This window comes from Ceratotherium simum, chromosome 15 (assembly GCF_057802395.1).
Source record: "Ceratotherium simum simum isolate JZ-2026a chromosome 15, ASM5780239v1, whole genome shotgun sequence".
NCBI lineage: Eukaryota > Metazoa > Chordata > Mammalia > Perissodactyla > Rhinocerotidae > Ceratotherium > Ceratotherium simum.
In genome coordinates this window covers 43159929-43448286 of record NC_141914.1, presented here as the reverse complement: position 1 = coordinate 43448286, position 288358 = coordinate 43159929, and the positions used below count along the sequence as shown (strand labels likewise).

Here is a 288358-nt window from a genome sequence, read left to right as displayed (position 1 = left end):
TTTCCCCTCACCTCCATACTTACATATTCAACTACTCATATAACATTTCCACCTAAATGTCTTATAGGCATCTCACACTTAACATCTTCAAAATCAAATTTCTGGTTTTTCACATAAAATGTCCTCCTCCCATATTTCCCCCCATGTATGTAAATGGAAACTCCATTCTTCCACTTGCTCAGAAGAAAAATCTTGGAGTCCTTTTTGAATTCTCTCTCCCCTTGGTATGTCACAAAAAATCCCATTGCCTCTACCTTCAAACTGTACCTAGAATTCAATGACTTATTATTCCCACTGCTACCACTCAGGGCAAGTTACCACCAACTCTCAGATTATTGCAATAGTTACACAATTGATTTCTTGCTTCTGTCTCACCCTGCTCCCATACACCCATTCTATTCTATACCCAACACCAGTGGTCATTTCAAAATTGAAGTTAAATCATAATATCTTCTGCTCAAAAGCCTCCAATGTCTTCCCATCTGACTGCAAATAAAAGCCAAATCCTTAGAGTGGCCACAGGCCATGTATGATCAGCCCCGGGGTTCCTCCCTGGCCCCTTCTGCTACTACTCTCCTGTAGAACTCCGCTTCAGCCTCCTGGCATTCCTCCAACCTGCCACACACTCTCAAACCTCAGGGCCTTTGACTTAGCTGTGCCTGCTTCCCCAACATAGCTACATGACTCAGTTTCTCACTCTCTTCAGGTCTCTGCCAAATGACACTTTATCAGAGAAGACTTCCCTGAAAGCCATTTTTCAAATCACACCCCCTTGCACACTTCCTATTCCCAGTCCCTGCTTTCTTTTTCTCCACTGCACCAAATTATTCCTCAGTGTTTTATATTTTGAGTTTTTATTTTCTGTCTCTCTCCTTCTAGAACATAAACCCCTTGAAAGCAGGGGCTTTATTTTGTTCCCTGATGTATCCATAGCACCAACTGTCAAGTGAACAAATAAACTGATGGATGTAGGAATTGAATGCTTTTCCTCATCAAATTCCATTGGTAGCATTAGGCTCCAAGCGTAAGTTTTTTAACCTCAGGGTCAAAAGCCCTGTGTCATAACACCTTGTTGCTTTTTCCAAAGAGAAAGATACTGAACACCTTGAAGAAAGTCAAGGAGATTTATCAAGATGATTTTCTTTCTCCTTTCTACACAGGAGGGAAAAAAATCACATCACCGATTCCAATCTATGTCAAAGCAAATAAAAATTCAATTTGCCTGAATTTTATCTTATCCAAAAGATGACTTCATTTTCAAAAAGACATCTTCACAGATCTATACAAAATGACTCCAGACATAGACATGTCCTATATTTTCTCTGCTCTCCCCTGGCGATGAGAGAAGGGATGGCAAAGCCAGATTGGAAGGTACAGTTGGCGACAATATGCCTTTCTGAGTATACAAGCCCCAGTAGCCTGCGTGGCAATAGAAATCAGCCAGTAATAATAATAAATAACTATACTATTCATTTACATTCATTTATTACTCTCAAAATGAGCACGGTCAGTCTCGTGGTCTGGTTAACAGTGACGTCTCTACCATTCATAAGGTACATGTTTTCAAATAATTAAAGTATAACAAAATAATCTTATTGTCCAAATTTGGTACAAATAACCATGCCCAATATTTCTAGGATGCTCTATAGTCTAGACAGGTGGTGTGAAGGGAAAAGGACACAGTGTCTGAGATGATCACAGGCTTTAGGAATAGATAGATTTGGTCTGCATCTCACCTTCTCTGCTTCCGAGCTTTGTGACAATGGGCAAGTTTTTAAAATCTTATTGAGCTTCAGTTTCCTCCCTGGTAATTGGTGACAGTAATACCTATGTCTTTGGATTGAAGATTAAACGTGATAATGTATGCCAGTGCCCCATTAGAGTACTTGGCACCTGGGAGATGGTTAAAAAGTAAGTTTTCTCATTGTCATTTAATCTTCACAGCATGTCTGTGTAGATAGATGCTATACTTGCCATTGAATAGATAAGAAAACTAAAGTGCAGAGAATTTAATCATTAAAATTGCTCAAGGTCAAAGAACTAGTAAGCTATCGAAATTTACTCTTCCTTCAGCCATAGAGACTCCTGATAAATAGGATGTCAGATTAACCATCTTCAGTGTATTTAGTGACTAAAGGCTGCCAGTGATTAGGGGAACTTTTTTAGCGGGAAGATCTAAAGAAAAGATTTTTCTTTTCTCTACGAACAATGCAGGTGCATTATGTATTCCTTCCCTCCACAAAAAGTAGACGTAAACGCCTGTGAAACAGCTTAAATGAGTGCTCATTTACTCATTAAGAAAACCTCAGTCTCTAGGCGTGCAGTATAATGGAGCCCAGGAACACCAGCTTCACAGCCTTGAAGACCTTGGTTTGAATCCCAGTTCCGCTCATTGTTTAAAACTTGCTGAGCCTCCTTTTCCTCAGCAGCAATGTAGATAGTAATAGTTCCTCATGGGTTGTGAGGATTAAATGATAATCTATGCTTAGCTGTTAGCACCAAGCTTGGCACAAATTAAGTGTATAATACATATTACCTATCATCACGTTAACTAATATTAGCTAAGACGAAACTTTAAACATTATATATATTACAACACTGAGAGTCTTGGTTTTAAGTATCTCTGTTAGCTCTTATTTCTTGGTATTGCATGTCTCTAAGTTCATTCCGTAGATATCATTTAAGAGGCTTTTAAGCATCAAGGTATCATGCTATCAAATGAGAGTTCAAGGTGTTTGAACATCTGGCCAGCACCAGAAACAGAATTTCCCGGAATGTCTGATATTTGCTCATTTCTTACTAAACCCAAAATGAAAGAGGCAATTCTGGATAAAAACCAAGAAAATGTCTGCTTTCTGAGATACTGAACCCAATTTTATAGATTCAGGTTAAAAGAACTTTAATCGAATGCCTTCCCTTGGCCTTGTCAGGCTCCAGACTCAATGTTTCCTGTCTTCACTCTATCTCTGGCTGCACGGGCTGAATTACTAGGAAACTGACCAGATAAATGCATCATCTTACAATATCAGGGCAGGACGTGCATGAAATTGGCAAATAGCGTCATCAGTTATTCTAGATTTAACATTACTAATTTATCAATGCAAAGGAATTCAATTTCATTTAATTGCTCAATAAATTTATCACCTCCAATTAAACTATTGGGAAATTCTCAAATATGAATTGGCTACCTAGGCTAAACTTTTCTTTTCTTTAATCATTTCTGAACTTCATCCTGCACCAAAAAACTTCTCAAATTTCTAATTCTTGGAGGTGGTTTGTGTGACTCATGATTGTATTTGTGTGGGTGTTTCCTGTAATATTTTGTCATTTCTCAAATCCACCTCTTTAAGTGCAACTGGTCCCAACAGTAGTATCTCTCTCCAAAAGTGCGGTTATGCCATTGTCATAAAAATGCCACAGATTTTCAAGGTTCGATTTTTTTTTCATCTTCACAAGATATTGCTGCTTTTTGCTCCAAGAATACACTCTGCATAGTTCTACCATGGCTCTTAGCACACTGTGCTGTGACTTTTGGTTCACTCATTTGCTGCCCTCCTCCACAATTAAATTGTAAGTCCCTGGAGGTTAAAGACTTGGTCAGAGTCAGCACTGTATTTCCAGTGCCTAGCAGAGTTCTTGGAAGTAGTTAATGCTCGATAAGTATTTCTTGAAAGAATGAATCAGTGATGTCTACACCAGATTTGTTAGTGTCCAGTTTGACCTAAAGAGGGCAAATGATCAAGTAGACAAATAAATCCTGCATCTCAGAAATAGAGTGGTGCATGGAATTATTTTATAATAATGAAGTCCTAGACCTGCCGTATGCTTATTAACTTCTCATTCACCTGTACTCTCACCTCTTCTCTTTATATTCTCAGGCCCAGATCACATGCTTTTTGACTATTTCCCCATCCCTTCCTCTCTACTGTCTGTCCACAGCTACTACCCTATTTTTCTAAAGTATGGTGGAGACTTTCATTTGAAGCCAACTTCGAGTCAGACAGCCAACACCTAAACCCCCTCTTCATCAAAGCCAGGGTGACAAATGAGCCTGGGTGAGAATTTCAGCTCAGGAAGAGGGGAGGGAGTAAATCAGCTGTCAAAATGTCAAGCCTGCCAACTTCTTAGGAAGGAAAGAGAATATGCTTATATTACTAGACGGGAGGGCTGTGGTTCACATTTGCCCGCATTTGTACCAAATAGGGAAAATGTCAGATGAATCCCATGTGCAAGTTCCTTGTCACCTTGGTGTTTTCCTGAGTTTGAAATTAAAACTCCAGAATATTCTGGACATAGGAGCTCATTTTCAGTTTTCAACAAATCCATTCAATGAGTGAAAAAAAATAGGCAAGTGGTAAAATATGTAACAAAATTTTAAAGTGTAATTTTTATCCCAGATAATTAGGTTGCAAACTCTTTGAAAGCAGACACTATGTTTTTATAATTCTTAGGTGAATAGAACTGTATTAAATATATATGATTTTTTTAAAATAACTTTTTGATTGATATACCCTCTCTTCTTCATCCCATTCCCTGAGGTAAAGCCATATTAAAGAAGTCAGGTCAATGTCTTATCATTATTTACCAGGCTGCTTGACTGGAGATTTAGGGTTCTAGAAACCACAAAAATCTTAATTCCACTGAATCCCCTTTGTGCACTATTGTGTAGATAGGGCTCTTATGGAAAAGGAAGGAAAGAAGGGCTTGTGAGCTCTGATGTTGCCTGTTTATTCATAGAATCATATTACTCACAGACGTCTCTGTGATTGAAAATAATTTACAAAACCAATCCACATAGGCTTCTACCAAAGGAGGATTCAATGTGGAACTTTTCTCAAAATAAAGCCCTAACTACACTGCTTGTGTCTGGGGAATTCCATTGTACTTTGTGACATAGTTCAGGACTTTATAAATAATGAGTTTGGTTTTATCAGATTTTTTAAGTCTTTCTCTTATTATTAAATTTTTCACTGGAAAGCTGGAAAAGGTCAAGAACCTGACTCTGTAACTCCTATCCACAAAGGTAAAATGTCTTGTAAAGTGAAACTCTTAGAAAGTTAAAACATAGGCAGCAATTCAAATGCAAATCTAGAATCTTTCTTGCTTTGCTTAGATACAGGGGATCATTCTGGCCATGCTGCATAAGGCACTTTATGAGAAGGAGAAAGAAGCATTTGGTAAATCTTGCCCATGTGATAATTCTTGAATATCTTGAGTTGGGTTTTGTATAAGCATCTGAAAATTTCTGACCATACGATGAATCTGTAGCAACATCAAAATGAACTATAACTTCCTCAGAAGGACTGTATTTCTGTAGTAAATCTGGAACCATTGATTGTCTTTGGATTTTTTTTTCATTTCCTTGTATATTCCAAATGAAGAAATTAAGAGGAGAAAAACAACAACCTGAGATCCAGAAGAAATACCTAATTTTAGAGGCAAAATTGTAACAGCATTGATCCAGTTTCTTCCTGTCTGTGGGGATGATCAATGACTGGTTTAACTTCGCTTCCTAGCGGTTTCATTTGATCCTGTGTGGTGCTTGGGAACAGCCATGTGGCGCTCTCTGTGTAGACAACTCAAGGTAACTATTTGCTTTAAAAACATAAAAATAGAACAGCATAGGAGTCAATTCTCTGTTGGAATGAATCAAAAGAAATTTGAGAGAGAGAAATAAAGTTCATAACTAAAGGAAAAGGAAAGCTTAGATAATTTGTTACCAAATTTGAGAAAATCTTTTTGGATGTATCAAAGATAACAATAGCCCTGGTACAGAGAAAACTGGCTAGAAAATGTCTATTACAACCCACTTTTCAATCTTCTAGGCCTATTTCCCCATTGACAAGTAGATTTAGTGTCTGCTGAACTGAAACTGAAAAAAAAATAGTATAAAGAAAATAGGAGATGTGCCCTGATTTATATGCGTACATGAAAAGTTGCCTGTGTGTAACTTTGATTTGAGATGGTGTTTAGTTTGTTTACTGGAAGAAGATTCCTCCCCTAGACCTATGAATGTCCTCAAGTGACCACTATTTAAAGAAAAATCTATTCTCCATCCTGCTACCCTTTAATTGATCAGTCTTCATTTCATGTCTGCATTCATTCAATTATTCATTCATTTATTCAACAAATATTTATTGAACATCTACAGTGGACTAGGCACTATGATGGGTATCAAGGTTACAATGTTGAGCCAAATCAGAAATGACCCCATTCTCCCCAACCGTGGAGGTTATAGTCCTGGATGAGAAAGACAGTATTCAACAGTCACACAAATAACTGTAAAATTATAAATGCAATAAGTGCTGAGATCATTTAATTGAAGACATTAATTTAGTCAAGGACATCAGGGAAAGCTTCTCTGAAGAAGAAATGGTTGAGAAGCTCAATAAAGAAGTGTAAAAGTGGAAAAAAAAGAAACAAGTGTACAAGCAACAGGGATTAGAGGAGAAGCTCTAGGCAGAGAAAAAGCATGTGCAAGAGCTAAAGCATAACACCCTCACTCATTCAACATTTATCAAGTGCCAAGCGTGTGTGTGTGTGAGTGTGTGTGTGTGTGAGTGTGTGTGTGTGTGAGTGTGTGTGTGAGAATTTCATGCCCTTATGTAGCTTACATTCTAGTGAGAAGCAATCAATAAAAAATTTAAAAATGACATAATGAGGAAGCCTGTTACAGAGAGTAGATGGGGACTGTGCCTCTGACAGAGGGCCAGTGTGGCTGCAGGGCAGGGATCAAGCAGCACGTGGTTAGAGATAAGGCTGGAGAGGCAGAAAAGAGCCCGCCTAGGTAGGACCTTGCAGGTCATGTTAAGGAGTTTGCTCATTATTCTAAGAGCAATGGAAAGTCATCCAAGGTATTAAGCATGGGGCTGACAAGATATCTGTGCTTTGCAAAAGTATCTAGGCTACAAGGTGGGGATCAAAATGGAGAAGAGCAAGAGTGGATGCAGAGAAGCCAGTCGAAAGGCTATTATAGTAATCCAGATGATGGTAGCTTGGGCCAGGCAGCATTGGGATGGCAGAAAAGTGGCCAGAAGAAGCCCCATTTAGGAAGTCGTGTCAGAGAGTTGATGATGGGCTAAATTTGAGAGGATGTGGGTAAAGAAGAAGATGTCAAGGATAATTTTGGATTTCTGGCTTGAATAACTGGATAGATGGTAAGGTTACGGAACACTGGAACATGACTAGAGTTTCCCTTCATCAAAAAACATTTTGAAATGGTAGTCTATACTTACTGCCTCCACTTCCTTGCTCCACATTCATTTTTTAAGGCACTGGTATATGAACCCTGGCACATTGCTTTCCTGTGACTGTCCTCTTCACCCTTTCCAAGAATCTCTTGATCACCCATTTGGCTTTTTCATAGCCTTCATGATTCTTGATCATTCTACAGTATTTAAAACTATAGACTTTCTCTCTCTCTTTCTCGTATATATAAATATATATATATACATAAATATATTATATATATAATATATAATTACATTGAAATCCTCTCTTCCCCTGACTTGAATTATGTTTCACTTCCCAGGTCCCCTCATACCTTACAGCTCTTTCTTATCTTTCCTCTTTGCTGGTTCCTCTTTTTCCTTTTCCTATTTTTTTGCACTTTTTCAGTAATTGAAAATATTATCTGTCCACTCTTACCTCCCAAGCCATGTCTCCAGCTGTGACCTTGCTCCCTAACCCAACTCTACGTTGCCTGCTACCCAGTAGACATCTCCCTTTGGCTTCCATTTTTACACTTCAAAATTCACTCTGCAAAACTAAGCTCATGTTAAGAACTAATAAATCCACCTCATGTTTCTATTCATTGTGCCACTGATTGCCGAGGTTTTAAAGCCAACGATTGTCTTTGAATCTTCCCTCAACTATAGACCTAATGGGTCTGAGTCCTGTTGATCCTTCCTTCAACATATCTTTCACACCTATGCCTATTCCTCCCTATACAAATAAAGACCCCTTATTCTTACACCTTGGTTGTTATGATAGCTTGCTAACCAAGCTCCTTGCCTCTAGTCTGATTTTTTTAAAGTGTTGTTCCTTAAATCACCTGCACAAGAATTACCTGGGGTGCTTTTTAAAATGTCAATTCATGTGGCCCATATTTAATTGGACTCTTTTGGGGTAAGACATAGAAATTTAACAAACACCCTGGGTGAGCTACCTCCATAAATTTCAAAAACTCGAATCACTTCCCTGCCTGTTTTCTTCTACATAACTCTTCCTAATGAATGCTTCCAAAGTATGACCTTGATCATGGCACTTCCCTAATTACAGCCTGTATTGCCTTAACCAAGCAAAGTTTCCCAGGACTAGACATCACGATCCTCCAATTTTGGGTGTCCAGATAAATTTCCAGCCTCGTCTTTACTTTACCTCCCTTCTCTCACCCTGTGTTACAACTGAACTAGACTCCTTGCCACCTCTCAAACAGACCCATCATATCCTCATGCCTCTGTCCCTTGGCCTAATGCAGTTCTCTCTCCTCTTTTGTTTTTACCTATCAAACAAACTCCTACCAACTCTCCAATGGCTCCTCCTGGGTAAAACTTTCTCTCATCTTTTTTTCATTTTTCCTTTGCCCTTTCCATTCCTCACCCTCCAGGCTAGCCAAGACCTCTCCAGTCTTTGAACTCTCACAGCAGGTTTTACCTTTTGCTACTTACATATCACATAGTAATATACATAAATCAGTCTTCTTTTTTTCCTTCTACTTACGAATTTCATGAAGACAGGAACTATATTTTATAAAAAGACAGATTTATGGAATAGAAAGGAAGTTGGCCTGGGTTCAAAATCCATCTAGCGCATGTCCTTGGCAAAATCATTTAAGTTCTCTGAGCTTCATCTCTATTTGCTAAGAGGGATAGTGTCACTTACATTATAGGATTTGGGTCAGTATAAGTTGAGGTGTCTCGTAAAAAGTTGAACCATGGGAAATTGCCTATATTCAATTATTTTTGCCTACAAAAATGGAAATTTCACTATACCTAGTAGTCTTCTATATTTTAGTACACTTTCCTTTAAAATATTGTTGTGTCCCATACTATGTTTTGCATCCACTTCATACATCAGCCCCTTGCCCACTGAATATGTGCATAAGAATATAATAATGTTATTACTATTGGCCTGAAGAAATAATTAGAAAAGAGAGCGCTGCACCAACACCAAGTAGGCAAACTATTAATCTACCCAAGTGCTTACCCTTGACCGTTCCTTTTTCAAAGCAGGTGAACAAAAGCAATTTTAACAATAAGCTAAAGCAAGCTCTTTTCTAATGAGAGAATTCTGTTAAATAAAGGTCAGCAAGAAAAGTAACAACACTCATTGTCTCTTATTTATGTTCCATCTGGGCATCACGCAAACCTGCTCAAATTTCTCTCCTGAGCATTACCTTACCTAGACTTTATCCAAAGCACATTACACTGCACCCTGGCTGGGGTTCTTTGTCATTCATCAGAACAACAATGATTTTTTCAAATGCAACTTCCAAAAAAAGGATGCACATTTTTGTCTCTTAAAAATAACCTCTTGAACAATTAACCCAAAGGAAACTCTTAGCTCAAGAAGGTCAATGTTATGTTGCTTAGAAGGTAAATGAGCTAGGAAGGAGTTGATGTTGTTGTTATGTTCTTACTTAGTGTTAACTCTTCAGACTATTAGCCTAAGGAAAAATTCTTTGTCTAATTCTCCCTGTGTTAAAAAGTCATTTGTCCCAACAAGGCATTATGCTAAAGGAAGTCCTCAAGGAGGTTACAAATTATTCAGGAACATTATATCAAGTTCCAGGAGGTAAAAGTGAAGCAAATGCCCTAAGAAAGGTACACAGTGCTTTGGGTATTTTAATAGACAAAGAAAAATTACAAATAGAAGCCAAAAAAAGGACAAAACTCCAAGAAGAAGAATCAGTACTAACAGGGTTCCAATCTCTCATTCACTCGCGCTCTCTCTTTCTTTTTTTCAATTATGTGGCAGTTATGTTATATTGAGCAAGTCAATTAACATCTCTGTGCCTCAGTTTTGTCTTCCATAAAATAGGGCCATAACACCTGTCACTTGGAGGTTTAGCGTCCGTTCAATGAAATCACATGCAAGATGGCTGGCACAGTGCCGTGCATAGTAGCCCCTCCAGAAATGGCACCTGTTATTGTTATTAATGTGGAAGTGAGCAATCACGTCAAATGTTACAGAGACTTCAAAGAGAAAGGGCTGCGGATTTTGTGATTTGGGATTTTCCTAATTCAGTGGTGAAATGCGAGATCATTTTCTAAAACAAGGTAAAGCACCAAAATCAGTTCCAATGGCATTCAAGGACTGAGCAGATGGTGAGGAAGCAGACCATTCTTTAAAAGAATGTTTTCCCCAAAAAGAAAAGTAAGAGTGAGGACAATTGAAAAAGAGCTAGTGAGGAAGTGGGAGTGGTGTAAATACTCTTTCCTTCAAGAGACTGGCCCTGAGGGCCTCTTGGTAGTTGATGAACTAGTCTCTTACCCTATTTTGCAGGTTGCACATTGAATTCACACTGAATTCATCTCCTACAAGTCCTACAACTCTGTGTGGTGGGCATCATCTCCCCCATTCTAAGAGAGAGAAACCGAAGTTGAGAGACATTGAAAGTCCTGCCCCAAGTCCCATAGCAAGTAATGGCAGAGCCAGCCTTTCCAGACAGTTCCTCTGACTCTAAACCCCAGGTCACACTGCCTGACCTAACTATGAACCCATCATCGCTGCCCCTGGAGCCTACCTCACCAAGACACAGACATTTCCAGAGAGGATTTGGGGACAACAACCATGGAGAAATAGCTATTCATTTCTGATGTGGTCACTGCTAACAAGACCTTAAAAATGTCCACGTGATACACACCATTTATTGAGCACTTCGTGGATGGCAGGCACTTGCACAACCATATCAGCCATAGCTTAGGAGTCCTTAGTTCAAGGAATTGTGCTAAGAATTTGACATGCGTTCTCTCACTCACAGCTCAGAACAGCCCCAAGAAATATGTGTTCCTATTATTCCCATTTTACACTCAAGAAAACTGAGGCTCAGAAAGAGTGATGAGCTTGCCCAAGGTAACACAACTTGTAGGTGGCAAAGCTGGGTTTCAAGCTGAAGCCAGACTGACTCCCAAATTTTCAAGCACTGCATTTGACACACGCTGGCCATTTGATGCTTTTTCTGCCCAGGTGCCCATGTGCACAGGCCCCAGGTGTGCAGGCCTGGACTGTGAAGTCCCAAGAGGATCATGCCTAGAGCTCCAGGTCACGGAGAAGAAGCACGCAACTCGTGCACAAAGGTCTTGCGGGCAGCCAACCCAGGCAATCTGCTTTCCTGCGGATTAGCATCTATCTCTGCTCTCTCTAAACCCCTAATGCATGGTGCTGGCCCTCATCCAGATGCTGAGCAAGGTTTACAGACATGATTCTCAACGGTAACTATGGAAGAATGATTAACAGCACTCCCACACAAGCTTCCACGCTGAGAAGGAGGGAAAAAGAGAGTTAAGCAAATGAGCAAAATGTGTTGCAACAGAGTTCACATTTTTTCCTTAACATGCCATCAAATTGTTTTTCTATTTTTCTGCAATCTAATGTTTTGAATAATAAAACCAAAAAATGATTCTATTCTTCTGCCACCAATCTCTAAGATAATTCAGGTTGACAACCCATTTCAGATAAAATATAAATTATGTCCCAATTCTCTTTGCTTAATACTTTCCATAACCCTGTATATAGCAGTGGCATTATAAGTTTTATTTTCTCCCCATACCATTTTCCTGAAATCAGCCTTGACTTGATCAATGTAGTGCATGGGTTGCTTTCCTAGAAAATCACCTTTCATCAGTTTAGGTAGAATTTGGATTACACGTCCTTCCATTTCTGTAAGAATTTTTTGTTTTGGTAACTGTTTTAACTCAAGCAAATATAATAATTATCTTTGCTTTTGCTTTTCCTTAAATTATAGAAATTCAAACACTATATTACACTGAAATTATTATAATTTCTATTCAAAAGCAATGACCTAATAAGTTACACATTTTAAGCCTCAGTAGTCTCCTAGACTTATGAATAAATACCACAGTCAATTCTGACAGCATCCTTAATGGTGTTTAGATATCTTTCTTCTCTGTGAGGTAGTACAGAGTTTGATGTTCTCCATATTTCAAAGGCATAGTAAGAGCTAAGGGTTTCTTACTGGTCGTTCTTCAATAAAGATAAGCAAAAGATAAGCATAAAAAAAACTGCCCTGTGCCAAAGTATTATCTTGGCTGGATTTTTATCACTGCTTGTCAACAAGCTTCCTCTAAAACGATAATGAATTAATTCATATTCGTAAAAGCAAATCAATTTTAATAAAATATTAACATGAAATTCAAACTGAACCTTCACCTGAAACTTGAACTTCTAAATTGCTGTTTATCTAAAGTCAGTTAAGATTTATGACGGATACATAAAATGTGAGGAAGGAAACAGATTTTCCTTATCATTCTACCTAAGTGCCATCTGGCACAGTGCTAGGAAAAAAAAAATCTGGTTTGGGGCTATTCTTGGTCTGGATGTGTTTATAGGATTTGATGAAAATTTTAAAAGATGAGTTAGATATTAGTCAACATAGACTTTTAGGAATGCCTGTTGAAAACAAAATAAAAAAGCTGATACATGGGCAAAGCCACTTGAATGCAAGAAATGATGAGGAATGTGCTCCAGAGACAGAAAGGGACAGAAGTTTTGGCTGAGTATAGGAATGTCACCCAGCAATGAACATTTTCTGGTCAGCTTCAGAGATTCTTATGGTATCAGGCGAGCATTCAAATTGGTTTTCCCGAAAATAAAACCTTGAGAGAGAATAAGGGCACGCAGAGAAGAAAGAGTAGATAATTGAAAGAAATCATTGAAAATGAAGATACCAGAGCCAAACTGTTTTAGCAAAAATTATTAAAATTAATAAGAGCTAACATTTCTTGATTACTTGTTTATGAGTCAGGCACTATGCTATGTCATCTCATCCTGTTGACAAACCTGAGTAGGTTTTTTCATATAAGAAAACTGAGGCACAGAGAAGTCCAAAAACTTGTCCAAAGTTAACCAGTTAACTTGACCTTGATTCGATCTCAGGTGGAGCCAATCCTGATTCTAGAGTCTATACTCTTAATCACCATTACCAAGCACTATGCATTTAACATAATAACTCTCAAAGCGTATGGTTATAGGTAAATTTGGATGTGCTTCTAATAAGAATTCAAATCTGAAATATTTATCAGAGTCAAATTTGAAACTACGATTGGTACCAAAGCACCATGCCTGTTTCTCATCTATTGTTATAGAAGGGAACTTGAAGTCATAGTGAGATTTAGAGAGTATATAAACATTTATGTTTAAAAAAAATGTTTTTTCTCTTATCAGGATCACCTAGAACCTTAATAGAAAAGATGACTCTTTCTTTTTTCTCTGATGTAGGACAAGTGACTCAACTGCAAATCAATTTAATTCCATCCTTTTGTGTGTGTGTGTGTGTGTGTGTGTGTGTGTGTGTGTGTGTGTGTGAGGAAGATCAGCCCTGAGCTAACATCCATGCCAATCCTCCTCCTTTTGCTGAGGAAGACCGGCCCCAAGCTAACATCTATTGCCAATCCTCCTCCTTTTTTACCCCCTTTTTCTCCCCAAAGTCCCAGTAGATAGTTGTATGTCATAGTTGCACATCCTTCTAGTTGCTGTTTGTGGGACACCGCCTCAGCATGGCCGGAGAAGCGGTGCGTCGGTGCGCGCCCAGAATCCGAACCCGGGCCGCCAGTAGCGGAGTGCACACACTTAACCACTAAGCCACCAGGCGGGCCCCTAATTCAGTCCTTTTTAACACTCAATTATTGTGCCCCTTTCAACAGAAAACACTTATGTTCTTGCTTCTTCTTAAAAACAAAGAACTCAAATTCATACTATTTCCATGAAATAAGTATAATTTACATTCAGAGTCAGTAGCCTAGTAAGATACTAAGATTGATAAAAAGATTAGAAGACATGCTCCTTTGCCCTCAAGTTGCTTGCAAACCAGTATTGATTACTACTCAAAAGAAAGTACTGCTGGCTTCCCAAAAGCATACAGGTGTTGTGTAAAGGACATAGGTCCCTGCCCTCCGCAAGTGACTTTATCGTGGATAGGAGTTGTCTAGAAAGGACCTCACAAGGCTGGTGAACAAATTCTTTCTCAGCAGTTAGCTGATAAGAACATATGACCAGGGCCAAGGTTCTTGTCATTTTAACCGGGATTTCTTCAAGACAATGCCTTCGGGATGAAAAGAGAGATGATGTAAATGGTAGACTGACACATCAGAGGAGCTGGCATATTAGAAGAGTGTTCTCACACACTACAACCGAAAGCCCCCATGCTACCTGCTGCTCAGGTTGACTCTACAATGGGAAATTATAAGAACAATGAAAATCAAAAGAGAGTAAACAGAACACTTGACTATTTTTCAGCAATAAAATAGCTCTTCACTATCCACAAACTTTCCCCTAGCAAAGGGTCTTCTTTGCTGGTCCATCAACTCCCAATGTGTGAAGACAGGATATGATTTAACCTAACAGAATCCCATGGTGTTAAGAGCATGAGCTTTTATATCTGGATTTGACCCCTTCTCTTCCATTACTAGCTGTGTCATCTTGGGCAAGTTACTTAATGTTTTCAGTATCAGTTTCTGCATCTATAAAATGGATTCTCATAATACTGACCTTGCAGGTGTGTTGAGAGGTTTGAATGAAATGACACACATAAAATATGTGCCAGTATGATGGGTGATAAATCCAAACTAGTCATAGTTATAAAAGCATCATCTATGTTCACAAAGCCCAGTACCACCATTACATTTTATGGTACATAACAATTTCCATTGTATTGTAGCTGTGTGTGTGTGTGTGTGTATTTTTGTTTACTCAGATAGATTATGTCTCTTGTTCTTAATACTAACTCCATCCAAAAAATAAATAAATAAGATCTCTGATATAGAGGGGTTTACAATTAAGTAATGAAAACTGTACATGCAGTGACATATTAAAAAGTACAATGTGCTAAATCTCATACTAGACTCACAAAGTACTTTGGGACCACCAAAAAGGGTGAGGCTAATTTTGACTGGGAATTTGAAATGGCATTCATAGAAGACTGGATATTTGATCTGTAGCTTAAAACAAGAGCTTGGATAAGAATTAGAAGTGAGAAGGAAGAAATTGACGTCTTAAAAATTACAAAGGTTAAAGAGACACAATTTGAGTATTCTTGGGATATGGGGAGTGAATAAGAGAGAGAGAAGAGTGACAGATAACCAGAATTTTTAAGCCCAGAAAACTAGAAAGACAGTGTTGGTTGAAATTCAGTGGGGGATCGCAGGGAAGGAGTGAAATTGGTGGAGGAGGAGGAGCTTGGTTTGGAACATGTTGCGTTTGAGGTGTAGGAAGGACATCCAGATGAGGGTGTCTCCCCGTGAGGTGTAACTTGCAGCTCAGGAGAGGGATGCAGATTTCAGAGCCATTTTCATGGATGTGATCATTTAAACTTAGGCAATCACTTTGGGGGAGAGAATAAAACAAGTATTTAAGAGCAACTAGGATAAAACTGTGAGAAGCAGCTACACTTTGGGGACTCATAGAGATATAATTTTAAAGAAACCTTTGGGGACTTGGGAAAGAAACCAAGAGAATGCAGAATCACAGAAGCCAAGGGAAGAGAGAATTTCACAGAGGCAATGGTGATCAGGAATGTCAGGCCCTGCAGAGAGCCTGGGGACAATGAAGATGGAGGGACTTTGTTGGCCATGTGGTGACCTCAAAGAAAGCCATTTCAGGACTGACCGGAAGCAGAACGTTTGAGAAGGTAAAGTGGGAGGGAAGATGATGCATGCAATCATAGCTTGAGGAACAAGGGAAAGTGTTTCATTAAGATAACGGAAGGCTGAACGTGGTTGCAGACTGATGGGAAGAAGCCAGTAAAGTGGATTAAAGCTAAGAATAAACAAAGGTTAATTAATGTTTCAAGACCCCAGAGCACTGGTTATCAACACTTTCTGAGCATTAGACTCACCTAGGACCCCCACAATAATACCAGTGCCTAGTCCTGATCTGCAGAGTTTCTGATTAAACTGATTGGGTCAGGCAGGCACCTGTATTATTTATTCTCCTAGGTAATTCTAATGTATAATATTCAGGTATGAGAACCACTGGCTTAGAAAAATTGGGCATTGAATTAAGGACACAATAGAGGGTTGCTGTTGGATGATAAGGTCTCTCTTCTTCCTCTAAGATGGGGGTAGGGTAGTATTAGGGTGGGGGAGTAAGGAAGTAACAAATTAAGAGCAGAAACATTTTGAAGGAAAAACATTGAAAGAACTCATGATGGGTGGTTTCAGTCTGAGAAAGTATAAGGTGACATGTTTAGAATAAGAGGGCAGGAGTGAAGTTGAGTCATGAAAGAAACTTAAAACGTCCTGAAGAACTCCTAGGATTCCACGGGATAAATAAGGCAATTGTCCATTCACTGCTTCATTCTCTCCATCCTTATTGGTTGACCACTCCTTGGCACAGAATAGGCATTACAGTCTCTCTTGTTCCTCTTAGGAAAAGAAGAAAAAGAAAATTTATAAACAAGGGAGATCTAGAAGAACAGCGAAGTTATAGAGCCTTAGGGAAGACTTTAAGCAGAGGTATTAAGAATAAGAACATCTGGACTGTGGACTCAGATCTCTGTGAGATCACTTAGAACCTGCCCAAGAAGGCATCTTGGAGATCACCTCACCCAACTCCTCCCATTTAAATGATGAGTAAACTGAGGTTCCAAGAGATTCTGTGATTCGACCAGATCAAACAGCAAGTTAGCACCACCAAGACACCTTGAAATAAAGTCCTCAGATTCCCACACCAGCTCCTGTCATTTCGGTACACACTGTGCCTCACCACCTCCGTGGTTGAGGTTCCCCATGAGCAAAGTGGCTGTAGTTCCTCTGTGAGGATTAATAAGAAAATCCGTAAATTGTTTTTACCTCATTGCAAGAGAGAAAAAAATGTTCAATTTCTTCTTTATTGCTATTATTATGTGAACCAGATTGAATTTGCTGTGTCTCTTAAGAGTTTCTTATGACTAGTGTGAAGTTTCCCATTTTAACCTAAGCCAATTTTAAATTGCCCACAGATAACTGTAATAATTCAGGTGCCACACACAGTACATTGTTTTAAATACAACCAAAGGGAAAGAGGAAAACTTGCAAGCCTTGAGAAGCAGCAAGATAAAGCCTGCAAACTGTAAAAAGACATAGTCCAGGTAATTAAGAAAGGGCAGTGCATGGTGACAAGCTCGGTGGGTCTCCTGCACTGTACGGCCACAGGCTGTGGACAATGGCTTTCACCCTCCGTAAAGGGTAAAAGGTTTTTCTATCTGTAAAGTGAGATGAATGAACCAGATTACCTCTCAGGTTTCCTTCCATATCTGACTGTCTGTATTTTAATTGTTGCTATCATCTTCCACAAAAATGTTCTAAAATAGAACTACAGAGAATATCACATGGATCCTTAGTTCCAGTTTTTTAAAATTATAAATAAATTTGTCTCAACTTCAGATTTCTTATCTGTAAAATAGAGGAGCACTGGAGTAAATATTCTCCCCTCTCAGCTCTGTGCTTCACTGGACTTTTCACTAGTTGCACAAGGCGTTAGACTAGTCGCTGTTGACCTTGTGTGGTTGAATGCTCTGCTCCCACGTCCCGCACAGCCAGGAAGGGCAGTGACCAAGGAGCACTGTATCTTGGTACAAATGCCCCTGGGCACCTTTATCTTTTCCTTCTTTTCTTTTGTCCTATCTGAGTGTGCAATACACGCTTGAGTCATCTCTGGAGACTTGTGGGAATGTTGAAAAGAACTGAGAGAGAGCAACAAAACAGAGAGTGATGTGACAGGGTGACATGCACGATCAGTGAGGGAGGATCTCCCAGAGAATTGTGTTCTTTTGCATTCAGTCTCTGGAACTGGTAAAGGAATTGGTGATGATTGCTATGCAGAAAGAAGCTACAATTAGAGAATGGTATTGGTTTGGATGCTTCAGAAAATGGTTAGAGGATGGAAAACTAGAGAATGCAATGTCTCCCGGCTTTGGAACTGTCTGTATGACTGCAGACTCGGGAGCAGAGGGAGATGACAACTTGTGGGACTGCTTTCCTTCATAGGGAAGTGATTTTTTCTTCTCTCAGTTGGATTTAGGGTTGTTTCTTGATTCTTATGTATATTTTGTCATTTTTAAAAAATGGCATGGTGTTAATTCACAAGTCGCAGGTTTCAACTCTAATATGTTGGAGTTGTGTGATTTTTCTCAGCCTTTCAAATTCTCAATTATTTTACTGTCAGAATTTCTTCTAGTTGATCAATTTTCTGAAAGAAGCTCTGTCTCGACATGCAAACAAATTGGATAATGGATACAAACATCTAGATAACTCTAGGAAAAGTGTCTTAATCGGTTGTTTTAGGCAACAAATCTTTGATCTTTAGTAGTATTAATTATCCAAGTATGTGTTTAGATCTCGAATTAATTTTGCATACATATAAATTGCCGCACACAAACATATTTACCAATCGTATTACTTTACAGGAGATTTTCTTCCTCTACAAACTAGATCACAGTGTTTTTAGTGATGAGAAAATATATACAAATTCAAACAGACAGCAATTCACGGATCCCTAATATTCCAATATGCTCTGGTATATGTCATCCGCTTTGCTAAATGATTATTAATAGCCTGACTGCAAAGTTGTTTAAGAAACATTTCATTTCAAATTAGGCATAATTTTTGTCTTTCAGATTATACAGATGCATTGTTAAGGCCATTTTCGTTCCCCGTATTCAGTTTATTTTCCCTGTTTAAAAAAAGAATAAAATATGTATATATAATGAGGACCAAAAAAACTTGAAAGAAAGAAGGAAGAAAGGAGAGAGTGAGGAAGGAAGGAAGGAAGGAAGGAAGGAAGGAAGGAAGGAAGGAAGGAAGGAAGGAAGGAAGGAAAGACAGATTTGGCAAGTAATTAGTCAGGTCATTTGATTATCTTAGATCACCAAACAGAATTACTTTAAGTCTTTCCAAAATACTTTGTACCATTTGATTCAAATGTTTTTCTCTGAGGGGCTAATTTGTTAGCAACAACAGAGGGTGTTCGAGATAAGGCAGGTGAGAACCCAAGTAATTGACAACCAATCAGGAGGCCTTTGTCTGAGAACCAGGTGAGTAGGAAGCACTGACAGTCAAAAGGAAGGAGACTTCTATCTGGAGAACACTTTTCACAGGAACAAATAATTCAAAATTAAATTGAAGATAACGCCCCAGTGAAGCGATTGCTATTCCCAACTTTACCCTTAGGATTCTTCCTCAAAGCTTGAGATTGTTGTTGTGGGCAAATGGGCCACATTGAGCCACACAAACAGAACTCAATCAATCAACCAGTAGTCAATCAATCAATCAGATCTAGATATTTTAGATCCAAAGCCCAAGTTTTCTTCCCCTAAATGTATTGAAATCATTGGTTTTGCTCTCTAACATGCTTTGAAGAAGCAGATTAGACTTCACTGACATAAAATGATAAAGATTTTAAACATTAGCTAACATTTTTGAGCACTACATGTCAGGCATGTGCTAAGTGATTTCTGTTTTGTCTTTTAAGGGAATCTTTGAAGTAACCCTATGAAGTAAGTGCTATTTTTATCGCCAGATGAGGACACTGAGATCTAACTAAAGTTACTTGCCCAAGATACCACAGCCAGTGAATAACAGAACCAGGATCAAACCCAACACTACCTGACCTCAAAGTCCATGCCCTTACCCACTGCACTATTCCACCTCCTTAGAGACAATATTGCGTTGTTCTCCAGATGTTTCTGGACACTCAGAAGCCCTTAACAGAATATTACTTCTTTGAGGCTAAAAGCCATGCCACATATTGCCTCTGAAGCCCCAAAAGTGCCAAGAATAATGCCAGGCACACAGTAGGTACTTGAAAAACACCTATTGAATTGAATTCACAAATGAAAATTCTTTGTTCTAATGCTCTATCCTCTCACCGTGCTATGAAATTGAGTATGAATCCATAAAATTTTAGTTGTAAGAATAATGTTGTTGGAATAGCAACAAGATGGCATTATGAATAATAGATTTCAATCTATTAAGCACAGAGCTACAGCCACAGTTTAACAGGATAATGCAAGGATTATTAGACAATCTTAAGAGATTACTGTAAGTGGCACATGATCCACTTTGCTATCAGTAAACACAAAACAATGAAGAGAAATAGGTTTTCTTGTTTATTTATTTTTACAGGAAAGCTCTGTGGAGTTGTGTGACTACACTAAAGTTAGAATAGCTGGATTCTATTCTTGGTTCAAAAACTAAACAGCTCTATGACTCTCAGCTAAAGGTTGACCCTTTGGGCCTAAATCTCCTCAGGGAGATTTAAAAGTAGGGGAGGATCAGATTAGATGATTTATGAGGTCCTTCTAACTCTAAAATCCCATCATTCTGTAATATCATTGCATTAGATTTCAGCATTAGCGTCGCTGGAAATGCTCACTTCGTAATTTTTTACCTTTTGCAAAATGCTCTGTCAGGAGATCCGAAAGGCACTTTATGGAACTCAGTAGAGAAAGAAATACAGCAGCCTTTTAGCCACAAACTGGGATGCAGCAACTATAGTGTGTGTATAAGAAGAGAAGAGATTCAGTTATCTGCTTTGCTGTAGACAAGGTCAAATCTAAAATAATATCACCAAGACTCACTGTACTTAGAATTTGTGACAGCTCATGTATAAACACAGTTTCTAGTAACTTCATACATGGCACAATTTTATGTATACAGACCTGGGAAGTACCAGTGTTGGCTTCCATGCCTACCTCTCTCTTAATTAGCTGTGTTATCTTAGTTGACTAACATGATCTTTCTGGATCTGGGTTTCTCCATCCTTAAGAAGAGAAAGCTGACTTGAGTATGTTGCCTAGCTCTAAAACAAGTAATATTATTGTGGTAGGAAAAAATATGTTTTGGTTATTGCAGTCACTCGCCACCCTCTGTGGAAAGTAGTTCCTAATAAATGGAGGCTCTGTTGTTGGCTGAGGGGATGATTGGCGTGACCACAGAGTTTGGCACAGCTAGCCCAGGATGAAATTGCTCTGCATAACTAAGGGAAAGAGATTGGGAAGCCCCAGAGAGAGGATTCCAGGAAAGGAAGCAGGAACCAGTAAAGCTAAGTGCTGGTGCTGAAATAGGGGGAAAGGGGAAGACGCAAGAAAGGTAAGGCTAAGAAAAGACACCTGGAGGGATGCTGGGCTTTATAAACCCTCTCTTTTGCCTCCAGTTCTAAGCTGTCAATAAAGTGTACACTCTTCAATAATGCTTTGGTGCCGGTGAATTCTTTATTCTGAAGGTAAAAATTATTAAGTCCAGCTTCAGAGTCTGTGTGGAGGAATGGCTGCTGTATGGGTTAAAAAATGCATTGCAAGGAAATGTGCTATCATAGATAAATCTGATTTTGCAATATCCATAGCATAGTAGAATGAAGGACCCCCTCAACTGGGCCATGGCCCGACTTCATCTAGGTTCAGTTCTGGATATGACACTTTAGCAGGGGTTCTCACACTCAGACACCTTTAGGGGCCATGTTGAGTGAAACCTGCCCAAGACAATAGGCACTGATGGAAACTCGGAGCTGGAGAATGCATGCCCTGTGGAAAGGCATTCAATTTTTTTTTTTTTTTGCTTTTTCTGTTTTATTTAAAAACAAAACAAATAAAAAAGACATTGTGCCAAGCAAAACACATCTGTGGGCCAGAACCAGACAGCTTGCAGTCTCTGAAAGAGTCATTAACAAATCAAAGGACATTCAGAGGAGAGTGGTCAGGAGATGAAATAATTCACAGTCGTGCAGTGTGTGAAACAATTGAGTGAACTGAGATTCTTTAATTTGAAAAAGAATAGCCCCTGAGGAACTGGTGATTGTCTTCAACGTATTTGAAGGCGGTTATACAGAGAAAGCATTAGAGATGTTTTATCTTCCCTTAAGGTGTGGAACTAGAAAAATGAAGAGGGCAGTCGTTAAGGATTAAATGAATTAATATTTGTAAAGAACCCAGAACAGTGTCTGCACAGAGTAAGCATTGCAGAAGTGTCTATTAAATTAAATAGAATAGACTTGATATTCAGAGTTATTCGAAGCTTAAATGAGTTCTGTGGTGGGTGATGGGAGAGTGAGCACCTCACAGGGGTGGTTGAGGGATGGTATTCTGGTGGATAGAAAGCCCACTCACTCTTGGAGACTACCAGTGTCCAGGCCTGGATAATTCTTTAATGTAACTTGTAAACTTGCATTCAATTGCATGTGCATAAGATACACCAAGTGAAAGACATGTCTCCTCTACTGAATGGTCTTGCATCACATCTCACTTCTCAGACAACACTCATCCCAGCTTTGAGATAGGAATCAACCGAAGTTGTGAATTAATTCCTCATGAAAAATAAAGTATGGGGAAGGTGTGTACAATCCTAGAAAGAAAAGGTGGTCTCAATGAAGGTGTGGAGACATTGGAAAGGAACTACCAGGGTGCCCCCAGAGTTCTCCAGCAAAGAAATGGATGGCATGGGCATAGTGATGAAGAGCATTCAGAATTTATCACCTGCAAATCTCTGAGCCTCCATTATGACTTTTTGTCAGACCAAGTAGATGTGGACACTTCAATGCTGGATCATTCAAAGTAGAAATCCAAGTCTCAAAACTCCAAAATACATGGAAATGAAGACTCACAACAAGAAGACTGAGAAGACATCCACAAAGCACTTGTAAAACATTGAAATTCTGATTACAATGGGCACCATGTGTCATAGAAGGATAATGACTAATACAAAGACAATAGTGACCAGAACTAACTCCAACTAAGTTAAAAACTCGGTACTGATGTAGGTATGAATCCTAGAGTGCTGAGAACACTACATAAAATCCAAGAGGAAAAATCAGATCACACTATGATTGCTGCATTGTTGCTTTGTGTAAAGTGGAGCAGTTGGAAACGTAAAGAAATGGGAATGAAGATTTATCAAGTACCCACTTTTGGTCAGGTACAGTGCTACATGCTTCACGTGCATTACTTCATCTAATCCTCACATTAACCTTGAGAAAAAGGTCATTTATCCCCATTTTATGCTCAAGAAAATTAGAGCTGAATTTAATAAACTTTCCCAACTCTCATACACTTTTGATGAGTTATAAATCGATAAAAACTCTTTGGAGAGTAATTCAGCAGAATCTATCAAAAATTTTAAGGAGGAAAATTATTGCCTCAGCAATTCCATCTGTAGCCATTTATTCCTCAGAAAGACTTTCACAAGTGTGTAAGGATATTATGTGCAATTGTCTTCATTGGAGCATTATTTGTAATATTGAAAATTTGGAGACAACCTTCAGTACAATAACTTATCATACATCTATATTCTAGAATACTTTGAATGCAATAAAAAGGTTGAAATAGATGAAGCTAAATTCATTCAGAAGGACGTCTTAGAAATATTTTTGAGTATAGAGATAAAAACACAAACTATTATATGTAGCAAATCAACTTTTTACTATAAAATATACTTATGTCTGTATGTAGGCAGTAAAAGGTCTGGAATAATACATGCCAAGTGATTGATAGTGTTTACATCTAAAGAATGATTGTGAGGAGCTGGGATGGAAGGGACTGTTTTCTTCTTTCTGCTCTTCTGTATTATTAAAACTATTTAAAACCGATTTGTGCTGTTCCATTAAAAAAAGATGGAAAGTCAAAATGAAGCCAAAGTCACACAAGCAGTCACTGGCAGTCAGGATTCATCACAGTTCTTCCTCCAGAATCTACTTTTAAGTTTACAGTTTAGGATTTCTCTCCTCCTGAAATGAGTTTACTCTATGTAGGGTGGAAAATGATGCAAAGTAGAATTACCTGAGAGAAAAAGTGAAAACTTTCCAAGGATAATCAATTAAAGCATGGACAGAGGCCATGGCAGCAACCATAAACGCATTTTCCTGCCAAAGAATGAATATACACCTCTAGACATGAAGATTTATACAAAACAGTGCTGTGTCACATCAGTTTGTTTTCCCAAGAGAGCAGTTCTTTACAGCAGTTCCAACTATGCTGTTAAATTACCCTGCAGACACGGTCAGGCACACAGAGCTATCGCTGATCACACCGCTTCCACATATTCTATGTATCAATGCGTTTATATCTCCAAATTTAAACCTTCAGCATCTCCTCTAGCTTTTCTCAGATAGTATCATGCTGAAAATCAGGATTCTAGTAAATTACATCCTCACAGTATAAATTCCATGGCAGGCAGAAGAGTTAGATTGTTAGAAGTACGACAATATTTAACAACACTGTTGATTATAATTATTAATGAGATACAGAACCCTGAAACAAGGCAACCAGCACAGAGTAGGACATGAATATAAGACACTCAAAAATATTTACAAAGTTCCATGGATATTGGAAGTGAACAAATTAAATAAAGTGATAATTAACTGACTCTTTAGAGCAGGGTGAACTCTTACTGGCAGGGAAATATCATGAGAATAAATTGAAGCATCCAAAGATGGTTGAACTAGAGGCCCTTTAAGGTCTTTCCTTCCCTTATATGCATTTCCCCTAAAATACCCAAATACTAATACATGGAGTCTCTCCAAAGAAAATGCTTAAGGTTAATTTGTTAAGCCCTATAGTGGCCTATAACCCTCCCAAGGTATAGTCTTGGTCCAAATTTTTTGGTTGAGTAAAAAAAATGCAGTTCACTTAAAATACGCAGTTCACTAAAGATGTTAATTCTCTATTAGCTACTTGGAGATGTAGGTTCAAATATAAACTTAAGTCACACCTGGAAATTTCAATGGTCCCAGCATTCAAGTAGGCAGTATCTACCTACATCACGCAAATACGTGTGCACGCTTGTACACACACACACAAATGTGCACACACCTACTTGGCAATTTTAGCTCAGAGAAAACTCATATAGACTATAACATACAAGTCACTTAAAAATTTTCTCTAAAACCAAATAAAAACAAACAAGTCAGTCCGTCTAACTAATACATCCTATCTTTGAACCCAATGTCAGAGAGGAGAAAAGTATTGAGCAAATTTTTTAAAAAATCAGGCAAACATCAAAATCCATCCATTTGCCTTACATTTGGATAAGTGTGTAAAAATCCATAAAACTCCATATCTGTGTTGCTCAGGTGGGGAGAGATTTCAGCAAAAATCATTTTACTAAAGATATATTTACAACACAAATTTTGCAAAAGTTACCAAACAGTCTTGTGTTTTGAAATGTGTACTCATATTCTACAGATTACCCACCTAATGGCTCCAAAGGAACAATTACAGCAAAACACATTGGTGTTAGTATAATTGAGACGCGTTCATTTAAAGATAAACTTCCCACCTCTGTAGCTCTCGATACTGAGGATGCATAATAATGAGTAATGACATGCATTAATAAGATGCTTTCAAACCTTTCAGCACTTAACAGAAGGAGTTAAATCATTTCCCAACCAGCACATCATGACTCTGTCACAGGTGTCCCCGGCCATATCACCATTCTAGGTTTTCTCATTCATTCCCACCTTTACCCTTGCCAATATATAACCAGAGGCAGAAAGGTCAACGTAAGTAATCAGAGCTTTTGAGTGTGTATATATGTGAATGTATGTATGTACATGTATATATATGTATATGTATGAATATATGTATATGTAGCTTACTTAAGCAGGGTATCATTTACTAGTCAATATCATCTGTTTGAAATTTACCTGAGACATAGAAAATAAGGGGAAAAAGTCCAGAGCAACCGACAGAAATGTCTAAAGTGAAAATTAGGTAGATCACATATCGTAACACATCTAGTGGCTTATAGAAGATATTCAATAAATGATCACTATATTATTATCTTTATCATCATTATTGCCTCTGCATGGCTACACAAAGAACCTGAGATCACTTATCCAAGAAAACTTACTTAGATTTAAAGCAGCTAAGAAGCAATCAACTGAAATGGAGGACACATTTTGCTACAGCCAGGCCTACTTACAACAGCAAAGAGATGTAGTTAGCATTCTGACAATAAGGGAGAAAATATAGAGAAAATTGTAAAAAGCAGACATAATTCAAAAGAAAGAGCAGTGTGAGGCCATTTGCAACAGGACGAATAGTTTAGAGTATTTGAAGCCAGAGAGAGCGTCATTTAATCTTTGCAAAGCACACATTTTATGTTCTTAATGATGACACTGTGCTAAGAATAGCAGCTGTGGAGTCAGACAGATCTGAATTCAAATCTCAGCTCTACCTTCTTGTGGTTTCATGATCTTGGCTGAGCTATTTAACCATTCTGATCCTCAATTTACTCCTCTCTTAAATGAGAATTGTATCTCTTCCATCACAGGAGTAGATCTAAATGAAATGTTGAATGTAAATGGCTCACATAGGGACCACCACACGGAATCCATTTGTTAAATGGTAGCTATATTTTTATTACTATACTTTGCTTAAGAAAACATGGAAATATATAACGCATTTTTATAATCCCTTTCAAATAGTTTAATGTTATAGAACAATTTTGTCACTTAAGCGGGTAATTTTCAGTTATCTAGAAAATTAACATATGGAAAGCCAAATTCGCACATGATCCTGCCATGAATATGAAGACTTGCTTTATAATGTAATATATAATCAGACACAGATGGATGAGAAGATATGAAATCAAAAGGAAGAAAGAAAGAATAGTGTCTTTTTCTCCCCTTTATCTGGGTCAAAGCAAGTTCACAAATGTCTCTGACTTTAAAGGCTGTTCAATAATTGTTGGAACTGGACCAGTCACTACACTCCTATAAGTGTAACTACACTAGCTTGGAAGTGTATTTCTGCTGTTTCTTTTATGACAGTTCTCTGTTTACCCATTTGAAATCACAGACAAAATATTAATCCTTCCAAATATACTTTTATAAATGCCAGTGATATCTTGAGTACCCACAATGTAAGACAAAAGAATTCCTTTCTGAAAGAGCACAAAACCTTCTGATGACATTCATACTATGATCATGGGGATATTCAATCAATTTAATAGTCCCAGTATTTCATAGCTCTTAAGATGAATAGTAAAAGGAAAGGGAGAAAAGTACAGAACCACCAGTGCCTCTTCAGAGCTCGAAAGACACTCAAGGAATACCTACTGAACTAATAAACACATTTATTCCAACTGGAATGTACAGAGAAGTCCTTAAGATGATAGATAGATAGATAGATAGATAGATAGATAGATAGATAGATAGATAAAATTAGGACTTGTTTCAAAAGAATCAAGTCTCTGTTTTATTTGGAGTTCTGGGTATAAATGACAGAAACACAACTCAAACACATCCAAGCAAATATGAAATATATTGGCTTATTAAGTAAAAATGTCAGCAGTTGACTTGCTTTGGCATTGCTAGATCCAGCTGCTCAAAATGTTCTCTCTTCACTTCTTGGCTCCTTTTCTTTTGGATTGGCTATGTATTCCAGAAGTTTCTCTCTGCGTGTTAAGAATAGATAGCCACCAGCAGCTTCAGACTTACATAGACTTTGCCCTCAGAAAGACAGAGAAGATTTCTCTCCAAACATCTGAATAATTACCTCAACAGGGACTCTAAGTGACCCTACTTGGATTTGATTGGCCCTTCACTGATCATGGTGACCAATCATAATGGTTAGAAGGATAGGGCATTCTGATTTGCCACCTTCATTCATGTGATCACATCTGTAGGGCGAGGGGAAGCAGAGCCCTTTGAATGACAGTCTTACCAGAATCATATGGTGAGAGAAAGGGGCAATTTCCAAAAGAAAAGGATATAGGAGAGACAAAATAATAGACGCCAACTATAGTCCCTACTGTAATTATTTTCATATCCTCTGTTGATGCTGTCTTTGAGCCTCCAAAATATTGTAGTCAGTTGTTTCCATGCCCCAGACCTCCTCAGGATTTAAGCTTTCTCAGGGTGGGGGATGTGTTTTGCTCACAATGTGGGGCATTGAACATGGTAGGCACTCACTAATTTAAGGGCATACAAAAACATTTTGTGAACTATAAAGAATTATACAAATATAAATATTTAGGGGTATAGATTTAATTGTATTTGACCCACTGAGAGAGTTAAAAACATCAGAATTTCTGTCTCAAAATTCAGTGATCCTAGGAGATGATGCAGGATGGCTTCCAGCAATGGCTTCTGCGTCTATGCTTCCTTCAACTCGTATCTTTTTATTGCATGCCTTTCTTCCTGATTCACATCATAAAGGGGCTAGAGATAAAATAAAAAATCATGTTATTACCTGAAAGTATAACTCCTATAGTACCCACTGTAATATTGTTTCCCTGTTCCTGGCATGGAGCAAGATACCTGAACTGTAGCCACATCTGCTTTCCTTTTTGTTGGTTATCACATCTAACCTGGTCTGCATTGGCTCTTGCTCCTAGAAATGATGCTTCTCTTAACACTCAAAATGAACTGGTTTGTGGCCAATCCTCCCAATATATTTTCAGCCCATTACAAGTTATCACTATCTTAAAGCTTCAGTCTCTCACCTATCTTTCTAAAATTTCATTTCTAAGCTTCTCTCTTAAGGTTGTCTGTTTTTCATATATCTGCAATTATGTTAGGGAGACAAATTATAACCTTCTAAAGTAGGACTGCTTTACACATCATTTTTTAATCACTCACTGTGCCCTGCCACCAAAAAAATGCCCATAGAAGTGAATCTTTATTTAGTCTGGGAAAGGAAAAAGTGAGTGGAGAAAATGCGAAAATATTTCAGTAAAGATAAGACTAGAAAGTCAAGTCTCATTAAAGTGAACACTAGAGCAATAGAAGTTCACTATAATTAAAATATTTCCAAGCTTTCTCTGGACAGTGATCAATAGTAGTGGTGCCTTTTGCTCTTGCTAAAATAAAAGTTTCCTTTGTTAATAAATCAGCATAACAAAGGCTTTATCCCTCAGTTCTTGTCCACTTAATTGTTAATAGCTATTGTGGAAGAAAAAAGCCTGCACAGTAGATTCTGGAGCAAAGAGTAAGTGGAAAGGGGAGTGGAGGGCACCAAGTACAACAGTAAAAACCTCCTCACGAAGAAATGACTGTCAAGAGAAATAGGAAATGCAGCACTTGTCTTTTATGCAAAGAGAGGAGGAAACAAGTGATAGAATCCATGGACTCTGCCAAGAAGAAAAGGGGCTTTGACCAAAAAAGTGTCTATCTTATATTACAATTTACACAAAAGTTTTACCTATATCATCTCAAGTACTATATATTTACCTATATCTCTGCAAGTACACACGTACTTGAAGTAGATATTACAGTTTTATCACTTTGAAGATTGGGAAGCTGAAATTCAGACTTCAAGTGTTTTTCCCAAGAGATACAGCTAGCCATCTTCTGACTGAAACATTTTGTGCTGTTTCTGTAACACCATGTCTGCCTCTATTGTCCTCCACAAATTAACCATATATTTTTAAAACACTTGAGGCCCTATATGTCCTTTGAATACAATCTCTAGTTTATTACAATTTCATTCTTTCTAGTTTTTAGTTACCCCACATGTACATGTCTAGGTCATAGTTTACTCCTCAATCAATTTTTCTATAGCTCCTCTTTTAACATTAGTAGATGACATCTAATAATTTAGATCACGTGAATTGGAATAAGATATAAATTATGGTTATGAAATAAAATAATCCCAATTTTTTCTTATGATATGTGCTTAATAGTATATTATATAAAAGCAATTGGAAAAGTGTGTTACACAGTGAAATGTGTCATCATTGCCTACAATCAGACAACTTTGAACACAAGCTTTATCATCAATTTGCAGCATGGATGAGAAATAAGAGCAGAAGGTCAAGTCTGTGTAAGTGTGTAAACATAAAAGGCCTCGAGGAGCTTGCACCCTAATTATGAAGACAAGGAAGATCCACTTAAAACATTCAGTAGGGGGGGCGGAGTCAAGATGGCGGCGTAGGCAGACTCTGAACTCACCTCCTCCCGTGGACACAGCCAATTTACAACTACTCGTGGAAAAATTACCCCTGAGACAGAACTGAAAACTGGATAAGAGGACCTCCTGCAACAACGGACAATCCTAACTGGGGTAGAAGAGGCAGAGACTCCCGTCTGGAGAGGAAAAACGCCGCCTTCACAAGCCGCCAGCTTCACGGCCGCCGGGAGCAGCTCACAGGTACGCACCCTCCCTGGAGGCGCGGGGCCCTGAGCCGGGGAGCGCCCCCGCTGTGGGCATTTTGTGGACCCAGCACAATTGAGACCAGCAGCATAATATCTGACTTTGCCTGCTACTAAAGCATTGGGTAGCACCCCCAGAAAACCCGGTTCACAAAGAAACTAAAACTGGCTCTTAAAGGGCCCGCGCACAAACTCACCCGTTCCAGAAAGCATCCTAAAATCACCAGAAAGAAAGGTGCACAGTGCTTCGGTGACAAGAGACTCACCTAATAGGCCCTGAGTGCATCTCGGTGAGGGGTGAGACCTCTCCAGGGACTGGGACATTGGCGGCGGCCATTGTTGTGGCCTGGTGAGCGTGCTGACACAGACGCCATTGGAGTTCTCCCTGAGACCTGCTAGCCCAGGGTCTGCTCCACCCGCTAGAGCACCGATTTAATCCAGCTCAGCCAGGGCAGGCAGCCCACCCTAGAGACTAGCCCCACCCAACAACAAGCCCTCAGGCAACGTGTGGGCCTGCATAGATTGGTGACTGGATTCTCTGCAGTCTGGCAACTGAGCTGACTTGAGCGGGGCAGGGTGTGCACAAGGAGCGGGTGGAGAGGGTGGGGTGGTGGCAGAGTGTGTGGGGCTCCCGCCGTGGAGAGACTGGGTCCACTTGGGAGGTCGGGCGCTCACACGGGCAGGACTGTGTTGACTGTGTGTGTGGACCTGTGGGCGGCAGGGCTTCTCAGCCACAGAAGACTTGTACTTCTCAAAGACCCACATAGGAGGTTTGCTCCACCTTCCAAAACCTGAAACAATTGGGTGCTCCTGTGCCTGAGGCCAGCCCCACCCAGCTGCAATCCTCAGAGAGCTGACAAGAGACCTAATAGGCTAGAGGCTTACAGCAATTGTAAGGCCCTGAGCCTAACAACCTGCCACGGTGGGGGCCTACTCACTTAAAAGAAATACTGCAACACAAATGTGGTATTAGAACTTGCAGCCAACTGTGCTGGGGCTCCCCACAGCTGATAAAGAGACTGAAGGGCCCACAACAACTACAAGCAGCTGAGCATTACAACAGCTGGCCAGGAGCATAACTCAGCCGCACTGGGCGCCTACAGGGAGAGCAAACAGGCCACAGCAGAAGGATACACGTAGCCCACATAGGGGTCACCCCTGGAACATTGAGAACTGAGGGAAGCACACTGGAAGCCTCCTAAGCCATCACTTACATAAGGTCACCTATCCAAGAGCAGGAGGCGTGGCTGACCTACCTAATACGTGAGACACAAGCACAGGGAAAGAGGCAAAATGAAGAGGCAAAAGAATACATTCCAAGTAAGGGAACAGGACAAAACCCCAGAAAAGGAACTTAGTGAAACAGAAATGAGCAACCTACCCGACAGAGAGTTCAAACTAAGAGTGTTAAGGATGCTCACTGATCTGGGGAGAAGAATAGATGGACTCAGAATGTCAACAAAGAAATGGAAGATATAAAAAAGAACCAATCAGAAATGAAGAATACAATACTGGAAATGAAAAACTCATTAGAGGGACTCAAAAGCAGAGTAGAGGATACAGAAGAACAGATCTGTGAGCTGGAAGAAAGACTAGAAGAAATTACCCAAGGTGAACAGGTAAAAGAGAAAAGAATTAAAAAGAGTGAGGACAGTCTAAGGGACCTCTGGGACAACATCAAGCGCACTAACATCCGTGTAATAGGTGTCCCGGAAGGAGAAGAGCGAGACAAGGGGGCAGAGAATCTATTTCAAGAAATAATAGATGAAAACTTCCCTAACCTAAGGAAGGAAACAGACATCCAGGTACAGGAGGCACAGAGAGCCCCAAACAAGATAAACCCAAAGAGGCCCACACCAAGACACATCATAATCAAAATGTCCAGAATTAAAGATAAAGAGAGAATCCTAAAAGCCGCAAGAGAATGTCAAGTTACATACAAAGGAAACCCCATAAGGCTATCAGCTGACTTCTCAGCAGAAACCTTACAGGCTAGAAGAGAATGGCATGATATATTTAAAGTGCTAAAAGGAAAAAACTTACAGCCAAGAATACTCTACCCAGCAAGGTTATCGTTCAAAATGGAAGGAGAGATCAAAATTTTCCCAGATAAGCAAAAATTAAAGGAGTTTGTCACCAAGAAACCAGTGTTACAAGAAATGTTAAAGGGACTGATTTAAGGGGAAAAGAGAAGACCACAAATAGGAAAAATTATCTATTTCCACGATTAGAACGTAATGGATACAAATGCACAAAAAAGAGGTTGGATATGATATCAAAATCATAAAAGGAGGGAGGAGGGTAGATAAAGAGTACAGCTTCCAGACAGAGGTCGAACTAAAGTGACCATCAATTCTGTATAGAAGAAGTAAGGAACAGAGAAGGACTACTAAAACACTGAGGAAAAAAAAAAAAAAAGTTAAAAAATGGCAGTAAGTACATACTTATCAATAGCTACTTTAAACGTCAATGGACTAAATGCTCCAATTAAAAGGCATAGGGTGGCTGACTGGATAAAAAAACAAGACCCATATATATGCTGCATACAAGAGACACACTTCAGACCTGAAGACACTCACAAACTGAAAGTGAAGGGATGGAAAAAGATACTCCACGCAAATGGCAATGAAAAGAAAGCTGGGGTAGCAGTACTCATATCAGACAAAATAGACTTTAAAACAAAAACTGTAAAAAGGGGCAAAGAAAGGGCATTACATAATGATCAAGGGAACAATCCAACAAGAGGATATAACACTTGTAAATATCTACGCACCCAATGTAGGTGCACCTAAATATATAAAGCAATTATTAACAGACATAAAAACAGAAATAGACAGTAACACAATAATAGTAGGGGACTTTAACACTCCACTTACACCAACGGATAGATCATCCAAACAGAAGATCAATAAGGAAACATTGGCCTTAAACGACACACTAGAACAGATGGACCTAGTAGATATATACAGAGCATTCCATCCAAAAACCGAAGAATACACGTTCTTTTCAAATGCACATGGAACGTTCTCCAGGATTGATCACATATTAGGCCACAAAACAAGTCTCCATAAATTTAAGAAGATTGAAATAATACCAAGCATCTTTTCGGACCACAAAGGTATGAAACTAGAAATCAACTATAGGAAGAAAATCAGAAAAGCCACAAATACATGGAGATTAAACAAAATGCTACTGAACAACGACTGGGTTAATGAAGAAATCAAAGAAGAAATCAAAACTACCTGGAGACAAATGAAAATGAAAATACGACATGCCAGAATTTATGGGATACAGCAAAAGCGGTTCTAAGAGGGAAGTTTATAGCAATACAGGCCTATCTCAACAAACAAGAAAAATCTCAAATAAACAATCTAACAATGCACCTAAAGGAACTGGAAAAAGAAGAACAAACAAAGCCCAAAATCAGTAGAAGAAGGGAAATCATAAAAATCAGAGCAGAAATAAATGAAATAGAGNCCAAAAAACAATAGAAAAAATTAATAAAACCAAGAGCTGGTTCTTTGAAAAGATCAACAAAATAGACAAACCTTTAGCTAGACTCACCAAGAAAAAAAGAGAAGGCACAAATAAGTAAAATCAGAAATGAAAGAGGAGTGGTTACAACAGACACCTCAGAAATACAAAAGATTATAAGAGAATACTATGAAAAACTATATGCCAACCAATTCGACAATCTGGAAGAAATGGATAAATTCTTAGAATCATACAACCTTCCAAAACTGGATCAAGAAGAAGTAGAGAATTTGAATAGACCAATCACCAGTAAGGAGATCGAAACAGTAATCAAAAACCTCCCCAAAAATAAAAGTCCAGGACCAGACGGCTTCCCTGGTGAATTCTACCAAACATTCAAAGAAGAGTTAATACCTATCCTTCTCAAACTCTTCCAAAAAATTGAGGAGGGGGGGAAGCTCCCTAACTCATTCTACGAAGCTGACATTACCCTGATACCAAAACCAGACAAGGACAACACAAAAAGAAAATTACAGGCCAATATCACTGATGAACATCGATGCGAAAATCCTCAACAAAATACTAGCAAATCGCATACAACAATACGTTAAAAGATTATACACCATGATCAAGTGGGATTTATTCCAGGTATGCAGGGATGGTTTAACATTCGCAAATCAATCAACGTAATACACCACATTAATAAAATGAAGAACAAAAATCACATGATCATCTCAATAGACGCAGAGAAAGCATTTGACAAGATACAGCATCCATTTATGATAAAAACTCTGAATAAAATGGGTATAGAAGGAAAGTACCTCAACATAATAAAGACCATATATGAGAAACCCACAGCTAATATCATCCTCAATGGTGAAAAACTGAAAGCTATCCCTCTAAGAACAGGAACCAGACAAGGATGCCCACTGTCACCACTCCTATTTAACATAGTATTGGAAGTCCTAGCCAGAGCAATCAGGCAAGAGAAAGAAATAAAAGGGATCCAAATTGGAAAGGAAGAAGTGAAACTGTCACTATTTGCAGATGACATGATTTTATATATAGAAAACCCTAAAGAATCCACCAGAAAACTTTTAGAAGTAATAAACGAATATGGGAAAGTTGCAGGATACAAAATCAACATACAAAAATCAGTTGCATTTCTGTACACTAACAACGAAGTAGCAGAAAGAGAAATTCAGAATACCATCCCATTTACAATTGCAACAAAAGAATAAAATACCTAGGAATAAACTTAACCAAAGAGGTGAAAGATCTGTACACGAAAACTATAAAACATTTCTGAAAGAAATTGAAGAAGACACAAAGAAATGGAAAGATATTCCGTGCTCTTGGATTGGAAGAATTAACATAGTTAAGATGTCCATACTTCCTAAAGCCATCTATAGATTCAATGCAATCCCTATCAAAGTTCCAACAACATTTTTCACAGAAATAGAACAAAGAATCCTAAAATTTATATGGAACAACAAAAGACCCCGAATAGCTAAAGGAATCCTGAGAAAAAAGAACAAAGCTGGAGGTATCACACTCCCTGATTTCAAAATATACTACAAAGCTATAGTAGCCAAAACAGCATGGTACTGGCACAAAAACAGACACACAGATCAATGGAATAGAATCGAAAGCCCAGAAATAAACCCACACATCTATGGACAGCTAATCTTTGACAAAGGAGCCAAGAACATACAATGGGGAAAAGAAAGTCTCTTCAACAAATGGTGTTGGGAAAACTGGATAGCCATATGCAAAAAAATGAAAGTAGACTCTTACCTTACACCATACACAAAAATTAACTCCAAATGGATTAAAGACTTGAATGTAACACCTGAAACTGTGAAAGTTCTAGAAGAAAACATAGGCAGTACGCTCTTCGACATCAGTCTTAGCAACATCTTTTCAAACACCACATCTGACCAGGCAAGAGAAACAATAGAAAAAATAAACAAATGGGACTACATCAAACTAAAAAGCTTCTGCACAGCAAAGGAAACTATCAACAAAACGAAAAGACAACCTAACAATTGGGAGAAGATATTTGCAAACCATACATCTGATAAGGGCTTAATCTCCAAAATATATAAAGAACTCATGCATCTCAACAACAAAAAAACTACCAACCCAATTAAAAAATGGGCAAAAGACCTGAACAGACATTTCTCCAAAGAAGATATACAGATGGCCAACAGACACATGAAAAGATGTTCAAAATCACTAACTATCAGGGAAATGCAAATCAAAACTACAATGAGATATCACCTCACGCCCGTCAGAATGGCTATAATTAACAAGACAGGAAACAACATGTGTTGGAGAGGTTGTGGAGAGAAGGGAACTCTCATACACTGCTGGTGGGAGTGCAAACTGGTGCAGCCACTATGGAAAACAGTATGGAGATTCCTCAAAAAATCAACGATAGAACTACCGTATGATCCAGCTATTCCACTGTTGGGTATTTATCCAAAGAACTTGAAAACACCAATTTGCAAAGGTACATGCACCCCTGTGTTCATTGCAGCCTTATTCACGATAGCCAAGACTTGGAAGCAACCTAAGTGCCCATCAAGGGACGAATGGATAAAAAAGCTGTGGTATATATACACAATGGAATACTACTCAGCCATAAGAAACGATGAAATCCAGCCATTTGTGACAACATGGATGGACATTGAGGGCATGATGCAAAGTGAAATAAGTCAGACGGAGAAGGTCAAATACCGTATGATTTCCTTCATTAAGTAGTAGATAATAACAACAATAAACAAACACATAGGGACAGAGATTGGATTGGTGGTTACCAGAGGGGAAGGGGGGAGGGAGGAGGGTGAAGGGGATAATTGGGTACATGTGTGTGGTGATGGGTTGTAATTGGTATTTTGGTGGTGAACATGATGTAATCTATGCAGAAATAGAAGTACAATGATGTACACCTGAAATTTTTACAATGTTATAAACCAATGTTACTGCAATAAACAAAAAATTTAAAAAAAAAAAAAAACATTCAGTATGTCTCTCCTTTCAAGTTCACCCGACTAGGGAGGAAATAGCCTCAAAGACACAAGTTCCATTACTTCAATTGCTTTTATGATATAGGCTACTCTGAACCTCTCAGTTCAGTACATTGGACAGCATCTTAACTTCAAAAAACAGAGAGCCATCTACTGGCCAGGAACCTGAGCAATCTTGGTACAGTAGTAGTTGGAGTTTCAAATCTTCAGATTCTAAGAAGAAGGAGAAAAAGAAAATTCTTTGTGGTGCTCCTTTTCCTGTGACCATTTTTTTTTCATTATGGTGAAGTCTATGGATACACATTTCAGTTCCCTCAAACAGGACAACCCAGTCCGTGCAACCCAGAACAAAGTAACTGACTACTCAACAGTGCTCTTCACTTGGGCTCTCATCAGTTCTATATGATCCTGCCATAGTAATTACTCTGCAGATAAAGAGAGCATACAACATGGCTAAGCTTTTCAGTTTGCCACAGTTGCAAATGCTTTGAAGTTTCACTGGAAATGCTTTGAAGTTCCAGTTCTAATGTTGATAATGTATCTTCCCAAGTAAATTCTAATAACATGTTAAGTAAATATTTGGTGACTGGATGTTGAAGGAATAGTTGTAAGTGAACTATGTGGATATGTGAATCTACATTTTCTCTGTGGATGTAATTTTATAGCCTAATTGAGCCAGTTAAATGAACAAGTCATATGATTCCATCTGAAATTCTCTTTCCTCTGTACAAAACTACTTTCACTTAAAAAAATTACAAACAAACCATATGCACTGACCCAACCACCCTTTCTTAGTATATATGCCATGTAGCTAGTCCTAGAAAATGTCCTATTTGCTTGGAGAAATAATTGTAGTGTAACATTTGTAACGGTAAAATTTTCAACCCAGACACCATCGTTCATAAAAATAAATTCTTAAATTTGTACATCAATTTACAGAGTGGAAACAGATCAGAGAGGGGTAAGCCTGGAGGCAGTAAGATAGTTTCTGGAGTAGATATTTGTACTTAAGCATTTTTAAGAAAGTTTCTCTAATAATGCTATATGATCTCTTGCTATTGGTATTCCTCAAGAATACCCTGTTTTGAAAGCATGCATAAATTAAGCACTTTTGTACTTCAGACATTATCTCAATGGATTCTCACAGTGACGTTATAAAATAGTTATGGCAGGAATCAGTTACCCCATTTTAAGGAGGAACAAACTGAAGCTCAGAGAAATCTATTAACTTTTCAAAGTCACATGACTAATGTGTACTAGTATTGGGTCTCAAGTCCAATTCCACAGACTCAAGCCCTATTCTACACTATTCCTCAGGTACCTATGGATACACATATCAGACACCCTTCTTCCATGAAGGTGAATAATCATCCACTTGCCTCTCTTTTCACACATGTTCAGGTATTCTGCAGTGCATCTTCATTTTATTTTCCCCCTGCTAATGAAGAGAAGACAAGGATGGGCAGGTAGATAAGTAGGCATAGCATGCTTTCTGGAATAACATTTAACAGTGTGCTTTCACTTGTTTTAGCCAATAATCCTTAATTTCTGAATTTGAAAATTGCTATATATGTGAAGAATAATAATAGCAATTGATAGTAAAATATTATTTCACTTGCAATCTTTGCTCTAAAGTGCTCTGACAACACCTATCAACTTCGGAAATCATCTCCCTATCCCAGCCTTGGCCCCCTTGAATCATCTTTCATGTTATGAAACTCTGGCCTTGCTATTCCATTCTTAAAACCACCCAGTGACTCCCTATTGACCTCAGGATAAATAATAAACTCCTTAGGATGACCTTCTAAGCCATCCATGACCCAATTCCTCTTTCCTCTCCAAACTCCTCCTCCAACACTCTCCTTTCTCTTTCCAGCTAAACTGAACAACTTTGCAGTTACCCAGTATAGCCTATATCATTTTACATCATGATGCCTTTGTCCACAATTTCCCTTCTTTCTCAAAGGTCCTTTCATACTTTTTCTATCTGAAAACTCTGCTCTTTCTTCAAACCCAGTTCAAGCATCCGTCTATAAAACTCCTTGAGCATCTTCCTACTCCTCCACAAAACAGGCATGAGGACTCTCTCCTTTCTGCATATCTAGATTAGAGTTAACTATTAGGTTCTACTTTGACACCTACCATGGGATTTTGTAATCTGTTGTTTGTTTGTCTCCTTCCATATTTTACCTTATTCCACCTGTTCCTAGCATAGTACATAGCAAGATATAGCAGGTGCTCAATAAATGTTTACTGAATGATCAGTGAATGTATGAATACCCATTGAACAGAGCAGCTAAGGAAACAGAAATTCATTGATTTTTTTCAGGGAAAGAACCATCCAAAGACCAAATGTTATCTTATCTGGTCCTTCCTATACCCTATTCTAACTAATATTAATGTGACATTACCAAGGATCTCAAACATGTGACCTCAGTATATAATAATATGGTTGCTTAGAACCTTATACCTAATGAAAATAAAAAGGGAGAATTTATTCATCTTATGCAAAATTCTAGTGTTATCTCTTCTGCCCTTGAACAAGACTTGTCATCTTGTGCATTTTAGTTGTTGATATGCTTTTCGTCCCCCTTCTTCACTTCTGCATCTTTAAAAATAAAATAGCAAGATGAAACAAATGGGAATTCTGGCACTTTTGAGGCAAATGTGGATCCCCTGGATAATGACCTCATTCACCCCAGACTCAGCCCTCAGAACACCACTCACGTAGTGAGAAAAGCAATTGCCAAATCTGAAGAAGCTCGTTGAGACATAGTATGAGAGATTATGATTTTGAAGAATAAAAATCTAAACAAAGGCTGGGGATAACTAAAAGAAATGGATCTGGAACTAAGTTTACTAATTTTATAATTGGATGTCTATTTTAAGTGTTCTTTTTGATGATTTATTTACAAATTCATACTACAATATGGGAGTTCTCGAGAAACTGTTGTGGGCATTGTGTGGGTTATAAAGCAAATATAACCACAAATATAAACATTTGAGAAAATATTTATATATAAACATATTTGAGGAAAGAAATATTTTAAATAACAAGTCCAAAGCTTATAATTTAAGGTCTAATTTATGAGTATAGATAAGTGCAATCAAAGATCCTGGAATTGCTTCACATTAGCTTAAAATCAGTTCAATATTTGAACAAAGATTTTATTTAGCAACAGTGTTGTATGGGGCATGATACTAAACACTGTGAGGGATGAAATAAACAGGATTTAGTCTCTGCCTTCTAGATGCTTTGTGTCTAGTAGCGAAGGTAAAGCATTTACACAAATAAAGCCTGTGATGCATACAAAAGGCGAGATCAAAGTGATAACCAAGTACATAGAGAAATTCCCTACCTAGAGGAAGTCAAGAACCATTTCATACAAAGGAGTTGCTGCCAGGAGCAAATGGCATAATATACATTAAAGCACTCTGCAAACTGTAAAATCCTGTTCTAACGTCAGATAATTTTTTCCAAGAGCAGAACAGAACATGTTGCACTCTAAATTAGGCATCAAGAAGGATGGTTGGATTAGGCGCTTTTAAATGTAAAAACAGAGGTCCACTAAGGGCACAGAAACCAAGGAAACACACATCATACCACAGACAAGGAGAGGCCAGGCAGAGCAGGTCCTCGTTGAGGCAGAGCCGGAAGCGGAAGCTTGTGTGGAGATCAAGGTTGCACTGAGAACCTAGGGCTTGTGTCTCTTCACTCTTTGTCTCCACCACTTTAACTTGGCTCTTCACAGGGCTCCTCACCCTCTCACTACAGAACCATGTGAGCTTTCTTTCTCCCTTGCATATCTTTTCTCTCTCTGCTTTGTGAGCATTTCTCCTTCATATTCTACTCATCTTTACCCCAGTGGCCTCAGACTCTACCTTAGGACTGCCCTCTATACATATATCCCTTCCATACCATGCCATGTCAGACATCCCTGTGGAGCTTAAGGATTGGCTGCCCTTGAGTCAGGTGTCCAACCATCATCCAATCAGCTTTGATCAGGGGGAAAGGGTCACGTGGTTCAAAGTGTGATTGTTTAGTTTTTCTCTTTTATTCACACATTCGTTTATTCATTTACTCACCTGTTCTACGTGCTGGATGATACATTGTAAGCAAGATTTTTTGTTAAGGTCCCTGTCCTCATGATGCTTTCATTCCAGTTGGGAGACATAATAATAAAAGTAAGAAAATAAATAAGCAAGGCAAATTCAGCTGGTAATAAATACTATGGAAATATTAAAATATATAATAAGAATGACTGGGAGTGGGGAGAGGGAAGAGATGCTAATTTTGGTCGGGTGGTTACAGAAGGAAGTGGTACCCTGTGAGTAGAGGTGTAGAATGAGCAGTGTGGTGCAGTGGGTTATGTCATGATACCATAAGTAAATTATATCAAGATTACAAAGTTATCATTCCCAGTCCTCCTCCCAACCAAGGTTAAAGTTAATATATATCAAGTTTAAAATATATATACTAGCTATTATGAGCTATGAAGAATCAAATTACAAACATGAACAAGCACAAATCCAAGATAATAAAGAGACCAGCTAGTGAAAGTAAGAAATGATGACAAAATAGCTAAGATCCCAACTCCACAGGATTATTGGTATGGTAAAAGCCAATATGAAATAAAGGATGTAAAATCAATTTTAGATACAAGGGATCATGATTATTACTAGTATAAAGTAGAACGAAGGGAAGGACATTGAATCCCAAGCCAGGCAGGCATCAACCAATCCCACTTTTTGAAAATTGTGAATAAACCAAAAACACGTGCAATATGTACTCATAGTGTTCAATGGAGAGAATATTACCAAGACTGAATTTCACTGGGAAAAAAACTTTACATGCATATGTTTTTGTCATTCTTGTTAGGAAGATTATTTAAAATCAAAATCTCTTCACTTCACCATTTATTTAGCCTAAGCGCATTATGATTTCCACAGCTGCATCCCATAAAAATATAATTTTTTGTCAGAAGTTTTTCCCCAATTTAGAGTTGCATTCTGAAGTCCTGCCACCTTTGCTACATCACCCTAAGCTCACATAAAATCAGATAAGTAGCATGACTAAAATATTTTAATTGCTTTCTTATTCTAAGAGTGATTATGTAATTACCAAATCATGGATTATCTAGTTTTACAAATACAGGTGGAAATTATTCAATAGGTCTCTTTTTCAATTGACCTCTTCCCACATCCATCACTAATGCCTCTTCACAAGTTACCTTACACTGATCTTTCCTCTGCAGAAGGATCTTTTTTTCCTATATCCATTTTCCGTGTCTCCTTTAGACCTTCCAGAAGTAGAAGGACTTTGTATATGATTTTGTTTACATGTACATTTATAACATTTAAACAATAATTTCTCCTGGGAAACAGCATGGTGCAGAGAAAAGACTGGATTAAATATTGCTTTTACCACTAAATAGTTGAGTGACCATAAGCAAGTTATTTAAGTGACAATAAGCAAGTTATTTAACTTTTCTGAAACTCAGCTCCTCAATGGTAAAATTTGATTGAAAGAGATGGTATATGTAAAATATAGGGCACAAAATAAGAATTCAATGATCTTAGTTCTCTTTCAAGATGGAATAATTTTCTATATGTCTGATTGATTATAGGAGGAAACAGAAATAATGTGCTTTGAGTTCAGTATAATGTATGGCTTAGAACTTTAAATGAACAGTCTTAAAAGTGCACATTATTTACTTGTTAGATGAAATGGCTACCTTAGAGTTATTAATACACATTAAAATGCATGTTTCAGAAATAAAAAGTTATTATAAAAATTGCCATTATACTTACAAGATAATTGGCTTTTAAAATATGATCCATTTGCTATTGCATTTCACAAAGTAACATAAGCAATTATATTAGTTTGTACTAATCATTGGCTAAATCTTATTTTCTCATCTAAACCAGAATTAAATTACTCAAATACGAAATGGAAACTCAATAATGGTAAGTTTCAGTCTCTTTTTGGCTGAGAATTTATCAAAAACATTATTTAATTCAGTAGTGGGAGATGATATCCTGTGATCATAAATACTCAGTTCAGAAATTTGAACTATTATTGTCAAATATGACTGAGTCACAAAATGTTAAAACAATAATGATTTGCCTTTGATTGGCTCTTTCACCATGATGACCTCAAGAGGATAGAATTTGAAAGCAGAAGATACATTTCCTTCCGAAGGCTAAAATTTACTGGCTGTGTAATCCTGGAAAGTTAATTAACCTTTCTGAGGCTCAGAACTCTCATTCATAAGAGTGGGAATAACATCTACCCAACTGTCTTCACGAAGCTATTTTGAAGAACAAATGGAATAATGCACATAAGAGCACTCAAAAAAATCTGGAACTCTAAAACAGGAAGGAAGGAAGGAACTGGGCAGACTTAATGGCTCCTTGCTTTGAGTGCCCATGGCAGGCTGTTCGCTGCACTCCATAGTATTATAATTATCTGCTCTCATGGCCTGAAAGTGGTAAAATAGCAGGAGAAGAGTAGAAACCTGGGGTCTGTGAAGCTCCAGACTAAACCATCTGCCCCCAGCCATCAAGAAAACCTAGGTTGAAATCATTTGTTAAACCAGAAACAGTGTTATTTTTGTGATGTTTTATGATGTTCAACTCCTGCAAGGGAACAAACAAAGGAGATCTACAGAAGACAAAAGGCAGCTAGCCAAGAGGCTCTCTAGCTGATGGGGTTAGCACCTCTGTTTCAAGAAGATGATAGAAAGGGTGGCTCATGGTTTTTACATTCCAGCCAACAGACAACATTAGTGGCTCCAGAGTAGCCCACTGTCCACCATAAAAATCCCTGAACAAGAATGAGAAATTGGTTCAAGTTTGGAGTATTAGAGGATTCTTACATGTATAGGCTAAGATAAATGGGTGAGGCTAGTGGGAGACATTGCAGGGTGCTTTGCCGCAGGCAGTATTTGTTCTGATGCTACAGGAGAGATTCTGCTCAATCTCATACAGGTTCCCTCTTCCTCCTTCTCTCTCCAAGAACCAAAGTTTGTATAAAAAATCATCCCTATTTCTTGATTTTGGACCAAATAGTCAGATTTCTACTATATTAATATCAAGTAAACAAGACCGACTCAAATGTGCTTTCCTGTAAAGGGTAAGTTGATTATGACACCTGCTGTTTTCCACTGGCAAAAGATTGTAATATCTCCCTCCATCCTCCTCAAAAAACAAACAAACAGAAACTATCTGGGGCAGAGCCATTGTTTATATATTGTATGTGTGTGCACCTATCTACAATGTTCTTACTTCTAACAAGGCGTGTGTGTCTGCCAACATTTCCAGATTTAGCAGCCAGGCTGTTCTTGACAGACTGAGAGGGGTCCGCAGAGGAAAATTCATCATCTGATTAGGGCTTTCAGGCAAATTAAAACTCTCTGGACAGGATCTCTTTCCTTCACTTAGATTTCAGTGAACAGAAAGTAGATTATCTCTCTAGGCAATTATCAACTCTAAAAGTGCTTGTGGTTTTAAGACTTTGGCAGAACTTGTTGAAAACAGCATCATCATAATACACTTGTACGAACTCTAATTTCAATGGCTCTTTTGTCCCACATGATGCATGATGAAATTTATGAAGGTCTGTTTTCCCCCCTCAGGGTCATTTCTTTTTTTTTTTTTTTTCCACAGAGCCAATCTGCATCACTTAAGTCCAAACTATTATATTAACCATCCTTTTCACTAGACTAGAGAACTTCTTTTTAATTGTCCATATCATGGCCACCATGCATCAAAGGTAGGATCATTATTTTCCACTTATTTTCTCTTCTAGAGGCCCAGATTCTTGCAGGAGGAGTTTTTAGGGTTGGGAAGGGAAGAGAGTCAGAGACTGGCAGCAGATCCCATCGTCAGCAATTTGATCTGGGTCTTTGAGTACACTAAGCCTGGGACGCTTCATACAATACCGGACTCAGTGTTCAGTCTGACTTGTTTTCCTTACCGATGTAGGGTAGACTGACTGGGACTTGACCCAGAAACTGGGGCATCCGATGAAAGCTGCCTGAATAATTTTGCATTGTTATTATTAAAGCAATATAATGCTAGTTTTCTGGGGCACTGTAGTCTCACTTAAAACGTGTATAAACTGCTTTATTAGAGATTATAGCACTATTGGGAGAGAAAGCAAAAGTGATCATTTATATGATAATATGAGCTGATAATTTAGGAATGATTCATTCTCGTAAACGTTCCAACACTGCTACATAAGTTTATTACTTAGTACGTATGGTGGAACAGAAGTCCCATCCAGAAAGTAAGGCCTTTTATAAACAATCTTCTATTGGCATTTTTTTTTTTCTGTATGATAAAGTGGGATATAAAACTTAGATTTTAGGGTGTGAGGATTGTCATAGCTCTCCTTCCTGCTGTTTCTCTGCTCTGTGCTCTTTGCCTGGTTCACACAGCCTGGGGCAGATGGCATGGGGACATTAATGGAGCAAGAGGGGATTTTGTGGAGGGAATTCAAGTTTGGGATGGGAGATTTGACTACAGGAATTCTAAGGTTCCTTCCAAATGTGACTTTCTCCTGCCCTAAACAGGAAGTGGAAATCATTTCAAGCTGCAAACACCAGCAGAGATCCAAATTAAAAAGAAATTTTTTGATATGCCATTGGACGGGAAAAAAAAATAGTAATTGTGGTTGCAGGTCAAACAGGGAGTCTGAGGGTGGACTATTTTAGTCAACATTTTATTTCAGCTTAAAATAAATCCTGGGTCTTTAAAAGTCAATTTTTGAACGCAGTCTCTTATGTTTCAATCTTTCTCAGAAGATGAGAAAGGGGTAGGGGGTGTGGGCTTTTCTAGAAGCATGTTACCAAAGATGAAAAAAATAATCTCTACTAATAAAATCAGTAGAGCTGATACAAGGTACAATTGTGTGGTGGTTAAAGATCCTACTCTAATTTTTTCAGACAGATAGATAAAGATAAACACAAATATATTTTCTTTAAATATTTTTCTTTTTAATGTTTTTCTAGTAGCCCAAGTAATATATGACCACATGTCCTTTGCATTACCTTCACTAGAGGTAACCATTGCTAACATGTTATTGAATTTTTTTTGGATTTACATATATTTTGTGTCAGAGTTTTTAATTTTTGTAGTCAAATATGCCAATCTTTTCCCTTATGGTTTTGGGTTTGATATCAAGATCATAAAATTATTCTCCTATACTTTTTCTAGGACAATGTAGTATTTTGTGTTTAGAATTTAATCTACCTAGAATTTGTTTTGGATGATGAGACGAACATCCTTTTTATTTTTCTCCAAATGGGCAAAATAAAATAGTCTCTTCTTCCTTTACTGATTTGAAAAGCCACATTTATATGAACATAGCAGGTGGGATGGAGGGCATGATCTACACCATATTCTGCTCCATTGGTCTATTTATCTCTTCCTCTACTGATATCGTGTGGGTGTTGACATCTTCAGTTTTTTGTACTACATTTTTCTATCTACTAGGGAAAAATCTTCATTTAACTGTTTTTAACGGATAACCCCTAATAAATTTTCCAGCAGGAATGGATTATCCTAGGCTGAGCTAAGGCCTGGGAAGTGTTGGAAATAGAGAGTGGAGACTCTCTATTTCCTGGAGACTAAGGTTCTTTCTCTCTCAAGAAACAGAATTCAGTGGGTTGATTAAATTTTCCAGTGATCTTTCTGTCAGAGCTGTCCAGTGATTCTGCCTGACCCACTAGTAGATGGCAGGTAACAGAGCACCTGCCAGGGAACGTAGTCTTGACTAGATTCAGACCCTGCCTTTAAGGAGCTCATAGCCTAGCAGGGGAATGCACCCAGATAGAAAAGGAGTTCATTCCAACTAGGAGTTGAATGAGAGGTTAGAAGCCCCGTCACCATCACCTGAAGTAAAAGCAGGAGAATCCTATCAGTGAATAATTCACTTAACTAATGAGATAAATAACTAACGATTTTCCGGAAACTTTGAACAGGGAGATGGCAGAAAGTAACTAAAATTCCACCCTAGGAGCACGTTAGCAAACCTCAAAAGAGAGCTTCTTCACTCACTTCTCACCACGTATTCCTCTAGGGAAGCAAATTGGTCTTTGTAGAAAGGAGGCTCCTGTTAAAATAATGCTATTTATTAAATGTTTATTATATACTAGAAACACATACGTACATGTGTGTGTGTATATATAATTTTCGTATTTTGAATTGATGATTGTATTTTACATGTATATGTGTGTGAATACATCTTCGTTTATTTGTGACAAGCACCCTGGGAGGTAGCTATGATGACTTTCATTTCACATTTGAAGACACTGAGGCTCAGCTACCAGCATCATCACACTACTAATAGGACCTTAGGCAACTGCTACACTACTCTAGGCCTCAGGCTCCTCATGGAGAAAGCGTGAGGATCTACTCAGAGGACCATTGTGGGTAATTTATGAGATAACGGATATAAAAGATGTAGCACATGGCCTGGCACATAGACAGTGCTGAACAGCTGCTAACTGTTCAGGTCACACAACCATTAAGTGGCCAAACAGAGCCTGTGTGAATAAAGCGATTCTCCTCAAGCTCAAACCAAACACTAAACACATATTTGGTTGTTGTTTTTTAACCATGTTCTATAGACTTAAAACAAAAGATCCATTAGTAAAAAGAAGGGTAAGTTTATCTGAAAAGTAAATTATTTAAAATATAAGCTCATTATAAAACAAATGTAATAGGATTTTATTTAATTGATGTCATAATAGTTTATAACATTGTGAGATTTCAGTTGTATATTACTATTTGTCAGTTACCATGTAAATGTGCCCCTTCACCCTTGTGCCCATCCCCTATCTACCTTCCCCCTGGTAACCACCAAACTGTTCTTTCTGTCCATGTGTTAGTTTATATACCACATATGAGTGAGGTCATACAGTGTTTGTCTTTGTCTGGCTTATTTCACTTAACATAATACCCTCCATCTCCATCCATCTTGTTGCAAATGGGACATTTTTGTCTTTTTTTATGGCTAAGTAGTATTCCATTGTATGTATATACCACATCTTCTTTATCCAATCATCTGACGATGGACACTTGGGTTGCTTCCACTTCTTGGCTGTAGTGAATAATGCTGCAATGAACATAGGGGTGCATAAGCCTCTTTGGATTGTTGATTTCAGGTTCTTTGAATAAATACCCAGAAGAGGGATAGCTGGATCATAAGGTATTTCTATTTTTAATTTTTTGAGGATTCTCCATACTGTTTTCCATAGAGGCTGCACCAGTTTGCATTCCCTCCAGCAGTGGATTAGGGTTCTAGTTTCTCCACAGCCTCTCCAGCATTTCTTGTTTTTGTCTTGGTGATTATAGCCATTCTAATGGGTGTGAGGTGATATCTTAGTGTAGCTTTGATTTGCATTTCCCTGATGATTAGTGATGTTGAACATCTTTTCATATGCCTATTGGCCATCTGTATATCTTCCTTGGAAAAATGTCTGTTCATATCCTCTGCCCATTTTTTGATCGGGTTATTTGTTTTTTTGTTGTTCAGTTGTATAAGTTCTTTATATATTATGGAGATTAACCTCTTGTTGGATATATGATTTTCAAATATTTTCTCCCAGCTGGTGGGTTGTCATTTGATTTTGATCCTGGTTTCCTTTGCCTTGCAGAAGCTCTTTAGTCTGATGAAGTCCCACTGTTTATTTTTTCTTTTGTTTCCCTTATCCAAGTAAACATGGAATTCAAAAAGATCCCTCTAAGACCGATGTCAAAGAGTATTCTGCCTATATTTTCTTCTAGGAGTTTTATAGTTTCAAGTCTTGCCTTCAAGTCTTTGATCCATTTTGAGTTAATTTTTGTGTATGGTGAAAGATAATGGTCTACTTTCATTCTTTTGCATGTGGCTGTCCAGTTTTCCCAGCACCATGTATTAAAGAGACTTTCTTTCTCCATTGTATGTTCTTAGCTCCTTTGTTGACGATTAGCTGTCCATATATGTGTGGTTGTATTTCTGGACTTTCAATTTTGTTCCATTGATCTATATGTCTGTTTTTGTACCAGTACCATGCTGTTTTGATTATTATAGCTTTGTAGTATATTTTGAAGTCAGAGATTGTGATACCTCCAGCTTTGTTCTTTTTTCTCAAGATCGCTTTAGCTATTTGGGGTCTTTTGTTGCCCCATATGAATTTTAGTATTCTTTGTTCTGTTTCTGTGAAGAAGGTCATTGGGATTCTGATTGGGATTGCATTGAATCTATAGATTGCTTTAGGTAGTATGGACATTTTAACTGTGTTTAGTCTTCCAATCCATGTGCATGGGATATCTTTCCATTTCTATATGTCATCATCAACTTCTTTCAATAATTCTTATAGTTTTCATTGTATAGGTCTTTCACCTCCTTGATTAAATTTATTCCTAGATATTGTATTCTTTTTGTTGTGGTTATAAATGGGATTGCATTCTTGAGTTCTCTGTTATTTCATTATTAGAGTATAGAAATGCAAGTGACTTTTGTAAGTTGATTTTGTAAGCTGCAATTTTACTGTGGTTGTTGATTATTTCTAACAGTTTTTTGATGAATTCTTTAGGGTTTTCTATATATAAAATCATCTCATCTACAAACAGTGAGAGTTTCACTTCTTCATTGTCTATCTGGATTCCTTTGATTCCTTTTTCTTGCCTAACTGGTCTGGCCAGAACCTCCAGTACCATGTTGAATAAGAGTGGTGAGAGTGGTTACCGTTGTCTTGCTCCTGTTCTCAGAGGGCTGGTTTTCAATTTTTACCCATTGGGTATGATGTTGGCTGTGGGTTTGTCATATATGGCCTTTATTATGTTGATGTACTTTCCTTCTATACCCATTTTTTGACAGTTTTTATCATAAATGCATATTAGATCTTGTCAAATGCTTTCTCTGCATCTATTGAGACAATCATGTGCTTTTTATTCCTCATTTTGTTAATGTGGTGCTTCACATTGATTGATTTGCAGCTGTTGAACCATCCCTGTGTCCCCGGTGTAAATCCCACTTGATCATGGTGTATGATCTTTTTAATGTATTGCTGTATTCGGTTTGCCAATATTTTGTTGAGGATTTTTTCATCTATGTTCATCAGCGATATTGGTCTGTAATTTTCCTTCTTTGTATTGTCCTTATCTGGCTTTGGTATCAGAGTGATGTTGGCCTCATAGAATGTGTTACGAAGTATACCATCTTCTTCTATTTTTTGGGATAGTTTTAGAAGGACAGGTGTTAAATCTTCTTTGAATGTTTGGTAAAATTCTCCAGAGAAGCAATCTAGTCTTGGACTTTTATTTTTTGGGAGGTTTTTGGTTACTATTTCAATTTCTTTACTTGGGACTGGTCTATTCTTATTCTCTATTTCTTCTTGATTCAGTTTTGGGAGGTTGTATGAGTCTAATTATCCATTTCTTCTAGATTATCCAATTTGTTGGCATATAGTTTTTCATAGTATTCTCTTATAATCCTTTGTATTTCTGTGGTATCCATTGTGATTTCTCCTCTTTTATTTCCAGTTTTATTTATTTTAGCCTTCTCTCTTTTTTTCCTGGTGAGTCTGGCTAAGGGTTTATCAATTTTGTTTATCTTTCTCAAAGAACAAGCTTTTTATTTCATTGATCCTTTCTACTGGTTGTTTGGTTTCAATTTCATTTATTTCTGTTCTAATTTTATTATTTTCCTCCTTCTGCTGACTTGGGCTTTGTTTGTTCTTCTTTTCCTAATTCTGTGAGGTGTAGTTTAAGATTGCTTATTTGGGATTTTTCTTGTTTGTTAAGATGGGCCTGTATTGCTATGAATTTCCCTCTTGGGACTGCTTTTGTTGCATCCCATATGAATTGGTTTGGTGTATTTTCATTTTCCTTCATAGCCAGGTATTCTTTGATTTCTCCTTTAATTTCTTCAATGATCCATTGGTTGTTCAGTAGCATGTATTTTTAGTCTCCACATCTTTGTCACTTTCCCAGTTTTTTTCTTGTAGTTGATTTCTAGTTTCATAGCATTATGGTCAGAAAAGATGCTTGTTATGATTTTAAGCTTCTTAAATTTATAGAGGCTTGCCTTGTTTGCCAACATATGGTCTACCCTTGAGAATGTTCCATGCAGTCTTGAGAAGAATGTGTAATCTGCTATGTTTGGATGGAGTGCTCTATATATATCTATTAAGTCCATCTGGTCAAGTTTTTCATTTAAGTCCACTATTTCCTTATTCACTTTCTGTCTGGATGATCTATCCACTGATGTAAGTGGGGTGCTAAGGTCCCCTACTATTATTGTGTTGCTGTTAATATCTCCTTTTATGTTTGTTAATAATTGCTTTATGTACTTTGGTGCTCCTGTGTTGGGTACATATATATTTATAAGTGATATGCCTTCTTGATGGAGTGTCCCTTTTATCATTATATATTGCCCCTCTTTGTCTCTCATTACCATTTTTTATCTTGAAGTCTACTTTTTCTGGTATAAGTATGGCAAGACCTGCTTTCTTTTGTTTGCCATTAGCTTCAAGTATCATCTTCCATCCCTTCACTCTAAACCTGTGTTTGTCTTTAGAACTGAAATGTGTTTCCTGGAGGCAGCAAATTGTTGCTTCTTGTTTTCTAATCCATCCAGCCAGTCTGTGTCTTTTGATTGGGGAATTCAATCCATTTACATTTAGAGTGATTATTGATATATGAGGGCTTAATGCTGCCATTTTATCACTTGTTTTCCAGTTATGCATTTCCCTTGTTTCTAGTCCCGTGTATTTTGGACTGCTAATTCAGTTTGGTGGCTCTCTATGATGGTTTCCTCAGTTTTCTCTTTATTTATCATTTGTGTCTTTGTTCTGATTTTTTGTTTAGTGGTTACTGTGTGGTTTGTATAAGAGATCTCGTAGATGAGATAGTCCATTCCCCGATAGCCTCTTGTTCCCTTAGTCTAAGCAGGTTCCATCTCTTTCCTCTTCCCCTTCTAAGTTGTTGTCACAATGTATTCCATTATGTGTTGTGAATTTGTGGTTAAAATGAAGTGATAATAATTATTTTTGATGTTTTCCTTCCCTTTATCTTTAGAGTTATAATTAAGTGTTTGCTAATCTGTTCTGATAGAGTTGCAATTTTCTGATTTTGTCTGCCTATTTATCCCCTTGTTCAAGGCTTTGTAAACCCTTTCTTTTTTTTTTTTTTTTTTCAGGTATGAGGGCCTTCTTGATCAAATCTTGTTGGGGGGGCTCTTGTGGCAATGAACTCCCTCAGCTTTTGTTTATCTGGGAAAGTTTTTATTTCCTCATCATATCTGAAGGATATTTTTGCTGGATATAGTATTCTTTTTTTTTTTTTTTTTGATTTTTTTTTTTTTTTATTGCAGTAACATTGGTTTATAACATTGCAAAAATTTCAGGTGTACATCATTGTACTTCTATTTCTGCATGGACTACATCATGTTCACCACCAAAATACTAATTACAACCCATCACCACACACATGTACTGAATTATCCCTTTCACCCTCCTCCCTCCCCCCTTCCCCTCTGGTAACCACCAATCCAATCTCTGTCCTAGTATTCTTGACTGAAAGTTTTTGCCTTTCAAAATTTTGAATGTATTATTCCACTCTCTCCTAGCCTGTAAGGTTTCTGCTGAAAAATCCACTGAAAGCCTGATAGGGCTTCCTTTGTACGTTATTTTCTTTTGTCTTGCTGCCTTTAATGTTTTTTCTTTGTCATTGACTTTTGCCAGCTTTACTAATACATGCCTTGGAGAAGTTCTTTTTACATTGATGTACTTAGGAGTTGTGTTGGCTTCTTTTACATGTAATTCCAGCTCCTTCTCCAGGTTTGGGAAGTTCTCAGTTATTTCTTTGAACAAGCTCTCTGCTCCTTTTTCCCTCTCTTCTCCCTCTGGAATACCTATAATCCTTATGTTGCATTTCCTAATTGAGTCAGATATTTATCAGAGAAGTTCTTCATTTCTTTTTAGTCTAAGTTCTCTCCTCCTCCTCCATCTGAAGCATTTCTGTATTCCGATCCTCTAGATTGCTAATTCTACCCTCCATATTGTCAGCTCTTTTGTTTAAGGACTCCAGATTTTTCTGTATCTCATCCATTGTGTTTTTCATCTCTAACAATTCTGTTTGGTTAGTCTTTATAGTTTTGATCTCTTTTGTGAAGAATTCCCTCTGTTCAGTAATTTGGTTCCTGATTTCATTGAACTGTCTTTCAGAATTCTCTTGTAGATCCTTGAGTTTTCTTATGGTAGCTGTCTTGAATTCACTGTAGTTTAGATTGTAGATTTCCACGCCTTCAGGATTGATTTCTGGGTGTTTGTCTTTTTCCTTCCAGTCCAGAGTATTAATATATTTCTTTATACCATTTGATGGAGTGGATTTGTGCTGACATATAGTGATAGTTTCTGGACGCATGTGCCACCTGCTGCCACTTGGTAGGGGGCAGGAGCTGTGTAATCTGAGCCTGCTGCTGTGATCTTGGTCAGCTGTGCCTGTCCGAGCCTGGGCTACTCCTTGGGATCATAGCAGCCCTGTGGGGTCTCCTACCAAATGGGAAAGTAGTCACGCGTGGGGCTCAGGGCTGCTGCCGCCTGCTCCCACAGTCCCACTGAGACACGCTTCCTCCTTTTGGGCCACAGCAGTACTATGGGCATTCACAGCAGCCGGGAGCTTGTTCACCCAGTGGCAGCTCAGCTCCCCTCTGCTCCTAGGTCACACTAGCCTTTGTGCTTAGTGGGTGGGGCTTCCCCACTGAGTCCAATCCTGCGCTGCTCTCTGTGGGCCATGTGGCACTGAGGACTCTCCCACAAGAAGGGGAAGCGATCACATGGGGGCTCAGGGCTGCCATCACCTGTTTCCACAGTAGCACTGAGGCACACTTCCACTCTAAAAGGGCCACAGTGGTGCTATGAATGCTTCAGCTGGGAAAGTAGTTGCACACGTGCGCTGGGCTGCCTGTGGTCCAGAGGGTGCTCACCTGTCTCCACCACCTCCTTGGGCAGTAGTCCATCCACCTTCAGGTGTATAGCTGGTCAGGTGTCTCAGGCATCCTGATGTGCTGTGTCGATATCCTCTGCTGATCAATGAATGTCCTTTTAGTTGCAGTTCAAAGTGGGAGAGACAAAGCGAACAGCTCACTCTACCATGTTGGTGACGTCCTAATAGGTTTTTACTTCACCATTCCAACAGCTCAGCTTTCACCTTCCAAGCCCTCCAGTCAGGTCCATAGCAGGTGTCCAGAAACCAGATTTCTGACAGAAACACTAAAAATCACTTAATTTTGCCAACCTGCTTGGTTCTGCCTGAGCCCACATTCAAACACTGGAACCTGTGCTGATTCAGCTGGACAATTCCACCACAGCCTCACAGGCAACCCCACAGACAGTCATGGTGGCTCAGAGACCACTCTCACATCATAGGGACTCACATCACGGCTTTCATTTAGCGAGCCCAGCCAGGGTCTACTCACATCTGAAAAGAGACTACGTGAGGCCATCTGGAAGGGCAGTGACCCGTTCAGGTCAGAGTTTTATAACCTGGGCCCAGAGTAGCCATTCAATAAATACTTGCTGGTTAATTGATTGATGTAGTAGGGCCACTGAAAGCTTGGTCTCAGAACTCCATTCTGCCAGTGTCTAAAGCAAGAGGCCGAAAGGAAGTCATAACATTTTAAATTGTGTATTATGAGCTGGGAATCTTTTTAATAATCTTCTTATCTAGACCTACAAAGAGGTGAGATCAAGTCAGATCTGTTTCCATATCAATACACTAAAAATAACTGGCCCAAAAGTGTGACAGTGAGAGAGGAGGGTTGGCAGGAGATTAAAAAGTCATCCCATTGAGATTTAAGAAGATTTAACCAGAGAAATTGCATCTAACTGTTCCCATTCTTCCTCATACCCTCCTTCCCTCTCTTTCTTCTTTGGTGCTAGAAGGTCATAGAGACCGTGGTCAGTTGAGAGGAAAGAAGGGTGACTGGGGATTTTCAAGAAGAGTGGGTAGAACAATTTTATCTGTCCATTTGTCCCATCCCTTTATTCTCCCCTTCAGGAACACACTATTCCATTCAAAAATTGAACATTAGTTTGGTTAACATTGGATTTAGGAGAGGAAGGAGATTTTCAAAATTTTCAGATTTTGTTTTCAAAAATGGATGTTTGTTTTTCTTTGTTTTGTATTTATAACTTTGGTTTCTACCATAACATAACATATAACATAGTCACATTAAAAGTTTTTGTTGGAACATTAGGGGAAAAAAATCTTCCTTTGTCCCACTACTTGGAAATAATAATAGCTGACATTTATTGAGAACTTTCTATTTGCCAGGCACTTCACCAAGAGCTTTATGCATTAGCTTGTTTAATCCTCAAAACAACATTATGAAGTGAACACTATTATTATCTCCCATCTAGAGTTGAAACTAAGGCAGAGAGTAGTTGAGTAACTTGCCCAGAAACACACAGCTTGTAGTTAGTGAAAACAGTACTCAGACCCATAAGTCTGATTCCAAGGCCCGTGCCCTCAACCACCCTACTTTCATCTAATACTTTAATGACTTTTTTAAATGGAGTTAAAATCGTAATGCACTTGCAATTTTGGAACAAGACTGATATACTCTTTTTCTCCCAAACAGGGAGATTTTCTAGACTCTATTTGAATGAAAGAAAAAACAAGTCTACCAACTATATTTCAAAGTATTCTATGATGTTGCATAAGCCACTAAAAAACAAAGAACATAAGATTAGTGACTGAAAGCAAATTACGTCACAATTTTGCCAAGGGAACTTGTTAAAATGGTGCAATCTAGAATGGAGAAGAGGCTAATATCTCACGAATCACCTTTTAATGGGTTTTTATTAAAAATAATTCTCATCCTCTCACAGGCAGTCTTACACATCTGAGAAATGCCAGAGAAAAATCTCAAACTTCCCCACATATGATCAATCCGCAATGGTTAAAATCAATAAAAATTTATTTGAGTCAACATATATGTGGGTCTGCCAAAAGGAAGAGCTGACTGGGACGTTTCACACCCCTTGTCTTTGAGTGGCACTGATCACCAGGTTTTCATTGCTTTTCCCTTCTTCAGCACTTATTCTTTTTCTAGAACCACAAAATCTCCCCAGGGAGCTTCAAGGTATATATAAATGAAGAGCTTGTGGCTTCCACTTCCTTCAGAAAGTGGACCTTCTGGGGGGAAGGTAGCACTCTCTATCTCTCCTTGGTTTAGACCAATTTCCCTAAAGAAATCAACGTTGAAGAAAGTGGCACTTAGCCAGCCCTTCTCATGAGTACAAAGAGGTTATCCAGGGTGAGTTATTATAATCTGGTGTCTGTCTCAAGGTGAGAGGCAGCTTGGCCTCTGCGGGAAGAGTGTTGGTCCCTGGACACTAAGTTTGACTTTAAAGCCTCACCCCTTCCCTGGTATAAGCAGATCCCTTAACTTCTTTGGTCATAGTCACTGCTCTCAAAAATGAAGGCACAGACTCAAACAGTGCTTTCCTGTGAACCCTGGAGCTCTGATGTAGGATGTCAGGTCTGCCAGTCGGCAGGTTGAGAAGATCAGGCCCAGCCTTTCCCTACATCCTAGTGTCATTCAGAGCAGCTCTGCTTTTATCTTTTTATATTTGAGTGTTCTAAATAAAACTTTGTTTGGAAAAAGGATTCTGCACCTAATTTTTTTTTTAAAAAAATGCCTGGATTAGATGATCCCTAAAGTCTATTTCAGTCCTATGCTTTTTTTTTTATAATAACCCAATTCAAGTTTGTATATTCCATGCAAGGCCAAGAGAGTGCATACCCCTCATATCTGTAATATACATTGTTTTCCATGGGCTTTTTTTTTGGTCGCTTTTACGGGCAATATTTATGGAGGGTCTAAATTATCTTAAACACACCAGCAGCTGTAGGTCATGTTCAGGCTACGTAACGTGTGATCTCTCACTCTGAGCCCTCAGGCAAAGCATTTCCGAGGCATAGTTTGACCACATTATTTCAGAGTCTGGGAAACAAAGAGTCTAGGTGGAACACAAAGGAAATACTGATCAGCCTCTGCCTCCCCAAAGAACTGAGCACATCTGGTTTCCTAAAGCAGAGGTTCATTGAGGACACAGATGTCATTTAATGTTTATGTTTATATCAGACTCTCTCAAGGAATGACATGTATGTGAAATGCATCAAAATTAGGAGAGCTTGATACTCAGATTGCTAGAAAGGGATAGTTAGATTTACAATAATCAAGTTACGTTGGCATTGGCCATGAAGGGCTCCATGATGGTCTATGTGTATTTTCTATATAGAGGTCTTAGTAGAGAAGAATTCTTTTTAAAGTAGTATCTATCAGTCTAAAATCTGGGTAATCCTACAGTCCTGGAAGGTTTATATGTTTTGGTAAACTCATTGTTTGTGCCTGCATGTTTTGTTTCATTTAAGGCACTCTCAAACTGTGAAACAAAAGCCATCTATATTAGCATCATGGCGGGAGGTATTTTTGAAAAGTGAAGGTTTCTACTGAATCAGAATCTCTGCCAGAAGGGCTTGTATTGTTGGCACGCTCTCTGGGGCTTCTAATGTCTGCAAAAGTCTTTCTCTTTTTTGTGTATGACACCTTTGCTGTCACATGACCTCAGAAAACGTCATTTGTGTGTTCCAAATGTTTTGGCCACCAAAGTTATGAGGTTTAGCAAGTCCTTTCATCACTCAATTTCCTTTTTTAAAAATGAAGGAGGGCCTGTGGGATCCTAGGGTTCAGGTGGAGGTATTGTAGATGTATGTAGATGCGTGTAGATTGAGGTGTGTAGATGATCTCTAAGGTCCCACCAGCTCAAACATGCTATTCTGCTATTTGGGTTCACTGAAGCTTGGAGGCCAGAGCAATTTATTACTTCAGGTACTTTTCAGTTAGAGCTATTATGCATTAAATGGCACATATTCAACCTGGAGAAACAGAAACTTTTAAAATATTTATGTACATATTTATGATGTGTGAAATGGAAAATGATACATCTGGGAACAAGTACCAGAAATGAAAAAAGTGTCTAAAATAAGCAAATCAGTAAGAAGACATATATCACCTGACTCAGTGCCTCCTAGCGGGGCAATCGAAAGAGATCTGTCTTGAAATCCACAATTAAATATACTGTAGAGTCTAGCCAGAGAATACTGCATCAGAAGACATAATTTGGTCCTTTATGAATCTCTTTTTTCATCGAATAAGTTAAGGCTCCTAAAATGTTTTCTAAGTAGTTTTGTGGTTGGTGGTGGGGTTTTTTTGTGAGGAAGATTAGCCCGGAGCCAACATCTGTTGCCAATCCTCCTCTTTTTTTTACTGAGGAAGATTGGCCCTGGGCTAACACCTGTGCCCATATTCCTCTATTTTACATGTAGGACACCTGCCACAGCATGGCTTGATAAGAGGTGGATAGGTCCACGCCCAGGATCTGAACCCGCGAATCCCAGGCCACCGAAGCAGAGCATGCAAACTTAACCACTGCACCACCAGGTTGGCCCCCCATGTTTTCTAAGTAGTTTTTTGAGTCACTGATCTGAACTTTTCCCACTGATATCTACTCCGAAATGTTTTATTCTATTGAGTTTGACCAAAGCTTATTTTTTTTGACCAATGGTTATTTAATGTCTATAGTATGTCATGGTCTATTTCCCAAAATACTGTGGATCATCTTCTTCTGTTTCCCATGTCCCTGGCGTGGATTGGGCCTTTAACATCTCTTGCCTGTGCCGTTATCATATGCTCCCAACAGATTGCCGTACCCCTTTCAATACATCTTCCACTCTAAATTCCTAAAATGAAAATCTTATTATGTCGTTCTACCCAAAACTTTTTACTGGTTACCTATTACCTATTGAGATAAAGTCCAACCTCTTGGATGTGGCATACCGGACCATTCACAAGCTTGCTAAGGTTTTCTTTGTACAGGGCTATGCCCAAATTTCAAAGACACTGAAATTCCAGTCGTGCTAAGTTCTTTGAGAACCATGACTTTGAAGGTGCTGCTCTCCTTCTGGGATGCCTTCCTCCCTCCCTCCTCATATACCCAATATACCTGGCTTGTTTGATAATAGCAAAGAGGCCACTGAGGCAAGAGCAGAGTGAGCAAGGGGAAGAAGTTTAGGAGATAAGCTGAGAGATAGAAAATTAGGCAGATCACGTAGCACCTTATACTGTGAGTAAGATGGAACGTCATTGGCAGGATTATAGAAAAGCGTGGCATGATCTGTTTTGTATTTTAACATAGAGCTCACTCTGACTGCTGGGGTGAGAATGGTCTGTGGGAGTGGGGAAGCATGAGAAGAGCAGTAGAGAGACTAATTAGGAAGAAATTATACTAACTTGAGCAAGAAATTAGTGTGGAAACAGTGGAGATGATGGGAAGTAGCCAGATTCTGGATATATTGTGAAACTAGAGCCAATAGAATTTGCTGATGAAGTCATGTAGAGTGTGACAAAAGGAAGAAATCAAGGATGACCCCTAAGTTTTGAGTTGAAGCAATTGGAATGGAGTAGGCATTTATTTTATCAAGAAGAGAATGTTTGCAGGGGAGGGCAGCAAATTAGAAGTTCAGACTTGGGTGTTGAATTTGAGGTGGCTGTTAGACGTTCAAGTGGGGAGGCATTGTATGCAGTTGGGTGTATGAGTCTAGAATTCAAGGGGGATGTTGTGTCTAAAGAAATTAAGTTGGAAGTCGTTAACATAGTCATTATTTATAAGTGAGTACAGATATAAAGAGGAATGTTAACCCATAAAAACACTTTAAAAAGTGAGATGAAACTGGTGCAGCCACTATGGAAAACAGTATGGAGATTCCTCAAAAGATTAAGGATAGAACTACCATATGATCCAGCTACTCCACTGCTGGGTATTTAGCCAAAGAACTTGAAAACACCAATGCATAAAGATACATGCACCCCTGTGTCCGTTGCAGCGTTATTCACAATAGCCAAGACTTGGAAGCAACCTAAGTGCCCATCAAGGGACAAATGGATGAAGAAGATGTGGTATATATACACAATGGAATACTACTCAGCCATAAGAAACGATGAAATCCAGCCATTTGTGACAACGTGGATGGACATTAAGGGTATTATGTTAAGTGAAATAAGTCAGAGGGAGAAGGTCAAATACCGTATGATCTCACTCATTAAGTAGTAGATAATAACAACAACAAACACATAGAGATAGAGATTGGATTGGTGGTTACCAGAGGGGAAGGGGGGAGGGAGGAGGGTGAAAGGGATAATTTGGCACTTGTGTGTGGTGATGAGTTGTAATTAGTATTTGGATGGTGAACCTGAGAACATGATGTAATCCATGCAGAAATAGAAGTATAATGAGGTACACCTTAAATTTATACAATGTTATAAACCAATGTTACAAACCAATATTACGGCAATAAACAAAAAATTTAAAAATTTTTTAAAAAATGGAGATGAATGAATAAATGAATGAATGAATTATACTGATTGAGATACCAACTTGCAAAGTAAAATGAATAGTACAAAAGTCTTACATCATTGAAGGGATTTCATCCTTCACTTTTTTCTCCTATGGAAAAGTTGTTGGCAAGTCTCATTTCCAAGAACACACCACTAATGAAGTTTTTTATTAGGCTAATATAGATATAGTGAATATAAATATCTATTTGAATATTGAATTACTGGCCTCTTCTTATTCTGTACCTTAGTGGTCATATATTTGCAAAAAGAAACAAAAATCAATACATCAATATGATGAGGCTGTCAAGTTTTAGATGGTTATCACGGCTGAAAGAGGTGTTCAGGCACATTAAAAATTCCTCACATCCTCACGCCATGGTTTACAGTTTACAATGTGCTTTATCATCCATTAACTCTCCTTGACTTTGAACTTCACGACATCGATATACTAGGCTGGTGGGCATTATTATCCCCTATTTAAATTTGCAGAAACTAAGGCTCAGGAAGTGAAGTCATTTATGTGAGCTGATGAATGGGTCATCCTGGGCTGGAATTCTGGTAGTTCAACAAGTGCCCGCTCCACTTCTGCATGTCACCTTCCTGAGGAGCCTGAGGTCTGCCTCATCCTTAGCTGCAGTCCAATGAAACTTTCATAGGATGGCAAGCAGCGTGAGTCCTTTTCCACTTCATAGTGAAGACAGAGAAAATAAATGGTCCTTACTAGATACCATTCAGCAGGGAGGCAGCACTGCCTATTTCTCAGATCCGGGTTTAATCACCAGAAACACCCTCAGGCATGGAATCCTGGGCTTTCCAAAGCAGCACCATGAAGGATGAGAATGTGTCTGGACTAACCTTCCACTCAAACGCCTCACCCCCTTGTCAGGCCAGCTTTGCACTTGGATTTCTGCCCTCAGACGCCGAAGCACACATTTGCCCCCCACTCAAATCTGACATCTCTCCATCATCAGCCTCCCATCCTGGACACGACCCCTTTATGAACTAAGTTTCTAAGTCCTACCCACACACTCCCCTGCATCCAGATGCAGATGATCTGTTTTAATTTTAATAACCTCTCCTCAACAACAGTGCAGAACAAGAACGAACACCATTGATTTTACACATGCCACACACTTAGCCTTTACCCATGTGATCTAAGCTGCTCAAGAATCCTAACCAGAAAGACATTGTTTTTCTGTTTTACAAATGAGAAAACGAACTCAGAATGACATGACCAAACCCCTAAGGTCACATAGCTGCTAATAATTGGAAGAATTGAGATATGAGTCCAAGTCTATGTTACTCCAAAGTCCAAGCTCTCCCTTAACTGCACTCCCGCCTCCCTTGTCACGACCCCACCCCACACTCTGTAAGACAACATCAACACAAGCTAAATTATAGTCTTTTTTTTCCCTCTGGATGAGGTTAATTGCTTCTTGTTTCACCCTTAAAAGAGCCAAAAAGATTTTCCATGGTCTTTTCCCATCCTCTATCCCCTTCCATGTCCCCACCACCACCCCCTGGGGATTGTCAAAGCCTTGTTAGAATTAGTGAAGTCCAGGAATGAACCACCTACCTTTACAACAGCCAGATTGAAAGGAACTTCCATGTGTCTAAAAGACAAAAGATCCAATTTTGTATCAGGTTCCCAATCTGTTTCTCAAACAGCTTCCATAAATCTGTACCAAAATCAAAAGATACAATTTATAAGAGAACCTCTTTCAGTTAACACATCCATCCCATCGTTTGCTTCAAATCAAAGTTTCTATGTGGCATATGGTTGGAGAGGAGAGAAGAGGGCCGGCTGGGTTTCCATCCTGAGGCTCAGTCTTCACAGGTGAGCCTGCCATTACTCTCCGCACAGATGCCAGACATCCTGGGGATACTCATAAAGGAATAGAGTTAGTCCACAGTCTCAAGCTATCTGCACTAAACAGGCATCATGGTGAGGAGTTTAAGTCACAAGCTGACATTCTTATGCCTCCTGCCCATAATGGATTTTTATCACATCATAAAGGAGCTCCTCAGCCAGTTGGAAATCATTGCCTTTCTGAATCAATTATGATTGCAGGGCACTCTAGAATGTAATGTTGATTGTGATGTTAATAGGTACAAAGATACACAATGTGCAGCTCAATAACCATTCCATTAACGTCTGGTTTAAAGTTTATTTCCGATATCATCATTATGAAGGAGAAAGTGACCCATAGGACACAGCACTGGGAAAAGTAAAGCTCACTTCTAAGTGTGCTGGCATCTAAAAGCCACTTGACTCTCCCCAGTTTCATTCCTCATGACATGTGCACAACCCTGAGTCTGCACAGCCAGGCTCACTGAATAATCGAAAGGAAAGTTTTGACTGGGATGAAATTGGCATGCAAAGCATGAGAGTGGGGACAAAGTCACATTGTCATTTCCATTACTGACACAGTGATACAACAAACACAGCATTCACCATGAAGTGCGTAAAGACTCCTGAAGCAGAAATATCAGAGGTGCTTGAGTACCACTGTGTCAGTAATTTCACATAAATATCTTTGAATGATGTGCCACTCAGCATCACTTTCCAGACTGCTGTGGGTTGTTTTACATGGTTATGGGCAAGGTATTTAGATGCTGGTTTTCATCTTTCCCTCTCTGACTTACCTATACTGATAAAAACGGGCCCTGTTTATAATCTCCTTGGCTGCAATTCTCTCTTTTGTGTTGGCTTTGCAATATTACAAATGTTAAAATTTGCGGAGAGAAGGAATCATAGGAAAAGTGAATCAAGAAGCCTTAATAAGAACTCAGATTTTTAAACTTCCAGAGTGATGGTAGTTTGATGACAAGGAATCAGGAGAAATACAGGACAACAGACAAGGTATATAGACCTCAAATTTCTAATTAGAGTCTGATACCAGCCTTAAAATCTCTACAGAGTGCACAGTCATGAGCTCAGATTATCTGACCTTTTAGCTCCTCTCTCTCTGTCTGAACCCAGAGAGTAGTTCCAGATAAAAAAGGGTTTGGCGAGATGAGCTTGGGATTTACAGAGGACGCTGGGTTTGAGTCTATTCCAGTGATAACTCCACAGCAGCACTTTTCTTAGATGCAAATTACAGATAATTAAAGTCTGTAAAGCACTACAGAACATGAATTGGTATGTAGAGGGAGAGTGATCCGACTGCTTAGGAATCTGATAGATGTTCTGTTTATTCATTCATTTGTTCATTCATTCATTCTAGCAAGGAAACTTACCCCAGGGATACACATCAATAATAAGCCAGTTAGGGAGAGAAAAAAGAAAAAGCTATGATCACAGTAGAGTTTGCTCATTAAGCAGGAGAGACAGGAAAGGAGGGATAAGGGAAAGGAGAAACCAACATGAAATTGGTGATAATTGAGCTGTGTTTTCAAGATGGAATGCCAATATGTCAGGGGATAGAATGGAAAAGTCCAGAGTCAGAGGGAGCAGCCCAAGCAGAAGGAGGAAGGAGTTAGAATGCACGTATGCCCAGGGAACATTATTGATCCGAGGTGCGGGGCCATGTTGAAGTTAAGCACAATTGGGAAAAGATCAAATTCTGAGGGTCTTGTGGACATGTTAAGGAGGGTGTACATATTCCTCTAAGTCAGTTGTTTCCAATTCTGGCTTCACATTATGCTTGAGGAGCTTCTGAAATATACTCAGACCCCATCCTGAGACAGTCTATTTATTTGGTTTGTGGAAGACTCTGAAGTGGCAATTTTCAATGTTATCCAGGTGCAGTGGGGCCGAGCACCACACTACAGGGACGGAGTTATGCCAAGAATGTTTAAGCAGAGAAATGTCAAGGTCAGTTCCATGTCTTAGAAGATAAGTCTAGCAGATGTGTGAAGAATGGAGGGAGAGGTAGAAACCAGGTAAAAAACTAACATAGTCTACTAGAGCAGTGGTGTTTACCAAAACTCTAGGGTTTTATGGAGTTTTTGCAGGGTTTATAAAACATTAGATTTCAATTTGTTTTTAAAAACATTTGTTTAATTACTGCTGAAAAGAATAATTGACAGAAAAAATCCTATGCGATATATAGATCAAATTTTAACACATCAGCAATGGTTGAATTTATGTCTCCAATTTAATTCAATATTCTCCTGAGATCTTTAACTGGCGAATAGCCCGGAAATAAATGGCAAGCTGTTTTAAAAAAAAAGGCAGAGGGGTGGGGAAGAAAAGTCACCAGGCTTCAGGATTTTTTTTTTTAATATCATACAAACAAAACAGAACACACATTGAACGTTAAGAATGAGGCGCCACTCATGACCCCAGATTTCAAATATTTGTGTTCCTCAAACTCATTCTCATACATTTACTTCTTTTTTTAATGTACATTTATTTTTTTTAAAAAATTGTGGCAAAAATTCACATAAGATAAAATTTACCGTTTTAACCATTTTTAAGTGTACAGTTCAGTAGTGTTAAGTATATTCTCATCGTTGTGCATCCAATCTCCAGAACTTTTTCGTTTTGCAACTGAAACTCTATTCCCATTAAACAACAATTTGCCATTTCCTCCTACCCTCATCCCCTGACAACCACCATTCTTTCCGTTTCTACGAGATTGACTACTCTAGATACCTCATAAAAGTGAAATCACACAGCATTTGTCTTCTTGTGACCAGCTCATTTCACTTAACATAATGTCCTCCCGGTTTATTCGTGTTGTAGCATGTGCCAGAACTTCCTTCCCTTTTAAGGCTGAATAATATTCCATTGTATGTATAGACCACATTTTGTTTATCCATTTGTCAATCGATGGACATTTAGGTTGCTCTCACTTCTTGGCTATTGTGAATAATAGTGCTCTGAACATGGGTGCGCAAGTATCTCTTCAAGACCTTGCTTTCAATTCTTTGGGATATATACCCTGAAGTAGGATTGCTGGATCATATGGCAATTCTATTTTTAATTTTTTGAAGAATACATTGACTTCTAATAAGTAAAAGCTACATATTGGAAAATAAATGCATCCTTATAAAAAGCAGCATTATCTATTTTATAAAACAGAGTTCTACATAAGAATTTATTCAGAAAATGTGGGAGAGGAGGAATCTGTTGTTTTGGAGAGAGAGAGAGAGAGAGAAAGAGAATAGGGCCCACAGGACAGAGATGGTAGGAATGGAGAGCAGGAGTACATCAGAGAGGTTAAGAATTGTATTAAGGTCTCTGGAAACTCCCTCCTAACCATCCCTCTACCTTTTAATGATTGTGGCCCTGTGGGGGCTGCTGGGTTGTATGAAAATAACACAAGACTCTTCAGAGAGCATAATCTTAGGGTCAGTGAATATCCCTGTCCACAGCTGACTCAGAAGGAATGCTGCTATAAACGTTATAGAAAAGTGAAAAATTGCATTATTTTCCCAGCCTCTTCTCAGTAAGGACCTTCCATTTAAGTCACAGGATAAAGAAAGTGGACAGAAAGTTGTGTCGTTCTATCTGCCTGGGGGCCTTGTCTCCTCCTCTGATACTCCAAAATTTACAGCACCACCAGTAAATTCTGCATTACCTAAATTTTACCTACCAGTAGAGAAGCTTCCCATCAGAAGTGGAGAACTAACGTGGCACTCTCAAGCAATTAGTTGGGGCCAGAAAAGCACAAAGGCAACAAAAGGAAACCGTTATGCAAATATCTGGCCAGCGATTGCCTGCCCATGTTGTGTAGCCTTGGCAAAGAATGGAGGAGAGTAGCTGACTTGAAGGTTTTTCTGCCAGACTGAATCATTAGACCTCTTTATAATTAATAACAGGCTTCTGCATAATTTTTCCTCAACAAGCTTACTGACTATCTTGATATGGTTAGGAGAGGAGGGTGTAAGAAGGATGGATAGAGGATAACACCCTGGTCACCAGCTCAGATGACTTAACTGTTATGGCAGAGATCTGGAATATAGGGTAATGTGCAGGTTTAGGGGATTAGAAAAGATGGCCAATCAGGAGTAGGTACAGCCTGAAGCTGTAGGGCAGCATGAAACCAGAGTGAAACAGGGCTCAAAACAGAATCATTCATCCAAAAATCTTTTTTGTGGATCACCCTACTACGTACCTGGAATAATCCTGGTTGCTGGGAAAGCTTTAGTGAATAGAACAAACATGGTCCAGATCCTCAGAGAGTTTCTAGAGGATGTGACAGTCAAGTGACCAGCAATTATGATAAAGGGCATCAATGAAAAATAGACATTGCCACAGAATGTCATGGGACACTTAGGGCAAGCCCCTACTAGAGCTCTGGGTATTCGAGGAGGCTCTCCAGAGGAAGTGGCATCTAACTAGAGCCTGAGGGATGAGAAGGAGTCAGCCAGGTGAAGAGGAGGAATGAGTTTCAGGCAGAGGAAATAGCACGTACAAAGGCACTGTGGCTGTAAAGACGCTGGCATGGTGGACAAAAGACAGTAGTTCAGTAGGATGAACATGAAATGAGTCAGACAATGAGGTTGGTGAGGTTCTCACACTTTAGTGAGCACCAAAGCCACCTGAAGGGCTTGTTAAAGCACAGACAACAGCTAGGCCCACCCTCAGAGTTTATGATGTTTAAGTTCTGGAGAATTTGCATTTCAACAAGCTGCCAGGTTATGGTTATGCAGCTGGTCTGGGGACTACCTACTAAAAAAGACTAATATAGATAATATAGTGGAGTTGGGGACTAGAGGTGGCTGGAGGCACATCCCCCCAAAAGTGAATGTTGCACTAAGTGATGGCAGCAGCCTGCACTAGAGAGGTAGGAGGGGTGATGGAGCGGTATCGAGACTGTAGAACCGACAGTTCTCAACGACTAACTGCATATCAAGGGCGATGGGGTATTCAGAGTGTGGAATCAGGATTGTGTTACTTGTTGAGGTAGGAAAAGAAGGATGAGCAGATTTGAGGCAAAAAATGGCATTTGGGTCCTGAGGGTATTGCCTCAGGTCACATAAGTAGAAAATAATAATCAAATGGATATTATTTCAAATGTATGTATCAAATATATGTGAAGTTGGTAATCAAATGTATGTCTTTTTAGGAGCTAAAGGAAATAGAAAAATAGGCTGGAGACACAGGCTAAGGTCCCAGGAAGGTGTGGCATAAGTACAGAGATAGAGATTGAAGCTGCAGAAATAGCCCAGAGAGAATGTGTAGATAAGAAAAGAAGAAGCCCTACAACAAAATCCTGAAAGGAAAAAATTTATAATTTGAGGAATGGGCAAAGAGAAAGCCAAAAAAGAAGACCAAAAAGGTTGCTCAGAGAGGCAACCAAATGTGCCCAAGAAATGCACCGAATAGAAGAGAGTTTCCAGAAGGAGGGAGCTCTGCAAATGCAGGGGGGATGAACAAGGGGGTCACCACATCCCTCGGCTTTTGAAACAAGGAGGTCTTGTGAGCTTAGGGAGGGCGCTCCCACTGAACGATCAGAGGGGTAACCGGATGAGGTACCAGGCTGAGGGTACCATCCTCTGTGCAGTAGAAATTCTATTGTGAATTGGAAATTCTGCTGCTGATTCTCTAGTTTAAGCACCTTAATTCTATGGACAGGGACATTTGAAAATGTCATGTCTACGGGAAAGCAAACTCGCAGGCTGGTAAGTGAAACTGACATTACACATACATTGGTCTGAAAGGAAGAGAGAGCCCGTAACACAGTTCAAAGCCCCGGAACGAGAGTCCTCCCACCGAGGGGACGCAGAGCCATCCCAAGGTGACTGCAGCGGCCTTTTTCTGGAGAAGCTCAACAGGCTAACCTGACAACTACAGCTCTGCTCACTTCTTTCCCTCGGGGCCTCTTGTTTCTGTTCTTTTTCTCTCACCACTTCATCACAGCATGCCCTCATCCCTGCCCACCCCTCCCCAGTCCTTTCACCCCTCTGGGGCAGAGCAAATGGGAGTGCTGTTCCTTGTTCAATGTGGGCACTATTTGGGGTGAGAGAATTAAACCAGAGGACAGACATGCAGCTGTAGTGGAGTGTGAGTGTAGTGAGGGGACAAGACAGATGAAGTCAGATACGATCGAGAGAAATTATAAAATTAATTCCAAAATCCAGAAGATAATGCCACAAACAGAGGCTAACTGAATATCATTCAATACAGAAACATGCTGGAAGCAGCGATTAAACCTGGAGAAAAAACACAGTGTAACCCAGGACCATGAATATTTTATAGCCTTCAGCCAGCAGCACTTTGAAATGTCTGAAATCCACATTACTTTCTCCTCATAACCTAAATTTACCCTATTGTTCTAGTTCAAAAAATCAAGTATGATTTGAAATGTTTTATGGATATTTTTTAAACGAACTAAAGAAGTGTAAATGTAATTCACAAGTTTTCCCTGACAATATTTGATTTTTAAACTTAGAGAAATCCAGATAATCTCATTTTAAACAATACCTGATAGCATTCCCCTTACTAAATCATTCATCTGATTTGTTAGCAGCTAATGATGTTTACTTGCCTTATGAGAAAGCCCAGAATCTGGTCCTGTTGCTGGCTGACTTATCTGACACAAAGTAAATCATTTAATCTATCAGTTTCCTACTACATAAAATTACTCAATTTGAGTAGATGATCTCTAAGGTCCTGGCTAGCCTAAGAATTCTGTAAATATGACACATTATACTGATAATGCTAATATAGTAGCTTATGACCAACAGAATCGTAAGGTTGATGAAAGCTTAGGCGTTATTAAATTCAACTCACTCGTTTTACTGATCAATAAAAAGGGTCCCTAAAAGATTTAATACCTTGCCTACTGTCAAGGAGCTTTTTAGGACCAGATCCGGAGTTGGACTTAGGACCGGTACTGTTTACACAGCAGCTTATGGCTCTTACAGAGAGGTGAAGAGGACGCTAAGGATTGAACACAGAAACTCAGTGGTGAGTCAGGTGCAAGGAAAGGGACAGAACAATGGCAAATGGGATGGATTTCTGGAAGAACAGTCTTTTGACTAAGTTCTAAAGAATTTGCAACTTATGAAATGGCTGAGGGGAAGTGGATAATAAATTAAGAACACAAAAGACAAGAAGGACTGTGGATGGGGTATATTATTGCATGCTTAAAACTAATGTTTTTTCTGTTTAAAATGCCTTCAAACTTCTTCAAATCTCTGGTTACAACAGCCTACTAACTTCTTGATCTTAAAGTGTACAAATTTCAGGACTACGATTAGAGCTATGTGTTTCTCATTCATGGCAATGGAGGTATTTTATTTTGGTGGCGAATTTACATATAGGATCACCAAGGCAGAGAATAAATAAATGCAATTGTCACTTCGGTTAGCATCCTTCAAAGTCCGTGCAGAAAATTTGTGTGTGTGTTCATGTTTCAGGTTTGCTAACAAGTACTGAAGACAAAGAATTCATTCATAATTTCTGAGTTCAAACTAGTGAATATCTAACTTGAGTAATTTCCTTCTATGCTCTAGTATTTTGTTAACTCAGTCCTTTAAAACTAGATTTTCTTGGGCCAGCCCCGTGGTTTAGAGGTTAAGTGCTCGCGCTCCGCTACTGGCGGCCTGGGTTCGGATCCCGGGCACACACCGACGCACCGCTTCTCCGGCCATGCTGAGGCCGCGTCCCACATACAGCAACTAGAAGGATGTGCATCTCTGACATACAACTATCTACTGGGGCTTTGGGGAAAAAAAAAAAAAAAGGAGGAGGATTGGCAATAGATGTTAGCTCAGAGCCAGTCTTCCTCAGCAAAAAGAAGAGGATTAGCATGGATGTTAGCTCAGGGCTGATCTCCCTCACAAAAAAATAAATAAATAAATAAAACTAGATTTTTCTTTAAAAGCTTTAATGAAAAGAATAAGTCAACATGCTTGGGATCCATGTTGCTACTCAGCTTGCAGGAATGCCAGTTCTGTGGTGGCTCTAGGGTTCTCCTTTAAATAAAATTTTAATGTGGATATGGTAGGAAACCCAGGGAACACAGAGGGAGTAGGAGATCTTAAAAATATGCGTCCATATATATTATGAATCATTCTAAACAAACATGAAAATATACATTGAAGAGAAATAAAATTACAGTCTTGGGATATAGAGGCTCAGAGGGAGGTAAGAGCAAAATAGACAAGATAAGAAAATTAAATTCGAACTTCTAAAGGAAAACAACAAACAGCATAAACGCTTTGGGGAAAAATTGTACTTCCAAGAGATTTTTTACTCAAGAGGTTTTATAGTTTCACCCACAAACTGGTAAAAATCATTAGATCTGTCAGCACACAGCGTTTAAGTTGAAATGCCAAAATTGCCTCTTATTCTCTTATTAAAACAGCCCTAAAATCTATGTAGGGTTGGTTTCGTAATGCCCATTTCATAGATGGAAAAATCGAAGAAGAGAGTAAGCTTTCACGATATGCCTACAGATTTATACTAAATGGAAAATGGAACCTAGATATCTTATCTCCCAACTCATTCCTTTCTCACTCAACCAGGCTGTAATGGAGACCAGAGGAATAATTCCATTTTCTTTCCTAGAGAGATTTTAGAACTAGATAGACTCCTATCTATTTCACTGGGGAAATGTGGCAGGGGACCAGACACGTTTTATTTTCTTTGTTTGCTTAGATATTGGCACTCTTTAAGGTGATTTTTATTGAGTGTGTGTTATATTCTAAAAGGAACATAGAAACAAATAAGAATTATCCAAATTCCTATGATGCAGAATTAATTATTACTAGGATATTGGAATATTTGCTTCTAATTGTTAGTTTGTTTTAAAAAATCATTGTGTTATTCTAGAGAAAAGTTATCACCATTTAAAAAATAATAATAAATGCTTTCAAAAAAATACAAAGGTGAAATTTTAAAATAACCTGAAAGAAAACCCATCATCCAGAATAAATCATCCTTGACATGATGAAAACATCATTTCTGATGCATTTCAAATGGATGCATGCCTACACAAAAAGACGATAGATAAATAGATTTTAATAAAATTACAATCATTTTATAGATGGTGTTTTTAAGGAAAAAGAATAAATTTAATTTTGTTTCCTATAGGTAGTAAATCAGCAAAAATTAGAAAAAAATTTTTAGCCAATATCAAAGTATGTTCCTACAAGTTCAAATTCTTACTTTTCCACATTTAAAAAAAAAACAAATCACCCCAAACTTGAGTTGTATACATTAAATAAGTATAGCTTTTTACATGTCAATTATACCTCAATAAAGTGGTTTAAAAAAAATCCGCACAAATAATATACGTTTTTTGCTTGCAGCCATCACCATCATCATCATAAATATTGCTATTATTTAGGGCTCACCATGTTTCAGATACCATGCTAAGGTTTTCTTTACATGAATCGTTTTATTTTATCCTCAGAACCTATCTGACCACATACACGTGCTGCACCATCCTCCCTAATGCTTCTCTAGCGTCGCCCTGTTTCAAGAGAAATACAGACCAGCTGCATAGCTAACAGGACAGACCTAGGAAGCCCCATTCTTGCATTCAGGGGACCAGCATGGAAAGTTTTGACACTTTCTCTCACTCTCATCATGCCTCTTTCTCACTTATAACTCACAAGTGACAAATGGGGAGGTTAAGAGAAGGTAATCTGTCTGACTGACAAACAGAAACCTATTTTTCTAAAATTAAAGTTACTGAAAGAAAATCAGAAAGAGGTTTGGAAAAATCTTAATGCCCCTGCCGTTCTCTGATCTTCCTACTGCTTTTTAGAGCCTTTCCCTCACATATTTTGTTTTCTTCTGAGTTTAGTCTCAGATAGACGAGAGGCAAAGAATTAAAAAGAGAATTTGAATTGGGATGTCTCCCAAAGGAAGGGAAAATACCTTGTTGTTGTACGTATACGATGTGGCAAGCCCTCACACACTTATTATTTCCTTTAGATTTATGGCAAGGTAAGAATTATTTTCCCCACTATTTGGATAAGAAATTGGGGCTAGGGAAGATAAATGACTTGTCCAGGAACACACAGCAAGGGATGGATGGAGCTGTGATTAAACCCCAGCTCTATTTAATCCTAGAGCCCATGCCCTAAAAAGGTTTCTCTAACTAATCATCAGGGCGAGGAAGCAGTAGCCACCATTAACTCGCTCAGCTAATATTTATTGCACAGCTACCGTGTATCAGACACAGTTTAGGTTCTGAGGATACAGAGTAGAGCATTACACGGCCCCTGGCTTCAAAGAATTTGCAGTCTGGTGGAGAGTGAGGTTAGAAGGCCTCATACACTATCCTCCATCCACTGCATGTATTACAGATGTATTTAAAACGTGGAACAACTCATCCCCTCCAAGACTAAAAGGTGGAAGTCACATGGATATTGAAATGAGAGAATAGAAGTGTCCTCAAGCAGCCTGCTCAGCTGTGGCCAAGGGGATAGAAACTTAAAGAAACACCAAAGCACCAAACATGTCACTCTTATAAAGAAGGCTGCCAAGTGGAATTATTAAAGATTTATAGACTAAGCACCAAGGGGGATGGGAGTGCTCTTGGACTTGCGATCAAGTTGGGAGTAATGGATAAAACAAGACCACCTCTAAGACATTTTATTATGAAGATTTATTAGAGTATGAAAAAACTAGACCCAAAGGTATTTTTGCTTGCAACAGTTAAGCTGGAAAAATCTAAAGTCAATCCACAATTACACAAATAAGGGCCACAGAAAACATAAGTGAATTTAATCACCATCATCTCCAAACCACATTTTTACTAAAGCTTCCAACCTCCTTCCTTGACCCAACAAATTGATAAAAATACAGATTTGCATTTCTTGGATAATTTTTACTGCGTCTTAGAGTCGTTTTCTTGTGGGAGAAGTGGACGCCTTTTATTTCTCATAGACAGAACCACGATTTCTTTTAGGGGCAGAGAGAAGCCCCTTATGTAAGAGCACCCCTCTCCTTCCCCACTACAGGCTCTATCTCTCAGCTGAGAGCAGAGGAGTCATGGGAAAATTTTCTGGCAAAATAAAAGGAACAGTGGTCGTCATTTATTGAGCATCCACCATGTCCTAGGTACTGTTGTGAGGGCTTTAACATATGTCTCATTTATCTTCACGACAACCTTAGGAGATAGGTATTCTCATTGACTCTTTTTATAGATAAAGGAACTGAAGCTCCCGTGGGAGAATTGTTAACATATATCATGGTAGATTCCTACACTTGAATATTATGCAGCCCTTAAAATGATATTTTCATAGACTTTTTATGGACATGAGATTATAGTGAAAGATATATAAGAATTAAGTTCTCAACCTCCACATGAGCAACTAGAAAAAATATGCAAAACTGCTAACAGTACTTATGTTGGGTAATAGAATTATCGATGATTTTTTAATCCTTTTCTATATGTAGTTTTTAAAATTAAAAAACCAAATTTCTATTTTTGTTATTTTCTTTAGAGGAAAAAGTAATATCCAGGAAATACAACCAAAAAGGTATAGCATTTTAAGTACAAGGACATAACTTCTGGCTGGCATGACCTAGGATGGTTTCATGGAAAAGATAACACTTTATACAGACCTTATAAGATAGATGGGACTTACATAGGTCAAGATGGGAAATGAAGGGGGAAAAGGGATGCATTCCAGGCAGAGAAAGGTGGAGCAAGATTGATAAGAGTTTTGGGCATGTGAAAGGAAGTTGTGAGAGAAAAGACACAGAAGAGGCGGACCCCAGTTTGGAAATGCCACTGCATGGTTGGTTAAGGAGTTTGGAGTTTGATAGGCTATGGTAAACTTTTGAATGCTTTTTGGTAGAGCAGTGCCATGATCAAAAGAATGCTTTAGGACTTTAATCTGCCAGGTACATGCACAATGAATGGAAGATGCAAGAGAGTACAGACAGTAAGAATAATTACAAAGTTACTGAAATAACTTGGGCCTGAGATAATAGGGCTCGAATTAGCATGATGGCGGTGGAAACAACAAAGGAGGAACCCAGGGAGGAGAAGTTCCCCTCCCCACTTCTCCAGCCTAACTCCCCACTCCTGCCTCTCTGGCTCCCTCCATTTCAGCCACACTGGCTTCCTCTCTGTTCCTGTAAGGAGCAAAGGCCTTCTTGCCCAGGGTCCTTACCCAACCCGCTCCTTCTAATACCTTTGTTCTTATTTCATCTTTTGGGTCTCAGCTTAAACATTTCTTCCAGGAGTATTGTCCTGCCCCATCAGCCAGTCTGGACTGGGTCTTCCTGTTTTACTCACCGATAGCACCCTGTACTTTTTCTTCATTGCGCTTACCGTGACCGATAGCTGTGAACTAACATTTATTGTGAGTTTGTGATGTCAGCTTCTGTGTTAAGTCCTTTACAAGTATTATCTCATCTTATTCTCAAAATAATCCCATGAAGTAGGTATTAGTATTAATCCTATTTTCCAGGTAAGGGAACTAAAGATCAGTGAGGCAATTAGCTAGGGAATCCGGTAGTGACTGCTCTCAGCCAACAGATGTACCAGGTCACATATAGGGGGTAGTTTGATATAGTGATTACTAGCAGAAGCATAGCATCTAGAGCCAGACTGAATGGGATATTTTCTTGGCTCTGCCACTTACCAGCTGTGAGACCTCTCAAGCAAGTTATTTAATTTCTCTGGATCTCAATTTTCCCATCTGTAAAATGGAATGATATTATTTCTTGTCTCACAGAGTTGTTAGGAAGATTAAATGAATTAAAGACTTAGAAAAAAACTGGCATGTAGTTAGTGTAATATATCTGAAAACTGTTATTAGTTGTGTGATAATTTATTTAAAGCCTGCCTCCCCAACATATATGTGACCTGTACATCTGGTGACTGGGAGCAGTCACTCCCGGATTCCATAGTTAACTCCCTCTCTGATCCTTAGTGGATCTGTGTGGATCATGAAAAGCTATGGACTGCTCTGAAAGAAACGGGCATGCTCAGCTCTTGACTGTCCTGATGTGTAACCTGTATTATGGATAAGAAGCCACTGTCAAGACCAAACATGGAGAAACAGAATGGTTTCCTATAGGCAAAGGTGTCAGACAAGGATGCATTTTATCTTCCTGTTTAATCTATATGCAGAACATGTCTTATGCAAAACTGGGCTAGACTCAGATGAAGGAGGAATGAAAATTGGTGGAAGAAATAGCAACAATCTGTAGGGGCAGACTGTCTGCAAGAGGTAGAGGTTATGTTTACCGCTGTATTGCCAAGGGCCTAGAATAGTACCTGGTCACAGTCGGTGCTTGGTAAATATTTGAATGAATGAATGAACAAACGAAAAGCTGAGGTCAAAGAGCTTACCTAACACCATCACCATGCACAGAGCACTTTAAAATTTATGGTGTGTGTTTCATTATTATTTTAATTCCAGCCACAAACTCAAAGAATGCAAGGAAGGAACTATTATCCTCATTTTACCTTTGGGAATGTTGAGTCTCAGAAAGTTGTTTGCTCAAGGTCATATAGCTAATAAATGGTAGAACCAAAAGAAGAACCTAGCTCTCTCATTGCCTGAGGCCCAGGGGTGCCTTAAAGACCACCCAGGTGAGAGTCACTGCACGTGGGGTTGAACCAATCACCATTAACGATGCTCTCCTGAGTTGCCCCCAGTCCGAGCCCTGGCCTTTGTGTGACTTCTGAAAACCACTCTAACTGCTGCCTCAGCTTTGCTCCATATGCGCCTCTGAGGCACCTGGTGGTCCCTCCTTGTCCAAGCACCCCTTACTGACCACACTGCTCACCCCAAATCTGAGTACAGCATCACACACCAAGCCTGACACCAACCTAGAGCGCTTTAATTGGACCATAACGAGGTAGCACACTGATTCTTTTTTGGTTGGACATGAGAAGAATGAAATTAAATGAGTTAACTAGGTTACAAGCCTGGTTAACCAGAAGAATGGTGGTCACATTAATACAAATAGTCAATATTGGAGGAGTTTGAGGGAACATAGAATCAGTTCAACATTAGACATGTCAAGTTTGGGACACCAGTGAGGACCCTAAGTGAATAATGGAAAGCTAGCAATTGGGTGTGAGATTAGCATTCAGGAGAAAAATCAAACTAGAACTGCAGGAATAAGCTATGAGGAAGGAATGGTTGAAGCCAAAGAACCCGAATCCTGCACAGTATCATTTAGCACAAGGCTTTTTGAACTGTGTTCCGTGGAGAGTTGGTATTCCTTAGAGGGGCACCAGAGAGTCCACTGGGCTTGGGGCCTCAAGCCCTGCTTCAGACAGCATAGGGCCACATTTATCTGATTTATATTGAATTTCAGTGTCAGAGTTTGTTTGCTAAAAAAAAATTACAGCCAAAAGAAATGTTCGAAGCACTGATTTAGTAGGCATTCTCTCTCTCTGTTCTACTACCAAGGCCTCTTACAGCATCTCTGCCCCCACGCAGATGGATCTATGGCAGGGAAAAATCGTTAGCTTGAATTTAGTTCTGATAGTGAACAAGTACTTGGCACCAGGGACTCTAACTAATAATATTCAGGTGACTCATGTGTGATTTAGAAAATATTTTGATGTTCTAGTCTGGTTCCAGTTCAATGAATCAGTTACAGGTTCAAACTGGTTCACTAGGGTTTAATAAAAAAAAAAAAAAAAACCTTTGTTTCATTTCTCAGTTCAGTGGAAAATAAAAATAATAATGTTTGGATTTGATTTCAAGTTCAGCAAGCTTATGTAATTCATTCCAGGCTTTCGCTCATGGTTTGCCCCTGCACCAACTCCTGTTTTGGAAATATGCCATATAGATATCTACAAATCAATACTGGTGGACTGTATTCAAGGCCTCCATTTAAAATGACATGTCAGAGCCAGCCATAATATCTTGGGGTAAACCCCAGCTAGCCCTTTCCTTGAATGCTGGGCAAGACTTATGTCTAATCCCATAGGGAGAACACCTACCCAGACGTTCTCCTGAGAGAAGGTCCCAGATCGTAGGATACCCAAAGGACAATAGCACCACACGGATGAGAAATTACATCAGACACAGCAGCCCACTTCAGAGCTTCAAATTTCACGTGGATTAGCACCTACTTGTTATTTCTGTCTGGGACCAATTCCTAGAGCTGTTAGCTCATCCAAGGCCCCTTAGCCATTGGAGACTTGAGCTATGCCAGGGCAAATTAAACTGCTACAAGCATTCAAGTAAGGGCAGGTCCCAGCTTCCTTGAATCAAGCCTCAGAGAATTAAAAAAAAAAAAAAGGACCTGCTTCCAGTGTATCTATTTCTTTTTAGCTCTTGATTGGTTGATACCGAGCCCATGAACAGCTCAATTTTTAGAAAATGTTTCTCATTATTGCCTTGGATTTTTGAAAACACACAAATTCATTTTTGCAGCTGCAAAATGTCTGTGCTAAAATGTCTGACTAACGAAAATGACTGAATTCCACTGTGGAAAATGTGTAATGTTGCCTAGAGTCAATTTCTCCATTTTAAACATACTCATTGAAACAGTACATCGTTTATCCAGTGTGATCCATTTGACCTCTGTGTTAGCAATTTGCATAATACCTTGAATTCGGGGGCTCTTAGAAGAATTCAAATAGCTTTCCATTTTCTAATGTATACCAATAGCTCTATCAGTAACATAGAGAACAGAGGTTGCCACAAAGGAGGCTGTGCATTACTATGAGGCCTAGAGGAGTGTGAAACACGGGAGAGAATGTGGGGCCTGGAGTCAGACAGTCTTGGGTTCAAATCCCAATTCTTCACCTACTTGGTAGGTGAACTTGGGTAAGTCACTTGATTTTTCTGAACCTGCTTCCTCCTCTGCAAAATGAACTGCCGTGAGAATTAAAAGAGATACTGTGCCTACAGACCTGGCACATAGAATATGCTCAATATATCTTTGTTCACTTTCCTGCCCCTCTTGAATAAATCAGGGGTCATCTGTTCATGTCCCTCCAAATGTATTAACTGCAAAACGCACCTTGACATGACTCACCCTACAAAGTGAGACTTGAGTTTATCCTGGGATACCACTGAGGAAAACGGAAAATAGTGGAAAATGCGTCTGTAAACTTCTATTGCTGGCAATGTTCACTCAGGCAATATAAAAGATCTTGCAAAAAAGCAAAGGGGACCTGGAATCAGAGAGACTTGAATTTGAACACCAGTTCTGCCACTGATTAAATGTCAGACCTGAGCAAGTTATTTAATTGCTGAGCACTTCTCCCTTATCTATAAAGTGAAAATTATAGTGAAGTCTCCCACATACAGTTGTGGGAAGGATTAAATAAAACAGTGTAAGTAAAGTGCCAGGCACATGGTAAACATTTAACAAGTGATCATTATTACTATAACCATGTTACTTTACACTGGCCAATGGTGCAATCCAAGATTATAAAAGCAATTTCTAAATGCTTATGTCTCCTTTATAAAATAATGAAGTATTGTTAACACCATCTATTGATTGCCTCATTGAGTTTTAAGGAAGGGCTTGAGTTAGCTGGATTATTTACAAACTTTGAGGTTTATTTCATTCTCTATTAAAACTCTAAGCTTCTGACGTGACCAGAAAAGAAAGCTGAAATTCTTTATGTTCATTCATTATCGCCTTTATCTTTTGGTTATCTGGTAATGTTTTCCCTTAAATGTACAACTACGAAGAAAATACTAAGATCAATTTATCTGATGTTATTTCATTAACTTTGCCTTTGAAACTAGTCTGAGGTGATTGTGTGGCTTTAAATATCCATTGAGGGAGTTATAATAGAATTCTTAGAGGACATTTTTATGTCCAATCCAGAGCTTCATCACTAGACTGAGGCTGAAACTCCAAACTCCTATTCCTTTTTTAAGGAATTTTCACATTTGTTCTCCTAAGTGCATCGCAAAAATAACTCATTTTGACTTATTTCACTTTTATAATAACATTCTGCAGGAAACAACTTTTCTCCCAAATATTCAGATACCTCCTCAACTTTGTCTCTGAAAACCTTTTGTTAACTTTGTCTCATCAGGGTAACCATTTGATTTATGGTCACAGGTAAGAAAGAACAGACGTGCAGCTGCTGATTATGCTGCCCTATCTCCACCTGTATTTTATGAGCCTTTTCAACCCTGAGTATGCTAATCAGCTAACACTGTATTTGAATAAGTTGTTGCTTCTCAAAGACTAAGAAGGATATTACGGAGATAGCACCCAGTACAATCAAATATTCTGCTCTTGTATTTCAGTCACTGAATTCCCAAAGAAAAGCCAAGAATATAAATTTTAATAGAGGAAGAAAAGCAAAACTGGAAATCCAGAAAATGCTAAAGAGGCCAGTAATTATGTGGAAGCAGCCAGAGTGAATCTTCTGGCCAATGTCCACGAGTGCAAACTAATCATTTAGCTAGTTTTAATTAAGAAAACAGCTTAGCTCTAAATTAACTATATAAGATCTTGCTCCATATTTTTAACATTTTCCAAATACATTCAAACCCATACTTCCAACGTGAGTGATTTTAGAGCTTGGTTACTATGTGACTCATACAGCAACTCTCTCCAGTCCTGCCCCCACCCTTCTTCTAAACCCCTCCTCCTTAAATGCTCCTCTCTTGGATTCTGCGCCAATGCCTAATGCTGAAAGAAGGATCGAATGATTGAACACGAGGAGTCAGGAGCACTTGACTGTCCTCTGTGAATCCAGACTCTGTTCCCTCTCGATCTTGTAAATAAATATTTCTTGCAAAGGAAACCTGTGAAAGGGAAAATAATGGTTTTGGTTTCCGCCAATTAAAGTGTATTTAATTTATCATTTAACTTCCTATATTATAACACAGAACACAAATCAGAGAATAAATGTGGTCAAATACCAGAAAAGATAGGTTAGCCATCATTTCTGAGATTAGAGAATGAGGTTTGATGATTGTGATTTAGTGATATTCTCTGTGAATTATAGTCTAAAACTATAGAGAAAATGATGAGCTTTTGTAAGTACCCAGTTCAGGGTATGATTCAAATGGATTGAAGAACATTATTGGGAAAGGCAACTGCTGCAAAAAGACCCTCCAGGAGCACGTATAGTAGACTCTACCATGGGAGGCCGTTGTCTGGCTTTCCTATTATGGAACACTACATAGTCTCCTGGGATTTGGGGAAAGGGAACATCATGCTAAAGGAAGGGAGATGCTCAAATGCCTAAGTGTTTTAAAGAATTCTAGTTGGGTTTCCCTAAACCCAATACTTCTGACTGTATTTGTTTTTTAACTATTACATTTATATCTAAGAAAACATACCCAGTTTTAATTGCACACAGCCCAAAAGTATGGACTACTTTCACTAGAAGATGTCTGTCTTCTTAAATACCTTCTCCTGACATTATCTCAACAATACAATATCCGCTTCTTTAACTGAAGTAAATTTAATTAATTGAATTTAAGGTATGTAATGAATATTTTCCGATCACTCCTTTTCTATAATATTTTAAATGACTCCTAATTATCTACATCATAACCCCAAACTCCTTACTCAAAGCCCCAGTTAGCTTTCCAAACTTCTCTTCTTTGACTCCTTTCTGGCATTTTTAGTACCAGCCATATTGAATTACTCACTGTTCTCTGTAGATGGTCCTAAATTTTCCTACATTTGTATGTCTGTTCACTTTCTCTCCCTGGATTTGTTTCTTTATCATAAATAGTAGGTTCTGGGGTATAGAGCATGCAAGGACGACCTGAAAGCAATTCTGTAGGAAAAAAACAGGGGCAGAAGTGGTAATCTCTCCTGGGAGGGAGGGTGGTAAAGGGCATATCCTTCATCAAAAGTCTGAGGGGCTGGGTCAAGTTCAAGGTCAAGACCCTACGTGTGGGGTCTGATTTGCTTGGGGTGAGGATGGGAGGTTTGGGAAGCATAAGAGACATTGGAATCACATTGGGACTCTCTGTCATGAGTCAGAGAGGTCCAGAACAACATAAACAGTGTCCTGCTCTGAGGAATAAGGCTACTAATATTCTAAGATCACAGTCATCTTTGTACTTTGTCATGTAACATTTATTGAGTACCTGCTATGTGAAAAACTTTGTGCCAGCCACCGAGAGATACACAAAGATCAATAAGACAAACTCCTTGATGTCAAAGAAATATGCAATGGACACAAATAATTTAAGAAGTGAATGAAAGGCCAAGGAGAATTGGTGAGAACCCAATACTGGGTTCGTGGAAATAGCCAAATTATAACTTCCAGATGGAACCTCTTCATTAAGTTTGGGCCTATACAGAGTAAGGCAAAATGCTCTACATACCTCTGTACCCTCCAAGGGCAATTCTTCATTATAAACCTGTGCATAGTAACCAGCATATATGGGTTATGATTCTAAAAAATCTAGAAGGATGAGATGTTTAATATACTCCCGATGTTACTAGGTATTACCAACAGATTCACATTATAGTTATGCTCAAATATAGTTCTGAATCTCCAATGCTAAGGGAAGACCTCACTCTATCCCAGTGTCCTCGATATTGCTTCTCTCCCGCCCTTACTTCCATGTATGAATGACCACAAAGTCCACATCTCTGAAGTTGATCTAAAAGACTCTCTGTTACCACTGAACCTTTTGTTTTTGTGTGAGAGCCATGACAAGCAAGGTGGTGTCAAGGGATGACCTGGGTGGGCTTTAGTTCCCTCCCTCCCCAACAGTTTCCATCAACACTCTCATAGAACACACTGCCAACTAAACCTACAATCTAAGTTAAGATGTGTGTTTGAAGACAAAATCAACTTCAAAATAAGTGTCCTAGCACCCTCTTCAACAAGTTTGCCACCCCAGTCTCCCCTGTAAAGCCTCCATTAGTGCCAAGATCATGGACTATTGATATCTGTTGATTCCAGTCACATAATCATTCCTTCCAAACTCTTTGCTACACTTTGTCACCTGGACCCCAACCAGGCTTAAATTGGATCTGGAATATCATAATTGTTTTTGAAAAGAGTTGTGCCAGCTTCTGGTCCTTCTAACTACACTATGGGCTTCAAATACCAGTTTACAGTAAATCCAAGGAAGTGACAGGGTAACAGACATTATGCCATTCCCTCCGTCCTTCTCCTTTCCTTTTCTTTCCTGTCTTGACCTTCCCAGATACAAAATAAAAGCTATTAATTGTATCAGTAGATGCAAACTGATGTGGGTAATGGGGAAGTGAGCTTAAAAAACAGTTAAGAAAATTTCCATGAAAGCCTAACCAGCTTTAGTGTTTTAAGAGGCAAATTATAATTATACGGAAAAGTGAATTCATGTGGAACATCTTCTTCTTTGGTAATACTCAATGTTTGAGGCATTATTTACAAGCAAAGAAACAAACCAAAAAACTCAATAAAACTACACAGTATCCCTAAGACAGAGGAAGTGTTTCCCCTGTCTCCTGATGGAAGCTTAACTCTTAAAAGGATTCAGATAACTGAACTTCAAGAAAGGCTAAGACCCTTTCTGTTCTTCTTAACATGGTCCTTGGAGGTGAAAATTACTTTTTACTCACTACCCAACCCACTTGGCCGTCTTCCCACTTCAGTTTCATTCCTCTCTGTTACTGATAAACCTCTCAGTGCCTTCTGAGATTTCTGGTAAAGATGTCATTCACAGGGGTGCTTCCTGCCTAACACGGGCTGAAAAGGGTCTGACAAGTTATTAGTGTTGTCAGTTATGGCTACACTGGGAGAATGGGCTAGGGGACCGAAGCTTCTTAACCAAAGGACCATGTATGCTTTTTACCCCAAGATCCACAACAAGCCGATGAAACTACCCAGCTTCTGCCTGTCCAGCTGGCATTCCTTGATTCACTTTTGCTGCCCGTGTTTAGGCACAAAAAGCACACGGTGGACACTGGATGCATGGATGGATGGATGGATGGATGGATGGATGGATGGATGGATGGAAGGATGGTTGGATGGAAGGATGGTTGGATGAATAGTGTCCCCTGACTAGAGCTAGGGTATTTAAAGAATGAGAAAGAGAAACTCAAATCACAGATGTGCTATTTGCTACAATTCAAATTAAAGGGTTTGGTGAGGGAAGGTGGGACTAAAGCTATTGACTAAAATTCAATTTATGAATTTCAGTTTCTCTTGCCACTCCATTGGCTAACTAATTTGGGTTTTACTAACAGTTAATTATTTTAATATAATTCTCAATCCATACGAGCATACCCAGCATAATGGATCTAGATGTTAACTCTCCTATGGAGAAAACAGCAATTCTAGCCACAGCTTCACGTCATGCATGGTTTCCAGCTTTGCCTAGGAAATGTTTTCCCTTTAAAATAAAAAAGATGGCCTATTTAGTTTGCATTGACTGCAACAGGTTGACAGTGCAACAGGTAGGGGAGCAGTTTAATTGAAATCATGAATTATTCTGCATCATCTGGGAGGCAAGACCATGTTACTCTGATGCTTTTGCTTCCTTTGGAAACAAAATAGCATGATGCCTCAGGAAATGTACACATCTCAAAACAGAGGCTCAAAACACAGGGCCCTGTCTGACTGCTGGGTGTGTCCCTCTGCCATCATCTCCATAACCAACAATAACCTTGCAGCTCAAAGAAAGCCTAGATTAAGGGGAAAAGAGAGCACACAGAGCATGCTCCTAAACCCCTCCAGATCAAACGAAGATCCAGAATTTAGTCCAGGAGTGCAAAACCTAAAGCTAGACTTCTCAAAAGCCAAAATGAACAGCTGCCATCTTTCTGATACAGGATCTTAGGGAGAAATGTTTAAGGCGGCAGGATGGAGCAACTGAGATTAAATTTATGGAGCTCCTGTGACTCCACTGGCCTCTATTTATTTGAATTGGTGAGCTCTAATGAAGAGGCCTTTAAGGGGGAAGGTCTTGATCTTGCCTGGCCTGGTGTGAAATAGGAGGGATGGAGGCAGTGGAGGGTGCAGTGGCACAAGTCTGAGCCCAATGGAGAGGGAAAGTTTCCCCTCTCCTCCCCATGTGCAATATATTGAGGCTTCTGGACTGTGGAGATCAAAGGAATTGATGTCTGTTTTGTCGTATGATTTTTCAGTTTGGGGACACAGCAGGAGACAGCACCCTAGACAAGGTAGTGCTCTTGTGCAATGGAAAGCCTGGGGGAAGGCGAGCAGTGCCCCATGGACAAAGGCTTGATTGAGCCTGGGAGATGAGCCAAAATACCTGCTTGAGGACGGTGCTTTACCAGTGTGCTAAGAGCTAAGAGCTAGAACTAGCACAGTTTGGATACAAAATACTGATTTGTTCTACTCCCTGCCAATAGGCTGGTGAGGGCTAGGGACATACAGGTTACTAAGGCAGTCTCAGACGATGGGATTCTGGTTTTCAATCATTATAATATCCCTTACACAGATACCTATACAAAAGCACATATACACATACAAAAACACATCTTCCTCACAATGAGCTCAGTTTTCACACCAGGTAGAGGGAACAGCAAATGATAGGTTTAGATGTAACTGCAGTGGAACAGCTCTGAGAGGCTTCATTTCACAGATTTCTATAAATTAATAGGAATACCATTTGGCATCCTGAAATATCCTCCACACCAGGTTCTCATCGCTCATGACACAGCTCTGCGCAGTCTCCTGTGTCAAATTCCTTCTTCATTCAGGCTATGTGGTCAAGTCAGAGAGCTGAAAAACTTTACATCCAGATATACATTCTCTCTCTTTCCCATACCAATCATTCACCCCTGAGTCCATATGGCCACATTTAAACATTTATATTCTGGCATAAAAATTATTTTTCAGCTTATTATCGTTGTAAAGATCACTGTGTGGTAGATGATAAATTATTATAATTACAAAAATCCAATACCTCATTTATTGCTCATTATCTACTAATTCATAGTCATTAGTACCAAAACAATTGTTACTGCCAGAGTTTCATAATTTTCTTGACATCACTGTTCTTGAGAGGCAGAAAGGATGTTCCATCTGTGCACCTCATACAGTGTATTGTTTGTTCATTTTTACCAAACTACAGTAATTTTGGACTTCAGGTTTAAAATTAGATACAATAAATAATTCACTATTTGAGTATTTGATGTGGTCAAGCCTGTGACTCAAATACAACAATAAATCAGTGGCTCATTTCTTTCTAGTTTTCCAACTATAACCCAGGGAGTCACAGCAAGTTATTTCTCACACAAAATAGCCCTTCAGCTTAGATGAATTATGTTTTTCAGAGATATCATTTAAAAATGCAAATAGAGGGACCCATATCCTAAACTATTGCCTTGTGAGATCGCTGTGTGTTGGGGACATAAAAATGCATATAATTAGAAAGAAAAAGTGCATTCCCTCAGCTTCTTGGTACCCTGAAGCTTCCAGTGTTCTGTTTATCTTCATGTGGAACAAATATTCAAAACTAGCCTAGTAACTTGAGCGAGCCATCTGGGGCCTCTTTTCAAGAACAGTCTTTCTGTATCAGTGGGGTCTCTTCTGAGCATTGCTTTTTCTTTTCCTGAGGTCAGAAGTTTCTTGCGACACAAAAGTGGGCAGAAGTGTCTTATGACACAGGGGAGCTTTGGAGAGAGGTACCTCATGACAGCAGAACTGTGAATACACAGAGTGGTGAGCATATCCGTTATCAATATCTAACAACCTTTAGAAGCTAGTTAGTTACAGTGATCTTGAATCTCCTCATTTTTACAGTGAAATTATAGAACAAGAAAATTTCTGAGGTCCCATACCATCTGATCCTAATATTCTGTGTGTCGGTGAATATAAATGATCTAACACAAGTGGGTCACGTAGGGCGAGATGGTTTATGAAGAAATCACTAACAAACTCACAGAGGGAGGCTGGGGATACTAGTCAGTCACGAGGATATAGAGGAAACTCAAGGCTCATAATGAACCCTGACATTCTCCCTGGAGGTTCTATAAGATGGACTTGAAACTTATGATGCCCCACAGTGATTTCAACATTTCTGTCAATCCTGCTTCTCCTACTGTTTCTGTTTCTATCCAGGGTTCCCAAGCACCCTCTTAGCCACACAGCCTTGGAATTTATTAGACTCCTCTCTGTCCCTGGAAACTCATCCAAATGTGGCTCAATCCTGCCAATTCTACATCCACAATTTATTGCAGGTGTATCCTTTTCACCATCAGCACCTTAGTCCAGACCTCATTGTGGATTTCCACAATACCTAATTTACCTCCTCACCTCTTCTCTCTCTGGCAGCCCAGTCTGTAAACGGCCATCAGAGCTATTTCCCAAAGGGCAGGTTAGAGCCTATTATTCTTAAAAACATTCAATTGTACCCCTTAGCCTGTGAATAAAATTCAAACTCCCCAGACTGCTTTTGATTCCTACAACCTGATTTTAGCCAAACTGTTTTTGTTTGTTCCTTCTAATCTCTTTCATATACACTCCTAACTTACGGAAGTCCATTGTCCTTCCTCTGTATTTTTCCTGTTTTTGTTCCCTTCTAGATTGCCTTCATCATTATCTCTACATGTCTAAATCTACCCTTGTGTCAAGGCACCAATCAAACGCCACCTCTTCTCTAAAGCTTTTCCACATCCTCCTGCTGGAAGCAATCTTTTCTACCTCCAAATACCCCAGTGTTTAATCTACACCTGTCTTATGGCACTTCTCATTTTTTATGTTAAAATATTTCTTTAAAAAATTCTCTTGACAAGAATGAAAACTCTTTGAGTAACTAATGTAGTGCCTTGTATATTTTATGGTCCCAATTCATATATACATTTATGTTATTGAATGTCTTATTAGACAGATGTGAAAAAATTACATTTCAGCCAGGAAGTATATTGGAAAGAACATATGAATTAGAGGGGTGGTTTAAATGGTCTATTCTGGTATAGACTAACAAATTATTGTAGAAGCCCTTCCATAGAAGCATTCTAAGATAGCATTAGTCAGTCATTTATTTATGGTCCTTCCAAGATTCAAGTTGCTGGTCAAATGGTTTTTTGTTATCTGTGAATCCAATTAGCATCTTAAAATATTCTTTGCGGGCCAGCCCGGTGGCGTAGCGGTTAAGCTCACACGCTTTGGCGGCCTGGGGTTTGCCAGTTCGGAACCTGGGCATGGACCTACTCACCACTCATCAAGCCATGCTGAGGTAGTGCCCCACACAGAAGAGCTACAACTCTACATCTGTGATACACAACTATATACTGGGGCTTTGCAGAGAAAAAAGAAAAAAATAGGAAGATTGGCAACAGATGTCAGCACAGGGCCAATCTGCCTCAAAAATATATATATTCTTTGCTGTTTAGGAAAGCAGAAGCAAGGTCATGTTAGAACAATCCTAGCTGATGTGTATTGATCCTTTATTATGTATCATGTAATATATTAAAAGTTTGTAATTAATTATCTCATTTAATTCTCACAGCAATTTGATAAGGTCGTATGATTTTCACTATTTTTCAGATGGGAACATTGAGGCACAGATATGGTGAATAAATTGTCCAGGGTTAAACAAGTAATGCATGGAAATCCCGGAAAATAAACCAAAGTAACTTGACACTAGAATCTACCCACTTTACCGTTATACTACCCTGCCACTAGTAGAGAAGAAAGAATATTGGCCTTGAAGTCAGACAAGAGTTTAATTCTACCTCTGCTATTTAGTATTAGTTGTGTGATCTTGAACAAATTACTTATCCTGTCTGAGACTCACTTCACTATCAATAAAATGGTTAAAATAATAGCTGCCTTGCAGAGTTCTTAACAGAAATAAATAAAATAATATATCTGTAACCCAACCCAGGCTCCTCATCGTCAGGAAAAAGATGCTCTTCTCAACCTGGTCCTAAGTGGTCAATTCTCCTCTTGCATGTTCCTTCCTATACTTCCACTCTCCACGAGTCATCACTAACATCTAAGGCCTCCTGGAACATTAAAAAAATGGGACCCATTCTAGCACGTCCACACCTAAGTCCACCAATTTGTTCTATAAAACATCAGAAGGACCTTTGAAATGAAAGATTTTCTCTATTTTTTGGCCAAATTCTTGGTTTGTGTGCCCTGCAGAACATTCTTCTATTATTTCTGTATAGAATGAGGGATGGAATCAGTGAGCAGAATGAGGATGTATTAACCTCATGGCTAAGAGTAGAGGAAAAGATTCCTTCCAGTAGTTATGTATTTAAATATCTAGTACAATACCTGACACAAAACAAATGTCCGATAAACATCAGTTGTCTTTCCTAGGCCCAGAAGGAAAATAGTGTCATGTAATATTGAAATAGTAAAAAAAAAAAAAAAAAAACCCTCACACTCTCATGGACTATGTATCACAACTTACTACAATCCAATGAAATGGGCACAAGATGTAACCTCTATGGGTAAGTCTCAATGCCTTGAAAGCTTTCCTCCTTTTTTATATATATATATCTGAAAACTTGCTTGGATTAAAAATTTAATATTACAACCAAAAATTAATTCCCAACTCACAGAGCCAACGTTTTCATTTTTTTAATAAAGACCAACATATCAATTTTTGTTTCACGGATTGTGGTTTGGGCGTCGTACCTAAAAACTCATCACCAAACCCAACGTCACCTAGATTTTCTACTGTTTTTTCCCAGAAGTTTTACAGTTTTGTGTTTTCCATTTAGGTCTATGATCCATTTTGAGTTAATTTTTGTGAAAGATGTAAAATCTATGTCTAGGTTTGTTTGCTTGTTTACTTGCATATGGATGTCCAATTGGTCCAGCACCATTTGTTGAAAAGACTATCTTTTTTCTGTTGAATTTTCTTTGCTCCTTTGTCAAAGGTCAGCTGACTCTATTTGTTTAGGTCTATTTCTGGGCTCTCAGATCTGTTCCATTGCCTATGTGTCTATTATTTCACCAATATGTACCACGCTGTCTTGATTACTTTAACTTTATAGTCAGTCTTGAAATCAGGTAGTATGAGTCTTGTTCTTTAGTATTGTGTTGGTGATTCTAGGCTTTTTGTCTTTCCACATAAACTTTAGAACCAGTTTGTCAATATCTACAAAATAGCTTACTGGGATTGTGTTAAACCTATAAATCAAGTGGAAGAATTGCCATCTTAACAATATTGAGTCTGCTAATCTATGAACATGGAATATTTCTCTATTAATTTAGATTTTCTTTAATTTCTTTCATCAGACTTTTGAAGTTTTCCACCTGTATATCTTGTACATATTTTGTTAGATTTATACCTAAGAATTACCTTTTTTTGGTGCAATATTAAATATTTCTTTAATTTCAAATTCCACTTATTTATTGCTGGTATATAGGAAAGCAATTGACTTTTGTATAGTAACCTTCTATCTTATGATAACTAATCACTTGTTAGTTCTAGGAGATATTTTTATCAATTCTTGGGGATTTTCTGCATAGACAATCATATCATCTCTGAAGAAATAGTTTTATTTCTTCTTTCCCAAACTGTATGCCTTTTTTCTTTTTCAAGTCTTATTGTGATAACTAGGACTTTCAGAACAATGTTAAATGGGAGTGGTAAGAGAAAATTCTTCCCTTGTTCCCCATCTTAGGGGGAAAGCATCCAATTTCTCACCATTACATATGATGTTAACTGTAGGTTTTCTATACATGTTCTTTATCAAGCTGAGAAAGTTCCCCTCTATTACTAGTTTGTTGAGAGTTTTTATCATGACTGGAGAGATCTCATTTTTAAAGACTCACACTTTTCTTTTAACTTTTAGTTTTCATCTTTATATGTTTCCAAATTGTGCTTACTTATCCATTTTATTTTTATACCCTTGGTTCCTAAAATGGTATAATTAAGCCATCTGGATATTTTTATAAGACTTACTAAATAGCTAGGATTTTGTCCCCAGGTAAAATAAATTACTGCAGTCATGTATAATAACATACAGTAGTTTATTCTAAGTATCTCTAAGATTTGTTTGGGGAAAAACAATCAAGATAGAGCTTCTGTTTTTCACAAACATAACTTCCAGCAAGTGAATGCTGTAGAAATGCATACGTGGGGTACTTTGACATTGAGACTATGAGAGTCAAATGATAAAAATAGTGTCCAAGTAAAAAAGCAAAGATTTCTCCTTTTCTAAAAAGGATTTACTTATCCATGAGAAACAGCAGTTTAATTGTGTGAATGTGGAATGAAGATCAGAGTTCTAGCCACGTTCATTCATTATGTAGTTGTGCAGTCTTGGGCAAATCGTCTGACATCTTTCTAGTTCTGTGGTCTCACTTGTCAAGTACAATGACAATAATACCCACCATTACCACCACCATGTTCTCCCCACCTACTTCACGGTATTAATTCAGAGATAAACAAGGTGATGGATGTGAAACTGCTTTTTTATAATTTTCAAGCACAATAGAAATGGAAAGCATTATTATTACTAGAAGTACAAGTCAGAAAGAAGGAGTTCTGATATTGTGTCATCAGATTTTTACATTTAAACTCCATCATTAATGCAATTACATTTTCTGGGATTTCAAGTTTTTAGTTGACATTCATTGCTAGGGTAAAAATCATGTGGAGTGATCAAGACACTAAAGGCTGAAGTTTTCAAATATATCACAAATTTCCAGTCTGGTCTGATCACACTAGCATGAAAATAACATTATTGTGGCAGTTTGACTTATTTAATCCACTTCTTAACACGTCAAATGAAGTGACTGGTCATTTAGAGGGGCTCATGATAGTGGGTTTGAATCAGAATATTTGGCTGTTCTAAATGGTGTGGAAATAACCAGCCTCAGCTTTCCCCACTCGTGCAAGATATTTGACATAGCAAGTTATTTGCAGAGTCTGTTATCCCTTCACGCAGCTGACACTGAGCTCCAACTGTGGCCAGGTACCATGCAGGAAATACAGAGACAAAAAGATAAGGTCCGTGTGATACACACATACCATGGAATACAACTCATCAATAAAAAGAAAAAAACTATTGCAGGCAACAACCTGGATGAACCTCAAGGAAATTATGCTGAGTGAAAAAAGCCAATCTCAAAAGGATATCTACTGCATGATTTCATGAAATAACATTCATAGAGTAACATTCATGAAACAACATAATTATAGAGATGGAGAATGGATTAGTGGTTGCCAAGGCTTAGGGACGGGAGTGGAGGGGATGGAAGTGACTATATAGAAGTCACATAAGATGATGGTACAACTAAGTGTCTTGATTGGTGTGGTGGTTACACAAGACTACATATGTGACAAAGTTGTATAGTGCTATATAAACACACATACACAAGTGCGTGTATAACTGATGAACTTGAATAAACTCTAGGGATTGTACCAACATCAATTTCTTGGTTTTTGTATTGTACTATAGTTGTGTAAAATGCTAACATTAGGAGAAACTGGAGAAGGGTGCACAGGACTTCTCTGTACATTTCTTTGCATCTTTCTGTGAATCTATAATTATTTAAAAATATAAAGTTCAAAAAAGGCAAAGTCCCCATAGAATGTACAGCACCAAGAGTGAACCATAATGTAAACTATAGACGTTGGGTAATTATGATGTGTCAATCTAGGTCCATCAATTGTAACAAATGTACCGCTCTGGTGGGGAATGTTGATAATGCAGGAGGCTATGCCTGTGGGGTGATAGAGGTTATATGGGAAATCTCTATACCTTCCCCTCAATTTTGCTGTGACCCTAAAACTACTCTTTAAAAAAAGTCTTAATTAAAAAAATCAAAAGGATAATAATATTTCATGACGTGAAAATTATATGAAATTTAAATGCCAGCGTCCATAATAAAGTCTTACTGGAACACACACACACACACACACACACAAAACAGACAAGGTCCCTGCCCTCCAGGAGCTAAAAGTCAGGCCCCCTTGATCTCCCCAGCCTGTAGGAACCCATAGGTTCCAGTCACAGAAATGCCTCAAATTTCAGTCCCTCCAGCCTGACCCTCTCAGGGTCTTATCCTGTTATTTCTGGGAGACTTCAGAGATTCCTCACATGTCCTCCCTCCTCTCGCCTCAATTTCCATTGCTCATCCAGTCATCACTGCCTAGTTCTCAGGGCTGTCTGTGAAAACCCTGAGTCTTTTTTGAATACCAACATCCCTGAAGAGCTCAGACCTCATTCATGGAGCTACTAGAGGAATAGGCAACTGTCTTCTCCATCCCCCTTCACACTCCACACTTTTAGACATCCAAACAATAGCCTTCTCAGAGACTGTGTCCCCCAGGACAAAGCAGCATGAAAACATACCCCCAAGGATCCACCAGTTCCACACTTCACCAACTGTGTCCGGTTGTCAGGAGTCCTTTAGAGTCTGATAGGAACGACAACATCCAAGGCGTAAATAAAGTACTTAACCAGAGTACCTCATCAGGGAAGACTTCCAAGAAGGTAGAGCTGACTGGGACTTTAAAGTAAAGGGGAAACTCCAGGGAGAAAGAAAGAAAGACAGGAAGGAAGGAAGGAAGGAGGGAGGGAGGGAGGGAGGAAGGAAGGAAGGAAGGGAAGAGAGAGAGAGAAAGAGAGAGAGAGAGAAATTCCAGGCAAAGGAACCTATGTGCAAAGACACTGAGAAAGCACATGGTGGCCAGGAAAGAGAAGTGGCTCATTACGAGAGTATTGATGTTTTGGGTGGGGGGTTGCAGGTGGCAGAGATGAGGACTGGAACCCAGCGCTGATGATTTCTGAGGCCCATGTCCTCCACGGCGCCCTGTGACTGAGGAGCATGCTCAGACACAACTACATGAGATCCACTGTTCTCTGTCACACGGAGGGCTTACATCCATCCTGAGACCCCTAGAGCCCAAGCTGTCCGGCTTGCAGGCTGCCCTCAGAACTAGAGTGGCAGTGAGATGACTGAGGCCAAGAAGGGGCTGCTTTTGCCCCAGTGCACTCACTGTCCTCAAGCTAAATGGCATCACCAGCTTCTCCTGTCGGCCTTATATCAGTTTCTGCTGCAGACCCACACTTCCTTTTGCACCCTGTCCAAAACCGTGAGGCAGAGTAGTAGGCAAACGTGGTGTTATAGAAGCACTGGACTTGGAACTAGATGATCTCAGCATGAACCAAAGTTCCACATAGCTTACAAGCTATGTGCATTCAACAAGGTCATTTTATTGAGCCTTAGTTTACCCACCTATAAAATGGGGATAAGAATCTACCACACAGAACTCGCGTTAAATTAAATGGAGAAATATATGTGAAAACGCCTTTCATAGGCCTTCACCCCAAGGAGATATGTTCTTGGTTTTTGCGATTTTGCTTTCTTTTTCTAATGGTAGTAGTTCCCCTCCCTGTTCAAAATCCAAAATGTTCACATGTTCTCTCACCGCTGTTTATATTTGGAATTCTCCTAAAGCAAACCCCTGGGACAACAATTCTAGTGCCCATTGTTGCTTTGGGAAGATAAAGAAACACCTGTAGCGGGAAGCAAATTGAGACCGAGAAGGAAAGGCAGCCAGTCAAGGGACTGTACCAAGCCAGCTATCTCCTCCACTCACCAATGTGAAATCCCACCAGGAAAGCCCTAGAAGCCAGTGTAGAAGGACACTTCAGAGAAAGTGGTACTTTTTATCCAGTCACTGGTTAGGGGTGCTCCTGGTAGAGCATAATCTCACATCTTAATGGAATTTCTGTCCTGCTGAGCAGGCCTGAGAAAGCCCGCAGGCAAGACACATAGTTACTCATGGCAGACAACTGGAAGTTGTGCGCTGAGATGGTGAGGGAGGGAATAAGGGTGAAGCACCAAGAATGAAAGGATCTGTGAAACACATGTGTGTCGAGATGATCAAAAGTCTTAGTGCATACATTTACCTTTCAACAGAAGAAAAAGTATTAGGTATTTAATAGCTAATAGCAGAATTTCCGGCACCACTTGGGAGGGGGCTGGTGTTTTGTGGGGTCCTCCTGGAACTACATAATGAGGACACATATTTTTTCCAGCTGGAAGTAGGGCAGGGTCCATCTCTGGCATCCATCTGTATGCACCAACCTGCATCCAAAGTTATCATCACTTTCAAAAGAGAGTTTCTGATATGAATGCAAGAAAATGTGGTTTGCGTCACAAAAGGTGACAGTGTCCAGAGAAGTGGATCTGGGAACATTTGTTTCCTCAGGGCATCTGTCTCCCTGCCTGGATGATAGTCCTAGAGAGACAATTTCAAGATCACAGGGAAATCCAACAGCTGTAGGGCAGAGCCCCAGGCACATTACACCTGTGCTGGGCTGTAGACTCTATTAAGGCTCTGGAAACAGGCAAAGATCTGGCAATGGCTCAAAGTCTGTGACACAGGTTGCAGTGAATAATCAGGCACACTAATTTGTTTCCTCCAAACTAGAAAGCTTGGTTTGACTGCTGGCTTCATTTTGGCCCAGACTTAGCATAATTTAGCTACACGGGCCAGAAAAGAGTAAGCTGAATCTCCGAGGGGCAAATGGCATCTGTTCCTCTGACTTAAAAGAGGATAAAAAGGAAACAGTTTTGGGATGGTGGGTGTAGCCCAGGGAAAACATGACATTCGCTGTAAAGAAGTCAGGATCCGCTACTGTGGGTGCTGCTGAAGCCTCTCCTTCAAGGCCAGAGAATCTGAGCACGAGTCAGATACGACTGCAGACGAGAGGGTGGCGGAGTGCTCTCTGGCATCAATCTCCCAAACCACAACTCTGGATAGTAAGTTAATAGCGTGTCATGCTGTTAACGAACTTGGTCTGGCCGTGGTGACAGACTTCATTAGAGAATATTTATCCTCCACCCAAGCAGGAGAAAAATGACTTCAATAAAAACTATGCCAGCTCCACAGATACGTGATCTTTATTAAAAAAGCATTTTCAGTAGTAAAATTCATTACATATTCATATAATTAATCTGGATCCATCTCTCCGTATATATTATGGTTGCATAAATGCTAGTAAGCCAAAAGGAAAATAAATATGATCTTACAGCCATACTGTAATTGAAAATAAATGTAATAAAGAAGACAATTATAAAGTATGTTTATATTTTGATTCTGTGGGATCGATTTTTAAGCTATCCAGATCAAAGTGAAGAAGCCGCCTGCCTTCTGATGAATTGTTGTTGGTCACATGTACACTGATGCAGGTGGAAAGATAAGCTAAAGGGAGAAGATTCCTTCAGGCAACTAAAGTTTGTTTCCTGTGTGCTTTTTCCATCTTTTCCTTTTATGTTCTAGAAATACACTCAAGGCAAAATTTGGAGACCAAAGTGAATGAGGAAAAAGAGTGTAGCTGTTTTCTATCAGGATCTGGCAATGTCTTGTAGTTAAAAGGCCTCCAGAATCAAAACAGCCTGAGTTAAAATCCTAGTGCCACCAAATATAAGCATAGAAAAGCTATTTAAACTCTCTGAACTCAAGTTTTGTCATCTACAAAACGTGAATAAGAAAGCCTACATCATAGTGTTTCGAGGATTAATTGAGAATATATGCTACTCATCTACAAGATAAGTGCTTAAAAACGGTTAAGTAGCCTTTACTTCATGTTATTTTGGATAACCAAAAGTTTTTTTTTTATTTATTTAAAAAATCTTTTTTGAACATCTATCATGGGCCAGTCATAATGTTTTAGGTTCTAGGGATACAGAAATGAACAATACGGACATGATCCTGACAGCCTTAAAATAAAAAAGATAGTCATCGAACAAATATTTACTAACAATTCATGAAAAATAAAGGTCTTGTTTTGAGCAAAATGATTAAAGACATAGTGATTTATTATTATTTTCAAACAAACACGAGTATCAGTAATGCTCCACTATAATAATATAAAAAATAATTCATTTCATTTATACAGCATATATTGTTTTTTCTTTTCCTTGTTTTCCTTGTTTTTTTTCTTTTGGACTTCAAGTGCATAAAATTGAATTAATCATATTTCTCAGCTCATGACACATTCTCATCAGAAGGGCATGCAAGGCTCTGTTTTTTCATTTGTCCTCTGTCAATACTCCCATTCCCCTCTTCACCACAGGCACTTGCTCTGAAGTATTTAACATATGCCCGTTCACTCCATTTCCGCACGTTCATTTAGAGATATATGTATTCTTGAAATATATATAGTATTGTTGTTCATATATGATATGCATAAAAAGTATTATGTTATAAATAAGTTGTTTCTTCATCCTCTTAACGCTGTTCTTGAGTGAGGTATTCCTGTTTTCATATAAACTTCACTTACTTCCAAGTGCTGCTTAGTATTCCATGGTATGCATAGATCACATTTTATTTATCTGTTCCGCTAGCCATAGGCACCTAAATTGCTTTACTTCCTTGCTGCTATAAGCAATTTGACAAATAAACATCATCACATATATATCCTTATGAATCTGTTAAAGAGTTTTTTAGTATATATACATACCCAGGAATCAGATTTTGCATGCTTAATGTCACAAGATTTGTATCATTTTCCAATTCCCCATATCCTTGCTAAGGCATGGCATTATTTGACGTGCTAATATTTTTCATCTATTGGATGTAGAGTGGTATTTCATTGTTTTTTAAATTTGCATTTCTCTAAATAATTTTGATATTGTTCATATCCTAATATGATTATTAGGTTAATTATATCCTTCAGTTCATGGAACATAGATATCCCATCCTCTAAATAATATTGTCCATTTTTCTATTAGGTTTCCTGCCATTTCTTATTGATTTGTAATTACCAATATGTATGATTTAGATGTTAGTATTCTTTGTTTTACACTTTGCAAATAACTTCTCTCAGTTTGTCATCTTCTGATAATTTTGCCTATGCTTTCTTTCATTAAATATAATCTGTGTTTTGATGTAATTAAATCTTTCACATTTGCCCTTTATGTTTTAAGTTCTTTTGGTCTTGTTCAAGAAATTTTTCCCCATCTAAAAATTATAGATATTCTCAAACATCACTTTCTATTTTCTTTATATTTTTACTATTCTCATTTAGAATTTATGTTAATTAGAGACATTTTACATATGATGTGAGGTAGGGATCAACTTCTTTTTTTTTCATATAATGAGTCAATTCTCCCAATACCATCTATAAAATAATGTATCTTTTCTCCACTGGTTTGTGAAGCTATTCATAACATACAACTGTGGTCTTTTTAATATGTTTTAAATTTAATAATGTTATATGTTTAATATTGGGTAAGAAAATTCCCCTCTTTGCTCTCTTTTTTTTTTTCAATTGTCCTAGCTATTTCTGGACCTTTAGTTCTCCATATACTGTATAGAGTTAACTTGTCAAGTTTCCCTTCAAAATTCTGCTGGTGTTTTAATTGAATTTACACAAATAGATTAATTTAGAGATTATTGACACCTTTATAACAACATACCATCTGTAAACCTAGTACTATCACTCCATTTACTCAGATTTCTTTTATATTCTTTAATAGGATTTTACACTGTGTCCAGAGTGGTCCTATACATCCTTTGTTAGGGTAATTTCTATGTAGATAACTTATATTCATAGCCCTTTGATAATATCATATATTCTATAATTTTCTATTTGATTTTTGCTAATATAAAAAATACTAAGTTACTCATATCCAGTAAACTTACTAAACATTCATATTATTTTTCATAGTTTATTTGTGGATTCTTTTTCACTTTTGATGTAAATAATCATGTCATTTTCAAATAATAACAGTTCTGTCTCTTCCTTTCCAACCCTTACTCTTTTTATAGCTTTTCTTGTTGTACAGCCAGGATACCTTGTACTATATTGAACAGTATTAGAGATAGTAGCAATCCTTATCTTGTGCCTGATCTTAAAGCATCTCCATTAAATATGATGGTTGTTGTAAACTTTTGGCATATAATTTTTATAAAATTAAGGAAGGCCTGGTTCTCTAAGAGATTTTTAGGTATCATAAATTTTTCTCCATTCATTAATGTATTGATTTACAGCAGTAAATTATTTGTGTCAAATCATCCTTATGTTTCTAGGATTAAACCATGCTTGATTATGATTTTTTAATATACAATGTTGGATTTGCCTAGCTAATATTTCATTTGCAATTTTTGCATTAATAACAATCAGTGAAATTGGTCTATAATTTGTGTGTGCGTGCTGTGCTGATCTGTCTTGGGTCTCCATATTATACTAGCCACATGAAATGAGTTAGACAATTTTCCCCTTTTTCCATTTTCTAAAAACACTTCCATGAGATAAAGCTACTTATTTCTTGTAGGTTTGATTCTTATCTGTGAAACCGGCTGAAACTGGAGGATTTAGGTTATAGATTTAGCCACTTCTCTTTCTTTTTAGGTCATTTTTAGCATCTTATACATTTCCATAAATTTATCAATTTCATTTCATTCAAATTTATTAGCATCAATGATTCACTATAGTTTTTTTTATTTTTTTGGTGAGGAAGATTGGCCCTGAGCTAACATCTGTTGCCAGTCTTCCTCTTTTTGCTGAGGAGGATTGGCTCTGAGCTAACATCTGTGACCATCTTCCTCTATTTTGTATGTGGGACACCACCACAGCATGGCTTGATGAGCGGTGTGTCAGTCCACACCTGGGATTCGAACCTGCAAACCCCAGGCCACCAAAGTGGAATGCACAAACTTAACCGCTATGCCACTGGGCCGGCCCCTTTATTATATTTTTATTTTATTTTTTACTGTGTCTATTTTCCTTATTTCATTCTAGACTTCGAGTATTTTCACCTATCTTTTTAATTAGTCTTGCCATAGGTTGATTTCTCTTGCTTGTCTTTTCAAAGAAGGAGCTTTTGGTTTGATTTATGCACACTTATAAAATACTTTAAGCTGAAGAGCAGTAAAAGCATCTCATGTCAACACATGAAGGATACAGTTAAAACAGTAGTTACAGGAAAATTTATAGTTTTGAATATATTTATCACAAAACAATGAGGACCAAAAATTTGAACAGAACATTCAATTCAAATGAGCAATAGAGCAAACCTAAAGAAATAAGAGGAAAACAATGATAAAATTAATGGCAAAAATCAATGATAATGAAAAACAACCAAAAATAGCCAAAATTGACGACTTGTACTTTTTAAAGTGCTGTTACATATATGACATCTCTTGGGGCATAACTTTAAGCTGTAGACTAGTACATGAACTAAAAAAAAAAAAAAAAAATCTGGGATTTTTGTTGTTTGCTTTCGTTGTTTTGTTTTTAAAATGTTGAGAGTTTTGGTGAGAAAAGTCATAGTGGCAAAGATATTTAAATGAGCAAACGGTAAAGTGGAGCTTTATTGCTATTCTTGCTGAAAGATGGTATAGCACACTTGTTTAAAAGGACAAGCTCTACATCCAGCCCGCAGAGCTTCAATGTTTGGCTCCGCCACTTCTTTTCTGTGTAATTGCAGGCTCTCTAAGCCTCAGTTTCCTCATTTGCAACATGGGGAGCATAATGGTTTCTGCCTCAGAGAGCAGTCATAAGAATTAAACGAGAAAAAATAAAGTATATAATGTGCTTCACATAATGTTCAGTAAATGTTCGCTCTCTCTGTCTGCATCTTAGTTACCTGTATTATATTTAAATACCCCCTTCATTGGAAAAGAAAATCTTGGATAAACTAAGAATGCGTGCTTGAGTATTAATTTTGATTCTCCCATGAATGTGATAGCACAATGTAAATAAGAATATACCGAAATCCAGACTTAACCTAGTGTAAGGCAGCTTCCAACCACAGGTGAGAAATTCAATGACAAAGAGCTGATGCAGAACGATCTCTGGGTTTCATCCACTAGAAGTAGCCAGTGGGATGGAAAGTAACACATCATAGCTCTGGCCCAGATGGAGTGCTGAGAAATTGAAAGAGAAAGCTTTTTAGAGTGACTAGAAAAGAACTACATACCTACCAGGGCAGTGTAGACCCTCCCTTGGTTGATTTCCCTTTGAGCCTTTTCAATCTTTTCTACAGAATATTCTCAGGAAAAGACAGAACAAGACGGAGAGAAAATGTGGGAAGTGAGACAGCCCCACAGAACTGGTGACAGTGCTGTTGTTTCCTCATTTGAGGACAAGGGTTTCCAGAGAGGCAGGGAGGGTCCAGGCCCTTGGCTCCAGGCAGCCTCAGCTAAAAATGCCCTGCCAGGCCCTCAGTCCCGGGAACCACACTTCTGAGGCAGATGCCTCGGACCTCTGAGCCTTTCCCCAGAGCCCCATGCTGGATGGTTATTTTTGTAAAGCATGAGAGCTTTCCAGACTTCCTGAATTTCACAACCTGCCATTAGAATTCACTTTCCTTCCAGGGAAAATGGTAGGCCTGCATCCCAGCAGCTGTCAGCCCCCTTTGACAGGGAATGGAATGGTAATGAAACCAAGTGGGACTGGTACCTTCTCCATAAAGGAAGGCAACAAAAGGCATATGGTTACCCTTTTGGAAATGACAGTTTGTCTCATATCCAGACATGTAAATGTGCTGTAAACATGATAAAAGCAGGCTTACGTGTAAACATGACCTAGAAAGTGCCAACTGAGATCTCAATTATATTACATTAATATAACTGGGAGTCTGTGTTTAATTTCTTCTGAGATATCTTCACAGTGCACTAAATGCAAATGGAACTCTATATCTGACAACTACACTCCAGCAGGAATGAAAGCTAGGAGTTTCCAGAAATGCTTCTCCAGGAACAGGCAGGTTCTTTTCTTTAGCAGGTTAATAAGCATTAATGCTAATGAACGCTGAATTGAAATGATATTCCTTTAAAGTGGAAATTATCACCTGAGAATTCATCTTGAATAATGGCATTATAGCATATGTCAGGAATGTGTTAATCAGTCTAATAAAAAAGGTGACAAGATGTTCTTGCAACCATCTCGAGGAATGCTGTCCTCACCTCAGCCCGTATTCTATCGAAGTCTCATGTGTGAAGTTTAAACAGCATATAACAAAAGAATTAAATGTGCCTTCTTTGGAGTAAAGGAGACAAGAAGCAGGCACTGCTGAAGAAAAGAAATGAGACTCAGTGAAACCCAAATGCAGAGTGGGTCTCTCAGAGTTTTCATTGGTTGACCACCTACTGTGTGCTGGCCCTCTGCTGCTAGCTGCTCTCTGTCTCTCAGTCCTGCTGCTGTCACTACATCCCTGCAAAATGCAAAAAAGAGTGGAAGCAACTTGAAGGCAGCCAGGACATGGCGGAGGCCCTTACTGCTTCCAGAGCCCATGTATCTTCCCTCTTGCTATGCTGCCCAAAAAAGGGGCTCGCTCCACACAGGACAGGCCTCTGAATTCATGTGTCCAGGCTCCTGGTGTTCATGCCTGATTGCTCTGCATCCTTTGTAAGATGTAAGGATTTGTCTTTAGTTGCTTGTTCTCAGTCCTTCCAACTTGGATTCAAGGTCTCTTGCTCTCAGCCTAAGGCTTAGCCTTTGGAGGTGGACTGACCTGGGAACAAATCCCACCTCTGCCCCTATGTGACCTTGGTCAAGCTATGTCATCTCTCTAAGCCTTGAGTTTTCACCTGTGAAGTGGGGATAGTGACACCTCCTTCACAGGAGTCCATTTTAAAATGAGGTAACAGCACATAGCAGGCTTTCCATTAACAAATGAAGGCTGTCGTCATGGCTATGGCCTGTCAGCAGCTATCCTTTTCCTCCTTAATTAACATTTTGTTCCACACTCTCCCAAGTTTCTGACATTGGCCTGGCACTGTCTTACCATCACTTCCATCTTGGAACTAGCATTTTAGAACCCCTTCATGTAAGGAAAGGGTCCAGGAAAGAGAAGTAAGGAAAGCAAGAGAGGAGGAAAAAAGAGAAGATGGGAGGAGAGACAGTCAATTGGCTCCAAAACTTAAGATCTCGTCCAAAAGATGCCATGTTCCCAGCCCATTTCTCAAGCTTCCAAAGTGTGCACTTTAAGAAACAGGTTTTCCTCATAATACCGAAGGGTTGTTCAGGTGAGATGCTAGTCTTTTCATCACTGAGGAGTTTAAGTCAAAGCTACCTGTTCATGAGTGATAATTGGACCTTCAGTATTGAATCAGGGTACACTTACCCCTTCTTTATAGCTTTCTCCCCTATTCCCTGGCACCCAACTGGAAAACCCACCTCACTAATTAGTACTCCAAGAAGACTAGCTCCTGTGATGATCCATTTCTTCCATTGTCTTCCCTTTCCTCTGAACATCTGTGTCACATTCTCCAGCAATGGTTTAAAAGATGAATTTCTTCACTCATTAAATGATATACGGTTTGTGGTCTCCCAATCTAGATGGAATGCATGCCAGCCGATGGAAAGGAAGCCCAGAGGGCCACGCTTTCTGCTTTCGTTACTTCACCCCAAGCCTCCTGGAGCTACCGCCATAGCGTGCACATAGTATATTAGTAAATGACACCGAAAATAATAGTAAACTTAAAGGACTGCTCAGACAACTATACCACAGGCTTACAATATGCCCAGAATGTTGTCTTCCTGAATTAGGATACCCTCACTAAGTCTGGCATGCATGGTGCTGAGTGAAGAGGAATCACATGCTTGGCAGACAGCTCCCACCCCATCAGACTATTATGAACACCAAGTTGCTTCTCCAGGCAGGTGCCTGAGCTTGGGCCTCAACAGAAAGCCAATAGCGAAGTGAAGGGGCACTCAAAAGACACACATTTCCTTCTGACCCCTCGTCCTGCTAAAGGAGCTTTGCAAAGCAATAGGCTAAGGATGTTTTTAACATGTCAAATAGCAAAGTCAGTTCAGCCGTGAAGTACTCACTCCGGAATTCTGTGCACGTTTCCAGAATGGAGGCCAGATCTGATGTGACAACTGCCAGGTGAAAATCACAGAAGCATAATATTATGCAATTTGCTTTCAAGGCAGAATGTTCTAAATCTTCAGGTTGCCAGCCAGGCAAAACATCTGTGAAGAGCAAACCCACATTTAGACATGGAGGTCCCTCACCTTTAAATATTTGGATGAATGTTATGAACTCTGAAAGTTAAAGCTCTCAACATGTTCCTAAAAACTATAATTCTTAAAAGTTCAAATTTCTCCAAATAGCAATACTAGTCAAGTTTGATGTAAATTTCATAGAACCTTAAAATGTCAGACCTAGGATATCCACAAGATATTATTTGGTAAAACTCCTTCTGCTTATAGTAAAAAAATTGAAATGTAGAGGGGTACATGACTTGTCCAAGCTCACGCAGTTAGCTAATATCAGCCAAGAGGTGGCCCCAGAGTTGGTCAATCCCTATGCTCCACAGCTCATCTTGTCTGCACCCTCAGATGCAGAATGGAAACCACATGGGCTTTGTGAGCGAGCTATTCAACTTCTCTTGAAATGAGTAACTCCTACTTATTGGAAGTTATGTTAATTAAATGAGATAGTGTATGAAGCACATGGCCCATAATAGTACTTTATAAAAGGTAGCTGTTGCTATGATCGTTATCATTACTGTTATTATTATTATCTGACCTGCAGTCTAAGCCTCACACAGTTTCCCATCCGATCATGAGCAAGCCTGGCTGTGTTTTTAGGATACCCCTTCCGAGTGGTGAATGGAGCCTGGAATTGATGTTCCCACAATTGGCGAGGGTTCCAACAGGTGTAGGGTGAGCCCCTGAGGACTAGTCTCTGTACCAAGCTGCAGCCTTCCCCTCTAGCCTACAGTATGAGAGACTCACGGCCAAGAAGAAAGAATATAGGTTTTGAATCCAACAATTCTGGGTCTTAATCCAGTTCTGCCACTTATGACATTGCTGACCTTGGATTAATTACTTAATTTTACTGAATCTCAGTGTCCTCCTTTCTTAAGTGAAAAGAATAGTACGTACATTGCAGAGTTTGCAGAGAAGATTAAATAATGTGTGCAAAATGCTTAGTACAGTAGCTAACAATGGTAGGCACTCAATAAATTCACCATTATTTTTATTATTATGAACATACTCTAGCCCTGTGGTAAAACTTCTCTCTTGGGTTCTGAACTGTTACCATCAGGACTGGAGCTCTGACATGAGGCCCAGTCCACTTGGCTGGGACCAAGCTCTCACCAGAGCCCTGTCCCAAGAAGGACTGCGTGGAACCAGAAAATAGCTACTCACTTGACTCTGAGCATCACAAAAGCTTAAAAATTTTAGCACCCAAGCCTCTCATAGCTGACAAGACTCTCTCTTCTTGGTCAATGCAATAGTAACAGTTTGTCTTAGTCCGTTTGGTCTACTATAACAAAATACCAGAGACTGGCTTAGAAACAACAGAAAGTTATTTCTCACAGTTCTGGAAGGTGGAAGTCTGAGATCAGGATGTTGGCATGGTCAGATGAAGGCCGCCTCCCAGGCTGCAGACTTCGCATTGTGTCTTCACATGGCAGAAGGGGCTAAAGAGTTCTTGGGAGCCTCTTTTAACCATGAGGGCAGAGCCCTCATGACCTAATCACCTCCTAAGGACTTCACCTCCTAATAGCATCACTTTAGGGGTTGAGTTTCAACATAGGAATTTTGGGGGGACACATAGACCATAGCACAGTTATTATCTACTCTGTAGCAGGTTAAATGTTAAATATCTTTCATACATAATCACTAATTCTCTAATAGAATCCATGAGCTAGTTTGATGAACCCCTTTTTAAAGATGAGCGAACTTAGAGAGGTTAAAATGACTTGCTCAGGGTCCCAGAGGTACTACTGGCAGGGCCAAAACTCCAAAGCCTGCTCACTTGTCATCAGGCCCTGTCGCATCTTATACAATAGAGCCCGACACTCACAGATCAAGTCACGCCCAGTCCCAGCATTTTAAGTTCCCTATACTGAGGTCCCTGTGAGATCCATTATAAGAGCCTGATTCCTCAGATAGATCCTTTCATCTCCCTCTAACAGTATTACATTGCCCCCTCGAGGTGTTATGAACTTACAGTACTCTATATCAGGGGTTGACGATCTTTTTCTGTAAAGAGCCAGACACTAAATATTTTAGGCTTTGTGAGCTATACAGCCCCTATTGCAACCACTCTACTCTGCCACTGTGGCGTACAAGCAGGAATAGACAATAAACAGACAAATAAGCATGGCCATGTTCCAGTAAAACTTCTTTTACAGAAACAGGCAGCTGGCTGGATTTGGCCCATGGGCCATAATCTGCCAACCCCTGTCCTCTATGCTTGCTACTCAAAGTATGGTCTGTGGACCATAAGCACCATCATCATCTGGGAGCCTGTTGGAAATGTAGAGTCTCATATCTCACCCAAAATCTGCTGAATCAGAATCTGACCTTCCAGAAGATTCCCCAGATGATGCATGTACACATTAAAGTTTGAGAAGCTCTGCTCTATATGTCTTCAACTCATTGAGTACCTCCTATAGTCCAAGCACTGTTCCAGGTGGAATATATACCCGATCTATAATCCTCACAATATGGCAAGGTAATTACTATTATCCCATTTTACAGATAAGAAAACAAAGGTTCAGAGAAATTAAATAAATCAAGAAGATAACAGATGGCATTGAGATTTAGCTAAAAATTAAATAATGTTATTTATATTCATCTCAGAAATGATATGACCAAGGCCACATAGAATATTTCAGAGGCACTAACTCTGAATTTGAATAGAAAATATTTTCATGATTATAAACACAGGTGTTTTTATTCTAAAGGACTGAAAGTATTACATAGTCACAGAAATAAACTTCCTCTCTCATAGATAATCCTAAACACAGAATACCATTTGCCAAACTATTCCCTTCACACACTGAACCCTTACTCAACTTTATCTCACATCATAAACTCTTCAAAGGGCCATGTCATTACTTAGGTAGTATTTTACATATTTTCATATTTGTTCTTTTTTTATACGCCTCTTAGAAATTTTCAAAAAGGATTTGAGATAACTTAGAGACACATAAACTACAAGATAAAAAATGAAATAAACAGTGATGCAGATTGATTATTGAAGGCTATAAAATATGCCCAAGGTTGAGGGTGATATACAAAATGCACACTATAAAGTCCTATACCTTTTCCATGGTATTTTACTAAAAAAGTGTAATCAGAGGTTTATCGTCTGTTACAAAATGCAAAAAGATCAAACTTGGAAAACACTTGGTTGTCAAGCATACCATTTAATTTCTATTTGTTCACATATAAGAAGTGGATAATAATATCTCAGAGAAATTGCCTCAAATAAGAAATATTAAAACATTGTATTATTTCACTCCAAATTGTAATGACCTTGTAATCATTATAATATTTACTGATATAAAATATAATATTGTCATAATAACTAACATTTTTATTGATCACACTATGCTAAGATCTCTGAATGGCTTATCTCATTTAATCTTCACAATATCCCTAAATTACTAAAATTAGCCCCATTTAGAAACGACAAAATGGGTCTAAGAGAAGTTAGGGAACTTGGTCTTATAGTGTATCAGGTAGCTGAGTACAATATCACCCCGAAACACAGTGGTTTAAAAAATAAGAATCATTTATTTGTTCCCAATTCTTTGGGTCAGCAATTTGGGCTGGGCTCAGCTGGGATGGCTCATCTCTGCTCTATGTGGTGTTGGCTGGGCTCACTTATATATCTAGGAGGGCTGGGACAGCAGGGCCTCTCTTTCCATGTGGTCTCTCATCCCTAAGGAGACTAGCCTGATTTCTTCACTTGGAGGCGAAAGGATTCTGAGTGAATGAGCAGCAACAAAGGGAAAGCCTCAATGAATAAGCACTCTTCAAGCTTCTGTTTGTGTCACATTGCTAGTGTCCCAAGGCTAGGGTCAATGTGGGAGAGAACTCAACAGGGGTATGCATGCAAGAATCATGATTCCTTGACAGTCACTATTGTAATAAGCTGTCTTACCTGGCATATAAATGAGTGTTCCACGTGTGAACCTAAGACATTGTGAATTCAGATCCCATGCTCTTAACCACCCCACCACATTTGCCTTCAAGAAAACTCCTCCTAATATTTTCTATATGATGTCAGTTTCTCTTTTAATTCTTAAGCTGCCACCTCCTGAAACAGTGAAGACATTGCTAATCTCATCTCCAAATGACTTCTTTCTGACTTAGAGCTACCATGACCTCATTGTGACTTTAATAAGGTACAAATTAAAGACAGATTATTTTTCATTCCTTGAGTCATTCATATTATTAGAAAGATTGAACTTGACAAAATTGCTCTCTAGGGACCTAGCTGATACCAAAAGTGACATCAATGCATTAAAAGATAATACTATTACCTCACTTTGTACAATGCTTTAACAGTCAACACAGGACTTGCCAAGTGAAAGTGCATTTGGGCTTTGCCTGTGGGCATCTGGGAATGCTAGTGATGGAGCAGGAGGGTCAAGGTTGGAAAGTCACTCTGGAGACAAGGTATGGAAAACTTTATATGCCATACTAAGGAGCTGGGGAACTTTAATGGGAGTAGAGAATGGATAGCGTGATCAGATTGGCAATTTAGGAAGACCTCTCAGGCAACAGAGGGGAGGATGGATTGGAGTAAGCAGAAGACAAGTAGGGAGAGGAATTGAGAGGCTTTTCCAGTAGTCCAGGCAAAAGGCTGTAAAAACCCAAGTCCAAGTGACAGAGGGGATGGTTCTGAAGCCAAACAATGGCCTGCACTCCTGTTTGCTGCAGGATGTGTTTTTCCCTTTCGTCAAGAATGGCTGGATAATAGAATCATGGTAGTTGGAGCAGAGAGGTAGGATATGAAGATTGGTTTGTTCTGTAACTATCAGGGACCCTTTGTACTCAGAGGATTGAGAAAGGCCTCCCTATATCCTGAGATTTATTTCTTCTACTGCCTTTAATACAAATCTTCTGCAGTTAAAAGAAAAAAAAAGAAATTGCATTGTCGCGTAAACAGTAGTGTCATCCTTCTTGGAGAAAATAATGGATGAAAATTAATGTAGCATTAGATTAAGCTCTATTAGTATAATTAGACAATGGATGTCCTAAAGAGATATGTCATTCAGACGATCTTTATTGTCACAAAGGACAATCTATACAAAAGAACAAAGGAAATAATTTTAATAAAACATTTTGCCCTGAGCAGGAAGTGTGCTTCATGTATCATACATGAGAAAGGATAGTTGTCTGATATAAAATGGAAGTGTGACCTTGCTATAGCAGTGTTCATTACTTAATGCCACTAAAAGTAAATTAACGGACTCCCAAAAGGTGTAAAATTCATCCTGCTTTGTGGCATTTGTTTGCTGACAGAGGTGTTTAAAAGGGATCTTTTCATGCCATTATTTAAACAAAGAGCTTCAAGGAATTCTCAGCGACATTTCAGGTTTCACCAAAGGGCATTTCTCACAGAAAGGATTCATCCGAGGGGGCAGTCACACCTTTGAAGAGTTTATTAACAAGGAAAGACGGGCCATGTCCCACCTGCAAATCCAACAGTTTGTGCTTTCAAATATAGCAATAGCTATTTTATTTTAGATTTCTCTAATCAAATTCAACTTTTATTAAAAAAAAAAAAAAAGCTGTGTTGTGAGTTGGCAACCCAGCAAATGAACTGATTCCCTTGAAGGCTTGATTTGTACTCCATCAAGTCTGAACTCCTTATGTGACATTAAAGCTCTTTATTATATAGTGTCTCCTTATCTTGTCTCCTGTCATTCAAAGCCACATACCTTTATAGCTGCTTAACTTATCTTTACAAGCCACTTTACAGTTTATAAATTGCTTTTTTGTCTCTTTAGGTGTTCTCAATGACCTTGAGATTAGGCAGAACAAATATTGGTATCATCCTTTCACATATGAGCAATTTTAGCTTCAAAGTATCTAAGCGACTTGCTTAATGTCAGGAACTTATCCGACTGCTAGCAATAGAGCAGCAAACAAGACAGGCAAAGCACTTGCCCTCAGGGAGTTTGCTTTCTAAAGTGAGAGTATACATAAATATATGAATGGATAAATATGTTATATAATGTCAGGAGAATAATAAATGGCGAGACTGAGACCACACAAGTCATCTGTCTCATGTCTGAGCTTTTCTTAGCACCTTTCTATCAGTACCAATACTCTAGAGTGGCTGTCCTAGGACAGTATTCCCCATTAAGCCTGTCTAGTATGACTCCAGCTAATCCTACTGGCCCAGGAGGCAGCTGTGTAGACCTCTACACCTGAGTCCTACTTGTCTATTCAATGTAGATGTTCATGTGTCCCTGGGGAGCTGCAGACCAGGGAAGTCGATGTCAGCGTTGCAGAAAGGTTACTTAAAAATGTGGTTTGTGGGCACAAGAGAATGGCAATTACTAGGCCCCTGCATGGTTCACTGAGAAGCTAGACAAGGCCCATCAACACTGCTCACATTTGCAACAAGGTCATGAAAGAGATAAGTGAAGACAAGGCTAAATGTACTATGTCTACATTTTAAGAGCCACCTCAAGTCCTTTTTTAAGAATCAGGTTGGCCACAAACACATAAATAAAAACTTTCATGAAGACCTTTGATGAAATAAACGTGTAAACAAAACATCTCTGTGGAGAAATGTGGCCTGCATGGCAATATATTTAGGTCATCTAAAATTAGCTAAATAAACCTGCCTAAAAATCATGGTCTATTGCTCAACTCACAGGAGGACTGCACAGGGAAGACTTCAATCCTTGATCATGGTCAGTATTTTCAACAACTGTTTAAATGAGAATGTCAAAATGCTGATAAAATTCACACATGAAAAAAAAGCTGAAAGGGAATGCTTACTGTATGTGTTGAAAGGACGTCATCAGAAATACTTCACTTCTAAGTGGAGGCTGTCACTCAGTTCCAAAACATGTATTAAATGCCCACCGTGAATAAGACACTGTGAACAATGCTGAGGCAAGACATAATTCCTGCCCTCCAGGGGTTTCTGTGAGCAGCCACTGCTGTCCCACTACTGTCCCCATTACCATCTTGTCATGGGCTGAATTGTGTCCTCCCAAAATTCATATGCTGAAGTTCCAGCCCCCAGGACCTCAGAATGACTGCATTTGGAGACAAGATCATTAAAGAGGTAATTAAGTTAAAATGAGGTCCTTAGGGTGGGCCCTAATCCAGTTTGACTGGTGTCCATATAATAAGAGGAAATCAGGATACAAGACACACACAGAAGGAAGACCATGTGAAGACACAAGTAGAACACCATCTACAAGCCAAGGAGAGAGGCCTTAGAAGAAACCAACCCTGCCAACACCTTGATTTCAGACTTTTGGCTTCCAGAATTGTGAGAAAATAAATTTCTTGCAATTGTTTAAGCCACCCAGTCTGTGGTACTTTGTTATGGCAGCCCTAGCAAACTAATATAAACCTCCATCAGAATCTTCCACCATCCCAGGCCTCTGTCCCCCAAAGCCCCACTCCTGAGTATCAGCTTTCCTGCCCAAAATTCCATTCCTTTCCCATCCCCCCGGGGTTTCTGCTCCCCCAGGCTGATAGAGCAGCAGCCTCTAGGTGAATAATTACTGTGAGCATTGTTAAGGAAGAAGGGTCTTCTTTCACTCTGAGAGCTTTTAAGAAGGAAAGAATGTATCTATTTTCATATAAAAACAATATTATATATGGATCAGTCATGCTAGGTTCAGCTGACTTATAAATATCCATACAATAACCCATTCATAAGACAAATATGTTCCTTTGAATATGCAAACTCAGTTGTCTATTCATTCAATAAACATTTATTTACTGAGCCCTTGCTCTGCACCAAGCCCTCTGCTAGTCCTTTCCACGTTAATCACTTCATAGACGTGCAGGGCATGTCAAGAGGAGATGAGGGCATGGGGATAAGCAGAGCATTCCAAGAAAAAGAAGTTGTTCAGAGGATCAAAGGCACAAAAGGGTCCACAGCGTCTTCAGAAAGAGAAATGAGTTTGCTGTGGCTGGAATAAAATATGTATTGAACACATGAGCAGGAGATGAGGTCAAGAGATACATTTGGGTGGAATATAAGGGCCTTTTGTGCCACACTAAGGAGTTTTGGACCCCATGCTGTACATAACGGAGAATCTGCAGATGTTTTCAAGAAACTAGACATGATTATCTTTAAAATTATAACCTAGCAGAAGTGAAGTTAGATGGAGGTGGGGAAGGAGAAGTGTCAGTGGGCTGAGTTCAAAAGTTCTTTAAAGACCTGAAATAATGAATCTCATTATTCACCAGGTCCTGAAGTTATGAATCTGCACATCCATCTAATAGTATTGCTCCAGTGTATGCGTCTGAATCGCAACTCCTACATATATATGTGCGTGGACATTGCGTACTTGTGAGGTGACATAAGTTTAATTCAGTTCATCAGCACTAAAACTAAAGCTATTATTACTTGTGGTAACTTACTGCAATTTTCCATGTCTTCTGTTCTTCAATAGCAAGTGACTATAACACTAAATGTTTTACATATTACCACGATAAAGAAAATACTGAAGACTTTATAAAACGGCACACTTCCATTACGAAATCACAGGGGCAGAAGCTTCATTTCTCCTTCAGTAATGAAGCTCTCATCTCTAGAGGTCCAACTCATAAAAAGACATTTACATAGCTTAGTGGGGTTTTTTCTCTCTCTTCTGCTTTTTATGAGAAGAAAGGAGGAACAGGGTAGAAATCCAAATCAAATGGAAAATTAAAGCCAAGCAAAAATAAGATAAAAATCCACGATTGGTGTAATGAATAGGGTGGGTGGTGTGATAGGAGAAGAGGAAATCACACGGCTGGTAGGAAACACCTCTGTCAAACATAAATGAAGATGTGTGGGCACGTGATCCCCAGGGGAATTCAGACCGCTTCCTGTTTTATAAATAGCAGCTGCCAATTTGTGTTGCATTCCTAAAATAGCTTGCCCATTAACAGAGGAGAACAGACAAGTGAAGTGTATCACAGTAGCCTTCGTCAATGAAAATAATTAACCTTCAACAAAATCAGAGAGGAGGGGAGAGGAGGAGGGGGAAGAGTGTGGAGGATGTGAAGGTAATAAGTAGGAACACCAAAACAGGAATCCTAGTGCAGGCTGAGGGACTGCAGTGATCATGCAGGGGCAGAGTTTAGTCATAAACTCTTTATTGTATTGTAAAATTATTGACAATATTGTAATTCAACAAATGTTGGTTGAGTCCTCATTGTGTGCAACATATTGTGCTAAATTCCACACATGATTCGAAGATGAATGAGAGTTAAGCCCTGCCTTCGAGGGACTTATCACTTAGGAGGAGCGATTGCACAGGTATATCAACACCTTTAATACCAGGCAGGATATGAGATATGTCATGAGACATAAAGCCACAAGGCTCTGGGAGTCAGGGGTCAAAAAGGAAACACTTGAATGATTTGGAAAAGCATCACGGATGGAACGTTTGAGTCCTTTCCCACTTGAAGGATGAGTAGAATTTTAATAGGTACAGACGATGAAGAGGATGAGCGGTAGAGGGAGGCAATGTCCCAAGCTGAGGATAACCAAGCTGAGCACACCCAGAGATGAGGGAAAGAGAGCAGATGTAGATACAGCCAAGAAAGGTTTTATTTGTATGTGGCCAGAGTCGTTTTTGCTGATTCTTCTAAACTAGGGGGAAAAAAATATTGATTTGAGGGAGAGTTATGCTTTCCCACTGGAAAGTTGAGGATATAAAATGGGAATTACTACCCTCCTCCATCCACATTCACATTGAGCCAGAAGCATCGCCACTGCCAATACATACTAATTTGGCAAAAAAAGGAAAATGCATCTTCAGGAGACTCTCAAAGCAGCCTTTAACCACCGCCCCCCATAGCAATCCTCAAGGGCAGGGTAATTCTTTGTTGGTAGGGAAAAGCGCTGTCCTGTGCATCATAAGGTGTATTGCGGTATCCCTGAGCTCTACTCACTAGATATCATTAACACCAGTCGTGACAACAAAAACTTTTGGAAGGGAGTGGAGACTAAAGAAGTGAGCAATATTAAATAAAATAAACAAAGGAAAAGTTTAAAACTGGAAGACTTCTTAGAGGTGTGATAATAATAATGACAACTAATATTTTTAGTGTTATGTGTCAGTGTTCTAAGGTCTTTATTGTATAGACGTTATGTATTGATGTTACATGGATTTAAAATTAGATGAATAAACCATAAACGATGGCCCATTGCTCAACTCATGGGAGGGCTGCACAATAATCCTTATAAACTAGGTACAATTATTATCTCCATTTTACAGGTGATATTGAGAACCAAAGTCATGCAGTTCTTACATTTTAAATTCGGGATTTGAACCAGGTCATCTGACTCCTAGCCAAATGGCTTAACCACTCTGCTGTATTGCTTCCACTGTAAAGCAGCTAATTGCTAATTCTGCTAAGCAGGAAGCTAAGGCTGGGGGAGGTGATGTGATTTGCCCAAAGTCACCCACTTGTTGGTAACCGGTCTGTGGCTAAAATCTAGGTCTTCTGACTCACACTTCAGGTGTTTTTCTAATACTACAGAGAATGTGTAAAAAGGAGATTGTGCAAAAAGGAGATTGCTTCCTCCTCTTGGGAGATCTGGGTATAAGAGAGGTTGGAGCATGTAACAGGTGACAATGGAATTGCCTCAGGAACAGAAAGCAGCTTCAGATTCAATCTGATGCCTGCATTAAAAGAACTGACTCCTGAAAGTTTCCCCACCCACCCCACCCCCCACACACATACAGACAGACACACAAGCTATAAGAAAACAGAGTACTTGGTTGACGTTGGTTTGACCCTGTAGCGATCTAGAGATATCTAGAGGGAGTCACAACACCTATGTTCCTTTCCAAAAACCTTCTAGGCTCATTGAAAGAAAAAGTTTCTTTTAAAGTTTCTAATTCAGGGTAATTCCACTAAAATTCCAACCTAAAATACAAGAAGAGGCACTTTCAGTTGCTTTGAGTGCTGACATAAGATATTTTGACTCTTCCTTAATTGTGCAACCTTGTGGCATTTAGAAAGAGAAAGAGGGTCCGAACACACCACTACTGCCCAACCTCTAGAGAGGCGGTGTGCCCACACATGACAGGTGCTCCCATCTGCTAGGCAGAGAAAATGAGCAGTCTAGACTCATTAGCTCAGCCCACAGTGTCTCAGAGCAGTGAGCTCTGAGCTTAGGGAGAAAAATACAGGATACAGACAGAAGGTGAAATTGATGATCCACAGCATAGTTTTCTGGTCAATCAAAAGGATAGGGGGCTTAATGAGGAGCAGAAAATGGCTACATAGTATGAGAAACTGTGCATTTTAGCCCCCTTCACCCCGTTCTGGGTCTGTCCTGGTTTCCCTGCAAACAAAGAGCCTAGGATCAGTTCTTTACGTGCGCCTTTGTGCAACAGTAGTTTTGTGCTTGTCAATGAACATTTATCATATCTGTGTGCTCTGCTTTAAACAACATGTGGTACAACAATGTAATCACTGAGAACACAAGCAGGAACCAGTGACACTGCTCAGTCCATTGGGTAGCTATGGAGACAGAGACACTGCATTTCCTGGGCTGCGTGTACAGACAGGTGCACACCTTTGGCTAAGAAAGCTCATGAAGTCCGCTCTACTGATATAAAAAAGAATTATTCTTTCATCATCTCCCACTGGACATGCTACTGGATCACTGGAGACCGGAGGGTCAGCTTGCTCCCAATACCCTTTTTCTCTGAAGGACTGTAGCACAGCGCTGGCTGATGTAGAAGTGTGCCACTCTGGAAATAACCCAGTCAAACATGATATCTGATTGCCTTCATGCGTCAGCAGTTAAAATTTACTAAGCATTTTTGATGTGCCAGGACTATAATGAGCACTTTACATGTAAAGACTTACCTCACCAGCTCCTTATTACATCCCTATAAGGGGATGTTATTGTTGTCCCCGTTTTACTGATGAGGAAGTGGGCTTAAGTGTCTTTTCCAGGGGTATGTGGCTAATAAGTGGCAAATGGGATTAGAACCCAGGTGTGTCAGACTTCAGAATAAGTGTTCGTAACCTCTGTGTGCTACACGTAACAAATGTCTACTGAGCACCTATAGAGCCACAGTGCCAGCCTCTGGGGCTACCTTATGAATAATAATAACATCCTTGTCCTTAAAGAGCTTGTAGTGGGGTTAGGAAAGCAGGTAAGCCAAAGAATGACTGCTAGCCTAGAGGAACATAAAGGTTGCTTAGAGAAGTTCAGAGGTGAGGCCCCTAAAATACACTAGGGTCTGTGCTAACATTGGTTTCCTGATTCCATACTGCCATAGGGAAATGCCATAGTGAACTACATTTGATTTGTGCATGCTGAAGAAGCTGATAGTGTGTCCTAAACTAATGCTTTCAATCTTTACCCAAGTTTGGGGAATTCTTTAAATTCTTAGTGACTTCAATATTCACATTGATGAGCCTTCTAAAACTCTGCCCTTTCCATTTCTGAAACTCCTCTCCTCCAGTGATATTGTCCACCTTCCTATCTCAGCTGCTCACTCCCAGGGTCATACCTCCAGGCTGGTCCTTACCGAAACCTGCAACATGCCCATAATCTAAATTTGAAGCATCTCATCCTGACTGCCGCATCCTGTCTCTCGGGCTCATTTCCTCTCGTACCTCGCCAAAACCATTGACAGCACCAAGATCTACAATCCACTGATCATACTACCCTTACCTTGTCTCTGGCCTCCTTCGTGTCTTTATTTCACCTTCTTTCTTATCCAGCTGCAAGTCCATAACCAATTATTTTTTATCATTCCTTTGCATGCCTCTTCAATTCCCTTGCCCCTCTCATACTTCATCACACTCGCTTGGCAAAACCTTCACCCTGGTTAAATTCAGCTCTCCACTTACTCTGCCCTTGCACCCATGCAGTTGAATATGGCTGGAATCAAGTCTATAGCAATGGAAAATATTCTCAGTTTTTATTCAGGACCATAAACTTCAAGTGGGTCTAAGGACAAATATGTATATGTGTGTGTGTGTGTATATATATATGTGTATTTATATATGTGTATATATATGTGTATATATATATATATATATATATATAAAAAACCTTTCCCCAGTCTACTGCCAAATGTAATGTTCTTCTATTTTATATCTTATGATTTCTCATATCTCCACTCCCTATTCCTACGTCTTCACTCGCAGCTGATGATCTTAATTCCTACATTACTAAAGAAACAGGAAGAATCGTAAGGGAACTCCTTCAAGCTCCCACCATCATACTTACCCATCTACCAGCATCTGTGTTCATAAGTCCCGCCTTCCTTTCTCTTACTATAGAAGAACTGTCCAGGCTCCTAGGGGAGACCAACCCTTTGCTTGTGCACTAGATTCCATGCCCACCCAAAATAGTGCCCCAACACTGTGTCATGTATCTTTCTTCTCCGTAGAGCCTGTACCATCAGCCTAGAGGCAGGCTACTAGGCTCCAATCCTTCGAGAACCCTTTCTTGATTACACTTCCCTATAGGAACTGCCCAATTTTTCTACTTTTCTTTACTGTAAAGATCCTTTAAAAGTCTATATATACTCACTGTCTCCACTTCTCTTTCCTTCTTAAATTTGTTTCAATTAGACTTTTGCCCACATAACTCCACTAATTGTTTTCATCAAGTTGCCCAAACCTCTGTTTGTTAGATCAAAATATCAGTTCTCAGGCCTCACTTTGTTTACATCTCAGAAGCATTTGATACAGTTGACTTTATCCCTCCCTCCTCCTTTCTTTCTTTGCTTCAGAACACCACGCACTTCTGATTTTCTTTTTACTCCACTGGCCACTCTTTCTCAGTCTCCTTTGTTTACTTCTTATCTCTCCCACGTCCTCTTTTCTCTTTCTACACTCACTCTCTGGATGACTTAAACTAATGTCATGGCTTTAAATATCTCTCATAAACTCACAACTCATTAAATTTCTACCCTGGACTCCACACTCACAGATCCAGCTGCCTACTCAACATCTCCACTTGGGTATCTAATATACATCTTAAACTTAGCATTTTAAGTAGAATACCTGATTTTCCTCCAAATCTATTTCACCTACACTCATTTCTTCTCAATTAACGGTAACTTCTCAGTTGCTCAAGCCAAAAGTCTAGGAGGGATCCTTAACTCCTCTCTCTCATTCCCTACATCTAATCCATCAGCAAGTCTGACTGATCTGATCTTCAAACAGAGCCAGAATCTGACACCACCAATTCTACCACACTAATGCAAACTGCCTTCATCTCTCACCCCAGTTATTGCAGGTCTCCCTGCTTCTGCCTTCCCCCTGCTACAGTCTGTCTACTCTCAACAGAGCAGTCAGAGTGACCCTGCTAAAAGGCAAGTCAGCTCATTACACTCCTCTTCTCAAAACCTACCTCTCTCACAATAGAATCTGAAGTCCTTACAATGGCCTCCCAGGCCCTTCACAAGCTGGCCGCCACAACCTGACCTCATCTACGACTCCCCTTGCTCAGTCCGGTTCAGCCACAATGGCCTCCTTGCTATTCCTGGAGCAAGGTGGGCATCTCCTGCCTCAGCGCCTTTTCCACCGGTTGCTCTCTTTGCCTAGAATGCCCTTCTCCCAGAATTCCACGTGGCTCACTCTCACGTTCTCAGCGAGACTCTCTGACCACCATAATTATAACTGCAACTCCTGCGCTTCCTATCCTCCTTTTCTACCTGTTTCCCTGGGACGCTTATTATCTCCAATACAATACATCATTTCTATATTTCCTTTACTAATTGTTACAATAGAAGGGAAGTTCCACAAGGACACAGATTTGTATTGTTTTGAGTCCTCAGAACCATGGGTCTGGCAATGGTAGGTATTCAGGAAATATTTGTTAAAAGATGAATGAAGGATAATATAATTTCAAAGCATGATTTTGATTCATTTTTAATTCACTCATCAGCATGTCCTATTACAAAAGCTTTTAGTATTTAAAAGCCTAATGAGCCTTTTAATAAGTGTTGGTGAAAAGCCTGGTATGTTTAAATTACTGAGTAGTAAACACCAGCCAAGACTTCTAGAACATGACGAGCTTTAAAATAATGTAGTTTATTCCTCTAGGTTGCATTGAGCTAGGTACCAGCTACCACGGTTCTAAGGACACTCCAAGGAGACCAAGGTGAAGTTAAGTTTGTTTTATTTATTTATTTTTTTAACATTGGTTTATAACATTGTATAAATTTCAGGTGTACATCATTATACTTCTATTTCTGCATAGATTACATCATGTTCACCACCCAAATACTAATTACAACCCATCACCACACACATGTGCCGAATTATCCCTTTCACCCTCCTCCCTCCCCTCTTCCCCTCTGGTAACCAACAATCCAATGTCTGTCTCTACGTGTTTGTTTATTGTTGTTATTATCTACTACTTAATGAAGGAAATCATATGGTATTTGACCTTCTCCCTCTGACTTATTTCACTTTGCATAATACCCTCAATGTCCATCCATGTTGTCACAAATGGCTGGATTTCATCATTTCTTATGGCTGAGTAGTATTCCATTGTGTATATATACCACAGCTTCTTTATCCATTCGTCCCTTGATGGGCACTTAGGTTGCTTCCAAGTCTTGGCTATTGTGAATAACGCTGCAATGAACACAGGGGTGCATGTATCTTTACAAATTGGTGTTTTCAAGTTCTTTGGCTAAATACCCAGCAGTGGAATAGCTGGATCATATGGTAGTTCTATCCTTGATTTTTTGAGGAATCTCTATACTGTTTTCCATAGTGGCTGCACCAGTTTGCACTCCCACCAGCAGTGTATGAGAGTTCCCTTCTCTCCACATCCTCTCCAACACATGTTGTTTCCTGTCTTGTTAGTTATAGCCATTCTGACAGGCGTGAGGTGATATCTCATTGTAGTTTTGATTTGCATTTCCCTGATAGTTAATGATGATGAACATCTTTTCATGTGTCTGTTGGATATCTGTATATCTTCTTTGGAGAAATGTCTGTTCAGGTCTTTTGCCCATTTTTTAGTTGGGTTGGTAGTTTTTTTGTTGTTGAGATGCATGAGTTCTTTATATATTTTGGAGATTAAGCCCTTATCAGATGTATGGTTTGCAAATATCTTCTCCCAATTGTTAGGTTGTCTTTTCGTCTTGTTGTTGGTTTCCTTTGCTGTGCAGAAGCTTTTTAGTTTGATGTAGTCACATTTGTTTGTTTTTTCTATTGTTTCTCTTGCCCGGTCAGACATGGTGCTTGAAAATATGTTGCTAAGACCGACGTCGAAGAGGTGTTGCCTATGTTTTCTTCTAGAAGTTTCATAGTTTCAGGTCTTACATTCAAGTCTTTAATCCATTTTGAGTTAATTTTTGTGTATGGTGTAAGGTAAGGGTCTACTTTTATTTTTTTGCATGTGGCTATCCAGTCATTTGTTGAAGAGACTTTCCTTTCTCCATTGTATGTTCTTGGCTCCTTTGTCGAAGATTAGCTGTCCATAGATGTGTGGGTTTATTTCTGTATTTTTGATTCTGTTCCATTGATCTGTGTGTCTGTTTTTGTGCCAGTACCATGCTGTTTTGGTTACTATAGCTTTGTAGTATATTTTGCAATCAGGGAGTGTGATACATCCAGCTTTATTCTTTTTTCTCAGGATTCTTTTAGCTATTCGGGGTCTTTTGTTGTTCCAAATAAATTTTAGGATTCTTTGTTCTATTTCTGTGAAAAATGTTGTTGGAACTTTGATAGGGATTGCATTGAATCTGTAGATTGCTTTAGGAAGTATGGACATCTTAACTATGTTAATTCTTCCAATCCAAGAGCGCGGAATATCTTTCCATTTCTTTGTGTCTTCTTCAATTTCTTTCAGCAATGTTTTATAGTTTTCAGTGTACAGATCTTTCACCTCTTTGGTTAAGTTTATTCCTAGGTATTTTATTCTTTTTATTGCAATTGTAAATGGGATTGTATTCTTAATTTCTCTTTCTGCTACTTCATTGTTAGTGTATAGAAATGCAACTGATTTTTGTATGTTGATTTTGTATCCTGCAACTTTAACGTAATCGTTTATTACTTCTCAAAGTTTTCTGGTGAATTCTTTGGTGTTTTCTATATATAAAATCATGTCATCTACAAATAGTGACAGTTTCACTTCTTCCTTTCCAATTTGGATCCCTTTTATTTCTTTCTCTTGCCTGATTGCTCTGGCTAGAACTTCCAGTACTATGTTAAATAGGAGTGGCGAGAGTGAGCATCCTTGTCTGGTTCCTGTTCTTAGAGGGATAGCTTTCAGTTTTTCAACATTGAAGATGATATTAGCTGTGGGTTTCTCATATATGGCCTTTATTATGTTGAGATACTTTCCTTCTATACCCATTTTATTCAGAGTTTTTATCGTAAATGGATGCTGTATCTTGTCAAATGCTTTCTCTGCATCTATTGAGATGATCATGTGATTTTTATTCTTCAGTTTATTAATGTGGTGTATCACGTTGATTGATTTGCGAATGTTGAACCATCCCTGCATACCTGGAATAAATCCCACTTGATCATGGTGTATAATCTTTTTAACATATTGTTGTTTGCGATTTGCTAGTATTTTGTTGAGGATTTTTGCATCGATTTTCATCAGTGATATTGGCCTGTAATTTTCTTTTTTTGTGTTGTCTTTGTCTGGTTTTGGTATCAGGGTAATGTCAGCTTCATAGAATGAGTTAGGGAGCTTTGCCCCACTCCTCAATTTTTGGAAGAGTTTGAGAAGGATAGGTATTAAGTCTTCTTTGAATGTTTGGTAGAATTCACCAGGGAAGCCGTCTGGTCCTGGACTTTTATTTTGGGGGAGGTTTTTGATTACTGTTTCAATCTCCTTACTGGTGATTGGTCTATTCAAATTCTCTACTTCTTCTTGATCCAGTTTTGGAAGGTTGTATGATTCTAAGAATTTATCCATTTCTTCCAGATTGTCGAATTGGTTGGCATATAGCTTTTCATAGTATTCTCTTATAATCTTTTGTATTTCTGAGGTGTCTGTTGTAATTTCTCCTCTTTCATTTCTGATTTTACTTATTTGTGCCTTCTCTCTTCTTTTCTTGGTGAGTCTAGCTAAAGGTTTGTCAATTTTGTTGATCTTTTGAAAGAACCAGCTCTTGGTTTTATTAATTTTTTCTATTGTTTTTTTAGTCTCTTTTTCATTTATTTCTGCTCTGATATTTATTATTTCCCTTCTTCTACTGATTTTGGGCTTTGTTTGTTCCTCTTTTTCCAGTTCCTTTAGGTGCATTGTTAGATTGTTTATTTGAGATTTTTCTTGTTTGTTGAGATAGGCCTGTATTGCTATAAACTTCCCTCTTAGAACTGCTTTTGCTGTATCCCATAAATTCTGGCATGTCGTATTTTCATTTTCATTTGCCTCCAGGTATTTTTTGATTTCTTCTTTGATTTCTTCATTGACCCAGTCGTTGTTCAGTAGTATTTGGTTTAATCTCCATGTATTTGTGGCTTTTCTGATTTCCTTCCTATAGTTGATTTCCAGTTTCATACCGTTGTGGTCAGAAAAGGTGCTTGGTATTATTTCAATCTTCTTAAATTTATGGAGACTTGTTTTGTGGCCTAATATGTGATCAATCCTGGAGAATGTTCCATGTGCATTTGAAAAGAACGTGTATTCTTCGGTTTTTGGATGGAATGCTCTGTATATATCTACTAGGTCCATCTGTTCTAGTGTATCATTTAAGGCCAATGTTTCCTTATTGTTCTTCTGTTTGGATAATCCATCCGTTGGTGTAAGTGGAGTGTTAAAGTCCCCTACTATTATTGTGTTACTGTCTATTTCTCTTTTTATGTCTGTTAATAATTGCTTTATATATTTAGGTGCACCTACATTGGGTGCGTAGATATTTACAAGTGTTATAGCCTCTTGTTGGATTGTTCCCTTGATCATTATGTAATGCCCTTCTTTGTCTCTTTTTACACTTTTTTTTTTAAAGTATATTTTGTCTGATATGAGTATTGCTACCCCAGCTTTCTTTTCATTGCCATTTGCGTGGAGTACCTTTTTCACCCCTTCACTTTCAGTTTGTGAGAGTCTTTAGGTCTGAAGTGTGTCTCTTGTATGCAGCATATATATGGGTCTTGTTGTTTTATCCAGTCAGCCACCCTATGCCTTTTAATTGGAGCATGTAGTCCATTGACGTTTAAAGTAGCTATTGATAAGTATGTACTTACTGCCATTTTTTAACTTTTTTTTCTCAGTGTTTTAGTAGTCCTTCTCTGTTCCTTTCTCCTTCTATACAGAATTGATGGTCTCTTTAGTTTGACCTCTGTCTGAAAGCTCTACTCTTTAACTCCCTTCCTCCCTCATTTTATGTTTTTGCTATCATATCTAACCTCTTTGTTGTGCATTTGTATCCATTACGTTCTAATCATGGAAATAGATAATTTTTCCTATTTGTGGTCTTCTCTTTTCCCCTTAAATCAGTCCCTTTAACATTTCTTGTAGCACTGGTTTCTTGGTGACAAACTCCTTTAATTTTTGCTTGTCTGGGAAATTTTTGATCTCTCCTTCCACTTTGAATGATAACCTTGCTGGGTAGAGTATTCTTGGCTGTAAGTTTTTTCCTTTTAGCACTTTAAATATGTCATGCCATTCTCTTCTAGCCTGTAAGGGTTCTGCTGAGAAGTCAGCTGATAGCCTTATGGCGTTTCCTTTGTATGTAACTTGTCTTTCTCTTGCGGCTTTTAGGATTCTCTCTTTATCTTTAATTCTGGACATTTTGATTATGATGTGTCTTGGTGTGGGTCTCTTTGAGTTTATCTTGTTTGGGGCTCTCTGTGCCTCCTGTACCTGGATGTCTGCTTCCTTCCTCAGTTGCAAACCTGTGGGCTGCTCCCAGCAGCAGTGAGGAGCTGTGGCTTGTGAAGGTGGCGTTTTTCCTCTCCAGAAGGGAGTTTCTGCCTCTTCTACCTCAATTAGGATTGTCCTTTGTTGCAGGAGTTCCTCATATCCAGTTTTCAGTTCTGTCTCAGGGGTAATTTTTCCACGAGTAGTTGTAAACTGGCTGTGTCCGCGGGAGGAGGTGAGTTCAGAGTCTGCCTATGCCGCCATCTTGACTTCTCTCCCAGAACCTTTACCAAAGTGCTATGGTCTATGCCTGTCTTCCCCCTGCACCCAGATGTCACTCTCCAGGAACTTGGCCTTCCTGGGGCAAGCCTGCCGTCAGACAGTGACTCCATCCCCAGCTGGAGGGGAGGATGGAAGGAAGGAGGATGGAAGGAAGGAGGATGAAGGCCTTGGCCAGGACCCGATCTCGACCGGATCGCCCTGGGTCCAAGCGCCTCTCCGTGGGCTGGAACAGGCAGTGGTCCCGCCGGACCTCAGCAACTCTGAAGTTAAGTTTAGAGGGATGAACTGCCAGTTTCCCACAGGGGCTGATTTCTGTAGATGTCAGAACTTCTGACACACCTGCTCAGGGCAGACTCAGGACAAAACCTGAGCAAGAGCAAGCGTGGGTAAGTAAAGACTGCAAGTTAGCGTCTGAGCACTTTTTCCTTAGGTGTTTAAAAAAAAGTGTTTGTTTTGATAAATATAGGGAATCTTTGGTCCATGTTCACATATTTTCGTGGAAAAGCATATCTAAAAGTGGAACTATCTGCTCTGCTCTAGACCGCTTCTGGGGACAAAAGAACAGACTCAGTTTTAGGCATCCCGTGAATGATAGAGGCCAGGGTATACATCAGAGAGGCCACAGCATCGTTACAAAGTGAGGACTAATACTGAAATCTTCAGATCCAGTGGATGGAGGAGTCTCTGGTCTCCTGTCAGGCAGGTAGGAGCATGCTGGTCCTCAGGAGCCTCTCCATGTGGAATAACCATAGTAATGAGAATACCAAGCATTTATTAACTATATATTATGTGTTAGGTCTATTAAGTACTTTACATACATTATCTCATAAAGGTTCAAAACACGTATACTTTAGCCCCATTCTAAAGATGAGAATACTGAGGCTCAGAAAAGATAATCAGCTGCCTGAACTCACCCAGCTAGTATGAGATGAGATCAAACTTGAGTAGTCAAACTCAAGTCTCTTTTCCCCCGGGCCCATGTTAATGCTCCTAAACTAGGCTGAAGCAGGGGTTTAGAGAAAGCACTCAGGGCTGGGGAGGGGAGCGGGTTAGCATAAGCACGCCGGCACCATGGCAGGGCTCAGGCCCTAGTAAGGAACTGGAGGCCACCCAAGGCACATGTCCAGTCTGAGAGCCTGGACACACTCAGAGACATGAGAGACAAGACTAGCTCGGTAGGCACAAATGACAAGGGCTTCACACCAGGCTGACGGCTGCAGTCCAATTTTTGGCAGACAGAGAGGTGGACAGACCACGGAGACCCAGACACACACAGACGGGATAGTGTGTCTAACAGGAGGGCTCCTTCGTTGCTCTCCTTTCTCCCCAGTATCCAAATTCTGCCTTCACATCCTCCTCACCAACCCATTTTTCTCCTCCAGCCTCCACCAGTCTCTCCAAGCTCACCTTATTGCCTCTGCAAAAGGAGAGTCCTAGCATATTGGGTTTGATTGCACCACCTCCCTCCTCCTGAAGAGACACCTCAGCACTGCCCCCACCCCCTAATCTCATCAAATATCCCATGCTAAGCTCTAAGTTTTTTGTTGGTACCCAAGTAACAATAACCCATGAAGAGGCAGAGCATAACCCACTTGGGGGTAAAGTAACCTCTCCCAGCATATGTCCTTAAGGCAGCCCTGGGGCCTGACACACAGTCCCAGGTAGCAGAGTCTATATGCTTATACTCCAAGCAATGTCCTCATGTTCTGCCTGACACTCACTTATTCCTGATCTTTCCATGCCAGGGAAAGATAATACCTCCCATTTGTTTAGCATTTTACAGGATACAAAACACTTTCAACTGCATTACATCACTGAATCCTCCCAAGAGTGCTGGAGGCATTATCCCCCATGTCAGATGAAGAAATGGAGATTCAGAGAAGGCGAGTGGCCTGCCCTGGGTCACAGAGCTGGTCAGCCTCAGGCAGTGGTCAGAGCCCAGAGCCAACTGCCCCCTTCACCACAGCCATAAGAAGGCTGCCAGAGAGGAGAAGGCTTCTATAGCCTAACTTTCATTTCCTCAGAACATAACCTTTGACCCCGTGTATATCAGTAAAACCAATTAAACAAAACAGTCACCAGGACTCTGGGAGTGTGAAATCAAACTCTCCCATGTTGACATCAATTCACAGAGGGCATCTTGGCTCAGGGATTTCTCTCCATCCTCCACTTATTTGTGGTTTTGTCAATGAGATTGCTTCTCCTATGAAAAACACTGGAAGCCATAAGAAGAACGTTTACATAAAGGACAACTTTAGACTTTGAACAACAGAAGAAATCAGAGGAATGAGGACAATGGGCAGGACAAGAGACAGAAGGCGTGGGAAGGGGCTCACACACAGAAACCTGGGCCTGCAGGAAGCCGGGGCACGACTTGGCCTTCTCTTTTCATGAGCAGCTCCTGTGTTGGCCCAGATGAATCACCACAGTCCCCTCTCCACAACCCCTGCCCTTGGCCTCTCTTGTTTTCTCTTCCCACCAGCAGCTCCATGCTCCATTTCCCAGCCTCCTCCTGACACTTCTGGGCTGTAGTCTGTACACTATGTAGAGAGAACTAGAGTTTAGAAGAAATTTTTTAGCCAAAAAGGCATAGAAAAAGGAAGAAAGTAGCAGAAGGGAAGAAAACCTGACAATATTATTTAAGAAAACCAGAACAGAACTTCTTTTTGTTCCTCTTCATGGCGTGTGGCAGCCTGATGGGAACAGTTGATCAAAATGGAGCTGCCTTGGGAAATATTTTGTGTAGGCTGATCACTTCATTTCTGACATATGCCTGCAACACGCAGAGTCACCAGTACATGAAGACTCAGAAGACCTCCCCCACTGGGGATTCTTCTGACTGCCTGTATCAGAAAGAGAAAGGGCAGAAAGATTTGCAAATGTTTTTTTATTGTGTGTGAGTAGTGGAGAGGAGACCAACATGTTCTGGAATAACTTGGGGATATGTAGTGTCGTGGTGCTGGCAGGCGTCCTCTAGTTGTTGGCATGATTGTGACCTTCTCATCACCTTACAGGGCTCAATTTAAGTGGGACCCACCAACCTTTCCTGACCCTCTTTCTAAAATAGATCTTTCCATTATTCTCTGTCACAGCACCCTGTTTACACCCTTATTAACACCTAACAATATGCTGTAATCGTTTTGATAACAGGTCAATTTGTTTGTTTGTTGACTGGCTCCTCCAAAAGACATAAACTACATTAGCATGTCTACTTTCATTACTAACATGAAGTATTCTTAAGTAAGAGCTCAATTTATATCAGTGGAATGAATGAATGAGTATTAGAATCTCTAGCACAGGGTTTGATTTTCAGTAGACATTTCATAAACCCAAGTTTTCCTCTCTAAGCCTATAGTCTATTGGGACATATGGAAACACGGAAATATCATTATACACAAGGAAGACTGAGTGGCATGCTGATTTAGATACCAAAAAAAGAGCTGGTGGTGAAGATTATGTTCAAGGAGTTCTCAGGGACTAGAGGAGAGGCTACACGCACACTTCAGGATCTCTGGAAACCAAGGGAACTTACACTTAGTTTATGCCCGCCTGCCCTGTGCCCTTGACCTCTGGGGTTGACAGTTAAAGATGACCAAACACCAGAACACATGGACTGACAAGTACCTACAAAGACATAAGATTGAAAACTCCCTAGCACAGAAAAGCCCAGGCTGTGGCCTCACCATTCCAGGGCCCTCACCATTTTACTTGGGAGTATGTTTCCCTCACTTCTTTCCAATAAGAAATTGAGGCACAGTGGCTTAATATGCCCCCATTCACAAGATGTTCTGTCCTCAGAAATGTCATCTAAAGACACAGTTCAGGCCTTTCCCCCCAAGTGATTGGAAGAGAACATCCTCCAACTGGAGGGAGTCTGACCTTGGCATGTGACAGGGGGAAATGGTGGATAGGATCCACCTCAGACTGCAGGAGACCCCGAGGAGCCCTAAAGCATCCCCCTGCACACAAATTAGCACCAATTGTGTCTATCTACGACTCCCTCTTTTTCTGGAAGGAGACTGCACATCTTCCCTAATCCCAATAAAGTTGAGGCAAAGCCTGTGGGAGAGAGATAAGGTTAGAGGGAGCTGGACATGGCAGAAGGGCTCTGCCCTGTCTTTTAATCTGACTCTACCAGCGCCTGCCTAGTGAGGCCCCAGAGGGCTCTTTAAGGCCTGTCTGGCCAGAGGCAGACTTATTCCAGGACTGCCCATGTTCTCCAGCTGCGTTGACAGCTTCTACACCTCCTCGCTGGGCTGTCTGGAGGCTGGCTGTCACTCACTTGGGCTATTCTTTTGCCAAACCTTTTTTTTTTCTTTATTTTTGAAGAGTTTTGTTTTGTTTTCTTTTTATCATTTGGGGAATTGAAAAGTCAGGAAAATAGAAACACAACTAAAATACTTCATATTACATTTTACTGAAAAAAGAAATATTAGAACCCAATTCTAATGCCAGGAATTTCTAATTTCTCTTTTTGGCTCTTGAAGCTACTGAGGTCACATCTCTGATGCCTCCCACCAGGGATCTCTGCTGCATTTATTCACATCTGGTCCAGGCATCCAGAAGCACACCACTCTCCTGGTTTTGCGCACTTCTCATTTAACTCCCTCATCAGTGACCCATCCTCTAATTCTCACCTCTCTATTCTCTCAGCAACAAGTGTCCCAGTGAAGAAAGAAATAATAGACTTGAAGTCTAAAGATTTTGTTAGACTACCTCTCAGGAAGGGACCCCAGATGCCTTCAACACAGGCTCCTGAAGAACACTTGATGGGTCTGGAGGGGTGTCCAGTTTTTTAGGCTCCCTCTGTGTTCCTGCAGCATAGGATTGGGCCAATCAGTAGAAGCTCTTGGAGGCAGATTTGGACTGTTCTAATAGTCAGAGCTCCTGGCTGCCCACAAGACAACACTTGTCACCAAAGATGTGTAAGAGCTTGCTAAAGCAGTGGTTTCTGAGCCTAGATGCCTACTGAAATCTCTGGGAAGTTTTAAAAAATATACAGATGTCTGGGCCCTACTCCAGACCCACAGAATCAGACTCTGGGAGTTGAAGGCAAGAGCACAGAAGTTTGTGTGAGAGAACATAGATTAAGGCCATCTCTCATACTTACCAATAGAGTTACTAAAACTCAGAGCTTCGGTTTTCTCATTAGTAAAATAGGGCTAAGATACCAACTTTACAGAGTTGCTGTAAGAAATAATAATTAGTCATATATGCTCAATAAATGTTACTTTTTTAAATATCTGACTCAGTCCATGGAATTCATATTCAGGTTCTACTACAATTGAGTCAGAAGCCTGACATCTGTGGATTTAACAATGGCCCCAAGAAACAATGGCCCTATATCTGTCTAACCCAGTAACAGCTAATGAATGGATTTTCAAGTCAGATATAGCCCTTTACAATTCATAAGACGTATTCATATTCATTGTCTCATTTGGATTTTGGTCCTCACTACAGCCATGAAATGTGGAAGAGATAATGTTACGCCAACTTTATAGATAAGAAAACTGAACATTGGAAGGGTTACCTAGCTTGTACAAGGTCATCCTGCTAGTTATCCAAAGATCCAGGATGAGAAAGAACTTACACGTCCTAACTCCTAATCAGGTACCATCATTTTCACTAGCCCAAGCTTTGTTACCATTCAGTGGTTTCAGAGGCTTATTTCTTGCCTTCCCAAGTAGACAAGAGACTATATTTTATGGTTATCTTTGCCTCTCGTCCTGCTAGATATTGTCTTGCATACAGTGGGAGTATGTTATTGGAATGAATTCATGGAATGGGTTTTGGAGAAAACAGAGCTTTTTCATCAGCCTAACTCCCAACTTGGGGCCTGGGACTTTATCTCACCTCTCTCTGTATCTCCAGGGCTCTTTATCTAAGGTTTACTTAAATCTCTCTCTCTCTTTCTTTTTTTTTTTTTTGTGAGGAAGACTAGCCCTGAGCTAACATCCATTGCCAATCCTACTCTTTTTGCTGAGGAAGATTGGCCCTGGACTAACATCCATGCCCATCTTCCTCTACTTTATATGGGACACCACCACAGCATGGCTTGACAAGCGGTGCATCAGTCCGTGCCCAGGATCCAAACCTGCGAACCCAGGGCTGCAGAAGCAGAGCGAGAACTTAACCACTATGCCACCGGGCTGGCCCCTTAAATCTCTTTTTTCTTAACCGTTTGCACTGGTCTCTTCTCAAGGCCTGTTGATTTTTCTGTTGCAGTGTTTTCCAGGTGTTCCCCATCCTCATAGTCACATCCCCAGCTGTTTTGCCACTCCTCCCCATCTCCCTGATTAAGTGGAAGGACTGGAGCAGATCTGAGTTTGAATCCCCAATCTTCCCTCACTAGATTAGGTAATTTGGGGCAATTTACTTAGCATTTCTAAACCTCAATTTTCCCATCTGTGAAATAGAAATAATATTTACATACCAAGGTTGTTTTGAGAATTAAGAGAGATAATAGACTAGTATGCCTGGCACACAGTCAGTGCACAATAATTGTTATTGGTTATATCCTCCCTCCCTCTAGTGTCTCTTCTCTGCAAATTTTTCTAAGTTGCAACAGCTGCAAGGCCACAATCTTCAAGTATAATTTTCATCTTATTCACTTATCTACTCAACTGTTTTCTTCAGCATGTCCTAATCAATATTCCTCTCAAATTCAAACTCTAGATCAAGAGTGTCCAACAGAAATATAATGCAGGCCACAAATGTGAGCCACATATGTAGTTTTAAATTTTTTAATAGCCACATTAAAACAAAGTAAAGAAACAGCTGAGATTAATTTTGATGGTTTATTTCCTTTAACCTATCTAAAATGTTATCATTTCATATACACATTCTTAATGAAATATTTTATGTTCTTTTTTATTCAAATTCAGGTGTGTATTTTACACTTACAGCACATCTCAATTCAGACTAGCCACATTTCAAGTGCTCAGTAGCCATATGTGTGCGGTGGCTATCAAATGGGACAGTGCAGCCTAGATCTCATTTTAACCTTCACCCACCAACTGCTTGTCTTTGCTGATGATCCTGATTTCCAGGCTTATCAAAAACACTCATCTGCTACATTCTCCTTTTCTTACCTAAACAAATACAGAAATCCTTCACCCATCTGGAAGGCTCTCCCTCCTTCTCATACTCTTCTCCTTCAGAACCTTGACTGCTGAATAGCTCTTCCAGGAAAGGTGGCTGTGCCTAATTCCACCAGGGTGTGAGGTCACGGACTGAGAACAGAGGTCACTGATGACAAGGCAGAGTGACCTTGGTGAAGAGGAAGGGCTGTGGAGTGAAGCACACCTGGGTTACATTCATGCCCAAGCTCTGCCACTAACTGCCCTTGATAGAAAGGAGTTGGGGCGGGGCTGGGATCAGTAGCTGTCAGTATTTTCAAAGCTCATGGAACAGGCCACAATTAGCACTAATGATCCCCTAGTTTAGCCCAAGGAATCTGCACTCGAGATCGCTTCATTTAGTAGCTCTTTCATGGACCCCACGGGGTGACTATTGTCTGTGACATTGACACATAGGGTTAGCACTACAATATTAGCCTGAGTGTGTTCCTACCATCAAAAGGCAGCCAGAGAGCAAGGCAGCTATTGCTCATCCTTGCCGAATCAGCCAGCCACATCAACACTGGCTCCACTTTTAAATTAAGGAATTAATATTTAATACTTTAGTCACCTTGTTTTTGCATAACATCATCGCATTGCTTTGCAGGGCTATTGGCATGCAGATGGAAAGATTTTTGTCAGGAAATTATTAACTCCAGACCTGAGCAATTTTTATCTCCTCCCTATGAAGTTTATCAATAATGTCCCCATAGTCTAGCAAGTGCTGCCTCTTTTAAACAGTATCAGTCTGAAGGAATAAGCAATGATAGGTAGATACCGGGAGAAGAAAATTTCGTTAAGCATTTAATAGTCCAGTCAATATTTTCTAAGTAAATTATCCTTTACCCTTTTAAATTAGAGCTAAATGCCACCCAAGTTGCAAATTCTGGCTAATTAAAGTGGAAACTCCCTCAGGCTTCGTGAAAAAGCACTGACTACCACAACCCCACGTCCTGGTGAAATTATGATGATCATGTATTATTTAGAAACATCATTTTTAGAACCCATAAATCTAGCTAGTGTTCTCCCATAACCCATTCCCAGCCATTTCATTATGTTATATAGAGAGAGAGACCTTGATGCTCCCACACTTTTGCAAATAGGAAACTGTCACTTTTAGTAATACCTTTCTATTTATGGATGTCCCTATGTCCATATCTGTATGTGGTCTACAACTTTTAGTTTCTTCATTGTTAGTTGAAAGAACTTTCCCCAAACACAAATCATCAGAGAGCAAAAACTAGTTACCAAAGAGACTCCGTGATGAGTCAGAGAGTGATATTTCGACATACTATATCTGCTTAGTTCAGGACACCTTGTATTTAAATGAGGAACAAATCACACCCCAACCAACTATGGATCATGAATTTCTACTGGCAAGAAGTGCAGACAGCTTTTATTTATTTTTCTAACCACAGAAGCAAATTAGCACGTACCTGTTATATGGAATCTGTGAACAGATTTAGACGGATGGGGAATATCTCTTGAGTATGCTCGATTTAGGAAAACAAATACCATCCAAGGATGAAGTGGCCCAGTGGAAGTGACTAAGGATAAACCCAAAGAGCTCTGCATTTCCATCCAGGAACCTGCACGAGGATGCTCTTGGACATGGGAACTAAGGAAACCTCTACGTCTTTGGCTGCAGCCGTGACGTTTTCCAAAATAAAGGCAATGCCACTAAAAAAGGCTTGACTCCTAATTTACCTCCGCATGACGAGAGTGGATAATTCGGACAGTCAAATCAGATTTTTTGTTCATGGCCTGATAAAAGGAAGATTAATGTTCACATCCAAAAGTTTCTTCATTGATTCTCATCATATTTTTGTAATAAGCCTCGGTGTGTTTGTGAGTCTGGAGTTTCTACATGACTGCACAATGGGAATCAAGTGGCTATTGGACCAAAGGAAGGCTTTGCAAAGATAACATGAAAGACAAGGCACGTATCCAGTGGAATGCTGAAGTCTCCTGCTGTTTGTGGGAATTAAAATAATGCCCAGGACTCATGTGAGTAAAACAATTAGAAGAGGAGGTGCACATAGCACTGCAGGGAAGAGAAGAAGTTTCCACAACTGTGGAAGTAACCAGGGGTTTATAAAATAAAGTTTGATGCAGAACCTTAATTTTTACTATGTAATTTTTTATTATTTAATTTTTACTTACTGTTTTTGATCCTGAGCAGCCAACAGAGAATATTAGGAAAATACTACAGTTTTGAAAATTTCAGTATTTGGATTAAATTATTTTTGTCTTGTCTGAAAATATACTTAAAATTTGAGTGAAAAAAAGAAGGAAAAATCCCCAAATCCTTGGAAACAGAAGATTTCTATAAACTACTTATTTTTAAATAGGCTTTCTTCCTAAAGGTGAAACTACAGATGAATATAATTGGAAGGAAAAATACCTTTGCCTGACACAACTGAAATCTTCTTACTGGGAACTTCAGGTCCACTGTTGCTAAGGTAACTCAATCAATTAAAGTTTGTGTAATATTCCTGAACTTATTAATGTAATATGAGGAGGGGAAAGAGATTAGATTTAGGGTGATAAAAATTGGGACTTGAGAATTAAGTGGACTACAACAACTCTCTCCTTTTATTTTTACGTTTCAGATAAGAATTCTCGAGCCTAGCAGTTTCAAAATGATAAAAGAACTAATGAGATTCTGAGTGCTCAGGTGAAAAATATTTTATAGGACAATAATTTTAGGTTTGGTCTTATGACACAAATTTTACTACCTCATGTCTAGAATAAATAAAGCTGGCAGCAGCTGTTGTAGCCTGAATTTTTAAAATTCAAGTATATAGTCATATTTTTCTGACAACTTTATGAAATTTGTCATCAAGTCTTATTGATCTATATCAGCTCAGTCTTCACATTAAGTGAGAACACAATAAATAACTATTATTTTAATGAAAAAAAACAAAGATGATGATGAATTTGTAGTGGAAGAACACACAGAAATAGAACTTGTACAGCACAAAAACAAATAAATGTGCTAACTCTGAGGCTGAAAACTCCCCAACAATGCTTTTTTGTTCGTAACTTGTTCCATTATACCAGGAGAGTACACGTCTCAGAAGTCTGTAATGGTATTGTTCTATCTGCAATTCCATGGACGATAAAAGGAGAAGCAAAAAAGTTACCTAAAGATGGAATTTGGAATATTCAAATTTTTTTTTTACTATTGAACTTCTAGCTCAAATTTCATGTCTTTGTAGATTTATTTATTTGTATTTGCATATTCTTTGATTCTTGTGGAAGGGTCGAAGGAAAGTTGTTGAATATGAGAAAGATAATGTAAGATTTAAGTAAATATGGTAAACTCCCTTCATATTCCTACCAAAAAATGTGATGCCAATGTATATCAGCTTTGCTATCAGTGCGTATTCTTATTTGAACAGCAAATATTTCAATGTCTTTTACACGTAAAGTAAAATATTCTGTAAGAATTAAAAATATAAGAAACAGGAAAAAGGAACTTTAAACTCATCGTCAGCTTTGGCTTAAGTCAAACAAAAGTCTTCAGAGTTTTGTTTCAGACTCTACATTATTATGTAACATAAAATTTTAAATGAAGTAACATTCAGAAAATCCTAGGAGTATAAAGAAAGTACTGAGGGCTGCATATTATAGTGTAAATTTCTATTATTATAGTGGATTTGCGACATTCTCTCCTCCAAAATAGTAGTAAAAAATAAGTACAGATTGATTTGATAATGACGAGCATCTTGGTAATCACAGAATTTTATGAATATTATTTTTCTCTCATTTTATTGTGCTTTGAGTAGTGTTCAAAGATGATACGTTTTACCAGTATTGTAATAACATCTTGCATTTGTATAACCTTTAGAAGTTATAGAATGCAGTCATCCAAATGATCTCATTTGATACCCCAATACTCTGGGAAATACTTCTTTCCTCCTTCCTTTGTCTGAAGAAACAAATATAGACTGAACGGTTAGGCATCTATCCAAGGTCTTAAACCTAGTGAGTAGTGGGACCACGACTTGAACTTGAGTCTTCTCACTCCAGTCGTATGCTCCTACCACTACTCCACAATGTCTCCATTGAAGAGATGGAATATTATTACTGAATGTTACTATGGAAACCTCACCAAAGGAGAAGAGGATACATCAGGGGCTCCAGCAGTGGTTGAACTATTAGCTTACATGGAGCTGGACTTCACAAAGAAAACTCATATGTTTTTTTTTTTTTTTTTTAATTTTTTGTTTATTGCAGTAACATTGGTTTATAACATTGTAAAAATTTCAGGTGTACATCATTGTACTTCTATTTCTGCATAGATTACATCATGTTCACCACCAAAATACTAATTACAACCCATCACCACACACATGTACCCAATTATCCCTTTCACCCTCCCCCCTCCCCCCTTCCCCTCTGGTAACCACCAATCCAATCTCTGTCCCTATGTGTTTGTTTATTGTTGTTATTATCTACTACTTAATGAAGGAAATCATACGGTATTTGACCTTCTCCCTCTGACTTAATTCACTTTGCATCATGCCCTCAATGTCCATCCATGTTGTCACAAATGGCTGGATTTCATCGTTTCTTATGGCTGAGTAGTATTCCATTGTATATATATACCACAGCTTTTTATCCATTCGTCCCTTGATGGGCACTTAGGTTGCTTCCAAGTCTTGGCTATCGTGAATAAGGCTGCAATGAACACAGGGGTGCATGTACCTTTGCAAATTGGTGTTTTCAAGTTCTTTGGATAAATACCCAACAGTGGAATAGCTGGATCATATGGTAGTTCTATCGTTGATTTTTTGAGGAATCTCCATACTGTTTTCCATAGTGGCTGCACCAGTTTGCACTCCCACCAGCAGTGTATGAGAGTTCCCTTCTCTCCACAACCTCTCCAACACATGTTGTTTCCTGTCTTGTTAATTATAGCCATTCTGACGGGCGTGAGGTGATATCTCATTGTAGTTTTGATTTGCATTTCCCTGATAGTTAGTGATTTTGAACATCTTTTCATGTGTCTGTTGGCCATCTGTATATCTTCTTTGGAGAAATGTCTGTTCAGGTCTTTTGCCCATTTTTTAATTGGGTTGGTAGTTTTTTTGTTGTTGAGATGCATGAGTTCTTTATATATTTTGGAGATTAAGCCCTTATCAGATGTATGGTTTGCAAATATCTTCTCCCAATTGTTAGGTTGTCTTTTCGTTTTGTTGATAGTTTCCTTTGCTGTGCAGAAGCTTTTTAGTTTGATGTAGTCCCATTTGTTTATTTTTTCTATTGTTTCTCTTGCCCGGTCAGATGTGGTGTTTGAAAAGATGTTGCTAAGACTGATGTCGAAGAGCGTACTGCCTATGTTTTCTTCTAGAACTTTCACAGTTTCAGGTCTTACATTCAAGTCTTTAATCCATTTGGAGTTAATTTTTGTGTATGGTGTAAGGTAAGAGTCTACTTTCACTTTTTTGGATATGGCTATCCAGTTTTCCCAACACCATTTGTTGAAGAGACTTTCTTTTCCCCATTGTATGTTCTTGGCTCCTTTGTCAAAGATTAGCTGTCCATAGATGTGTGGGTTTATTTCTGGGCTTTCGATTCTATTCCATTGATCTGTGTGTCTGTTTTTGTGCCAGTACCATGCTGTTTTGGCTACTATAGCTTTGTAGTATATTTTGAAATCAGGGAGTGTGATACCTCCAGCTTTGTTCTTTTTTCTCAGGATTCCTTTAGCTATTCGGGGTCTTTTGTTGTTCCATATAAATTTTAGGATTCTTTGTTCTATTTCTGTGAAAAATGTTGTTGGAACTTTGATAGGGATTGCATTGAATCTATAGATGGCTTTAGGAAGTATGGACATCTTAACTATGTTAATTCTTCCAATCCAAGAGCACGGAATATCTTTCCATTTCTTTGTGTCGTCTTCAATTTCTTTCAGAAATGTTTTATAGTTTTCGGTGTACAGATCTTTCACCTCTTTGGTTAAGTTTATTCCTAGGTATTTTATTCTTTTTGTTGCAATTGTAAATGGGATGGTATTCTTAATTTCCCTTTCTGCTACTTCGTTGTTAGTGTACAGAAATGCAACTGATTTTTGTATGTTGATTTTGTATCCTGCAACTTTCCCATATTCGTTTATTACTTCTAAAAGTTTTCTGGTGGATTCTTTAGGGTTTTCTATATATAAAATCATGTCATCTGCAAATAGTGACAGTTTCACTTCTTCCTTTCCAATTTGGATCCCTTTTATTTCTTTCTCTTGCCTGATTGCTCTGGCTAGGACTTCCAATACTATGTTAAATAGGAGTGGTGACAGTGGGCATCCTTGTCTGGTTCCTGTTCTTAGAGGGATAGCTTTCAGTTTTTCACCATTGAGGATGATATTAGCTGTGGGTTTCTCATATATGGTCTTTATTATGTTGAGGTACTTTCCTTCTATACCCATTTTATTCAGAGTTTTTATCATAAATGGATGCTGTATCTTGTCAAATGCTTTCTCTGCATCTATTAAGATGATCATGTGATTTTTGTTCTTCATTTTATTAATGTGGTGTATTACGTTGATTGATTTGTGAATGTTAAACCATCCCTGCATACCTGGAATAAATCCCACTTGATCATGGTGTATAATCTTTTTAACGTATTGTTGTATGCGATTTGCTAGTATTTTGTTGAGGATTTTCGCATCGATGTTCATCAGTGATATTGGCCTGTAATTTTCTTTTTTTGTGTTGTCCTTGTCTGGTTTTGGTATCAGGGTAATGTCAGCTTCGTAGAATGAGTTAGGGAGCTTCCCCCCCTCCTCAATTGTTTGGAAGAGTTTGAGAAGGATAGGTATTAATTCTTCTTTGAATGTTTGGTAGAATTCACCAGGGAAGCCGTCTAGTCCTGGACTTTTATTTTTGGGGAGGTTTTTGATTACTGTTTCGATCTCCTTACTGGTGATTGGTCTATTCAAATTCTCTACTTCTTCTTGATCCAGTTTTGGAAGGTTGTATGATTCTAAGAATTTATCCATTTCTTCCAGATTGTCGAATTGGTTGGCATATAGTTTTTCATAGTATTCTCTTATAATCTTTTGTATTTCTGAGGTGTCTGTTGTAACCACTCCTCTTTCATTTCTGATTTTACTTATTTGTGCCTTCTCTTTTTTTCTTGGTGAGTCTAGCTAAAGGTTTGTCTATTTTGTTGATCTTTTCAAAGAACCAGCTCTTGGTTTTATTAATTTTTTCTATTGTTTTTTTGGTCTCTATTTCATTTATTTCTGCTCTGATTTTTATGATTTCCCTTCTTCTACTGATTTTGGGCTTTGTTTGTTCTTTTTCCAGTTCGTTTAGGTGCATTGTTAGATTGTTTATTTGAGATTTTTCTTGTTTGTTGAGATAGGCCTGTATTGCTATAAACTTCCCTCTTAGAACCGCTTTTGCTGTATCCCATAAATTCTGGCATGTCGTATTTTCATTTTCATTTGTCTCCAGGTATTTTTTGATTTCTTCTTTGATTTCTTCATTAACCCAGTCGTTGTTCAGTAGCATTTTGTTTAATCTCCATGTATTTGTGGCTTTTCTGATTTTCTTCCTATAGTTGATTTCTAGTTTCATACCGTTGTGGTCAGAAAAGATGCTTGGTATTATTTCAATCTTCTTAAATTTATGGAGACTTGTTTTGTGGCCTAATATGTGATCAATCCTGGAGAATGTTCCATGTGCATTTGAAAAGAACGTGTATTCTTCGGTTTTTGGATGGAATGCTCTGTATATATCTACTAGGTCCATCTGTTCTAGTGTGTCGTTTAAGGCCAATGTTTCCTTATTGATCTTCTGTTTGGATGATCTATCCGTTGGTGTAAGTGGAGTGTTAAAGTCCCCTACTATTATTGTGTTACTGTCTATTTCTGTTTTTATGTCTGTTAATAATTGCTTTATATATTTAGGTGCACCTACATTGGGTGCGTAGATATTTACAAGTGTTATATCCTCTTGTTGGATTGTTCCCTTGATCATTATGTAATGCCCTTCTTTGTCTCGTTTTACAGTTTTTGTTTTAAAGTCTATTTTGTCTGATATGAGTACTGCTACCCCAGCTTTCTTTTCATTGCCATTTGCGTGGAGTATCTTTTTCCATCCCTTCACTTTCAGTTTGTGAGTGTCTTTAGGTCTGAAGTGTGTCTCTTGTATGCAGCATATATATGGGTCTTGTTTTTTTATCCAGTCAGCCACCCTATGCCTTTTAATTGGGGCATTTAGTCCATTGACGTTTAAAGTAGCTATTGATAAGTATGTACTTACTGCCATTTTTTAACTTTTTTTTTTTTTCCTCAGTGTTTTAGTAGTCCTTCTCTGTTCCTTACTTCTTTATACAGAATTGATGGTCACTTTAGTTTGACCTCTGTCTGAAAGCTGTACTCTTTAACTACCCTCCTCCCTCCTTTTATGTTTTTGATATCATATCCAACCTCTTTTTTGTGCATTTGTATCCATTACGTTCTAATCGTGGAAATAGATAATTTTTCCTATTTGTGGTCTTCTCTTTTCCCCTTAAATCAGTCCCTTTAACATTTCTTGTAACACTGGTTTCTTGGTGACAAACTCCTTTAATTTTTGCTTATCTGGGAAAATTTTGATCTCTCCTTCCATTTTGAACGATAACCTTGCTGGGTAGAGTATTCTTGGCTGTAAGTTTTTTCCTTTTAGCACTTTAAATATATCATGCCATTCTCTTCTAGCCTGTAAGGTTTCTGCTGAGAAGTCAGCTGATAGCCTTATGGGGTTTCCTTTGTATGTAACTTGACATTCTCTTGCGGCTTTTAGGATTCTCTCTTTATCTTTAATTCTGGACATTTTGATTATGATGTGTCTTGGTGTGGGCCTCTTTAGGTTTATCTTGTTTGGGGCTCTCTGTGCCTCCTGTACCTGGATGTCTGTTTCCTTCCTTAGGTTAGGGAAGTTTTCATCTATTATTTATTGAAATAGATTCTCTGCCCCCTTGTCTCGCTCTTCTCCTTCCGGGACACCTATAACACGGATGTTAGTGCGCTTGATGTTGTCCCAGAGGTCCCTTAGACTGTCCTCTCTCTTTTTAATTCTTTTCTCTTTTACCTGTTCACCTTGGGTAATTTCTTCTAGTCTTTCTTCCAGCTCACAGATCCGTTCTTCTGTATCCTCTACTCTGCTTTTGAGTCCCTCTAATGAGTTTTTCATTTCCAGTATTGTATTCTTCATTTCTGATTGGTTCTTTTTATATCTTCCATTTCTTTGTTGACATTCTCACTGAGTCCATCTATTCTTCTCCCCAGATCAGTGAGCATCCTTAACACTCTTAGTTTGAACTCTCTGTCGGGTAGGTTGCTCATTTCTGTTTCACTAAGTTCCTTTTCTGGGGTTTTGTCCTGTTCCCTTACTTGGAATATATTCTTTTGCCTCTTCATTTTGCCTCTTTCCCTGTGCTTGTGTCTACGTATTAGGTAGGTCAGCTACGTCTCCTGCTCTTGGATAGGTGACCTTATGTAAGTGATGGCTTAGGAGGCTTCCAGTGTGCTTCCCTCAGTTCTCAATGTTCCAGGGGTGACCCCTATGTGGGCTACGTGTATCCTTCTGCTGTGGCCTGTTTGCTCTCCCTGTAGGCGCCCAGGAGGCTGAGTTATGCTCCTGGCCAGCTGTTGTAATGCTCAGCTGCTTGTAGTTGTTGTGGGCCCTTCAGTCTCTTTATCAGCTGTGGGGAGCCCCAGCACAGTTGACTGCAAGTTCTAATACCACATTTGTGTTGCAGTATTTCTTTTAAGTGAGTAGGCCCCCACTGTGGCAGGTTGTTAGGCTCAGGGCCTTACAATTGCTGTAAGCCTCTAGCCTATTAGGTCTCTTGTCAGCTCTCTGAGGATTGCAGCTGGGTGGGGCTGGCCTCAGGCACAGGAGCACCCAATTGTTTCAGGTTTTGGAAGGTGGAGCAAACCTCCTATGTGGGTCTTTGAGAAGTACAAGTCTTCTGTGGCTGAGAAGCCCTGCCGCCCACAGGTCCACACACACAGTCAACACAGTCCTGCCGCGTGTGAGCGCCCCCACCTCCCCAAGTGGCCCCAGCCTCTCCACGGCTCGACCCCCACACACTCTGCCACCGCCCCACACTCTCCACCCGCTCCTTGTGCACACCCTGCCCCGCTCAAGTCAGCTCAGTTGCCAGGCTGCAGAGAATCCAGTCACCAATCTATGCAGGCCCACACGTTGCCTGAGGGCTTGTTGTTGGGTGGGGCTAGTCTCTAGGGGGGGCTGCCTGCCCTGGCTGAGCTGGATTAAATCGGTGCTCTAGCGGGTGGAGCAGACCCTGGGCTAGCAGGTCTCAGGGAGAACTCCAATGGCGTCTGTGTCAGCACGCTCACACCAGGCCACAACAATGGCCGCCACCAATGTCCCAGTCCCTGGAGAGGTCTCACCCCTCACCGAGATGCACTCAGGGCCTATTAGGTGAGTCTCTTGTCACCGAAGCACTGTGCACCTTTCTTTCTGGTGATTTTAGGATGCTTTCTGGAACGGGTGAGTTTGTGCGTGGGCCCTTTAAGAGCCAGTTTTAGTTTCTTTGTGAACTGGGTTTTCTGGGGGTGCTACCCAATGCTTTAGTAGCAGGCAAAGTCAGATATTATGCTGCTGGTCTCAATTGTGCTGGGTCCACAAAATGCCCACAGCGGGGGCGCTCCCCGGCTCAGGGCCCCGCGCCTCCAGGGAGGCTGCGTACCTGTGAGCTGCTCCTGGCGGCCGTGAAGCTGGCGGCTTGTGAAGGTGGCGTTTTTCCTCTCCAGAAGGGAGTCTCTGCCTCTTCTACCCCAGTTAGGATTGTCCGTTGTTGCAGGAGTTCCTCTTATCCAGTTTTCAGTACTGTCTCAGGGGTAATTTTTCCACGAGTAGTTGTAAATTGGCTGTGTCCACGGGAGGAGGTGAGTTCAGAGTCTGCCTACGCCGCCATCTTGACTCCGCCCCCCCGAAAACTCATATGTTGAAGTAAGTTGAGAACCTCTATTTATTCCACTGCTTTCATTCTTCGTTGCCTTCTTATAGGCTGTTGCACTTGTTATTTTTAACGCATTAAACTTAACTAGGTTTCCATGAATAATGGAAGTGGACTGTCTGTTCATTGGCAGACAACAGGGAAAGTCCCTACCATAAGAGTGGTAAGCATGTTATTTAAAACGTAGTGTGATTGACACGTGGTGTGCATTTAGATTAAGCAAATTTGAAATAGTGTGATATAGAAAATATTAACGAAGTCACTTGATACACAAAATTGTACATAATGAAAATCTGTACTTTTAAAAATCTAGAACCACACAATTTCAAAGTTAGCAAATCAAGTGAACTATAAACTGTATTATGCTGTCACCAAATGGCATCAATAATTGTTATCCTTTGCCAGAATCACGTGGACTATATTGTTCCATGTATTAAAATATCAGAAGATAATTCTGGTGACTATTTGGCTATTTTAACACTCACTGTTATGATTATATACTGCTTCTTTTATATACTATAACAAAGTTTGTAATCATTAATCAAATCATGGTGCTAATGCAAAAAACAAGCCCTAAAAACAAATAAATTTGGAAGAACAGTTAGATATGCTAAAACTTTAAAGAAGGCCAAACAAGTACCAAGAAACAATGAGCTGCTGATTTAGGAGAGCGAGCTCTAAAAATAATAGATAATTCTGCATCCAGATATGTAAATACATCTCTGAATGAGGAGGGGAGAAGGAGAAGAAATAGAAGAGGAAGAGGAGAAAAAGAAGAAGGAGAAGAAGAAGAAAAAGAAAAAGAGGAGGAAAATTGGGAGAAATAACAACACAGGAGGAGGAAAAGAAGAAGAAATGAACAGAGGAGGAGGAAGAAGAGGAAGTGAGGGAGCAATTGCCATAATGGTTGTAGATTTCTGTGCTCTGACAATGCACTCTCCTTCTTTATGCTTATTAATTTGGGAAAATTAGACTTGAATTATTCAAATTATGCATTATGCAAACTTTTAAGAACATACCACTCACATAAAATATGATCTCCCCTTATAAAATAATGTGCTCAGATTCAGTACTATGGATAGTTTACCCACCAGAAGATCCTCCGGTGGTACACTCAAGGTTGGAACGAAGCTTAAAGTTCATCTGCTTCAACCAGCTTTCAGGCAGTATATGGAATCTCCTCTGAAACATACCCCAAAGGTGACCAAAGTGATCCAGAGATCTATAGGTCTATTAAAGCCTTTGAGTTTGCAAAGTTCTTTCATGTGCATAATCTCATGCAATCTTCACAATAATTTTATGCAGACAGAATTACATTAATTTTACAATGGGAAAACTAAAGCTCAAATAGTCCATATTGATTGCTTATGGATACAAAACTAGCCAGAAAAAGACCAGGTCTTCTGACACACAATTCAGTACTTACATTCTATCAACTAAATAATCCCACTTCATTGTCGAAAACATTTATCAAATTTCTTTGAAATTCCTTTTGTGCCTAAACACTTAATAAGTAGACAAATATTTTATAAAATGTATGGACAAGCTCTCTTCCAGCTTACCATCCCCTAACCAGGACAGTTAGTTAAATCAACTGACCCCTGGAACTTAGATTCCTTGAAAGGACTTTTCAGGCCATATCGTGTTAGCCCAATGCCTTCCTTTCTCAAAAATGGAAACATAGGTCCAAATAGGTGAAGAAATTTTCTCTGTGTCATCACATGGCTATTTCCTAACAGAACACGGGAATTCTAAATATTCTTCCATATCTAATGTGACAGATTTAGGAAGATATCTAAGAACATACTTCCAGCTAATAGCAGGCAAGATAGAGAGAAAAGAGCTCATTTCTTTTTCCAACTCATCCTCAACCACAACATCCTCTTAATGAGTAGTGTTAAAAAAAGAAACCCAAGAAATTGTTCATGTTTTTAGAATACTCTTAAAATAGAGTCTTAAAGCTGTAGAGAGTTTGCCTGGTTGAGTGTGAAACTGATCCCCACTGAGCCGTGTTAAAAGAGCCAAAGGTCGTCCCCGATAGGATTTTACCGTGACAGCCAATCTAAGCTCACTTAATTAAGGCTGCTTACATTCTAGATGGATTTCTTCAAAGCAAAAGTAGATCTAGTCTGATGATTTTTTTTTTTTTAATTCTAATAGCATTCACTTTTACATTAGTACCAGTGCTGAAAACTGTTAATTAAGGGATATGAACCTGGTCTGAGCCCATCACTGTCAAATCTCTGTTCATGGAGGCAGATGGAGTTAGGGTGCACATGCCACACATTCCTTCCCTCCTGAGAGTGTCTAATCCCAGTGCCTGACAGAAAGTGGGTGCTTAGTTGTCTTTTTCCTTTGTTCTTGCTTACATAGCTTTATCCTAGTGAGTTCCTCCAACTATATCATCTTTTTAAAATATGTAACATATGTACATATATGTGGATATAGATGGTTATATTATAGTTATAGACTAGTTGGTAGGGAGGACCATGTACTTGCAGACTAAAGAAGAGGACGTAGACAAAGAAGAAGAAAGGGATGAAGATTAGTTATACAGTTAATTATACATATAACCTTATTCCTTTAAAGTTTTAAGATAGCCAAGAGGCATATGAAAAGGATGATCAAAATTAACAGAAAAGAAAGAAGGGGAAAAAATGAGGAAAATGAGAAGGGAAAGAGGATCAGAAAATAAAGAAAAGAGAGAATGATAATGAGGTCTGACCAACAATATTGATAACCATTTATTAAGGGACTCCTGTTTGCTGGGTACTGAATACTTTACATTCTTACGTCGAACAGATATTCGTATTCTCATTTTGCAGAAAAGGAAACGGGAGTTGAGAACAGGGCCACAGAGCTGGAATGTTTTTTGAGTTGCGATTTGCCTACCTGCTTTCCACTATTCCACTATTCCTAAAGCGTTTAGGAAAACAAAGAGGCAGTCGCTGGGAAAAAAAAGAACTAAAAGAGAAAGAACAGGGAGATATTTAGTTTCTCATTTGTGCCTCTTTGGCTTCCGGCTGGCTATTTCAGTCAAGTGGTCGTGTAGAAACCCCAGTTAGTCCCTCTCAGATGCCCAGGAAAAAACAGTGCCGTTCAAGTCCATTACTTATGTTGAAATTTACAAAGAATACAAAGGTTTTAATCACAGGGGGAAAAAAATGTTATTCTTTAACTAATGTTACTCAGTTGATGTTGGGCCAAAATTGTAGGAAAAAATATATAGCATAAGCGAGTCATGATAGCTTTGAGGGTCAAGTGAACATATAAACATTCTCCATAAGCCTTGTTTGTGTAAACAAGTATCTACTTACACGAGTGTGTATATCTTGGCTCTTCCATTGGACCATTGCTGGCTGCAGACCCAAGCTCTTTCTAAGTACTGAATGATTCAAGAGGAATTAATCTGTGAGTAATTTCAAGTGTTTATTATAAGATGTTAAAATGAGGAAGAGGGTGGTTTGAAGGATGGCATAAAATAACACAATTCCCAGAGTTTTAAGCCCAAAGACTATTCAGGAGGCAGGTCTAAGGTGTATTTCTTAAACAATAAAGGAAATGCTTTCCTTTATAGACCAATGAACATCATGCCCTGGAGAAGAGAGTCCTCTCAATTTATAATGCTGGATTTGAGAAATACAGCTTTAGTATTGACATGGTGCTTTTATGTTTAGATCATTTTATTTAAAATCTCCATCCTCCATGGAAAACAATTAAGTTTCAAGTGCCATGGTAAAAAATGACAGGTCCTATGCTTAATTTGCTGTGTAGATTACACTCTCAAACAAACATTCTCTGATGGTTTAAAACAGTGGTGGCAGTACCCAGGGAGAGAGGTCACCTAATAAGAGAGAGTTTTTTCCCTGTTTTATGCCGTTTGTAAAATATTTTGGATATCACCTCCTGCACACATTTCAAACTGACAAGCATACTCTGTGTTTCAAAGCTATCTAGATTAGAGCCATCCAATATGATAGTCATTAGCCAATTTTAATTTATAATTCTGTAGTCTAGTCTCACTAGCCATAGTTCAAGTGCTCAATTTGAGCCATATGTGGCTAGTGCCTACTGTATCAGTCAGTGCAGGCTTATAGAACATTTCTATCATTGCAAAAAAATTCTCTTGGATGGTGCTGCTCTAAACAAATATCCCCCCTTCACATAGGTGAAAACTTTTTTTTAAAGATACATTGTCAGAAGGGAGAACAAGAAAGCAATCACTTTTCCTCCTCTCCTGCAATTTAAGAACATGAGACTCAAAAGGTTAACTGGGTTTCTCAAAGTCATAACATCAGTTAATGAGAGAACCAAGACTCAAGTCCATTTTCATCATGCTCAGGCCCAGCCCACTCACAGGGCCTTTAAACTGAAGGCTAGGAATAAATGGTGCAGTCGGGTGGCCACAGTATTTTCCAACCACCATGAGTTCCTGACTTCTGTAAAATGAAATTTCACAAGTCTCCAGCCTCTTCCATTTCCATTCTCACCTCTCCAGGTACCTACCACCACCACCCTTTCCCCCTCTTCAAACTCCATTCCAAGCTAGCACAAATTCTCCTTTGACCTCCTCTCCAAGGTCCTCTAAGCCAAAAACCCAGGCCCTTTCCCTTCAGTCCGTGGCCCCAGGTCTCAGAGGAGCCCCATGTCCATCCAACCCCAACCCTCAAGCTGAGATCCTAATCCAACCACATCTGGGGAACCTGTGTGCTGACTCTATCCCTATAAAGCTGACTCTTGAGCAGAGACCTACCATGAGTCCCTGGCCCTTCTACCCAGCGGTATGCATGTAGGAGAGGTTCCTTGGACACATTCCTAGGTGGTCGCTTCTTGTTCTAAGCAGCAAAGACGAGAATGAGTCACAGGCTTGTGACAACCATGCTGTCACTCTGCAGCAGCTTCTTGGGGATGGGAGACTATCTGGCCAGCAGCAGAGACCTGTCAGTAATCAGGTCTGACTTGTCTCTCAAGTCATTCCATAGGCTGAGGCTGGCCTCGCTGAGAACTGGTAGCAGGTACCATGAATTATAGACAGTTATTTCATTGTCTACTTTCAAGTAATATAAATGAGATAGTGGGTTTTATTTTCATAAAATTTATGATTACAGAAGTGTTCAAATTAGAGTTTAATCACACAGGAAAAAAGGTCTGAAAATGAGTCCAGATACACATACCCACGTACATACACACACCCCAGAAGGGTTATGATGTTTGTATTTGGGGAAAGACCAAAAAAAAGAGTGCTTTTTATAGTTGTCTATAATAGTCTTTTTTTTTTTGCTAACAAAACTTTTTTTATTATTACTCCTTCCTATGCTTGTTGAACTGGTATTTAGATTTAGCATATCTGAAATAACTATAGTTAAAAGGAAATACCAAAATCAGAGTCAAAGCATCTCTTCCAGGGCACAGGATGCCAAGTACCCTGGAATCAACGTTAAGAGGATAGCACCCCATCCTCTCATTCCAAAAAGAGTTTACATAGAAAAATAGACACAGAAGCAAAGGGGCAGAAGTACAAACATGGAAGATACACTTTGGCCTTTGTTCTACCAAACTCTGCTTCCCCCACCCCCGTGTCAGACCACGGGAGACAACTTAAGGGTTTAGGTGGGAGAGAAGCCTTGGCCTGTCAGATCTCGTGGTCAGTTGTCGGAGATTGAACGTGAACATCTACTCCAAGACACACACTGGTTAGCTCTCATATTTTGTGGCCCCCTCCCTGCCTTTGGTGTCAGCAGCCATAGGCAGGAGGCATTTGCCTAGTTCTTAAATCACCAGCTGCTTGATCTTCAGCAAAATACTTACAGTATTGGAGATTCAATGTTTTTTATCTGTAACAAGATCATGATAATTCCAAGCTCATAGGATTTTTTAGTAAATAAGTGAGAGAATATATGCAAAGTGCCTGCCACAGAGTAGGACTTCTCCAAACAGCTTTTGTGCCCTCTGTCTGGTAAAGTAATATTAGCAACAGTCACCAACCTTTTTGAGTGTGCAGAAACAACCACATTTAGAAGATCAACAGTATTTCCAAATGGGTGCAGACAAAATTTGACCAGACACAGGAGCTGGCCTGGTGGTGTAGTGGTTAAGTTCATGCACTCCACTTCTGTGGCTCGGGGTTCGCGGGTTCAGATCCCAGGTGTGCACCGACACACTGCTTGTCAAGTCATGCTGTGACGGCGTCCCATATAAAGCAGAGGAAGATGGGCACAGATGTTAGCCCAGGGCCAGTCTTCCTTAGCAAAAAAAAAAAGGATTGGCAGATGTTAGCTCAGAGCCGATCTTCCTCACAAAAATAAATAAATAAATTTGACTAGACGCAAAGTCTAGTCTTGTCTCTCTTGTCTTTCTGACCTCACAGCCTTCCACTCCCAATCCAGGGCAGCACTACTGCTTCCTCAGGAACTTCAAGAAAGGAGGAAGTTTTTCTTGATGTATTGTGGTCGCAATGCCAGACCCAAACTTCTTCCCTTGATGAACAAGAACAGATCTCTGTGCAGCCCCATGCTCTACCCAGCTCTAATGGCTAACTAGCTCTCCCCACCTCCCCAACCCCCAGTCCTCTGCATGTCCACACTACAGTCCACACCAATGCTTCTGTGCCCCCAGGGAGGCTCCAGGCTCCCCTCCACCAAAGAGGCCCCATAGTTAGCTTGACTTCCTTAGCATATCAGCACAAAACACAGCCACAGGAGCACCACAAAGCCCGCATACCTAGTTCTCTCTATTTGCAAGTGGAGATACAAGGAGAAAGGCCTAAGGGAGAATGTGCAAGGCAAATGGCACTGATTTCCAGGGTACAGTTTCAGGGTCTCTGGAACAAAGTGATAACTTACAGCTGAGGGGAGGGGAGCAGGGGCATCTGCCACTTACTAGACATGAGACTTTCATGTGACCTAGTTAAATTTTTTGATCCTTGGTTTCCTCATCTGTGTAATGGAGATAAAAGCACCTAAGTCTTAGGGTTGTTGGCTTGATTAAATAAGAGGATAAATTAGAAGCACCTGACACAGTGTCTGGCGTTAGGTAGTTCCAAATAAATGATAGCAGTTACTGTCAGTATTAGTATGACTGCTAGTACTACCACCTGGAAAATCCAAGGAATTGCTCCATTGCAGTTCTACTCTGAAATGCTCTTGGCAGAGTAGAATAACAAGAAAAAGAACTTCTTGGTTCCTCCCAGATATTTGTGCCAATTTTCCAGTAAATATGATCAATGTCAACACTTGGCTACAACTTAAAATCATCCAAGAGCTTTAAAAAATCTTGATGCCCAGGTTCTATACCCCATACCAATTGTCAGAATCTCTGTGAGGGGAACCCAGACATTAGTCATTTTTAAGAGTGATTCTAATGTGTAGCTAAGTGTGAGAACAACAGTTCCAATGGCTGTCTTAGAAAGGTAACACCTTTAGCAGGGCTTCTACAGGCTTCTGATTATACCTCTATTATCACACTTGTCCCCTTCTAAGGAATTACTTTTAAGTGTGCTCCAGTCAATGCCTGTACCCCCATGAGACTATTCAAGGCCAGGGACCATGATTTATTTGTCTTTGTAACTCCAGTCGCAATGATATATAATGATAATGATGATGGCAGCCAGCTTCCATGGAGCACTAACCCTATGTGCCTGGCATTGGGCTACACTCTTTACAAATATTCTCTCCTTTAATTCTCACAACAACCTATAGGGTAAAATGCTATTGTTGGCTTCATTTTGCACCTGAGAAAATTTAGGCACTGACAGGTGAAGACACTTGCTTAAACAGGTAGTCTGACTCCAGAGCCTCAACTCTTCTCCGTAGAGTTATAGAAACCTCCATATCACAGTGTGGACTTGGAGCATTTATCAATAAAAATAACAACAGTAGCAATAATATCACTCACAATTTGTTGAGGGCTCCCTCTGTACTGTGAACTATGTTGATCCCTTTACCTACTTGATTTCATTTAATTCTCACCAAAAACATAAATCTACAAGGCAGTTCCCATTATTATTCCCTTTTATGAGGAGGAAATTGAAACTTGGTAAGAGGTTACATAATTTCAAATGAGGTCATTCAGAGTGAGATAGGGATTTGAACTCAAGTATGTCTGATTTCTGCCTCTTAATTACTAAACAATACTGCATTTGTTTGTGAATTCACCAATGGATGAATGAAAGAACAAATGAATGAATGAGCGAACGAATGAATGACCTCCTCAAGTCTTCTTCTATACTTGCCTTCTTTATCAACACTCTCAGCAAGCATTCTGGTTTATAAGAAGCTTAATTCCTCTTACAGGTTAGAGGGAAAAATAGCAGTGTACTCATTCTATTTGGGGGAGAAGAAAGGGGAAATCAACATGAAGGAAATGAGTCTCTGCAAATTCCCAAAGATTTGGAGCTGTAGCCAATTTGTTAGTTTGCAAATGAAAGCTCTGTCTCCGCTTTTCACTACTCTGTTCATGCCTTTAAAATTTAAACGAGAGGCTTAACATCTGCTGTGTGTATTGGAAAATCAGGAGAGCTGTGAACACTACACAGAAGATGTACTAGATGTTTTCAAATGTTTCCAGTTGCTAGGCAACACACTTCCTGCTTTCCAGGCACTTCAGCTAAGTCACCTGGGCTTCAGCTCTGAGGAAGTCTTGAATTAAACTTCCAGCCCTAGACTGTGACACACAAAGTGTTGCAACAGAACCACAGAAGAGGGCATTTGATTTCACACAGGTTTTCTGAGACGTGTCACGGGCCATAGTCACTGTCAGTGCCGAATCAATAGCAAAAGATGGCAACACATTGTGATTTTTTTAGAAACTCAGTTTTTTATACAGTGAAACTCCCTAAATCTGTTAAACATCAGAAAGGGCGCTTCTGAAGTAGTAAAAAGTATAAATACAGAATATTTTTAAAGACTAGAATATCGCTCATTCAGTTCAGTTCAGTAACTTCGAATGAACTAACAGAATTGTTAAGTAGAAATTCTATTTTAGAGGAAGGTGAGAATTTTTTTTTTAGTTAACACATGGATGCACCAGTTTAGGCAATTCTGGTACTTGTTTACCGGTTTCCCCAGGATTTTATGTGTACTGCTCATTTAAGCGATTCCATGTAGATCTTGTTTCATCTCCACTACAATTCTGGGAGAAAAATATTTCCACCATTTTTACGGATAAAGTAACTGAGATTATGTGGATAAGATCCCTGTCTGGAATTAACAGTTAAGTTCCAAAGACGTTCAGAGGAGCCCAGGATACAAAGCAATTTCTGCCGTGTGCTTAAATCCCAGCTTACATGTACCTACCTTTTCTGATCCCTGAAGCCTGCCCGGGGCCACGCTGCCCAAACCAGCCACCTGGGCCCCTGTCTGTGCCTTCCCATTTAGATCCTCAGCTCTGGCAGGTGGCCCCTAGGGACCTGAAGTAATATAAACGAAGAATACCACTGGCACATAGTGTATGAACTAAGTGACACCCGCAAGCCGTAGGAGGAAGCAGGGCCCCGAGGCTGACTCAGCAGAGCAGGGTTTGCACAGCGCCCCGGATTACAAATTACAATCCACTCTGAACTTCTCATTTCTTCCTTTCCCCATCACAATCCCTTAACCAGTCACACCCAAATTGGGGGAGGAGATGCGGCGCAGGCAGGGACTTTGGAGAGAACCTTATCAGGAGGACACAATTCTCAGGTGCCTCATTCGAAACCTCAATAATCATAAATTCTAGATTTGCGTGCCAGCTAGAGGAAAGCTGACTTGTGTTTCTCCCTTGCTTATAGAGGGCCTTCACTGGGCCCAAGGCCTGGAGGCAAGGAGGGTTCCTAACTCAATTAGCGGTGTATGGTTGTGTGTGTCTGGGGGGGGGGGCAGGTGCATACACGGAGGGAGGCAGCAAAGAAAAGCCGTTTTACATATGAATGCCACTCAAAACATTCAAATTCTTCCTGGTACTAAATGGGGTAGAGAGCAAAGTTTGAAAGTTTTCAGTCTTCCCTGAGGATCTTGTTAATTTGATTTTAATATTAGACCTCCTTATAGTATCGATATTATAATTCAACCTCCTATGTTTCTGATGAGGCCCTGGCCCTCAAATACTTCCTCTGTTACATCTATTATGCACTCATTCATTTATTCAACCCATATTTGATATTTGTTGAATGGCTACTATGTGCAAGAAGCTGAAAACATTGTGAGGAACTGAACAGACATGGGCCCTGCCCTCAGGGCAGGACAGCAGATTGTTGCCAAGGGGACATTAATTGAGAACTTACTGTACTCTAAGTACTAGGCTAATCCCTTTACATCATTAGCTTATTAAGTTTTTATTGCATTCAATTCTCACAGCTACCACATGAAGTAGATATTATGATTAATCCCTTTTTACAGAAGAAAAAACTGAGTCTGAGGAAATGATAGTTGCCAATAGTGAGTCAAAATTCAAACCCAGGTCTTCCAGAGCACAAACACTTCACCACCGTGCCATGATGTTTCTATTTTAATTGTGCGTATTTGCATATATTTTAATTGTGAAGATTAAATACCATAATACAAGCAAAACTCTTAACATTGTGCCTGGCATTTAGTCTGCCATAGTTATTTTTATTCTCTCATCCTGCACAGAGAGAACCCAGCTAATCCTGAGCCCCTAAAACTTCTGTCATAGCCAAGTCCCTTTGATAAGTCCCAGAAAGTCTTCTTCTTGACCTGGCCCTACCTCTCCCCTCAAAACAGATTTCCAACTATACTCTAAGAACCCAGAGGCCAGACTGTCATTCCTCATAAGAAGCCTGGTGCATGGGCTCCGGAAGACCTTCTCCTCGTTCAGAGAAGCCCAGAGGAGGTCCCCACTCCAGTAGCCTCTCCAGATTCAGAGTGTGCAAAGCCTTTCCCTGTGGTTCACTGGGAACAGTGACCCCCAAAGTCCTAGAATTTGTTCAGAAAACTTTAATATGCATCAGAATTTCTTAGAGGTTTTTTAAATGCAGACCTCCAGGCCTAACCTCTGAAGATTCTATCTTGGTAAACTGGTGGTGGGGTAGGGCAGGATATGAGCATTCCATGGGCTTCGTATGCAAGTCATTGAAAGACCACAGAATAAGAACCAGCTTCAGGATTAGCTTCACTTGAGGCTGCAAGGAATCTCTTAGCCAGTAAAGCCCCTCCTCCAGGGAGCTCAGTCCACCCCAAAGAGCCAGAGAAGACTGAGTCCTCAGAAAAGGCTGGAAGTTCCACTTAAAAGTAAGGATAGGCCAAGCATCTCTTTCGTCATCGTCTTTGGACAGTCAGAAGACACAGAGTTAAAATAATATTTCTTTAATACTTGCCATTTACTGAGAATTTTCTATGTGCCAGGCTGGGTTTAAAGGAGAAAGCACTGGTTTTGGAATAAGATGACTTCCTTTCAAATCATGTTATGTTTCCTTGGGCAAATTATTTAATTTCTCTGAACCTCTGATTCCACATCTGTAAAGTGGGAAGTGTAAAATGCAGTGTTGTTACGGGGATTCACTAAGATCAATAATCTGGTCTACGGCAACACGTAACAAATGTTGGTTCCCTCAGTTCCACCCCTTCTCCATCAGACAAGATGCTTGCTGATGTCACTGTGACCAGGGAGTATTCAAATAGATTGTGTTTTCTACCTTGATGTTGTGACTGTAATCCTTCTATTGTGCCACCTAAGTTTTAGAATGCCCCTACCTTAGAGTCTTTATTCAAACAAGGAAATTAATAGTGTATCTGCTAGGTCCATGTCATTTTTCACCAATAGAAAATAATAAGATTAACATATTTATTAGGGAGCCTAATCACCTAGATGCTGTAATCTGTAGATGTTGTGTATAATGGGTAGAACTTGGGACTGATTAAAAATTCACTCGTTATTTTGGAAACCTATCCCAAGAGACTCTCTGAATATTACTCAATTAATAATGTGTACAGTCTAATAGAAGGAGGCTGCAGTAATGTGAATGCATGTGGGTGTTATACTGACTCAACAAATATTGATTAAATGTTTCCGGGGGGTCCAGCCATTGGTACAGGTGCTGAAGACACTGTTGAACAAGGCAGACAAGGACTTTGCTCTCATGACACTTCAACCTAGTGAGAAAATACTACTGATGATTGCTGACATTTGTTAAATGCATCCTTCATGTGAGGCACTGCAATATTAATTGCTTGACATCCATGTTATTTTCTTAAGAATCCCACATACATTAGCTGCTTTTATTATTCACATTTTATAGGAGAATCTAAAGCACAGAGAGGTTAAGTAACTTGCCCAAGGTCACACACATGATAAACATCAGAGCCAGGATTCAGATGGGCTCCAGAGATTTCTGCCTCAACCACTGTGCAAATTGTCTCTTTATATAATCTGGAGTTTAAAGTGGTATTTATATTGTTCAAAGAGATTTTATATTTTATTCTATGAGCCTCATAACACATCTATAAATTAGGAATAGCAAGTGGTAAAAATTGCCATTTTTGAGACCAAAACCAAACAGAAAGGTAAAGCAGCTGTAGACTGGGAGGGAGTGGACACAAGAACTCATATTTTTGACACCTCTTGTCTTTAGTATTCCTTTTACTATATACGTATACATATATTCTGTTGGAAAAAGGGGGAAGAGGTTGTTAGAATATGAACTGAGCCGAGTGACCTTAGAAAATGCCCAGTCTCCTCATTGTAAAATCAAGGTAAAATTGTAGACTTGGGATGATTATTGTAAGGACTGATTTAGATGAAGCATATACAGTCATTGGCATGTAATGATTACTCTGTAAATGTTAGAAACTCTTCATCTTGTGGTTATAAATTTATATGTTTATTCTTTCACATTGGATATGGGCAAATACTCAGAGAAACTACATCTCATTCCTGGGAAATTTCTGAAACCAAATCACTGTTAGTTATAAAATTACAACACAAAATCAGCTCTATAAACCTGGTCCACATGAATATTTAACGGGCATACAACATAAGAAAAATAATATTGTAGCTGAAAATGGAGAAAAGAACTTACCTACTCCAGAGCAAAAATAGTTCTTAGAGATCACTTTAGAGATCTGGTCCAACAAATCTATAAACCAAATGGCAGACAGGAATTGCCTTGTCCAAAGTTCCACATCCAGTCGGGAGCAACATATTTGGGACTAGACTTGTTCTGTACCACCCTCCCACTCCCTACTCTGCCACTACCCCCCACTCTCCACCCCAGCCTCATCCACATGATCTCTGTCACATAGAATGACTTCTCCAAGGCTCTCAGCAGTGCCCTATAATGCCACCTGAGGAGCCAGGCTCTGAGACCACCTTGATGCACAGCTGTCTTTAGGTGGACTCCCTTGGTACAATTTAATGGAAAGAGCACCTTTGATGTACGTTGGTTGGCAAACTGGTCCCTGTACAGAGAGTACAAGGAGAGACAGAAGAAAGAGGTAGACCACTCCAGATGGTAGGTGGCGAGTTTAATAAGCAAGGGAACTTACTTACAAGGTTTGTCTTGGGCAGCCACAAGATGAGTAGATCTCTGCCCCCGCCCACCAGAATCTTAAAAGTTTATATAGAGGTCTTAACTGGGTTCAGTTACGTATACAGTCCAGATGGTCTCAACAACACATTACTATCTCAAGGTGGCATCCTTGAAATGGCTCTGGCTATGGCAATGGTGGGCAGAATGCACATTCCAAGGACAGGGGAGGCATTGAGGAGCTTCTGATTGCCCAGGTCGAGCCCGAGGGTCAATTGGCAGTCACATCCTCTTAATGACCTCCTCCAACAATGTGGTCTGAAAATGATCACCATTATAAATACTTCAGCCCTGTGGGGCAAACCTACATAGAAGTTCCCAAGTAATGGAACTCCCAGAACACACAAATCTCTGATCATTAACCTTGTGGAAGAAGTGTTTGTCTGTATTGTCTTATTAGAGTCTGCTTATTTTTTTACGGAAAATAGAAATTCCCCCTACATGTGAAAATCTTATAATTATTTTGTTAAATTCTCAAGATCTCCACACATTTTTCTATTGTCCATGAGAAATGGAACACTTCAGAAAAATAGCTACTAGCCAGAAAAACTTGGTATTAATTTTCCAAGAAAAGGATTCCTGATTATGATTAAATTGCAAGTCCCTTCCTTAGTAAAACACAAACACAAACACACATACACAATTGAAAATACCAGACACAACCTTTCTTCTTCACTGCTTCTAGTTTTCATTTCATTATTCATTGAGCAAATATTTCTTCAGACCTGCTAGTATTCGGTCCTGTATGCTGGGCATAAGCTACAGTCCTCACCTGGAAGAGTCTGGGGAGCCAGACCCCCCAACAGGTGTTTTATAATGCTCCCCTAGACTCAAAATGGGCACAGTGTAGTGGGGGCAGTGAAAGGAACAGCTATCTCTTCCTCAGACAACCAGGGAAGGCTTCACAGAGGAAGTGACTTTGAATTAGGTCTTGGAAGACCAGTGGGAATTTGCCAAGTGAAGACTGGGGAGGGTACTTGGGACAGAGGGAAAAGCATGTGTACAGATGTAGACTCGGGAGAAAGCACGATGTGGTTATGAATGATGAGGAGGAATGGTGGGCAGGAGTGAGTGAGCCAAGTTTGGAAAGGTAGGTTGCAATGATGTTGAGAAGGGTCTTTTGGGTCAAGCGAAAGAGTTTGCACTTGTTAACCTGCAGGTGGGTGGTTTTGCTCCGGTGGGGGCTTTTAAGCAGCAATGACCAGATAAGGTCCCTTTTGGTAACATCTGATGTTTGTCAGCATGTGATAAAGCCTTTGTACTTGAGGTTGGGTCCCTCTCTCTGAGAAATTGGTCATGGAAATTAGAGCTGAAGCAGAGTCTTCTGTCTAGAAATAACACATCTGCTGCATTCTGAAGCTCTTCATCCCTGATTCTGAAATTCTGTATGTCTGCCCTGGCATTTCTATAGCTCCAAAGAGAAAAAAATACATATTTGATCACTTTGTTTATTTTAGAGGTAAATTACAGAGAGATTTTGAAGGTTCCAGCCTACTCTTTCAGTTGGGGATTTAAAAAGGAGAGTTTGGGGCTGATTTGAATAAAGGCTCCCGTTCCCAAGAGCTTTGTGCTTTGGTAAGCAATGTTGGCTGATTATTGCCTCATGCTTTTCTGAAACAGCTGCCTGTCTCCTTTTAGAGCTCTATTCTAGGGGAATTGCGAGAGCCACAGAAGAGAATTTAACTCCTGAGTACTCAGTTCATTGGGGTAGAGGAGCTATGAAAGAGGAGTGGTACAGTTTTGTTTGTTTGTTTCAGAAAGTTGGTGGTGGTTTGAGGCGAATAGTGAAAGGTTCTTTCTGTGAACGCAAATGGAAGTTTCGTGTGAGGTGTGTCTCTGAAATCCACCTTCTCAATATTTTGATGTGTGTCTGCCTGTGTCTTTGAGTTAACTTGGTTTTCAGCTGGGATTCAGCATTTATTTCAAGGAGGGACAAGTTAGAGCCTGCATCACTGGCCTGTTTTTCTGTTTTCTGAATCCTACTCTCAATCTAGTTTATTTGGAAACCATACCATGCTACTACAGCTGGATTTATATTCAATCAGGAATCACCTTTTACTCATTTAGCAATTGTTTATTAAACCCTCTGTGCACCTGGCATTTTTAGATGTATGTGTATTTTATCAGTGGAGTTTGGTTTCCTATCCACGTCTAGTTGTAATCACATGATTTAACAAAGGGCCCTTGGCTTAATGAGCTTCCCTTTCACGGTAGGATGACAATGAAGCAGAACTGCCCAGGATCCTGGGTGAACACAAATCGATTTTTCAGGAAGCAAGTCGGAGGTCTGCAGTGGTCCTGTGGCCCTGCTTGAGGTTTGGATAGAGACGCTGGAATTACCTGCCCCTCTCCCGGTCAACTGTATAACTGTCGTCTGTCAGTGCTCCCCTCCTGTGAGGTATCTGTCCTTACTGTCAGTTGTTCCCGACTGAATACACACATCCCTCTTGCCAAAGTTTACAATTCAACCGACTCCCAACAGTTTTTTCAAATTAGCCATGGACTACTCGTTCTCAAGGGACAAAGCAGAGCATTCTGCAGTTGGATCTCACACACGTCAGCAGTGATCTTGGCTTGTCTTCTACATCTGATATTTCTGACATTTCTGAATGCCTAGATAATATATATGATAACATTAATAATACAAATATTTATTGAGCACTTATTTCCTTATAATTTCCTCTCTGGTAAGTGTTGTTCTATTATAGTGTCCTGTGTTGAGATCAAAGAAAAAAAAACCTTACCAAGTACCTGAGATTTTTGTCTGTCTATCTATCTATCTATCTATCTATCTAATCTACCTAATTTTCCCCTCAAGGAAGCAAACTTTTCCCCTCAGAAGTTAGGAACATTTCCTTATCTGTTCCCTGACCCTGAATCAGAAAGTCAGCGTTAGAGCCAGTTTGGGCACTGAATGACTGTGCTACCTAAGGAAATTTATTTCATCTTTCTGGGCCTCGGTTTCCTGGTATGAGACCAGAAGGGGCAAAGGATTAGGTGAGGTCCGAGTTGGAATATAATGAGAGATTGCTTACGGCCACATACCAAGTTGGCACCAAACTGGGGCTTAGAACTAGTCTGGGATCTTTCCCCAGCCCCACACCACCTGAGAAATCTCTTCAGGAAGCACATCCACATACTTCAGTCTGATGTTTTTTCTCTGTATCATTTAGGCATTTTTCTGACCTAATCAAATACATGGTCCTACAGACATCATAGGGACACAGATCTCCTCCTGTGTCATTCTAAACTCATACCCATGGAGCTGGGGTCCTGAGTGATATGAGACCTATACCTTCACAGAGGCAGCAGGTTGCAGTGAGATGAGGTTCAACTTGAGATATGGACCTCCAGGGGCAGGGGTGGGTCCCTGAGCTGACAGTTCTCCCAGCCTCCAGCCCAGCACTGTGACTTTCCAAGCATCACTACACCAGGCTGGGCCTAATCTGTTCTCTCCAGATTAGCGCTGCATATGGAGCACAGTGTGTTACAGCTTAGCCCTGTTTCTTGCATTTTCAACACTTGCTTTATTCTTTCCCTTATGGCTATTGAGTGTCAACACTCCTTTTCCTTTCAGCACACTAAATCCTGCACGGGGCAGGCTGGCATTGTGCCGAGCAGGCCCAAGTCAAGCGCTTTCTCTCACTAGAGTCTTTTAACCACAAGGGAGTTGCAGGATCTTTGAACATTCCTGTGGGCTCCATTTCAGGATCCTTCTCTTCAGGCGATGCCACATTTGACTTTGATCCCCAGTGAACAGGTAGGGAGGGCCTTGCTTAATGACTCCTAGGTGACAGCCTGCGTGACTCCGCTCCGGGCCTCTGAGCCACTTCAGAAGCGATTAACCCTGCTCTCACAGGGCAGGGGGAGCATTTGGCTTCACTATATTCTTTCTCCAAATTTGACTTCTTTTTCTTTTGGACTTTTTTTGCTTCCAAAACCTGTTTTTTTCCAGTGGCTTGGTAATACATATGATTTTCAAGTGGAACGAGCTCACAATTTTTATGTTTTCTCCTGGTCAATATCAAAAACACCATTGTAAACTGGAGACATACGGCAGATTTGTCAGCTTCTACAATCTTTATGTCCAGATATTTCTTTTTTTCCTTGCATTTTAAAATCATCATACAGTAAAATGGAGTCTTTTTTTTCTTTTTTCTTTTTTCTTTTTTTTTTTTTTTTTGGTGTTTGGTTCTATCAATTTTAACACATGTAATCACCACCACAAACAAGATAGAGTTTTCTCAACCTACTGGCACCTTGGTCCTCAAATCTTCCTCCCATCTTTAGCTTCTGGCAACTACTGTCCTATAGTTTTGTCTTTCCAGAATGATGTAAAAATGGAATCAGAAAGTATGTAATCTTTCGAGTCTGGCTTATTTCAATTAGCATAATGCATTTGAGATTCATTCATGTTGTATGTACAAGTAGTTTGCTCCTTTTTATTGCTGAGTAGTATTCCATTGTGTAGATGTACAATAGTTGTTTACTCCTCTATTCCCTGAGGGATATTTGGGTAGTTTCTGGTTTATGGCAATTATAAATAATCTGCTAGACACATTGTATATAGGTTTTTGTGTGAACCACGGTTTCATTTTTCTAGAATAAATGCCCTAGAGCACAATTACTAGGTCATACAGTAAGTGTGTGTTTAACTTATAAATAACGGCTGTGCTGTGGAAAATGTACAAGAGTGGCTGGATTCCCACCAACAATGTACAAGAGTTCAAGTTTTTTCACATCTTTTCAAGCACTGAGTATTGATTATCAGTATGTTTCAATTTTAGCCATTTTAATAGATGTGTAGTACTCTCTCATTTTGGTTGTAATTCACATTTCCCAAATGGCTAATGATGTTGAATATCTTTTCATGTGCTAATTTTCCTTTTCTGTATCTACTTTGGTCAAGTATCTGTTCAAGCCTCTTGCCCATTTTAAAAATTAAGTTATTTTCTTACTGTTGAATTTTTTTTTGGTGGGGAAGATTGGCCCTAAGCTAACATCTGTTGCCAGTCTTCCTCTTTTTTGCTAACATCTGTGCCAGTCTTCCTCTATTTTGTATGTGGGATGCCTCCACAGCATGGCTTGATGAGCGGTGTGCAGGTCCACAACTGGGATCCAAACTTGCGAACCCCGGGCTGCTGAAGTGGAGTGCACGAACTTAACCGCTATGCCATGGGGCCAGCCCCTTACTGTTGAATTTTGAAAATTCTTTTTTTTTTTTTTTTGTTAAGAAGATCAGCCCTGAGCTAACATCCATGCTAATCCTCCTCTTTTTGCCGAGGAAGGTCGGCTCCGAGCTAACATCTATTGCCAATCCTCCTCCTTTTTTTTTCCCCAAAGCCCCAGTAGATAGTTGTATGTCATAGTTGCACCTCCTTCTAGTTGCTGTATGTGGGATTCGGCCTTAGCATGGCAGGAGAAGCGGTGCGTCGGTGCGGGCCCGGGATCCGAACCCGGGCCACCAGTAGCAGAGCTTGCGCACTTAACCTCTAAGCCACGGGGCCGGCCCTGAAAATTCTTTATATATTCTGGATACAAGTCCTTTGTCAGCTATGTGATTTGTAAATATCTTATCCCAGCGTATAGCTTGTGTTTCTGTTCTCTTAGCAGAGTTTCCTGCAAAGCAAAAATACTGAATTTTGATGAAGTGCAATTTATCAATTTTGGTGTCATATCTAAGAACTCTTTGCTTAATTCTAGGTAACAAAGATTTTTCTCCTGTGTTTTTGCTAAAAGTTTATAGTTTAATGCTATAAGTTTAGAGTATCATTCATTCAAAGGTAGATTATATAAGGGATATGAGGTGTAAATTGAGGGTTTTTTTTTGCATGTATATGTCTGATTGTTTCGACACATTTGTTGAAAAGATTGTCCTTTCTCCATTGAATTATCTGTACTTTTGTAAAAAAAAGTCAGTTGACTATATTTGCGTGAGTCAATTTCTGGACTCCCTATTCAGTTCCATTTATCTGTGTGTCTATCCTTTCACCAATACCACACTTCGTAGTGTGGTATTACCATAGCTTCATTGTAAGTCTTAAAATCAGTAGCATAATTCCTCTAATTTGGTTTTTCATTTTCATAATTGTTTTGGCTATTGTAATTTTTTTGCCTTTCCATATAACATTTACAGTCAGATTTTCTATATCTTTAAGATATTCTGCCAGGATTTTGACTGGAATTACACTAAATCTGTGTATCAATTTGGGGATAATTGACATCTTTACTATGTTGAGTCTTCCAATTCATGAACACAGTACGTCTCTCCATTTATTTGTGTCTTCTTTGATTGCTTTCATCAATGTTTTGTAGTTTTCAACATACAGAATAGGAATGTGTTATTTAGAAGAGCGTATTTAATTTCCAATTTTTTGGAGATTTTCCCGATATCTTTCTGGTATTGATTTCTAGTTTAACTCTATTATGGTCAGAGAACATACTTTGCATTATTTCAATTCCTTTCAACTCGTTATGGTTTCTTTTGGCCCAGAATATGGTCTATATTGATGAGTTTTCCACGTGCACTTAACAAAGAAATTTCAGTGAAATCATTGGGTGGAATGTTCTGAGAATGTCAATTGGATCAAGTTGGTTGATAATGTTGTTTAGGTCTTTTATGTCCTTACTGATTTCCTGTCTATTATTTCCATGGATTACTGAGAGAGAAATTTTGAAATCTTTTACTATAATTGTGGATTTCTCTATTTCTCCTTTTAGTTATATCAGTTTTTGCTTCATGCATTTTGAACTTTGTTGTTAAGTGCATAACATTTAGAACTGTTATTTCTTATTAGTGAATTGTCTCTTTTATCATGATGTATTGCACTACTCTTTATCTCTGGTAATTTACCCTGCACAAAGGTCTACATGATCAGATATTAATCTAGCCACCCCACTTTTCTTTTGATTAGTTTTTTCATGGTATATCATTTCTAACTCTTTTACTTTTAACCACCTATAGCCTTTTGTTTGAAGTGAGTTTCTTGTAGACAGCGTATAGTTGGTTCATTTTTTTAAATCCATCCTGACAATGTCTTTTAGTGGGTGTATTTACAACATTTGCATTTAATATAATCATGGTGAATTTAGGTCTGCCATTTTATTATTTGTTTTCTCTATGTTTCCTCTAATCCTTATTCCTTTGTTTTCCATTCCCTGACTTCTTTTAAGTTATTTAAACATCTCTAGTGTAACTTTATCTGCAGTGTTTTTTACTATATCTCAAGGTTGTTTTTTTAGAGGCTGTTCTAGGGGTTACAATATATACACTTAACTTTTTATAGTCTATATAGAATCAATATTTGACTACTTCAAGTAGAATGTAAAAATCTCACCACCGTATAGGTCTCTTTATCCTTCCCCTTTATAATTGTTCTATATGTTGTATCTGCACTCACTGAAAACCTCATGTGACAATGTTTTCATTTTTGCTTTCAAGCATCAAACATTTACACTCAAGAGGAGAAGAATAGTCTACTGTATTTACCATTTTTATTGCTCCTTTCTCATTCCTGAGGTTCCAAGTTTCCTTCTGTATTGTTTCTCTTTTATCTGAAGAATTTCCTTTTCTGATTCTATTAGAGCAGATCTACTGGCAACAAATTCTTCTGGTTTTCCTTTGCCTGAAAATGTTTTTATTTCACCTTCATTCCTGAGGGATATTTTCATTGGTTATAGCATTCTGGGTTCACAGGGGTTTTTCTCCTTCAAATATTTCTTTAGATATCCTCTAATATACACTGCATCTGAATAACATTGAGATTGCTTTTACAGACCAGAGTTTGTGCTATTTTGTCATCTTATGATAAAAAGATACATGCTGAAATAGACATTCTAATATATTATTCATTTGCACTTATACATTTTCCCTCAAGATTTCAAAGTAGAAAAGCCGCTGTAGCAAACATAAAATATTCACTTATGATCATATGAGGTGTTGAGCCAACGAAGCTCAAGATCACAACCTGTCACTATTTTCATTAATTGGTCTTTCTCCCACAGTTAACTGAAAAGACATATTATCTCTCTTATTACAGTTCTAGTTCTCCTTTCACTTGATTTTTTCCATCCTGTTGTGATCACACCTTCATCATTGCCTTGGCTAGAGACCACTAGTTTGCAAGTTAAAACCAAACAATCTTCATTAATAATATCTACCATCTGCCTCCCTAATAGGGCTGCTAATTAAACAAGAATTAATAAGCTAATCTAGCAAAACTCTTGGCTATTCAGGTATTTATTGAAGTAATAGGAAATAGTCATATACCTTTTTGAAAGACCAAGCGTATATCAATTCTAGCTTTCATTATACCTTGAATCTGTGTGCTGGACTCAGTACCTATTTCCCCCATCTAAGCTGAGGTTCCCATCTGACCTCAAATCCCTTCCCTACATCTCTTCCCTTCTCCTGTTCACCTTGAGAATTTCAGTTCGGTCGTTAGGACTCAAACCAAATGTCACCTTCTTTAGGAGGCTTTCCTTCACTTCCTCTTTCCCCATTGTGGTAGAAAGAATAGTAGCCCCCCCAAATGTCCATGCCCTAATCCCAGGAACCTGAGAATATGTTACTTTACATGGCAAGAGGAACTCTGCATATGTGATTAAGTTAATGACCTTGAGATGTGGAGATTATCCTGGATTATTCAAGTTGGCCCAATCTAATCACATGAATCTTTAAAAGTGGAGAACCTTTTCTGGCTGCAGTCAGAGAGCAACGTGACTAAGGAAGGAGGGTCAGAGAGATGCAACGTTGCTGGCTTTAAAGATGGAGGAAGGGGCCAGGAGCCAACAAATGTGGGCAACCTTTAGAAGCTGGGGAAAAAAAGGAAATAGTTCTTCCCTAGAGCCTCCAGAAAGGAATACAGCCCTGCGGACACCTTGAATTTGGCTCGGTGACACCTGTGTCAGACTTTCAACCTACAAGAAGTATTAGATAATAAATTTGTGTTGTTTTAAGCCTCTAAATTTGTAGTAATTTGTTACAGCAATAATAGAAAACTAAAACAACGCCCCCCGCCGGTTGGGTTAAATGCCCTTCTATAAGCTCTTGTTACACTCCACACATAGTGCTAACAACATGTACGTAGCACTTACCGTACAGCATTGATATCATCTGCTTACTTGTCTGCTTCTTACAATAGACTGAGAGCCTTGAAAGCAGGTGTAAGTCTTATGTGGGAATGTGGTTATCCATGAATTCACTCATTCATCACACAAAACAGCTATTGAGTCATCACTTCACACCTGGCCCTGGGACAGGATCTGATAATGACAATGCATATTAACATTGCTCTTTCATTCCAATCGGTCTCTTGCCTGTGATTTTTCATTAAAGAAATGGAACAAGGATCAGGCATAATAAAGACGGGTGACTTCACCCAGATGTGAACCCTAACAGCATTCATATCTTTAGATCCGGCAGTCAAAGGACGTTAAAGACATATTTGTACCCACAAAATCTTTCCAGTGAATCAGTGAGGTTATTTTGGGAAATATGATGGGCCAAGGAGAAGGGGGAGAAGCTTCAGAATGCAAACGCAATTGCTTATTTTTCACAGAGTGTGAGGCAGGAGGCATCAAGCAATGTTACCCATGACACCATCAGACAGATGACTGTTTCTAAGCCAAGTTATGAATCATGTTAGTGCTGTCTGTTTAAGAAGCAAAAGAGATGAGATCGACTTGGGGATGAATTTGTGTGTTTGTCAGCTCTTTGCAAGAGGCACCTAACAGTCACCTCTGTCAGCATCAGGTCTGGGAGGGTTCAGCTCTCTCTCATCCACTTTCTCCCTCTACAGAAGTACAGCACGGACTCTTACAACAGGAGAATGCCTGCCTCCACTGCCAGTTGTGATTCTATTCCTTGAAGTGACATTTTCTATAGGGACATACTCTACCTTAAAAAAATAGTATATATACTTCAGACTTGGTATCTCCCCCTCTATTAAACTGAGAACTTCTCAACTCTTGGAAAGTTACCTGGGAATGCAATTCCTATTTCATCATTTGCCCCTATCTCGTTCTTCTGCATTGAGAATCAAGAGATCAAGTGTTGGTCTGTAAGTGCGTATATAGGCCTGGGTAACTCTTTAGAATAGAGGTTTGTGTGTTACTCTAGCCTATCACATAATTTTCCAGAAATGAAATGTAGGACAAGCAAACAAAGATGGTATCTCTTTGGTGCCAGGTTAGAAAATCTTGCACAAACATTGCAAAAGGAAACAAATTCTAATCAGTTTTGCTAACCCAGGGGAACTAGGACATAAGAAAAGAAAAAAAAAAAAAACAATTCCTCAGCACTGTATTTTTATTGAAACTGACCAAAATGTGGCACAGAATAAGTGAAAGGGTCAGGCCAAATATATCGTGGTGTCTAGGTCTCATCAACTTCTCCTAGGCTGTGTTTCATGTACCGTACAAACAATTTGGTCCCAGCTCGTGGTATTGATTAGGAAGATGGCTGAAATGATTGCATCTTCCAGAGTCAGATTCAGCAGCTGCAAGCAGACTAAAATCCAGTCAGGTGTTTTGTTAATTCTCTACCTTCTTCTTCTATTTTTCTTTTTGTTTGTTTAATCTCTAGCACCATCCATAATCTTGAAATCCCTTATCTCTTTGAGCCATTCTCTTTCTGGGTTCTTGCTGTCTTGATTTTTATAGTTCATGTGGTAAGATTTTCGATTAGCCCAGTACTGGGCTAAAGTCAGCCAGGTCAAAGGTTCCTTCAGAAAGTTCTTTTCCAAATAAATAGACAGATAAAATGACCACTGTTGGCAGAATATTACATTTTTTAATCCCATCTCCAGGCATATTTTACACTTTTCTTCATCCCATCGTGTTAATATATGTATTTCAACAAACTGTAGAGATCGTCTTTAAGTGGTGATCATTCCCAGATACTTCCTGGAAGATAGTTTGGTTTTTCTGTGTTCAAGATTTTGCCTCTTGTGCCATGTATCAATCATAATAAGCTAGATTATGCTACAATTTTAAAAAATATAAGTAGCTTAAAACAACAGGGGTTTATTCCTCACTCATGCTACACGTCCGCTGCTGGTTGACAGAGAGTATCTCATTATAGTCACTTAGAGGGGGGACCCAGGCTGACAAATTAGCCACCATCTCGCCATCACCGTGGAAAAGAGACCTCTAGAGAGTCTCACACTGACACACGTCTAAATGCTCTAGCCCAGTGTGACACACATCACTTCCATTCACAACTTATTGGCCCCAGCCAACCACAAGGAAATGAGGAAGTACAATTCTACCATTCCCAATAAGTTAGAGATTGAAAGTACTTGACAACACTAAAGACAATCATGTGCTGTTATAAGAATTTGTGCTTTGATGTTGCCATCTGATCCACAAATTATCAAATTGCATACCTTTCCCATTGTATCAGTGCTTATTATCATAATAATCTACTAGACATTTTAGGCATTTGCATGTATTAAGTCAGAATACATCTATATATTTCCATTTTCTCATGTTTGAACTGCTTCTCTCTTTCTCCCTTGTCACTACCATCCCCTCCACACACACACACATCCCCTCCCATCTAATCCTCAACTACTCCAAAAGTGTCCTAACCAGTCTGCTTGTTTCCACCTTTGCCCTCCAAAGGCCATTTCTTCACATAACACCCTGAGTGTTTCTTTTTATTTTTTTATTTTTTATTTTTTTTTTTTTTGTGAGGAATATCAGTCCTGAGCTAACATCCATGCCAATCCTCCTCTTTTTGCTGAGGAAGACTGGCCCTGAGCTAGCATCCATGCCCATCTTCCTCGACTTTACATAGGACACCACCACAGCATGGCCTGACACGCGGTGTGTTGGTGCGTGCCTGAAATCCAAACCCAGGCCACCAGCAGCGGAGCGCACAAACTTAACCGCTATGCCACAGGGACGGCCCCTGGAGTGTTTCTTTTTAAAATGTAAATCAAAACAAGTCTTCTCCTACTTAGGACCTTTGAATTTCTTCCCACTGAACACTAAAATACAAACTCTTTGCCATGGCCTGTGACATCTCCACCCTGCCTACCTCTTCAACTTCACCTGATACCCTTTCTCCTTGCCCACTCTGCTCCTGCCACAATGGCCTTCTTTTTGATTCTCAAATAAACCAAGCTAATTCCTGCATCAGAACTTTTGCATTAATCCTTCCCTCTGCCTGGAATGCTCTCTCTCCAATTCTTCACATGGCTGGCACCACTTGCCATTCAGGTCTTATATCCATGCACCATCTACAGAGAGGCTGTCCCTGATCACACAATCTAAAAGAGCACCCCCCCCCAATCACTCTGTTATTCATTCATTTAACAAATATTTAAGGGTCAACTATGCACCAGACTCTATTTTAGATACTTAGTTATATTCATGAACAAAACAAACAAGTAGGCCTACTCCAGTGGGGAGAGACATACAATATAGAATAAATATGTTAAATAAGTAAGTTATATATTTTACTAAAAGATAGGAGGGAAGGAAGGAAGGAAGGAAGGAAGGAAGGAAGGAAGGAAGGAAGGAAGGAAGGAAGGAAGGAAGGAAGGAAGGAAAACAGAGCAAGGTAGGCAGTTGAATAGGTTCCTACTGGCCAAAGATGAGACAATGTTGAGCACCGCTGTGTGTAAATCCTGCCACTTCCATATGATTTGTACCTCAGGATACTCAAGGTTTATTATTAAACTTTGAGGGGAAGCTTCTCTCTGTTAAAGTATTTCAGCTAATTGACAAAGCAGGAATGATAAAATTAGAGTATCACCATTTTCCAGCATTTTGGTCTGGATAATTCTTTATTGTGGGGGGCTATTCTATGCAATATGCAATATTTAGCAGCATCCCTGGCTTTACCCACCAGATGTTGGTAATTGTCTCCAGACATTGCCAAATGTTCCCTGGGAGGACAAATTGCCCTGCTTGAGAACCACTGATCTAGAAAATGAGCATCAATGGCTGTTTACACGACAAAATGAGAGACAGACACTATGTGCTCTCCGAAGGAAGTACAAAACACGATCCATAATGTGATCTTGCCAAAAAATAAAAATAAATAAAACTTGAAACTGATTAAGCCTGTAGACCTACCAATATACAGGAAGTACAGGGGACAAAGGACCATATTAAACAACACCAGAAAAACAATCGGCAAAATCCAAACCATGGGAAACAGGCAATCTGTCCTTCAACAAAGGATTGCAAGGTGAAAGCAAAAGAGAGAAAGAGAGAGAGGTAGAGAGAGAATCGATAGAATAAAAGAGACTTTGCAAAAATTGGGGAATTATAACAATGACTGGATTTGGGGTGGTATTAAATAATTATTAAAATTTTGATGAGATACTATTGTGGTTATTTTTTTAAAAGAACTTCTTTCTGTTAGTGATGGATACTGAAACACTCAATCTTCATTATTTTCAGATTCCATATTTGCAATCTCATATACTCACTAAAATTTATTTGTAACCCCAAATCAATACTCACAATACTTTTGTAATCATTCACGGACATGTACAGAGTGGAGAAATATTTGAGTCTCTTGACACAGAAGCTCCCTACTCAAGTCGAACAAGGCAATGGTCTGCCTTCTTGTTTCAGTTCAAGTAAACAAGTGTCCTTCTCATGGTCTCTTTAGTGCCACATTTTTCACACTTTTGTACACTTTCTTGGTGATTTTGTTGTTTAAAATGGCCCCCAAGTGTAATGCTGAAGAGCCGTCTGGTGTTCCTAAGCACAAGAAGACAGTGATGTGCCCTATAGAGAAAATATGTGTGTCAGATAAGCTTCATTCAGGAATGAGCTATAGTGCTGTGGGCCATGAGTTCAGTGTTCATTCATCAACAATGTATGTTAAATAAGGTGCCTTTACATAGAAACACATATAAACAAGATTATATATTGATCACTTGATGAAAATGTTGTGACCAGAGGCTTGTAGAATCCTAACCTTGTATTTCTCTTAGGAGCAAAGGTTCGGTATTTGCTAATTCAGTATTCACAGCAACTTTATAAGACATAAGTACCACAAATAGTGAGAATTGACTGTATAACAAATGGAATCATATGATTTTGGATTTGCTTCAAAATAATCTGGGCGAAAGAGTAGTGGGCAAGGGTAGATGAAACAAATTGGCCGTAGTTGATAACTGTTGAAATGGGTGATGATATTTGGGGTTTCATTATACTCTACTCTTGTATATGTCTGAAATTTTCTATAATAAAAAGTTATAAAAATAGAGCAAGAGTAAATTAGGGATTTGGGGAGGCAAGCATCAGAAGTTTACAATTTTAATTAAGATGGTCAGGATAGGTCTTGCTAAGAAGGTGATATTTCAGAAAGAGATGAGGAAGTTGGCCATACAGAGAGCTGGAAAAAGAGCAATCTAAGCAGAAGGGACAGTCAGTGCAAAGGCCCTCAGGAAAGGCATATCTTATATATTCAAAGCACTGCAAGAAAACCAGCATGGCTGGAGTAGAGTGAGCAGGAGGAGATGATGTCGGAGAGGCACGAAGGAGCCAAAGCACATAGGACCTTATTAGTCCTAGTAAGAGCTCTAACTTTTATTCTGGATTGGTAGACAATGGAGGGTTTTGAGACAAGGAATGATATGATCTAACTTAAATTTTTAAATGATCATTTTGCTTCTGCTGAGTCTAGACTTTAGACTGTAAGGAACCTGAAATGAAAGCAAAGAGACCCAGAACATTGTGGTAATGCAAGTAAGAAACGATAGTAGCTGGGGCCAGGAGTGGTAGAAGTGGAGTTGTAATAAATAGTTGATTCTAGAGATATTTTGAAAGTAGAGCCAATAGGATGTCCTGATCAATTGAGTGTGACATATGAGGGAAAGAAAGGATCAAGATTTTGGACCTCAGCAACTACAGGAAGGACTTTTAATCACTCATATGGGGAATAAAATATTTGCAAAATATTGGTGCATCTACCATCAGAGATGATTCAATTGTGTCCAGTAAAATGATTATGGGAGTACGAATAAAATCTGCCATTTGTTTGGTGTCTGCTACACACTTGATGCGTTTCACACACCTCTTTCAATACTCACAACACACCTGAGGCTCAGAGGGGCCAAGAGGCTTGTCCTGGGACACAAGGCAAGTGAATGACGAGCTCAGCTGCAAACCCAACATTTCTCTGGACACCAAACATATGCCTTTTCCAGAAGAGCAGATTTACTTGAAAATTAGTATTTTGAGTATGGCAAAGAAGATAACTTTCAATTAATAAATGCACTTAATTACACAGAAATATCCATCTCCTTCCATATAAAAGGACTTAATAATGTTGCTTAAAAGATAGCTTATCTAAAAGAGTTAACCACCTAAATGTCACAGGGCCATGGTGGATGTTGGCTTTGGATCTTAAAAGGGCCTGCTTCTCAATTCTGCACTTGTTTTGCTAGACTGAGACTCCTTCATTTACGCCCACTCGGGCTTTCTCGTCTTTCTCATCAAAGAACAGCCTGTACTTTCCTTTCTGGACCTTGCCGTTCTGCAGCCAAAGACAAATGTCTAAGACCAAGCCCCATAAGCTATAGAAGCACCTGACACAACACCAGAGGCTCATTCACCTCTGCCCACGCAGTAACAAGTTTGATGGATGGCTCTGGATGACGTTCATCATGGGCACCAGCTTTTGGAAGAAGCGCTTCTAAAGGAGCCTCTTGGATACACAGAGTCTGCAAGTTCCTGCGGACTTATATCAGTTGTCAAGAATAAGTTGGAAAGTCAGGCAGAGGAATTATACTAACAAAGTATTTTTTAAAAACAAACTAACCAAGCATGTTGAATATTTTAAATTAGTTGAAGTACTGGTGCCAAACAATGCTCTATGAGGCGTGAATGTCCCTACCCAGGTAATTATAATAGAAATCTGTAGAATGATCACAGGAAGGCTATCTACCAGCTTCGTTAAAGAATAGTGAAAGCTGAAGTAAGACCAGGACCTAGTTTATTCCCCTCCCAAAACCTGTAACAAACATTGTTAGAGTAGCATTATGACCAATTTTAACTCCGTCTCTTCCCCTGAATCAGGCAGCTAATGGTTCAAAGGATGCATTTCAGAATGCAAGGGACTAAAACAGCTTTTCTTTACACTTTAATGAACTACAGCCTGAAAGATTTCAGTTTGAGTCTCAAACTTCCTCATCACTACTTTCTAGGAAATGTTCCTACAATCATTACAGTACATTGTTAGTGGGGACAAAAATGAGACTAATGAAGGACAAATTTATAATTTGTCTGTCATGTAAAATATTCACTCAACAATCATTTGCGCAGGAATCTCATGTGCCAGGCATATTCTGGACACCTGGGAAACAAACTTGAATAAGACATGGACCCTGCCCTCAAAAAGCTTCCAAAGTAGTGGCAGAAACAGAAAAAAATTACAATTTAATATGAAAAAAACTATAATGGATTTATGCATAGTGGCTTAAGGGAGCTGCACATAAAGTGAGAGTTGAGGGAGGTAATGTCAGTAAAGACAGCTTGAAGAGGACAGAATGATATAGGATTAGATTAAAATTCTTCTGCTAAGTGGATCCCCAGTGCCACAACTTTTGCTAACGAAACCCATGATATTTACTTTGAAGAGGGCTATGTAAATATGAAATGTTACCATTTGACAACATTGATGTTAAGTAAAAACTCAAGTAGGTGCCAATAAATTTTTATTGACTGAATGCTATAAATTGGCAATAATATCTCCCCACCAAGAGATCAGAGGACATTGGTGCTTCTGTTGATGAGTGAAAGTCGGCATGTTTGCCCATGGATTAACCATCAGCATTAACTCTTTAATGTTAATCTGCCCTTCCCCATAACTGCTCCTCCTCCACATTCCTTCTCCCAATGAATGACACCACCACCACTCAAGACAGAAACCTGGGAGTAATCCTGACACTCTGTCACCCTCTCTCCTTGTCTCTAATCCCACACCAAGTCTCCTCTCCAACTTCAGTCCCCCCTCAATCCCAGCCACCAGCACCTCCAGCATTATAACCTGTCTACATCCACTATTGGCCCTCCTCCATCAATCTATTCTACTTTAAAATATCAGCAGGACTGATGTTTTCCAAATTCAAATCTGATCTTGTCACTCCCTTGCTTACAACTGTTACTCACTCCCCATTGCTTTCAGAATACTGTCCAAGATCCTCAACAAGGCCCCAAAGTCCTATGTGATCTGGCTGCTTCAGGTTGTACCACCCTCCTTCGTTGTTTGAACTCTAACCTACTGGTATTCTCCAACTTCTCCCAGTAGCCAAACTTCCTCCTACCTCGGGGCCTTTGCACATCCTCTTTCCTCTGCCTAGAACTCTCCTACCCAACCGCCAGCCCTACTTTAGACCTCAAGTCAAATATCGCTTCCTAAGAAAAGCTTTCTCTGGCTTCCATAGTAGATCTGCCCTTCCTACCCCCTAATCCTCACCCCCTTCCATTATGCCCTCTCACGACTCTCAGCACTTTTCCTTCACTGGAATGTAAACTCCTAAGGGCAGAGACTGTCTGTATTGTCCACCAAGTATAGCTTCTAATTACAGACTTTGTGATTATTTGACTAATGTCTGCTCCCCCTCCTCATCAGACTGTAGGCGTCATGAAGTCAGGGGCCATTTCTAGCCCATGGTATGCCTCCAATAAATATTTACTAAACCACTCTCTCTCTCAACACATAGAAGGTGAGGAAAGTCCATGGCAAGGTGACATATTTTTATAAAAATACAAAATTTGTAGTGATCAATTGATATGCAGTTAGGAAAAAGTCATAAGATGGATGGTGTGTGTGTGAGGGGGGCCTCTAGATTGGAGAAATATCATTATATAACAGAATCTGTGTGAGTCTGCATGATGGGGCAGGGGACGTATGGAAGTAGAGGATTCAGAAGAACTGAGGGCCACTCGCTTCCATAGCCTTTGGGCTATGTGACCTTAGGCTTCATCATTTAACCTCTCAATCAGCTTCCTCATCTATAAAACTGGAAATAAAAACACTTTCCTGCCTACCTCATGTGACATGTTGAAGGAGAGACTTCTATGTCAAAGGAAAAGAGTTCTACAAAAGTAACAGGCCATTATCATATAGCCATGGAAATAATGTCTTATTTCCACTATTTAAATATTTCAAAGAATTTGCTTCTGGGGACAACTCCAGATTTTTTTTTTCCCCCACAGAGCTAAATGAATTGTCCAGTTGGACAGTCTGGGTCTGACCAAATTTTCCAGCGAATTACCAAGGCTGGTGGAAGCTCTCCATAGGGCAGATGCCACTTCACAGGACATTACCCCTTCTTTGCATTCAAGAGTAATTGGTGCAGGTAATTTCTGAAGATGGAGAAGTTAAATCTTTCTGACCTCCAAACTGATGCATCCTTTGGAAAGCAGTGGGCTATTGAAAAGTCAAGAGGAAGAAGTTGCCCTTAAAAAGAAGTCACAAATTCAAATGCTTACAGGTGCAGGCAGATAAATTAAAGGTCAGAGGCAGCCTGGGGGAGGGAAAAAAGACACTATAGCATACTAGAGATTAGGCGAACACATAAACTATTGTCCAAACCAAAAAGAAGGGGATGCTATCGTTAATGATGCTAAGGTAATAGGCATAAACCAGGCTGTCCCAGGCAAACCAGGATGTGTGATCGCCCTGACTAGGCAGCATGACTGTTTGCCTCCAGTTAATGTGGAAACACCAACCTACTATTGACAGGTCTTCTCATTTTTCAAGAGAATCCAGAAATTTGGCTTTCTATATAAAATTTTCAGATTTTAAATATTGGCAACTAATGAGTGTACCACACAAAACACATATTTAGGCAGCTGGCTTTTAAGATCCTTTAAGGCCAACTTAATGACCTCTGTCTTTTAGGATTTTCTTCATCATTATTCACCATCACCACCATTAGCAGGACTATTGTTCTCCAATGAGACACATGTCTGTATCACCTTCTGCTGCAGAGAGAGAATCTTTGGTGAACACGTTAATGAGCACACATATGCTGTGCGCCCACCATCTGCCCAATAGATGCTCTCACATGTATTATCTCATTTAAACCCCCCAACATCATGAGGTAAAGATTCTTACTATCCTCCACTTTACAGGAGAAAAATCAGAGGCTCAGTGTAACAAAACAATTTAATTTGCTGAACAGCATACCTGGAATGCAAAGTCATTAATTCTTCATAAGTAACAAGTTTAGAGGAATATAAAAGAGTAAAAAGCAGAAGGCAAGGAGAGAAAGTAGCTTTAAAGCAAAAAGAAAGGAGTGAGAAAGAAATCATCTTGACTGTCTGGCACATAAGAGGGTCTCAGTATTTGTTGAATGAATGAATGCACATGTTTGTGAATTTGTGGTTGTGGTGTTGGCATCTGTTGTGTGTAAGAGAGTGTATTTGGAGTTAGACACACCTGTATTTGCGCATCACTTTCACCATGTACTGGAATGTAAATTTTGGTAGATATTTAACCTTTCTAACCTCAGTCTCTCACCTACAAAATGGACATAACATCTACTTAGAGGATTGTTTTAAGAAATAATTGGAACAATGTGTGTGAAACAACTAGTACGATGTATGGCACATAGTAAAAACTCAGTGGAGGTTTACTTCCTCCCAGCTCTCTTGGGAAGAAAGAGAGGACATTCCTTGTTTTTCTTTTCCCATTGATTTTGTTAGTTTTCTATAAGGGCCTCTTACCACCATCAAATTTGTCCCTATCCCATTCTTCCTTCCTTGCTTCCCTCCCCTTAACTGATTCTGGTTTGCCCCAACAACAGGGCTTCCTCCCTGTTTCTCCCACAAAGGTTCTTCTCCCTACAATCATTTGCCTCTAGGCAGGGGGTAAAAGGGGAGGATGTTGATAGTCTCTGGGCTTCCCATTGCCAATATCAGAGGAAGGGTCTACACCCTTTATTCACCTATGAGACTCAAGTCTTTCAAGAACCAGCCTAGTGTGGGGTCTGCTGGACAACAGACCATCAGCACATGCCTGCTGAGTGAGTGAACTTGCCTTACAAACGATTTAAATCCCTCTCTTGTAAATCCCAACTCTGCATCTAACCAAGGCTCATAGTCTAGATTTAGAGTTGTCCAGTAATTGTAGAGAAGTTCAACATTATTGGGTAGAAAGCACTTGTCCAGTGCTTAAGATTATTATGTGGAAGAATAAACGTTAAGTTTAAACAAATTCATCTGTCTTAATTATTGTAGATGCATTGATTTATGGATATAATGGGCAGGTAAAGAGAGTGTAACCAACTGTTAATATCCATCATAAAAATACATTTGACTAAGGAATCATGGCTTTGAAAGTTATAGAACATCTTATAAAGGCAATTTCACTGTCAGTATGTATTTCATGGGGTACAGCCATTAAAACTACTCTGCGATAAATGATTAGGGAAATCAGGTACATTTAGAAAGATGCAAGTGCTATTCCCATTCATAAAACCTCTAATGGAATAGCACACTCTTCCAACAAGGCAGGGGCCTTTATCAGATGGGTTCTACACCTGCACAACCAGGTCTCAGCTAGAGTACAATCTCGCTGATCTGATGCTCATTCCATGCTTGTGGGGTCATGACTGTGGCAAAGCAAGTAACTCTAATGACAATGGATGCTCCTCAGAATTTACTCCCATTTGACCCCTAACACATCATTACCCAACCCATAGAAAATGATCATTTTTCGGTCAAGGTGAAAATGAAAGCAAAATTTTAAATGTGTGATCTGTTTAGATTTTCTGAGATTGGGGCAAAGATGCAAATAAAGCCCCATTAAGGCAAGTCAGTCACCAGCATAATTAACATCTTCTGAGTTGAAACCTGAGGCTCTTCCCCTTGCTTCCCTGCACAGCAACAAGGCGGTTAGTAGAGAGCCCTTGTCAACAGAGCAAATGCAGGTAAAATGCGGACTGTCAAAAAAATACCCAACGTGACACAGAAAGACAAACACACCTGTAGTACAAGCATATGGCTGGGGATGGGGGGATCCCAGAAAGGGTTCTGAGTTGATGGCCTCATACACCTCGAAATATTGTTTCAATATGCCTGTGGGGCGCCATTTCCCATCACTGTGGTCTGGCGTATGCTGCCCAAGAAGTATCCAACTCCCTCACCTGACAGAGGGGGACTGGGTGGCTGGGAGGAAGGCACCAGGCCTTGTCCAGGCGTGTCTCACTGGCCTGTGTGGAGTTCAGGGCAGAGTAAACTGCATGATTTTGGAGTCTGGGGCTATTACAAGAAACAGTATCTTGTGGGAATACTAGGACAAAGCCTGGTCTACAAAATGAGCGGGATTCCTAGAGGGAAAATGAAGAAAAGAAAACACTTAACATTTGACCACTGTGTGCTCCATGGCAGTGCAGTAGAGTGTGCAGAAAGGGGGTGCAGGGGGCCTGCGGCCATGTCAGGCACAAAGTCCCCCATGCTCAGCACACTCCCTCTTTCCAAAGTTTTAACCCCTACTCAGAAGTTATGTGTTTAAATACATTCGACTAATAAAGCAACTCTAGAAACTGCAAACATAAATTTGTATTTCTAAGTTTGTATCAAGACAAAAATAATAAATTATGATGATGACCTGTCACAGCCACATCAGATATCAGATTATATCCACCCACCACCTCCATCCCACACCCCCTTCCCATCTCTTCCCTAGGGCTCCATTCTCCAAGGTTACAGAGGCTCAGAAATTCTCAGAACAGTCATGCTTTCTCATCTTCTGAATTTTCCCCAAGAAAAAGCAAACATAGACTCTCAAGTGCTACTACAAGTGACGCAAATCCCCAGGCTCCTGCTGTGTTGACAAAATTCTGCAGGCACAAATGGACTTGGTCGGAAAGAGCCCTGGTTACTGTAATTCTTTAATAGTGACATTTTCCAATCTCTGCATCGTGTTGATCACAAAGTTCCTCTGACAGGAGAGTGTTCTGAGAGCAAACTGTTTCAGCCACCATTGCTGGGGGGAAGGGGGGTGGACACAAACACAAAAGCCTGCACAGGGATACAGCCGAAAAGGTTGACTTTCCATTACTTCTATCTCTGGAACTCATGGTTGTATAATCTCCAGCATTAAATTTTAAGCATTTAATGCAGGAGGATCAAGGGTAAGCCAGAGAAGTGTTCAGATTCATCCACCGCTGGTCTTGCTATGAATTTTCAGCCAGAAAAAGAGAGGCATTGCTTGAAGAGAATGCAACATTGGTCAGAATGTAAAACATCTATTTCTGGACATTTGTGAAATTATATCATCAACAGATTTTAGTGTAGTAGACATGTGACCCTCAAGAAGGTCAATATTCATTAGAATATGATTTTCTGCAGTGATAGAAGTTAAATCTTATTTTAACTACCAGCTGAGATGGAAAGAGACTGTGATCTCTTTGAAATTACTATGGTTAGGATGAAATACACTTAATATAGAAAGTTAATAACATAGTATTTCACATTAAATGAAGCTGTAATGGGTCTTTTATAGTTAGGCATTGCGTCTGATAAATTGTTGACATGATAAATATAGAATAATAACCTGAAATGCCTTTTTGCACTCTTAGTCCTTCAAGTAAAAGAAATCTGAACCACTTAGTTTTATGACTATAATAAGAAGTCTCAGTTTTCTAGCAGAAGGTTCTTTTCTGTAACTGTATAGACTGGTACATGAGGAATTTGTGTTTGGAAGAAAGAGAATAGTGATATCAATCATTAGAAGAAAGTAATGATACTTTACATTTGTTTAATGCTTCAGTTTTTCACTCATCACTCAATGAGTATTTCAGGAGCCCATAGTACTTGCTATGCTAAATGTTAGGTGGATGGTGGTGACCTAAACAAATCGGACCCCTGTTTCCATGGGACAAAAACCTTTCATGCATCCTAGAAAACCTGACAGAGCAAGAGTTGGTACCCATGGGATCAGTCTCATCAATTCCTCTTTTTTCGTTGTTGTTATGGTTGGCTCACTGGAGCCCTCTCTTGGAAGGGGATATTTCCTGGAAGGACACACAAGGATCTTGTGGGATTCTAAGAACAGACATCTAGGACCTGTAATTAGACCCAGGGCAGCCAGAAATCTCCTCAGGCTGATTTTGCTGTTCTTTACACCAGTTGTCAGCCATGTCTAGGACTCAGGCACTCTCTACTTCTGCTTTCCTCTTGTTGGGACGCATCATTTACAGAGAGGCAGTAGAAAGTAGTGGTCAACAAGCAGACTCTAGAGCCAAAGAACCCAGGTTTAAATGCCAGCTCTGCTACCTACTAGCTGTATGACCATGAAGATGTTAATTAACATCTCTGTGCCTTAGTTTCCTCATCTGTAAAGGGGGATACTAATAGAACATACCTCATAAAATTGTTGAGGGATTCACTGACATAAATCATGTAGTGCACTTCATATGGTGCTTCTCAGGCAATAAAAGCTATGACAACACTAATATAGGATTTAGGGAAGTGTCAAGCACTGTAAGAGTTTTTTATGTATTAATTCATGTAATCCTCACAACAACTCTATAATGAAAGCACTATTATTATCTTCACTTTACTCACAGGAAACCAGAGCCTTAGAGAAGTTAAATAAATTGCTGTAGATCATACAGCTAATAGGAATCCACAAACCCCAAAACGTGTGGTCTTAATGACTGTGCTAACATAAAAACAGGCTTAGTCTTATCCTTGAATCTATAAATCTTTTCTTGAACTGAACATTGCTTGATTGAAGTGCTCCTAACTTCCACTCACCATGACCTCTCTGTCTACCTCATGGCTCTACTCCATGTTTCCTATTTCAAATCCCAGCTCATCTTTTCATGACAAATCTCCTCAAAGTTTGCTAGTCCACCTTCCATCAGCATCTACCTAGAGACAATTTGCTGTGGTTGTAGGCAGTGAGGTTACTTGTTTCAAAACAAGGCCAGATAGGGGCCAGCCCAGTGGCGTAGTGGTTAAGTTCACGCATTCCGCTTCGGGGGCCCGGGGTTTGCAGGTTCAGATCCCGGATGTGGACCTATGCACTGCTTATCAAGCCATGCTGTGGCAGGCATCCCACATATAAAAATAGAGGAAGATGGGCACAGATGTTAGCCCAGGACCAATCTTCCTCAGCAAAAAGAGGAGGATCAGCAACAGATGTTACCTTAGGGCTAATCTTCCTCACAAAAAAAAAAAAAACAGGGCAAGATAGGAGGGGTTGTAGGCATGTCTGGCAAATGATTAACATTTCTAATGTACCTATTCTACAGATACAGCAATCAGGGTTTTTAAAAGTCTGATGACTAACCCAAGCTCACCCTGTTAACTATTGCCAGAGGTAGGACTCCAGTCTGGGATTTTTTACTCCAAGACCAGTGAACCTTCCATTTTCCTCTGGGATATTTGTCTCTGTGTATGTGGAGGCCAAATTCTGCCTAGCTTTGAGCCATCACTTTGCTCAAAAGTAACTGCAGCCAAAATTATATTCAGCAATAGCAAGTAAAAAGGAAAGAATGGAGGAATATTCCAGCTAAATCCCTACCTTAGAGCTTAGTCTACTGTAAAAATCCTTTGTTCACCTAATACAATACATTCTCTCCAGTAAATATTTGCTCTTTTTCCTTCTGGATTCCTATATCAAGATTTCCTGCTTATGCACTAAGGAGAGAGAAACTTTTCATAGCTCTATCAATGCATAGTTCTGGCCAGTTCAAACATTGCCAGATGCTATTTTGGGGAGGGGAGGGGAGCTTGGGGGATACTAGGACTCCCAGAATAATCTGCAAAAGTTGAAAGTTTAGACAAGAAAAATGATGGCTTGAGTGGGAGTAGGGATTTGTGCAGCGTTGGATACAATCCTTTTTTCTATTGCTCAGTAGAGAGTTTGTATACACTAATTGATTCTCCAGAAAGAATTGGACCTTAGTCTGTACCCTTTCCGCCAGGCCTGCAGGAAATATTCTGAGCTTTATGCTTTGAACAATTTGGATTAATGTCCACAAACAGAAGCTAGCTATTGAAAATTGAGAATGGAGCATCACACTTGAAGTTACCTTTGGACACAAAACTATTCCTTAGTTATCCTGAGGCCTTGTGTCTTGCTGACACCATGTCCATTATGTTGCAGTATTGACTGAGACTTGTCCTGTGCTAGGAGAGGTGAGACAAGTGCTTATACTCAAGAAACTCAAGAAAGCTATCTCTTACTGACAAGTAATAATGATTGCAACAAACCAAGAAGATCTCAATTTAACAAACAAATGGTTCCTGATAATCTCAGGGGGAGCAACAAGAACTTTAATAATGACTTTCCTAATGGTTGAATCCTGTTTATCAAATTAGACCCAGAGACAGTGTGGTCTAACGGAAAAAGCATGGCCCAAGAGTCTGGCAAACCCTAGTTCAAATCCTTCCATTGTCATTAGCTTAGCTTCTTTTTCCAAGCTTTAGTTTCTTTACCAGTAATGATGGCAATATTAATACCTATCACCCGGTTCATGAAGAATGCATATAATATATTAGAATGCCTGCAGAGAAAAAGAAAATAAAGATTATTTCTTTCCTTTCTTCCCTTGTGAGAAACTCCTTATGAAACAAATTTCCACTACAACAGGACAATTTGGCATCCATGATCATTATATCTGGTCTCAAATTGTAACACCTAGCACAGAGCTATAAGCAGCTTGTCCTAAGAGAATTTATACAATAAAAATTCTAATCCAACGTATTCAAAAGCTGGTTACAACTTTCCTTTGAAACTTTCTACTTTTTAAATAAAGCAAGTGAGGATGTTTCTAAACAACTGTCTGCCACTTGAGAGTAAAAATTTCATCTAGATACTGTTCTGTGCCATCTGGTCATTTTGTACCCAGCACACCCACCTCTTGCTCCTCAGAATAGTTCTGTGGAGGGAGGAGGCTGAAGTCTTTGAAGATCTAATGCTGGCACTCAGTAAGAATTTTCATAATGTGCATCTAGGAAATGCTTAAAGCCATAAACTTGCGTAATTAACTAACTTGGCATTGCTTAAAGTTCTGAGTGCAGAGAATTAATTAAAGGCAGCATTTCAAGTGTTTGCAAGGGGTAAATTAGGGTGAAATTGTGACAGTCGAATTGAACAGATTGGAATATAGATAAGTCAGGGCAGAGATGTCAGAGAAATGTTTCTTTTTTTTTTTTTTTAATAGCATGGTTCTTTTATTTTTTTATTTATTTTATTTTTTGTGTGTGTGAGGAGATCAGCCCTGTGCTAACATCTGCCAATCCTCCTCTTTTTTTGCTGAGGAAGACTGGCCCTGGGCTAACATCCGTGCCCTTCTTCCTCCACTTTATATGGGATGCCGCCACAGCATGGCTTGCCAAGCAGTGCGTCAGTGCACGGCCGGGATCCGAACCGGCGAACCCCGGGCCGCCGCAGCAGAGCGCACGCGCTTAACCGCTTGCGCCACCGGGCCGGCCCCTGAGAAATGTTTCTAACCTCTGGGAAAGCTGATTAAATTTATCATCTCAGCATTTTCTTCTGCCTGTAATTTGGTGACAACACCCAAAGTAACCATGTAAAACTGTAGACGGGCTCTTTCCCGTGGTCATGGACATGAAAATCACAGTAGATCTACAGCAGAGCTTCCTCTGAATATGACATGTGTCTTTGAGAACCAATGGATTTTAGACAGTCCCAGGATATGTGTTTTAAGAAGTGTCCAAATAAATATTAGCTGTTAAACTCTTAAATGCCAGTCAATCAACAAATGTGTATTAAAGACCTAGTATTGTTGGGCATGGGGGCAGGGGCACAAAGAGCAGATTAGATATATTCTTATGAAAGGATCAGTAGGGAGACACAATCTGCACTAAATTGGTAGTGAGAGATAGATCTATTAACCACTTTTAGAGCTCAGAGGTGGGAACTCTTACTCACTGCTGAGGAAGTCACTTGGAAAAGAGGTCAAATGGGAATCAAAATAATCTACTCACTTTGCCATTAAGATCTCATGCTCTTATTAGTCAATGACCTCCACCAAAAAAAAAAAAAATTGGTTTGGAAAATAGGACATGGAGACTTAGAGATCTTACGAAGAAAAGGAAAAGGAGATCGAGTTTTGGTGTTGCTTTTTCCAAAAAAGAATGGAAGGTATGTGATTATGTTATAATCTCAGGGTATTGTTCCAAGCTGGGGCAGCCATCTACCAAAGACCCACTTCTCAGTCAACTTAGCTTCTAAACACTCTCCACTGTCGAGGGCAGTAGAATGGCCAGTCAGCCATTGCAATCTGAAAGGGAAATCCAACAGCACCTTATTCCAGGGCCTGGTACATGAAGGAATTCCTTACAAACTTTGTCGCCCACTACCCTCATCTCCCCAATTTGAGTTTCAGGAGTCAGTGTGGAGGCTTACCTCATCATTCAACACACACTGCCCAGAAGGTCCCAGACAGACTTCCATGCCCACATAGACCATCCTGATTCCACACTGCTCTTCAGACAGTGGGAGTGTATGGGTCTCCTGTTTGTCAGAGCCTCATTAGGTAATGAGAGAGGGAGCAGTTCTAAAGAGATTAATAGTCAGTGATTCCCCAGCGTAACTTCCTCATCAACTCTAGCAGACAAATTCATTTCCTGCCTCATGTATGCTCATGTTCTTTTAAATTCTGCCTGCATCCACTATGGCACTGTTCTGTTGATGGATCTACTTGTTATTTGAGGGGGAGGAGATCCCTCTGCACCAGGATAGAAAAGCACTCCAGCTCTGCTGCCTAGAAGCCCAGGCTAGTGTTGCATGACAGATTTGGACAACTCATGTAAATTGTTTGCGCTTTTTTGCCTACCAGGAGCATGGAGGCCATTCATTGAGTCAACAAATATTTATGCATTGCCTACCATGCTTCAGGTATGGTACTCTGCAAGAGTAAGGCTTTCTTCTATGTTGCAGGAAGACCAAAGCAAGGGGACACCAAGAATTAGTTTAGAGACAAGTAGATAAAATAATTATAATAATAATAAACTCTTCAAAACTAAAAGCATTTACAAAGTACTGTTAAATAGATCATCTGTTCTAGAGCAACTGGAGACATGGTGGAGGTACCTGAAGGTGCAATGGGGAAGAGGAGAAGAAGAATGTTCTTTTGGAGAGTATTCTAGAATTAAACTGCACATGTCTTTTATTATGGGGACAATCAGTCTCTGAGACTGGATGGCTCAGGCCAAGTCTCAGTTACATAAAATGATGTGCCAAGGAGTTGAACCATAAAGCTAACCAATCAATTGATATCTCTCTTGAGTTTCTACTGTGCATCCAATGCTTTGCACTCATAGCAATCATTGGAAGTAGGAATCAGAGTTAATAGGTTTCTTTTGGTCCCCCACACAAGCATGTTAACCAGTAGAAACAAATTTAAAGTCAACTAAAGCCCCAAATATGGGGTATGAGCTAGCTCATACTGTAAGTGGTCACTGCCTGCCAAAAACCTACAGTCTATATGGGGAGGTGAGCTCTACACATTTAGAAAGCTAAAGATGCAGGACAACTATAGTAGGTGGTGTGTGGCTACAGAGATGAATTATTTTTTTTTCTTTTTTTTTTTGTGAGGAAGATCAGCCCTGAGCTAACATCCATGCCCATCCTCCTCCACTTTATGTGGGACGCCGCCACAGCATGGCCTGACAAGTGGTGCCTCGGTGCGCACCCGGAATCCGAACCCCGGGCCGCCAGAAGCGGAGCCACACGCACTTAACCACTACGCCACAGGACTGGCCCTTATTTTTTTTGTTAAGTTTAAGGATCTTCCACTCTATTATGGAAGAGGCATATTAACCACCTATAACATAAAACAAAATAAGTGTCAGAAGAGAACTATAAACATAGAGTTGCTAGAAATAGCAATAATCTAGCTTGGGGTAATCAGGAAATGACATTTGAGTTTGCCTTGAAGATCAAATATTTTAACAGGTGAAGAAGGAAAAGAATTTTTTCAAGAAGGTAGGACATGTCCTGGGAACAGGGGATCATATGATCCATTTCAGGAATAGTAAATAGTCCAGTGTGGCTACAGTGAATGGGACTAATCAGGAAGTACAGTAGGAGATGATACCCAAAGAGCAGGTTGGGTCCCAATTGTGGAATGCCTTGTTCACCATGTTAAGAAGTCTGTGGTCTATCTTGGAAGGAATTAGGTGCCATTAATGGTTTTTTAGCAGGGAGGGATATTATCAGCTGTGCATTTCATAAGCATATGTTAAAGAATGGAAAATCGGGGGAAAGACTGGAGAAAATACAGATCATAGCCTGGGATGCCAGTGGTGTAATCTGAGATACTGAAGTTAATGGCAGTCAGGATAGAAGGGAGGGGTTATCTTTGAGAAACGCTTAAATGGACAAGATTTAACCACAAAATCAAGGAGGGAGGAAACTGAAGATGAGACCATGTCATCTAGCATGGGTACTAGAAAGAGTACATTGAAGGTTAAGATAAAGTCAGTAAAGAATCAGTTTGGGGTACAAAAAAATAAACTCATACATAGTCTTTTGGGGAAGAGATCACAGTGAGCTGAAAGTAATCAGAAGTCATGCAGAATTGGCCTAAATGCTACGGGGCCATGGGTAAGTTCAAGAAAACAGAGACATTTTTTTTTCTAGTTCTCCTACAGCTGAAGTTGCATTTTATACTAAGTTTGCCCAACTCTGGTCAGGTGCTTGCTCCCTATCTGTTATTGAGCTCCAACATCAAAAGTAGAACGCTGAGATTTCTTTCCCCCAAAATGCTATAGAATGTCAATTGTAATCCTGTAGTAGTAGTTATGTCTATAGCAAAAGTAGTAGTAATGACTTAAACTTATGAAGTGCTTTACTCTTTTTAAAACATTTTAACACTCATCACTCATTCATTCAACAGCCTACCACAGGAAGTAACCATGGTGATTAAGAGTGTGTGCTCTGAACTTGGTCTGCCTGTATCAGGCTCTGCCACATACTCACTGAATGACCTTAGGCAGGTTACTTAACGCCTCTGTGCCATTTTATCATCTCATCTACAAAATGTGTATAATAATAGGGTTGTGATGATGACTGAAGGAGTTAATTCATGGAAAGCATTTCAAAGAATGTCTGCCATTTATGCTCTGCTTCAGTGGCCCAGGTTCAGTTCCCAGGCGTGGACCTACACCACTCATTGGTGGCCATGCTGTGACGGTGACCCACATACAAAATAGAGGAAGATTGGCACAGATGTTAGCTCAGGGAGAATCTTCCTCAAACAAAAAGAGGAAGATTGGCAATGAGTGTTAGCTCAGGGTGAACCTTCCTCAAGCAAAAAGAGGAAGATCAGCAATGAGTGTTAGCTCAGGGTGAACCTTCTTCAGCAAACAAAAAAAAAGAATGCCTGCCGTTACTAAGTGTTTGATGTACTGTCATTACTTTCCATAGGGCATGCTACGAATGCTTTGAGGTAGCCAAGGGTTTTTAAAGGCAGAGACTCCATCATGAAGGAGTTTAGAAGTTACTGGGAGAGAATCAGATGGAATATAAGTAATTTGTATTATTTTTAAAGTAAATCCTCAAGGACTCGGTTATTTATCATGGTACCTGATACTACTTCCACTACTCCCCACCACCACCCATAACCACTGAAGTACTTAGAATAGCACCTGGAATAAAGTGGGCACACCTAATAAATGTTTGCTAATGTATTTATTGTGTGTCCAAAGAGAGATGCTAATAAATGCCAGCAAAATTCGAAAAGAATGATTACCCTTTTGATGACCACAAAAGAGGCAGCATTTGTGCTGTGCTCAGAAGAATAAGTGAGATTTGATGTTTTGTCATGTGTCCCCACAACAGTCAAGGGACATACTTACAGATGACACTTTGCTATGACAAAGCCTGAAGGTGAAGTGACTTGCCCAAGGTCATTCCACTACGTAGCAACTTCACTGGGTTAGAAACGGAGTGTGCCCAGCTTCCCGGCCAGTTCCATCTGTTTGGGCCTGCACAGACCCCGCAGCTTCAGGGACAGCCTGTCCAGCATGTTTGGCCCTCGTTCTGTGTTATGGGCTATAAACAGACTAACTAGAGTTCCTCTCCCACAGCCACTGAGTAAATGGCCATTGCATACCCCGCTTTGCATCTGCTTTGCAACCATCACTAGTGATGAAATTAAGGCCCAATGCAGAGCAGATGGACCATTTCCCCGCTCTAGCTGGTACACGTTAGACTCCCCCTGCATCCCGGAGATGCTAACGCCAGCAGCGGGGGAAAGGAAGCATGACCAACAGCTCCGAGAGCACCATTGCCGCATCATGCAATGTCAGCATCTCCTCCATCTGGGGCACAGCGACAGGAGGCATGCCTGAGCACCTGCAAAGCAGGAGCACCCAATAAATGTTCCCTGAAAGAACCTGACATTTAGAAAATAAAAAGGCTTCTAAATAGCCATTATGATAAACATCATGTTGTGAAAGTCCTCACACCCATTGTACAGTTTAGCATTATATTTCTTCTTAATTACATATTGGGGGTGGGAAGCACCATCATCTTTTCAGGTTTGGACCCTCTAAAAGTTGCAGTGCTTGAATTTTTCTTTAAAGCTTAATGTGGCCTGGGAAAATGCATGTTAGTATCTTAGAAATATTTTTTCTTTTGGTTGAGGTCATTTTAATAACAAAAAAGCGAAAATCTCCAACCCCAGTTGGGTTACAGCCACCTTTTTGTATCAAGCAAGCAAAACAAAATGTCAGTGTTATTGCTGTGCGATTTTTGGTTTGCCCAACTATTTCAAAAATTAATTAATTTACATCTACAACACAACTTTCTTCCAAGTTTGACCCAACACTGTTGTCAAAGCTAGAGGTATCCCTCAAAATGAGCTTCAAGCCTAAAACATCATAGTTCAAAATTTTAACTGCAGTTGATTCTAGGTGGTAATTTTTCTTTCTTCTTTCGTTTTTCTTTGTGCCTACCAGTATACATTAAATTTTCTTCTATAAGAAGGAAATAAATTTAAGGAAAAGAAAGATACTGGCAGAAAAACGTATAGGAGTTAAGCAAGGATGGGTATAGGGAGATAAGGCTTTGAAATGGGCTAATGAGCTATGCTGATTTAAATAACAAATATAATCTCTCAATAAAAATGTCTATAAGCCAAACACTTCCTTAGAGACAAGTAACAAGTAAAAAGAAATATGCAAATATTGGCCATGAAATGAAAAGATTTTTATAAAAAAGATACTTAGAGTTTACTTTTTTTACTGCTTACACCATTTTCTGGTCAACATATCATTTAATAACCTGACTTACTAATAAGGATGTGTGCCAGTTGAAATTCTGGGCTTCAGAGCCTTGGCATTAAGATATTGGATAATTTCTTTAATCCTTTGAATTTATTGAAAATGAGAAGGTGTGAGACCTTCAAGGTAGCATACCTTTAATTATTCAGATACTTAAGCTGAGATATGGGCAGTAGATTTGGAAGTAGAAAACTGTGGGTCATGTTATACTTCTGCCATTCTCTAATGGCACGACTTGGAAAACTCCAAAGTGCCTCAGTTTCATCATCTGAAAAATGGGAACTAATAATAACTAAGTCAACACTCACAAGGTTATTGTCACTTTTTTTTATTTTTTTTTTTTTTCTGGGAAAGATTCGCCCTGAACTAACATCTGTTGCCAATCTTCCTCTTTTTTTTTTTTCCTTCTCCCCAAAGCCGCAGCACATAGTTGTATATTCTAGTTGTAAGTCCTTCTAGTTCTTCTACGTGAGCCCACCACCACAATATGACTACTGACTGACGAGTGGTGTGGTTCTGTGCCAGGGAACTAAACTCGGGCCGCTGAAACGGAGCATGCCGAACTTTAACCGCTAGGCCATCAGGGCTGGCTCTATTGTCAATTTTAAATAGAGTGACATATATCAAACTCATTTTAAACTAGGAAACCGCTATGAAATACAAGTCATGATTAGGATTATTTTATAGGTAGGAAACCAAGGCTCAAGAAAACTAAATGATCAAGGTTAGATAGTAAATGAAGGAGCCCAAATTAAAGTCCTATTATTTGATTCATAGTCCAGTGCTCTTTCGATCACACCATTTACCATTTTGCCAATTAAACACAAAATCTAACTCCCATTTGTTAAAAACAATGATTTTGCATATTTTGATCCTCGTACAAATAAACTCATTACAACAGGAAGCATGGTGGTACACTGAATTATAAACTGAGTTTTTATGAATTGTCACGCAAAAAGCAGGCATCCTTCATACCCTACCATTTCAACATTTCACCTCCTAGGATCAAGGAATGAGGGTCAAAACAACTAATTATTTTGAGTATTAATGCCCAATGCAGATCATCGTAAGAAGAATGCATGAGCAATCTACATTATGAATGCCGGGAGTTTTTCTGGGTTTGTATTACCCAGAATGACATGCATATATTGAAACTAAACTTTAAAAAAAAAAAGGAAATAAAATCTCTCTCCTGGCCCAGAGCATTGTGTTAGCCACGGGATACGATGGAAGTAGAAGCAAAGGGTGTTTAAATAGCTATTTAATTCACTCAGATAACTAAACCAGTATAAGTAAACTGTAATACTTCGTGTGACGCTATGAAAACCAATCAATGAGAACAATAAACTAAATTTAGAACAGCGAGAAAAAGAAATCGCACATTTATCGCTCTCCTTTCACGTCTGGAATGAATAATGTTGTATGGGAATCCTGACTAAACTACAGTGTGAGCACACCCAGGTGAAATTGTACGCTGCTGCTCACAAATTATACTTTGATAATCAGGTAATGGTGGTTGCATCCTCTTGCAAAGTAGGCACCGAAAACAAATAATCATTCCAGACTATGAGACCGGGCCTTGACTCCTAGAGTTCACTCTCTTTCCTAAAGGGCATTGTTGTGGCTGCTACACCCTACACATGTGTTATCAACAGTACACTAGAAAAAGAAGCCCATCATCTGCCAACTACTCCAGCCCCCCTCCTTAAGAGATGGAGTGAGAGGAGACTTCTCACAGCCTTGCTCATTCTCTGTTTTATAAAATAAAACCACCTCCTGTTTCTTGTTGACTTCACATTCTACGTTTTTTTAAATTTTTCTAGCAGGAGCATGAGAGGAGATAAGAAGAGGACATTTACTTTAGCAAACATAATTGAGCTTGCCTCCTACACCTACTGTCGCCAATTCTCCTCCCCCAACCCCACCTACTTCCTCTTCAGCAAATGCCAGAGTCAGGCTTCTGGATCAGCTCTGCTACAGTCTGTTTGGTTGTGTGTGTTTCTCTCTGTGTGTGTGTGTGTGTGTGTGTGTGTGCTTGGGGGACAAGGCTGAGACTGTATCCTTTCTGGTTTTGTACAAGGCAATGCTTTTATTAATCACTTGTCTGTTCCCTAGTCCCCAGAACGCCTCAAAAATTGCTCTTTCTAAACCTGTTCTCTGTTTATCAAACCTTCAATTCCCTCTCTGCTCCCCTCACGTTTAATTAAATGCCCTTTCTCCTACTTCTACTGAGAAGATGGCAATTCTAAGACACAGAAACTACCCTATCTTTTCTTCTCCAAATATTCTATTCTATGCCCTACCTTCCTCTATCCCCGTCTCCCTCCTCCACTCTTAATCTAAGACTTTCTTTCTTCTCCAACACGCCATCCCTACAATACACCTGATGCTTTTCTTCCTCTCCACATCTACCTCTGTACATCTCCACTCCTCTCTGCCTCTCTAAATTTTACTGAAACATAAATATTCATCTCAAATCTCATCACCTATATAAATTCTTCTGTCACATCCCCAGAAAAAAAGAGACATCTCCCTCTCCCAGATTCCTATGAAAAATATTTTTATACAAGTGATTTGGCAATTAATTTAACTGCCTTATGACAACTGCACAATTACCCTGAATTGTTTTATTTTCATATTTTGTCATTTAATTTTATTTTTTATTTTATTTCTACCATCTCTCTCTACATGTTGCAAAAAGAAACACAAACCAAACTTTTAAAAAATAATTATTTGTGTAAAACTCTTGAAGAAATTCCAAAGGGAAGAACATATTGTACAAGGAGCCAGTGCCTGAAACATCCTTTTCAGAATGGAACTAGAGATTAGGTCTTATTTTCAGATTTAGGGTCAGGTGCCACAGCTATGACCGCTGTTTGCCACCTACCTTCTCTCTCTCCTCATCCACAATATCTCAGTCAAGACCAACCTGACATCTACAACCCCATGCCTGAGGTTGTATGCAGGTTGGTGTCTCTTTAGCACTGAGATGGAGCACTCCTTATCCACACACACCCTCCATGTTGGGCCAATCCGTTGGACAGAACTTTTGTCCAGACACTTTCTCCTTTGATCATTTGCATCACCACCAGCTGCAGTGTCCTCATTCAATTTGGCTGATGCCCAGTCTGGCTCTTGCCAAGTCTCTTTTCCCAGGAACAATATCTTCCCCCATTACCCAGTGCGTGCAGCTAGGAATTTAACTACAGACAGAGTCCCCCAGAACAATTTATTCAAAGATTCTTTCGGCGACTGTTTATTAAGCATCTGCGCTGCCCCTGGACCTCAAACCTTGAAGCCTGGGCCGTCTGCTTCCCCACTACAGCGGCAGCCTCTCTCCTAAACTCAGTTTCCCCCAATCCCTGTGCTGCCTTGGTTAATGAGTTTCTGCCTGACCTACTTCCTCTCTTTCTCCACCGACTTCATAAGACTGAGCCCATCACACACACCCCAGCCCAGTACACTTGCCGCCAATGCTTCCATCTTGCGAATTTGCAGCACCCTCAAGAATTGTAAAGCCATAAAATCTTCAGAGCAGTTTGAAGACTACACACTGCACTCTAAAAGGTGACTTCAAATCAAAGAAGAAATATATAAATGGCTTGAAAACAATGTATATTCAGTATTTTTTGGTTTCTGTAATATACATTATTGAAAGTAAAACTTGACAAGATTTTCTTGGCTGGCAAGAAAACAGTCAGAAAACAGAATGAAAACCACGGCAGGAGGCATGGATTTTCAAAGGGCAGGAGGCATTGCTCTCAGCACACCTGCTTTGCCATTTCACTTTCCCAAAGGAACTCTGCCTTTACCGGAGAGAAGCAATGAGCATTCACTCGTCAGGCAGCAGATTTGCATTCTCTCTTCTCTCATCACACTGACGGTGTCTTAACTCCCCTCACATAAACAAGGAGAATAATAAAAGAGCCCCACCTCTAGCTCACAGAGCAAATAAAAAACTAAGCCAGACTCATCAATTCAGTGTTTCTAATTTTCACACATTTCTCTTGTTTTTGCACGAGTGAAGCCTGAAAGGGAAGGGCACCCAGTGATGTACTAACATTGAACAGCAAAGTGACAGCAGCATCCAAAGTTACCCAGAGGGACCTTCTAATGTTCAAAGTAAAACAAACCCAACAAACACCATCCGATCGCTCCCCCAAGGAAGAAATCGTTACATTTACACGATCTGTGAACATTAAACAGACCCCCAGGATACACAGGGTAATGTTGAAAGGTAGCCTGCCACTTGCAGTGCAAAGACACCTTCAGTTTTCCTCATGCTGCAAAGACTCCGTCAGTTTTCCAAATGTGCCTTCCTTAAGTGACCTTCCTTAGCTTTTCACCTCTGGTAGGTATGGTCTCTAATTTACCTTGAATTCATTGGAACCATTTGATTTTTTTGACCATTATTTTCCTGTAACAGTATATATCATGTAAATGTATTTGGGTTCACTAAGAGTGCAGAACACTTGCACTGCTTAATGAAAGTACATTTTATCATGTCTTACGGTTTTTCCCTGCATGACGAGTTCTTAGACCAGTTTGGGATGAAATGGGAGCTGCAGTGGGGTGGAAATGGGGTCTGACCCAGCTGAAGACGCCAAAAGATGGTGCATTCTGTACAAGGCATGAGATCCAGCATGTGGTGAAAATAATAACTATGGAGAGAGGCAACAAACCCACCTGGTAGGATATCCCAAAAGGTGAATAGAGCATATGAATTGCAAATCCACAGTCAGCAATGATACTCAGAAGTCCAGGCAGGAAGGCAGACAGCACAGAAACACTTGATTTGGTAAAAAAAAAAAAAAAAAAAGGTTGATTCTCCCCAAATTCGTTCAAAAATTCAGAGAAGTTCCAATCAAAATCCTAAGATTTTTAAAACATAAATTTGACAAGCTGTTTATAAAGTTCAGCTGGAATAATAAATGCCAAGAATAGCCAAGGAATTTTTGGTGGAAAAAAAGGATAGACTAGTTCTCTCATATATTAAAATGAACCATAAAGCTACAGTAATCAAAACTTTGTTGGTGCCAGGATAAGAAAATCAAATAAATGGACAAGCCTATAAATTAGAAACAGATCCGTGTATTATATAGGAATTTAGTCTCTGATAGAGTTAGCATTTAACGGAAAAACGGCTGTCCATAACTCAGTCAGTGGGCTATACAATTTATTGTCCAAATCAGGACAATTCGAGAGTGAAAGGAAGAACCAATAGGATGCTGGAACAACGGACAAAAATTGGACTGTCCTATGCAAATCCAGATGATAAGTTTGTGTAACTATAGATAGAGTTGTGCCTGCATAATTTTCAATGGCTCCCCACTTCACTCTCAAAGTTATTCCAGTTTGGGCACTAAATTCTATGGTTACCGTAGTTATTGGGTCCTGGTCACCAGGCAGGTATTCAAGAACCAAGCTCCAGGCTCTAAGAGAGGCTGTGACAATAAGAAGGCAGGTGCCCAATTCTCAGACAGGATCAGAAGATAATATTTAGGTTACATCTATAGGAATTTGGGGATAGCAATCAAGTCAGAAATCTAGTTTTAATGATTGAGAAATACAAGAGAGAGAGCATCAAGGTTACCTTGATATTGGGTGCCAAACTTCTGGTCGGGGGGCTGCCTCAAGTCAGAAATGGTCAGAAGGGAGAGACCAAGTGTGGCATTGTGCTTGGGCCAGGAACCCATCAGGGCCTACTACAGTTTTTACTTAACTGCTTTTTTTCACTTTATAAGTGTCACAAAATTTTAGTGAAATTTTTGAGGCAGGTTGGCCATTATTTTTACCAACTTAAAAAAACAAACCACAGTAAACTGGTTCTCAGTAAGAAAGTTCCAGTGGTTAAAATATGATAAAATATGTGAAAATGTTGCAGAGGGCTGCCAAGCACTCCGATAGTGTCCAAACACATTTTATTATCACTGAAATTTACATAAAACATTTGTTGCTAGACACTTTACATGCATCATCTCATTTAACCACAGCCACCACTCCAAGTAGGTTTTATTAGCTTCATCTAACAGAGGAAGCTGAGGTTTCCAGGAAAGATTCCTCATTCCATTGCTTAACGACAGAGTCAGACCAAGGTTGGTACCAGAATTACTCTTTGGGTAAATGAATAGAGATGCCTATAAACACAGAGTAACTCTAACAGACACCTACTCTTGGGAAAAACAGTTGCACAAAATCTAGTCAGAGATTTTAAGAGCATACATACTCATTAAATTATAATTATCTGTGTTTGCTTGATAATTTATCTGTGTTTACCTGATAACAGCAATATCACATATTAATCTTAGAATCATCCTTGCCTCCTCTTTTTCTCACACACCCTACAATCAACTCTCGGTAAATCTCCTCAGCTCTACCTTCAAAATATATTTAGCACCTCCACCACTACCATACTGCACCGCAAGGCCGCCACCTCTTGTCTTGACTGTTTCTACAACCCCAAAACAGGACTTCCTGCTTCTGCAATCTATTCTCAACATGTCAGCCAGGGTGAGTCCAGTAAAATCTACATTGCTTATGTCCCTCCAATGCTCAAAATCCTGCAATGACTCTCTATTTCACTCAGAGAAAAAGACAAGTCCTGACCATTGCCTACTAGCCCCTTTGTGTTTGGCTGCTTCCTACTTTCTAACTCACCTCGAACCACTTCTACCTGACCCACTTTGCTACATCCACACTTGCCTCCTTGCTGTTCATCAAAAACAATGAGTACATGATCACCTCAGTGTTTTTAGACTTGCCATTCTCCTGCCTTGAATGTGAAATCTCTTACCTCCTGACCACTGGCTAAATCCTTTACCCCCTCAAGTCTTCACCAAAATGTCAGTTTATCAGTGAGGCTTCTCTGGCTGCTGTAAATAAATTACCAACCCCCTCCTCCCACATCATCACCCACCTTACCCCATGTAAGATTCTCCAAGGCCCTTATCACCAACCGACATGATATATGGACAGTCTTATTTATCTTTATCTCTTTATCCGCACTTGAATATATTAGGTTGAACCATATGAAATTACCCTTTGCATACATCAAAAATGGTCAAATATCTACAAATTCACATGGTTTAACTTGGTATCTTTATGAAGATCTATTTTATTCTCTGTCAAATTTCTTTATGATGATAACAATGCCTTGCACATAACAGGTGCTCAATAAATACTTGTTGAAAAAGTGACTTATCTGAGGCAAGTGTTAAAGAACTAGAGCCTACAGGACTAGTCAGGTGTCTTAACTACCCAACTACCCGGTAGTGATCACTTTCCATCTCAGCTCCGTTACCATACCATGCACCCAACCAGGGAGCCAGTCTGACCTGAACTCCCCTCAGGGTTTCTTTGGAACTCAAAGCCACTGGCGCCACACCACTTGCCTCTGTCACTTCGAAGACTTCAGAGCTCTGAGTTCTGTTGACAGTTTCAGAAAGAGAAGGTATTCTTTATTTTGCTGCTGATTCCCCTTATTCCGTACTTGCAAAAGGAAAAGCTGGCATAGGCCAGGGCATCTTAGGGCCCAGGCAGGCTTCCAGATCAACCAGGCACGACTGCTCTTCTGAGTGGAACAGGAACAAGGAGAAAAGGCCTATCCTCCTCCCTTTCTGCTCCCTTTGCTCAAGGTTTAGAGATTCCTGATTTCCAGTCTTAATACTTACTAAACACATTTTATTTCCTACTCATTATTCTCTGGCAATTTACTTCTCTCTTACTGCTTTCTTACTGATCAATATGACCTCTACATTTTGCATGGGTGATTACTTCTTTATAGCAGTAAATGCTCAATAATCTCAGGTCTGCTTTTGCCTCCCCTTTTTGAATCTGAGTCCAGAAGAATCAAATAGGCTTCACCCTTTGTTCAGCCAAATGTCTTTTTAACAGAGCAGGACACTTTTACACTCAGAACACGATCATTACTGGAATGTGGTGCGGGTCTTAAAAATTACCACATATGCACGTTTGCGGCCTCTTCCTTCTCACTCTTCCCACTAACCCATACTCCAGATCAACATCCCTTTTGGGGACTCTAGAAATTCACCAGGCATATTCTTCCAAAAGTTTATGATACCTCATCTTCTCTTACTGAAATAATTGCCAAACTGCATGAGGTCAGGTGGTCTCCCTTCACCGGTTCTCATTTACAGACAGAGAGCCATTACGTCTTCATTTCAGCCACAGAGCAAGTGTTCAGCGTGCCCCTATTCAAAAATATTAACTCAATGCTTTTTTAGGATAGGGTTTTCTGCTTTGGTTACATTCCTAGCCTTCATTGCTACACCTTTCTGCAGACTGAGCCTTGGGAAGACATAAGGTAAAAGAAACAAGGATGAGCAGGATAAGACACAGATCTATAGAGCACTTACTGTGTCTGTCCTAGTCCATTCAGGCTGCTATACCAGAATAGCCCAGATAGGTGGCTTATAAACAACAGAAATTTGTTTCTCACAGTTCTGGAGACTGGAAGTCCAAGATCAAGGTGCCAGCAGATTCAGTATCTGGTAAGGGGTCCACTTCCTGATTCATAGATGGGCTATCTTTTCACTGTCTTCACATAGCAGAAGGGTTGTGGGAGCTCTCTGGGGTCTCTTTTATAAGGGTACTAATCCCAATCATGAGGGCTCCACCTTATGATCTAATAATCTCCCAAAGGCATCACCTCCTAATATCATCATCTTGGGGGCTAGGATTTCAACTTAGGAATTTTAGGGGACACAAACATTCAGTCCATAACAGCGTCCCAGGCCCCTGTTCCATAGATCCCCTTGTTTCCATCTCTCAGACTTGAGGAATCGGGTAGATCTGGAGGGGCTGAGCAAGAAAAGACCTGGGATTCAGGGAATCAGATGGTCTAAGACAGTGGCTCAGTGAGAAGTTACACAGAGAGGAGCTCTGATCCATTGTGGGACTGAGTCCTCCGCTCTCATTCGTATTTCAGGAGAGGTGTGGGCCTGCCCGTCCAGGCCTGTGTCGCTGACACTGGGAAAAGCACACACTAAGAAGACCCAGCTCTGTACTGGAGTGGAGACAAGAGGGAAAGGCTTGCCAAGAACTACTTCTAGAAGTGCAGGAACTTCCTTTTTCTCCATTCAAACTTGAAACAACTTTAACATCCTTCTCTCCCCCATTGTCATTGAGGGTATATCCAAAATGAGCAGATAGTTGGGACAATAGCTCAAAACTATGCTAACAGTTTATACATCCTTTAAAAACTTAGGGCAATTTTAAAGGTCCAAAGTTGTGTGTTCCTTCTATCTAGCGTCTCAGTATTTTTCATGTCTTTTTGACCTTAATTTTGACTAGAAGCTCTTATGTAAGGTAGCAAAAGATTTCAACTTCCAGAGGCTCTAACAGGCCTCCCAGAACCATCTTCATACAAATGCAGGTATAGAACCGCTTTCTGAACCAGGATCTCTTTTCTCTATGCCATGGAATATTTGCAGCCTGATTCCAGAAATGCATCCAAAGTTCAGAGACATTTCATAGCATCTTTGACTTTCTGCAGCAAGAACTAATATGCAATTCACACAAGAAAAGCAGGCTATAAAATGATCACAGTTCACCAATTAATATTCATTGCCAATTCACCAAGTTCATTGTGCTTAAGCATGTGATTTCTTTTAAGACTTCCCATATTCTTGATGCTGGAGGAAAACAGGGAATTAATCCCTCACATCTAGTGTGGTATCTGATAGCTAGTATGTTTCTAAGAAATATTACATAAATGAATGCATCAATAAATGAAAAGCCCACAGAAACTGTTTAAAAGATAAAGACAAGGAGAATACTATTTTTTAGAGGAGGTATTGAGAAGGAATGACCTAACATTTATATTCCAGATAGGATAGACTTTTAACTCTTATCTTACCAGAACCTAAATTTTCTGTATTTTTCACACTAAAAATATTAGATTCTTAAAAAAGGAATTTTTTTTTTTTTTTTGCTGAGGAAGATTGGCCTGGGCTAACATCCATGCCTGTCTTCCTCTACTTTATATGGGACACCGCCACAGCATGGCTTGATAAGCAGTGTGTTGGTCCATGTCCGGGATCCAGGCCTGGAAACCCTGGGCCGCCAAAGCAGAGCGCATGAACTTAACTGCTACGCCACAAGCCGGCCCCTAGGAATTCTTTTTCTTGAAAGATAATCAGTTACCATTTATACCAAATGGCCACTCTGCTAGAGTGTTTGGGGAACATTTGAAATGATGAACATGGCTCTTGTCAAACACGTTATTCCTTATGTAAATGCAAATTCATTTATAACTGACAAGGCAATACAGAAAATTAGCATCATTTTGCTTGAGTTTTGACACAGGAAGACATCAAGGGCAACTCAGGGACTTTATCCTCAGGGGCTCCCAAGAACAAAAGCCAAACTGTGGGGTGCTGTCTACACCTGGAACTTCCTTCTTAGTGCCTGCACACAGACACTGCCTGCAGCCCTCTCCCCTGGATATTTTGCTTGGCATTTTCTTTTTCTTTCCCAGTCACACCCCGTCGTTCCCCACAACTCCATCCACCCCACCCCTGCCCCAAAGCACTGCTCTTTTTACTATATTCCCTACTGCCATGAATGATGCCACACAGTCCCCAAAGTAAAACCTGAAAATCCTTCTTAAATCCTCCTTCCATCACCTTTTATCCCTTTAATCCAGTCACCAAGTCCTGACTTCACACCTTCCAAACACTGCCTGGATCTCTTCATTCTTTGTTGTCCCCACTTCCTTCGGATCTTGCTTGGATTATGGCTGTCACCATCTAATTCCCCACTTCTCATTTCATCATGCTCTAATTGATCCTCAACACTACCTTCAGAGTAATATTTTAAATATGTGAATACAGTCATGATTAAAAATGTGTGATGGATTTCAAAATAAAAAGTTTTTAAAAATGCGCAATACGACTCTATCGTCTTCAAGATAAAGCCCAGGACCTCCGCATGGCTTTTGCAAGGCAGGTGGGGAATTTCAGGATCTGACTCTTGACTTTCAATTCCCTATATGTACCACGGTCAACATGATACATACCAGGCAGGAATGTTAATGCAATCTCAGGATTCATAAATAGAAGGAGGTGATAGTTTTCCCATCCTCAACACTAATCAGGTGACACTAGAAGTACTATATTCAGAAAAATAGAATTGTACAGTGTTTAAGAGTGTAGACTCAAATGTAGGCTGCCGGGGTTCATATCCTGGCTTCTCTGATTACCAGCTCTGTGACTTTGGGCAAGTTATGTCGCTATGCTTTAGTTTTCTCATTAGTAAGATGGAAATGATAAGAGTATCTGTCTTTTTTTGTGGCAATTAAATTAATTAAAATATATACAGCACTATTAAATAATAAATTTTACTATTACTATGCCCATGATACTTTAGGGGAGACATTAACCAGTGGAGCATGGCCTGAGGAGGTGACTAGAATAAGAAAAGAAACTGAGATCCTGTTATGTGAAGAACAGTTGGATAACAAGAAATTCATTGTGAAGAAGTGTTGGCAGCATACTACAGCTGTACTGAAACATCTGGAAAGCAATTCAGAGTGTAGAGCCAGGAGCAATAGTGGCACACTAGGAAGACAGATTCTAGTTCAAATTATGGAAATATTTTCCATCAAATAGAAGTGTCCAACAATAGGAGGGGTTGTTTCCAGAGAAAGTGGATTTCCCACCGCTAGAGTTGTTTAATCAATAGCTGGATAACTCCTTGTTTAGAGTATTCTACAGGGATTGAAGCATCAGAAACAAGGGAGAAGAAGAACTTCTAAGGGTCTTATGAGTCTCAGATGACAAAGGGCTTAACCTATCAGTAAATAGGTTTTCATAGTAATTGATTGTTTTTGGTAAATTCTATAAAGCGTAAATATTTGTGTCACTAACTAACACCAGCTTAAGTTGATCTCTCATCTAGTTTCCCTCAATAAACCTGTTTACCCAGTGCTGTGTAAACTCCAGATCTAGGACATACCACAGAACCTGAAATAGTCTTCCTGCTCCCATGATTCATGATGGACAATTCTAGTCAAATATCCTCAAGTGGCATCTATCTATGGTTATTGCAGCTGCATTTCCTTTTGTTTCTTACAGAAGTTCCTTGGAAAAAACAGTTACCATTTTCTTTCTCTACAATTTGCTTGCAGTGTTTATTTTCATTCATTGACATGTTTTGAAAGCAATACAGTGAAAGCAAATTTGAATCAGTTTAAATAAAGTGAGAAAGTTTAGAAATAAAAAAAATGGGTCAGCAAGGGCTGGCCCGGTGGCATAGCAGTCAAGTGCGCACACTCTGCTGCAACAACCCAGGGTTTGCAGGTTCAGATCCCAGGCGTGCACCAATGCACTGCTTGTCAAGCCATGCTCTGGCGGTGTCCCATATAAAGTGGAGGAAAATGGGCACGGATGTTAGCCCAGGGCCAATCTTCCTTGGGAAAAAAAGAGGAGGGTTGGCATTGGATGTTAGCTCAGGCTAATCTTCCTCACAAAAAAAAAAAAAATGGGTCATCTTTTGACCTGATACAATTGAAGCTTTGAGATAAAGCCATTAGGAAGAGCTACTCAGTTGAGTTCTTTCTATATGCCAATAATAATTCCACTTTTAAAATAAAGAAACAGACTAAGCTATGCTTAATTGCCAACTCAAAGCCACAAAGTCAATAAGGGGGAAAACAGAGAGTCATACACAGTGACCAACAAAGATGGAATGCACTTGCCTCCAAGCCTGTCTCACTTGTGCCATGACCCACTCTTCACTTGTTCCGGGCTCACTCCCGGCATCATAGAGCCAAGCATGTCTCAGATCATGAAGCAGGGGAAGCCTGTGTGTCGTTCTCCATGGTCCTGAACCACCTTTCACCCTTCAGACTGTACTGAGGCCAGTCTTGGAATCTGAATATAATCCTTGATGTTAGAGTTTGTACTTGCACTTCACTCTTTGATCTGGATTTGTCTGCTGATTCTGGACTAGCCAGTTAGAATGTTCCTCCCTGTAGTTCCAACGCTCTCGAATGCAACTCCTGGCACCTACCACTAGACTCTACCTTACCAACACCACCACAAGAGGGTTGTTAGAATTTAATCATCAGTTTTTCAGCTGAGGTGACAAGGCACATTGTGCTGTGATTGGTTACAAAGGGCACACATTAAAGCTGGTGAATAGCTGGGAGTCTATGCTGCAGCCTGACCTTCAGGACCAGGGAATGCCCATGGAGTGGAGCATAAAGGAATATATGTCATGAAGGGGAAAGGATTAAGAATCATTGATTTGAAAGAGAACCTTATTTTATATTGATACTTAAGGAACAAAAGGAAAGTGCAATGACGAATATCACTGCACCAAGTATCAACTCTTTCTAGACTTGGTTTTCACAGCTCTTCGTAGTCTAGCTACACAACATGGACCATCCACTTAAAGAAGATCCAACTTCCCACCGAACCCCCAGATACTGTGCTCACTAATGTGAGCCTATTTGATTGTCCTTCTCAGAAAGTCTTCCAAACATTCTTCATCTTCTTTGGCTATCAATTTCCACCTACTCCAGAAAACTTTCCCTAAAGTTCACCCTTATTTCACACTCCTTGAAGCACGGCACTTGGAACCTGTGATATCTTTCTTCAGTTTACCTACAGAAAATAGAAAGCCATTGACAGATGTTAAGCAAGGAAATAATCTGATTAAATGTATGATTTAGAAAAAATAATCCTAGAAGAATAGTACTAGAATAGATGAAGATTAAAAACATAAAGTAACGTGACTTTTTCTTTCACAGTCTGTAAATTAGAATCCAAATAAAATTCACGCATCACAATTGGTCAATAATGTCCTTTAAGTCTCATTTAATCTATAGAATTCTTTTTCTCTATCTTGTCTTTGCAATTTATTTATTAAAGACTCCAGGTCATCTGTCCTGTAGAGTTTCTCACAGTCTCAATTTTGCTGATTGCATCCCCACAGTACTTTGTAACATGTTCTTCTGTCCTCTTTATTGTCTCTTACTTGTTCATTTGTTCTAGGGGATTGATCATATTCAGGTTAGGTTTTTAGGGGGAAGACTAATTCATAATGAATATTGTGGTTGTCTCTCTTTTTTGATAATAACAATCACTGATGATCAAGGTCTAGATCCATTAGCTCCTTAAGAGTTGAAAAATGATGATACCTTGATTCTAATATCCCATCCTCATTAATTAGGTGAAATATTTCTATAAAGAGAAACTTTACCTACTATTTGGTTTCCCAGTGCTTTAGTTAATATAGGAAATGTAGGATATATGATGGATTCTTTCCCTATACTTACCAGTTTTCAATATAATAAGTTGGTTCCCTAGCATCTTCTAACGGTGACCAATTAGTTTTTTTTTAAGTAATACTGTGAAATCATGAGTTAAACATATTTGCTATACTTTCATCGATTTAGTCGTTATCCTGATTGATTCTGAAATTGTCCTGTCTTTGTTCAATCTTCAAGTTGGTCCCTGAGTTCTTTTGAAACATCCTGATAGTCTTTGATAGATGCCTTGCTATCTGGTGTGATTCATCTTGCATATTTCCTGTCCCAGAAACGGAACCAGCCTTTTCCCTAAGAAATCTTTGTTCATTTCAGGAACAATGCTGGCAAAAATACACTTTTTCCAGCAATCTTGACCCATCCTGAACACGTGTTACATCCCTGTACTTCATCCCAACCCCCCACCTCTAAAATGAAACTTGGGGATGAAATGAGGGATTGTATGGTTCTCACGAATAGGATGACCGATGGGTTTAGGCCCAAAAATGGCTGAAGTTCAGGGATGTCTGTGACATACATTACTTGGTAGCAATAATAATCAAATAATGTTATTATAATTTGAAGTGGCTATTTTGACACAGCCAGATCAATATGTGCTGCTGTAGGGCAAGCCAACCAGTCAGGAGGCTATTCAAGTAATCCGGGATAGGCAGCATGATAGGCATTGGAGTCAAACTGACCTGGGTTTAAATCCGAAATATGCCACTTGCAAGTTGCATGACCTTGGGCTATTACTTACCCTCTCTAAGCCTCAGCTTCCTTATTCATAAAATGCAGTAGTGATAACATCTACCTGATAGGGTTGCCAGTGTAATGCCTGTAAAACACAGGGCCCATCACATGGCAAGTTCTCAATAAAAGAAAATAGTGATTATTTTTGATGTATTTTTTTAATTTTTTGTTTATTGCAGTAACATTGGTTTATAACATTGTATAAATTTCAGGTGTACATCATTATACTTCTATTTCTGCATAGATTACATCATGTTCAACACCCAAATACTAACTACAACCCATCACCACACACCTGTGCCGAATTATCCCTTTCACCCTCCTCCCTCCCCCCGTCCCCTCTGGTAACCACCAATCCAATCTCTGTCTCTATGTGTTTGTTTATTATTGTTATTATCTACTACTTAATGAAGGAAATCATATGGTATTTGACCTTCTCCCTCTGACTTATTTCACTCTGCATAATACCCTCAATGTCCATCCATGTTGTCACAAATGGCTGGATTTCATCGTTTCTTATAGCTGAGTAGTATTCCATTGTGTATATATACCACATCTTCTTTATCCATTCGTCCCTTGATGGGCACTTAGGTTGCTTCCAAGTCTTGGCTATTGTGAATAACACTGCAATGAACACAGGGGTGCATGTATCTTTATGCATTGGTGTTTTCAAGTTCTTTGGCTAAATACCCAGCAGTGGAATAGCTGGATCATATGGGAGTTCTATCCTTGATTTTTTGAGGAATCTCCATACTGTTTTCCATAGTGGCTGCACCAGTTTGCACTCCCACCAGCAGTGTATGAGAGTTCCCTTCTCTCCACATCCTCTCCAACACATGTTGTTTCCTGTCTTGTTAATTATAGCCATTCTGACGGGCATGAGGTGATATCTCATTGTAGTTTTGATTTGCATTTCCCTGATAGTTAATGATTTTGAACATCTTTTCATGTGCCTGTTGGCCATCTGTATATCTTCTTTGGAGAAATGTCTGTTCAGGTCTTTCGCCCATTTTTTAATTGGGTTGTTAGTTTTTTTGTTGTTGACATGCATCAGTTCTTTGTATATTTTGGAGATTAAGCCCTTATCAGATGTATGGTTTGCAAATATCTTCTCCCAATTGTTAGGTTGTCTTTTCGTTTTGTTGATGGTTTCCTTTGCTGTGCAGAAGATTTTTAGTTTGATGTAGTCCCATTTGTTTATTTTTTCTATTGTTTCTCTTGCCCAGTCAGACATGGTGCTTGAAAATATGCTGCTAAGACGGATGTCGAAGAGCATACTGCCTACTTTTTCTTCTAGAAGTTTCATAGTTTCAGGTCTTACATTCAAGTCGTTAATCCATTTGGAGTTAATTTTTGTGTATGGTGTAAGGTAAGGGTCTACTTTCATTTTTTTGCATGTGGCTATCCAGTTTTCCCAACACCATTTGTTGAAGAGAGTTTCTTTTCTCCATTGTATGTTCTTGGCTCCTTTGTCAAAGATTAGCTGTCCATAGATGTATGGGTTTATTTCTGGTCTTTTGATTCTATTCCATTTATCTGTGTGTCTGTTTTTGTGTCAGTACCATGCTGTTTTGGTTACTATAGCTTTGTAGTATATTTTGAAATCAGGGAGTGTGATACCTCCAGCTTTGTTCTTTTTTCTCAGGATTCCTTTACTTATTTGGGGTCTTTTGTTGTTCCAAATACATTTTAGGATTCTTTGTTCTATTTCTGTGAAAAATGTTGTTGGAACTTTGATAGGGATTGCATTGAATCTATAGATGGCTGTATGAAGTATGGACATCTTAACTATGTTAATTCTTCCAATCCAAGAGCATGGAATATCTTTCCATTTCTTTGTGTTTTCTTCAATTTCTTTCAGAAACGTTTTATAGTTTTCCCTGTACAGCTCTTTCACCTCTTTGGTTAAGTTTATTCCTAGGTATTTTATTCTTTTTGTTGCAATTGTAAATGGGATGGTATTCTTAATTTCTCTTTCTGCTACTTCGTTGTTAATGTATAGAAATGCAACTGATTTTTGTATGTTGATTTTGTATCCTGCAACTTGACCATATTCGTTTATTACTTCTAAAAGTTTTCTGGTGGATTCTTTAGGGTTTTCTATATATAAAATCATGTCATCTGCGAATAGTGACAGTTTCACTTCTTCCTTTCCAATTTGGATCCCTTTTATTTCTTTCTCTTGCCTGATTGCTCTGGCTAGGACTTCCAGTACTATGTTAAATAGGAGTAGTGAGAGTGGGCATCCTTGTCTGGTTCCTGTTCTTAGAGGGATAGCTTTCAGTTTTTCACCATTGAAGATGATATTAGCTGTGGGTTTCTCATATATGGCCTTTATTATGTTGAGGTACTTTCGTTCTATACTCATTTTATTCAGAGTTTTTATCATAAATGGATGCTGTATCTTGTCAAATGCTTTCTCTGCATCTATTGAGATGATCATGTGATTTTTATTCTTCATTTTATTAATGTGGTGTATCATGTTGATTGATTTGCGAATGTTAAACCATCCCTGCATACCTGAAGTAAATCCCACTTGATCGTGGTGTATAATCTTTTTAACGTATTGTTGTATGCGATTTGCTAGTATTTTGTTGAGGATTTTTGCATCAATGTTCATCAGTAATATTAGCCTGTAGTTTTCTTTTTTTGTGTTGTCCTTGTCTGGCTTTGGTATCAGGGTAATGTCGGCTTCATAGAATGAGTTAGGGAGCTTCCCACCCTCCTCAATTTTTTGGAAGAGTTTGAGAAGGATAGGTATTAAGTCTTCATTGAATGTTTGGTAGAATTCACCAGGGAAGCCGTCTGGTCCTGGACTTTTATTTTGGGGGAGGTTTTTGATTACTGTTTCAATCTCCTTACTGGTGATTGGTTTATTCAAATTCTCTACTTCTTCTTGATCCAGTTTTGGAAGGTTGTATGATTCTAAGAATTTATCCATTTCTTCCAGATTGTCGAATTGGTTGGCATATAGCTTTTCATAGTATCCTCTTATAATCTTTTGTATTTCTGAGGTGTCTGTTGTAATTTCTCCTCTTTCATTTCTGATTTTACTTATTCGTGCCTTCTCTCTTTTTTTCTTGGTGAGTCTAGCTAAAGGTTTGTCAATTTTGTTGATCTTTTCAAAGAACCAGCTCTTGGTTTTATTAATTTTTTCTATTGTTTTTTTGGTCTCTATTTCATTTATTTCTGCTTTGATTTTTATTGTTTCCCTTCTTCTACTGATTTTGGGCTTGGTTTGTTCTTCTTTTTCCAGTTCCTTTAGGTGCATTGTTAGATTGTTTATTTGAGATTTTTCTTGTTTGTTGAGCTGGGCCTGTATTGCTATAAACTTTCCTCTTAGAACTGCTTTTCTTGTATCCCATAAATTCTGGCATGTCGTATTTTCATTTTCATTTGCCTCCAGGTATTTTTTGATTTCTTCTTTGATGTATTCATTGACCCAGTCGTTGTTCAGTAGCATTTTGTTTAATCTCCACGTATTTGTGGCTTTTCTGATTTTCTTCCTATAGTTGATTTCTAGTTTCATACCGTTGTGCTCGGAAAAGATGCTTGCTATTATTTTAATCTTCTTAAATTTATGAAGACTTGTTTTGTGGCCTAATATGTGATCAATCCTGGAGAATGTTCCATGTGCATTTGAAAAGAACGTGTATTCTTCGGTTTTTGGATGGAATGCTCTGTATATATCTACTAGGTTCATCTGTTCTAGTGTATCATTTAAGGCCAATATTTCCTTATTGATCTTCTGTTTGGATGATCTATCCATTGGTGTAAGTGGAGTGTTAAAGTCCCCTACCATTATTGTGTTACTGTCTATTTCTGTTTTTATGTCTGTTAATAATTGCTTTATATATTTAGGTGCACCTACATTGGGTGCGTAGATATTTACAAGTGTTATATCCTCTTGTTGGATTGTTCCCTTGATCATTATGTAATGCCCTTCTTTGTCTCTTTTTACAGTTTTTGTTTTAAAGTCTATTTTGTCTGATATGAGTACTGCTACCCCAGCTTTCTTTTTATCGCCATTTGCATGGAGTATCTTTTTCCATCCCTTCACTTTCAGTTTGTGAGTGTCTTTAGGTCTGAAGTGTGTCTCTTGTAGGCAGCATATATATGGGTCTTGTTTTTTTATCCAATCAGCCACCTTATTCCTTTTAATTGGAGCATTTAGTCCATTGACGTTTAAAGTAGCTATTGATAAGTATGTACTTACTGCCATTTATTTTTGATATTTTATTATTGTTGCAAAAATTGATATAGTGACAAAGGGCATATTCTGAAATAATCCAAAACACTAGCCACTATCCACATGTGGCTGTGGAGCACTTCAAATATGGTTAATCTGCCTTGCTACATGTTAGAAGTATAAAACATGCACTGAATTTCAAAGCCTTAGTTAAAAAAATGTAGATTATGGCATTAATGATTTTTATTTTTACTACATGTTGAAATGATAATATTTGGGGTATATTAGGTTAAATAAATTATATTATTTTAATTAATCTCTTCTGGTTTTTTTATTCTTTTTAATGTGAATACTAGAAAATTTAAAATTACATATGTGGTTCACATTATACTTCTATAGGACAGTGGTTCTCTAGAGACAGTAAAGATGATATTATATCCCAGAGTTTGGTGACTGAGTGGATGAGGCATGAAGAACAGGGAGCTCACCTCTTTCATTCATCCCTGTGCATCCAACATCTAATATGAAACATTCTTACATACATGCTTCTTAATGGATTGGTGTCCATTTTTTTGAGAAAACAACTATGTACTTTGGCCACTTTCCCCTACTTGAGAAGGGGCAGTTCTTCTGGCTCTTATAGCAGATGTTGGTCTAGATAACCAAATCAGTTCCTTTTGGGGAGAGACTTACGTTGATTAGTACCTATTATGTTCCAGACACTTAACATGTCTTCTCACTTAATAATAAAACAATTGGTGGACGTAGACATTACAGCTTTCATTTTTATAGATAGGGAAATTGAGATTCAGAGAGCTTACTTAACTCATCCCATGACACAGAGAAGGGAAGGAAGGAAAGTGAGAAGTAAAAGCGATCCCATTTGCCTCCTTGATCCGTGCAGCCTCTTTCCACATTGAGTGACCATTTAGTGGTAGATGTGGTATTGAAGAATACATAGGATTCCAAGTTCTGTCAGCCACTCATCTTCTTAGGTGGTTTCTCTCAGTCCCTTGGGTTCTTAGTCCATAATGCAGAACCCAAGATCCTATAGGCTACAAAATGCAGGAGATGCGAGCTCTTTAAGCAAGCTATTCCAAGGAATTTATATTATTTATAGGGCTTCGTCAGCAACTGAATCATCATTATATCAGGTATTTTCCAGACAACTGTGAAAACATAGGTTTAAAAAGGACCAAATATCTAATGTAATATTTCTCAAGAGTCTTTCACCATAGAATCCAAACAGTTTGAATAGGTTTTATTTTGATCTGTAGCCATCAAAAAAAGAATCCCTACTCCCGTTGCTGTTTTTTTTTCCTTTCTTGCATCTTTAAGTACAGCCCCTTCTACTAGGTCAAAGCAGGATTTAGAATTTAAAATATCTTTTCTTGGGGCCTCCCTGGTGGCGCAAGTGGTTGGGTGCGTGCGCTCTGCTGCGGCAGTCTGGGGTTCCCCGGCCTGGGCACGCACCGACGCACTGCTTGGCAAGCCATGCTGTGGCACCGTCCCATATAGAGTGGAAGAGGATGGGCATGGATAGTAGCCCACGACCTGTCTTCCTCAGCAAAAAGAGGAGGATTGGCAGAGGTTGGCTCAGGGCTGATCTTCCTCAAAAAAATATATATGTATATATCTTTTCTTTTGCCTGCTTAGTGCCTTTTGCATTATGAAGACTTGCTTTTACAATTAGACCCACTTGGGTTTTACCTACATCCTTAAAAAAACTATCCAAGAAAACCAAAAAACAACAAGTCTCAATATTGGCATGTGGCCTAGAACACCTCTCATATCTCTTCCACCTTTAAAATGCTAGTATTCAATGATTTTTCTGAATTCTGTCTCAAATCCCTTCAGTCAGGATAATGGTCTTAATTTGGCCTATTAGATATATTAGGGTAAACATTTAAATAAATGTTTATTTATATGTATATAAATAAATAAATAGCTATGTATAAATAAATAGCTGCCAATTATGTCAGGTTCATTATTTTAATTAATCCTCACAGAAAATTTTGAAGGTTGCGTTAATATTCTCACTTTATATATAAGGAGATTAAGACTCAGAGAAGTTAATTAACTCACATCCAATGTAATATTGATAGCAAAAGGGCAGAAATGGAGCTTGAACTCAGTTTTCTCCACTCCCAGAGCTCACAGTTTCTTGCCACTATTCCACTTGGCAATAAAAGACATGGATAAACCAAAGGAATTTTTGTCCTTTTGGCAAAAAGAAAGGGCTGGCCTACTCAATTTGAGGCTGAGAACACTGAGTTCAGGATGCTGGTTTCCTCCAGGAGTAGAATTTTACACATTATCAGTAATCAGTTCAGAGTGACTACTGGGAGAGGCTATGTACAAATTTAATTATAGTTCACCCAGTGACCACCCCAGTTGGAAAGAGTAGGATCTACAAACCACATTTTCTTGCCCCCAAAATATCTCCCTTACCATCTGCCATAGCACCTAAAATTTCCACTATCACAGCTCCCCCTTGGGACAAAGTGGTGGTTTAACAATTGGGTTAGAGATGGGACTCTGTGGGGAGGCAGCATAGGGAATGGGAGAAGTTAGGTAAAAAGAACCTGATTGGAATCCTGACAACAAAACAGTGTTTGTGCCCAAGATGTCCAGCTCTATAGCTATGTCTGGGTCTATAGAAATCTTTTTCAAGGGTCGTTGGGGGGCTTTCATTTTGCCTTCCCATTTGGTGCTTACTTTCTCTTCCCACTGCTTTACGAGATTCCCACTAGCATTACTGAGTATCTCATTTAAGAAATCAACAGAATGTAAAATAGAAAGAAATGATATCTAACCAAAGACAAATTAGAAGTCAAATAAGTCATAGGAACAGACCTTGATAGTAATTTTCCAAAGCAGAACAAAATAAAATTTTCAGATGAAAGGAAACTTAGTCTCACCTCTCTCAATCCCCTCGTGTTACATCTGAGGAATAGAAGGCCAGGAGGCAGAGGGCCCCAATTACAGACTCGTCAGCAGCAGAGCTAGTGCTTACTCTTTCTCCATTCTTCTCTCCATGAAAAATTAAAGATCACATTTATGAATGTCTATTGAATATATTTAACTGTATGAACCTTTACACAAATTCTATTCTCTTCCAAATCTAACATATATTTTACCCATTCTTAAGTGGTAATAATGATAACATACAGTTAATTCCTCCCATGTTGTACTTTTCATATATTAACTCACATATATTGTATATAATGTCATATATATTCATATATTAACATATATATATTAACTTGCATATATTCATGTTACATATATTATGTACCGATATATATGTCATTATTACATATAGTATAATGTCATTATTATATATAATCTATAGTATAGATTATAGTATCACAAAGCACACCACATATGTTAACTCAATCTTCACAAAAACTCTATGAGGCATATATTATTATTATCATCCTCATTTTACAGAAGGAAAATAGAGATGGAAAAGTGTTAGAAACTTGCCCAAAGTCACGCAGATAACAAGGAGGAAAGCCTGCATTGGGGCCCATCCGTCATGCTCTTTACCACTAGGCTTTACTTTCTTGCCTTTTTCTCACTTCTGTCATATTCTCCTACCATCCCTCATTTTCCCTCTCTAACTCTGATGTGGTAAAGAATGTGGTACCCAACAAAGAAATAAGCTGAATGTTGGCCCCATCATTTAGCACCATTATTTCTTTGCAGTGGACTTTGGTACTTGGTTTGCCTAGCAAAAATGTGTAGATTGAGAAAATATGGGTTTTGGAGTTTGACAGGCTTGGATTGAAATTCTGACTTCACTACTTAATAGCTATGTGACTTGAGTCAATTTACTCACTTTTCTGAGTCTCAGTTCTCTCTGCTGGTAAATAGAGGGAGCTCTCATAAGTGCAACTGTCAGAATTAAATGAAACAATGCATATAAATACATTATTTATATAGGTCTAGAGAAGTACTTCATACCTTTATGGTTTTTATTGTCATTTCTAGTTCTTCTCTATAAAAAGCTCTTATTATGGTTTCCCTTCCTTGATTTTCAACTGAAATAGAAGCAAGAATTAAACTACATTCACCGAGAAGAGATGGATGGTTTCAGCATAAATCTGTCATTCGTACCAATCTAGGAGGCACGCGTCAGTTATGAGCAGGTTTTCTCACACCAGCTGTGTATGTGTGATGCCCAATAGAGTGAATGTTTAACAATTAAACTGGTTTTAAATACGTAGCATGGAAGAAATCAAACTGAACATCAGTTGTGATTATCCACTTGAAAAGCTCATTAAGAAATGAATTATGGAATAGTGGACTAATTAAGACCATGTAGAAATGTGTTTCCCATTTGTGCATAAAACTTCTTTAAAAAAATAAATCAAACAGAAGGACTTGATGTATTGGTATGGCCAATTTAGAAAAAAAAAAAACTGCTATTTCCTCCAAATGGAAAAAACTAACATTTACCGAGTGCCTGCTCAATGCCATACGTTATTTCAAATCATCTGCATGGTGATTCTTTATGATATCTGTTATTACTCTGATTTTCTTGATGAGGAAAATGAGGCTCAGGGAAGTTTAACAACGTATTTAGGTTACATCATTACTACATTGTGAAGTTGGGATTTCATTCTGAAACTTATTCAAAGTTCTTTCGACTAAGCCCTGAGATAGTCATTTCTGTTATGACTGTAGATGTGATGCAAAACGAATTACATTATTTATGAACATGCATAACAGTCTTGTATTAAAGACCCCCATCCACACTTGTCTGACCAGTCTGTCTCCTCCTCTAGACCATAAGCTCCATAAGAAAAGGGTCATGCATGTTGTATTCACCAATATGTCCCCAACACCCAGTTCAGTGCCTGCCACATATATCTTCAATAAACGTTTGTTGAATGAGGAAATGAATTAATTAAAAGAATAGAGACAAGCAACTATTGAATATACCCACTGGGAAGTCATACCTCCCTTAGGAAGAGCAGTTCCGGGATAGTGCAAACGTCCATTTGTTATTCTGACTCCTCCAAGGACTGTGCACACCTTAGAAGCAGAAATGGGTGGCTTGGTGCCCGCTACACTCAGTACGGCGCCTGGTACATAGAAGGAACTTTATAAATTTTGTCGAATGGACATCCAGATGAATTAATTTTAAAAAGTGTAGTAGTTGATTTTGGAAGAAAACATCCCAGAGACACTTAAAACTGCTCTTAATGAGAAGTACCAATGTTTTCTAAATTAAATCACTAGGTCTAAAATTATCACCCTACATTTGGCTTCTCCCTCCAACGGCCCTGAAGCCAAAACAACTCAATTCCTACGGAGAACACATCATTTGCCGTCTGCAGAGATAAAATCTCCCCCATTAGAAGCATTCCTAAATTTCTGTGCTTAGAGTGACCTTTTAAGTTGCCGCTGTGATGTCATTAGTGTTACAATTTTATGCAAGGTTAGGCGTGTAATTATGTGTTAAATAGTTCCACTGGCTCCCGCTTGCTGTTTAATAAAGCAGAGTGTATTAAGTGTCCCCCATATGCATAGCTCAAGGCCACTGACACTAGAAAACTGCATCCGCTCTGCTCTTTCTCTGCCTCATGTCCCACTCGTCCTTGCAGCTGTCACCTCAAGGTCTCAGCACTGGCAGGAAGTAAGCCACTGCACAGAGTAGCATTCATAGAACTGTTACTCTCCAGTGGAAGCTTCTGGAGGCAGGAGGAGTCTCCACAAAGACTTCGACTTAAATGAAATCAGACCCTGAGAGTCTGTACCAGCGTTTCTCACCTTGGCTGCACATCAGAATCACCTGGGCAGCTTTCTAAAAAACTACCAACACCAGGGACCCACCCCAAGAAGTTCTCACTGGTCTCGCTTGAGACCCAGGCACCAGTAGTTTTTACAGGTTCCCCCAGAGGATTCTAATGTGTGGCCAGGGTTCAGGGTCACCATCCGTATGCTCCTTTCACTCAGGATGGATATCAGAACTTAACGTGAAAGAGGAAGTATTTCGGATTTTATTATCTCAGTATCTCGGGAAACTGTTTTTCCTCTATTAAGCGCCAGTGACCGTAGGAAAAAAAAATCAATAGTCTCAATGCATAGGCACAAAGCAACTTAATTGAATTTTTTTTACAAGAAGATAAAATCCAATCCATTTGCTTTTAAAATTAATAGCAGGGGGATAAAGAAGCACACTAGTGTTAGAATGTGCCTACTATGTGCCTTGACCTGTTTGAGGTACTTTTGCATCTATTATCTCATTAATCTTCCAAGCAACTCAGAAAGGCAAGTGTTATTATTCCCATTTTTATAGCTGAGGAAACTAGGAGATGCAGAGACGTTAAACTGGTTTATCCCAAGTCCCACAGTCGGTGGGTGGTGATGCCAGGAGGCAAACAAACAAATAGGCCGCATCTGGCTGTCCTGCTCATCTTGTCATTAGGCCATGCTGCCCTTTCTAAAGAAAATCTGATTGATAATTCAGCAAGCAACGGAAACTTTCTGTCCAAGTCAATGAAAGAGACAGAGGGAGCAGGACTATCAGGAGAAGGAAAGAGAGGAGGTGGGGAGTGGGAAGAAGGAACAACATACCGAGCCAAGGGAAGGATCTGGAAGGAAACAGCTGCACCCAGCAGTAGTGAGCCACATACAGGAGGCCAAAATCAGTACCGATGGTCATGTTTTCCAGTAGATACTTAGATGGTCAAGGCAGCAAACACAACCAGTGTGTCACTGTGTGTGTTGCATTGTGCATAAGACACAGTCCTGCCCTGGAATGGCCACAGCCTAGCAGGGCATCCAGGATAAACTGTGCCTTGCTCTAACAGTGGTGAGTACCAAGAATTGGGAGCAGAGCTGAGGAAGCAGCTCATGTGGATCAGAGAAGTGGTGACGTCTGAAAAGAGGAACATTGGAAACAGAGAAACTCATTCACCAGGCAGGGAAGGGAGGCAGAGAGAAAGCACTAACTGAGTCACAGAGGTATAAACCCACAAGATGAGTGCTTGACAAATGGAAAGGGGCCCTTTATAAATTCCTGAGACAAAGAAACTGTTACATTCTCCCTGACTCCTTGCTTTCATTGAAGGCTGAGATTACGTCCTTTAGGGCTTCTAGTTTTCAGACCATACCCATCTGCAGTCATATAGTCATGGTTTTGCCAGATTCTTCCCAATTCCTGGTCATTTAATGATGGAACTAGATCCAGGTTTCTTCCCCCTGCCCACAGCCCTGTGCAGCCACTAACACAGATCTCTGTTTCATGCTAGGAGTCCAAATTACAAAATTTTATAAAGTGCTTTTTGTTTCTATATCACTGTCCTAAACACCATTCAAATGAATTGTTCCTTGTCTTACAACGTGAGCAGAGTTGAGGCAATTACTTAAGGAGTTCAGGAGGGCTGCCTTTGAGCTGAGCGAGCCTCCAAACCAGCTTCCAATTACATACTCTGGTGTTTCTTTGAAGCCTGAAATTGTTTTTAACCTCCACAGAAACTTTATACTGTTGTCCCTAAAGCAGCTACTCCTTTTCATTTTAATTAACAACAAACTTAGTAGGTTTTGAATAACAGTTTGTCTTTATGAAAGAAAACTGGAGTGAAGAAACTCCAAATCCACTTACCGGCGTAACCTAAGGAGTCATTAAGTCCCTTCCAACAAGCTTTAGACAGTTAATTAGAATAAATATATCTTTCATCTCCCCCTTTCGGTATCACCTTAAAACAACAGAGCAAGGGTGAAACGCTGGAATAATGACACACAGTCTGAAAAGTATCCTAAGTATATTAAAATCATTGCAGCCCATTTCACTTGGAATAATTTCAAAGCATTTTTATATATTTATATATGGTGTGTCTATTAAATGCTGGCTAATAACCAGCAACAGGACAGTAATTTATTGCTTTACCTTAACTTAAAATGTGCCACTTTTCTTTGTCTACTCCATGTCCCCAATCCTTTAGGAGAGACTAAAGGCATCAGAGGATTCCACCAGAGTGAATGTTCAAATAACTTCCTAAAAGTTTAAGCCAATCGTTCATTTAAGCTAATCTAAGTTCATTCAACTTAGATTAAAATCATTCTTATTTCCTGAGGGCGGACTGGTTTTAATAATGGATTTAATCTCCATTCTATTTGAGATGTTTTCAAGATGTCCAAAAAGGAACATAAACAACTTTAAATCACCCAGATCCAAGTCATTTAAAGAGCTAGCAGATTCAACTTCTAAATCTTTCTAAAATTGACTAGGACATCCATTCAGGTGTATCGTTTCATTCCACCATTTGTCCTAGGAGACCACGAGAGGAAGTATAACTTCTTGAGTCTGTACTGGTTACCAAACCCCTGCTACCTCCCATGGCCTCTGTTCCTCTATCTCTGATGCTGACCCGAGGGTTACAGGAGATCTATTCCCAGACAGTCAGGACACAATAACATAGAATATGCCTAGACTCATTCTTCAATTAACTGAATCACAAAATTTTGGAGCTGAGAGGTATCTTAGAAGTTATCTGTTTCCAACTTTCCATGTTACAGATTAAAAACAACTAAGCCCTAGAAATGGTAAGTGACTTTCTCAAGGCCACACAGCTAGTTAGTGACAAAACTGGGCCTATAACCAACCACTGACTCTGAGCACATGCTCTGAACCCTTGCTGCTCAGTGTTTTCTGCAGACCTTCAATATCGGCATCACCTGGGAGCTTGTCAGAAATGCAGAATCTCAGGCCCCACCCCAGACCCACTGAATCAGAATCCACATTGTTACAAGATCCCCAGGTAATTTGTACGCATATTACAATTTGAAAATCACTGGGCTGACCATAATGTGTCTTTCTCCAGAGAGTATGAGAATTGGAAGCAAGCAGACGTTGGTTCAAATCATGGCTCCACCTTTTCTAAATTTGAACAAGTATCTCAATCTCCTGGAAGCATCATTTGTAATCTGGAAATAATAGTACTATCCATCTCGCAGGGTGTTCATAATATAAGCATAACAGATATGTGCCTATACATCTCATGATATATGCATAGATAACATACGCAAAGAGCCTGGCATGCAGTAGCTAATAGAGTATATACTAGCTAATATTATGTCCAGTTTCATGCTTACCATTAATATTGTACTCAATCAAAAGGAAAGCCACGAGTGATTGCGCATCCATGAAGGAATCACCTTCCCTCTTTTATTCTATTAGTTCAATATTGTTTTAACTTTTATATGTGATTAAGAATTCTATGATAATTTATGTTTCTAATGCCCTAGAAAATGATTATTGTAGAAAATGAATAATAATAACTAACTACTTTTAGTGCTATGCTTGGAGATGAAAAAACTCCTCCCTAAGCCGAGTCATAATCAAAAGGACACACCATTCCTCTAATATCTTGACTCTGGATCCTAGAAACCTGGCCTCTAGGAGCCAGAGAGTATCTGCTGCCACTGCTGCTGTGATTTTCTCAGGCAGACTCAGCCACCACGGGACAAACCCACAGCTTTGGCAACAGTAGAGCATATTTAGAAGATGATGTTTCATCACCAACATGTCACATCTGTCAGCATAAAGGAAAACAGAGGAAAGGAGAAATAGAATTTTAGTATCCAAATCTGAATCAAAATTTTCGAAAAATATAGTATACTACAGAGTGAGAAACCATACCAAAATTATATTTTTGGAGAACATTTCAGAGGGAATATGAAATTAACATCAATTAGAAAACCATGTTTCCCTAAGGCAGTGGCTCTCAAGCCTAGCAGTGCATTAGAAACAACTAAAAGGCTTTTAGAAAATTGAATGCACATTTCTGAGGGAAGGGCCAGGCTTCCATGTTTTTTAAAAGATTCCCAGTTGATTTTAATGTGCAGCCAGGGTTGAGAACCGCTGCCTTACGGCAGCAGAAACCTGGTCTTATTTAAGAGAGTCAGTCTGCTGAGAGCTGTTGGTTGCTGTTGATATAGAGTTCCCAAAACTCAAAGTAATGGATTTAACTCCAGTGTGTACCTGTTCCAGGTCTTTTCGCCATTCCTCCAGGACTTCCACCATAAGGAAAGGAGCTCCTGGACCATCATCCTCTAAGATGTTTATATGGACCAGTGGCCGGACCTCTTCATCTTACAGACACGATGAGAAAAGGTAAATCACCGGGACTCTGGAGGCTTTTCAGAATCATTTAACTTAACTACCCAGAGAGGATGCCACCAGGAAAGCATTAGGCAACTGAGTTTTATGTTGTGCAAGTGTTAATGTGGGATGGGCTCTACATTTGAGGGAGTGGGTTCTGACACTTTGGCCTTCCTGCTCCTTGCACTCTCCATGCTCACTCCCCCCACATAGCTTTGCAAAGGCTGTTCCCTGTCAGAAGTGTCTTTCACACAAGCACATACACACCCACTTGTTACTTAGCTAACCCTAGCTCTGCCTTCAGATGGCCATTCAATCGGAACCTTCCTCCAGCCTCTGGACCAGCACAGACTTTGTGTTTTGCTCTCTTGAATTTCCAGCACCTATCACTGTACCTGGCCCATAGTAAATGCTAGATAAATACTGAACTGAAGTGATTAAAATTGCATCTCTAGGCACTGGACATATGGCAGGAAAGGAAAACAGAAACTGTGAGAGGGTGAGAAGAGGATGGACAAGTCCATGGAGCCCTCAAAGTCCTTGGAATAATAGCCTTGGGTAGGAGAGAAATGGGGGAATAGGAAGAAAAATTAAAAGTCAAAGGCAGTGTAAATAAAATACAAAATGGTAATTATGCAGCTCAATCCAGCTGTCCCTCTGGGTTTAGGGAGTAAATGCATTCAAAAAATTCTCTGGCCATTTCTAAATATTTGATTTCTCTCCATTTGTTTTCTTCTTCTGTGTCTCTCTCTTTCTCCTTGACCTTGTCCTGTTACTTGGGTCTGGTGAAGCTCAATTTTAAACACAACTGCCTAACCAGCATATTGCAACTTAAGCAAGGCTCACCTGCCTGCAGAATCTGATAGAAATCAGGATTGATAAATGGTGCCGGGCGCAAGAAAGACCTGAGAGAGGTTTAGTGGAATGTTGTTTTGGGAGCTGGTAATTTTATTTTTCTTTTTAAAATCTGTATTTCCCTATAGATAAAATCTTTTGAAAAAATTCTGAAAGCAAAATTGTTCTTCCTAAAAATTATATATTAGGGCAAAAATTTGGAAGCAACTTTAGTATTCACAATAGAAAGTCTGTTAAATAAATCAGGGGATGTAATATATCACTTAGCACTTAAAAATGCTTTGACGTAAGATTAACTGAAAAATCAAGTTGAAAAATTGCATACAAACTATGATTGCAGCCACAGAAAAATACAGATAGGAAAAAGCCTGGAAGGAAAAGTGTGTTTTTACTTCTCCATTTTCCAAACATATTATCTTAATTATGGAAAAAATAATGATACAATGTCAGATTACAGCCCTTAAGGCAACCAGTGTTTGAACAAAGTCCTGGTGTTCATCATGACACAAGCAGATCAACTGAAAATTTACTATCTTTGCTCATCTCTAGGTTTTCACATGCTTTTTCTCGATACTTACAGTTATTTTTTATTTGCTTTCAAGCCAAGTTGAATCATCTTTCAGCAAGATCGTTACTGTTAGACTAAAATTTCATCTGTCATTTCAAAATTCCATAGTTTGTACGTAATCTCCTCATTTCCTTAAAGAAAAAAAGTCCACTGCCAGTGATGGCAGAGAATGGCAGAGATTTTGTTGCCCTGCAGCAATATTGTGACTGTTAATGGCTAGCCCTCCTGAGATTTCGAAGGCTTCAGCAGAGTGGGTGAAGTGTGATGTATTTGCTTCACATCCTATTTATTCTCATCAAATAATTTAATTAAATACATTTTGATTTTTTTTTTTACAGACAAAGGGATTAACATTTAAGAAATTACTGTGTGCTACATCTTTACATTAACCGTTCTCCTTTCATTTAAAAGATAGGGATTATTATGCCCATTTTACAGATGGGGAAGCTGAGGTTCAGAGATTTTAAATAACTTCCAAAGGTCCAACAACTAGCCAGTGATGGAATCAGAATTTGAACCCGAGGTCATACTCTCTCTGCACCCCATGGCTTACATAGGCTCTTGTCAAACATGAGATATTTGGAGCAGCAGTGAACAGCCACACCCGCAAGGGGAAATTTGTATTAAAATACAGCCTAAAATTGCTTATCAAAGGAGATAAGAAACATGTGAATATGATATTTTGGCAATATTTGTGGAGTTAAAGGGAGCAAATAATTAGCTCCACATTCAGCACCAATAAGATTCTATGAAACTCTTAAATTACTACTTTCTTTTTTTTTATTTTCAAAGTCTGATTTCAGTAACTATGAGATTTAAAATAATTAAAATATTATTGACTATAAGAAATCATTTTCAGCAAGCTTTATTTATGCGATGGTGCTGCCGACGCTTATGAAATCAACCTATGTGGCTTTGTCCCACCAAGTCAAAGACAAACGGAAAAACAGGCAACGAATACAGCAATAGGATCTGCTGCTAAGCCGGGATCCTTACTTTGATGTTGGTTCATTTGTCTGCACCTCTTCCTTGACCACACCTTCGTCTCCTCTGCCTAATTCACAGACTCTTGTAGGATAAGACTCAGAGTTTCAAACTGACTTTGAACAACATCTATTGTTCTGCTTAAGATGCTCTGGGTGGCAGTAATCGTGGTGATAATGAAGGCGATGATGGCTAATAATGAATCTAGATAATTAAGGTCCTCAAGTTAATTATTTGGAAATAGATTAAGTGGGTTGTCTGGAAGGACTGCCCAGAACTGCTGGTAATTGTGGCACCCTCAGTTTCTTCTCAATCTGCCAATCTGTCCTCTGTGGGTCCAGCTTCTCCAGCTGTGCTCCCGCGGCAATCCCGGAGGCCAGGAGCCAAAAATCCTCGGCCCCACTCACACCACGTCTTCCCAAGACCAGAGCCAAACTTCTCAGAATATTGGCTTCCCTGGGATTCCTCAAGAGGTGGAACATCGGGAAATAGCTTACAGGCAGGCAGAGCAAGTAAGTGGAAGGAAAAGTCCACCCAAAATTCTGAAACCAAATGTTGTATAGCTCAAGGGAAGTTGAAGTCAATTTACATTTTTTCATTCTTTTAATTCAAATCAGTCCTTTTTCTGATCATCTGCTACATGCAAAACACTGATTTCTATCCTTATCCTCCCTTTCACATACACAGCAATATGAAGGAACAATTTTTTCTTCTCTGAAAAACTTCTTTGGTAGGTGAGCTTACTTTAATCCTTGTATTGCAGGTAACAAAATAAAACAATAGCAGCAATAACTAATTTAGAATTTAAAGAAGAGAGAGGTTACCAGCTAACGACATTACAGCTGAGTGTTCAGCAAATATTCTTTGCGTTGTTTTTATTAAATATTGAACTGATATAAAGGAATATTAATCACATGTTAACATACAAAGAATAATGATATAATAAACATCTGAGTACCCTTCATTGAGCTTAAAAATTTAAACAATCAGAATTTTTGAAGGCCTTGAGGATGCTTCCTTAATAGCATCCTCCTCCCTATCCCAGCCCCAATCCAGAGATAACCACCATCCCCAATTTTGTGTTTATCGTTCCCTTGCTTTTTTCTTCATGAGTTTGTCCCATTTGAATCCTGAAACAACACATAGTTTAATTTTGAATGTTTTATATAAATGGAATCATACCATATGAATTGTTCTGCAACTTGCTTTTTTCACCAAACATTATGTTCCTATGATTTATCAGTGCTGATGTGAGTAGCTGTGGCTCATTTTCTCTGCTGTGTAGTGTGCCGTTATACGAATATACAGTCATGTGCCACGTAACGACGTTCTGGTCAACGACAGACCACATAGACAGTGCTGGTCCCATAAGAGAAGTACCGTATAGCCTGGGTGTGTAGTAGACTAAACCACCTATGTTTGTGTAAGTACACTCTATGATCTTCAGGCGACAACGAAAGCCTAACGATGCGTTTCTCAGAACATATCCCCGTTGTTTTTTTTTTTTTTTAATTTTTTGTTTATTGCAGTAACATTGGTTTATAACATTGTAATATATCCCCATTGTTAAGTGGCGCATGACTGTACTACTATTTACTCATCCAACCTACTGCTAATAGACATTTGCATTATTTCCAGTTCTTTTTGTACCAGCAATGCTGCTGTAATACCTCTTGTTGATGTCGCCCTATACAAACGTTTCTCAGGATATATTCCTACCTTGGGAATGGTTGGTTCAAAAATATGCCCAGCTGCCACTTTACCAGGTAATGCCCTTGCTTCCCAAAGCAGCTGTGGCTGTGATTCCATTGCTCTGCAGCCTCGCCTCGAGTTTTCAGATCTCTAATTTCCGTCCATCCACAGGATGTTGTGCTTTCAATTCCCATTTCTTACGTCGCTAAGAAGATTGAGCCTACTTCCCCAGTCCTGTTCTCTGAAGTGCCTCTTCAAATATGTGGCCCATTTTTCTGCTCTATTGTCTTTTTCTTATTGATTTGTAGGAATTCTTTATAAAAGTCTATATTAACCCTTTGTCTGTTTGTTGTGTGCAAATAGCTTCTTCCAGTTTGTTACTTGTGTTTTCACTTTCTTTATGATATTTTTTCATGAACATTATGTTCTTGATTTTAATGTGTTCTGAGTTAGCCATTTTTTGAACATTTTGAAATTCCTTCCTACTCCAAGTTCAAAAGGGTATGCTCCCGTACAGTTTTCTTACTATTCTGTAGCTTCGCCTTTCACAATTAAGTCTTTAATCATCTGGAGTTGACTTTTGTGTATGGTGTGAAGTGGGCATCCAAATTTTTTTTTCTGTATGGATAACCAATTGCCCCAGCACCTTTTGGATGGTTTATCCTTCCCCAGTGATCTGAAAGCACACATGTATCCATATAAATTTTAAAATCAGCTTGTCAAGTCACACCTGCCCCACTTTCCAAAAAAACTCTTGGGATTTTTAATTGGAATTTTATGAAAGCTATTAATTAATTTGTGTTAAATTCACATCTCTGATATGATTAATCTCTACATTAAGTCTTCCCTAGTATCTCCCAAAGTTTTATAATTTCTCCAAACAGAACTTGCACATAGTTCATTAGATTTATTCCTAAGTACTTTCTTTTTTTAATATTTAAATTACATTTTCTACTTTGGCAGGTATATGGAAAGGCAAATGGTATATCAACTTTTGTTTCAACTATGCTAAATTTTCTCATTAATTGTAATAATTTTTCTGTAGATTCTTTTATATTTTCTTCATAATTATATCATTGGTGAATAATACATTTTTTTTCTTCTTTATCAGTAAATATACCATTGATTTACTTTTTCTTGCCTTATTATACTAGCTAGTAAATTATGAATAAAATAGGTGATAATGAACATCTTTGCTTTGTTCCTGCTCATAAAGTGGATTCTTCAAACATTTCGCCATTAGTTATCGTTTACTCTAGGTAATTGCTCTAAACCGTTTATCACATTAAGGATGTTCTTATCTATTTCTATTTTCATAAGAGTTTTTATCACAAATGGATGTTAAAATTTATCAAATACATTTCTCCATATGTATTACATTATCATATGATTGTAACCCTTCAATGTATTCATGTAATATATTCCATTAATAGATAATCAAATGATGATCAACATTATATTTCTGGGATAGCCTTAACTTGATCATGATGTATTTTCATTTTTACATATGCAAAATTTAGTGAGCTAACTTATTTTTTAAATTTTTACATTTATGTTTATGAGTGAAATTGGCCTGTAATTTTCCTTTTTGTGGTGTCTGATTTGGTTTTGGTATCAAAATTTGCTAATCTTAGCAAATAGGTTGAGTAGCATTCCATCTTTTTCTATACCCTGGAATCATTTGTATAATATAGGTAAAAATACCTATAAATCATCAGAGCCTGGTATTTCCATTATGAGGATATTTTTCATTTATGATTCAATTTTTTAATGATTTAGAACTATTTAGATTTTCTCGTTACTTCTGAATCAGTTTCAATAAGTTTCATATTGGTAAGAATTTGCTGTGTATTTCAGTAAGTTATATATTTCATAGTTTTCACGTGTCTTGCTATAAAGTTGTTTTAAATATCCCCTATTATCTTTCTAATCCATTCTGTATCTGTTACTTATGGTTTTTTAATTTCTGATATTTATTTGGGCCTTCTCTATTTTTTTCTTGATCAGTCTTGTCTCAGGTTTGTCTATTTCATTAGTCTTTTCAAAATTAGCCTTTGAATTCATTGATCTTTTAATATAGTTTAATTTTTATTTCATTTATTTCTGCTCATGTTTATTATTTCCCTCCTTACACTTTCTTTTAATATATTTTGTTAATCTTTTTATAACTCCCTGAGTTGGATGCCTAGCACATTAATTTTCAGGCTTTCTTCTTATATAATGTAAGCATTTAAGATTATATATTTCTAAATATGCATTGCTTTAGCTGCATCCCACTAGTTGCTCTATACTATTTTTCTTATCGTTCAGTGATAAATACGTTCTAATTTATCATGTTTTATTCTATGACCCATGAGTTTTTTGGAACTATATTTTTATTTCCATAGATAGAGTCATTCTAGTTATTTATTTCTACCAATGTTGCACTGGAGGCAAATAATGTAGTCCATGGAAAGATATTGCTTCTCAAACGTTGTTTAGGTTATAAGGATACCCTAACTTATCTGAATGAGTCACATAATTTTCTGTTCTATATTTTTCACTAAAGATTTTTATCAACTTTAATATGCTAACAGATCAGGTAAAAATAAGAATCAGAAATTAAGATATCATTGGGAAATTGTGTGATCTGATACGTTAAAGGCAGGACTAAAATGAATTAACTCCTACTTTCGTTTCCATAATTTTGCTCTCATCCTTAGTCTCTTATGCATCAAATAATATTGTAAGACTTCCTAGGAAGTCCTGTGTATTAATAAGTTGACTATAATAATATTAGGTCCGTGGACAAAACCCCTCATATTAATGACTATATTAAGTGTGACTGTCATTTGTTCCTAAACTCAAAAGCACATTTCTCCCAAGGGAATGTACACTTTAAAAGATTGAAAACAGAATAATAATTAATCAAATTGGACCTACCAGCTCAAGGAAAATTTATGAAATCTGGAACTAATAGAAGATGAGGCTATACATACAAAGAAGCATGTCTCAAAAACATACAAGGCTTTGGTGGGCAGAAGACAGAACAATGTCTGTTTCGATCAAAGCCACTCCCAGCTCTGCCATATGAGATAACAGATTGAGTGTTCCCGGAGCGAAAACACATAGCAACTCTGCTTGTTTCAGCTCAGCTGGCACTCAGCAATCCATTACCCCCCAGATTCACTCTCATAGGACCTAAGCGAAGGCACTTTTCTTTGAAGTCTGGAAACTAGAGCTCTCAGTGCCTGGTAAGCTTGAAGTTTTGCTTAGAAGGAATACTAAATTTGTTGGTGGTAGAGTCCAATGGGCACCGATAAGAAGAGAGAAGCCAGGAGTCTAATCTAGCCGTTGTTCCCTGATTTGTTTGGTTTCAATTGGCCATTTGGCCTCCCTATGCTGGCTACCTCACAACCTAAGTATATAGTAGCCATTTCTAGCCCACACAAAACGAATATAATTTGTGAGCCTAATAAATGGAAGAGACTGAGCCTATAATGATGAATGTGGTCTGGCTCTAACTCTTGAGCAGCTCATTATTCATTGGGCCAGAGTGGCATAAATATAAACATTCAGTATGTTAAGTATCATATGTTAGTTTCGGAAGGGTCTTTCCGAGGTAATTTCAGAGAGACATAATTCTTTGCTTCTAATTCATATCCTCCTTACTTCACTTTCCTATGCCTCCCAGTGCCCCCTAACCTCTCTGACAGCTTCAGGACATCTTGCAGACCTGTCTCCCTGCCCTCTCTGTGTTCCAGTACCCTCGCTGTCTTTTGTTTCTCTGACTACCTAGAGAGTCTCATTACAACCCACTGTGCTAATTGTTACTTCCGGATTCAAATGATGCCCACATCTAAATCTTCATCTCCTCTGCCACTGTTTTTTTTCAACCCCTCTGAAACACTGAGAGTTTCAGAATCAGTCTCTTTCCCTCCAGACATAAACCTTTCTAAATAACCAACCACACTAACATGAGTGATCTTTCTAAAGTACAAGTATAATCATATCACTTCGTTGCTTAAATTCTTTTGATGGCTCCTCTAACTTCAGAAGACACACAAGATCCTTTATCTCTGGCTCTTGCATATCTAACCATCTCACTGCCTACCATCCCCTACCCACCGGATCCTGGAATCCAACCACACTCAACTACCCCTACTCTCTCACATTCTGCCTGGATACCCTTCCCCTTCTCAATTGTTTGCTCATCAGACAGTCAGTTGAGTCTGTCACAGGACCCTTAGCCATTGCCACTTAAACCAAGTTACAGCCTCCAACTGGAAGCCTTCTAAACCACCTTCATGCTAATACATCATAGCCCTGGGTCAAATGATCTATTAATAATCCTCTGAATGCCCACTTCACAGAATGCCCAATATAGTGATAGCCAATTTGTCTGAAGAAAATTTGCCAAAGAATCTATTTGCCAGACAATCCTTTTGGTGAATTTATCAGATTTAGCTTTATACCAAAAACTTTGTATAATTATTGCAACCCTACATAGTTCTGTGGGTTAGCGGGAACCAAAAAGGCTGCAGGGGGCCCAGATTTGGGGCCTTCAGATTCTCCCTCTCTGTATCTCAGTCTCTGCAGCCATTGTCCCTTTATCTCTCTGCCCCTCTGTCCTTCCCTCAGTGTTTCCCGACACTCTTTGCCTCCAATCTCCCGTTCCCTCTGTCCCGTGATCTTCCCCCACTACCCCTGCCCCAGCCTTGCCCTACTCTCTCTGTTCGTTAGTTTCCCCTCCTCTCTGCCCCTGGGTTTCCCCCTCTCTAGTATCAGTAGGCCAGACTGCACATTATGCAGATTCTCCTCTTCAACTTTCCCCCACAGAGAGTCCCACCATTCTTACCCAGATCCCTGTTATTGCAATCACAGGACCAGAGCAGAGACAAATTAAACATTTTATAAAATAATGTTATAAGGACAAAATAAAAACTGTTCAAATAAAACTTCACAGAATCTTCAAAAAGCTGTTAAAAATTCCCCTCCAAAATCAATTACCGTAACCTTATGAATAGTTAAAAGAAACAAATTTTGGTTAATTGAGAAAGTTGACAAATCTATCAAAGTAGGCATAATGTGAAATTTGCCACAAGAATCTCAAGGATGCTAAAATGTTAGCAAAACAGCAGATGACTCTAAAAAGGACTGGAAAAAAATCAATATAGACTGAAAAGCTCCCATATGAAATGCTAAATTTTTGTTATATCTATTAGAAGAATATATTCACACATATAGTCAAGAAAGATATATCTATGAATATATTCATAAGAATATATTTATAAAGAGATGAAGTCCGCCTAGGAAACAGCTTTTAAAAAAAAATCAAGCAGATCTTAAAATACTGCTAAAAAGAATATATTCATAAGAAGAATATACTCTATAATTGAATGTATTTTTAAAACATAGTCTTAAAAGAAAAATGTATTCATATTCATTTACTAGACTTAAAATAATACTGCTTAAAATAAGTCTTTGTTAAATCTGTAAATGTGATAAAGTGGGCAAATTATTCATTTAGCAAAGTGATCCTTCAGTAAATCAGTGAATTGGCTAATCTTGGTGAATTAGCCATTCAGTAACTACTCCTTTGGCAGACCGGTCCCCAGCATGTTGACTGGCTTCCCTCTTGTACTCCTCTCTAATCAGTCTCATTGCTACGCTCTCCCAGGACAACACTTCTTATTCACTTTGTATCCCCAGAACTTATCAGTGTGTTTCATCTTACGAAGACTTAAAAACATTGATAAATGAATAAACAAGTGAATTAATAAATGACCTTTACCCTGCCTTAACCTGACTACTTTTCTCCCTGCAGGCTAAATACCAAGGGAATCTGAATTTAAATGAGTGAAGGCCAAGGAGAAAAATCTTTCTTGCACATTTTACTCTTTATATCTATGTTTGTGTATACATAGTCTCATAAGTAATTTTCTTATGAACTATAGGCTGAGCCCTAACATCTAACTTTAAAAAATATCCAAATATGGGCTTGAAATAAAATTGTATTGTGTTGACTATTTCTGGGGGAAAACAGGCAGTTTTATTGGACAATTGAAAATCTTTTCTATGCAAGATTTGCCTAATGGATTTATTAATAACTCCCATTCTCCAAAAGGATTTGGGCAGAATGTTCTCAGTATATGTAGTAAAGACTGCATATATCTCCTATTGGTTGTTGTCAATGTGTACAAATGTTGACTTGTATCCACTATATTGATTCACAGTTCACCAGGAAGCCAAGACTGCCTCAACAGAGCTTAAACATACTGCCTTGCCAGGACACACCAAGGCTAGATCTGCTTCAAACTTATAAATCCAATTTCATGCTCTATACCTACTGTTGGACACTCCACATATTCAAAACTGAATATGTAGTCACGCCCCAGACTCATTCTTCCTCCTGAGATCTCGACTTCAGTGAACTGTACTGGTCTTTGTTCTCTTATTTCTCTCACTGCCCCCTTTTAAGTAGATTCATAGAGAACAGACACAAAGAGCCAAAGGGAGACGAAACATCAGCTCTATTAGTAGTGGCAGAGTAACCAGCAAAGTACAAGGCTTCCTAGTATGAAGGATGATGTTTAGGCCTGAGGCCCAAAATATAGCATCGTGCTCTTTCCCCTAGCATTGAAGACAACTTGGCATGGGAGGGCCTACCTAACTAATCACTTAGTCTCAGGCTGTGGACACTCCCTTCCCCAACTGGGGCTTTCTACCTGGAGATAGGAAGGCCAAGGCACCCGAGGCCTGAACAAAGGCAAATCCAAAAGAATGAAAACAAATTGTGCCACACGTGAGCAGTGACCTTCAAACTCACCCAAGAGATAGACCTGACTGTCAGGCTCTGGCCCCTCCCACCCATCAGATTAGTTGCTCCTCCCCCCTAGCTCAGGACACTCTGTGGAGGAGAGAATCTATAAATGCACAATCAGCCTTTCTCTTCTTAGCCAGGGCAGCAAAAGTCCCCTCTTTAGAACCCAGAATAGCAGGGAAATAAGGATCCCTGCTTTAACACTCTCCACCATTTCTCCAATCACCCAAGCCAAGGACTTGGGCATAAATCTAAACCACATCCTTTTTCTCACTTCCTCATCATCCCTTATCTTCTGTCAATCACCAAATCCTGAAGTTTCATCTCCTACATATTTCTTCATACATCTTTTTCTCTCCATCTATCCTGCCTGGATACTAGATCCAGCCCTCATCATCCTTTGCCAACACTACAGTAACAATCTCCTAATCCTGCTTTCTGATTTTAGTCTTATTCCGTTTCTAATCTAATCTCCACACTGCAGCCAGAGTGATCATTCTGAAACTCAGTTCTGATCATGTTACCTTCTGACAGCTTCCCATTAACTACAGGATGAAGGCTAAGCTCTTTAATGACTTACAAAACCCTTCATGACCTCCTACCTTTCCAAACTCATCTGCCCTGTCTCTCCTTTCCCATACCTGTCCCAGGAATATTAAAATGCTTGTAGTTTCTGCCAGTGACCATGCAGTTGCAAATCTCCGTCCCTTTGTTCATGTGATTCCTTCTGACTGAAATACTCTTGATTCCCTGTCCCATTTTGTTAACTCTGATTCAACCTTGAAGATTCTGTTTAAGACATTACTCCTCCAGGAAGCCTTCCCTAATCTCAATCCTCTCCCTGTCCTGCTCTTTCCAGCTGAGAAATTACTCCTCTTCTGTACTTACTCTGCGAATAGCTCCCTCATTGAATTTACTACCCTATGTTGATATTTTTCTTCATGTCTATCTTCCTATTGGTTAGAGACCATGTCCTCAGTAACTAGAGGTTAACAGCACTCAAGATAATTTGTGGACTTAAACTGAACTCTTTGTTCTTCCAAATTATTCACTCATTCTTAATTTATTCATTAATTCAATAATAATTTATTGATTCAGTTCATGAATTTCACCCCACTCATCCACTTCCATTTTGCTGAGTAATATTCTGAATTCCCAGATGCCTTTAGCCTGTGTGAAAACCAACCATTTTCTCTCTTCTCTATACATTTCAGAGCATATGAAGAACATTTGTTAACCATTTACAAATTGTGATTTGTTTTTAAATTACCCATTTGAATCATTTTTATATGCTTCTTGTCCTGGTGACATAACTGACTGATTACACTGCATCTCTTTTATGGGTGTAGACTGACATAAGTGATACAGTGTGACAGCCTAATACTCTGGAACTGTGGGACTATTACTCCCTCCTTGCTGGCTTCCATCTGCAGAAAATGTAAATCTCAATGGCAGCCATCAGAACTAAACATATTTTGATAAATAATAATAGCAAAGTAACATCAGATTATTATTTTACAGCAGGTCATTGAAGCCACTCAAACTCAGCCTGTCTCTTCCTGTTTCAGATGTCTTCCTGCCCACTGACTTCAGCTGCTAATGGGCACTGATTTTTTTTTTTTTTCATTCAAGTTTAAAGAGCTTTGATACAGTTTCACATTTTCCAAAGAAAATCTCAGAAAAGAATAGGGAAATTTAGAGGGTTGGGCGGTGGCCAGCCTGTGGAAGTCAAAAGCTGGGTGGGCCAGCTAGTCCAGGGGCATTGGGTTTGGGAGCTGGAGAATAATGAAAGATATGGGCTCTCAGGGCTTCTGGCAACACGGATAATGAGCGTCCAAGAGTGAGTGAGGCTGGGAGGGAGCCAGGAAGGACACACCGTGATGTGGAACAAAGGCCTCTATTTAGCTATGATTCTCCTACCACAATGGGTCCACTCCTCAAGGAAAGAGTAAGATTTGTATAAACTGCCTCATGAAGAGAACTTTAAAATAATAATAATAATAGTAAGCTTATTGGTTAATTTTACACTCTAATACCTAGATTAATAAATACTCTAACCTAAAACCTTTTGGAAATACATTAAGTACATACATGCTCTCACATCTCTATAGGGAATCAAAATATTTAACAACCAGCCCAGAATGAACCAGCCAACCAGAATGGATGCCAGCCATAAACACCAGTAGGGCCATCCTGGAGCACCAAGCTAAATAGAAGTCCTGAATATACACACAGCTGCACAAATAACAGGCATCTCTTCCCTCCCCAACAAAGTTCCATACTGGAGTCTACTCTGGTTTCTTTTCCAAGCAACAAGAATGACTAGTGATAAGAATTTAAAAGGAAAATCTGAAGTTATTCTTGCGTATATTGGCTTTTTGCCTGAAGCTAAAAAAAGAGGCATAAGAGTTTCTTTCTCCATTTTCAGCCTTCTATTTTTCCTCCTCTCTGTTCCCAGGCCCTAAAGGCCAGCAACTCCCCACTCCCGCACCCCAGCAATCCAAAGCTGCCTTCTCAAAATAGAAAGGGAACGATCCCGAACTGCTCCTTGGTCGCCTGCCTTGCCAGAATCCTTGAGCTCTGGCCTTTCTTCCCAGATTTCTCATGTCTCTCTCCAAGCCTCCAGCAACTTCTTACTTCGTCTGCCTTCTCCTCAAGATCTTGTTTCAAATCCAGTCCTCCACTCATAAGCTTTCTACGTTATTCATTTCCTTGCCATTCTGTCCCTTACAAGTTCTTTGGAGACTAGTAGCAATTTTAGGATGTTCTGATGCTCACGTCATGGAGCCATAGCTCCCCGCTCCATTTTTCAATAGCAGCATTAATTAAATACCCATGTCAGTCACTCTCCTGAATAATTTACTTATGTCATCTCATTTAACCATTACAATGCAGCTAACCGTTATTTCCACTTTGCAGGATGTCTATTGATTACACAGGTAGTAAGCAGTGAAATCAGGTTTTGAACTCAGGAGACAGTTTGACTCCAATCTCATGTTTTTTCTTACCCTATGTTGCTGCTTTAAAGTAAAAAACAAAAGTACTAATAAAACTATCCAAAGTTATGGAGTCTGGCCTTGATTTGACTGACATTTTTCTAAACTCACTCAAGTGTTCACACACATAAGAAAAGAAGGCTGGGTCACCAGTCTGCACCTTCACATTGCTTATAAATCTCAAGCCAACAGATCCTTAAGCAATCTTAAGCTTGAGAAAAAATGTTAACAGTGTAAGTTCTGTCTATTACTACTGAGGAAAAATAAGGTATTAAGTTGATAGATTCCTGATGTATGTTGCCATTTATTTGAATTAATGCTCCATTAGGTATTCAGAGTGCATAAAAAGATCAATGATGATCAGCTGGGGGTTAAATGGCAGAGGCAGCAAATCCAAAGCATTATTTTAATTAAGGGTTGTGGGGATTGCTTTCTTTCCTTAGATTTAGAGAGAAGGAAAAAGTATTTACAGCTCACTGGGCCCCAAGTAAAGAAGGAGGACTTGTTTCTGCTCAGGGTTGCTGTGTGTGTGTGTGTGTGTGTGTGTTGGGCGGCAATGATCACATGATGGGATCCAACAGCACTCAGGCAGGGTTGGAGGGCTTCTCTGGGCCTCTCTGCCCTAGGAGGGCATGGGCAGAGGCTCACCCACTCTCTAGGGGCATGCTGATTAACTATGAACTTCTTGTAAGACTATACTATTTTCACCCTCAGAAATATTTACCAAAAAATCAGAGACCACGACCTCCTGGACAAAAGAAAAACGGTCACAGCACTGAAAGCAGGAGAGGACCGGGCCATTCTCCTGGGACTAGCCATGATGGTGTGCTCCATCATGATGTACTTTCTGCTGGGAATCACGCTCCTGCGCTCGTACATGCAGAGGTAACGCCATTGGACGGTTGGGATATTGTCATTTGCCTCCTCCTTCTCCCTCCTCCCGTAGCGTATCAACCCCGAGGTCCTCTTCCTCACCTTTCTTCCCAACAAGAAATTTGAGCAGTGCCTGCCCTACACTGTTTTTAAATAACGCTCTCTAATTATAATGATAAAAATGGCTCTATGTATAAACTGCCTACCATGTGTCAGGGACTTTCCATACATTACTTGTTTAATTCTCACAAATACTCTATAAGGTAAATATGAATATACTCATTATAAAAATGGCAAAACTGAGGCCAGCCCAGTGGCGTAGTGGTTAAATTCGGCGCATTCTGCTTTGGTGGCCCAGGTGTGGTTCCCCGGGCATGGACCTACACTACTCATTAGCCATGCTGTGGCAGAAACCCACATACAAAATAGAGGAAGATTGGCCACAGAAGTTAGCTCAGAGCAAATCTTGCTCAGCAAAAAAACAAAAAAAGGCAAAATTGAGGCTCGAGATAGATATAATTTGCCCAATGTCACACAGCTCTAGCATGTGGCAGAGATAAGATTCAAACTCACATCCTGCTAATTCCAGAGTCCCATTCTTGCCTCTTCACACCTCTGCCTGTTCTCCACCATCATTCCTTTTCCACCCCCCTGCCTTCTCTTCCATCACCCTACACATCAGTAGCTCTCAGCTGCCCATTTAAACTTCCTGAGAAACTATTAAAATTACCAATGCGCAGGTCCCACCACCATTCTCCCAGAAGGTCAGATTTAATCAGTCTGAAGTGGGACCCAGTCATCAGTGTCCTTTAAAGATCACCCAGTGATTCTAGTTTGGTGTCAAGGCTGAGAAACTCTGCTATGTACTAACTTTTAAAAATAACGAATTTTGAACTTTTTTCATTTTAATATTTGCCCTAGGTTGACTGAATAGACAGGGAGACAATTGAACACTGAGATAGCAGGTATATGCCCCCCGAGAAAGCCACATGATAAATCCCTACAGCATCTCTAGCCGACTGTTGTCCATCAATTGGACACTTTGAGCACAGGAGAGCCCAGCGTTGCTGTAACTAATGGGGAAAGTCTCACAGTGGTGCAGCTTAAAGAAAGAGGCCCTTTCAAATGAAAAATTGAGGTTTCAATCCAAAAGAGTATCACACCATTTTGTGGCATTCATTTCTCCACCTAAATTAATACTTTCATTTTAGAAGCATAATCTAGCTGAAATACAGTAATCTGCTCAAATTAAGGCATCGTCTTTCCCGTTTGTGGCTGCTCTGCTCTGTGTCTCCGATGCCTTCAGCTGTGCTCCCCTCAGTGGAAGTGCTGATGCCTCAGGCCCTGGGTCTTCACTGATTCCAAAACCACTTTCAGATCCTCACATCTTCTTAGAGCCATCTAAGATGTTTTCCCTCCTTGCATAAGCAAAATCTAACCATGCATGTCTCAGGAAAACACAATTTACCACACCAGAGGGGGTCAGGGCTAGTATCCTGCCCCTGGCAAAAAACTGAACATGAAAAGGGGGCCCTGTCAACACATGTCCAGCAAGGCGAAGGGAGTATTAATCTGCAAACAAAACATGTTTTCTGATCACTGTGGTAATCAGCTTATACCCAGAAGCAGAGCATTGATTGCTGGTGTTTTACTTCCTAGTGACAAATGTCACTCTTTATCATAAAATTATAAGTATTTTAGAATGAAAAGCTGGCCAATGGGCAGCTGGAGTTTGTTTGTTTTTAATCTTTCTAATTGTGAGGTCCCAGGGCACTGATATGAACCCATTAGCTTATATAGAAGGGCCCCTTTTCCACTGTGTTTATGGGGAGGCAGTGCATACAACAGGATGGGTCTGGGCCTTAAAGAAATAAAGGATTGGGTAGAATCACAATTTCCATCACTTATTAGCTGTGTGTTCTTGCATGTTACTTGATTTCTCTGACCCTCAGTTCATTCACCTTTAAAAGGAATTAATACCCAACTTATAGGGTCGTTGGGAGGATAAAAGAAGATAATGTATGTACAGCACAAATTGGGGTGAAGAGGTTACGCGACAAGTGATTGCTCTTGATATAATCAAAGAGTGGAGTTAGCTTTACTCCCTTATTAGAAACACCTTAAAGAAATATATCACTCTCCTTTCATCTGTCAAGTTGGACCTCGAGCTCCTCCACGCCTTTGCCGTCTTCCCTCCCCTTCTCCCTTATACCCTCTCTGCGCACAAACTGGGCTGGATGGGGATTGGGATGAAGAGAGCGCAGAGCAGACATGGCAAAGTTGAGGACTGGGGCGCGGCAGTAAGCTGCTTACAACATAGAAATAAAGGGTGAGGGCAGGTGGTGATGTAAAAAGATGCCTTATGCTTACCAGTGAATTTGATAAGGAAAAAATCTAGCTTAAATCGAGCATTTGAGATTATACTACTCTATATCCAATGGAAGTCTTTGAAAAAGGTCTCAGGTGCCAGGCAAAGTTTTCTGTGTTTATATTGTAGTTTGCCGAAAGCTTCTCTATTCAGACATAAGCTTTAACCAAGAGACTGTGTCATAGATTTGGAAAAGATGCTTCAGGTTATGCTTCTGACAAGTGATCCCCTCTGATTGTGCCTTCCTCACCATTGGCATTTGGACTTGTGTTTACTCTCCCCTCCTCTATAGTGTGTGGACCGAAGAGTCTCAATGCACCTTGCTGAATGTGTCCATCACGGAAACATTTAATTGCTCCTTTAGCTGTGGTCCTGACTGCTGGAAACTCTCTCAGTACCCCTGCCTCCAGGTGTATGTGAACCTGACTTCTTCAGGCGAAAAGCTTCTTCTCTACCACACTGAAGAGACAATGAAAATCAATCAGAAGGTAGGAGCTGGGTGCACACTGCATCTCATTCACCCCCGCAGAGCACCCACACCTGGCTCCTTTCCCTGTGAAGTTCTCCTGGGCCGGCATTTCAAGGCAAAATACCACTAGGAAGCAGGCCCTGCCTCATCCATTCACAGAACTCCCTATTTGACTCTTGCTTGGGAAACATTTATTTCGTGTCCAAGCTGTGGACAAATCATTCCCCCATTTTGTGGTAGTGCAAATGTAGCCCTCACTTCCATTTAGAAGGTAAACATTATATCCTATTTATACACAAATAGATTGTTTCAAAACAAATGTGCAACTTAGAGTTGTACAAGCGGAAAAACCAGGTATTTGTCATACACCTGGGAGCCATTGGGTAACGCTGTCTTTTGCTTTTCCATGGTCATTGTCACTTAGTTCTACAACCTTGGGGATATAATTTAATCTGTCTGAGCCTCAGCTTCCTCTTCTCTAAAATGGTAATAACAGTTGCCTTCCTGCAAGGCCATTGTGAGGATCAGAGCAAGTGTAAAGTGTTGGCACAGGGGAGACCTTCAACCAATGGTCACAGTGTGTGTCCTGTGTATCTTTCTTCATATGTGTTATGTTCATAGAGGCTGAATTTTCCAGCACTGATACATTCAAATCCAGATGGTGGATGCTCAACAAATGCATTGATTAAAGCTGCACATAAAATTTGTATTTATAAGGTCTGAGATAACCAGTAAAGTGTCAGCAGAACAAACTGCCATTATCAATTTTTAGTTAAATATATTGAGTTTTGGATTTATGGTAGCAATTTAGATGGCCAGAGTACTCTCATACGCCAAGACAACCTAACGCCACTCTCCAGTAGGACAATTAGCTCTCGTTACCAGGATACAATTCCCATGAACTCTAGCCTTTCTTGTAAAAGCTTTTCTTTCACTGCAATTATCAGCACTTAAATGACATAGATTATATGTACTGAAAAAAATGCCGTAGCTTCAAAGTTCAATACTAGAATAGGATTTGTTTTGTGATATATTGACACAAAGGAAGGAAACTCACCTTGCATTTTGGTTACAATAATTTAAAAGAATTCTCACAAACATCTCTGAGGACTCAACACAATGAATATTTCAGGGAATGTTGTTTGAAAATGTCTGCACTGATTTCCTTTCGTTTGTGGTAACCACAAACAAAACTAGTTCTAACCCTGTTCTGCAAACATATAAAGCTTAGCTCTCCCACAAAGTGTTTGTTTTTCAAGATCTTGCCTCAAGTCAGATTTTTAAATCATAGCTGACCTGTAGGGATGAATGCCTATAAAACTCTCAAATCTCCGTGGAACTGAAAATTGGCCAAAGTTGAATAGGCACGAATAAGTGAAATATATTTCCATTTCCTCGTTTTTACATTTTATCACTAAGCCCTGTGAATGCATTATTTAGGCTATAAACAGAGAGTGAACCTACCATAGAAAGTCTCAGTTAAAAATCCAGGACCAGTATCCTGTCTGCTGTCAGACTACTAGATAATTGTTGGTTTATCTGCCTCATTATCTTATTTTTAACTATGAATTATAACATACATACAGAATCATGCAATAAATGGAAAAAGCACAGCTCAGGCATTTAACACAGAGACCCCCCATGCAACCACCACGAGAGTAAAGACATAAACACTTCCTGTACAGCAAAAACACCCTTCATGTCCCCTCCCAATAACTGTAGGCTCTGCCCCCTGCCAGAGGTAACAACTATCCTGACTACTATGGCAATTACTTTCTTATGGCAAAAAACTTTCTTAGTTTTGCCTGTTTTTTAAACATTATATAAATGGAATCATGCATAACATTTCCCTTTGTGTCTGGCTTCCTTCACACAACACTATGTTTGTTAGCGTCATGCCATTTGGTGGTAGTTCATTCATTTTTATTACTGTATCATATCCCATTGTATGAATATGCTAATTTATTTATTCATTCTACTGTTGATGAACATTTTGAGTTCTCTACAGTTTTGGGCTATTACAAATAATTCTGCCATGAATAAATATTCTTGTATATGTCTCTTGGTGCATAAGCACACATTTCCATCGGGTATAAAGCTGGGAGTGAAATATCTATATCATAGGGTATACATATCTTAAAATTTAGTAGGTAATGCCAAATGGTTTTCCAAAGTGCCTGTACCAATTTGCAATCCACCAACCCTGTGGGTATGAGGGTGTTCTTGGCTCCAAATCCTTGTCAACACTTGGTACCATCTGTAATTTTAATTTTAGCTAATGTGGTGATATTCCCTGTTGTTCTTCTGACTAACATTATCAAGTGCCTTTTTCATTTATTTATTGGCCATTTGGATCTCCTTTTTTGTATAATGTCTGTTCAAGTCCCTTGTCCATTTTTCTATTGGATTGTTTCTTCTTAGCATTCATTATAGGATTGCTTTAAATCTGGAAATGAACCTCCATTGGTTATATGTGTTGCAAAAATCACCCATTATGTGGCCTTTTCACTCTCTTAATGATGTCTTTGAATGAAAGAAGTTTCTAATTTTAATGTAGCCAAATCTTGTCAATCTTGTTCTTTTTTTTTTTTTTTTTTTAAGTGTTTGGTCATCCTGTTTAAAAAGTCTCTACCTACACTGGGGTCATGAAGTCATTCTTCTAAATTATGTTCTAGAAGCGTTATTATTCTTCCTTTCACATTTAGAGTACAATCTACCCAAAATTGATTTTTATATAGGAGTCAAGTTTCTGGTTTCTTTTTTTTCATATGAACAGCAATTTGTTTAAGCCCATTTATGAAAAGACCACTCTTTCCTCACTGGATTATTTTTATAATCCCATTTCTCTTTCTATTTTCTTGGAAGTTATCTGTTCTGTCATTATTGTTTTAATATTTAGCCTAGAGATTACAACTTGCAATCTTGACTAATCAAAGACATTAAAATATTTTAACCTCATTCATTCTGTTCCCAACTTATATATCATTATCATTTTTCTATATACACTTTAAGATCATGTAGACATTATTATTGTTTTTGTATATAGTGGATATTAATTTATTTTTTTCTTTTTTGTTTCTTTGTTGTTGTTGTTGTTTGTGAGGAGATCAGCCCTGTGCTAACATCTGCCATCCTCTTCTTTTTTTTTTTTTTTTTTTGCTGAGGAAGACTGGCCCTGGGCTAACATCCTTGCCCATCTTATTCCACTTTATATGGGACGCCACCACAGCATGGCTTGCCAAGCAGTGTGTCGGTGTGCTCCCGGGATCTGAACCGGCAAACCCTGGGCCGCCACAGCAGAGCATGTGCACTTAACCACTTGTGCCACCAGGCCGGCCCTAGTAGATATTAATTTAGATGTGTCCCATGATTTTCCATTTTCATTTTTCTTCTTTTATCTCTGGTCTCCCATCTGGGATCATTTATCTATTGCCTGAAGAACATTCTTCAATTAGTATTTCTTTAGTGCAATATCTGCTCTAAAGAATTCTCTCAGCTTTCATTTGTCTGAAAATATTTTTATTTCATTTTCATTCTTGAAGGATACATTTACCGAGTATAAAATTCTACATTGGCCGTTATTTTGTTTCTGCACATTCTGAAAACATTCCATTATCTTCTCGTGAGCATTGTTACTATTTAGAAATCAGCTCTCAGTCTAAGTACTGCTTTTTTGAAGGTAATCTTTCTCTATTTAAAAAATTATTTTCTTTGGTTTTCTGCAGTTTAACTATTATGTGCCAAAGTGCCCATTTATTTTTATTTAGCTTGCTTAGTGTTCCCATGGCATCTCTCTCTGTTCCTTGATATTCTTCGTCAATTTTAGAAAGTTGTTAGTCATTATCACACCAAATACTGCCTCTGCCCTCGTTACCTCCTGCTTCTCCTTCTTGGACTCCAATTGGCCGTATGTTAGGTTTTCTCATTGCATCCCCTGTGTGCCTTATTCTCTCTTTTGTATTTTCCCTCCTTTTGTCTCTCTGTGCCTCATTCTGGATAGTGACCTACCTTCTATCTCACAATTCTTTCCTTGGCTCTGACAAATCTACTGTTAAACCCATCCATTGAGTTCTTAATTTCTCTGATTGCATTTTTCATTTCTAGAATATCCATTTGGGTCTTATTTTACAGTTCTAGTTTTCTGCAATATTCTAATTCTTGTCTTTTAAATCATTCAACATGGAAAGTAAAATTATAGTTATTTTAAAGTTTATATTGATGACTTCAATATCTGAAGCCCCTATGTGCCTGTTCTATTTTTTTTTCTCCTCTTATTTGTTTTCATGTGGTCTTCTAATAGCTGGTTAATTTTTATTAGATTTCAGACATCATATTTGCAAGATTATTTATAAAAATAATTTTAAGGGGCCAGCCCAGTGGCGTAGTGGTTAAGCTCGTGCACTCTGCTTCGGCAGCCCATGGTTTGCAGGTTTGGATCCCGGGCACGGACCTACACATCGCTCATCAAGCCATGCTGTGGCGGCATTCCACATACAAAAAATAGAGGAAGATTGGCACATATATTAGTTCAGGACTTCCTCACCAAAAAAATAATAAAAATAATAATAATTTTAAGCCTAGGATGATGTCATATTTTCCCAAAATTATTTCCAATTTCTTCTGCCAGGCCCCTGGGTGCACCAGCCATTCATGGTCACCTTGTGCTTACTTCATAAATTGAGATATTTAGGTCAGAACTGAAGTCCCTGTGAGGACTTGTTTACTTTAGGCTGACCATTATTCCTACGATACAGCCCCTAGATTCCCAACCCACAATGAATAGAGGAGTCATCAGGGCCCCCACTTTATAGGTCCTCAATGATAATTCCTGCCCCTAACTTTGCAAGGCTGTCAAAAATACCATTCAGCCTTCTGGGCTCTCAGCCCACTTCTGGAATCAGCAGATGTTCCAGAGGAAAAATGGCACCAAACACTGGCCTCACCCTCCTGACACAGTAGTTCTTCACTCTCTGGATAGCTGCCCTCTGCCTTTAATAAGAAAATATAGACATTGAAATTACAGCTATCTGCATGTCAGAAGGCCATTAAACCATGATCTTAAGGCAGCATGAGGAATATTCACGATATTCCTGGGGGAATAAATTAATATAATCTCTATGTCAATCTCTTCCTTGTTACCCTCCCTCAAGCCTCACCAAAAATAATAGTCTTCCCTGTAGTTACTAAAAAATGGGTATAGTTTTATTGAGATACATAAAGCACTACTGGCAATGTTTGATCTGAGACAACAGGAGACAAAAGGATATCAGCCAAGCTGTCTGCATCTTTGTACAAAATATCCAAAAGGATTTTATTTTTAAATTTTCACATTCTCTCATATATTCTTCTTCTTTAGCCTTTAAACCCAGTGCCCAGCCTCTTGTCAACATTACGACTGACGCTGCTTAAGCTGATAAGCTGGCATGCTCTTGTGGAGCAATTGGCTGACTAATAGTCTCTGGGAGCTGCAAGTGGGCTCAAGTGCTCCTGTCTCCCCTGGCCATAGGCTGTCACTGGAATCATAAACAGTGGCTAAGTACTACTTTACCATGGTTGTTGAATTTTTCAATGCTGATCTCCTTTTGGAGTTTAAAACCTCTTTTACCCATCAGGGATTCTCAAAACATGCTCATCTGGTTTGAGAGTGGATTTAACAAGAACTTTGGTGCAAAACAAGAAAATGTATCCATTATTTGGTATGTAGTAGAATACCATATATGTGGTATTTTATACATAACTGTCATGGGGAAGGTATCTATTTTTGGTAGAGAATAAGTTTTATAAATTAGCCAGTTATTTACAACTCCAAACTCAGCATCACCCCTCATTTTGTTACCCATTCTGAAGCCTTCTGGGTTCCCTAAATCCAGAGAATATACATATCTAGACCAGGGTTTCTCAGCCTCAGCACTATTGACATTTGGGATGGGATAATTCTCTGTTGTCTGTGAGGGTGGGGTGGGGGCCTGTCCTGTACATTATAGGATGGTTAGCAGCATCCCAGTCTTTACCCACTAGATGCCTAGCATCCTCCTCCCTCCAGCTGTGACAACTAAAAACATCTCCAGACAGTTCTAGATTTTATTTAGCTTTGAGCTTGGATGCTGTGAGATCCTGGAATTCTAAGCAAAGCTTGTAAGCATTGAGTTCCTCTGCGCAGCATTGGTAGGGTAAGAAAAAAAAGGAAGAAAATAAAGGGAAGTTGAGACTCTGGATGGAAAATAAGAGGACCCAACATTTACTAAGTGTCTACTATGTGCCGAGCACTATGCTAAGAACTGTAGAAATATCATCTCATTTAATCCCAACTAAAACCCTACTCCTAAAATAATAATAACCAGATTTTATCAAGAGTTTACAATGTACCAAGAACTGTCTAGAACTAAATATTTTACATGAACTCACTTAATTAAAGCAGCAATCCCACGTATTAGGTACCACTATTATCACCATTTCACAATAATGAAGCTGAGCTCAGAAAATGAAGTAATTTTCCCAAAGTCACACATTCACTAACTAATTCATGCTGAATTAAACCTCGTCATGCTATCTCTTAAAGAGAAAAAACATTAGAGCATCCTCTTGAGAGAATAAAGATAAGAGCTCTGAAAATTCTAAATTCTCTGAAATCTTTATCCTTCTGATGGTATATTTTAGTGAACAGGTGAGAACCCATGCCATTATATCACATTCCAAGAGGTTCTGAGGATCAAGTAAAGGCCATGAGCAAGGAATAGAATTATCTGTGATCCTGCAGGAAGGGCATGGCTGTGTATTCAGCACCAGTTTATGCAAAGTGGATATTAAACAGATAGAAGTGCACCTTGAAAAGCGGGAAAAAACCATGACCAGAAATTTGACATGTGACATCCCCGTAATTAGCACCTTAAATTTATAGGGAGATTTATTAGACATTCGCTGAAACTGCCTATGGACCAGAGATTCAGAAATGCTTTTGTGATTGACAAACTTTAGTCACTGCTCGCCAAAAGTGAATTCTGGGGCAGCTAAGGGCACCTTCGTGCAGAAATGAAAGGAAAAATGTACTCGAAAGGAGCTTGCATTGAGCATCAAGAAGAAAAACATGGAGAACAAGCATACTCCTTTCCAATTACCAAGAAAGAAGACCATGGTGAAGGGTAGGGTCAGATTAGATATCTGACTTACTCTAGGCCTAATTGGATACATCATGGACCTGGGGCTCCATGGCTTAAACTGTTCTGTGTATTGACCAATCTGAAGGCTTCAGACAGCTTCTATTTCGTTAGTGGATTTCCTAGGTCTTTTAAGTGTCTTCTCTACTCCAAATCAAGCAGAAATGCCATAATAAATATGAAAGTTCTGGGAAACACAGAAAAGGAAAACTTCTCTCTGGAGGAAACCGTGACTGGATACTTAAAGAAACCATAGTGCATAGCAGATCGTGAATACTGTTTTCCTTTCCTCTACCAAACATTTCAAACAGTCCTGCTTGCCAAAATCAGGCAGACACTTAGAAGTGCAAACTAAACAAGTCTAAACTAAATTTTGTGGGATTCACTTTTTTAAAAAGTGATGATAAGGAGCTGGAAGTCTCAAAAGGGGAAGAAAATAATATCTCGATCTATCTTCTCATTTCTCTGTCCATCACTAATCTTCAAGAACTCAAAAGTTCAAAATATACTTGTGGGACAGAGGAACCCAGGGCTGCCAGTGGGTGATCTCTACATTCTTTGAATATAGGGATTATGTTTTCTTCTCTAGCATAGAACACAAAGCCTGGCACACAGTACATGCTTAATAAACATGTGCACAATATTTATTGTTTGACGACACTAGAAAAAGTTCCACTTAACTTTGGAACCAAGAATATTTATGTTCCACATGAGCGATGTTTTTATCTCATGGACATTGTGGACTAGGATGCTCTGGCTGCTAAAGTGTTCTTTTTTTGTTTGTTTGTTTTTTGTTTTTTTTAGGAAGATCAGCCCTGAGCTAACATCCACGCTAATCCTCCTCTTTTTGCTGAGGAAGACCACCGGCACTGAGCTAACATCTATTGCCAATCCTCCTCCTTTTTTATTCCCCCAAAGCCCCAGTAGACAGTTGTATGTGATAGTTGCACATCCTTCTAGTTGTTGTACGTGGGACGCAGCCTCAGCATGGCCGGAGAAGCGGTGCGTCGGCGCGTGCCCGGGATCCGAACCTGGGCCACCAGCGGCGGAGCGCGCGCACTTAACCACTAAGCTACGGGACCGGCCCCTACTAAAGTGTTCTGAGAGCAAATTTGTGGCCCACCTCTGTGAAGGATATAATCTTTACTGAAAGCCTTTTCAGCCTCATTCCTGGTCCCATTTCATCACCCCACCCTTGCTTTGTATTCTCTTCCTGTTTCTAACCATCTATCCTATATAGTTTATGTTTTTGATGCCTGTGTCTAGCACGCTACCTGGCACATTAGAGACACTCAATAAATAGTGAGTGGATTTCATGAAACTTCTAACCCCTCTCTGAAATAAGTATCTTCCCTTTTTATAAAAAAACAAATGAAGAACAACCCTTCCCCTGAGGTGCTCTTGAGAGTTGGTAGCTCCCTTCCTCCCATCACAAGGAAAAAGAAGCTGGCCTGCGAGATTATTCAGCCAAACACCCCCCTCCTACTGCCCCTACTCTCCCCCACATCTTTTATTTTTAGGGTGAAGGCCTGTCACTGTTTGCTTCATGCATGCCTAGCAAAGCATATCTAAGCAAAGCCCAACAGGTAGTTTCTCAAAACTTCTGTCCATCATGAGAATAAAAATAACTCTATTGATGTAAAAGATTCTGGAAGTGAGAAAAGAAAATTTTCAGTCACTTTTCAAAGAATTGGAGAGAAGATACAGTTGCTGGATCTTCGTAGCCATGTTAAGGGAAAGGACAGTCGGGAGAAGCTGACAGCACCCAGGTTCCCTCAGCTGGGAGAGGAAAGGTCACGCTGTGGGACCATCTCTGTGGTTTTCAATACTAAAGAGAACTTAAGGGATTTGGGAAAGCAGAAAGGTTTGTTAGCAAAATTCAGGACTAAGAAGAGAGACGTGAGCCTAAATCTCCCACTGAATGGCTGCCTCAGAGGATTGCTAGGTTTATATATTCATATGTTAAAGCACAAAAGAAAGAATGGCCTATAGACTTGGTAAAAAATATGAACATATTTTGATTAGTACTTAAGTGTCTTGTGTACATAAAATTATTATTCATATGTTCCTTTGTGTTACATATCACGCAGAGCCTGAAAGTTAAATCTTTCTTATCCCACACTTCCCACTGAAAAAAAAAGAATTATCTAAAAATTCTGGGATTTTTACCTTTTCAACCTATATTACATTTTTCTAAGTGTAGATCACTTAGGAAAGTTTCCATTTGTTGAAATGCATTCTGCATATTCTAAACCAATCACATAAAATTATCCTCCAAACATGTGATTAAATCATATGATCACTAAATCTTCTCCCCAAAATCACAGCAGCCTCAGAAACATACGTATGGCTATAGTTTCAGCCAAAGAAACGGAAACCTAGAATCCTAATGCAGGATTCAGCCTAATGTCAAACATCCTCCGACACAAAAGCAAGGAACATGAGAGACAAGAGCCATCGGACAGGCCTGTTCCTGTAAAAACCATATAACTGGTAATTTTGCGCTCCTCGGAGTTTTCATAATTTAGTATGTGGCACTCGGTTAAAGACTTGAGAAGATCATGTGGACAAATGTGATATTCCAATAGGAAACTATGTTAATGAAAATTTATTGAGGCTTTATGCATATTCATCACTTAATCCTCACACAAACCCTGCCAGGAAGGCTCTATTAACCCCATTATAGATAAATTTTTTTTACATAAAAATGATATAGATATTTTTATATAAATATTATAGTTAAAGAAGTTGATTCTGAGGAGCCAAGTAACTTGCTTATAGTAACACAGTAACCAGATCTCCTGAACACAAGTCAGGGGCTTGTTAATACTACTTCATACATTCTTGTCACAAAAGAAGGACCATCAATAATAAAAGTAAATGAATGATTGAGATACGGTAGAGTTTCCAGGGATCAGCAGCAGTCTAGTGGGAGTCAGTTTATGTGTCGAAAGGTGGTGGGTGCAAGATTAGGAAAAGCTAAAAACACAGGGGCAGAGGAATCTTTTCTCCACTAGCAACATGGAGTTGCCCTTAGATTTGCCACTGGCCCTGAGGACCCAAGTCCAATCACGTGGGAACGTGGCTCCTCTGGCCGGTCCAAACGTGCACACTTGAGACCCTGATGGCTTGAAACTTTAAGAACCAGCTCCTGTGTTACAACCTTGCTAGATGGCCTCAAAAGTAATTTATATCTCATTTTATTTGGAAGAATCTTACCTACTGACAGAATTATTGTCATTTGGCTGACAAACGTTTCTTCAAAAATAATTTAAAAGCCAAATCAATTCACAAGAGCATAAGAAAAAAAAACTCCGTTTTTAATGGAATGCTATTTTTATTGAGATCATTTCAATAACTTAGTACTGTTAGCTGCTGAAACTACTACTATGAACCATCTCAGCACAAAAATATACAGAAGCTGGATACATTCGTAATCGAAATTGGCTCTGTTTGATTTCAACCAAAATTGGCTTGTCTGTAATTTTTTTCAGCGCTTTGCTTCAAAAAGCATTTAAAAAAATTTTAAAGACATGATCTGGGCAGCTTTGAAAAAGGAAAAAAATAAAGGCATTCCCTTTCTGCCTTAAACCTTTATGATCCAGAAGGCATCCAACTGGTAGAAAATTTGCTTCATGGCAGTCATAGGCCAATTTCTGTACTAAGGTATAACTCACTGAGAAACTCTGCTTTCTTAGAGATATTTTCAGACCCTTAATGTTGTGCTAGTACCAGCTCTGTCCTGCACTCACATTTATGAGTGTACTCACGTTTATTCTTAGCTGATCAAATTTGAAGGTGTCAACCAGCCCTTGCTATGAGAACATTACTTTAAGCCTGATTTACGATAAATGCCAGCATGCTCATCCTCCATTCTTAACTAATCGAAGAATCTTCCTGCTGTTTACAGTCAAGTAATCTAATGATTACAGCACACCAAACAAAGCAAGGTGCCAGTGTATCCACTAATAAAGTCAGGGGAAAGAGTAATCCAAACATACTCTATTAGCAAACTCAGTCTATTTCTTTTATGTTTTCTTCCTGTGAAATCTACAAGTCTAAATTGTTCTGGAATTCCAGGATCCTAACCCAAAGCTCCCATCAACGTGCCTCAAAATTCCCCAACAGCCTACCTCATCTGTGTCTCTGCATACAGTCATGTGAGTTGTGCACTGCACAACCCTAGGAGTACTAATCACATTGTAAAAGTCATAGATGTGAATATTTATAATCACAACTTATAAGTTGGTAATAGTAGTAACTTGTGGGGGTTTTTTTTCATAAAATCAGTGTATTATGACAATTTTTCAATAGAAAATAATAGCATTTTGAAGAGGAGGCATAGTTTTCTAATTCATACTAAAACACTATACAGATTAGCATTGATCTTGTCACAAACCAATTTAATTCAGATAAATCAGTTAAATTAATCATTTTATAATGTATATAACAAGGGACAGGGATTTTTTTTTTTCTATTGAGAGGGACGTGGCCAGAGAGGAGAAAGAGCTAAACAAGGACCCGCATATCTCTCAGAAACGTGACTTAAATCCCTTAGTTCTAACTTTTTAAAAAGTTAGATTCATTGTCGTATCAATTTTGACACCGCCCATTTACAGACCAAAGAAAGAAGGTCACAGAGGTTTCATCTCCTCAGACGCTGCTTTTTAAATTAGGAAAAATGTGTTCAAAAGTATATCCAATAAATAATAAAAAGAAAAACTACAAAGTACTTTAATTCCATCTGTATCCTGTATCCAGAGAAGAGAAAGAGGAGAGAAGGAGAAAGGAGGATAAAAAGAGGGAATAGAGGGGGAAATATAAAGTGAAGTGAGGGGTGGGGGCAGGGCAGGGAAGGAAAAGAGAGATACAAAGAAAGAAATCAAAGGATATATGTACGTAGAAAGAAAGAAAGGAGAGACACAGAGAAGAGACATCTCAAGATAGAAGAGGGGTGACAAGATTAAAGGAAAGATATTGTAAGTTCTCAGATGGGTGCTTGGTGAAGAGTAAACTGATTTGGTTCTGTTTTATTTTTCCTTGGTTTATGGAAAAAGTTACTTTGTCATGCTAACTGGGCATAAACCATTCATCACAGCTTTTTAATTATTCAGTATCCCTACACTTTCCCAGATTCATCTTCAGCAGCTCACCAGCGGTATAGCTGTTTTCTTGACTACAGTAGCAGGGGACTGAGGTGAGCTATCAAAGTACATCTTGGTCAGATACCTAAAAACATCTTTTTAAATCAATGTGTGAGTTCTTAGGGTTCCTGGAGGCACTAATTTGAATATGAAAAGAATAATCATCATGGTTATTTCACAGATCACTAAGTTGGCCTCAATACGCCATCCCCTTCTAGTACCAGACACATACACTCACACACATACACACACAGAGTATCTTCTGGTGACAGTTTATCTTGTTTTCTACAGTGCTCCTATATACCTAAGTGTGGAAAAAATTTTGAAGAATCCATGTCCCTGGTGAATGTTGTCATGGAAAACTTCAGGAAGTACCAACACTTCTCCTGCTATTCTGACCCGGAAGGAAACCAGAAGAGCGTCATCCTAACCAGACTGTATAGCTCCAATGTGCTATTCCATTCACTCTTCTGGCCAACATGTATGATGGCTGGGGGCGTGGCGATCGTTGCCATGGTGAAACTCACACAGTACCTCTCCCTGCTCTGTGAGAGGATCCAACGGATCAATAGATAAAAGCAAAATGGATGAGATCATTTTCTTTAAAGCTCAAATACTGTTTTCTTTCATTCTTCACCAAAGAACCTTAAGTTTGTAATGTGCAGTCTGTTATGAGTTCCTTAATATATTCTTATACATAGAGCAATAATGCAAAAGCTGTTCTATATGCAAACACGATGTCTTTATTATTCAGGAGAAGAAATAAGTGTTTTGTGTTGGTTGGTCGGTTGTTTTCGTAATCTTATTTCAATGCTGGAACTAGTACTTCCTTCTCTCGTTCTGCCAAAATAGGGCTCAGTTATTCATTTGCCAAGCTTTGTGGAGGAATGTAGACAATATCAACGTGATGAGGTCTGTGTTCTGAGTTGTCAAATCTCTTGAAGACATTTCTGCAATATTTTTCATCATTCATTGTTTACTAAAGCTGCAGCCAAAAATATTTTTTCTTTTCCTACTCTAAACTGAGCCCTGTAGCAAGTGAAGGGACCAGATTTCCAAACTAAAGGATGTTATGCATTTTCCTTGTATTTCTACCATATCACTGTAAAGAAGGGGGGAAACCCAACCAGCGATTTTTCTTTTATTACTTTCTATTCATAACTTTAGATTTTTTTAACTGATTTCCAAAAAAATAAGCTGTTTTCATTAACAGTTCTATAATCTCTTCTTGTGATTCGAGTAGAAAATGAACAGAGCCCTTTCCACATAAGACCCTGCTACTGTGTGAGAAGATGACATTTACAAGGAGTTTTATTACCTGTGAACTAACTGAACATTGAGCAGATGCTCCATCACAATCCGGGAAAGACTATGTTACTAAGAAACTTGTGTGAAAATCTTTATTCTATTTCAGTTGAACTGTTAGGTGGTAAAACTAAGATCCTACTTGCTGGTCAAGACTGGTAAACTGATTTCAATGGGTAAATCTATTGTGGCAAATTAACATGTTGGAATATTGCTCTTTGGGAATTCATGTTTAAGTTAATGAATGTATAGTCTCTCTTTCTGACAAGTGTCCTCTATCAGGATTTTAAAGCTATGTGCACAGAATATTTATCTCCTCTACATGTTTTATTTTTCTATTTATAATTCCCTTTTTTGTTGCTAGTTTTTATACATGGAATAGACCTTTTTTCCTAAAACACCCTTGAACTGAATGACAGATTTAAAGGAAGCCTTTGTTCACATAGCCATTCACTTATTGCTTGGGGGGAAAAATGAGGGATTGGTTTTAAACAAAAACATTCCATCTTTTATTTAAAATCAATATCAAAAGGAGAAGACAAACATCTATCTTTCTCATCTATATTTAAGTACCTTTTTGTAATGTAGTATCAAAGTTTTCTAGGTATTGCAATATTTTACAAACCATATTTGTGGAATGAATGGTGAAACTAATCTGGTGAAGTGGAAAGTATTCTGCAATATTGTAATTCATAGTTTGACTTTTCATAAACAAATAAATCCCTAGGGTATAATCAAGACTTCAAATGTGTAATTAAAATTTTTTTTAAAAATCTGTTACATCAGCAAGATTTGAATACCTCTTGCATTCTAAGCTGACAAGCACACAGTAGTTCAAAAACCTATGATTCACTATCTTTAAAAGTATGTAAAGAGATTATAAAGAAAGTTCCTTTTTTTTAACACCCAAACACATACACACAATGTTATGAATATTTGGAAAATATGATAGAAAACTCAATTCCTACCCCACCTTGAAAACATAATTCTGGAGATGAGAGGGAAATCTCTGTAACTATGGAGCTGAAAATTTGTAATCTTTACTGTTCTTTGGGCTTCCCTTCAAGTGACCCAAGTATGAAACATATGCAAGTGAAATTATTAGATGAGTTATTTTTTATTTTCCTCTGGATTTTTAATTAAAAATTCCCAACTCATGTTTCAGATAAGAGGGAAAAATGTCAAAATAATGACACCAAAAAGAAGCTAACTAGTGCCTTCTTGAATTCCAATAAAGCAATAGCCCCTTCAAGTAATCTGAATGCAGACACAGTTAAATGCTCATTATTAAAGGAAAAAGAACTAGTACTAATAATAATGTCTTAAGTGCTTTGCATGTGTTAAGTAATTTAATCTTTATAACAACCCTATTGGAGGGTAGCACTATTATTATCCCATCCTACAGATGAGAGTGTTGAGACTTAGAGATGTTAAATAACTTCCCCAAGGTTACACAGATACTAAGACAGCAGAGAACTAAGAAAATACCCAGTCTGTAGCTTTCCCATTATGGTAACCATTTCCATGGCTTTGGGGTCTTTTAGATAACACTGAGGGATGCTAAGGTTTGGAAGGGATTATAGGGGTGAAGAAGAAAGAGCACTGAACTGGAAGTCAAAAGATTTCATTTAAGACATGGTGACTAGGTGACTTAGGCTTCTCAATTAATCTCTTGACTTCTTTGACTGTAAAATTAGGATGTGAGGCCAGCTGACTGCTAAGGTCCCTTTTAACACTAACATTTCATCCTGGTATATGGAAGGAAGAATGAATACCATTCTCCAATCTTCATAGAGCAGATCTGATTCTCAAATAGAATCTAAACATATTAGTCCATGAATTAAAAAACGGTCTTCCTGCTGATATTCCCCATAATCCGTGTGCCTCTTCTTTAGGGCCCAAAGCTTTATTTATACCTGCCAGAAGCACAACTCTGACTCTCCACATTATTCAACAAGGACGATTTCCCCCACAGAATATCTGTGCTTCCAAATCACTTTCATTATCCAATTGGCACATCCCATCTAAAACTTTATTGATTTCAAATTCCCTGACTTGCAATTATATTAAAACCCAGAAAATGGTAAATACACCAATCACTGCTTGCAAATAGCTATAATAAAAACTATGATTCTGTAGAAAGCCACTGGTGAAATGCTGACTGATCATAATGATGGTGTAGGCAATCACAAAATACCTCCTTTGTAGACCACATGCCATTTAGGGTTCCAGCATGTTACTCTTTTCTCATTGCTGTGAATGACCAAAAAAGTGATTATGCGTGGCATTTATATAGCAAATATTATTTTCAATATGTCATGCCATAAACACCTTACCACATTCCAGTGGATGAAACATCTTGACACTCTAATCATTCCATTGACATTAACAGAGAAATCTCTGCAGGACAGCAAAATAATATGAGCAATTGATTCAAGTGAGCTAAAACAATTTTAAAGGAATGATTTGTTATTCACAGACATAATTAAATTTCCTCTCCTCCCCTGCAAAAATATTGAAATGAACAACATTTGAGCAGGTAAGGTAACTCTCATTGTCCTGGTAGGGAAGAGGGAGTGGTTAAAGGTTGGACATTGTTCCTTCTCTTCTCAACTTCTACTGTTTTCCCTTTCCCCTTGTACAACAATTCAGTAAGAACAATGTCACATTTCTGCAGTAACCACTCCAATGTGTATACCACATGGGAAATCTGACTCAAGAAACAAAGTTTCAGAGCTCTCCTGAAAAATTTATCAGGAGACAAGTAAGTCAGGACTGAGCAGACACCTTTTCAGTTGAATCTGTTTCATCCTTCCATATTTCCAGCAACCGTAAGGAATAATACCAAGTATACAACACAGTTGTCTCTCTTAAGAATGAATTTGAACTCTATTAGAAGGGTTGAGACAACGCATATGAAAAAAATAGAGAACAGTTAGGTCTCAAACCCAACTCAATGGGGACAATATCTACAGAGGGCTGATATTAGGCTTTACTGGAACTGTAAAATGTAAAATGCCTAGCACTGTATATAGCATACATAGATGCTTACCAAATGGTAATTATTACTATTAATAGTAAAACGAAGTAGTATTAATAGTATAAATATAACCACTAGTAGTATATAATCTCTTGGAGCTAGAATAGCTCAAAAATGTTGTTTTGCCCAAAATTCACACCAATGCCTAAATCCCTTAGACAACATCCTTAGCGGGTATCCTCTAATGACAGGGACAGTTACTACTGGAATCCTGCCAGTGATAGGATAGATTACCAGTTAATAAGACAATGCTAGAAAGTTTTCCTGATAATCAGTCTGAAATCTGCCTTCCTATTATATCTACCCACTAAATCCACACAAAATCAGATCAGTTCTCCAGTCACTAACTTATTCTATTAGTTTAATTTTATTAAAATATGGAAAAGGGGATGGGGAAAGAGAAACTTCCATTTGTTTAGTATATAAGACCATAGAAAATAACCTATTCAGCCAGAATTATGACATAAATGAAAATGTATAAAGGTAGCATAAATGACATCAACTTTAAAAGGTTAACAATATGCCCATTAGAACCTAAACATTCATGGATGAATTAAATTGATGAGCTAGCTAAACCCTCTGATGCTCATGTGAATTTTAATCCTGCACCAATCCTCAAGTATAATTTGGCCTTCTGAAAGGTAAAACTGTCTGTAATTCTACATTACATTCTTATTCAACTTTATGACAACAGACTAAGCTGTCTAAGAACCAGATGACTCAGGAGCATAGATGTGTTCCTAACAAAATGTTTCTACAATTGTGCCGTGGGTTCATCTTGGCTAAGGTACCATTCTCCAGTGCAATGCCAAGGAATTGGAAGGAAATGTCAATCTGAATTCCAGTAGTGACTTTATGAATAAGTGTTCCATGTAGGTAGGAAGAGAAGTTGTTCTCTCAAACAGTATAATCACTTAATTAGGGCTTCCATAACTGTTCTGTAGCCAAATTCTTTTAAAACAAATTTAATTCCCAAGCCCTTGCAAGTTGTAATATGATTTATTACAACATAGTATGATATCAGGGCATGGAGAAGGCTTCAGGGTCCTCTATACATTCCCACCACCTGTTAGCACTATTAGCAGTACCAGAAATTTCTTTAGGTAGAAGTCACAACTTCTCTTCATAAAAATTTCTCTCTCTCTCTCTTTCTCTCTCTCTTTCTCTTAGCTGTGTTTTCCTCTCTTTGTCACATTCTTAATCTCCATACACCAACAAAGATGACCCCCAGCAGATACATATTTACAAAATCCCTGTGTCTGTAATCACAAAAGGCGAAAAACCCAGCATTCATGTCAGTCCTCAAAAATGCCAGTTCTCTTTGTATCATATGTCCACTACTGGGCCCACCCCGGTGATGATGGAGACAGGGCACATTATTTGCAGCCCCATTAGGTAGGGGTCAAATAATTCCTCAAGAAAAACAGGTGCATGTTAAAGAAGAGAGGAAGGGAGGCTGGGCAAGCAAAAACCACAGATGTCCCCCACAGGCAACTTGGGTAAACTCATTCCAAATCTTCTACCAATGCAGATTTTGGTTGAAGGAGAAAAAGGGCCACACAGATGAGAAGAAAAACTAGTGTTACTGAGAGGGTAAAGAAGCAAAAAGAACCAGTGGTTGGAATTTACTTTGCAATTTTTCTATGACTCCTTCAGTTATCTCATAAAATTTAAAAGAAAAAAAAAACATTTCTGATTTTCACTGAAGGAGAGATGCAGGAATATTTTGATTTCAGCAGGAGACAAGAGACAAGAGGTTCCCTTAGGGGTAACAGATATCACATTAAGAGGAAAGAGTTGATAGGAAACAGAAACTAGTTTAAAAGAAGGGAGTGATAATATATGGAGAAAGGAGATTGAGGATTAGAAAATCTAATTTAAGCAACTAGTGCTATTCATCAAGTACTAAAGAATTTCTCTGTGTTTTTCTTAAGGGCCTTATCCTTTGGGATACCTATTTGTACTAGCACAGATTCAATTGCCCCATTTACAACTTATTTTGGAGTAAATCCATTTAAGGAGTATGTGAAGAGGTGAAGGGATGGGTTCCCTCTATCCCTTAGGTTTTTCACACATGGTAACATTTAAGAAAATGATTCTTTATAGTTCTTCTACGTGAGCCACCACCACAGCATGGTAGCTGACAGACAGGTGGTGTGGTTTCACCACCAGGAATGGAACCCGGGCCGCCAAAGCAATGAGCGCGCTGAATTTTAACCACTAGGCTATCAGGGCTGGCTCGGCTTACAACTAGATATACAACCATGCACTGGGCCTTTGGGGAGGCAAAAAAAAAAAGAAAGAAAGAAAATGATTCCTTCTTGTACCAGGCAGTGAGAGATCTTGTCACAGAGATCTCACTAGGAAGCACTACTCACCATCTGCAACCTCACCTACCATCTGTAGCGCCTTGGTGACTTTAACATTTAGACATCCATATAATACTCTCAACTTATGTCTGTCCAAACTCATCAGCCTCCTCAGTTGGAGAGTCATCAAAGCTCAGCTCTTTTGCTTGCTGTGTTAAAAATCCAGCGGTTCGTGAGGCAGCTGCAAACCCTGGCACTGAGCATCTTCCCGTGGTGAGCAAGCACACTAGGTCGTCCCTGCACCATCCTTGAGCATGACAGGAGTATCATTTTGGAACAATTAACAGTGTCTGTCTCTAACCAAAAGCCTTCAGCTGCTGTAGCTAACATCTAGCAATGCTGAGAAGAAAGCACAAGGTTTAGACTGGGGACTCATACTGCACGTCAAATATATTCCAACAGTTGTGACAGATACAGAATTTGGTGCCAATGCTACACTGAGGTCCGTCTCTAGAAAGTCATAATCAGCTGGGAAATTTCAGCTTTCCTAGAAAAAGAAGGTGCTCTAAATACAGCTCGGGCATCTGTCAATGGAAATCCCGCTCAGCCAGCCGAACTAGTTGCAGCAAACTAGTTTTGTGCTAACACCAACAAAGAGGCTTTCCAACTTTCAGTTTCTTTGAAAACATCACACTATCTGGCTAAATAAATAACGCTTTAGATACTAACAACCCTCAAGTTAGCCTGGCAAATATCCAAGACTGTTTAGAATATTCCCCTTGGAAGGTTTGAGAAGCCACATGTCCAAATCACCCAACAGTGGAAATCAGCAACTGTCTCCGCTTTCAAGAATGAAGCATTTTAATAGTTGAGTAGCCTTAGAAACTGTCATTGTTTACCACTAAACTCAAAAAAAAAAAAAAAAAACCCACAGAGAACTGGAGCAAAGGGGCCCTTCGGAAGACCAGGTAAAGCCAGCAGTTTACCTCTGATATCGGTGCAGTCCGGGATTCTGAACAGCAGCCACCAGGAAAACTACAAGCCATCTTCACGTGGTCCCCCATTCCTACTTCTATTTTGTGTAAAGCAGTAAATCAAACCCAGCCCAAGCCTGGCATTTGCAGGCATTGAGGCCTGCTAAAAGGAGGAAGTTTTCACTCAACAATGGCCTGTAGACAAGCCTGATGTTCTGCCTTTATTTAGAAAGACTTACACCGCCAAGAACTAGTACCATTTTGCATCTGCAAATGACTTGGATCATGGAGTGAACTGCCCCTTCAAGTCTCTTTCCTACTGTCATCCCCACACCTCTTATGCTTCAGCCATCTAATCAGTGGCCATCCCCAGTGTTCCAAATTCTTTCACTCCTCTGGGTTTTTGCATTTACTGTTTCCTCTGCCTGAGACTCCCTTCTCCCATCTCCCTTCCATCTACCTGGCTAACTCATACTCATTCTTTAAGATTCAGCTCGAACTTCATCTGCACCAGGTCATTCCTGAGCTGCCCAGGCCCAGGCTAGGTGCCTGTCATCTATGCTTAACACCACCTCGTTGCACCTATGTATAAAAACACTTATCACCCTACATTATAGTCTTGGTTTATTTCTCTGGTACTCCTACAAGTTTCTTGAAGATATGGTTTTATTTTATTCATCCCTGTTTTATTTTGTTGTTATGTTCTCATCACCTAGTCCAATACAATTCCTGGCCCATAGGAAGAACTCTATAAATGTTACTTAAATGAATAATTGAATTATTAATAAAAAGTAGGGAAATTAAGTAGATTTCTCTGTATTGTGACCTGAAGATCTTCCCAAATAACAAAAATACCAAAAGAGCCACCATTGGAGATCTGTTCCTCTTACTGTAGATTCCTGTGGCCTGGCAGTTAAATTTTAGATGGCCCTGGACAATGCTGTCTGTCTCATCAATAACCCCTCAGCACACTAATGTACCCTGGAACCATTTATCACCCCAGAAACCTAAGAGCAGGTCTGCAGAGGAACATAAAAGGTAAAGTTCTGTCAGGAGACAGTTGGAGTCTTAAACTTACAGAATGAAACAATGCCCAAGAAGGGAAAGGTCGAAATAAGAGGTTAGCATACAGGCTGTGGAATCATTCAGACCTGAGTTTGAATCCTGGTTCTGCCAGTCACTAGCTGTGAGATTTGGGGAAATATACTTAACTTACTTGTGCCTTGGTTTCTTCATCTGGAAAATGGAAAGAGTAATATCCAAATCATAAGATTAAATGAGATACTATGTAAAATTCTTATCAAAATGTCTAGCACATAATAAACACAAAATGACAGCAATTGTTTTATGATGATTAATAATAAAAGGCAGAGACTATTATTATTTTTAGCACTGGGCACTGAGAGTTTGGAAGCAAATATAGAAAGACAGGTACCACATGGGCATTAAAATGTTCTTAAGTCGAGCTTTGTCTCCCCTACAACTTTTTCTAGGACTAGCCCCAGACTTAGCACTGCCGAATGAAATCTCAACTAAGTCAGTTTCGGAGAGATTTGAAAGCATCCCTGTCAACAGAGAAATGTGGATGGGGAGTCAAGAGATTGATTTGAGATGTTATATCACTTGTTCGCCAGTTTCTTTGGAGGAGAAACCTCTGAAGAGGATTCCATCCACTCCCCCAAGTGGTGAGAGCAGGGACTCAGTCCCTGTATGGAAGCTCATCTAGGCAGCGCGTGAAATCCCAGAAACCCTTTTTAAAATAGAGGCATAAAGAGGCTGAGCAAACAAGCATCTGAGGTTAAGGGCTCCAGAGAGCCACCCATAAAGGAAACGATGGGTGCAGGGAGAGATGCAGAGGAGGAGAAAGCAAATATATACACTTGAACCAGAGTCCTTAACACCAAGACTCTCCTCAACAGTGCCAGAGACTGGATCCGAGTTCCTGTTTCTTCCTAGAAAAGTGTCCAGAAACTGGGCTCTGATTAACCACATACCTTATCCAAGTACGTTGACATTTTTACTCAAGGGACTACCAGTCACTTGTTTTAACTTGAGACTAAAGACATCATCGTGAGCTCCCAACTCAGAAAATGAAAACGTTGTTTATCCTCTATTTTCTGTCTCCAATTTCCAGCTAACCGAAAGAGTAAGAAGACAATGACCTAATAGATGGCTAAATATCATCACACTGGAAACATTTTCATTCTCCCAAAAAAGAAAGGATGGCTATATGTGAAAGACTTCCTGCCCTCACTAAAATAATTTGGATATTCAGGAGGTCTGGTGTGGTGGGAAAAGGGACACAGTGCTTAAGAAGTCTACACACACACATGTACATACCCACACATATACATACACACACACACACGCACGCACACACACACACAATCTTCTGGGAGAAATAGCTTATTCGAGTTTTTCACCAGGCAGGGCCCGTCTGCTTCCTAAATGCGTCATCATCACGTAGTGGCTCAGTTCTAGACATTTTAAAAGAAGGAAAGGGTGAGGAGGAGAGGTCGAGGACAGAAGTTCTAGAAACTGTCCCTTCTCACAAATAAGTCACAACCTGATTTCTATCACAACTAAACCAGAATAAGCAAGCTCTGGTGATCAAAGAAAAGAATCTGGATGGCGATGTTTTTCCGCCTAAAATAAAATCATTAATATACCCAGACATCAGCATAATTGACTACAAATTAGTTAAAACAGCAGAAAGCTGAAAAAACACAACACAGAGGGTGTCCTGCTATAATCTGGGATCATTTTTTCCCACCATCACTTACCATATGCTTAATGAGCTCAGAAAGCAAATTGCCAACCACAGCAGAACATGACAAGCCCCCTTCTGCTCCCATGTACTCTAGCTGCTCCTTCAGTCTGTTCAACCGAGTTCTGGCTGTGGCCGCCCGAGGGATGTTACAGGGCTTGCCTTGCTTATACGTATGTGACATTGTCAGGTTTTTTTCCCAAATAGATAAAATATGCCACAAATCATCTAATAAAATATGTCACAATTTGTCACCTATAAGACCTCTTCTGCAACATTTTCCGAATGTCAGTGTCATTTTCCTGTCAAATATGAGACAGAAGGTGTGGGGGGTTATTATTATTATTGAGATACAATTAACACATAACATTATATTAGTTTCAGATGTACAACATAATGATTCAATATACATATGTATTGCAAAATGATCACCATGATAGGTTTAGTTAGCATCCATCACCACACATAGTTACAACTTTCAAATATATGATCCAGTAGTGTTAACTGTAGTCACCATGCTGCACATTATATCCCCAGGACTTATTTATTTTATAATTGGAAGTTTGTATCTTTTCACCACCTTCACTCGTTTTGCCACCCCCTTACCCCCGCCTCTGACAGCCACTAATCTGCTCTCTGTACCTATGAGTTCAGTTTTGGGGGGTTTTTTTTAGAAGTAGATTTTTTAAAATCTTGGCCAAAAATGGTCCTGTTCTCTGCATTCAGAGGTGGCTCTGCATCGGGGTCCTTTCCTGACGTGACTTACGGTCCTGTTTGGGGAGCACTTTCTCCAAAGCACAAAAAGATGAAGAAAAAAACCTCAGGAAGATTTGCTGTAGGCATTTGTGATGTCCACTGAATAAATGTGAATTATTACAGCCTGAAACTTAATTCTATAGAGCTGGGTTGGATGCTTAGCACATAGTCAAAAATAATGAAAAGGGAGACAACCGTGCTGACAGGTGACGCGGAAATGAACAGTCTGAGAAAAACGGCCAGGCGTGAGCTGAGCCTCGGAGAATTCACCTGCAAAGCAAGCAACTGCCTTGAAAAACGAGATTTGGTGTCATCTATCCGTGTCCAATCATTATGTTAAATGTCTGTCCAATTATCAGTAAGCAAGTAAAAATTACAGAAAGGAACATTATCGATCATGATTAGACAAATGCCGGGTCTCTACAACATGACAGAGACATATATAACATGGGGAAAGATACTGTACCTTCTTTAAAAAAAAAAAAAAGAAACTTTTCTGGAGAGGATCTATATCACTTGATACAGGCATGCAAATGTATTTGGGAGGGACAGTGTAGTGTGACAAGAGGAGCACTGGACATGGAGCCAATAGACTGACACCTTGCCTCAGCTCTTCTCCTTTCAGCTAAGGGAGTAACCACCTAAACTCTCTATGTCCTGACTGTCTCCCTTACAAGATGATGGTGAAAATAGTATCTTTCCTCCCTGCCTCAGATGGTTATTCTGAAGACCACATGAGATAATGTGTGTGAAAATATTTCACATACTTTCCACAACCTTTTTCCTTTTTCCCAAGGTATTCCATCCATTCCCAGGACTTTAAGATCTTCAGGTAGCAATTGATATTTCAAAATTTGTCTATCTAGTTGTGGGCTCTTTCCTAAATCCCAGAACTCTATCTTTATCTGCCTCTGGACATTGCCACCTGGGTGGTTTTTAGGCACTTACAACTCAGTATGCCCAGTTGAAATGGTCCTCTTTGTAAACCCACACAAACACACAGCCTCACACACGCCCCAATCCTCCCTGCCCTTCATGCCACACCTCTGCTCTTCTTCACACAGGCACCCAGCCACGCCTGTCACCAGGTTGCATTGACCCTATGCCCTAAGCATCTGTCAGGTCAGCCTCTTTTTCTCTAGCCACACTGTCACTTTCATAGTAGCTGTAACCTCAGAACCAGCCTTTCTATCTCCCATCTCTTGACTGCCCCTCACCCCAATTCATTCTTTACTTTATACCGGAATGAAATTTCACAAATGGATATCTGATCATATCACACCCCAAGTAGAACTCTGGAATAACTTCCCATTGCCTTTGTGATGAAGCTCAAATGCCATCACTTGACCTACAAGTACTTCATGAATTCATCCCAGGTTGCATTTCCAGCCTCATTTCCCCCAAGCAACCCACATCCTCACTCCCCAAGCCACTCTGTGCTAGGCATACTGAACAATTTCTTCAAACCCATTAGATTTTCTCAAGCCTTTGCCCCTGCTCTCTGCCTAGCCTGCCTCCTAGTGTCAGTAGAGGGAGTGGTAAGAGCATAGACTTGAGTCTGAATGCCTGAGTTCAAATCCTGTCTCTACCCTGGTGTGTTAATTTGTCTTGGTTTGGGTTCACCCAGAAGCAGACCCTGAGACAAGGATTCAGTGCTACTAGTTTATTTGGATGTTCAGAAAATACCAGTAGTGGAGTAGGGAGGTGAGTAAGGGAAGAAAGTTCTCCCCAATAAAGGGAACATTATCAAGCCAGCTTATTCTATGGATGGCTGACATTTTATCCCACAGGGAAACCCTGAGAAATAGTGAAGATCTCCTGCTTCAGAGTTATCCCACCTAAAAGTTATCCAAGTTTCCTGTTATTAATTCACAGTTCTTTTTTTTCCAGCTTCATTGAGATATAATTGACAGAACATTGTGTAAGTTTAAGATGTACAACGTGAGGCTGGCCCAGTAGCGTAGTGGTTAAGTTGGTGTGCTCTGCTTCGGCAGCCCAGGGTTTGCAGATTTGGATCCTGGGCGTGGACCGATGCACCGCTTATCAAGCCATGCTGTGGCGGCGTCCCACATAAAATAGAGGATGATGGGCACTGATGTTAGCCCAGGGCCAATCTTCCTCAGCAAAAAGAGGAGGATTGGCATCGGATGTTAGCTCAGGGCTGATCTTCCTCACACACACAAAAAAAAAGATGTACAACGTGATGATTTGATACACATGTATATTGTGAAATGATTACCACAATAGGGTTAGTTAACACCTTCATCACTTCCCATAATTACCATTTGTGTGTCTGTGTGTGGTGAAACGTTTAAGATTACTCTCTTAGCAACTTTCAAGTACATAATATAGTATTGTTAACTATGGTCACCATGCTGTACATTAGATCCCCAGAACTTATTCATCTTATAATGGGAAGTTTGTACCCTTTGACTGATATTTCCCCATTTCCCCCACCCATCAGCCCCCAGCAACCACCATTCCACTCTCTGTGAGTAGAATGAGTTCAGCTTTTTTAGATTCCACATATAAGTGATGTCATACAGTATTTGTCTTTCTCTATCTGACTTATTTCACTTAGCATAATGCCTTCAAGGTCCATCCACATTGCCGCAAAGGCAGGATTTCCTTCTTTCTCATAAATAAACAATATTTATATATGTATATATATATATTTCATGTCTTCTTTCTCCATTCATCTGGAGACAGACACTTAAGTTGTTTCCATATCTTGGCTATTGTGAATCATTAGTGCAAAAAACATGAGAATGCAGATATCTCTTGGAGCTCCTGATTTCATTTCCTTTGGATATATACCCAGAAGTGAGATTGCTGGATCATATGGTAGTTTTATTTTTTAATTTTTTGAGGAACGTCCATACTGTTTTCCATAGTGGCTATACCAATTTACGTGTCCACCAACAGTGCACAGTGTTCCCTTTTCTCCACATCCTTGCCAACAACTATTATCTCTTCTCTTTTTGATGATAGCCATTCTAACAGATGTGAAGTGATATCTCATTGCACTTTTGATTCGCATTTCCTGGTTATTAGTGATGTTGAACATCTTTTCATGTCTTATGGTTTTCAGTGTACAGTAATACACAGTTCTTGTCAGCCATTGGTTGAGGGTGCAATTGGGTGTGGGATGGGATTGGAATATGGGCCTCTGCCACATTGGTGACCTTCTCTCTGTCTCAGTCTCCTCATTTATAAAATGAAGATAATATTAGCACCTATCTTCTAGAGTTATTGTGAGGATTAAATGAGATAATATGTGTAAAGCACCAACAACAGTGCCTGGCACTTAGTAATCACCATATAAACACTGTCTGTTGTTGTTAATATTATTATCTCTTATTTGTGAACTCCTCTGTCACAATAAACATCTTCTGGCAGTAAGACAGTCTCCTACCTCCAAAATCATTCTCCATATTACTTTTGATAATATTTTTATGTGTCTTTCTTTTCTACCCAGCAGTGCAATGAGGGAAAGTCTCGTCAAATTCTATGTCTAGCGCAAAGTAAGTGCTCAGTGTATGTAGAATTGAATGGAGCTAAGTTGTCTTTCAATAAGACTTGTTTTCCTTTTATGCCAAATAAGGAAAAGAGAGTGGGAAAGAGCTACAGCCATGGGAAAAAAAAACAAAGAAAAGGAAAGGAGAAAGGGGGTGTGCATTCAAGATACATTAATAGTATGGGACTCAGTTAATATTTGTTGAATAAAGTACTAAGTGACTATGAAATGAGTGCCTACTACGTATCAGGCATTATGTGAAGCACTTGAAATACAACAATAATTAAGACAAAGTCCCTGCCCATAAGAATATTATCAAGGGGATACACAGATTAATGAATAAAAGGAATAAACATCATTGCGTTAAATAGCTGAATGGTCGGGAAGAGACAAGGACAGCCAAGGATAGTCACTCAATTGGGTCAATGCTCTTTAACCACTATATAAGTGCTAAACAGTCATGACCAAAACTGGCCTAGACTCTGAAATTTGGGAACTTCCCTGGCATCCTGACACAGGCTTCCTGCTCAAGTACTGAGTATTTCTGGTTCTATAAGGTCAACTCAACACATCAGAAATTACTACACAGTTCAGGTCTAGAAATGAGCTTGCCCCTCATTGTTCACTTCCACTAAATCACATTGCTATAAATCCAGTCTGGTCACATTATACAAAATGAAAAGACCAATCTCTTGGAAGGATATATTCTCTTAACACTCTTCACGTACTGATATGGAATATTTATCAAGGACTTATTAAGTGAAAGAAGGAAGGGAGAAGCCACTGCGAAGGGTGTGCTTCAAATAAATAGGATGACCTATTCTGTGGATGCCAGTCAGCCTCTTTCCCAGCCACCCCTGTCATTGCCCAATGGGCTCATGAATAAAGTGGCTGTGGTAGCAGAGATGGAGGTTATGCATGGGCTCAGCAACACAGACTCCTGCTCACCAAGGCTGATCTGGCTGCAGCCACTGCTGAGTGCCCAACCTGAGAAACCTTGCTGAGTCCCCGATATGGCACCATTCCCGGGGTTGATCAGCCAGCTAGTGGTAGGTTGATTGCACTGGACCACATCCATCACAGAAGGGGCAGCACTTTATTCTTACTGGAATAGACGCTTACTCTGGATATGGATTTGCCTTCCCTGTACACAATGCTTCTGCCAAAACTACCATCCTCGGACTTACAGAATGCTTTATCTACTATCATGTTAACCCACACAGCATTGTTTCTGATCTTAGGAACTTATTTCACAGCAAAAGAAGTGCAGCAATGGACCCACGATCATGGAATTCACTGATCTTACCATGTTGCCACCATCCTAAAGCATCTGGCTTCATAGAATGGTAGAATGGCCTTTTGAAGATTCAGTTACAGTGATGCAATATCTTGCAGGGCTGGGGCAAGGTTCTCTAGGAGCTATATATGCTCTAATTCAGCATCCAATGTATGGTTCTATTTCTCCCAGGGCTAGGATTCATGGGAACAGGAATCAAGGAGTGGAAATGGGTGTGGCACCACTCACTATTAGCCCTAATTATCCACTAGTGAAATATTTGTTTCTCTCCCCTATGACTTCCCACACCCAGCAGACCTCTGCTTTGCTAGTCTAAAGGTCTAAGTTTCGAGGTCTAATGTTTCCACCAGGAGATACAACAACGATTTAATTGAACTGGAAGTTAAGACTGCCATCCAGCCATTTCTTTCTCATGGCTCTAAATCAACAGGTGAACAGAGAATTATTGTGCTGGCTAGGGAGAGTAATCCTAACTACTAAGGGGAAATTGAGTTGCTACTATACACTGAAGGTAAGGAACAGTATGTCTGGAATACAAGAGATGTCTTAGGGTGTCTCTTAGTACTACCATGCCCTCTGATTAAAATCAATGGAAAACTACAACAACTCAATTCAGGGAGGAATGCTAATGGTCCAGACCCCTCAGGAATGAAAATTTGGGTCACCCCACCAGGCAAAGAGCTACAATAAGCTGAGGTTCTTGCTGAGGACACAGAGAATATGGAATTGGTAGTGGAAGAAGTTGTATAAATACCAGCTACAACCACACGACCAGTTGCAGAAACAAGGACTATAAAAGTTATGAACACCTCTTTCTTATTTTGTTTTGAATGTTTGTATATATTTTAAGAAAATATATTTGTTTCCTTCCCTCTCCTATCCCCTTATCATCTAATGTAAGATGTATTAATAATAGTTTACATCACACTAGTTGAGTTACAGAATAACAAGGACCAAGAGCAAACATCAGCCAAGGACTTTGCGTCCCCTTCTGGGAAAGGGTTAGTGTGGTACGGTTTGGTATGGTAAAGAATGGTTTAAGGAGATGTGTACAGATGCCACGTTGACAAGTCTTGGACTGTGATGGTCAGTTGTACCCGTCAACTTGGCTAGGATGTAGTCCCAGTTATTCAATCAAACACTAATCTAGATGTTGCTGTGAAAGTATTTTGTAGATGTGATTAGCGTCTACAATCAGTGACACTAAGTAAGGACATTATCCTAGATAATCAGGATGGGCCTGATTCTATGAGTTGAATGGCCTAAAGAACAGAACCAAGGTTTCCCTGAAGAAGAAGAAATTCTGCCTGTGGCATGCAGCTCTAGCTCATGCCTGAAAGCTCCAGCTAACCCTTCCCAGCAGCCCACCCACAGATAGATAGACAGATGTCTTGCTTGCACATGACTATCTTTGCAAAATGCACAAGAAACTGGTATTGTTATTTGCCTTCTGGGAGGGAAGCCGCCGGGAGCAGCTCACAGATACGCAGCTCTCCCTGGAGGCGCGGGGCCCTGAGCCGGGAGCGCCCCCACTGTGGGCATTTTGTGGACCCAGCACAATCGAGACCAGCGGCATAATATCTGACTTTGCCTGCTACTAAAGCATTGGGGAACACCCCCAGAAAACCCGGTTCACAAAGAAACTAAAACTGGCTCTTAAAGGGCCCGCACACAAACTCACCCGTTCCAGAAAGCATCCTAAAATCACCAGAAAGAAAGGTGCACAGTGCTTTGGTGACAAGAGACTCACCTAATGGCTCTGAGTGCATCTCAGTGAGAGGTGAGACATCTCCAGGGACTGGGACATTGGCGGTGGCCATTGTTGTGGCCTGGCATGGGCGTGCTGACACAGACGCCATTGGAGTTCCCCTGAGGCCTGCTAGCCCAGGGTCTGCTCCACCCACTAGAGCACCGATTTAATCCAGCTCAGCCAGGGCAGGCAGCCCACCCTAGAGACTGGCCCCACCCAACAACAAGCCCTCAGGCAACGTGTGGGCCTGCATAGATTGGTGGCTGGATTCTCTGCAGCCTGGCAACTGAGCCGACTTGAGCGGGCAGGGTGCGCACAAGGAGCGGGTGGAGAGTGTGGGGCCGTGGCGGAGAGTGTGGGGCTCCCGCCGTGGTGAGACTGGGTCCGCTTGGGGAGGTCGGGGCACTCACACGGGGCAGGACTGTGTTGACTGTGTGTGTGGACCTGTGGGCAACAGGGCTTGTCAGCTGCAGAAGACTTGTGCTTCTCAAAGACCTACATAGGAGGTTTGCCCCACCTTCCAAAGCCTGAAACAATTGGGTGCTCCTGTGCCTGAGGCCAGCCCCACCCAGCTGCAATCCTCAGAGAGCTGACAAGAGACCTAATAGGCTAGAGGCTTACAGCAATTCTAAGGCCCTGAGCCTAACAACCTGCCATGCTGGGGGCCTACTCACTTAAAAGAAATACTGCAACACAAATGTGGTATTAGAACTTACAGCCAACTGTGCTGGGGCTCCCCACACCTGATAAAGAGACTGAAGGGCCCACAACAACTACAAGGAGCTGAGCATAACAACAGCTGGCCAGGAGCATAACTCAGCCTCCCTGGGCGCCTATAGGGAGAGCTAACAGGCCACAATAGAAAGACACACGTAGCCCACATAGGGGCCACCCCTGGAACATTGAGAACTGAGGGAAGCACACTGGAAGCCTCCTAAGGCATCACTTACATAAGGTCACCTATCCAAGAGCAGGAGACGTAGCGGACCTACCTAATATGTAGACACAAGCACAGGGAAAGAGGCAAAATGAAGAGGCAAAAGAATACATTCCAAGTAAGGGAACAGGACAAAACCCCAGAAAAGGAACTAAGTGAAACAGAAATGAGCAACCTACCTGACAGAGAGTTCAAACTAAGAGTGTTAAGGATGCTCACGGATCTGGGGAGAAGAATAGATGAACTCAGTGAGAATGTCAATAAAGAAATGGAAGATATAAAAAAGAACCAATCAGAAATGACGAATACAATACTGGAAATGAAAAATTCATTAGAGGGACTCAAAAGCAGAGTAGAGGATACAGAAGAACAGATCTGTGAGCTGGAAGAAAGACTAGAAGAAATTACCCAAGGTGAACAGGTAAAAGAGAAAAGAATTAGGGCCGGCCCTGTGGCTTGGTGGTTAAGTGCGCGCGCTGCGATGCTGGTGGCCCGGGTTCGGATCCCGGGTGCGCATCGAGGCACCACTTCTCCATTCATCCTGAGGCCGAGTCCCGCATACAGCAACTAGAAGGATGTGCTGCTACGACATACAACTATCCACGGGGGCTTTGGGGGGAAAAATAAAATAAATAAAATCTTTAAAAAAAAAAAAAAGAAAAGAATTAAAAAGAGTGAGGACAGTCTAAGGGACCTCTGGGACAACATCAAGCGCACTAACATCCGTGTTATAGGTGTCCCGGAAGGAGAAGAGCGAGACAAGGGGGCAGAGAATCTATTTCAAGAAATAATAGATGAAAACTTCCCTAACCTAAGGAAGGAAACAGACATCCAGGTACAGGAAGCACAGAGAGCCCCAAACAAGATAAACCCAAAGAGACCCACACCAAGACACATCATAATCAAAATGTCCAGAATTAAAGATAAAGAGAGAATCCTAAAAGCCGCAAGAGAATGTCAAGTTACATACAAAGGAAACCCCATAAGGCTATCAGCTGACTTCTCAGCAGAAACCTTACAGGCTAGAAGAGAATGGCACAATATATTTAAAGTGCTAAAAGGAAAAAACTTACAGCCAAGGATACTCTACCCAGCAAGGTTATCATTCAAAATGGAAGGAGAGATCAAAATTTTCCCAGATAAGCAAAAATTAAAGGAGTTTGTCACCAAGAAACCAGTGCTACAAGAAATGTTAAAGGGACTGATTTAAGGGGAAAAGAGAAGACCAAAAATAGGAAAAATTATCTATTTCCATGATTAGAACGTAATGGATACAAATGCACAACAAAGAGGTTAGATATGATATCAAAAACATGAGGGAGGAGGGGAGTTAAAGAGTACAGATTTCAGACAGAGGTCAAACTAAAGTGACCATCAATTCTGTATAGAAGAAGAAAGGAACAGAGAAGGACTACTAAAACACTGAGAAAAAAAAAAAGTTTAAAAATGGCAGTAAGTACATACTTATCAATAGCTACTTTAAACGTCAATGGACTAAATGCTCCAATTAAAAGGCATAGGGTGGCTGACTGGATAAAAAAACAAGACCCATATATATGCTGCATACAAGAGACACACTTCAGACCTAAAGACACTCACAAACTGAAAGTGAAGGGATGGAAAAAGATACTCCACGCAAATGGCAATGAAAAGAAAGCTGGGGTAGCAGTACTCATATCAGACAAAATAGACTTTAAAACAAAAACTGTAAAACGAGACAAAGAAGGGCATTACATAATGATCAAGGGAACAATCCAACAAGAGGATATAACACTTGTAAATATCTACGCACCCAATGTAGGTGCACCTAAATATATAAAGCAATTATTAACAGACATAAAAACAGAAATAGACAGTAACACAATAATAGTAGGGGACTTTAACACTCCACTTACACCAACGGACAGATCATCCAAACAGAAGATCAACAAGGAAACATTGGCCTTAAACGACACACTACAACAGATGGACCTAGTAGATATATACAGAGCATTCCATCCAAAAACCGAAGAATACACGTTCTTTTCAAAGGCATATGGAACATTCTCCAGGATTGATCACATATTAGGCCACAAAACAAGTCTCCATAAATTTAAGAAGATTGAAATAATACCAAGCATCTTTTCTGACCACAACGGCATGAAACTAGAAATCAACTATAGGAAGAAAATCAGAAAAGCCACAAATGCATGGAGATTAAACAAAATGCTACTGAACAACGACTGCGTTAACGAAGAAATCAAAGAAGAAATCAAAAAATACCTGGAGACAAATGAAAATGAAAATATGACATGCCAGAATTTATGGGATACAGCAAAAGCGGTTCTAAGAGGGAAGTTTATAGCAATACAGGCCTATCTCAACAAACAAGAAAAATCTCAAATAAACAATCTAACAATGCACCTAAAGGAACTAGAAAAAGAAGAACAAACAAAGCCCAAAATCAGTAGAAGAAGGGAAATCATAAAAATCAGAGCAGAAATAAATGAAATAGAGACCAAAAAAACAATAGAAAAAATTAATAAAACCAAGAGCTGGTTCTTTGAAAAGATAAACAAAATTGACAAACCTTTAGCTAGGCTCACCAAGAAAAAAAGAGAGAAGGCACAAATAAGTAAAATCAGAAATGAAAGAGGAGAGGTTACAACAGACACCTCAGAAATACAAAAGATTATAAGAGAATACTATGAAAAGCTATATGCCAACCAATTCGACAATCTGGAAGAAATGGATAAATTCTTAGAATCATACAACCTTCCAAAACTGGATCAAGAAGAAGTAGAGAATTTGAATAGACCAATCACCAGTAAGGAGATCGAAACAGTAATCAAAAACCTCCCCCAAAATAAAAGTCCAGGACCAGATGGCTTCCCTGGTGAATTCTACCAAACATTCAAAGAAGACTTAATACCTATCCTTCTCAAACTCTTCCAAAAAATTGAGGAGGGGGGGAAGCTCCCTAACTCATTCTACGAAGCTGACATTACCCTGGTACCAAAACCAGACAAGGACAACACAATAAAAGAAAATTACAGGCCAATATCACTGATGAACATCGATGCGAAAATCCTCAACAAAATACTAGCAAATCGCATACAACAATACGTTAAAAAGATTATACACCATGATCAAGTGGGATTTATTCCAGGGATGCAGGGATGGTTCAACATTTGCAAATCAATCAATGTAATACACCACATTAATAAAATGAAGAACAAAAATCACATGATCATCTCAATAGATGCAGAGAAAGCATTTGACAAGATACAGCATCCATTTATGATAAAAACTCTGAATAAAATGGGTATAGAAGGAAAGTACCTCAACATAATAAAGACCATATATGAGAAACCCACAGCTAATATCATCCTCAATGGTGAAAAACTGAAAGCTATCCCTCTAAGAACAGGAACCAGACAAGGATGCCCACTGTCACCACTCCTATTTAACATAGTATTGGAAGTCCTAGCCAGAGCAATCAGGCAAGAGAAAGAAATAAAAGGGATCCAAATTGGAAAGGAAGAAGTGAAACTGTCACTATTTGCAGATGACATGATTTTATATATAGAAAACCCTAAAGAATCCACCAGAAAACTTTTAGAAGTAATAAACGAATATGGTAAAGTTGCAGGATACAAAATCAACGTACAAAAATCAGTTGCATTTCTGTACACTAACAACGAAGTAGCAGAAAGAGAAATTAAGAATACCATCCCATTTACAATTGCAACAAAAAGAATAAAATACCTAGGAATAAACTTAACCAAAGAGGTGAAAGATCTGTACACCGAAAACTATAAAACATTTCTGAAAGAAATTGAAGAAGACACAAAGAAATGGAAAGCTATTCCGTGCTCTTGGATTGGAAGAATTAACATAGTTAAGATGTCCATACTTCATACAGCCATCTATAGATTCAATGCAATCCCTATCAAAGTTCCAACAACATTTTTCACAGAAATAGAACAAAGAATCCTAAAATTTATATGGAACAACAAAAGACCCCGAATAGCTAAAGGAATCCTGAGAAAAAAGAACAAAGCTGGAGGTATCACACTCCCTGATTTCAAAATATACTACAAAGCTATAGTAACCAAAACAGCATGGTACTGGCACAAAAACAGACACACAGATCAATGGAATAGAATCGAAAGCCCAGAAATAAACCCACACATCTATGGACAGCTAATCTTTGACAAAGGAGCCAAGAACATACAATGGGGAAAAGAAAGTCTCTTCAACAAATGGTGTTGGGAAAACTGGATAGCCACATGCAAAAAAATGAAAGTAGACCCTTACCTTACACCATGCACAAAAATTAACTCCAAATGGATTAAAGACTTGAATGTAAGACCTGAAACTATGAAACTTCTAGAAGAAAACATAGGCAGTACGCTCTTCCACATTGGTCTTAGCAACATCTTTTCAAACACCACGTCTGACTGGGCAAGAGAAACAATAGAAAAAATAAACAAATGGGACTACATCAAACTAAAAAGCTTCTGCACAGCAAAGGAAACCATCAACAAAACGAAAAGACAACCTAACAATTGGGAGAAGATATTTGCAAACCATACTTCTGATAAGGGCTTAATCTCCAAAATACATAAAGAACTCATGCATCTCAACAACAAAAAAACTACCAACCCAATTAAAAAATGGGCAAAAGACCTGAACAGACATTTCTCCAAAGAAGATATACACATGGCCAACAGACACATGAAAAGATGTTCAAAATCACTATCAGGGAAATGCAAATCAAAACTACAATGAGATATCACCTCACGCCCGTCAGAATGGCTATAATTAACAAGACAGGAAACAACATGTGTTGGAGAGGATGTGGAGAGAAGGGAACTCTCATACACTGCTGGTGGGAGTGCAAACTGGTGCAGCCACTATGGAAAACAGTATGGAGATTCCTCAAAAAATCAAGGATAGAACTACCATATGATCCAGCTATTCCACTGCTGGGTATTTATCCAAAGAACTTGAAAACACCAATTTGCAAAGGTACATGCACCCCTGTGTTCATTGCAGCGTTATTCACAATAGCCAAGACTTGGAAGCAACCTAAGTGCCCATCAAGGGACGAATGGATAAAGAAGATGTGGTATATATACACAATGGAATACTACTCAGCCATAAGAAACGATGAAATCCAGCCATTTGTGACAACATGGATGGACATTGAGGGTATAATGCAAAGTGAAATAAGTCAGAGGGAGATGGTCAAATACCGTATGATTTCCTTCATTAAGTAGTAGATAATAACAACAATAAACAAACACATAGGGACAGAGATTGGATTGGTGGTTACCAGAGGGGAAGTGGGGAGGGAGGAGGGTGAAAGGGATAATTCGGTACATGTGTGGTGATGGGTTGTAATTAGTGTTTTGGTGGTGAACATGATGTAGTCCATGCAGAAATTGAAGTACAATGATGTACACCTGAAATTTTTACAATGTTATAAACCAATGTTACTGCAATAAACAAAAAATTTATAAAAAAATAAAATAAAATAAAAGGTGAATTCCATTTGACAAAGCAATTCCACTTCTAAGATATCTCTTACAGATATAATTATACTTAGGTATATTATTGAGGATTGTGCACTGTAATAGTACTATTCATAGTAAAACAATTTGAAAATAAAGGTCCATCACTAAGGAAACTAGTTAAACTTGCTAAGGTACATCCATACCTTGGACATCCATGAAGCGGTTAAAAAAACTGAAGTAGACCCATTTGTACAGATGTAGAAAGATCTGCAAGACATAATATTTAACAAGCGAGTCCAATTTATAATATATATGAAATGGATATATGCACATATAAGTATATAATGTAAATCTATAAATACGTAGGGAAATATGAAATTATAAACACCAAATGGTTAACAGTGGTTTCTTCTGGGGAGGAGAGTTGGATGGAGGAAAAAAATGAAGGAAGGGCTTTCACTTTTTACTCTTTAGTCTTCTCTGTTATCTGAATCTTGATTTTTATAACATGGTGTGATGGGCTAAATGACACCCTCAAAGATATGTGTCCTATTATGGTTAGTCTTATGTGTCAACTTGGCTAGACTATAGTACTCAGTTATTTAATCAAATACTAATCTAGTTGTTCCTGTAAAGGTATTTTATAGATGTGGTAAACATCTTGATTGGTTTTTTTTTATAATTTTATTTATTTATTTATTTTTCCCCCAAAGCCCCAGTAGATAGTTGTATGTCATAGCTGCACATCCTTCTAGTTGATGTATGTGGGACGCAGCCCCAGCATGGCCAGAGAAGCAGTGCTTTGGTGCACGCCCGGGATCCGAACCCGGGCCGCCAGCAGCAGAGCGCGCTCACTTAACCGCTAAGCCATGGGGCCGGCCCCCTGATTGTTTAAAAGGAGATTACCCTCAATGCGGTGAGTGAGCCTCATCTAATCAATTGAAGGCCTTAAGAGCAAAAACTGAGGTTTCCCAGAGAACAAGAGATTCTGCCTCAAGACTGCAGCATCAATTCCTACCTGAGTTTCCAGCCTGCACATTTGACCTACAGATTTTAGACTTGCCAGCTCTCACGTGAGCTAATTCCTTAAAATAAACTGAGAGAGAAAAAGAAAGAGGGTAGGAGAGAATGTCTCCTCTTGGTTCTGTTTCTCTAGAGAATCTGACATACATATCCTAATGTCTAAAACCTGTAAATATTACCTTATTTGGAAACGGGTTTTTTTCAGGTGTAATTGAGTCAAGAATCTTGAGACGAGAAAATCATCCTGGATTATCCAGGTGGGCCCTAAATGCCGCCACAAGAGTCCTTACAAGAGAGAGGCAGAGGGAGTTTCGACACACACAGAGAAGGCGATTTGAGACAAAGGCAGAGATTAGAGCAATGTGGCCACAAATCAAAAACTGTCAGCAGCCACCAGAATCTGGAAGAGGTAAGAAACATTCCCCCCATAGTCTCCAGTGGGAGTTCAGCCCTGCTAACACCTTGATTTTGTCCCAATGACACTGATTTTGGACTTCTGGCCTCCAGAACTGTGAGAGAATACATTTCTGTTGTTTTAAGCCGTTAAGTTTTTGGGGATTTGTTACAGTGGCCAAAGGAAACTAATATACATGCACATATTCATGTACTACTTGTATAAAAAATTTAAAAATCAAAGACTTTTTTTATGACTAGAGAAGTGAACATAGTATCATACAAAGAATGGGACCTTTGTATTCAGCCTTGAGCTCTAATTCATGCTGCATCACTAGATGCATAGCTTCAGGAAAACCACTTAAATGCTAAGTCTCAGTTTGCTCATCCATGAAATGGGGTAATAACACCTTTTGTGGTAGGCAAAGCAATGGCCCCAAAGATGTCCATGTCCTAATCTCTGGAATGTTACCATACATGGTAAAGGGAACATTGCAGATATGATTGAGTTTAGGATGTTGAAATGGGAAGATTATCGTAGATTTTCCTGGTGGGCCCAGTGTAATCTCAAAGGTTCTCAGAAGAGAGAGGCAAAAGGGTCAGAGTCAGAGAATATGTGACAACGGAAACATAGGTCAGAGAAAGAGACTGAGATTTGAAGATGCCACGTTGCTGGCTTTAAAAATGGAGGAACGGGCCCCCAGCCAAGGAATGCAGGCAACCTCTAAAAGTTGGAAAAGGCAAGGAAGTGGATTCTTTTCTAGAATCTCCAGAAGGAGTGCAGGCCCTGCCAAAACCTTGATTTTAGCCCAGTGAAACCCATTTCCAACTTTTGACCTCCAAAGCTGTAAGATATTTGTGTTGTTTTAGGCCACTAAATGTGTGATAATTTGTTACAGCAACAAAAGGAAATGCATATACCTGCCTATCAGAGTTGTTGTGAGGATTAAAGCATTCTTTTAATTATGGCCATATTTATTATTAGAAAAGACTATTTTGAGAAATGATTCTGGGAAGTGACTTATTTATACATAAACTGTCTCTGTAAGCCAAAAATACTTCTATTGAATTGCTCAGATTTTCAAAAAGTCCTAACTACAGACTTCATTTTTGTGTATCCAGTTTTCCATACGTGCGGATTTGCTTCCCATATGTCCCCATGGAGTTAAATATATTAAAATACTTTCTTTAATTTCCTGGCTTCCTGATCTTGAAGTCCATATTCAAGGAAGGCATTTGGCCAAGAAAACTGAATGGCCTCTCTGCATTCTCTAGTTTTTATCAAAAGGAGACAGATCCAAAGGTTATTTCTTTTTCTAGTGAAGGTTTGCCAAGTTTTCTTTGTAAAAATTACCTTAGTTTTGTTCAAGAAGCCAATGTCTCTCAAACTCCATGCAAGTTAACATGAACTCTAGAAAGATGCAGTAAAATACCCGTATGACCTCTACCCACACCTAACCTGCCATTCCCTAGTCTCTTTGGCTATCAGCTCATTTCAAGAATCACTAGACTCGTTTCCCACCTGGACCTCACAGTCGATCATCAACTATGCTCTCACTTGCCCTGCAGGACCCCTCTTCTCGAGACCCTCTCTTGCACCTTATTGCCAGTCCCAATTCTGTTAAACTCCCCTGCCTGTAAGTGAGCGTAAGTGAGGCCATCTTGTTACACCAAATGGCCCCAGCCCCTCCTCCGTGTGACTACTCACTGCTCTGCACATACTCCAAAAAATTCACATGCTCTCCTGATTTATGGCCTCCACTTACGTTTGTACTCCCCAATAGCTTGTTAAATTAAAAACTTTGATCTATGAGTTTCTCTCCAGGTACAGGCTGACCACAGGGGGGAAACACACCTACAAGGTATTCATCACAGCTGTCAGAAGAATGGAACAATGTGATGCCTGGAGCCCATCACGCCTGGAGACCAACATCCCTGGACCCTCTCCTTACTGCCCATTTTCCCTATATAACTGCCTCAAGTTTCTGTAATCTTTGAAGATAGGTCTTTGAGACATTAGTCACCTGTCTTCTGATTGGCCGGCTAATCTAATTAAACTTCGTTTCTCCATCTCTAACTCACTGTGATTAATTGGCTCAGATCGCGGCAAGCAGAGCGAGCCCATTGCTCGGTATCATGCCTACCTTCTCTTCACCTTCCCTCTGCCCAGGGAGCTTTGCCAATGTTAGTTTGCCAATATTAGTCTCCTACCTGGCCATTTGGATGCATGGTCACCATAAAATCATACTGTCATCAGCCAGGCCTGCAGGGCTTAGCTGTTTATCCTGCCTGGAGCTCACCTTGCATTAGTTTTCCATAGCATGCGCCACGGCAACTGTTCCATATCTTTTTTCCTCTACTAAGCCATTAAACATTCACCCCATCTCCATTCTCTCAACAAATAAATTGACCTCTGAGTTTTACTCTGCAGATTAGGGTAACCTGGAAAGCTCTTTAACTTCCTTTTACTCTGCCGTTAATTCATCTGTACAAACAAGGAAACTGTCTTGGAAAGTTGAAGCAACTCATCAGAAACACAGAGCTAGTACATAGAGAATGTGGATTTGGACTCGGGTTAGCTAACTGCAAATGCCTGTGCTTAACCACTCAGCTATAATGCCTCTTCCTCTGACTGCCCTTTCCCTTTTCAACCTCTTGTGGTCTGACCTGCTCTGCCCACTCTGCTGAAACTGCTCCTTGAAGGCCATTAACGAATTCTTGATACCAAAATCGAGTGGCTTTTCCCTGGTCTCCTCAAAATGGCCATTGGACTCTCTCCTGACTTCAGGGACGCGGCACTGCACGTCTTCCTCCTCCTTCCCTGATTTCCCTTGCTCTGCCTCTACTGGAGTCCTTTCCTGCTCAGGCCTGCTCTTGGTTCTCCTTTGTCCTTTTTACTCCCACCTTTTGCTGGCAGCCAGTCCCAACGATTGAAACATCAGCCCTACTCTATGTGATTCTTTTTAGTAATTCAAAAACAATTCATTGAGGCTTTCCCCTTCTGGTCCTGAAATTTTTATTCTGACCAATGTGGAAGCTATTCCAGGACGTGGCTGCCGTGTTATCGTCTCTCTGGCTCCTCTTTCCGTTTGATTTCGGCTGCGTGTGGTGGATATTTTGTGTGCTCTCTCAGCTTAAGCAAGCCTAGTTGAAACTGTTTTTCTGGCAAATGTTTCAGATAACACCCGATGGACTGACTCCAATAAATTGTAGTAAGCCAAACCATAATGAGGTGATGTTTGTTTGTTAAGTTGGTGAGCAGTTTTATCTGTTCGTTCTTATTAAGAGGTTTAATTCTCCTCTTCTTGGTCAGGAGAAAACAAAATATACTTTCCCGAGGCACAGACAGGAACAGAATCTTCTGCCCGTTATTCACAATATTCTCGAAAGTAGCCAGGTGTTTTGTCCCCTGGAGCATCCCTCCGCTGTCATTGGGATTCTCACAGCGGGGGTGCTGGTGTTGGTCACAGAAAGGAAACTGAGGTGGAGAAGGTCACAGGTACGCACATTCAAGCTGTATCTGTCCCATCCTTCCCAACCTTTGGCAATGTCTCCTTTGTCATCCAAATATATTTATTAACTTTACCTTTGTGTATTTAATAACCTTAATTTGCAGAAAAAGAATGATAGCAACCAACATGGCCACCAATCCTTCTGTTTTTTCGCTATCGCTGTAGGAATCATAGATGGAAGGGTTCATGGTTAGGTCATTTTCCCACACCCACTAAACGTGGAAATCAGAAAATGAAGGCCACCTTCTGAAAGTTAATCTAATTACATCAACACATAATGGGAAGAGAAAGAAAGTCTCTTTGTCCCTCTAGAAAGACTTGCTCTTCTCAAAACAGCGTCTAACTTTCTCAGTAGTAAGAATGCATATAAACAAAGAACGTACTAAGAGAAGTCAGTGGCCAGCAGAAAAATGCTGAGTCCAGGAGGCAAACCTAGGAGCACGCAGCCAGCATGAGCCAAGAGAATGAAAATTGCTCGGGCAGAACTCTCGCACTCTGAACCTTGGAGAAAGGTTTGCTATCTGCTTAGGCTTTGAGAAAATTCAATTCCAATATGCCCCAGCTGAAATGAACTCCAAGACCATTGATCTCCCTGCTCCCCAAGGAAATTTTCCTTTGTTAATTTTATTTCCCAGCGACCTCAAAGTAAAGAATGCGAGTGCCTTGGATTGAGACATAAAATCATTCCCATTCCTACAGATGGATGACTCTCCGTGGTAGATAAATAAATTACCATTCTGGCTTACCCATTAGGCCCCTGCTAATGTGTTTTTATCCACCTGTTGGGGTAACCAAGACTGAGGCTCACGACCTGTGAGGCCTCTAAGGTGGCCAGTCAGCTGTGCCTCCCTGGCTCCCAGGCCACCTGCTTTCCTCTTTAAGACACCAACAATGACTTCACCTATAAAAAACAATAAGCAAGTTTAGTAGGTGGCCATTACCTAATAAATGTAACAAAAAGCTATGGCTTCTATTTATACCAGCAATATCTAGTTATAAAATATAATGGGAAAAATCCCTTTCTCAGTGGAAAAAAGAAAAGCCTATAACCTATATGAAGAAAATGATTAAATTTAACCAAAGGATATAAAAGATTTTATTAGCTAGAGACCAAATACTTGAATGAAAAGATTTATTATTGAAAAGAAGTCTCAGTAAATTAATCTATAATGAAAAGATTTATTATCGTAAAGTCTCAGTAAATTAATCTATATATTTAATGCAATTCCCATCAAACTTTCAAAAGAATTTGGGGGCACTTGACAATATAATTCTGAACTTCTGCTTAAAGAATCATCTAAAAATCTATTCAAGAGAAATTTGAAAAGAAAAATAATACAGGGAGGGAGGACCTACCAGATGGTAGAGATTCAGCAATTAACCAGCACAATACCAGTGCAGAAGTAGAAAGAAAAATAAGTGAAACAACACAAAGTCCAGAAACACAAAGATGAGATTTCAAATTAATGGAAAAATAATGACTAAAACAAATGGCATTGGGATAACTAGGTGTGGATTTTAGGAAAGGTAATACAGTTAAATCATTATTTCAAAACTTAAACCTAAATATATTCTAAATGGATCAATGATTTAAATGAAACTATAAAAGTATCTGAAGAAAATATAGTTCTCTTTTTTTAATTTTATTTTATTGTGTTAAGAACACTTAACATGAGATCTACCCTCTTAACAGTTTTTTAAGGGTATAATTCACTATTGTTGACTACACGTACAATGTTGTACAGCAGCTCTCTAGAGTGAATTCATCTTGCTTAACTGAAACTTTATGCTCATTGATTGGTAACTCCCATTTTCCCCTCTTCCTAACCCGTGGCAACCACCATTCCACTTTTTGACTCTATGAATTTGACTATTTTAGTTATCTCATATAAGTGGAATCATGCAGTATTTATTTTTCCTATGACTGGCTCATTTCACTTAGAATAATATCCTAAAGGTTCATCTACATTGTTGCATATTATAGAATTTCCATCTTTTTTTTTTTTTTTTGCGAGGAAGATCAGCCCTGAGCTAACATCCGTGCTAATCCTCCTCTTTTTGCTGAGGAAGACCGGCTCTGAGCTAACATCTATTGCCAATCCTCCTCCCTTTTTTTTTTCCCCAAAGCCCCAGTAGATAGTTGTACGTCATAGTTGCACATCCTTCTAGTTGCTGTATGTGGGAGGCGCCCTCAGCATGGCGGGAGAAGCGGTGCGTCCTGCGCGCCTGGGATCCGAACCCGGGCCACAAGTAGCGGAGCGTGCGCACTTAACCACTAAACCACAGTGCCCGCCCTCCATCTTTTTTAAGGCTGAATAGTATTCTGTTGGATATATATACATTTTCTTTTTCCATTCATCTGTCAATGGACATGTAGGCTGTTTCCACATCTTAGTGTTTAAGAATAGTGTTTCAATGAACATGGGAGTGCTATCTCTTAGAGATCATGATTACAATTCTTTTTGAATAAACACCCAGAAGTGGCATTGCTGGATCATATGGCAGTACTATTTTTAATTTCTTGAGGAATCTCCATACTGTTTTCTATAGTGACTGCACCATATTGCATTTCCACCAACAGTCTGCAAGGGTTCCAATTTTTCCACATGATCTCCAATACTGTTGTCTTTTGTTTTGATAATAGCCATCCTGACAGGTGTGAGGTGATATCTTGTTATGGTTTTGATTTGCATTTCCCTGAAGGGATTAGTGACACTGAACATTTTTTCATATAGCTGTTAGCCATTTGTATGTCTTCATTGGAGAAATGTCTATTCAGGTCTTTACTCCCATTTTTTAATTGGGTTATTAGGTTTTTTGCTATTGAATTATAGGAGTTCCTTATATATTTTGGATATTAACCCCTTATCAGATATATGGTTTGCAAATACTTTCTCCAGTTCCATAGGTTGCCTTTTCACTCTCTTGATTCTTTCCTTTGCTGTGCAGAAGATTTTTAGTTTGACGTAGTCCCACCTGTTTATTTTTGTCTTTGTTGCCTGTACTTTTGGTGTCATATCCATTAAATCATTGCCACAACCAATGTCATTAAGCTTTTATCCTATGTTTTCTTCTCGGAGTTTTACAGTTTCAAATCTTAAGTTTAAGTCTTTAATCAGTTTTGAGTTGATTTTGTGTATGGTGTAAGATAAGGGTCCAATTTTATTCTTTTTCACGTGGATACCCAGTTTTCACAATACCATTTGTTGAGTAGACTATCCTTTCCCCATTGTGTATTCTTGGCACCCTTGTTGAAGATAAGCTGACCACATATGCATGGATCTATTCCTGGGCTCTCTATTCTGTTCCATTCGTCTATATGTCTGTCTATATGCCAGTTCCGTACTGTTTTGGTCAATGTGATATATATTGTAAAATATAATATATTTTGAAATCAGGAAGCGTAATGCCTCCAGCTTTGTTCTTCTTTCTTAAGATTGCTTTGGCTACTCGTGGTCTTTTGCAGTTCTATATGAATTGTAGAATTATTCTTTCTATTTCTGTAAAAAAATGCCATTGAAATTTTGATAGGGATTGCATTGAGTCTATAGGTTGTTTCAGGTAGTATGGACACTTTGACAATATTAAGTCTTCTAATCCATAAACACAGGATGTTTTTCCATTAGTTTGTGTCTTCTTTAATTTCTTTCATCAGTGTTTTTGTAGTTTTCAGTATACAAGTCTTTCATCTGCTTAGTTGAGTCTATTTGTAAGTATTTTTTTTTGGTGCTATTGTAAATGGAATTGTTTTCTAATTTCCTTCTCAGATAGTTCATCGTTAGTGTATAGAAACACAACTGATTTTTGTATGTCGATTTTGTATCCTGCAACTTTACTGAATTTGTTTATTAGTTTTAAGAGTTTTTTTGTTGGAGTCTTTAGGATTTTCCATACATCATGTTATCTGCAAACAGGGACAATTTTACTTCTTCCTTTCTGATTTGGAAACATTTATCTTCTTTTTCTTGCCTAATTGCTTTGGCTAGGACTTCCAGTATTAAGCTGAATAGAAGTGGTGAGAGTAGGCATCCTTTCCTTGTTCCTGATCTTAGAGGAAAACCTTTCAGTTTTTCACCATTGAATATAATGTTAGCTATGGTCCATTCATATATGGCCTGTATTTTGTTATGGAACTTGCCTTCTATTCCTAGTTTGTTGAAAGTTTCTATTGTGAAAAGATGTTGAATTTTGTCAAACAGTTTTATTACATCTATTGAGATGATCATGTGATTGTTATTCTTTTTTCTGTTAATGTGGTGTATCACATTAATTTTCATATATTGAACCATCCTTGTATCCCAGGGATAAACTCCACTTGGTCGTGGTGTATGATTCTTTTAATGTGCTATTGGGTTCAGTCTGCCAGTATTTTGTTGAGGATTTTTGCATCTATATTCATCAAGGATATTGGCCTGTAGTTTTATTTTCTTGTGGTGTCCTTGTCTGGCTTTGGTATTGGGGTAATGCTGGCCTTATAAAGTGAGTTTGGGAGCATTCCCTCCTCTTCAACTTTTTGGAAGAGTTTGAAAAGGAATAGTGTCAATTCTTCTTTAAATATTTGGTAGAATTCATCTGATCTGGGCTTTTCTTTGTCGAGAGGTTTTTGATTACTGATTCAATCCCCATACTAGTTATAGGTCTGTTCAAACTTCCCATTTTTTCATGATTTAGTCTTGGTAGATTGTATGTTTCTAGGAATTTATGCATTTCTTCTAGGTTATCCATTTAATTGGCTTATAATTGCTCATATATTCTCTTACAATCCTTTTAATTTCTGTGGCAAAAGTTGTAATGTCTCTTCTTTCATTTCTGATTTTATTTATTTGAGTCCTCTTTCTTTTTTTCTTAGTTAGTCTAAAGGTTTGTCGATTTGGTTTATCTTTTTAAAAAACAAGCTCTTAGCTTTGTTGATTTTTTTCTATTTTCTATTTTATTTATTTCTGCTCTAACCTTTGTTATTTCCTTTCTTCTACTATCTCTGGCCTTAGTTTGTTCTTAGTGTGTTTGAGATCTTTCTCTTTTTTTTTTTTTTTTGTAGTCATTTATGGCTATGAACTTCCTCTTAGTACTGCTTTTTTTGCATCCCATGAGATTTGGTATGTTGTATTTTCATTTTCATTTGTCTCAAGGTATTTTCTTATTTCATTTTTCATTTCTTCTTTAACCCAATTGTTGTTCAAGAGTGTATTAATTTCTACATATTTGTGAATTTTCCAGTTTTCCTTCTGCTGTTGATTTCCAATTTCATTCCATTGTGGTCAGAAAAGATACTTGGTATGATTTCAATCTTCCTAAATTTGTAAGACTTGTTTTTTGAACTACCATGTGATCTAGCCTTAAGAAAGATCTGTGTGCACTTAAACAGAATATGTACTGTGCTGCTGTTGGATGGAATGTTCTGTATATATCTGTTAGGTCCATTTAGTCTACAGTGTTGTTCAAGTCCTCTGTTTCTTTATTGATCTTCTGTCATTTGTCCATTAATGAAAGTGGGGTATTGAGATCTCCTGCTATTACTGTATTGCTGTCTATTTCTTCCTTCAGTTCTGTCAATGTTTCCTTTATATATTTAGGTGCTCTGATGTTGGGTGCATATATATTTATCATTGCTATATCTTCCTGGTGCCTTGACCCTTTTATCATTATACAATGATTTGCTTTGTCTCTGGTGAGTTTTTGACTTAAAGTCTATTTTTTTCTGATTTAAGTGTAGCCACTCCTGCTTTCTTTCAGTTACCACTTGCATGGAATATCTTTTTCTATCTCTTCACTCTCAGCATATGTGTGTCCTTGAATCTAAAGCGAGTTTCTCGTAGACAGCATATGGGTGAGTCTCATTTTTTTAAATCCATTCAGCTATTTTATGTCTTCTGATTGGGGTGTTTAACCCACTTACATTTATAGTAATTATAGGTAGGTAAGGATTTTCTATAGCCACTTTGTTGATTCCTGTAGTAGTAGTCTCATAGTACTTTTGTTTGTCTTTCCTTTTGCTGTCTCCCTTTGTGTTTTTTTCATTATTGGTATTGATATGCTTTAACTCCTTTCTATTTTTCTTTTGTGTAACATCTATAGGTTTTGTCTATGTGTGTGTAGTTACCTTGGGGCTTACATAAAATATTTTATAGTCATAACAGTCTATTTTAAACTGATAACAACTTAAGTTCAATTGCATACAAAATACACCTTAACTTCTCCTCCATACACACTTTGTTAGTGTTGTCATAATTTATATCTATTCATATTGTATATCTTTTAGCATATTTTAGTTACATTTATTTTTAATATTTTGTGTTTTAACTTTTATACTAGAATTTAAGATGATACACCCTCTACCATTATAGTAATGCAGTATTCTATATTTGCCTATATATTTACCTTTACCAACAAGTTTCATATTTTCTTATGCTATGATGTTACTGCTTAGCATCGTTTCGTTTTGAATGAAGAACCTCCCGTCTGTTAGCTTTTCTCATAAGGCAGTTCTAGTGGGGATGACCTCCTCAGCTTTTGCTTCTCTGGGAAAGTCTTTATCACTCCTTCCTTAGAAGGTGAGTGAGCATCCATAATGGGCAATTATTAACGATTTTGTTTAAACTTTTGCAAGAATGGGTACACCATAAACTCCTTAAGGAGCCTATTCCACCTTTCATCACACAATCAATGCGTGATTGAATGTCACTTTGTTTAACTCACATATTTCCTCTTTTAATTGAAACCCTTATCCCTCTTTCTGTCTTCTGGTGACATGAAATTCAACTGGTTGGCATATTCATAAACATGATTATTGAAGCCAAGGACCAAATCACCGTGTTGGACCCATTTGATAGTACTGTCAAAAATAAAGCTTCAGATTTAAATAAAAGGAGGACAATGGAAAGACTTCTTCATTAACAATATATAGAGATTAAATCTGTTTCACATTTACTGTGCAACTGCAATACATGAACAGGACACCATGCTCCTGATTTTAGAGCTCCATCCAGAGTTGATGAAACATGTTCATCAATAAACTATGGAAAGTGCATGGTAAAAATAGGCACTAAATGGTATCTATTAATAATTATTAACATCATAAGGTTATTTCTATTCATTCTCATTCCCAAGAATAGCACCTTGAACAGTGCTTTATATGTACTAGGAATTCATTAAATATTTGAGGATAAAAGTTAGGGAAGGGAGAGAAATGAGAAAAAAAGAAAATAAAAGCTTTTTTTGTCTTCGATATAAGCTTCCAAGGAAATAAATACTACCAAACACTTCCTACTTTGAAATCTAGATCTTTAGAAGAAAAGGAATATGACCATCAAATTCAGATTCCTCGCACTACCCCCAAGAATATAAGTCTCATTATGAGAGAAGTCAAACTTTAGGATTTGTACTCAGAAAAAATCATTAAATTGCCTATCAGAAATTAAGTTTATGTAGGGGCCAGCCTGGTGGTGTAGTGGTTATGTTTGCATGCTCCACTTTTGTTCTCAGGTTTGAATCCCAGGAGCAGACCTATGTACCACACATCAGGCCATGCTGTGGTGGCATCCCACATAAAAAAAAAAGAGGAAGATTGGCAACAGATGTTAGCTCAGGGTCAATTTTCCTCAAAAAAAAAAAAAAAGAAATTAAGTTGATGTAATTTAAAGGATAATTTGTCTCACTTTACTAGGGTAGGGAAAAGTTAAATATAAAAAATGAAAGTGGTCTTGCACATGAGTTGGCCCCTCTCCTGGTATCATTTGAGTATATTCCTAGCTAAGTTTATTCACAGTCTGAGGTGCTAGGTGTAGTTCAGCAAGCTATGATAGAAAATGATATATTGGAGAAGATTCAAAAAGAAGTGAGACAAAGGTAATCACTTCAACTGAATTGTTTGAAACTTGCCAAGCTTTTCCCCATTCATAAATGCTAGATTTACCTAAAATGGATCTCACTGAGAGCTCTCTCTTTTGCTTGCATTTTGAGTCCTGCCACCTAATTTGTTAACATATGGTCTGAGAGTTAGACAGTTCGTGCTTAGGAACTCAAAAATAGATTAAGCATAAGAAAAATAGAATGGCTGTGATCTTGATGCAGAACATGTTGCCATCTATTGTTTGTCAGAGGAAAAGGGATGCAAATTTCAGAACCTAAATGAATAAGATGAATTAGGATCTGGGTGGCGTTTGCCTTGTAAACATTCCAGTAGAAATGGAGAAACGGGGCAATCCATCAAGGTTAAAAGAAAAAAAGGAAAAGAAAAATAATTTTAGTTTTAAAAAAATGGTTTATAACCATAGAAGTTTCTAGATAAGTTTCATTTGAAAGGAGAGACTTAAGGATAGAGATGTTTAAGGCATTTGACCATAACAACGATCTTAAGGTCAAGTGTCCCCAGCTGTAGGTAATTGGCTGTCTGGAATTCATTCAGTAGGTGGAAATGGCTTTTTAGTATGTGCTGAAAACCAGAGAAATGGAATTCTCCTTTACACTTTATGACAAATCCTTCAAAATGCTTCAAGAGAACTCCTAACAGATTTAGAGATTGTTTTGAGAATATAAGCTCCATGAGGACAGAGGTGTATATACCTTTTTCATACCTGTACCCCTATTGCCTAGAACCACGTCTGGAACAGAGGAAGTATTGAGTAAATACTGTTTAATTGATTCCATAAGATATAATATTATATAGCAGGGAGTAAAACTAGAGGCTCCTTGGGCTCATCAGGAAAAAGGAAGGAATGAATGGAGGGAGGAAGAGAGAGGGAAAGGGAAGGAAAAAAAAAGAAGAGGGGTGGAAGGAAGGACCAGTTCTTGTAGTGAATAAAAGAAAAAACAAGTTAAATACTGTGTAGTCTATAAAAATACCATCACATTACCCTATCAACTCAGTCAACCCTTCAGGAATTAATTCTACCCCAGTCATCATGGCTGCTCACAGTGTCTGAAAGCTCAGATCTAAAATGTTTTGAATCATGGAGTAAATTGCTGCACAGTAGGAAAACAAATAAGACAGTGGCATATAAATCTCTTTCAATTGTAACACTTTCATAGTGTTTTTTTAAATTTGAAATACATTGTGGAAAAATACGGTTAAAGTAATTTATCTGGTAGAACTAGTTACATTTACTTCAGTTTGAGGAGAAAGTTGAGAGGAGGGAGTCAAGATGGCGGCGTAGGCAGACTCTGAACTCACCTCCTCCCGTGGACACAGCCAATTTACAACTACTCGTGGAAAAATTACCCCTGAGACAGAACTGAAAACTGGATAAGAGGAACTCCTGCAACAACGGACAATCCTAACTGGGGTGGAAGAGGCAGAGACTCCCTTCCGGAGAGGAAAAACGCCGCCTTCACAAGCCGCCAGCTTCATGGCCACCGGGAGCAGCTCACAGGTACGCAACCTCCCTGGAGGCGCGGGGCCCTGAGCCGGGAGCGCCCCCGCTGTGGGCATTGTGTGGACCCAGCACAATCGAGACCAGCGGCATAATATCTGACTTTGCTGCTACTAAAGCATTGGGTAGCACCCCCAGAAAACCCGGTTCACAAAGAAACTAAAACTGGCTCTTAAAGGGCCCGCGCACAAACTCACCCGTTCCAGAAAGCATCCTAAAATCACCAGAAAGAAAGGTGCACACTGCTTTGGTGACAAGAGACTCACCTAATAGGCCCTGAGTGCATCTCGGTGAGGGGTGAGACCTCTCCAGGGACTGGGACATTGGCGGCGGCCATTGTTGTGGCCTGGTGTGAGCGTGCTGACACAGACGCCATTGGAGTTTTCCCTGAGACCTGCTAGCCCAGGGTCTGCTCCACCCGCTAGAGCACCGATTTAATCCAGCTCAGCCAGGGCAGGCAGCCCACCCTAGAGACTGGCCCCACCTAACAACAAACCCTCAGGCAACATGTGGGCCTGCATAGATTGGTGACTGGATTTTCTGCAGCCTGGCAACTGAGCTGACTTGAGCGGGGCAGGGTGTGCACAAGGAGCGGGTGGAGAGTGTGGGGTGGTGGCGGAGTGTGTGGGGCTCCCGCCGTGGAGAGACTGGGTCCGCTTGGGGAGGTCGGGGCACTCACACGGGGCAGGACTGTGTTGACTGTGTGTGTGGACCTGTGGGCCGCAGGGCTTGTCAGCTGCAGAAGACTTGTGCTTCTCAAAGACCCACATAGGAGGTTTGCCCCACCTTCCAAAGCCTGAAACAATTGGGTGCTCCTGTGCCTGAGGCCAGCCCCACCCAGCTGCAATCCTCAGAGAGCTGACAAGAGACCTAATAGGCTAGAGGCTTACAGCAATTCTAAGACCCTGAGCCTAACAACCTGCCACGCTGGGGGCCTACTCACTTAAAAGAAATACTGCAACACAGATGTGGTATTAGAACTTGCAGCCAACTGTGCTGGGGCTCCTCACACCTGATAAAGAGACTGAAGGGCCCACAACAACTACAAGCAGCTGAGCATTACAACAGCTGGCCAGGAGCATAACTCAGCCTCCCTGGGCGCCTATAGGGAGAGCTAACAGGCCACAATAGAAGCACACACGTAGCCCACATAGGGGCCACCCCTGGAACATTGAGAACTGAGGGAAGCACACTGGAAGCCTCCTAAGGCATCACTTACATAAGGTCACCTATCCAAGAGCAGGAGACGTAGCTGACCTACCTAATACATAGACACAAGCACAGGGAAAGAGGCAAAATGAGGAGGCAAAAGAATACATTCCAAGTAAGGGAACAGGACAAAACCCCAGAAAAGGAACTAAGCGAAACAGAAATGAGCAACCTACCTGACAGAGAGTTCAAACTAAGAGTGTTAAGGATGCTAACTGATCTGGGGAGAAGAATAGATGAACTCAGTGAGAATGTCAACAAAGAAATGGAAGATATAAAAAAGAACCAATCAGAAATGAAGAATACAATACTGGAAATGAAAAATTCATTAGAGGGACTCAAAAGCAGAGTAGAGGATACAGAAGAACGGATCTGTGAGCTGGAAGAAAGACTAGAAGAAATTACCCAAGGTGAACAGGTAAAAGAGAAAAGAATTAAAAAGAGTGAGGACAGTCTAAGGGACCTCTGGGACAACATCAAGCGCACTAACATCCGTGTTATAGGTGTCCCGGAAGGAGAAGAGCGAGACAAGAGGGCAGAGAATCTATTTCAAGAAATAATAGATGAAAACTTCCCTAACCTAAGGAAGGAAACAGACATCCAGGTACAGGAGGCACAAAGAGCCCCAAACAAGATAAACCCAAAGAGGCCCACACCAAGACACATCATAATCAAAATGTCCAGAATTAAAGATAAAGAGAGAATCCTAAAAGCCACAAGAGAATGTCAAGTTACATACAAAGGAAACCCCATAAGGCTATCAGCTGACTTCTCAGCAGAAACCTTACAGGCTAGAAGAGAATGGCACGATATATTTAAAGTGCTAAAAGGAAAAAACTTACAGCCAAGAATACTCTACCCAGCAAGGTTATCGTTCAAAATGGAAGGAGAGATCAAAAATTTCCCAGACAAGCAAAAATTAAAGGAGTTTGTCACCAAGAAACCAGTGTTACAAGAAATGTTAAAGGGACTGATTTAAGGGGAAAAGAGAAGACCACAAATAGGAAAAATTATCTATTTCCACGATTAGAACGTAATGGATACAAATGCACAAAAAAGAAGTTGGATGTGATAACAAAAACAAAAGGAGGGAGGAGGGTAGTTAAAGAGTACAGCATTCAGACAGAGGACAAACTAAAGTGAACATCAATTCTGTATAGAAGAAGTAAGGAACAGAGAAGGACCACTAAAACACTGAGGGAAAAAAAAAAAAAGTTAAAAATGGCAGTAAGTACATACTTATCAATAGCTACTTTAAACGTCAATGGACTAAATGCTCCAATTAAAAGGCATAGGGTGGCTGACTGGATAAAAACAAGACCCATATATATGCTGCATACAAGAGACACACTTCAGACCTAAAGACACTCACAAACTGAAAGTGAAGGGATGGAAAAAGATACTCCACGCAAATGGCAATGAAAAGAAAGCTGGGGTAGCAGTACTCATATCAGACAAAATAGACTTTAAAACAAAAACTGTAAAACGAGACAAAGAAGGGCATTACATAATGATCAAGGGAACAATCCAACAAGAGGATATAACACTTGTAAATATCTACGCACCCAATGTAGGTGCACCTAAATATATAAAGCAATTATTAACAGACATAAAAACAGAAATAGACAGTAACACAATAATAGTAGGGGACTTTAACACTCCACTTACACCAACGGATAGATCATCCAAACAGAAGATCAATAAGGAAACATTGGCCTTAAACGACACACTAGAACAGATGGACCTAGTAGATATATACAGAGCATTCCATCCAAAAACCGAAGAATACACGTTCTTTTCAAATGCACATGGAACATTCTCCAGGATTGATCACATATTAGGCCACAAAACAAGTCTCCATAAATTTAAGAAGATTGAAATAATACCAACCATCTTTTCTGACCACAACGGTATGAAACTAGAAATCAACTATAGGAAGAAAATCAGAAAAGCCACAAATACATGGAGATTAAACAAAATGCTACTGAACAACGATTGGGTTAACGAAGAAATCAAAGAAGAAATCAAAAAATACCTGGAGACAAATGAAAATGAAAATACGACATGCCAGAATTTATGGGATACAGCAAAAGCGGTTCTAAGAGGGAAGTTTATAGCAATACAGGCCTATCTCAACAAACAAGAAAAATCTCAAATAAACAATCTAACAATGCACCTAAAGGAACTGGAAAAAGAAGAACAAACAAAGCCCAAAATCAGTAGAAGAAGGGAAATAATAAAAATCAGAGCAGAAATAAATGAAATAGAGACCAAAAAACAATAGAAAAAATTAATAAAACCAAGAGCTGGTTCTTTGAAAAGATAAACAAAATTGACAAACCTTTAGCTAGACTCACCAAGAAAAAAGAGAGAAGGCACAAATAAGTAAAATCAGAAATGAAAGAGGAGAGGTTACAACAGACACCTCAGAAATACAAAAGATTATAAGAGAATACTATGAAAAACTATATGCCAACCAATTCGACAATCTGGAAGAAATGGATAAATTCTTAGAATCATACAACCTTCCAAAACTGGATCAAGAAGAAGTAGAGAATTTGAATAGACCAATCACCAGTAAGGAGATCGAAACAGTAATCAAAAACCTCC

At 39.3% G+C, this 288358-nt stretch overlaps 1 protein-coding gene and 3 long non-coding RNA genes across 4 annotated transcripts; 1 reads left to right on the top strand and 3 right to left on the bottom strand.

The window, feature by feature from the left end:
• Nucleotides 1-28179: 28179 nt before the first annotated feature.
• On the bottom strand, nucleotides 28180-30699 carry LOC147915195 (uncharacterized). The gene is made up of 2 exons (XR_015554392.1): nucleotides 30570-30699; nucleotides 28180-28371 (listed from the first exon to the last, which is right to left on the bottom strand). It is a non-coding gene; the product is annotated as an uncharacterized LOC147915195 (long non-coding RNA).
• Nucleotides 30700-140417: 109718 nt separating this feature from the next.
• On the top strand, nucleotides 140418-248135 carry KCNMB2 (potassium calcium-activated channel subfamily M regulatory beta subunit 2). The gene is made up of 5 exons (XM_087439991.1): nucleotides 140418-140547; nucleotides 216075-216197; nucleotides 230797-230967; nucleotides 233616-233811; nucleotides 246382-248135. The coding sequence occupies exons 1-5, from the start codon at nucleotides 140438-140440 to the stop codon at nucleotides 246664-246666; spliced, it is 885 nt and encodes a 294-aa protein (XP_087296117.1). The 5' UTR covers nucleotides 140418-140437; the 3' UTR covers nucleotides 246667-248135.
• Nucleotides 199293-211167, bottom strand: LOC147915194 (uncharacterized). Its single transcript, XR_015554497.1, has 4 exons — nucleotides 211036-211167; nucleotides 209913-209968; nucleotides 208990-209096; nucleotides 199293-200482 (listed from the first exon to the last, which is right to left on the bottom strand). It is a non-coding gene; the product is annotated as an uncharacterized LOC147915194 (long non-coding RNA).
• A 22317-nt stretch (nucleotides 248136-270452) lies between the features above and the next one.
• On the bottom strand, nucleotides 270453-284923 carry LOC147915193 (uncharacterized). Its single transcript, XR_015554391.1, has 3 exons — nucleotides 284806-284923; nucleotides 275918-276072; nucleotides 270453-270510 (listed from the first exon to the last, which is right to left on the bottom strand). It is a non-coding gene; the product is annotated as an uncharacterized LOC147915193 (long non-coding RNA).
• Between the last annotated feature and the right edge of the window lie 3435 nt (nucleotides 284924-288358).

What these genes read in the sequence shown, in the direction of transcription:
- KCNMB2 (XM_087439991.1), top strand. Translation starts at nt 140,438, where the DNA reads ATGGCGTCTGTGTCAGCACGCTCACACCAGGCCACAACAATGGCCGCC. An exon ending in CTGCGCTCGTACATGCAGAG is followed by an intron (nt 230,968 to 233,615) that starts GTAACGCCATTG and finishes CCTCCTCTATAG; the next exon opens with TGTGTGGACCGAAGAGTCTC. An exon ending in CAATGAAAATCAATCAGAAG is followed by an intron (nt 233,812 to 246,381) that starts GTAGGAGCTGGG and finishes TGTTTTCTACAG; the next exon opens with TGCTCCTATATACCTAAGTG.